The sequence below is a fragment of the Rhinolophus sinicus genome, chromosome 14, assembly GCF_057876585.1.
Source record: "Rhinolophus sinicus isolate RSI-liver-muscle chromosome 14, RSI-T2T, whole genome shotgun sequence".
Classification (NCBI taxonomy): domain Eukaryota; kingdom Metazoa; phylum Chordata; class Mammalia; order Chiroptera; family Rhinolophidae; genus Rhinolophus; species Rhinolophus sinicus.
This window is the reverse complement of record NC_142514.1, coordinates 179,746,445-180,025,335: the sequence shown is the minus strand read 5'-3', so window position 1 is coordinate 180,025,335 and position 278,891 is coordinate 179,746,445. Positions and strand designations below refer to the sequence as shown.

At 53.3% G+C, this 278,891-nt stretch overlaps 9 protein-coding genes and 2 long non-coding RNA genes across 29 annotated transcripts in view; 4 read left to right on the top strand and 7 right to left on the bottom strand.

Annotated features, from left to right (window-relative positions):
* RAB3IL1 (RAB3A interacting protein like 1) overlaps positions 1-10,715 on the top strand; it is a 19,938-nt gene extending 9,223 nt beyond the window's left edge. For 2 of the 6 annotated variants that reach the window (XM_019719051.3, XM_074336486.2), the window contains exons 2-11: positions 1,933-2,164; positions 2,577-2,672; positions 2,768-2,845; positions 3,503-3,721; positions 4,607-4,753; positions 5,228-5,356; positions 5,451-5,563; positions 7,217-7,316; positions 8,714-8,780; positions 9,663-10,715. In XM_019719051.3, the coding sequence (XP_019574610.2) occupies positions 1,933-2,164; positions 2,577-2,672; positions 2,768-2,845; positions 3,503-3,721; positions 4,607-4,753; positions 5,228-5,356; positions 5,451-5,563; positions 7,217-7,316; positions 8,714-8,780; positions 9,663-9,745 (1,264 nt within the window). In that variant the 3' untranslated portion in view covers positions 9,746-10,715. The remainder of the gene's footprint in view (positions 1-1,932; positions 2,165-2,576; positions 2,673-2,767; positions 2,846-3,502; positions 3,722-4,606; positions 4,754-5,227; positions 5,357-5,450; positions 5,564-7,216; positions 7,317-8,713; positions 8,781-9,662) is intronic. The other 4 variants (XM_019719053.3, XM_074336487.2, XM_019719052.3 and 1 more) reach the window with 3 other exon arrangements.
* Positions 10,716-17,862: 7,147 nt separating this feature from the next.
* Positions 17,863-32,873, top strand: FADS3 (fatty acid desaturase 3). Its single transcript, XM_019719049.3, has 12 exons — positions 17,863-18,281; positions 26,986-27,096; positions 27,594-27,791; positions 28,263-28,364; positions 28,476-28,598; positions 28,907-28,967; positions 29,609-29,685; positions 30,097-30,194; positions 30,576-30,672; positions 30,811-30,890; positions 31,077-31,202; positions 32,535-32,873. The coding sequence occupies exons 1-12, from the start codon at positions 18,057-18,059 to the stop codon at positions 32,584-32,586; spliced, it is 1,350 nt and encodes a 449-aa protein (XP_019574608.1). The 5' UTR covers positions 17,863-18,056; the 3' UTR covers positions 32,587-32,873.
* A 4,978-nt stretch (positions 32,874-37,851) lies between these two features.
* FADS2 (fatty acid desaturase 2) lies at positions 37,852-69,970 on the bottom strand. Its single transcript, XM_019719044.3, has 12 exons — positions 69,548-69,970; positions 61,368-61,478; positions 59,553-59,750; positions 59,335-59,436; positions 53,934-54,059; positions 47,225-47,285; positions 46,732-46,808; positions 41,550-41,647; positions 41,195-41,291; positions 40,785-40,864; positions 39,918-40,043; positions 37,852-39,543 (listed from the first exon to the last, which is right to left on the bottom strand). Exons 1-12 carry the CDS (start codon positions 69,752-69,754, stop codon positions 39,492-39,494), a joined length of 1,335 nt encoding a protein of 444 aa, XP_019574603.2. The 5' UTR covers positions 69,755-69,970; the 3' UTR covers positions 37,852-39,491.
* Positions 69,971-79,106: 9,136 nt separating this feature from the next.
* LOC109459519 (mammaglobin-A-like) lies at positions 79,107-132,380 on the bottom strand. Of its 3 annotated transcripts, none has more exons than XM_088789634.1 (6): positions 132,147-132,380; positions 131,308-131,500; positions 117,473-117,660; positions 109,811-109,955; positions 81,084-81,214; positions 79,107-79,402 (listed from the first exon to the last, which is right to left on the bottom strand). In XM_088789634.1, exons 2-4 carry the CDS (start codon positions 131,426-131,428, stop codon positions 109,914-109,916), a joined length of 351 nt encoding a protein of 116 aa, XP_088645760.1. In that variant the 5' UTR covers positions 131,429-131,500; positions 132,147-132,380; the 3' UTR covers positions 79,107-79,402; positions 81,084-81,214; positions 109,811-109,913. The 3 variants fall into 3 exon arrangements, with proteins under 3 accessions (XP_088645760.1, XP_088645759.1, XP_088645761.1); XM_088789633.1 differs by having other exon boundaries at positions 132,205-132,380; XM_088789635.1 differs by lacking the exons at positions 79,107-79,402; positions 131,308-131,500; positions 132,147-132,380 and adding an exon at positions 118,027-119,014 and having other exon boundaries at positions 80,131-81,214.
* On the bottom strand, positions 125,624-130,683 carry LOC148755972 (uncharacterized). Its single transcript, XR_012497603.2, has 3 exons — positions 130,543-130,683; positions 129,964-130,048; positions 125,624-125,762 (listed from the first exon to the last, which is right to left on the bottom strand). It is a non-coding gene; the product is annotated as an uncharacterized LOC148755972 (long non-coding RNA).
* Positions 130,544-144,946, top strand: FADS1 (fatty acid desaturase 1). Of its 2 annotated transcripts, XM_074336485.2 has the most exons (13): positions 130,544-130,674; positions 130,963-131,160; positions 133,171-133,281; positions 133,858-134,055; positions 134,784-134,885; positions 134,987-135,115; positions 138,429-138,489; positions 140,413-140,489; positions 141,411-141,508; positions 141,711-141,807; positions 142,050-142,129; positions 142,214-142,339; positions 142,663-144,946. In XM_074336485.2, the coding sequence occupies exons 2-13, from the start codon at positions 130,969-130,971 to the stop codon at positions 142,712-142,714; spliced, it is 1,323 nt and encodes a 440-aa protein (XP_074192586.2). In that variant the 5' UTR covers positions 130,544-130,674; positions 130,963-130,968; the 3' UTR covers positions 142,715-144,946. The 2 variants fall into 2 exon arrangements, with proteins under 2 accessions (XP_074192586.2, XP_074192585.2); XM_074336484.2 differs by lacking the exon at positions 130,544-130,674 and having other exon boundaries at positions 130,756-131,160.
* A 1,591-nt stretch (positions 144,947-146,537) lies between these two features.
* Positions 146,538-151,393, bottom strand: FEN1 (flap structure-specific endonuclease 1). The gene is made up of 2 exons (XM_019754023.3): positions 151,068-151,393; positions 146,538-148,396 (listed from the first exon to the last, which is right to left on the bottom strand). The coding sequence occupies exon 2, from the start codon at positions 148,382-148,384 to the stop codon at positions 147,245-147,247; it is 1,140 nt and encodes a 379-aa protein (XP_019609582.2). The 5' UTR covers positions 148,385-148,396; positions 151,068-151,393; the 3' UTR covers positions 146,538-147,244.
* Positions 151,394-151,404: 11 nt separating this feature from the next.
* TMEM258 (transmembrane protein 258) lies at positions 151,405-154,484 on the top strand. Its single transcript, XM_019754025.3, has 4 exons — positions 151,405-151,527; positions 153,009-153,118; positions 153,673-153,809; positions 154,376-154,484. The coding sequence occupies exons 1-3, from the start codon at positions 151,525-151,527 to the stop codon at positions 153,797-153,799; spliced, it is 240 nt and encodes a 79-aa protein (XP_019609584.1). The 5' UTR covers positions 151,405-151,524; the 3' UTR covers positions 153,800-153,809; positions 154,376-154,484.
* A 578-nt stretch (positions 154,485-155,062) lies between these two features.
* MYRF (myelin regulatory factor) lies at positions 155,063-188,751 on the bottom strand. 6 transcript variants are annotated; one of them, XM_074336477.2, is made up of 27 exons: positions 188,573-188,751; positions 175,935-176,022; positions 175,462-175,725; positions 173,032-173,093; positions 171,797-172,067; positions 170,564-170,814; positions 170,348-170,471; positions 168,425-168,620; positions 166,990-167,066; positions 166,695-166,805; positions 166,195-166,285; positions 165,642-165,842; positions 165,244-165,355; positions 164,552-164,661; positions 163,677-163,837; positions 163,533-163,605; positions 163,169-163,257; positions 162,842-162,910; positions 162,331-162,411; positions 162,067-162,155; positions 161,771-161,956; positions 161,237-161,488; positions 159,524-159,611; positions 159,216-159,290; positions 158,759-158,864; positions 157,826-157,900; positions 155,063-157,636 (listed from the first exon to the last, which is right to left on the bottom strand). In XM_074336477.2, exons 1-27 carry the CDS (start codon positions 188,616-188,618, stop codon positions 157,556-157,558), a joined length of 3,429 nt encoding a protein of 1,142 aa, XP_074192578.2. In that variant the 5' UTR covers positions 188,619-188,751; the 3' UTR covers positions 155,063-157,555. The 6 variants fall into 6 exon arrangements, with proteins under 6 accessions (XP_074192578.2, XP_074192579.2, XP_074192580.2 ...); XM_074336478.2 differs by having other exon boundaries at positions 162,067-162,152; XM_074336479.2 differs by lacking the exon at positions 162,331-162,411.
* A 4,701-nt stretch (positions 188,752-193,452) lies between these two features.
* DAGLA (diacylglycerol lipase alpha) lies at positions 193,453-254,957 on the bottom strand. 6 transcript variants are annotated; one of them, XM_019754065.3, is made up of 22 exons: positions 254,800-254,947; positions 243,948-244,166; positions 243,220-243,291; positions 218,949-219,087; positions 218,356-218,567; positions 216,901-217,002; positions 216,343-216,481; positions 212,927-213,014; positions 210,743-210,877; positions 210,029-210,106; positions 208,184-208,308; positions 204,465-204,618; positions 203,862-203,945; positions 203,667-203,744; positions 203,122-203,202; positions 202,145-202,287; positions 201,737-201,805; positions 201,311-201,383; positions 199,929-200,125; positions 198,937-199,066; positions 198,209-198,396; positions 193,453-196,845 (listed from the first exon to the last, which is right to left on the bottom strand). In XM_019754065.3, exons 4-22 carry the CDS (start codon positions 219,041-219,043, stop codon positions 195,894-195,896), a joined length of 3,123 nt encoding a protein of 1,040 aa, XP_019609624.3. In that variant the 5' UTR covers positions 219,044-219,087; positions 243,220-243,291; positions 243,948-244,166; positions 254,800-254,947; the 3' UTR covers positions 193,453-195,893. The 6 variants fall into 6 exon arrangements, with proteins under 6 accessions (XP_019609624.3, XP_074192576.2, XP_019609621.3 ...); XM_074336475.2 differs by having other exon boundaries at positions 243,220-243,288; XM_019754062.3 differs by lacking the exons at positions 243,220-243,291; positions 243,948-244,166 and having other exon boundaries at positions 254,800-254,957.
* Positions 254,958-268,979: 14,022 nt separating this feature from the next.
* LOC141572468 (uncharacterized) lies at positions 268,980-270,141 on the bottom strand. Its single transcript, XR_012497816.2, has 2 exons — positions 269,894-270,141; positions 268,980-269,262 (listed from the first exon to the last, which is right to left on the bottom strand). It is a non-coding gene; the product is annotated as an uncharacterized LOC141572468 (long non-coding RNA).
* Between the last annotated feature and the right edge of the window lie 8,750 nt (positions 270,142-278,891).

Genomic DNA, 278,891 nt, shown 5'->3' with positions numbered 1-278,891 from the left:
AGATTTCAGTAGCATTCCCAGGGGCTGGCATGTACCCCAGGTCAGAACCTGGCATGGCCCTGGGCTTGCCTGACTCTGGCCTCTGCTCTCAGCCACACCGCCTCTGGCCCTGGCCGTCCCTCCGGGGAGGTGGTTTCTGGGCCCGAGCAGAGGCTGAGAAGCCAGTTCGGGCAAGGATTGAGTCAGATTTCCCTGATACAGCCAAGGAAGAGACTCCTGAGTCCCCGTGGGCCCATCAGGCCTGGATCCTGAGACAGAAGCCCCGATTCCGCCACTCACTGCCCCTCCCACTGGGAGCTTTGGGCCTGGGCTGAAGACCTGGCCACCTGTCCCAGCACTGCCACCAACCACCTCTCTGAGACTCTATCCCTCATCAGCAGAATGGGGACAATACCACGGCTGCTGTTGAGAGTGTGAAATGAGATAACATAGGAAAAGCACCCTGTGTAGTGTCCAGCATAGTGTCAGTCCCCTGAACGTAGACGCCAGCCCAGGGCCACCATAGCACTGCCATAGCCCCTCAAGCCTCAGGACTCCCTTCCAACAACACCCTTCCTAAACAAGAGTATTAGGAAAGACCCCTGCCTGGCATACACACTGTTGATGGAGGGATAGATGTGTGTGCCGTGTGTCCCTGCCAGGCATGACCCAGCCCAAGAAACCTCTAGGCTGCACTCTGGGCCAGTTCTAAAGCAGAGGGCAGCTGGACAGGGCTGTGTGAAGGAGGTTGGGAATGGGCTCAGTGCTTGGGTCCCTGGGTGCGCAGTCCCTCTGTGTTACCCTACGGGGAAACTGAGGCTCAGGGTCTGCTTGGTGACTATCCCAGGATCCAGAGGACAAGGAGGAAGGATAGTCTCCAGCCTTGCCTTTCACACATTCCTCTCAGCAATCCTGAATCCCATGACCCCTTGGCCTTGTCTCTCCTCCCTCCTGTGTGGGCCCGTCTGAGCCCTGTCCCCTCCACTTCCCCACTGTTATCAGCGGCCTGGCCCAGCCCCCTACCCTCAGCCCAGCCACTGGGCTCAGAAGCTGCTGGCTCAGGAGCCGCCAGCTTTTGCTGAGTGAGCAAGTCCAGAGGTGCTGTCTTGGCACAAACCACTGCTGCTGGGGCCCCTCCTCCCTCCCCCACTTCTTCCTTCCCTCTCTCCTTCTCTCCCTCCCCAGGGTCTGTTGTGAAGGGGGGATGGTGGGGTGAAGGCAGAGGCTGGTGGCCCCCACCCTACAGTGCCTCCAGCGTCTTCAACTTAGGGAAAACAGGGTCCTGAGACCCAGAGGGGGAGGTGTTTTCCTGAGGTCACAAGACAGACCAGCAGAGAGCTGGGACTGCTCCCCACACAGTCCAGGGGGCAGGAAGTGAGTCTGCCTTGCTGGGCTGTTTGCAGAATTTTCCTGCCTCAGCCCTGCCTGCCCTGGCTGGCTAGGTCCTTCCTCTCAGATTCACCCTAAATTTGCATAAAGTTTGCATTAACATTAACGACAAAGGCAGTTCTCACTTCAGTGCCTCCTGTGTGCCAAGGTTTTATGCACATCTCTATGACCCTTGAGGTAGGGCCATTGGGATTGTCACTACTTTATGGAAGTGGAAACTCAGATTCTCAACACGGATGTATTGACAGTAACCTGTTGGACAAATACAACTGAGCACCTGCTGTGTGCTGACCACCTACTGTGTGCCATACACACAGCCCTAGGTCCTGGGCTGGAGGGAGTGGTGGACAAAGATGAATGAATCCTGTCCTTGCCCCCAAGAGACCTCATGTTTGATCATTCTGCCCTTGTGACAACCCTAGTGATGGCCTCACTGGTAACATCCCTATTTTACAGGTGGGGAGACTGAGGCCCAGAGTGGCAGGTGCCTTGCCCAGGGTTGGTCCCTAGGCTCAGCTCTCCAGGTCTCAGGACCCCACCCTGAGTCTGCTGTTTGCCTCACAGCCAGCCCCATCCTGACGAGGGCCACCCACCACCCCTTGAGGCTGTCCCGGTCCCCTGGAAGAGCACGGTCTCCTGCAAAAACCACAGGGAATCCTCTGTAGGGGAGGAGGCCCAAGGTGCGGAGGGCCCTGCAGCCACCCAGCTGGATGTGTCACGCTTGCGCAGCTCGTCCATGGAGATCCGCGAGAAGGGCTCTGAGTTCCTGAAGGAGGAGCTGCACAAAGCCCAGAAGGTGAGGGCCTGAGGGGTGCGGGGGCCCACCTGGGAGAGCTGTGGGCTCTTACCGAATACCCAGAGATCTCATGCACCCATCAAGGCCAACTGTGTGACGCCTGTGCTAGGGATGAGGGAAGTCCAAACAAAGGACAGACCAGTTCTTCTGGGGACTTTTAAATGACTTTTAGAAGTCTTGACTTCTCTGAAAACCTGTTCCAGGCTAATGGACTGACTGTTGGGTTTCAACCTCATGCCAGGAGCTAAATGGAAAACGCATCATAAACTAGGGGAACAGAGGAGGCAAGATAGAGCCCAGAGGCCCCCGTAGGATGACCTGGGGCATGGAGCCACAGGGGGTGTTCCCCCAGTATCAGGTGTAGGGGCCCCTGAGGGGCTGACAGCCACCCGCCTCGCCTCGTGCCCCTCAGGAGCTAAAGCTGAAGGATGAAGAATGTGAGCGACTATCCAAAGTTCGGGAACAGCTGGAACGGGAGCTGGAGGAGCTGACAGCCAGCCTATTCGAGGTACGGGTGGCTGGCCAGCTGGGGGTGCAAGGGACTGGGTCTGCTCGGCATCCATTGGCTCCTCACCACTCACACAGAGCCTTCCTTCTTCCCAGGAAGCCCACAAGATGGTTCGAGAAGCCAATATGAAGCAGGCGGCATCAGAAAAGCAGCTAAAGGAGGCAAGGGGCAAGGTGAGGCCCCCACCTGCCGAGGCCTGCCCAGAGCCCCTGCCCTTCTCCTAGCCCTGCGAGTCCTGGCCTTCCTACCCAATCAGACCCTTGTGTGGCCTGTTGGGGCCACCAGGGATGGGCAAACGGAGGCCCAGAAGATGGGGCAGAGGTGACGCTGCCTGCCTCTGCAATTCTACTGCACCACCGAAATCTTTCTGGGGCCTTCCAGGGGCTAGGAGGATCCTGTGGTCATTTTCATTTCGTTTCCCTCCTCCCGCACCCCCTTTACAAAGCAGAAACCTCAGGCTGGCTGTGAACCTGGGCAAGTACCTTCCTCTCTTGGAGCCCGTTTGCCCATCTATAAAAATGATGGCTGGGCTTTTCCTGGCTCCCGGGGACCCCTCAGTGGGAGGCCCAACTAGCTCCCAGACGCGGGCCTCTAATGGAGTCCTGGCTTACAGTGTGACCTCAGGCAGGCCATGTCGCCGCTCTGAGCTTCAGTTTCCCTACCTGTAAGATGGATGTCTTAGTCCCCACCTTGAAGGCTGTTCCAAGGGTAACTGGTGTTAGGTGCTAGTTGCTGCTGGAGCAGACTGTCCTGAGATGGGGTGGCAGACAGTGGCAGCCAGGGTGGCATCAACCCTGGGCTAAGGTTGGCAGCCATCTCATTTTGGCCAGATTGACATGCTGCAGGCAGAAGTGACAGCCTTGAAGACCCTGGTCATCACGTCCACACCAGCCTCTCCCAACCGTGAGCTCCACCCGCAGCTTCTGAGCCCCGCCAAGGCTGGGCTCCGCAAGGGCCACGTGCGTCATAAGAGCACCAGCAGCTCCCTCTGCCCTGCCGTGTGCCCTGCTGCAGGCCACATTCTTGCCCAGGACAAGGAGGGAAAAGAGGTGAGGGGCTATGGGTGGGCAGTGGACACAGGAAAGGGAGACAAGACCAGGCCTGACCCCCTCGCTGTGACCTGGAGCCTGTCCTGTCCTTTCTGGGCTTGTGTGTCCTCTAGCCTTGAGGGCTGGGCAGGCTCCTCGTGATAGAAAGCATCTAACCCTCAGCCTCCAGGTGTACAATCTGGGGAGCGTAGTAACGTCCTCTCACCCCTCCAAGCAGTAGGTGATGTTTTCTGCACCTGAGGCTGGCCTTGGGCCTGAGGGTGTGCCCTCAGGGGTCCACGGAAAGACACACTCCCTCGGCCTGAAGAGGCCGCTACTGGGCCTCTGTGGAGAGGCTGCCTGGGCTCTGTGTGGCCACAGCCCTGAGGCCCAGGACTACCTTGTGACACCCCTGGGACTTGAGGGTCCTTAGCGCCCTCTGGCTGTGGTGCTGAGACAAGCCTGGCCTTTGGCGGGGCTGTCTCCCCGTCCTCGGCTGGGTACATGGGGTACCTGATCCAGGCTGGACAATGGGCTATGATGTTGGTGATGGGTCCTTGAGCAAGTAAGGTCACCTGTCAGTGCCTCAGTTTCCTCACATAGTAAATAGGGACTCCTGGGACCCTAGAGGAATTGACAAGACGTGACTGTTAGGATCTCAGCTCAGGGCTGCACCCAGCGAGCATTCACAGGGTCTCTAGTGGGATTCAGCTTCCTGGGGGTCTCTAACACCAAGGTGGCCCCCAGCTCCATCCTGTCCTGTGTCTCTAGAGCTTCCAGAGAGGCCGCTTGTCCCCCTTCTGAGTTCTGAGCTTCCAACTGGACACTAACATCTGCTTCCTCCTATCTGTCTCTGTCTACCTGTCTGTCTGTCTGTCTGCCCCACCACCGACCCCACCTGCCCAGCCCGGGCTGCCCCCCCTCCTCTCCCTGCTCCTCTGCGTGGTCCCCAGCAAGGCGGTTCACCTCACCTACGAGCCAGCCTGGCAGCTCCCACCTGGGGAGCCGCCCACAGCCCCCACCTTCTCTACCTCTCTCTCCTTTTCCCGACAGGTAATGGCTCCAGAGAGGGGCCGCCCCTCTGCCCCCTCCCAGCCTCAGTCACTCTGCATGCTCCCCAGAGCGGCTAGAGAGTCGCCTCTCACAGCCTGTGTGTCTTCCCTCCTGTGTGCATGTGCCTATGGGTGCCTGGGGTTACCAGTGTGTACCTGCGGGGTCACTCTTCAATTTTCCCTGCTCAAGGAGGCAGTGAGGGTCTTCAGGACGAGGTCCTGGAGCCAAGTCTGTAACCCTATAGTGCCAGGAAACAGAAAACAAACCGGAAGTGAAACTTTGAGTTCTTGAGCCTTTGATGCAAAGGGAAGAAGGGAGTTCTTCTCAGGACTTTGTTCTCTGCCTTGCCACTGGGGACAGGCATGCTGGCATGCTGTGGCCTGCCCTGCATCCTGCCTGGCCCTCACCTGCCCGTCTCTGCTGTGCTGGCCCCCAACGCCCTGACTACCCCACCCCACTCGCCATCCCCCACAGGTGGACACAACCCTGTTTGCAGAGTTCCAGGCCTGGAGAGAATCGCCCACCCTGGACAAGACCAGCCCCTTCCTGGAAAGGGTGTACCGGGAGGACGTGGGCCCCTGCCTGGACTTCACCATGCAGGAGGTGAGGGGGGGCAGAAGGTGGCTAGCCGGAGGGCCAGCCCCTCAGCCAGAGGCCTGCCCCTCACCACCCTACCTGCCGCCCTGGTCTGCCACAGCTCTCGGCACTGGTACGGGCTGCCGTGGAGGACAACACACTCACCATCGAGCCTGTGGCTTCACAAACACTGCCCACAGTGAAGGTGGCTGCAGTCGAGTATGGCAGCACCAAGTAAGCTTAGCCCCCTTCACCCCTTCCTGCCTACTTGGGAAAGCTCCACCTACCTTGACTCTACTGCGGGGGTGGCCAGGGAGGACTGAGCTTCAGGTCTGCCTGTGGGGTCCAGGCATGGCACCTGGGGGTGGGCAGGAGCAGTGGCATACGGGCCAGGCCGGGGAGGACTACAGGGGCACCTGATAGGAGAGGGACAGTGGCTTCCCCCATGGAGGGCAAGGAGGCATCTTTGGCTGTGCCCATTGACCCATCCTGCCCCTAGTCATGGACCCCCAGGCTCTCCAGGGAGTCCGGGAGCTGGGGTTTCCCTCTTCCTGGATGACCTGATACACATCCCTCTCCCACTCGTCCTCTCTCCCACAGTGGGTTCCCGGCCCCAATTGACACGTAAGGGATGTCAGTTGCCAGCTCTGCCTTCTGCTAGTAAATAACAAACGACCCTAGCATCTTGTCCTTCCTGCTACTCAACCGACATTGAGCAGGGCTAGAGCACAACAAAATAGCCAGGGTGGAGCAGGGGGCAGAGATCGGGGAGCACTTCCCGTCAGCAGCCCAGGGTCGGGCCCGCAAGGGAGGGAGCTTCATCATGCATGGGGACATTTGAGCCAGCTTTGGAGGATGAATAGCAGTTTTCCCAGTAGGGAAGGGCCGTTCAGGCAGAGGGAACACAATGAGAGCAGGTATGAGGAGCTGGGGTGTTAAGAGAAACACCACTGAGTTGGCTGGTGGAGCAGTGGGGTGGGCAGGGAGATGGGGCTGAGGCTGTAGGGGGTGTTTGGGACCAGAGTATAAAAGTCCTCAGATGAGGTTTGGGCTTTAACCCGCTAGGCCAGCATTTCACAGATCACCAAAGACGTCCCTGAAAAGAGTGTTCCCTGATCCAATCAGAGAGTCACAGGGAAGCTGGAAGCAACAAAGGCTCTAATAAGTTCCGCAGCTAAGGTGCCTACTTAACCTTCCTTTACTCAGGATTCTCCATAACTATTTCTGGGCAGTAAGAAAGCGGCAGGGAAAGATAGGATAGATGTGGATTTCTGGAAGAGCTCTGGCTATAACATGGAGAAGAAGGAGAGAGATGAGGTACAGACCTGGTTGGAAGGAGCTGAGGGGAGCTGGGCAAAAGGCCCTGCTGGCATGACCTAGCCTGGGGACTTGGTAACCAAGTGCAGGGGAGGCTTTGGAAAGGGTCCTAAGACATGTCTGTCACACAAGCCTGACAGTCAGCCGTGGGTGCCGAGGGGTCTCCAGGACTCCTAGCTTCTTCCCTCTGATTAGTTGGGAGGAGAGGTGACTGGGTCTGAGGGCTACAGTAGGAGATGCGTTTTTAGTGGTTACAGGGGTTAGGGCTTTGGTACACCTGACATGAGGTTGACCAAGCTCTCCTGCCCAACGGGTGAAGAGAAGGGTTCTGGGGTGGGGTCCAGCTTGGTTTAAAGGTCCATCCCAGGGACTTCTGGGGCTGCCGCCCCCACCCCTTGGCCTGGCCCTGGGCTGGTGGGAAACTGGGCTGGGGAGAGGATGCCAGGTCCCACTCCCACGTCTGTTTGCTGCCCCTCCCTCTGTGCCTCCTCCTGGCTGCTGCATCCGCCTTGCATGAGCTGGCTGGGCGAGCCCCAGCTGGCCTCCATGGCCTCCTCTGCTTTCCCCCAGCACATGTGCCCTGAGCGGCCTTTCCCGCACCTGTCGCCACCGAATCCGGCTCGGGGACTCTGAGAGTCACTACTACATCTCGCCATCCTCCCGGGCCAGGGTGAGTCATCATCATTTGGAATGTCACTTGACTCCTTAGAGCCCCCCCTGGGCTGTAACTCTGAGCCCCAGGCTTGGGAGCACAACCTTGATCTACAGATCAGGCTCAGAACTGTGCAAAGACTGACTCAGGCGCCACATAGCCAAGCCAGATGTATTAGCTGGCTATTGCTGTGTAACAAATTTCCATAAACTGAGTGGCTTAAGACAACACCCATTTAGTTTCCTCTCCTTGCGTCAGGAGTCTGGACACAGCGTAGTTGGGGTCTCCTGGGCTGCAGTAAACATGTCAGCCAGCTGCATCCTTTCCAGATATCAGTGTCCTCTTCCAAGCTCACGTGGCTGTTGGCAGAATTCAGTTCCTTTGTGGCTAAAGGACTGAGGTATCCATTTTCTTGCTTTGAGAAATCATAGGAGTGACATCCATCACCTCTGTTGTTTAATGTACCCTAATCAAGGGAGTGACACTAGAATTGAGGTTATAGCCCCAGGCTCCTGACCCCAGCTTGGGCTCCAGCCACAGGCTTTGGAAAGAATCCTGACAGTCAGCCGTGGGTGCCGAGGGGTCTCCAGGACTCCTAGCTTCTCCCCTCTTGGGTTGTGTGACCCAGGCTGGATCAGGGGAACTCAACAAGCTGCAGGGTAAGGGTGGGGTGGTCTCCATTCTTTTGTCCCCTCATAGACTGTAGAGAATTGTAAGGAACTAAACAGAACATGTTAGGAAACTCCAAAGCTTGGTGAGCTCCTCATGGGGATGAAAGTGGACAGATGTCCCCAGTGTCAGGTATCAGATTAGACAGTGAGGGCAGTTTGTGTGTTCCTGACTGCTGCTTTCACAGCGCATCTAAGCGTGTTGTCCTGGAGAATGCCCCCAGCAGTGAATTGGGCTCCCATTTACCTAAAGGGAGTCTGAGCCTTAGGAAGGAAAGGGGTGTGCCTCGGGTCTCCCCATTATGAATCCAGTCTCTTTTTACTGCAGCCCCACCCCATGTATCTGTGCGCAGAGCCTTGTTTGGTGGTCACCGGTCCCCTTTGCCTTTTCCAATCCCAACTAGGGTTCAAGAGAAGGATCCATGCTAGACATTCCCGTAGCAAAATTACATCTAGAACTTTGTTTCTTACAGGCCTGCATGTCCACTGTGCTGTACAGACCTGTATGGGAGATGAAAAGGGTGTGAAGTTTTAGGATGTGGTCCCCTAGGATGTGTCTCCCACCTTGAAGAGACAGTGGAGAGTACAGTCCATAGGGAGAAGAGCTCTGTCCCGAAAGCACAGTCCTAGGGGGAGAAGCCCACTCACTGTTCCCTGCCACTTCCTGCTGATGAGGCTCCCATGACGGCCCATTGGCCACTGGGCAACACCACAGCCTGGTCACACCCTTCCCCTATCTGCCCACAGATCACAGCCGTGTGTAACTTCTTTACCTACATCCGCTACATCCAGCAAGGCCTGGTGCGGCAGGACGGTGAGCGCCCCCTGGTGGCCAGAGGCGGGATGGCGCCCGGGAGGGGAGGGGGGACTCAGCAAGCGGGGAGGTTTGGGGTTAGTAAAGAGCTGAGATGAGCGGCGGAAGGAGCCTCCCGGGCTCCGCCGTACCAGGAAAGCTAGCTTGATGCCACCCCTGTACTCCCTGTCCCTGGGGCCTGAAGGGACAGCTCCCTGTTACTGGCGTGGCACTGGAGGCGGTGCATGATGGGGCCTCCCCTGTGAATCCTCTCCCCTCCAGGTGTGACCCCCTCATGGTCTGCTGAACACGGCCTCCCACTGCGCCCTTGCCCAGCAGGTCCTCCACCCACCCACTGTCCCCCTCCTCCCATTAACAAAGCCCAGCTTCCTGCTCCTTCAGACTGTGTTCCTGATGAGTTCTCCCAAACCAGTTTGGAGTCTGAGCCTCTCCTCCCCGGCTCGAGGGTCAAGTCCCCCCGGGAAGGCCAAAGCCAGACCGGGGTGAGCCCTGAGGGGCCACCTCCGCCCAGCTCATGAACTGGCACTGCCGCCCCGCTCACTGCCCTGCGGCCAGCGAGCTGGGGTTCGGGAACATTTGTAGCCTGTCGAGTGTGTGGCACTGCGCACATGCAGATCTGTGTCTGACTGTGGGCGTGACTGTCACCTCTTCCACCAGTGCAGTACAGATCCTTCAAGTGTGTTCAGCACTCAACAGTTTGCAAGGCCTCAGAGTGGAGCCTCACAGAGGTCCCACCACTGACTGAGGACATTTTCTTGGGGAACTGGGGAGCCCTAGAGTGCCTGCCAGCTGCCCTGCCCAAAGCCAGGGTCAGGGGCCGGGCCATCTGCCCGAGGTGACCCTGAGCTGTCACCGACCTGTCCACCCTCTCTCTGCCTGCAGCAGAGCCGATGTTCTGGGAGATCACGAGGCTGCGGAAGGAGATGTCACTGGCCAAGCTGGGCTTCTTCCCCCAGGAGGCCTAGCGCCTGGCCCAGGCTTGGAGGGGGGCTCAGAGCTGGAACCAACAGCTGCCCCAGGACGGACAGACAGACAGGAAGACAGGATCCTGGAGCCACCCCTGAACCGGAAGTGGAACAGACAGACAAATGGCCAGGCCATGAAGACAGCATTGAGCTGGTACCAAATGTCCATCCCAGGAGAGACTGGACATCATGAGGTGACTCTTCTCTCTTTCCCAGTGGTACTATAGCCACCAGGAGACTCTCCAGAAAGTACCAAAGACCAACGAGCCTGGACCCATACTCAGGGGCTCAGCCCTTGTGAGGGGACACCTGGGCAGCCAGCACCCCCCACCCCCAGTCCTGGGAGCTGCTGCTTACAGGGACCTTGTTGCTGCCATGTCCTCAGAAAGGGACCATGCTGTGTGACCTGATCGCCAGGGTATCCCCCCACCCCAGTTCCCAAGCCCTGGGCCACCAGCATCCCCTGTGGCCATCCCTCACCCCATTCTCAGGTGGCCATCCTGTTGGACTGCCCCACTGGGCATGCCATGGAGGGGCTGGCAGGGACTTCCATGCCAACTGGTATCTGCTTGGGAACTGCCCCCCAGGGGTTCTTAAGATGGATCAAGTCTCCTCCTCCTACCCTCTCATTTGACCTTCCCCATCCCCTCCTGTGCTTCAGGAGGCCCTGCCCCCACCACCACTCGAAGGACCAGGGAGGGCACTTTTCTCCCAAAGTAAAACACAGACAGGGCCTCAGGACATCACGCCTGTTCTCAGCTGTGGGTGGCCATTCAGACAATGAGGGCTGAGGTGGCCAAGACCTGCATGCAGGACTGGGGTGAGGTGGCAGGACCTCGGCCCCTCCTCACCCCTCACAGCCCACTCGGTACCGGAGTACAACCTGGACACATCCCTCACCACATCCGATTTCCTCCTCTGAAAGGAATGTAACGCGATCTCTATTTAATAAAGGAAGCCTTTGTTGGTAGATGCCCGGCAGCCACGCGCGTTCACTCCTGTGCCCCAGGGCTCGGGCCAAGGCTTGGGCATCTAAAGGAATGAAACCAAATCCGTTCCTTGCCCACCCACCCTCGTGCTTGGGATTAAACCCAAATCCTAAAGGGACTGCTGCAGGGAGTACTACTCGAGTCTTCCCCAGTGTTCTGTTGGGGGATGAAGCCTGCTTCCTGTCCCCTGTGGAGTGGCTGCTGTCAGGGGGACCGGTGCTGAGGCTGGCTCTGCCTCTGTCTCGCTGTGGGGCTTGGGCAGATCCCCCTCCAGTCTCCCTGCCTCCATCTAAGGGAAGCCTGCCTGGAGCTGAGGGTCAAAGCTTTGGGGCTACCTGGCATGTACGGGACAGTGGCAGGATTGATTGGTGATGTCTGCCAGCAACATAGGCAGAGGCTGTGGTAGCAAAGCGGGGGACCAAGGAGGATGAAGTTCAGGGTCCTGGAATTGCCCCTTCCTGCCCACAGCTCCCAGGTGTCTGGCCCAACCACACCCAGGGCCAAAGAGATACCAGGCAACATTTCAGAGGCCTGGCAGACAGTCCCACACCCCAGATCTGCTCTACCTGCCCCTGTGATAGATGGCACTTCTGTTGTAAGGCCCAGGTGGGGCTATCATGAGCAAACAACAACTGAGATACCCGGGGTTCTGGGTGAGGGACCAGAGGGATACACACACTCTGGCCCCAGTATCTCCTGACGGTAGCTAATACCGTGTTTCCCCCAAAATAAGAGCTAGCTGGATAATCAGCTCTAATGCATCTTTTGTAGCAAAAATTAATATAAGATCTGGTCTTATTTCACTATAATATAAGACTGGGTCTTATTTTACAAGACCAGGTATAATATAATATAATATAATGTAATGTAATATAATATAATACCAGGTCTTATTTTACTATAATATAAGACCGGGTCTTTATAATAATAATATAATGTAATGTAGTATAATATAACATAATATAATGTAATATAATACCAGGTGTTATATTAACTTTTGCTCCAAAAGACGCATTAGAGCTGATTGTCCGGCTAGGTCTTATTTTCGGGGAAACACGGTGTATCCTGGGCCTGGTTCCAAAACGAATTTATTTAATCTGCACAGCAACCCAATGTGGTTCTGTTTCCCCCATTTTACAGATGAATAGACTGAGGCACGGAAGGACATGAATGAATGAGCCCAGCTCCAGAGCCCACAGTATTAACCAGCATCCTAGACTCCTTTTACTAACCACCTGCCATGTGCCTGGTAATGAATTAGGCCGTTCCGTTTTTCAGAGATGGAGAAACTGAGGCTCAGGCAGATTTGAATCTAGGTTTATTCCCCACACTTTTACCCCCTTACAGCTGCCCCCACCCCAGCTCTGCTGGCTTGGGGTGGGGATGGGAACTCTCTGGAGGAGCTCAGGGCTTTGGGTCTTGGAGTTGGGAGGGGAAAGCTGGCTGACATCAGCCACACAGGCGTTGTTCCTCTGAAGTGAATTTTCTAGATAATTCACTTGGGCTTCTCTAAGTGCCCCTGGCACACATAGCCACTTCTTGAAAGCTAGCGTGGACTGTGGCCATTGAGCCTGAGCTGTGCCCTGCCATGACCTTATGCATTATTCTGCAGTCACATTTCACAATCTGCCACACCTGTCCTGATTTGATTCTGCCAGGGCTGTGCAACTGGGCAAGTTGCTCCTCTCTGGGCCTCAGTTTTCTCACCTGTGAGTTGGGAAGCTTGGACTAAATGACCTTTATAGCCCCCCCCCCTCTTTTTTTTCATTTATTTTACTATGGTTAAAAACACATGAAGTTTACCATCATAACCGTTTTTAAGTGTACAATTCAGTAGTGTTAAGTACATTCACATTGTCGTGAAACAGATGCCCGAACTTTTTTCATCTGGCAAATCTGGAACGCTATACCCATTAAATAACTCCCCTCTTCGCACTGCTGGCAACCACCATTGTACTTTTTGTTTCTGTGAAGTTGACTACTTCAGATGTTTTATATAAGTGGAATCAGGCAGTATTTGTCTTTTTGTGACCGGCTTGTTTTACTTCACATAATGTCTTCAAGGGTCATCTATGTTGTAACATGGGACAGGATTTCCTTTTTAAGGCTGCATGACACATTCCGTTGTATGCATATGCCACGTTTCATCTGTCCATCCATCGATGGATATTTAGGTGTCTTCCACCTCTTGGCTATTGTGAATAATGCTGCAATGAACATGGGAGTGCAGATAGCTATTTGAGACCCTGCTTTCAATTCCATTGGATATTTACCCAGAGGTGGGATTACTGGATGATATGGTCATTCCATTTTTAATGTTTTTGAGGAGCCTCCATACTGTCTTCCATAGCCTTTGGACCTTTTACAATCCCACCAGCAGAGTGTGAGGGTTCCAGTTTCTCCACATCCTTGTCAATGCTTGTTAACGTTGGTACTTTTTGATAATGGCCTTCCTATTGGCTGTGAGGTGATAGTTCACTGTGGTTTTGATTTGTATTAATGATGCTGAGAATCCGTGTGCTGGTTGGCCATCTGCTTGACATCTTTTTACTAAGGGGCATTCATTCAAAGGAGCTCTACTATATCATCATAGTGTCTTCAGGGAGAGTCTTGTGTGGGTGCGTGGTAGGGCCACAGCTCTTGAGTAATTCTGTGGCCCTTGCCTCCCCAGACCTCAGCCTTCACAGAAGAGCAGTGTCCAGGGCCTACTAACTAAGTTCCCAGGGTGGTGAGCTTTAACTCAAGGCCAAGTCCTAAGGCTCTGACTTGAGTCCGCTTTGTGTGTCTGCTGCACAGCCACTGCCCGGCTCTGTGACTGCTCTTTCTGGGAGGCCCAGGGCTTTTTCCTAAATTTGCATGATTAGGCCCTGCCATGCCTATGCCTCTTGCCCAAGCCCCGCTGGCCTGTACAAGCATCATTTGGCTTCAGGACAGTGACTGGTAGCTCCATAGAGGTGGAGACTTCAGTATGTCCAACAAGAGGCTTGTGTGGCAGCTCATGGCAGGGAGAAGCCCAGCAGGAGCAGGGACAAGGGCTGTATTTGAGTGGTTTGAGGGACTCCCTTCAAACCTCAAGTTCCCCCCACCCAAAAAAAAAAAATGCTTCAGCTGGCCAGACCCTCCCTTTTGGCTAGTTCCCCTTCCTCCTCCCTACACGCAACACTCTGGCAGTGGCCCAGTGGCAGCTCAGGAATGTCAAGTGGTACCTCTCCCTTTCCAAGTGGTCAGAGAGGACTCTGTTGCCCTGACAGGGGTTTGGGGACAATGAAGTCCCAAGTTCCCCCGATTCTAGGAGAGTTGCAAGATCCACAGGGTTGAAGCCCAGAGAGGTAAAGTGACTTATTGAAGGCCCCAAGGCCTGCAGAGAAGTCGTGTGGGACGCTTTTGGTTTGGCTGTGGGGAGGAGATAATTCAGATTTTATGGGAACACAACTCCGGGGGTCAGGACAGCCCAACCACCTCTCTCTTCTTGCTGGGACGAAGTGGCTGGAGAGGTGGCATGGCCCCAAGCCCCGTCCTTGCTTTACTTCCTGGGGAACGCTGTGCAGGCTGTTATCTTTCTCATCTCTCCAGGGGCAGGTGGGGTCAGTGGAGGATCTAACTCACCCCAACCCCCCAGGTGTTGCACACATGAGCTGAGAGCAGGCCAGCGCCCAGGAAAGGCATCGGGTCAGCATCTAGCCACTGAGCGCTGCTGAAGATGGAGTGAGGGCTGTGTCCCCCTGTGGAGGGGTTGGATTTTTTTTTTTTTTAATGACAACATTTAAGATTTACTCTCTTAGCAGCTTTCAAGTATGTAATATAGTATTATCAATAATCACCATGCTGTGAATTAGATCCCTAGAACTTACTCGCCTTATAACTGAAAAGTTTTTACCCTTTGACCAACATCTCTGCATTTCCCACACCCATCAGCCCCTGGCAAACACCGTTCTACTGTTTCTATGAATCCAGTATTTGTCTTTCCCTGACTTATTTCGCTTAGCATAATGCCCCCTCCAGGTTCACCCATGTTGTCACAAATGACAGGATATCCTTCTTTTTTCATGGCCAAATAATATTATATATGCATATATATTATAATATTATATATGTATATATGATATAGATTATATAAGTGTATATGTATATATTATATATGTATACATTATATTATATATGTATATATTATAATATTATATATATATTATGTATATATATATTTGGCCATGAAAATATTTTATATATATATATATATATATATATATATCTCACATCTTTATGCATTCTTCTGTTGACCGACACTCAGGTTGTTTTCCTGTCTTGCCTATTATAAATATTGCTGCAATGAACATAGGCATACAGATATCTCTTCAAGGTAGTGATTTCATTTCCTTTGACTATATACACAGAAGTGGGATTGCTGGGTCATAAGCTAGTTCTATTCTTAATTTTTGAGGAACCTCCACACTATTTTCTATAGTGGCTGTACTAATTTACATTCCCACCAACAGTGTAGCTAGGTTTCCCTTTTCTCCACATCCTTGCCAGCACTTATCTTGCCTTTTTGATAATAGACATTCCAAGAGGTATGAGGTGGTATCTCATTGTGGTTTTGATTTACATTTCCCTGATAATTGCTGATGTTGAGCACCTTTTCAAGTACCTGTTGGCCATTTGTATGTCTTCTTTGGGAAAATGTCTATTCAGTTCCTTTGCCCATTTTAAAATCAGATTTTCCTTTTTTTCTATTGAGTTGTATGGGTTCTTTAGATATATTTGGAAATTACCTCTTATCAGATATATTACTTGCAAATATTTTCTCCCATTCCATAGGTTAACTTTTCATTCTGTACATTGTTTCTTTTGCTGTGCAGAAGCCTTTTAGTTTGATGTAGTCCCACTCATTAATTTTTGCTTTCGTTGCTTGTGCTTTCGGTGTAGTAGCCAAAACATTGTTGCCAAGACCAATGTCAAGGAGCTTTTCCCCCATGTTTTCTTTAAGGAGTTTTATGGTTTCAGGTCTTATGTTTAGGACTTTAATCCATTTTTTTTTTTATTTTTTTTTTGGCATAAGTGTATATATTTTGCCAGGGCAAAGTTATACTTGTGGATGAACTCATGCAACAAACACTATGCAGTTGCATCATTTAGAGGCATTTGCAGTGGACAGGGGTGTGCCCAACTCCTCCTGTTGCTTGCTGACCCACATCCACCGGAAGGAGAGGGCAGCCAGCATGGACTCCACCACCCTGGAGTTTTAGGTTTTGTTTATTTTTTTAATTGTTTTTTCACCCATCTCCCACTCCTCCCCCTACAGCAACTTTCAGCAACCATTGGCCTGTAGCGCTATATTTTGGTGCAGGAGGTTTATTTCCTCCAAAAGGCTACCTCCTCCATCCTCGTGCCCAGGTGTGAACATGGTGGGGACAGGGGGTCTGCAGTGGCCTCCAGCCTCAAATGCCAGCCACACTCCTCTAACCACCCCCCCCAAAACACACACACACACACACACCCTGGGGAGCGGGTATGAGGATGCCTCAGTGGAGAGGACTCAGGCAGCCCCACTTGTGGTGACCTCACAGCCTATCCGGTTGTCCTGGCAACCAAAGCAGGTGCTCCTGGTACCAAGGAGAAACCAGAGGCCACCTCAGCCCTTCTTCTGCACCCAGGTCTGCCTACCCCACAAATATTAGCTACAGTGATTTCCTACAAATTGTTAGACCAAGATAAAAATGTGAACATATCAGAGAAATATGCCGTTGACTCTTAAACCACACTGGGATTAGGAGCGGGGATGCCCTCGCTGTTGAAAATCCACATAGGACTTTTGACTAACCCAAAACTTTGGTTGTCCCCTGGTATCCTCAGGGGATTGGTTCCAGGGCCCATGTAGATACCACAATCCTTGGAATCTGGAGTCCCTTATATGAAATGGTATAGAACAAAGCATACGGTCAACCTCTGCACCCTGGATTCCCAAGCTGAGATGGAAAATACTGTCTTCCATCTGCAGTCCAGTGAATCCACAGATAGGAAACCCAGAAATACCGAGGACCTACTATGTATTTATCGAGGAAAAAAAATCCACATACAAGTGGACCCATGCAGTTCAAACCCGTGTTGTTCAAAGATCAACAGTACTTAGAGTTCTCAAAAGGTATTCCTGAGTCAGAACGCCAGCATCAGCTGGGAACTTTTTAGACATGCAATTCTCTGCCCTCAAACCGACCTGCTGGGTGGGCCCAGCAGTCCCTATCTTAAGTCCTGGGGTTTAAGATTTTCACTCCATTTTCACATAGGGCCCTGAAGCATATAACTTTAGCCTGATTTCATCCGTGTTGGATGTGAACTCTTAACTTTTAGGAACAGAGCTCTTTAGCTCAAAGAAATACAAAGTAATTTAGGAAGCAACCTACACTCAAAAGAATTTGAGATTAAGTAAAAATTGGGGTGGGGGGGACCGTAAGAAGCAAGTCACCTAGCTCAGTCCCCTTCCCCCCCCCCCCCCGTGAATGGCAGCACCCCACTACAGACTCCGGTGCCCCTACATCCCTTTCGCCCCAGTGGCCACCCTTCGATAGATATCCCCAGCCTTACAAGCGACAGCGGAAGGACCACCAGCCCTCACAGACGCCCGGCTTGGACGGGGTACTGGACCAGTCTCTTAGCCATGACGGCGGCCTGGCTACGCAGACGTTGGGGGCCCATTGTTTGAAAGCTGTTTACGGTCACCCGGAGGTAGCCTCCCCAGCTCTGTGTGCTCAGGATTTAACGTCCCAGGACGCGTGGCAGGAAGCTTATTCGCAAATGGTTATTCCAGGCCCGCCGGGAGCAGACATGGGCCCACAGAGGGCGCAGCGGACACCGGCCGGGGGTGTTTGTCCCCGTCCCGCCCCCGCCCCCGCCCCCGCCCCCACCGCCGCCCCGCAGAGCCGGTAGATCGCTAGCGGACAGAGCCCTGGGCACGGCCGGGCGTGGTGGCCGCGGACCTCGGGGGCGGGGCGGGCCCGTCTCGACACAGCCCTCCCCCGCGGCCGTAGCGCCGCGCAGCCAATGGGAGTCGGGGCGCTGCACAGGGATTGGAGCGCGGGGCGGGTGGCCGGGCCCGGGACGGGGGCGGGTAGCGGGCGAGCTGCCGGCGCGGTTATAAGGGAGGAAAGTTCTGCGCCGAGAGTAGAGCCTGGCGGCGCAAGCTCGTACGGCGGCCGCAGCGGTGGGGCTGAGCAGCAGAGGAGCGGGTGGCAGCGGAGGGAGCCCCCGAGAAGGCCACCTCGTTCCCTTCGGTGTCTCGCGGGGACCTCAGAGAGGTCTCGGGTGCCCGAGGACTTTTGCACGCAGCCATGGGCGGTGTCGGGGAGCTCGGCGGGGGACCGGGGCCGCGCGAGGGGCCCGCGCAGCTTGGGGCGCCGCTGCCCACTTTCTGCTGGGAGCAGATCCGCCCGCACAACCTGCCGGGCGACAAGTGGCTGGTCATCGAGCGCCGCGTCTACGACATCAGCCGCTGGGCACAGCGGCACCCGGGGGGCAGCCGCCTCATCGGCCACCACGGCGCTGAGGACGCCACGGTAAGGAAGCCCACCGCCGGCGGGTGGAGCCTGGCGTTCGCTGGGGCCTAATCGTGATCAGTGCCTAGCTTCGCCTGCGGAACCTTAGCATCCTTCCTACTCTCGCTGACCTTTGACCTCCCGGCCTGGGCTCCTGAGTTGGGATGGACTAGCCAGGGCCTGATGTGGGGTAAGGAGGCCACGGCCCTGCATGGAGGACTGCACATTGGGCAGTGGACCAGGGCTGGGCTGGAGTGGTTCTGTGCTGGACGAAGGGGCTCTCAGAGGTGGGTGTGTCATGGCAGAAAGAGCCAGCCCTAGAAGAGGGCTCTCCTTGTTGTTCTGAGGTTCCTCCTCTTAGTTCTGGGTCCCCCAGACTAGGTCCCTCATGCTGGGTGCTTGCTGCCAGGGGTAGGGCGGGGTCCCCAGGGACTAGGTAAGGATGTGCCATCAGAGGCTGGGGCCTGGGCACAAAGGTTGGGCAGGGCGCAGAGGTATGTGGCTTGCCTAAGAGCTGCTGTATAGAGCAATGAGGGTCAGTGACTCACCTCTCCTGGGCTGGCAGCTGCATATGGGCGAACTTTGCCAGCCAGGCTGGGTGGGCCCCTTTGGGAAGCACAGTCACCCCAGGAACAGGCTGGCCCTTGGGGACCCAATTTCCCCTTCCCAGCCCATGTCTAGACGTGTCTTGGCCTAGGAGGGATGGATGTGGCCTGGTCCAGTGGGACAGTCTGGCTGGAGCCCAGTGGAGCAGACTATTGGGAGTCCAGCCCCTTTCCCGCAGTCCCCATTGGGAAGATATGAGTTGGGGCCACAATGCCCTGTCCTTGACCATCCAAAATTCTAGTTTGGCTGCACTGGTTACTGGGAGGTCTTAAAGATTTCAGGGGATGAATCCCTAACTAGCAGAACTTTAGGCAGCAAAAGAGATGTGTCCGGTCCCAGGAGGGTCAGTGTCCTTGTTGCCAGGCCACGTGCTCTGTGCCTTCTCCCATGGATTGGGCAATCTTTGCAAGACTCTTTTAGAGGAAAAAGGTCTTTCTTCCCTATTTCCACCCCAGGAAGCTGAGGGGTTAGGGTTAGAAGCCTCCTACAACTCTAGAAACTGATAGAAAGCCTTGTCCATTAGGTGCTGAGGGGCTGGGCGGTGGCCATGGAGTTGAAGCTGACCGTGGGCCAATGAGTGTGTAAACATGTACAGGCCTATATGTGTGTGAACGCTGCACACATCTGTGTGTGTGGTTGTATGTGTATGCACTTCTGCCAGGGTATGGGGAGTATGAGGTGCCACAGCCCCTCCCCCCTTGGCCTGGCTAAGCCCTGGCCACCCCTGGAGAATCCTATGGGTGTCTCCTCTGGCCTTTTCCAACCTCTGACCTGTAGGACAGGGTGGAGGCAGGCTTGAGGAAGACAAAGGAGAGCATTCATTAACTGCTTTTTCCTCCTTGGTGCCCAGACCTGTGTTGGGGACCCTTCCATGTGGGAACACCATCATAAAACTAGCTCTCATCCCGGAGACCTCCAGCTGATGGTTTTCTCATTGATACATCACCAGTAAGCTCTGGTTCTTATTTGCAAAAGGCAGTCTGTTTGATCTCTAGGGCTAGGTCATGGCTTGGCCCTTGGCGGCTCTGAGTGACTTTGAATCAGGCATGTCATTCCTCTGAGCCTCAGTTTCTTTATCTGTAAGGTAGGGATTGCTGGGCCAGACAGTGAGCCAGCTGAGAGCGGGACTGGGCCTTCTCAACTCTGTGGCCTCAAGGCTGCCATGTCATCATTTCTGGTCAGTATATGTTGCTCGTGATAAGTGTGGTTGTGCCCTGCAACCTGTAAAATGTGTTGGGACAGCCATGGCATAGCCACCCCTTTGCTGAGTGACCTTCTCTGGTTCTACCTTTGTCTGTAATAGGAAGGAATTGCATTAGGCCATCTCAGCTTCCTCAAGGCCCCAAACACTGAACTGGAGTTGCCAGAAATACCTGGTCTGTTCAGGCCAAAGGGATTATGAGATGGCTGGGGGTGGGGGGCCCCAGTCTGTCCGTGATGGGCCCATAGCGCAGACCAGGGATTGGACCATCCCAGTGCCCTGTGTGGTCGAGCCCAGATCCCAGGCATCCCATCCTAGGCCCCAGAGCACAGGTTGGGGTGGGGCATCCATCTTGCCAGGGCTATGTTCCTGCAGCCACCTCCACCAGCCCTGGCTGCCCATCAGCTGTTCTCATGTCCAGGCAACAGAAGCCTTCCTGCCAGGAAATTCCCAGAGTTCCTGTGCCATTAAGTCAGCCTGTGGCCATCCTGGGATACAAAGCCGGTACCCTGGGGAGAATGCTCTGGGCCCTGGGCCAGGTTTGTCTAAGAGTCATAGGCGGCCTGAGGCGAGTGGAGCCACCCAGGGAGGGGCGAGGCCCGGCCACTGCTGGTCAGAAGTATATCAGGGCCAGGCGCTGAGCACCCACTATGTGCCAGGCTCTGAAGTCAGATTTACAAATACTTTTAATCCTCAAGATGCCCCTATGAGGCAGGTACTAATGTTATTATTCCTATTTTGCAGGTGAGAAAACAGGCTCAGAGAGGCAAAGTGACTTTAAATTAAAAGATAGGTCTGGGATTTGAACCCACAGCCCATGCTCTGGACCACATGCTGTACTGCAACTTAACTGTTTATTCCACCCATTCATTCTTTTATTATTGAATCATTAAACCCATCAGCAGATATTCAGTGGCAGAGGGACCAGCTAGAGCAAAGGCTCGGAGGTAGGACCCTGCTCTGTGCATTCAAGGAACAGCAAGGCTGGCTGCGTGGCTGGAGTAGAGCAATGGAGAGAAGGGCAGGTAGTGAGATCCAGAGGGAGCAGGGGCTGTTCCTGCTGGGCTTCTGTGTCCTTGGAAACAGGACTTTGGTTTTATTCCAAGCGGGGCTGGCAGGGCAGAGCAGAGAGACCAGGGGGATCTGATACAGATTTAAAAGGATCCCTAAGGGGAAGGGGGAAGGTAGAGCCTCCCAGGAGAAGGGCAGGGGGCTAAGGGAAAAGATGATGGGGACCTGGCCTCCCCCAGGGAAGGCCACTCAAAAGAGGTGGCATTCACCTGGGCCCTGAAGGGCAGGTGTGGCCAGGGCAGAGGGCAAGAGATGCTGTGGTCACAGGTGCAACAGTGGGAGCCATTGGGATTTAGCTCAGTGTGGCCTTTAGGCAACAACCTATGAGCCAGGTACTAGTGTGAGCCCATTTTGCAGATAAACAGACTGAGGCTGAATATGGATGATATAAAGGGACCTTCTTGGGGCCCTTGAATGGCAGGGCCTTAGGCTTGGAGGGTGGAGTTTGTGTCTGGGTGGGAATTGGGGAGGCTCTGGAGTGAGGGCGGGGCTGCAGAGAGGGCTGGCTATGAATGCAGAGACTGTCTCCAGAACCCACACTCTGTTTCCAACCACCACGCTGGCCTCTGGTGCCCTTAAAGCCCTGTTGCCTAATGTCCACTCTGCGTGATGTGTGACCTCTCTGGTCTCTGTAGGCATTTTCTGCAATGTTCCCTGAGTCCTTTCCAGGGGAGCTGCAGTGGCCTGCTCCCTCCCTGGAGGAGGATTGTCTGTCACTGGGCAGGAACACAGTGTGCAGAGGTAGCGGTGCTCGTGGCCTAAGCACTCTGGCAGCCCTCCCTTTTCTTCCCAAGGGTCCCAAGCTGCCATGGGTTCCTCATGAAACAGCTGGGAAGAGTCAGAGCCTAGTGGTGGAGAGAAGAGTACCAGAGGCCCTGGCCTCTTCGGGGCCACTGCGGGATCCCTGACACTTGTGAGGCCAAAGGTGTTGGGTGGAGGAGGCCCTGACATGTGTGCCGGCCTGTTACCAGGGACACCAGCGATGCTGGGCGGCCAGAGGCGGCCGGCTTCCTGGGGGCATCTGTCCTTGAGTTGGGCTCTGCTGCATGGGCAAGAGTTGCATGTACCATGTTTAGAGCTGTGTGCCCTTTGGCTTCTTTGTGCCTCAGTTTCCCCATCTGTAAAATGGGGATAGTGCTAGTGCTTCCATGTTGGCCTCCTGTGAGGAGTGCCAGGGAGAGGAGAAGAAGGGCACCTGAGTTCTGGACATGTCTTGCCACCTGGGAGAGAGAGGGATGGAGGGAGGAATTCCTGGGGTGTCCTTGGAGGCATACCCCCCTCACTCCTCATCTCCACAACTCACTGTCACCTCCTCAGCAAAGGCTTAAGGAGCAAACCTAGACCACCCTAGCAACCCTGCTCTGCCCCCTTTCTGATCTGGAACATTCCCTATTCTTTGGAGAGTGGCCAGAAATGCTCCCCTGCCCCCACTGTGTCTCTGGGGGTGGAAGGAGGCCATCAGCCGTCCTCCAGGACTTGACCCGCACTCCCCTCTCCACAGCATGTCACTGCATGTCACACCTGCATGTCCCACCTTTCACAGGCACTAAATCTGAGTGGACTCAGGAGGAGGCATGTCAGGCCAGGGGGCTGAGATCAGAGTTCGGCTGTGGCGGACTGGCGGGACGCCAGGCCCCTGCTAAGTGTTCCACCTGCACTGAGTAGGTATTCCCCCACAGGCCCACAATCTGGACATTGGTGGTTCCTGATTTACTGCTGAAAAAAATACAGAATGGAGAGGGAGTGTGATCTTTGTGGCTTCATGGCCCAGCTCCTAAGTGGTGGCTCAGATTCCATCCCCGGCAGGCTGGCTCCAGTGCACCCCCACTCCTGCCCCTTAACCAGCGGCTGCACCGAGCTCAGGCCTGGAGGGACAGGGCAGAAGCCACTCCAAGGTTTCCACGACGAGGCAGGACTGGATGGTAGCTGTATCCTGGGAGGGCCTGGACATCACAGAAGATGGACCTGGGTTCCAGTCCCAGCTCTGCCCCTGTGTCCTGGGCAGGTGTCCCCACTACTCTGAGCCCCTGTCCCCTTACCAGTAAAATGGTTCACACCCCTGCCTCATGGGCTGTGGAGGGTTGGTTCTTGTCCACTTACACCTACTCCCCAGTCCCTGCTCTGAGGATACTGCTGTGAACAGAGCCTGTCGCTGCCACCAGCAGCTTACGTTTCAGGGCACACTTTTTATTCCAGCACTTTCACCCAACTCTGTTCCAAGACCCAATGGGACACCTTGAATACCACTTTTGACTTATTAGGAGGGGGAGGGTCACGGGGTTTGCACACACGCCCGGAGGGTGCTTCCAAGTGCACCAGGGTGGGTGAAGGTGAGTGAGCCCCAAAAAACACCAGCTGTTCCCCACAGCCCAGTCTCCCAGCAGCTTGGTCCTTGGCTGCTTGGGATAGTGACCAGCCTCATGGTGAGGACCACCCCTCAGACCCCTAGGAGGTCACTGCCTCCCCTCTGGCCCAGGAGTGGCCACCCCGGGGCTACTGCCAAGTGGCCACAAGCACAGTTGTACAGTCAGACCAGGTTCTGATCCAACCTCCATCAAATGGAGCTATAAGTGGCTTAACCTCTCTGATCCTTCTGCCCAACCCCTGGGTCCTTAAGCAGCGGTCACATGGCCCCAGCCAGTGTTCCAGAAAAGGCTATCTGCGGGTACATCAGGGTTTGGTCTGAGGCCACGAACCCACCTTGCTGATGCTGAGAATACAGGAAGCACAGGCTCAGTGGTGCCCGCCCAGCCCCAGGAGACCCACTGCTCTCCCAGGACCTGCCACAGCCCTGCCTGGCCCCTCCCACCAGCTGCAGCCCTGGCCAGGGGCCCTGAGAGAGTGACACCTCCCCTTGTCACTCCAAGGGATAGACCTGGTTGGAGGTCCCCCAGTGGGCCTGGCTTTGTCCTCTCCCTCAGTGCATCCCCAGGCCTGGCCAAATTAGGACCAAGGGAAAGGAGTCTTGGAGGCCGACCTGCTCCCGCAGCTCCTTAGCTCAAGAGCATGGCCCTTGAGCACCTGGGGGACAGCTGGGCACTGTGGTGGCCCAGAACAGACAGAGGATGGGAGAGAGGAAAGGGTGGGAAGCAGGAAATCTTGGGGTCGTAGACACAGCACGTGCGTTCTGCTCTGTGAATTTATGTACGGGCCATGCACGCGAGGCTGCGTCTGCCTGAATGTTCACGTAGGCTCTATGTTTGTTTCTGAGAGTGGGTGCTGAGGTAGGTGGTGGGTGTGTCTGCATGCGTGGAGGCACCCACATCAGACATTGACTGCATTTCTGTGACATATGTGCACCTCTGGGCATGTCCTTGTGAGTGTGCACCTGTGCTTCTGTGCATGTGTGGGCTCCGTGTGCTGTCAAGGGAGTTTCAGAAGAAACGAATGGGAATCAGAGTCAGTGCTCATTTGGCCTGAAAAATGAAGGAAATTCTGACACAGGCTACAACATAGATGAACCTTGAGTACCTCATGCTAAGTGACCAGTCAAAAAAGGACAAATATTGTGTGATTCCTCTTCTATGAGGTCCCTAGAGTAGTCACATTTATAGAAACAGAAAGCAGATCTGTGGGTGTCAGGAGCTTGGGGAAGGGGATGAGGAGTTAGTGTTTAATAGGGACAGAGTTTAGTTGGGAAGATGAAAAAGCCTGGAGATGGATGGTGCTGATGGTTGCCCAACAATGAGAATACAGGGCCAGCCCGGTGGCTCAGGTGGTCAGTGCGTTGTGCTCCTAACACTGAAGTCGCCGGTTTGATTCCCACATGGGACAGTGAGCTGCGCCCTCTACAGTTAAGATTGTGAACAACAGCTCTCCCTGGAGCTGTGCTGCTGTGGGCTAACGTGCGACGCCGTGAGTGGCCGGCAGCTGGCAAGAGTTGCCGTGAGTGGCCAAGCAATGACTCGCAACCGACTGCCTCAGCCGGGGGGAGCACAAGGCTCATAACACCAGCAGGGGCCAGGGAGCTGCGTCCTACACAACTAGACTGAGAAACAACGGCTTGAATGAGGGGGAGGGGAGGCGGAAGCAGGGAGGGGAAACAAAACAAAACAATGTGAATACACTTAATGCCACTGAACTGTACACTTAACAAATTGTTAAAACGGTAAATTTTATGTCAGTTTTACTACAAATAAGAGACTAAGGAAAAAACAAGTTAGAAGCCCAGAGTCAAAATGGCCCTAGAACCTCGCCCCCTAGATTTGCCTCCCGGGTTTGCCGAGTTCAGGCAGGAGAACAGACTCATTCGAAGTCACAGTGGATGGGGTCAGCTGAGCCCCAAGAGCAGTCTTCTCCCCTAGCTCCCAACCCTCTCCCCAGCAGGGCAGAAGGCTAGGGCCCCAGCAGCTTCTGTAGGACCAGCATCCCTTCCAGCCCTTTCCCTCCCAGGTGTGTGGCCCCTCAGTCACGCTTCTTCCAGGAGAGGAGATCTGCACTTACACAGCTCTCTTCTCTGTTAGGAATTCCAGGGAGGGGTCCCAAGTCAGCCTTCCCAAGGGCCTAGTTTATTCCAGAATCCTCACCCTCCCAGCCTCACTGGTCGGTCCCCAGGCTGCCCTGGGCCAGTAAGAGAGCAGGTGACAGGAAAGGAAGGAGACTCCTAGGGTAGATCCTGCAGGTGTGGCCTCTAGGTGGAGGCTGGGGGCTGCCTAAGCTGCCTCCTTCCCCAGGACTGTGTGGGATGTCTGGCAGTAAGTCCAGGAGCCTAGCTATGGCTTCTGTTTTAACAACACTCACCAGAAGCTGGTAGGCTCATTACTGAGAGGACAATAGGAGGCCCCTGTTCGCAGTAAGCCTTCTTCAAAGGTGTTTCCTTTAGCAGCCGATAGTCACCGTCCCCTGGCCCACAGGGACACCACCATTCTAGTCACTGCTCCTTCCGTGCAGGCTGCTGGGTGTCTGGCTAGCTCCTTCAGATAGAGCCTCCGAAAGCCCAAGGATAAAAATCAGTTTGAGCCAGTAATGAACAGTAATGAGCCACTTACACCAAGACTAGACTGAGAAGACTAAGAGAGCCCAGGTGTGAAGTTCACGTTTAGTAACTAACACTTCAGCGCTGCCCCAGCCCCTTCCTGACTGGTGTCTTTCCCCAGCCCTCCATCTTTCTTCCTCTAACCCCCTCTCCTGTATTGCACACCACCCCTACCCCAGCTATTACAGAGAATGGTAGATTATTTCATTTACTTTAAAAAAAAAAAAACGTACATTTTCCACTCCTGCTTTTAAAACCAGGTGAGTTTAACTATTAGAGTATCTTCCTCGCAACCCCCTAAGAACTCAGTATGGTCCTCGACTGATTTTTTTTCTCCCGGTGGCCCCGTGGTCTCCAATTACAAGTTTTCCCACCCACACTTTACCTATTGCTTGTATTTGTAAAAGCCGGTAAATGGGACATTTGTGACCCAAATCTCACTTTATATGCAGTAGAAAAGCATACGATTTCAAGAAAGCTTTCCAGAGATTTCTTTTTTTTTGGAAACGTTGAACCCTGTCATGGAAGACATCAGAGCCTTCCAGGGAGGCCTTTTTGCAAATCCAGATGTTTATATACCCAGCCAGGTTTGGAGAAGGGCCCCCTATACTGGGTGAAACAGCTGGGGGCTGGCTGGCAAAGGGTGCCTGGCAGGGCACTCAGAGCCTGGGGAGGACCAGGGCAGGCTCCTGGGCAAGGCTGGCCCACATGGTCCTATTTCTATGATTGAACAACCAACTGACCCTGCGTCCATCTGTCTATCTGCTCTGCCTTTCCATCAGCAGTCCTTCCACCTTGTCTCTACCTGCTGACCCTGGGTGCTGCTCCAGCTGTTTGTCTGTCTGCCCCCCTGACTGTCTGCTCTCCCTCAGGATGCCTTCCACGCCTTCCACCAGGACCTCAATTTTGTACGCAAGTTCCTGCAGCCACTGCTGATTGGAGAACTGGCCCCGGAGGAGCCCAGCCAGGATGGACTCCAGAATGTGAGCAGGGCCCTGGTGGAGGCTGAGCCATCCCTGAAGGGGACGGAGGGCATTGCCAGTAGCAGCTCCATCTGTACTACCCCAAGGGGCCCCAGGGCCAAGGCTCGTTTGCCATCCCTTCCTGAGCAGGCAGTTGTAGACAGAGCTATAGGGATGCCTGCGAGGATCCCAGGCCCCAGTTCTGGCTGGGCCAGCCCTTGTCCCCAGTGAGCCCTTCCCTGCTCTGGGCCCAGCATCCCCATCTACGATGAGCACTTTGATGAGCTGAGCTCTAAGGGTTTTGCCCGCTCCAGCTTTCTCTGCTTCTCACGTACCCCCCACCTTTTGCGGGAGAGCCTTCGCCACCAGGCAGCAAACTAGTTCCCACCCCAAGCCAGGTGTTCTTGTCCCTCTGTCCCCTTTGGCCACAGCCCTTGGGCCTGTCATGGGCTGTGGGGGGGCTTCTGTGGACAACTGGAGCCTTGTTTCCTTGGCTGACTGGCCACACACCATGGCAGGCCCAGCTGGTCGAGGACTTCCGAGCCCTGCGCCAGGCAGCTGAGGACATGAAGCTGTTCGAGGCCAAGCCCACCTTCTTCGCTCTTCTGCTGGGGCACATCCTAGCCATGGAGGTGCTCGCCTGGCTCATCATCTACCTCTTCGGCCCCGGCTGGGTGCCCAGCGCCCTCGCTGCCCTCATCCTGGCCATCTCCCAGGTGACCCTAGCCCTGCCTTGCAGCCCCCTAAACTGTCCAACAGACTCAGGGCCTGGCACATGCAGTCAGTCACTCTGCACATATAGTTGCTGAATGAATGAACAAACAAATGAACGAATGAACGACCCGCCAGAGGGCCCATCAAGCGCGTGTCTGGGGGCCATGCTGCATTTTAAGTGAGCTGACAAGTTCCTTACTTAACCCTGAGTGAGCACAGGGCGGCGAGCCAGAGCGCTGCTGCCCCACAGTTCCGTGCAGCATGCTGGCCCCTAAACCTGAAACTCAAGTGTTCTGTCAAAAGAGGAAGCTTGAGCACAGGGTCTTAAAATGGAGCAGTAGCTGTGGTTGTGCCCTGTGAGCTGGGAGGGCTCACTGGGCCTCCAGGGCTGGGCCCCCAGGAAGCAGCACCCTCCCCCAGGGCCATGGCCAGAGTCCAGATGCCAGGGCTCCTGAGCCTGCCTTTCTCTCCAGGCTCAGAGCTGGTGTCTGCAGCATGACCTGGGCCACACCTCTGTCTTCAGGAAGTCCTGGTGGAACCACATGGCCCAGCAGTTTGTGATGGGACAGCTAAAGGTGAGGGTGGGGTGGGCGGCGGGCAGCCAGGGGCTAACGTGCTGGGTCTGCCAGCACAGAGCGGTGGACACAGCCTGGCCCCACCCCTGAGAGCCTCCTCCTCCCGCACAGGGCTTCTCCGCCCACTGGTGGAACTTCCGCCATTTCCAGCACCATGCCAAGCCCAACATTTTCCACAAAGACCCAGATGTGACTCTGGCGCCCATCTTCCTCCTGGGGGAGTCATCCATTGAGGTACATGGAGAGAATGTGGGCACACTCAGGCTGGGCTTGCAGCTGAGGGGGGCCTGGTAGCTACTGAAGACCCCCAATAGGGCCCAGCCCCAGCCCCTAACCAAGCCCTCCACTCTAGTTCCAGGCTGAGCTCCTGCCCCAGAGGAGCCCCCTCCCCTCTTCCCAGCCTGCTGGTGACAATGGACCCAGTTGCTAGAATCTAGAGTTGCCTTGGTCCTTTGGCTCCAGCCAGTCCCCTGTCCCTGCCTGGGAGGAGGGGGGCCTGGAGAGCTACCCCGGCCCCCTCCAGCCTCCACCTGTCTCCACAGTATGGCAGGAAGAAACGCAGATACCTACCCTACAATCACCAGCATCTGTACTTCTTCTTGAGTGAGTGGCCCTTTGCCCCCCGCCCCCACTGGTAGGGACATGGCTGGGGTGGGGACCACACCTGAGCCTGCACCATCTGCCCCCATGCATGCTGACACTGGGCAGCTTCCATCACCTTCCGGGGAAGGGGCACTTGTTAACCATCCCTCAGCATGGCACCTTCAAGCCTCTCCCAGCCCCTGCTCTGCCACCCCAGCCTGCAGCCTGCGCTGTGCCCCATTGCCAGCCTTTGCCCCAGCCGGTCCCTCTGCCTAGTGTGCCTTTCGGCCAAAGGTAGTCACAGCCTTGCCTGGAGCTTTCAGGATTCCTTCCTGCCCTCACAGCAGGGCAATCCAGAGCCCCAGAGCTTTTGAGCAATTGTTGGGGTGGACAGGATTCAAGGGTGGGGATATGTAAGGCTGGCCCCACGCTGCAGAACACATGCAGGAGGCAGTGAAGTGAGGGCCAGCCTGGAGAGGCTTGGATGCTGAGGGAAGAATGTGGACCAGGCCTTGTGGGTGATGAGGTGTCATCCCAGCTGGCTGGGCCCCGCGCCAAGGCCCACTGGTATTCCCAGAATAACAGCCCCACTATCCAACTCCATCTGCCCAGCCTGCTCAGCGTCCCTCCCCTGTGCTGAGCCTCTCATGCCCTCCTTGCAGTCGGCCCACCGCTGCTCACCCTGGTGAACTTTGAGGTGGAAAATCTGGCGTACATGCTGGTGTGCATGCAGTGGATGGTGAGTGGATCCTGCTCAGGTCCCCTGGGCATGCAGCTGTGGTGGCAGTGGGGGTGTCGGGGCAGCCCCTGTCCACGAATACAAACGGGTACATGCATGCATGCAGCAGTGGTACATGCGTGCAGGGAGGGAGCGAGTGTGCTCCCTGGGGGTGGGGATCCCCTGGGCCTACTCTGCCAGGCATTTGTCTCCCAGGCAGGGCTTCCCTCATCTCAGCCCCTCCATTGTACCTTCACCTCTGCTCAGCTGGCAGGGCAAGGACCATGTCCCTTTCCCTAGCTGAGAAAACCGAGGCCTAGAGAGGGGCAGTGACCTGTCCAGGGCTCCAAGGCACATCAAGCAGAGGGGTGAATGACCTCGGCTCCCCTTCCTGGCCCCTTTGAGACCTCTGTTCTCCTCCACCCTCTGCAGGACTTGCTGTGGGCTGCCAGCTTCTACTCCCGCTTCTTCTTGTCCTATATCCCTTTCTATGGCCTTACTGGGGCACTGCTCCTCTTTGTGGCTGTCAGGTATGGCCAGGTTTGGAATGGCAGGGAGTGGGGAGGTCACACATGAGCAGCAGGGGACCCTGACCAAAGCCCTCCACCTTCAGAGCCTCTGTTTCCCCTCCTGCAGAATGGGGATAGCAGGACTGCCTCTCTGGGTTGTGGAAGAATCACATGACGCCAGAGTGGCAGGCTCCCGGGGGTGGCGGGTCTGGGGACATCGGCCCTGTGGACGTCTGCCCTCATGAGCAGGGCTGCTCTGGGCTCAGCCTGCTCCACTCAGTTGCTTTAAACACCAGTGGGGGAGGGGTCACCACAATCCCATGGTACACTGAGGAAGCTGAGGCCCAGGTCTGGTCTAAGTGGTGAGCTGGACATGGGGCAGTGTCTGAGCCTCCCCCACAGGGTCCTAGAGAGCCACTGGTTCGTGTGGATCACACAGATGAACCATATCCCCAAGGAGATCGGCCATGAGAAGCACCGGGATTGGGCCAGCTCTCAGGTGAGCAGCAAGGGGTGGGTCAGTCGGGGTATCTCTTGGGGGGGTGGGGGGTCCCAGCTAAGAGGGGCCCTGATGGGGCTGCCAGGTTCAGGGGTCTGTGCCATTCTCCCTCACCTGTGCCCTGCCCACTCCTGGCAGCTGGCAGCCACCTGCAATGTGGAGACTTCACTCTTCATCGATTGGTTCAGCGGGCACCTCAACTTCCAGATTGAGCACCAGTGAGTGCAAGCCCTGGAGCTCCCAGTGGGTGGCAGTGGGTCTTTCCCTGGGGAGATTAAGACGTGAGCCCTGAACTCCCTGGGGGCCTGGGAGAGGTGGTAAGCGGGGCCTGGGTGGTGATGGGTGGTGCTCCCTCCGTCACCTCCCCACCTCAGGTGCCATCACATGCTCTCCCCTCCCCCCAGCCTCTTCCCCACCATGCCCAGGCACAGCTACCATCGGGTGGCACCGCTGGTCAAGGCACTGTGTGCCAAGCACGGCCTCAGCTATGAGGTGAAGCCCTTCCTCACTGCCCTCGTGGACATCATTGGGTAAGGGCCCTCTGCTCATGGTGGCTCCCCTGGCTCCCCTGCCCACCCTCGCCCCCGACAGTCCCTTGTCTCAGCCCACATGGATCCCTGTTTAACATATGGCTTTCGAGGCCTTTCCCATCAGCCTTTCTGTCCTCAGCCCTCCCTCCCTTCCGTTCGCTCACACACCACCTGCCATGGGCCCAGGCCCTGTCCTGGGTGTGAACACAGCAGTGAGGAAAACAGGCCAAAAGCCATGTCTTCCTGGCACTGATCTCTTAGCAGAGGAAACAGAAAATAAACAGTTAAAATAACAAAATTATAAAAAATGTGAGAAAGGGAGAAGTGCTTTGGCGAAAAACAAAACAAAGCCACAAAACCTAAGGGTTGGGGCAAGAGAGGGGCTGGGGAGTGCCAGGCAGGGGTTGCAGTTTTTAATAGGGTGGCAGGGTGGGTGGTACTGAGGAGGTGACAAGTGAGCAGAGACAAGGAGGAGAGGAGAGGTCTGGCCATGGAAACGTCTGGGGAGAAGAATATTCTGGGCAAGGGAACAGCAGTGCAAAGGCCCTGAGGCAGGTGCTGGTGGCAGGAGAGCTGCTGAGCAGAGGAGGCAGACACAGAACTTAGATTCTGGAAAGATGCTCTGACAGTGGGAATGTGTTAACGGGGTGAGAGTCAAAGCAGAAGGAGCAGAGCAGAGGTTCCTGCGGCTGTTCTGGCGAAGGGTGATGGGCTCAGCCCAGTGGTAGCCTTGGCAGTGGGGGCAGAGGTCAGACGCCCCAGCCAGAGCTTGTCCACCTCTGTGCCTTGGGACTCACTGTTCCCTTGACTCGGATGCCCTTCTTTCTTCTATACCGGTGTTTGGACGCCTGCGTCTCCTTCATGACCCTTCCCAGCCCGACCCTCTGAGCCCTGCTACTCGGCCTGGCCCCGTTAGAACACCTGGCACAAGGTTTCCTAGCAAGTTGTTGATATTTCTGGCTCTTTTGCATGACATTGGGCTCCTGGTGGACAGGTGCCAGGTCTTACAAATCTCTGGGTCACAAGGCCCAGCAGGAGGAGGCAACAGACAGAGCTGGAGGAAAGCAAGACAGGCCTACTCTGGCTCGTGCCTGCCCTTGGCCTTGGCTCTGCCCCTCCCCTTTCCCCCACCCCAGGTGTAGAGTCCACACTAGTTCATGCGAGGGTAGCCTCGTCTCCCACTCCACCCCTCCAGCCCCGCTCAGCTGCCTGCCCCAGCGGAAGAGAACTCAAGGCAATGGGGATGCCTCCACTCACATTCATCCTTTTAGGGGGAGGGGGTTGGTATCTTGCAAGTGAGTCCCAACACCCACCCCCATCCCTGCCTCCTAGGTCCCTGAAGAAGTCTGGCGACGTCTGGCTGGACGCCTACCTCCACCAGTAAAGGCAGCACCCAGGGCCCCAGCAGCCACCAAGCTGGCCCAGGCAGGCTCAACAAGCCCTCACGCCGACCCGGGCCTGGGGGCCCTGCCTGCCCTTCTGGTCCTGCCCTCTTCCCCTCAGCCCCCTTGCCTGTACTCAGCAGCCCTACGACTGCAGCTTTTAGCCCAACATGACAAGGGCTAGGAGGATGGTACATAAAGCAACATAGTGATCATGGCATGTTTTCCTGGGGCAAAAATTTAGGGAAAACTGTTATTTTTATATAAAAATAAACCTAGAGATATTATAGAGGATTGAATTTTCATGAATTTTGGGGCTGGAATCCGCTAAGATCCCCAAAAGGAGTTCAGGCCCTTGGGCCGTCAGGATGTGAGAGGCGGGGGTGGATGGTGGTTGTCAGAGTTCCCCACCACGCTGGGTCGGGGAGCTGGCAGCTGCCTTGGGTTTTGCCTGAGGGCCTGGTCCCTTCCTATTCTTCATGCACTCACCAGCGACTTTGGGCACACCATGCTGGGCTCACCTCATTACTCCTGCACACAGTGGGACAGGGGCTGGTCCAGCAGACGGGTCCCAGGGCTGAGGGCCATGTCTGCAGGTGCCCCTGGAACACAGGACAGGGAAGCCATATGTCCTGGACCTGCACTGGCCTCCTCCTGCCGCCTCTGTGATGACGAAGCTCCGAGGACCATGGTCAATGGACCCCCTGCCAACCTCAGGACCACACTTGACATCACACGGCTCGGGGTGCAGCATGACTGTGCCCAGTGGCCCACAGGAAGTGACACCGATCTCCCCCGTGGCTGCCTGGGGCCAGGTGCTTGCCTGAAGTTGCTATAGTGACTAAGCTAGACCCCTGAGAAGTGGCCATTTCCATCCCTGGAGTCTGAGAGCGGCATCCAGCTCGCCCTGGCTTGGCTGGTGTCTTTGGGCAGGCGCTGTCCTTCCCTAAGCCTCAGTCTCCTCATCTGGAAAATGGTTGGCCTGGGCCTGTGGTTTTCCTCAGTTCTGGGGAGGGCTTTGAGTTGCCCCTTGGGGCTTCCTAACTGTGGAAGAAGGGACAGCTGGACTGCTGGTCCCCTTTGATCCCAGTATCCACACACTTCAGCTGCTCCAAGCCGAGCTGCAGGTTTCATTTGAAGAAGTGTCAGCAGTTTAAAGAAAATATTGAAATGCTGAGCTAGGATTTCCCTGCGAGCCTTTCTGGAGTAGGAGCTGGCGTCTCCCCACCTGCTGCAGGATTGGCCCCTGCCCTTCGTCAGGGTTCCCATTGCCCTGGACTGGGTCCCCGTCAGGAGGTGGAAGGGTCACAAATACTGCAATGCTTGTTCAGTCCTTCCCAGGAGCACCCAGCCCCACCCTGACCCACTCCACATGACTTCCCTTCTTTGGAATCAAGCAGATGGGAGGCAAGTCCTGTCTCTGCCAGAACTCAAGGCTGGCAGAGATGTTGGGGATGTTATTAAACTTCTCTGAGTGGTCCGATGACCTCCTCGGGTGATGGAAGACAAAAGGGATGCTCTGTGAAGACTCTGCATAGGGCCCAGCACAGAGCTCAGAAAGTTATTAAAACATTTTATACACACAGTCCAATGCCCTGGGGCCACCACCTGCTCTGAATTGGGACAAGCCCTTGGTTGTTTCTGAGCCTGTTTCCTCCCTGAAAGGTACTTCCTGCCTTGAAAGCAAACTCCTATGTCCAGAGCTGTCCTGCATTCAGGATCCCTGGCAGGCTGTTCCCTCTGCCAGGAGTCCCCTTCCTGTGGTCACCTATGGAAGCCCTGCAGACTCCTGGTGCCCTGTGGGCCCTGGGATGACATTCCCTTTATCCCCTACCTGGGCAGACAATGCATTTCCTGAGTGGCTCTGCTGCATTTATCAGGGAGGTATTAACACCCTGGACTCCAGCGCAAACGCTGAGCCAGCAGTGTCACCCAGGGGCGTCTAGAACCATCGTGGGGCATGCCACGCTGTGCTGCCCCTGCTGGTAGCTGTGGGGAGTGCCTGCTCCTGTCTAAAAGTGGGTAGTTGCCTAGGAACTTGCTTACAGGACCGTTGGGGAGGCCTCCTGGCCTCAAGTAGCCCCCGCCCCCAGATCTTTCCTTACTGCTTGGAATCCTCCCCTGGCAGGTCATCTTGGCACTTGTCCCACTCTGTCCCCCATGCTAGAGTGCCTGGGGACAGGTCACCACCCTCTTGCTGAGCTGAGCGCTCTTCTCTAGCTGTAGCTTTCCTAGGCAGTCATCAAGCAAGAACTTAGGGAGCAGGGGCCAGGTTTGTAAAAGGAATGAAGGGCCTACCTAGGTGGAACATCTAAGAAACCCCCTGTTCCTGCTTTATGGTTTGCACAGCGTCTTGGGCCCTGAGGAAACGCAAAACCACTGAGGGAAGCCATGACTTGTTCATTTGCTTCTTTAGTCAACCAGCATTTACATAACTAAGACTCTCCATGGGTTGGCCCGGACAGGTGATGGGAAAGGAGATTCACAAGAACCAGCCCTGGCCTGTGATGTTGGGAGGGACTGTAGGAGTGACGAACAAATTCCTTTGTGACAGGGCAGGTCGTGGCTCTTTCCCTGGTCTTTCCCACACACACACCCCTCCCCCACAGGTCCTGGAGCACCTGGCTGCCTGGGTCTCCTTGGCCCTTCCCAAGCTCCCGGTACCTGTCACTAATTCTCCAGATACTTGCTCCTGAACAAGATGATTTGGAAGGAAGACCTAAGTGCCTTCCAAATTGAAAGAAACATGTTCATAATGGTGAGGGACAGTAGAGACATGATCTTTAAATCCTCAAATGCTAGGTAGGCAATTGTTCTGCTTCTGAACGAGCCATCTGGTTAGAAACAAAGTCCAGCCAAACGAGCACCGGAGTTCTGACCTGGGGGCCCACCTTCCTCCAACAGGCCTTAGTTTCTTCATAGTTGGTTGTAGGACCCCCACCCCTGGGGTCCACACCTTATCATTTTCATCTCAGGCATCAGGCCAGGGGCTCTTTGAGAAGCTGCATCCTGTCCAGAGGGGCAGACCTGTCTGGGGAAGACACAGCTGGAAACAGCTGAGGGTCCTGATTGGCCCAAGGTATTGTGTCAAGAGAACAGCGGCTGGTCATTCCAAGGGCAGTCCAAGGCCAGCCAAGGTGGCTACCACCTCTTCCCTGCCCCTTCTCACCAAAGGCCTCCTCTGTACTCCCAATGGGCCACGTTTTCTGAGTATCCAGGTGACACCTGAGGAATTTGCCAGGTCTCTGGCCGCCTCTGGGGCTCCAGGTCCACATACAATCCAGGCTGCACTGCCAGCTCCTTTTCTGGGCCTGGCACCCTGCATGTGACATGCCACAATGCTGATACCCTTTTATCAGGGTAACCACCTCAGTATGGGTGAACCTGTCTCCTCCACAGGAACTGACTCCCTCTACTGTCTCCACCTCTTTGACCAGCCGCTGGGCCTCAGGGAACAGTCTGACATTTGACAAGATGGGGCGGGGGGAAATCTTGGTCTGGGAAACACCCTTCCCTTGCAGGGGAAGGATGCCGGGAGTGCTGGCTGAGGAACCAGGACCCCGCATGCTTGCCCTGATCCATCTGCTGTCACCAAGTGGTTTCAGACCAGTCCTTTCCTCTCTGGTCTCAGCCTCCTCACCTGTGAATGGAAGCTTCAGGTCTTGTGGCCTTGCTTGTTAGGATGTCACACCTTTGGCAGGGGGTGGGGACCAGAAATCCACCATTGTGTTGGGCAAGAGCCTCAGCTAAGTATGGGAACAGAAGAGCGGGTACAGGTATCCCCAGCTTCTTGCCCCAAGGGCAATACTTCAGGGCGAGGTGGGGTGTGGGGAGGAAAAAGTCACAGAGAGGATCCAAGTGCCCAGTGACCTAAACCAAGACTTACCTGGTGCCCTCATAGCCGCAGCGTCCACCCAGCCACTGTCCCCGGGACCCTGGGTGTCACTAGTGATAGACCCTGGACCTATTTGGTGACAGGGGTGGGGAGCTTGGACCATATCATCCTGGAAGCCAGGTTGCCAGGCCCAGTCCAGGTAGGAGGCAGAACACAGGCACAGGTAAGAGGAATGTTCCCCAAGCTCTTCCAGCCTTGAAGTCCTGTAATGGGTTCACAGAAGGGCGAGGCCAAGGGCTCACAGGTGTTGAGATGACATTCTTGGTGTCCTTAGCTCAGTCCCTTCACCATAGAAATGGGGAGACTGCTGGGGGAGGGCTAAGGACTCACCCAAGGCCACCCCGTGTGCCAGGGTGGCTCTCTGCCTCCTGGCTCAGGGCTGCTTCTGCTCCTCGGTCCTAGAGTCCTTGCACATAATGGGGAACCACGCACACCCTACAGGGGTCAGCTGGCTGTCCCTGCTGACTACACGGAGGCCACAGGCCAAGCAAGAGGGGGGTGAGGGTATACTTTGGAGCCGGGGAAGATACAAGGCTAGGTAGGGAGCCCCTGAGGTGTGGGCTACCCTGACCCTTTTGGCCCTACCCTGGCACACCTGGCTTGACCTGCCCACTGAGGCAGCCCAGAGATAGGTTATCAGGGAGCAGCATGGGGCAAACTGTACAAGTACCCCTGGAATATTCCTTTGGACTCTTCCCAGGCTTGGGGGTCGGATAGACCTAGGACCCAGTTTCTGTGATATTACCTATGAACTGGTCAGTGATGCTGGGCTGGGATGAAAACAGGCCTCCCCCCAGGGTGTGGGGACCAAATGAGCCACTGCACGGGCAGAGGCCATAGATGGAAGCGTCCGTCTCAGGGCTTTCCTCAGAGCTTGAGATTCTCTTTGCCCCCAGCACCAGTGTACTGACCAGGAAGCAGGCAGAGCAGAGGCCGGCAGAAGCCAATTCACCTGAGGCTGTGGGCACATAACTGGTTCCAGGATGAAGACGGGAAGACGGGAATGAAGGTGACAGGGAAGTGGCCTGTGTCAGCCCCTTCTTCCCACCCTCCAAAAAGCTTCTGGGAGGCCTCATGTGACTCCAGTGATGATCTGGAGTTGAGTTGGTATGAGCTCCTGAGTCCCAGGAAGAAAAAGATGGGCCAATTTATTTGGGTCATTTGTCCAAAGTTCCTGGCCTGGAGCACACTTCAGGGAAGGGGAGAGGAAGTTCATGAGCAGCGACAGCAGGGCGATGGGGTAGAGTGACCTCAGGGCAGAGCGGGGTCATAGGAAAAGGGCTGCCTTCTGTGCCCAGGCCCCAGTTCCTGCTGCTGCCCTTCCTCCAGCCCACACCCCCAAGCAGAAGCAGGAGCACAAGGCAGTCGCTGATCAAGGAAGTGAGAATAAAATTACGTCTTTTATTTCCAAAAAATGTAGGGCTGGGGAAGCAACATGATAAAAATTAAGATCAGTTCCCTATGGATCCATCTGCCTCGGGAGGGACAGCAGCTCCATCGGCCTGTGTTCTCAGCAGCAGGGCCTCAAAGGTGCGTCACACTAGATGCTGGTCCCTCCTGGCTGCCAGAGCTGGGGCACTGGAAGCCTTCTCCCAAAGGCCCCCACTCTGAGCTTGTTCCTGCCCCAACCTCCCTGGAAGCTAAATATTGGTTAGTGGGTTAGGCTTCCAAACGCAGTGGCTCTAAATCCCTCCCAGGGAAGCAGACTCCCCTCCCGCCCTTCTCACTTTTCTGTCCCCTCAGCTCCTGGCTTCCAGCCCCAATTCCTCGTCACACTTCCCACTTGGACCTCCTCAGGTCCCACCCATCCCCCAGCTCCTCGGGGTCACTGCCTTTGGGGTTCCCGCCCTCTCTGTCCCCACTGCCCTCCTGACAGCAGTGGCCCTGACAGTGACCATCAGGGCCACACTGGCCTAGTGAGTGAGACTGGCTCAGCCCGCCATGGGGCCTGGGGGAGTCCAGGAAGGGCAGGCGGTCAAAGACAGATTGTCACAAGGCCCAGCCCCACCGTCAGAATGTATCCTGTAGCAAAAGTTTAAAAAACCAGTGAAAGACACAAGAGTGGAAAACAGTGAGAGGAGAGCGCCTGTGCACATGGCAGCCCCAATATGGCTGCCTGGCAGGTAACAGCATTTTGGAGACGGGTCCAATTGCTGTAGAATCTCAGGCTTCCCAACTAGGACAACATCTAAATGAGGGTGGGGAGTGGGGCTGAACCTACAGGTCAGCTGGCCCCCCAACCTGGCCCTTCCCTCTGCGGCACCCACCTGCGGGACTGTCCCCTTGGACCCAAGGTCACAGGCTCTGAAGGTGGGAATAGGGTGGAAGGTGATGGGATGGAACTGCACAAGCCCTGGGTCATAGGCCTCCAGTGGGGCAAGGAGGACATTTCCCTGGGCCCCAAGTTCTGAGCCGGATGCACTACAGGCCAAGAGAGCCTGGAATCAGGGCCGGGGCTTGGGCAGTTTTAGAAAAAGTGGCACCTGCAGGGAGGCCCCAGGTACCAATCCCAGCAGTGGGAAGGGGACCTGGTGCACAAAGCACCTCCCTACAAGAGGGCAGACCATGGGCGCCATCAGAGGGCGGAGCCAGGCCTGCAGGGCCAGGAAGCCATTTGCCCAGCTGGGACCCAGTCCCATGGACCCCAAGAGTGTCTGAGGGAGAAACAGGGAGGTGTGAGGCCTGGAGGATGGAGGCCAGGCTGCAAGGGAGGTCTAGGTACGTCTGTGGACGGCTGGTCTAGCAGATGTTTAGGGGTGGAGGGCGGAGGCAGATACGGAGCCCTCTCTGTGCTCCTGGAGGAAGGGACTGACAGAGGGCCCATGAGGGACAGTATTGGAGGGCAACGTGAAGGGAAAATGGGAGAAAAACGGGAGAAAAATCAAAGATGGGGCCTGTGAGCCGGCACGTACCCCAGCCTCATGGACACCTCAGAACAAAAACCAATCCCTCCCTTCGGCCATGAACCCCACCGGCTCCCCCTCCCCCATGGGTGGCCCGAGGGCTGCAGCTTCATTTGTGGAGGTAGGCGTCCAGCCACAGATCCCCAGACCTCTTCAAGGACCTGGGAAGAACAAGGGATGGGAATAGTCAGGACCAGGAGGGCCAGGGAGTCCTGGCAAGTGGACGGGCTGGGAAGGCCCTGCTGGGGGTATAGGTGCTTCCTCTCAGCCCTCGCCCAGAGGCTGCCAGCACGGGGCTCCCCAGGACACCCCCTGGAGAAGGACAAAGGGAGGGACCTCATCCAGCCCAGAGCGAGAAGCCGGGCCATCCTAATAATGGAGGTGGCCTGGTGGGGGCACCTGTGCCAGCAGGGCTCGGCTTTTCTTGTCATTGCCACTATTTCCACCATGGATAGTCCCGGCTTTGTGCCTCTGTGTCCCCTTCCTGTGCCCCAGGACCTCAAGGGGCCCCAGCAGCTGTGGGCTCGCCCCTTACCCGACGATGTCTTGCAAGGCCCTCAGCAACGGCTTCTCCTGGTACTGGATGCCATGCTTGGCGCACAGAGACTTCACCAGTGGGGCGATCTTGTGGAAGTTGTGCCGGGGCATGGTGGGGAAAAGGCTGGGGAGAGCGTGGGGGCGATGTGAGTATGCCCCTGCCTCCTCTCAAAGCCCACACAGAGGCTGCCAGGGCCCAGGGAGACCCCGTCCACAGCTCTCTGTGTGCCCACTGGGGCGGCTGGCATGTGGGGTAGGGGCAAGTCGTGGTGGGGGGGTTGTTCGTAGATGGGTGTGCTTGTGCTCTGGGGACTGGACAGGAATTGGATGGCTAGAGACAGAATGCCTTGTTTTTATAAAAAAAAAGGAAAGAGCGGGGTGAGGAGATAGATGGCGGTGAGAGAAAAAGGAACAGTAACCAGGGGTGAGGTGAAGATGAAGGGCAGCAGGGGCAGTGGAGGTCTGGGGGGCAGCCCCTCAGCTATGTCAGTTCCAGGCAAGCTATCTAGCTTAGCTTGGTCTCCGTTTCCATGTCAATAAAATGGGATCAATCACCCTGCCCTGCCAGGCTCACAGGATCAAAGGAGATGCTGGTGCAAGCTCTCTGTAACTGCAATGCTCCGGCCACACACGATGGGATGATTGTCACTATGAGTGTGTGACATAGGGAACCCCACCCTGGCCTCAGTGCGGCTGGTTGCGGAGCATGCTCTAGGGCTAAGGGGTGGGTGGGGGAGTGGGGGACTCTCACCAGGGGGAAGAGGTGGCCCCCAAATGCTGCCCCCTGCTCAGATGGGACTGGTGGCCACTCCCTCCCACTGTATGTGACACGCCTGCCCCCAACACCGCCTGTACCCGCACTCACTGGTGCTCAATCTGGAAGTTGAGGTGCCCGCTGAACCAGTCGTTAAAGAAGGATTGTTCCACGTTGCAGGTGGCTGCCAGCTGTGCAGGGGAAGAGGGATGAGTGGCCAGAAGTAAACAAACGAAGGGCCTCGTCTCCTTCCCATAAGGCCCAGCCTTACCCAAAGCTCAGGGCCACCCCTCCCCTCCACGTCACCCTGTTCTGCCCGGAGTCCTCAGCCCACCCAGATACCCCCTAGGTCCCTACCAAAGAGCCCTGCTACCCCTTCTTGCTTAGCCCTGTGCCTACCAGCAGAAAGACACAGGCAGCCCCAGGGAAGCCCAGCAGTGCTGGGTCCACTGGGCAGCCAAGTTTCTGGGGGCCGAGGACGTGGACACAGGGCCCTGGTGACCAGCTCTGGTTGCCCTCACCTGGCTGCTGAACCAGTCGCGGTAGGGCTCTCGGTCAATCTCCATGACGATGTGATTCATCTGTGTGACCCACACAAACCAGTGGCTCTCCAGGAACCTGGGAGAGAGAGCAGCTCAGCGCTGGAGCGCCAGCCAGCTTGCTCTCCACAGGGCCCGGCCAGGGTGGGAACAGCTCCTTCCTCCCAACTCCATGCGGCCCAGGGCAGGTGCAGGGGGTACACTGAGGTGCTAGGACGTGAGGCTCAGGAGAGGAAGTGGGGGACCTCTGGGCCTTTCCTCATGGCACCCTTGCCTCCAAGCCCCCATCAACACCAGTGCTCGGGGGCCCAGGGATTAACCAGCAAAGCTCAGGCACCTGATAACGTTGAGGAAAAGGACGGCTCCGAAGACACCATAGAAAGGGATGTAGGTGATGAAGAAACGAGCGTAGTAGCTGACGGCCCAGGCCAAGTCCTGCCAAGAGAAACAATTAGAGGTGGGACAGCCCCGCCCTCCCTGGCACCGTGTCCTGACCACAGGTGTGCACGCAGCACCTCACATGCCCCGCTAGGCAAAGGTGTCCCCAGCTGGCCTCGCAGAAGTTGGGCACCAGGCCCACGGAGCAGCAGATGCCTGCTTACACAGGGTTTGTGTGACGGTCTGTTTCTAGGAAAATGCTGAGGGGTTGGCAGCAGGAAGAGAGCTGTGTGCTCTGCTCTGAGGGAAAGAAACAGGGGTGGGGATCAAGGGACATCAGCGGAGGGGCAGCCATGGGGAGGGGCCAGAGGTCAGCAGCCATTTCTTGGTCCCGGGGATTCTGACGATGCAGCCCCTACCTGACACCCTGCAGGCTCACAGACAGCCCTGTCTGTACTCATCTGCACCTGGGAACTTCCTCCTCGACGCTCACTCTAGCATGACAGTAAGGGACAACCAAGGCCAGGGACACTGTGCATCCCTACCTCAGGGCCCTCCCAGTGACCTCTGACACTGCTGGGCCTCTTCCCCCACCCGATTCTCCTCCTGCCCCCTCTTTGCTCCACTCTCCCTTCCTGCCCCTCACGATAACACGGTCCTGAGTTAGTGCGTCTTCTCTCACTTCTCTCACTTCCAGGGGCGATAACAGGGTCCTGAGCGCATCTTCTCTCACTTCTTTGGCAAGTGGCTCATCACGCTGCCCCTGCTGTTCCACCCTCCATGGCAGCCTCACCGGCAGGCCCTCCAGCTCTTCTCTGCCACCCAAGTCCAATGCCTCAGGTGGACCACAACAGGAGCCTCTCATTGGTCGCCTGCTGTCCCTCACGCACACAGGGCAACAAGAGGGACCTTCTTAACACCAAGCAGACCGCATCTCTCTCCTGCTAAGCCTCCCACCCTACCCAGAGTAGCCCACAGAGCTATGAGGGATTGAGAACACCTCTCCCCAGCCACCTCAGGGCCTTTGCACTGACTCTTTCCTCTGCCAGGAAATCTCGTGCAGTAGCTCGAGCCCCGCCCCCTTCCCCCTCCAGGTCAGGCTGCCTCACGAATTCCAGCCCCACCAGTGGCTCTGTGCAGCTGCAGGAGATTTACTTAGCTGTGCCTCAGTTACCCCATCTGCAGGACAGGGAAGAGAACCTCGCCCCGAGGTTCCACATGGCTTGGAAGTGTATTGCAACAATAAGAGAGCCCATGGTACCAGCTCTAAAGACTCCAGTCAGGCCCCTGTACCACTTTGCCACCAGAGATCTTCCTAACATGCAAACTGGACCACGCCACCACCATCTTCAATGCCATCACTGACCTCCTCCGCCGCCAGGGGACAAAGGATAAAAGCCAGTCCCTGGGCAGGACACACGAGCCCTTCACATGCTTGCCCACTGACCTGCCCTCATCTGCAGCCAGTCTCCCGACCTCCGTGCGCCCGGCCAGGTTGTGCTGATTTGTTGCAGTCTGTGTCCGGGCTGCATCTGCCTGCAGGCTCCTTCTCCCCTTATCTGCTCAGCAAACTCATCCTTCAACCCAGCTCTGTGCAGTTAAGCTCCACAAACATTCAGTGAATGCCTTCTCTGTGTTAGGGGCCGAGTCAGGTGATGGGAGCAAAAGGAGGCCGTTCAGAAGCCTGTGTCTGGAAAGCCAGACTCATGAGGAGGTTCCTTCAATATCACACGGAACAGGACAGTTACGGGAACGATGGGAACGTGGGGTCCCGAGTCCAAGGGCCTCAGCTGGACCACAGCAGGAGCCTCGTATTGGTCTCCTGCTCTCCCTCGTGTACCCATCGTCACCCTGGGATTTCGGGAAGGCCTCCATTAGGGCGTGGTGCCTGAGCTGGGCTGGCATACACAAGTCAGCCAAGCAAAGAACAGAAGGAAGGACATTCACGAAGAGGCAAGGATACAAAGAAAGCCCAGACAGGTGAGACTGCCGAGGGTGTGTGCTGCGCTATTGTTTACATACAGATTATGTCTCATCTTCTCCAGTACAAGTGCTCGAGGTGGAAGGGGGAGACCACAGCCAGGTCACGTCTGCCTGGGGAGACGGACCTCTCTCCACCTCACGGGCCGTGGAGAACCACTGAGTTTGAAACGACAGAACACGGTCATATCTAGATTTCTGCCAACTGGAGATGCAGAGATTGGGTTATTTTCAGTAACTTGGGCCTGAAATGATGGAGGCCCCAACCAGGACCCACAGCACTCATGAGCAGGTGACAGATTCCGGAACTATCTGGGAGGCAGAGGCAGTTGCATTTGGGGACTACTTGGTCATGAGGAATCTAGGCTGTTCCCTAGCGTCGGTGCCATCAGGTGAACAGAAAAAAGGGACAGGAGCAGCTGGGAAGGGGCTGGAGAAGAAAGAGTCTGAAGGGCCAGCTGTGGGCTCAGGGCAAGACCTCGGGACCAATATGCTCTTCAAGGGGGTGAGGGAGCAGATGTCGTGAGTTCTGCTCCTACTTTTCATCACGTTCATTTTCACTTCTTTTTCGAGTGCATGTAGTACAGTGGTGAGTACATGCATATTAATGAGGATGTATGCGTACAGATTTATTTTTGTGCAGAGTCATCTGTGACCAAGGGCCCACTGGTTTTGGGGGGCGTGATGGAGATGTAGGGAAACAGAGAGGGAGAGGAGAACCAGCAGAGGGGACTTGGAGGCCGACAGGGAGAATTGCAGGAGGGAGCAGGTAGTGGTGTCAGATACAGCGGACTCCCTGCAAGGTGAGGCCTGAGGGGCGTCTCCCGGATGTGCCGCTGGCAGCGCTGGCAGAGCTGTAAAAGCCTCCCTCCTCGACGCTCTCAGAGTGCATCCACCCCTCTTCTGCAGTCCAGGGTTTCTTAAGCTCCACACGGGTGGTATTTGGGGCTAGATAATTCTTAGTTGTGGGGGGCTGTCCTGTGCATGGTAGGATGTTTAGCTGTGTCCCTGGCTAGATGCCCACTAGATGCCAGTAGCACTCTGTCCCTTCTCCCAGAGTTGTGACAATCAAAAATGTCTCCAGATATTGTTAAAAGGCCCACAACAATTGTGCCTGTTGAGGACCACTGCCCCAGGTCACACCTCAGCTTGCTGTCAATCAGAAGATCACTGCACAGGGCATGTCTCTACCCACGTGGTCATGGGCCCCTGAGGGGGGTGCCAAGTCTAGGAGCAGTCAGGAGGCCCGGCCTTCCCACCCAGCCTGAACTCTGGGCTCCCCACGCTGCCAGGAGGCTCCTAAAAGGCCTGAGTGGCCCTATCAAATTTCCCTGGCTCTGCCATCTGTTCCCGTTCAGGTACTAGTCTGGTTTCCTTTCCCACTGTCCCTGTTTAATTGCTTTGTTCCTTCGGGAACAAACACAGGAGAAAAAGATTAAATATTCATGTCAAGAGTCATCTGCCAGAAAAGCAGATCAAAATACTCCCGGCAGCAACCTGACCCAGCACAGAGGGCTCACATTCCTTTTCAGCCACGACTCCCTGCAGGGCCCAGGTGAGCCCCATGCAAAAGTTCAAACAGCAGTCACCGTAGGAGCAGACGTGAGTTCAAATTCCTACCACTCAACTGATTCAAAAACTCCGTCCCTCAGCCCGTTCCTGCCTTGTTGGTGAACCAGGGTTAAATGACCTAACGTAGGTGGCAGCGCTTGACTGTTCCTGGAATACAGTCGAAGTACTGACGAAATGCTCACTTTGGGGAAAAAGCATGTCCTAGAAGTGAGTCATACAGGTTGTACCAGCTCAGGGCTGGCAAAGACTGCGAGAGTCACACCTCCTCCCCAACCACCTGGCCTCTCAGCCCCTGGCACAATGGCCCCTTTACCAGTACTTTCAAAGACAGGACGTAAGATAAGTGCTTCAAGGCCCTTAAAATGCTATACAAATACAAGGTATTGTTCTCTGAGAGGGACTGGTGGCTGAAGTATGGCGGAGAAGGTCCAGGGTGTGGCATGAGGAGGCCTGGGTTCCAGAACCTGACCCACTCCTTGGGCAAGTCCCAAACTCTCAGAGTCTCAATATCTTCATTTATGAAACTGGGTTAAACACAAACGACCAGCAATAACTACCAAGTTCACTGTCCCAGAGCAGGCTCTGCCTACGGTGGCTGCTCCATCCAGGTCATTCCCTCGTGGCAACATTATCCTCTTAGGCAGAATCATCCCTACACATCTACAGAAAGCCAAGGATGGCCTCGCACCAGTCATACGATCAGCCCCTCTCCGGGGTCCCTTTCTGTCTTTGGGGGGAAGTATCTGGAGATTCCTCCCAGCCTGGTGTTATACGCTGGGCTGTGTCCCCTAAAATGCATGTTGCAGTCCTAACCCCCAGGTCCTCACAATGTGACCTTATTTGGAGACAGGGTCGCAGCAGATGTAATTCGTTAAGATGAGGTCATTAGGGTGGGCCCTAATCCACTATGACCAGCATCCGTATAAAAAGTGGAAATTGGGACACAGACACACACTCAGGGAAGACGATGTGAAGCGACACGCGGAAAAGGTGGCGGCCGTCCACAAGACAAGGAGAGAGGCCCAGACCAGACGCTGCCTCACAGCCTCAGGAGGACCAACCCCAGCCACACCTCCACTTGGACTTCTAGTCCCTAGACTGTGAGACAAGACAATTCTGTTGTTCACAGAACTGACACTCAGTCTATGGTACTTTATTATGCAGCCGTAGCAAACTAACACACCTGTCATCTCAGCCACCACCAGGCTGCTCTCCATTTACCAAGCATTAAGTGCTGTGTGACCTAGTTCACGAGTCTTAGGGGCCACAATGTCTAGAACAGAGTCACGGCTGAGTGGGCCAACTTTGGCTCATATCATGTTGCCTTCGGGAACTTTCTGAGTGGGTTCTGCGATGGCAGGTGCAGTCTCACAAGTGGACTCCCTGTATGTGCGTTCTTCAGGGATCTTTAGGAGTGGGGTGCAATGAGCTCCCGGGTCCTGGCAGCCTCAGAGCACGTCCCTACCTGAGAGTGACAAGGCACCCCCAGAGGAGATGCCTGGGGTCCCATAGAGACACGTGGGGACACGGTGCAGGCCCCCCAGGTCCTCTTTCCCACACCCCTGGGCCAGGGGCGCCCCTTGACTCACCACCCAGTCTTTGCGAACGATCATGGTCATGATGATCTGGTACTGGAAGTACATGGGGATAAGCAGCGGCGGCCCGACTGCAGGGGAGAGAGCAGAGGTGCTTAGCAGGCGCCCTCTCCCCCCGCCCCATCCAGGCTGGAAGGGGGGGAGGAGCCACAGTCAGGACACTGAGCGGGGTGCCCAGCTCTGTGGCTCACAGGCAGAGGCGGCAGGGGCCCTGGTGCCCCCCGAGGGGGCTGAGAGCAGGCAGCATCCCCAGTCCAGCCCCCACCCAAGGATCACAGCGCATGTGTTTGAGTCTCTGCGCCTCTGTACCCCGTCACTATGATGAGCCAGGAGGGGTCTGGACAGGGCGGCTGCTTTGGCCGCTCCTTTTCTAATAGGTTTAGTGTCCCTTTCTGAGTCTGAAAAGGGTGTCAGCTGGGAGGAGGATAAATGGCTGCTCTGGTGTGCGGGGGTCTGGGGTGAGGTTGTGGGGCACCTTAGCACTCACTCAGGAAGAAGTACTCGTGCTGGTGGTTGTAGGGCAGGTATTTCAGCTTCTTCTTGCCGTACTGAGGAGAGAACAGAGACTGTGAGCACCCGGCACCTTTTGGGGCCCAGCCTCCCACACACTCCCCCCCACCCACTCCACAGCCACCATCCCTCCCTCGTGCTCAGGGGGCCTCTGTCCCTCTCCTGTCAATCTGCACCCTGGGCCTCCTGAGACTGGGTCCTTCTGAGCCTCTGGGCTCCCGGCTGCTCCAGCTAACAGTGGCCAACCTTTCCTCAGCTCTGGCTGAGCGTGGCAGCCCCGTGCTGCGTGCAGGCCTCAACTCCTGCCCTCCTCCTCGAGCCCAGGAGCCGGCATTTGTGAAGCTGAGGCTCAGGTCAAGTCACTGCCCAAGACCACGTGGAAGTAGGCCCAGCTGGGGTCTGGACCTAAGAAAGGTGACTCAGAGCCCATGTGACAGGCACTAAATAAATGTTTGTTATGCGAATGCACAACTAACCAACTCACAAGGGGGCACAGGCACCCAGAGGGAGCAGCTAAGCCCGTCTCCACCCCTTTGGGAGCAAGAAAGCTGTTGGGTCACCCTGGGGAGCTCCCCGGAGCCTGCAGTGACCAAAATAATCCAGATAAAGGCCTGGGGATTTGTTAAAAGTCCACCAGGCGGGGAGCGTCTATCTCCTTGGAGCCCCCTGCACTTTCCAAAAGCTAATCACTCCTCGCAGGCACCGGTTCCCTCCTCATGGGAGCCTGCACCCCCTGGGCAGCCTGATGCCCTGATACTCTGAGAGGGGCCAGTTCTGGGGCCCGGGCATCCTCAGTGTACAAAGCTGCTCAGGCAACACTGAGCGTGAGCCAGTGTGGGAACCACAGCTCCATAGGGGGCCCCTGAAGCCCTTTAATTCTAAAGCCCAGCTCCCTGAGGACCACCAGCCCACCCTGCTCCTTGAAGACTGAGACCAAAAGATGCTGCTTGCACAGTGGCCATGCTGGGGGCTGTGCGGGGAGCCCTGGTGAGGGCCAAGACCCTGCACAGGTCACTCTGCCCGTCTGAACCCCATCTGGAATCCCCATCACTGGTTGTTAAGAAGAATCAATGAAAAAGAACATGGGCATAAATACCAGGTGCCGACCCCTGAACACTGCCCCTCAGCCGTTCCCTGTGCCCCCCAGCCCAGGGGCCAGAACCACCCTCCTCCAACCGTGTTCATTCCCACTTATTGCTAGGAAGTCAAAGCGAGGTCCAGGGAGAGAGCCTAGATGCTGTCCAGGCCAATGTCCCGTTCTCCAGGTGAGAACACAGAGGGAAGTGATCGTCAAACTCACAGGGAGGGTCCGCAGTCTCCTGAAAGGAGGGGACCTGGGGGGGAACAAAGCCCAGCCTGTCCTTGTGCCAGCAGCCATGGTCACTACACACCGGCTGAAGCACCACCAGAATCAATCAATCCCTTAGTTCCATGTGGCCTCCTGCGCCTTGGCAGGGGTCTCACTCGTCCCCAGAAAGTCTGTCCATTTGCTTGAAGACTGTTATTAAGGCCAGGACTGAAGGCGGCCTCGGAGAGGTCCCAGCCAGGGAGGCCTCAGAGGCAGCCTGGGATGATTTCTCAGCAGAGGTTGGGGGGGTGGGGGGGTGGAGGTAGCACTGGGGGTGTGCTCCCTGAGTGGCCAGTCTGGGGGAGAATGAAGCTGCCCGGGGTTCTGGGGAGCATGTGGCCCACAGAACAGGCCCATGGTTCCTGTTCTTATCTCCTACAGAAGCCAGGAAACAGGCGCCCAGGCCTGGCCTTTGTGTGCAGGCTTCTGCAGGCCTGGACAGGAGCCCTGCCCACCATGTCTCTGCCCCACAGGTCACCCCAGGGGACGGCCCCAGGCTCAAAGGTCCCTCTCCGGGTTAGTCAGGCTCTATACACTAAGGTTGCATGAGCCCAGGCAGGTTGGCAGAGACCAGAGGGCCCCTACAGCAGTACTTAGGTGACCAAACTGCTGGCAGGGGGGCACTGGGGAATTGTTTTGAAGCTGCATTTGCACAGAAGCACATTGTTTTCATTGATTTGTGGTGACCTTTAGGGGGCGGGGGGGTAATAGAGATTACAGGAGCTGACACTCCCCCAGCTGCCCCAGGCCTGTGACCACTGCTGGCTCCCATGTAGGTCCCTTCAATGCTCCAGACTGACCTGTGGGGGGGCTGATGGGTCTCTGCCCTGGGCAGGGGCAGGCCTCTCCATTAGCCCCTGAGTTTCCTAGGCTTCGGAGGCCCAGGGTGGAGATTTGGAAAGAATCTGTTATTTGAGCAAATTGTTTCACCCCCATGCCCACCCCCGCCCCAGCCAGGAGCTTTGGGTTCCTTACTTGTCAAGTGGAGGCATGATGGATACTTCACAGGGTTGCTGAGGGACCAGAGGATGAAGTGGATATCAAGTACTTAGGGAGTGTGAAGGGAAGGTTAGTCACGGTTACATGTGCGCCTGTGTGTGGCAACACACCTAAATGACACTGTACATCTGTCCCCATCTTGAGTTAGGGCAAATGCAAGGCCATCTGTCAGGGGATGGCCGACCCACAGCACTAGTTTTCCTCTGAAAACCAGAAAGGGGCTGCCTTTTTGGCTCTCAGCTGCACATGCTCAGTTCTTTGCTAACACCCAGCCTGTCAGTCAAGGGCGCAGGGCAGGGATAGGAGAGGTAGTTTAGAATGTTTCCAAGCTGAGGGGAGGACTTCTGGCTTCTTACTTCACCAGAAATCTGGAGAGATCCAACAAACACATTTCCCTAGTGTCCACCAGGTGGTGGCCGTGGGCAGGGTCCCAAAGGATCCGTGAACACTGCCTCAGAGCCAGACAGCCTGAGTTTGGATGGTGGCGCTGCCTTTTCTTGCTATAACCTTGAGCAAGTTATTTCATCTCTCTCAGCCTTAGTTGTTCCATGTATAAAATGGGTTTGTAGATGGCTCTTGCCTCACAGTTAAGCAAGGACTACATGCAGCCCTCAGCACTGCCAGGCCCATGGATTCACTAAGCACGAGTCTGCCCTGCTCCCCACTGGGACCCCCAACCTCATCTCTTCTCCTCCAGGAGAGTCCTCACCACACACACAGGGAGAAGGCTTGGGTGGGGGGTGCTGTGAGAGGGGAGGTGCGGGGAGGACAGAGGGTGCTTTCACTCAGGCGAGCTACGGATGGCTGGTTGTACCCAGATCCCAAGGAGGCGATGGTGGCACACAGGGCTTGCTTTCACAAGTTCTCAAGTTGAGGCTAACAGGAGATGCAGGCCAGGGGCAGAGGGAGGGGGGGCACCGCAAGCACGGGTAGCCCGGCTTCCCGGAGGCCCACAACCTTTCGCCCCGGCCGGGCTGGCCCTCCTATGCTCAGCCTCTCCATGGACACAAGGCCAGGCTTGGATTATGGGCTTGGATACCAGGGGCATGTGCAGGGGACTTTTCAGCTTTGGAACAAAATGTCTGAGGAAGGACAAGGGCCTCCCTTGTCTGTTCAGAGTGGGGGAGGGGAGCTGTCGCAAAGCCCAGCCACAGCCTCTGGGAACCTACAAACTCACTCACAGAATGAGCAACGCGGCCACATCAGGCATGCGCAGACTAGCAAGACCTCAGACCCCAGTCCATGGGTCCTGAGAGGAGGGCTATGGTCCTTCCAAGGGAGGACTTGTCGCTGTGGCCTGTTCACGAAGGAGGAAGCAAGAAGGCTGGAGGGTCAGTGGTAGACAGGTGAAGGGGTGGAGAGGGCATCCCTAATGGGTGGAAAAGCAGCATCTTAGGCAGGGAGGCAGAAACACTTACAGCTCTGAGAGCCCACTTACAGTGCTACAGGGATAATGGCCTCACCGTTTACCCTCTAAGATGTGGCCAGAGAAAAAGAACTACCAGACTGCTGATAGCACTGCTATTTAATACTGTTCTGGAAGCTCCCGTAAGGCCATAAAAACCAAACCAGAACTAAGTGTGGAGCTATTAGAAAGAGACTACATTTTCATTATTTTCAAGGATATGATTGTCTACCCAGGAAACTTAAGCGAATCAACTGAAAAGAAACTAGAACCACAGAGACGCATAAGAGGACATCAGATAACAAGCCAACTATCAAGAGCTTTCCTGACCACCAGAGAAAGCACCATCACAGTGACAAAAATAGAAAATATCTAGGATTAAATTGAAAAAGAAATATCCAGGAGACATAAAGAAAAGTCCAAGAAATATAAAAGGAGACATCAGTACATGAAGAAAGACACCTTATTCCTGGATGGAAAGGCTGAATATAAAGATGTGACTTCTCTCTAGAAGAGGAAAGTCAGTCCACTACAAGCTTATAGTGAGTTATTAAGTGCCAAGGATGAATTGGTGTGACGTCCCAGTCACCCCGACAGTGTCCCAGACCGGGCACTGGGACACACAGCCCAGACGGGGCGCTGGGCTTCAGAAGCAGGTATGTGAAGGTAGAACACTGTCTCAGCCAAATCCCATTCGGCAAAAGTTAAACATTCAAAAGTGAAACTATAAAACACTGAAGATAAAGATGAATACATCCTGTACATAAAACAAATAAAAAAACGCTTCTGGAAGCCAGGAAACTAACTAGGAGAGGGGGGCTTTACTGCTGAGACCCCTGCTTTATCTCTGCGTGCTGAGCAGTCCTTTGGAGCCGCCTGGCTGGGCTGGTTTGTTTATCTGTGCTCAGAGACACAGGCACTGGCCTCCTTGTTCGGAGGCTGGAGTCCGGCTCAAGACCTGAAGCCTGGTTGGCCAGGGCCAGGTGGGTGGCCCTGGTGTCGTCTGTGGGCCTGGCATGGGACAAGTGCCATCAGACCCACTGTCACCAGAGTCCCTTCCAGGGCAGAATAGTTCTGTGGACACTGGGGCACAGCTCAACCAGGAACCCGGTAACAGCTGGCCTTTCCCCCATGAATGTGACAGAGGATTTCACAGAGCACAGTGGCCCTGGCCGTGGTTTTTCAAATGCTATTGGCAACTGGATTACCACATCCCCCAAACCTTCTACTCATCTTATGCCCCAAAGCCAGCATTCGAGAAGTGTCTAGAGAGAGGAGCTGTTGGAAGAGGTTTCACTGGCCAGCACTCAGAAAGCAGAGACGCCTTCTTGCCAGCATTACTGGTGAGACTAGATCTTGTTGTTAGGGACACAGAGACTAATTGTCAGGACAGCCAACAGCTCTACAACATGAAGCCTCACCCAGAAAGGGAAGCCTTTGTCTTCACTTATCAGAAGGCCCCAAGTTAATCAGGTCCACTATCGAGAACCTCCAGTCAAAACTAGCAAACTTTCCTAGAAGAACAACACAAGCGAGAAAAAAATGCCAGCCTGGCCAAAGACGCCATGCTTCTAAGTTTTGGCTAATTTCCTCTGAATTGACAATGTCACAGAAAACCCATGTTTCTGCTCACATACTCTCTTGGGTGGACATAAAACGGGAGAGAGGGGGTACAAAGCAGAACTGGGGGAGCAGACAGACTCTCTCCTCTCCTTGTTCCAAGCCTTGGATGCCAACACTGCTGGGAACACGACAAAATTCATGACACTGCTCCTTACTGAGGTGCATGTGCCTTGCTTGGTGAAGGCTCACTGAACCCCTGTTCTGTGCCCCACTCTGTGATGCTAAGGTCTGCATGAAAGCAACAGGGACCTTCTCAACTTTGGTTTACATCATCAGAGGATTTCCAGAAAGCAAAGCACATGTAGATTTTTTTTTGTTTTTGGAAAATGGTTGTCACAAAGAGGCTCCACTTTAAATGAAGACATTCTTCATATGCATCGGGGGTGTTTTTACTAAAAGGAAATTAAGAATTAGCAACACCAAGTTTCCGGTCTTATAAAATAGCGTGGGTTACATTACGGTATGAAAATCCAGCAGAGCCCTGGACAGCCCCAGGCAGAGGCCGATGGATTTGGACTCAACTTGGAAGGAGGTCCCTGTTTGGTGAGGCGGCAAGTTGCATACCTGCGTTTTAATTTTTGCATTTGCATAACAGATCTATGCATGTTTATACACACAGAAAATATACAGCACGTTGTCAACAGTGGTCACCCTCAGTTGCAAGACAGTTGGGCCAAAGGGGGGATGGTGGAGATAACAAGAGACTCTTTTAAATTTTGTATATTTCTGTGCCATTTAAATGCTTATAACAGGTATGTTCTATATTTATGATAAAAATGTACTAATATGAAAATAAGGCCGTGTGGCTAGCTGTCAGATCTGGGCCCTTCATCCTAGACTGACCACTAGCTATGACCCTGAACACATCCCCTCCTGCTGCTAAGCCTCACTTTGTCATCTATTAGTGAAGCAGGTTGGACCAGACCATGACGAGTGTCGAGGACTGTGAATTTCCAAATAACCTTTCCTTGAGCTGGCCTTTGGGGACCAAGCTTGAGTCCTGGAATTGTGCCTTCCCGCCAGCTGGAACCAGATTTCTTTCTCCTCTGGGAAGAAACAAGCCAGGAAATGCTCTTTCCCGGCCAGTGGGAGGGAGGAGGGCATCTAACACTCTGATAAAGAGCTGCGCCCAGTACTGACATGGGAGGCCATTCCATAGAAATTTCAGCTTCAATAATTGAGGGCGTCAGGGGAGGTTCCCATGTAAACACCAGACACAGACGTGTCTGGCTGAATAGTCCCCCTATAGGATTCCTTCCCTGCGCCCCACTCAAGCCAAGCACTTCCCCTGTCAACACGGTCCCCTCGTACCTCGATGGGCTGCCATTCGCCCAGGACAAACACGTGCAGCATGTTCACGTCAGGATCCTTCTGGAAGATGTTGGGCTTGGCGTGATGCTGGAAGTGCCGGTGGTTCCACCAGTTGGCGGAGGCTCCCTGTGGGGGAAGAAGTGGGGGTGAGCAGTGCAGTCCGCTGGGGGAACCTGAGCTCACCTGTGACTGGTCCTGCTCAGGACCAGTTCTTAGCACCTCCAACACTCAGGGCTGACTTCTCCGTTACACACAAGGTCTCAGCCCATGAAAAAATGTGGCCCTGCCAGTACTGAGTCCAGAACGCTGCTCAGCGTCTGTGGCCAGGACTTCTGAGTGGAGCCAAATCACTCCATCCCTTTGGGTCTGTGTCCCCAATCGTAAGATGGTGACAGTGGGTGAAGAGTGCTGGCAACGCACCGCATGGGGTGGTCTCTGCACTCCACCAACACCAGGTCTGGGCCTCCACGCGTGTGTGGGTCTCTGCACAGCTCCTATGTGCCCATGTTGTATAAGAAGAGCCTTCAGGGACAGTAAGAAGTGGTCTTGGTGTATACCCAAGAGGAATGAACACGTGGCCACACAAAACCTTGTACATGAATGTTCCCAGCAGCATTATTCAAAAGAACTAAAACGTGGAAACATTCAAAATATCCATCAGCTGATAAATGGATAAGTAAACTGTGATAGGTCCATTCAATGGAAGGCTGTCTGGTCATGCCTTAAAAGGAATGAAGTACTGACACGTGTCACAACATGGATGGACCTTGAAAACTTCATGTTAAGGGAAAGAAGCCAGTCTCAAAGGACCACATGTCACATGATTCTACTCATATGAAATGTTTAGAATAGGGAAGTCTAGAGACAGAAAGAGCAGTGGCTGCCTAAGGATAGGGGCAGGGGTGGTGGTGGGAAGGATAAGGGTGTCGAGAGGTGATGGCTAAGAGGTGTGGGGCTTCTTTTGGGGTGATGAAGATGTCCCCAAATTAATTGTGATGATGGTTTCATAAATCTGAATATATTCATAAGTCATCGGCTTACACACTTTAAATGGGAGAACTGTATAGTATGTGAATTATAGCTCAATAAATCTCTTTTAAACAAACAAGGGCTCATGGAGTCGTTTGCAAGAGACAGCCCAACAGGCAGACACGCTATGTACTAAGGGATAAGAACAGTGACATCACAGGGCCGGCCCAATGACTCAGGTGGTTGGAGCGCGGTGCTCCTAACGCCGAGGTCATCAGTTCAATTCCCACATGGGCCAGTGAGCTGCGCCCTTTACAGCGAAGATTGTGAACAACGGCTCTCCCTGGTGCTGGGCAGCCCGTGAGCAGCCGGAGGTCTGCATGGGCTGCCGTGAGCCACCGTGCGTGGCCGACCAACTGCCTCAGCCGGGGGAGCGCAAGGCTCATAACACCAGCATGGGCCAGGGAGCTGTGTCCTACACAACTAGACTGAGAAACAAGGGCTTGAACCGGAGTGGCAGGGGGAGGCTGAAGAAGGGAGTAAATAAATAAATTAAAAAACAAACAAACAAACAAAAAACAGTTACATCACGCTGAGAAGGCTATAGGGAAGACTGAATAAACAATCGCTAAGCATAGGTAAGCGCTTCCTAGTTCTAACATGTAAGTGTTATGATGCTAGGCGACAAGAAGCATTACGTGAGTTATTTATTTCCAGGCCACTAATTTCTGTCTCCCCAGAAATTACATTTTGAGGACACATCCCTCCACAAAGTTGCCCCATAATGCACAGAAAGAAATAAGAGTCTCCTGGCTCTTCAGAATCAAGACTTTACTGGTGAACTGTTGTTGGATCAATCAATGCTTTGGCCACGGGTCTGGCCACCTACAAAAAGGCTTAACTGCTAAAATAAATATTTGACTTGGAACATGCTTTTGGCACTAACATGTTCTCTGGACACTACGAGCCATGGGCGGAATAGCTGTGAGCAGCTGTGGCCTTTGTGCTGACTTTAGGCCCAATGAGCAGGCAGGCCTGAAAACCATCAGAGCAAAACCAAGTGTCAAGAGTGAGTTTAGAGGATTAAGGCATCGGATGACGCATAAGCCTTTCTAGCCAAAAGAAACCAAATTCCTGGGAAGAATGAAATTGAAGTGTCTCTGACACAAAGAAATGCAAGGGCGAGGCACGTTATGAGTAAGCGTGATGTTTTGAATACACCAATCAAGAGCTGTCTGTTGAAGGAATAACTGGAGAAAACAAAGATGGGCTGTAAACATGACGGGGATGAGAGTCCATGAGGGGGGCAGTCCCTGCACTTGGATGGGATGGAAGGACAAAACATTTTTTGATCATGCCATTCCTTAGCTGTGATTCTCTTCCATTCTTCTTTGCCAGGCAAAGCCCTTCTCACCCTTCACGAACACTCCTTCCTGGGTACTGTGAAGCTCTTCGGGCCCTAGAACAATGACCCAGCCCCTGTGTTCTCAGAATGTGGTGCCAATGCTGCCTTCCCTGGAGATGAAGTGGGGAAGGAGAGGCGACTCTAGTGAGGGAGTCGGGCCCCACACCACACTGAGATGGGGCCAGCGAGCCTGGAGAAGTTTCGGAGACCGCTCAGAAGGATTGCACCTGGTCTGTAGGCTGGGCAGGAGGGGGCCAGGCCAAGTGAGGGTTGCTTTTCTAACAGAGGGAAAGAGCCTAGGTGATGGCCTTGGGGTTGGAGGGAAGGGGAGAGTATATTGTTCCAGAAGCCAGAGGAAGGCCTCTCAGCCAGACACCCAGGACTGTGGCCAGCAGAGCTGGGCTGAATAATATCAGAGTCTGAGGGAAAAGAAAAAATGTGCAACCTGGTTTGAATGGATGCAAACTCATCAACAATATTTTCAAAATCTACTTTTTGGTTCATCTCATTGTCAGTTGAGAGAACTGCTAAGTGTGACGGTTTCTCTCAACCAAGTGACAATCTTAAATTATTTTCAATTAAACTGAAGCAAAATAATAAATTCTACTTTGGTATGAATAATATATTTAAACTTAACGTTGGGATTTTTAATATACCGACTTTCCAGTTTTTTAGTACTTTTCTACTACTTTAATTATCTGGGGGCAAAAAATCAACCGTTAAGAAAAGAGCACACAAACATGTATATAGGGCGCACATTTTTCCTTTTGCTTCGGGTTCCAGCATGGCTCAGCACAGTCCTGATCTTTATTTAAAATGTTGATATTTTGTTCGTTGTGGATTTTTTTTACCATTAATTTTGATTTTTCAAAAAATATTGCATTAAAATGTTGTTTATCTCAGTTAACTGAGTCTTTTTGGTTAAATTTTGCGCCCTAGGTGAGTGTCTCCCTTGCCTTACCCTCGTCCTGGCCCTGGTGGCCCGAGATGAGGTTGTAAAAAGGGTGGTGGGTTTCCACGTTTCCATCTCCACATGCAGAGCCTAGATGGCGTCAGGCCTTACAGTTTGCATTTTTTCCTCAGTGCAGTGCTGAACGATTAAAAGGGTTTTAAGCAGAGGAGCGACTGCTCAGAACTGTCTTTGTACAAGATCACCCTCTGGAAGAAATGTCCATCGGAAGTGACATGGGCTGAAGGAAAAGGGGAAGTTCACACCTGGGATCCTACAGCAGCGTAGGCTGACGGTAAGAAGTGGGTCCCATCCCCTCACGGCTCCCTGTACCCTGTTCGCTGTCCTCACCAGCTTGTGCTAGAACATCCAAGTTGACATGGAACTTGAGGACCTCCCGGCAGCCAGCCTTTTTGTCCCAGCAAAGGGACCAGAGGAACAGATGGACCTACTTGTCTATAGCTGCCACCAAGTGCCAGGCGATTTCAGGCAAGCTGTGATCACCCTCATGCTGAGGCACCCCTGGGTGAGCCGTGGGGCCATGCCACTGGCCTAGACACCGCATGAAGGACACAGCTGGCAGCCCTGAGTGGAAGCCATGTCCCTGACCTCCTGCAGTGTCCAAGCCCAAGGACTGACTTCCCGTCATTCCAGAATTCCGACTTCATAAGCCAGAGTTGTACATGGAGGCCAGTCCTCTGCCTGGCCTTGGCTTCCATGTGACACAGGAGACATACTCCAGGGCCCTTCAAGGACGTGGGGACACCAGGCAAGGAAGGCCCTCCTGGCTCCTGCCCAGAATCTGGAAACAAGACACAGCCCACCTTTGTTAAGTGAGTGGGGATAACATGAGTTGGGAATAAAATGTTACTTTCCAATACTGAGGAGGGTTTTATCCAACAGAAAAAGCACATAAAATGAAACAAAGCACTCTACTATATGCACCCTTTCAACCCTGAAATTCTGGAAAGAAACCAGATTTTCAGACCACTTCAGGCTCAACGCCAGGCCAACCGCTTGCTGTGGAACTGGTGACTAGTTCAATGGTAGTTCACTTCCAACCAGATCTGGAACTTGCAAGCCCAGGGCTCGGTGCATCTGGGTCACAGGGAGATAAGTTATCCCAGACACAAAGCTCTTCCCAGGCCAGGGTGGGAAGGGTGGAGTCTTCAGGATGCAGCTTTTCTTAGGAAGCCGCTGGGGCTATTGGGAAAGGGCTGTGCCAGAGGACGATCTGTTTCAGAGACAGAGAGGGCAAGGACTTATTTTCAGGACCAAGGAGATAACACCTATCAGATCACACAAGGTCCGTGGCAAGTCCAGCTTGTTTCACAAACTTGCTGAGTTGTAGGAAACATGGGACGCTCCTCTGGGTTGGCCTCTTCATGTGTAGGACGGTGAGTAGAAGTGCCTTCCCTTCTGATTTGTAAACAACTCTTATGCTTGGGCTCAGCTGATCATTACATTGTGTGATGTCCCTTATCTAAAGATTTCCCTGATGACGGTCTCTCCTTTTCATAACCGAACGCATATCTGAGATGGCTTATGATAAAGGACTCATATAACAGAATGGTTAAAATAAAGCTAAAAGTGTAAATGACACGTGATGGGAGGGGAGGATACATATAACCACGAGAAGACGTAGACTAAGGCTAGTTACTTCAGATCTTGCTTTGTGCTTCTTGGCACCCCAGGAAAAACAAGAGCAACACGATGTATTAAACAGCTCACATTACCCAGCAAGAGAAGCATTCATCAAGATAAACTGCTTCTGTACTAGCCATAAAACTAAAAGGAAATTTATTAGATAAGCTTTTAGATAAGGAGCAAACAATGCAATCAATTGAGTCAATAGACAAAGGAGACGGGTGCCTGTTTTCATAACTAGCACACTGGTTTTGTGTGTCTAATGAGACGTGGAGAGAGGGTTCAGAAGGTCAGAGAAGTGGAGCACTTGAAAGGCTCGCAGCTCAGCCCAGACACTGACCTGAGAGAAGACCTAGTCTTAGGGTAAAGTGAGATGGCACTGCACCATGCCCTAACTGATAGGACGGATGCCCAGGGCTGCTGACGCTTACCTTTAAGTGGCCAATGACGAACTTGTGGACGAGGTGGTTCCACGTGGACTTCTTGTAGACAGACAGGTGGCCATAATCATGTTGCAACCATCCAGCTTGGGCCTGGGGAGAGAGGGCCACAGACGCTTTTATAGCATCAGCACACACGCACCATGCAGGCTTCTGCCAGCTGGGGGAGTTGGGGGCTTCAAGTGACAGGTGAGGGTGTCACGCCTCACCTGAGAAGTAGCAAGAACAAAGGCCGTGATGATGGTCGGAATCCAGCCATTGCCAAAGTAAAACATGGTGAACCATGCGATGCTCTCCATGACGATGATATGGGCCAGGTGAAGGAGGAAGAACAGGTGGTTACTCTTGAACAGGTTCATGTCCTCAGCGGTCTTCCTGAGGGCCCGGAAGTCCTCGATGATCTGGGACTGTGGAGCAAGCCACCAGGGAAGGCGTCAGCCACCCAGCCACCGTGCACCATGACCGCTGTCATTACCACATGCCTGCCTGGGCCTGGCACAGCCCTGGGGACTGTGTGTTTGTCCACAGCCAGGTAAGTGGCAGAGAAAGCATTCAACTCAAAAGCTTGCCTTTTACACACCCGTGTCCATAGCAGCACTATTCACTATAGGAAAAAGGTGGAAACAACCCAAACGTCTATCGATGGACGAATGTCTAAATAAAATGTGGTGTAGCCAGACAATGGAATGTTATTCAGCCTTAAAAAAGGACATTTTGACACGTGCTACAACATGGATGAACCTTGAAGACACACAGTATGCTCAGTGCAATTAAGCCCGACATAAACGGACTAATACTCTACAATTCCACTCATCTGAGGTACATACAAATAGGCAAATTCACAGACAGAAAGTAGAATAGTGTTTACCGTGGGCTGAGGGGAGAGAAGATGGCGAGTTGTGTTTAATGGGGCTCGTTATGTTTAATGGGGCGAGTAATGTTTGGGGTGATGAAAAAGTTCTGGCAGTGGGCGGTGGTGGTGGGTGCACAACATCGTGAATGTCCTTAGTGCTACTGAACCACACACCTAATAGTGGTTAAAATTGTACACATTATATTATGTCTATTTTACCACACACACAGAGAAGCTTGCATTTTTCTACCACCTAACACGGTAGCACTTGTTCTTGGCAGCCTATTGGGCCTTGAGGGGGTTGAGGTGGGGGAGACACAAAATGGTGCCAGACGGAGTTCCTGCATCTGAGAGCTCAGGGAAGGAGACAGGAGGACTGGGGGGGCAGGGGAGATGGAGGCAGAGTCAAGGATGACTGTGGGGAAACGAGGGCACTGCTGGGAAAAAGAAGGAAGCTGGGAGGCAGGAGCAGGGCAGGAGGGGGCAGGACGTGGCGAGCAGGGGCTGAAGGTATCTACTGGGACACAGGGACTTTGAAAGGCGGGCAGGGTGGCGTGTGGGTGGAGGAAGCCAGATCTGGGAGCGTGGGTGATCAGTAAAGAATCTGAAGAGTTCCTATCAACCACTTAAGTAGCAGTGAAAAGGGGGAATGGGTGGGAGCTGGAGAAGCAGGGTCAGGAAGGGGAAACCTGAAGGACGGCGCGGGGTGTGGTGTGGTGGGGAGAGAAAAGCTGCCTGCCTGGAAGAGGGTGGAAGATGGATCCCCAGGTGAAGGAGGAATAAAGGCAATCTCCTCATCAGCCTTGGAGAGAACAGCAAGAGGAGGGGCAGATGTGGAGATCCAGTGGGAGGGGAGGTTGACCTCTGGAGGAAACAAGAAATGGCCTTGATCTCCCTAGGAAGGAGACATAACAGTGGGGGAACTGGACAAGAGGGGATGACCCTTGCCCGGCCTGACTCTGGCAAGGCCTCAGAGGTGGACAGGCTGGGAATGAATTACTCCAAGTGGGAGGCCAGCCCAAGTTGGCAGCAAGGGGTGAGGCTGGCTGTAAAGGTTGAGTCCTCCCTGACCCCAGGTGATAGTTCCCCCTGCACGCTCTGCCTCGGAGAGGTGAACCCTCTTCCCGGAAACCCTTCCCTCATTTCTCGGTGGGGTCTGTGTCTGACTCACGTTCTTGCCTCGGTCCTGGCTGGGCTCCTCTGGGGCCAGTTCGCCGACCAGCAGGGGCTTCAGGAACTTGCGCACGAAATCCTGGTCGCGGTGGAAGGCGCGGAAGGCATCCTGGGAAGCAGACGGGGAGGTGGAGACTTGGTGACCTCGACCTCAGCCTGCGCCTTGGCCCACGGAGGGCAGGGCTCATCAGCAGAAACTCTGTGTGCCTCCCACTTGGGCACCATCAGGGCCTGCCACGAGCGGCCCAAATGCTCTCTCAGCCCTCATCTCCGGGCAGATCCCTCAGTGCATGGCTCCCACAGTGGTGCCACCTGCGTCTTTGCCTGACAAGGAACCGCTGAGCTCGCCAAAGGTGTGTGCGTGGATGTTCCAGCTGCCTCTGGGCAAATCAGAAAAATGCACCCTTCCAGGGAGATGCACCGCGCGGTTGCAGCCTGGGCAGCGGACTGGGCAGGGCCCGGAAAGGACTTGCGCCTTTGTGGGCTCCTCTGCTGGGTCCCTGGGACCTGGCAAAGTGTACCACCCACCACACTGGCACTTGGCAATCAACGAAAGGAACAAGGCTGGAGACTACCAGGGCATGGAAACTGTGCTTAGGAGATCATGTTCAACCAAAAACAAATGCAGAATTAGGTAAAAAGCATTTCTGAAAAAAGTTTTTTCATAATTTGAAAAAATATGAAAGTAATTACGAAAATTATGAAAAAAATCTTATGAATGGTTCTAGACTATTAATAGTAAGGTGGTGGCATTATGGCTTGCGTTATTTTCATTACTTTACAAACTTTCTCTAACATTTCCATATTGCTTTTAAAAAATTTAAAAAGTAATTTGTTTTGATCTTTTTTTGATTTTAAAGTTAAGTGTATAGTTTCGGCAAATTTAGAAAATATACGGAAGAACAAAGAGGAAAATAAATACCCAGAGAGTGACCACCATTGCTAATAGTTTAGCGTATTACCTTCCAGTTTCTTTCTACATGTATTATGTGTATTACATAAATTATTTCATAATAAATACAGCATCTCTGCTGGAGATGAGCTGGCACCAGGTCCCGATGGGCTACAGTATGATGTCCCAGTGGTAAACAATGTTTAGCCTGTATCAAACCAACTTTGAGACATTGTTAGGACAGAGGAAAAGGCAAATTGATACGACAGAGCCCCCTCACAATAAAAACTTTAAGTCTCTTTTTCCCTAGCGTCTTAGCTCCCTAGCCCCAGATTGTAATCATTTTTCAAATCAGTTTCTTAATCATAAATAATAGATTGTTTTTAACCTGAGTCATAGACGTCTCCGACCCCCTGCTTTGGATAATTACCCTAAAGCTTGTGATTTATGCTTGTTGATTATAGTCATTGTAGCACAGCTTTCTTTCTAAGCCTTGCTCCAGGGTGAATAATAATTTAATGACCAGTTAAAGAAGAAGAAAGACCACAGGCTCCGTGAAGTTAAACAAATTTTTCATCATGCAGTCACCCTGTGTCAACAACTTTGAGTACTGCTTCTTGGGCCAACACTTTTTATTAACTAAAATCTACCTCTTCTCATCTAGGGCCCGTTAGGATACAAGTAATGCCCCACCAAGACTTCCAGTACATCCCGACCACAGAGGTCAACATGGTCCTCCAGGAGGGTCTTGAGACCTCTTCCCCGCATCTAAGATCAAATAGGGCGCGGGTCCCTTGAATCCCCAATAGGTAGGGACAACGGCCACATTCAGCAGGAAGCAGATACAGAAGAGGAGATGTCCTGTCCCTCAACCTCCCAAAGAGATTTATGGGGATCACGTCCCTCAAGGAGGGCATAAGGCAGGCAGTTAGAGACAGGAATTGGGTCTCTGAGATGCCTGGATACATCAGGTAATGTTCTTGCATGTCCAACCTGGCCTGTGGAAAATAACCGCCCAAAAGCCCTCTCCTCTCAGCCCAAACTTTCCTTTGTTTACCATAACCATTAGCCATTGTCAATCACAAGTATCAACCAAGCAGCCCCACAATTCGAGAGGAGTGGCCCACTCTAGAGGAGAGGGAAACCAAACCTACAAGTCCTCTGGGCACCCTGCACCTTTTGAGTCACTCCTTTGTGCTCGGGCCCGCTCCTATCTCTTTGGAGTGTACTTTCACTTCTAATAAACTGCTCTCTCATCACTGTATTTCTGTGTCTCGTTCAATTCTTTGCTCGAGACGCCAAGAACTTGGACACCACACCAAGAAGGGTCTTCTCCGGTCACAAAATGACACCATGAGAAACAATCAGGAAAAACAGTGAGGGCGTGTGCCTGTGCGTGTTTAATGTCTAGATTAAAAGAGACTGAAACAGAGATTTTAAAAAAGGTATAAAAACTGCAATGTTCAAGTTGAAAGGCTCCCTTTTGGAGAGGGAAAACCTCAGCAGTTATACAAGACATTTTTATTTTTTTTTATTTTTATTTTTGGCTTGAATAAGAAAATTTGAATGTGGACTGGATCATATTAAAGAATTACTATGAATTTTCTTAAATGTGACTAAGGTAGTGTGATTATATTAGAGAATGTCCCACTTCTTAGAAGATGGTGAAGAATTGAGGGAAGAAGTGGTATAATGATACAACTTATTTTCATATGATTTGGCGAAAGAAAAATGCATACGTGTAAAGAGGGAGAGTGCAAATGTGACAAAATGTTAAGAGTAGTGAATTTGGTTGAGGATATACTGGTGTTCATTTATTCTTTCAACATTTCTGTATGTTTGCAAATTTTCAAAATTAAGAAAATGCGGGAGGGAAGGGGGAAATGCTGACAGCGAATAAAAATGTTTTCATTCGCCCCCCCACACCCCACCGAAGTATCTCAACATGGTAATTGCCAGTCTTCTCCCGTTTCCTGACTGGCACCAAGTCCTTCTGCCTGGTCTTTGTTCTATTTGTGTCTAGAATAGACTTACAAAGCAACACTTTGTGCAGAGGAAAACTGGGCCTAGAGTTTTTTTTTAAAAAAGGTCTGTGCACCCCTAGCTGAACAGAAAAGGGATGGTAGCAGAGAATTAGATGGAGTCTGTTTTCAGAGAAGAGACGTGCGGCTATCCCAGGGGCCCTGGGCAGGCTGTAAGGAGGCCCTGGGGGAGGCTCAGCAGAGGCTTCCAAAGTCAGAGCCTAAAAGAGCCCTTTCCTCGGTCCTCCTCACATCAGACCATGGCTTTTGAGAAATGAACAGGAAATCCTTGATAAGACAGCTTCCTGAGGACAACTGTTGTGTCTGACAATCAAACGATTACTCTCCACTTTTCATAGAGAGGTAGAATTCAACACAGTAGTCTGCAAGTGCCTCGCCCCACTTCCAGCTCCCACCGCCCCCCACCAGTCCAGGTCATGTCTCCGGAGCTGGGAACCTAGTGGAGCGCTCAGGCGGCCTCACCTCCCTGAGGCCAGGGGAAGCGGACCCGAGCGTCGTGTTACCTCCCTGATGCCTCTAGCCCTGCTTAGCAGATGAAGACATCGGAGCTCAGGAAGATGACGTCCTGTGTTCCAAGTGGCACAGCCAGTATCAAATAGGTTCACCCGACTCAGGAACTGCTCCCCCACATGCCCCACGCCTCCTGCAAGTTTAGAACGCCAAGCGCTGTTGGATTGTCTAGTGTCCCTGCTAGATCCAGCAGCTTTCTGAGCAGGCCTGCTGGGAACTGCCATTAGGTCCACTAAGCTTGCTCCCACACCAGGGCCTCTGCACGTCTCTTCCCTCTGCCTGGAGGCCTGCTCCCATAGCGGCCCGGGCCAGCTCCATTTGGGACACACCTCAAAAAGCCTTTTCCCAACCACCCCATAGCCATGCTCCAGCCCCACTTTTTCTGGGACACTGTCCTGTTTTATCTTCAGAGCAGTTATCAACATCACAAGCTATATCATGTACAGATGCTCCTTGACTTATGAGGGAGTTACGTCCCAATAAACCCTATCATAGGTTGAAAATATCAGAAGTCGAAAATGCATTTAATACACCTAATCTACCAAACATCTTTGCTTAGCCTAGCCTACCTTAAACGTGCTCAGAACACACATTAGCCTACAGTTGGGCAAATCATCTAACACCTTTCACATTAATCGTCAAGTTGAATACTTATAAGTCAAATCATTGTAAGTCGGGAACAGTCTCTACTCACTTCTCCATTATCTGTATCCATGAGAATATAAGCTCCGAAAGGCCACGCCTGTCTCGTTTGCTGCAATAACCCCAGGGCCTACAGCAGTGCCTAACAGGAGGGCTCACAAGTGCATGTGGGAACTCAGGACCCCACGGCTGCGTAACCCCTGCCCCCAAGAGACTTCCACTCTGCAACCATGTCCTGACTCTTCTTCCACCATTCTGCACAACTTGGGTTACGCTTCTGGAACACCCGAACCCCTCACCTTCTCCAACACCTACACATTATTGGTCGGTAGGGGGACCGCACGCTGAGATTGTGTGGGACAGCCACTGAGCCATGGGCGTTATGTACAGAAGCCACTAATCTTTACCAACTCTGAGGCAGGTCCTGTTTTACAGATGAGGAGACAGAGAGACAAAGCTCCTTTCCCTTCGTCACACTCCAGGTGTTCCTAACTCTAGTTTTCCACTGTTAATACACGGTCCTCAATCAAAATGAGCTTCTTGCTCCCTGTGATTTGATCACGGTGTCTCTCCCTTCAAAGTGTCACAGATGTGCTGCACACACTTGCAGAAGGTTCCCAATAGCTGTTCCATTACAGAAGTACCTGCTGGTACAAGACATTCTGCCGGGTTACGTAAGACAGGGCCAACCCAAACATTGATTTTGGAACAAAACTTGGAAGCAGGCTCTGTTCTCATCTGGCAGGGAAAGAAGCCAGACTCCTCAGGAAGCAGGCCCAGGACACAGGTGAAGAGAAAGGAGTAGCAAACCTATTGAGAGAATGGAGAGGAACCTGCCCCCAGTAAGGTAGGTGTGTGTGTTGGGGGTGGGGTAGGGCAGGGAGGTCATGCTGCCAGAACGTCCATATTCCACAATGGAAGACATGTGTATGTCACACTTCCTGGACTTCACAGTTCCTGCTTCTGCCATTGCCCAGCTCCAACACCTGCCGACTTCTGCAAGACATCTTACCTGCCCCCGCCCTGCTCCAGGTACAGCTCACAGCTCCTCCCACTGCACTGAGGATCAGGTGCCGTGATTTGTTCCTGGCTCTGTCCACCTTCTCTGCAGAGCAAGGCTGGTCTCTAATCCAGCTTCACACTTAGCCCAGGACCCGAAAAGTGCGGGAGGAGCCAACTCTGGGCATACAATGTTGCAGGCAGCAGCCCTGGGAACCGGGACTCTGTGGAACAGGTGGTTAGGGAGGGAGAAGCCGAGGAGGGACCCGGGCTTCTCAGCTGGAGACAGGGTATCTGACTTCCTTTCTGCTGCACAGAGATGCAGACAGGACAGGAAGCCCCTGTGCCATGTTCCCTCCAAGGGAAAGAAGGAACAGAGGACTGTGAAGCAGTGCTCTATGCCCAAAGAGTCCTTGGTAAGTGTCCCTGCTGATGCCAGGCACATGCAACCTGGGCGTGATGGGATTACAGTGGGAAACAGGACTCTGCCTCTCTGGCATCTCAATAAGATACCCGGGGACTCTGGGGGTGGGTATGGATCTCCCCGGTGACTGCTCCTACCCAGATCTACCTGACCGGGTGGAGCTGCCCTCCAGGCACAACCAGAGGAGGAAATTTCATGTGCAGTAAATGCCTTTTCCTTTGGCAAAAATGGGGTCAGTTAGGTTCCCCTTCTACATACTCCTTTTCCTATTTACTGAACTCCCTACTATGTGTGCTGGGAACATGCACACGAGGCTAAGGGACAAACAGTAATAACCCGTGAAGAGGGCATTCTGAAGTTTAAACAATGACCTCACACACAGCCCATTTGAGCATGATGATAACCTTCCCATTTCACAGGCCTGGAAAGGGAAGTCAGGGTAAGTGCCCGGCCTAGGAATTCATAAGGCTGGGTCTCAAAACCAGGTCTTCTGCCTCTGAACACCGTGACCCCTTCTGCCCTGTCTAAAGGAGGACAGAGATCCATTCCACTTCCAATCTATTGCCTTTTCACGCGAATAGTGTAGGAGCAGGTTAAAAGATGGAATGAATCCTGACCTCTTCTTTGTGTTCTAAGAGGCCACTGATGAAGACGGGACAGGAAAGTGACAAGACAAGGTGGGAATGGGGGCAGGGGTGTGGGGGAGCTGGTGTCTCGAGGCAAAAGTTCCGGATTCAAGTCAAAGTTTGAGAGGAACGAGGGAAGCAAACCCAGCAGATGTGATCACTGTGGGTTATTCCTCTTTGTGCCTGGGCCCAGCTCAGAGCCATGGAGAGGTTGAATAAATGTGTGATGAAATAGTAGTTAAAGATTAAAAGTCCTCAGTGGGGAAAGTTCTGCAGTGGTCAGATTCTGCTGTGAAAAGAGCAGATACACTCTTGGGACATGGGTGAGGATTCATTTTGCCCACAGCAAGGCAAGGAGAAGTTCCAGAAGACCAGAGGGAAAATAATCAGAGGTGGAATAGGAGGGGAGGGAGGGAGGGATAAATGAGGGAAGGTGGGCTGGGAGGACTGTGATGACAATCTGAGTTTAGGCCCAAGGGCTACTGCTTGAGCAAGTTTGTAAACCTAAGAGCAATGAGAGATCCTACAGGGCTGATCCGAGGCTCTGATAAATGAGGTTAACAGGTATTAATGTGCTTAGTGAGATGTAAAAATTAAACAACTTTTATTCTGACGGGCAAGGCCAAATTTTAACTTCTGCAGAAGGCTCAAATGGCAATTACACTTGCCCTTCAATAGGTCATCCTTCTGGGGAAGAGGCAGTCCAGACTGATGAGTCTTCTCTTTTTCAGAAACAGGAAAATTCCCTGCTGGGGCTCTGAATTGTCCCAAGGTCTTCCTAGACTTCTGGCCTCCAGTGAGGTGACTGCATGCTGATTGGCTCCTAACAGTGCATTAAAGTGCTGCAGGGGATGTGACCTCTCTGCGGATCAGTCCCTCCTCAAACTTGCAAGGCCCATAAATACTGTCACTTCCCAAACTCGGACTAAGAAGTCCATGCCCCTAACCCCCCAAGAAGTCCATACCCCAAGGGGCAAAGCCACTTGCTCAACAGCTTTAAAAAATCCTCTCTTGATTCCTAGCCTGTTCCTGCATCTCTTCTCAAGTCCCCTTCCCATACACCCAGTACTTCCCATGGCCTTTGTCCAATCTGGTCCCAGTGTGTGGCGGGGGATCCAGTGGCTCACTCGACCATTATTCAACTATATTCCCAGTTAGTACATTTCATTCCCTAAAAGTCTGATCTTAGGAGGCAGTAAGCTTCTAGGATAGGAGCTGAGCAAGATGAAGGAAGGGCATTCCTGCCGGATTTAAAACAGAGGACCATTGAGCAGAACGTCCCAGAGTAACCTCGGCTACAGCTGGACCTGTTGCCAAGCCAGCCTAGTGTTGCTAAATCCACGCGGCTCACCGCGCCTCTCGACCTGGGCTTTGCAAACTCCAGCCCTTTCGCCTTCCACCAGTTCCCCACCCGGGTCCCCCAAGAAGACTGACCCTTGGGGGTGGGTCCTGGGAGTCTTTGAGGGCGTGGGAACAGGAGGTGCAAGGCGGTCTCTCCTCAGCAGCCATTGCGGACCTCCTTAGACCACACTCCAGGTAGGAGCTAGCCAGGGCCGAGGACGAGCTTTCTTCCCCCGCCCCCTAGTCTGGCTGGAGAGTGAGGGACGCGCTCCGAGTCCCACACCTGGTTCCTCTCCTGCTCCTTTCCTCAGTGCCCAGGAGACGCCATCTTCCACGCTAGAGGCGCCAAAGCCCTAGGGCCCGAGCGCCCCCTTTGGGCGTCCTTGGCATCGGGTGAACCCGGCGGAAGAAGCGAACGCGTGAGTCCCTGTGCGCGCGGTAGATCCTGTACGGTTCTCCACCGCTCGGATCTCCACCGCAGCGCTGCTTCCCTGGGTCCAAAATCCGACACCCATGACAGGTTGGCCCAGCTGTCCCATGGGACGAGGATTCGGGGCAGGGGATGAGCGCTGTAGACACTTTCCTTCTCTCCTGGGCGCCCCAAGCTCCATTCATCGCTGGAGGTTTGGCGCCCTGGGACCCATGGCTCCTGACTCACGCCCGCAGCAGAGAAAGGTGGTGGGAGAACCCTCAGACCCTTACCGTAGCATCTTCCCCTGCGTAGTGCCCGATGACCCGGTGGCCCCCCGGGTGCCGACTGGACCATTTGGTGATGTTGTAGACCTTGCGATCGATGACGAGCCACTGGTCGGTGCGCAGGTTGTGCTTCTGAATCTCCTCCCAGCTGAAGGTGGGCATCGGCGCCTCGTGCTCGGTAGCCCCCTCGCCCTGGTTACCCCCCTTCCCCATGCTGCCTGCTGACCGGGATCCCGGTGTGCTGCGGCCTCCCGGCGCCCGCTGCCCGAGTGTGAGGCCGGGCCCTCCACGCCTTCGGCTTTTGTCTTCTCCTACTCCTCCTCCCACCGCGCCTCCTCCCCCCAGCCGCCTCGCCTTTGCTCAGGAGTATCCCAGCCAAATAGCCCTAGGAATATCCCTGGCTTCCCAGTGTCCCCAAGCAGTCCCCTTCTTCCGCCCCGCCCTCCGCCCGCCAGCCTGCGATGGACTTTTGCCACCAGTAAAAACTCTCGGGTGCTCAGAGCCCAGACACCTCCTCCGCCCTCCCCTCGGACTCCCCCCGCCCCCAGCTCCGCATCCTCCCGCGTTCCCCGCCGCCCGGGTTTCCACAGTGATCAGCAGAGCGCCTGCACCAATCCGGGCACGTCGCCCCGCCTGCCATTGGCCCAGGAGGATCTTTCGAAGGCCAGCGGGCAGGAGCGGCGATCCCCGGCTCCCCCGCCCGCCTGGCGGCGCGGATTCTAGCCCTGCCATAAGGCCCGCTACGTGTCGGACCTCCTCCCTCTTCCCGCCCCCGCCTGGGGCGCGGGAGATCCCTGAGGAGCCAGGCGGCGAGCGGGGGCGGCTGCCAGGCTCCGCGCGCTCGGCGGCGCGCCCCCGGCTTTTGCACCTGATGCCCGCACAAAGAGAGCTCCGCCGCGCGGCGCGCCGCGGTGGGGGCCCGCAGGCTGGTGGGCGGTGCAGAGCCTCCAGGCTGGCCAGCTGCACTCCGGTACTGGCTTGGCTAGGTGCCGCCCTTCCCCAGCACGCCGGAATCGGGACTCCAATACCTCCACATTGTGCGCGCTCTCCACATTGGCGCCTTCCTGCAGCCTCCCTGGAGGAACGAGCTGGCCTCGGGCACATTTAGGGCTCTGAACCCTGTAATCAGACGATCTTAGAAAAGAACCTCTGCTCTGCTTCCTTGTGCTAAGAAAAGAGCCTTGGGGCGGGGGGAGGGGGGCAGCAGCGATGAACAAGACACGGTCATTGCCCTGGACTCAGCAAGCTCATAGCCTAGTTGGGAGACGTAACATGGAAGCATTACAGGACTACACACGGTTAATTGAGCAGTGGTGGTGTACAGACTCCAGGAAATAAAGATGGGGGTATCAGAAGGCTAGGTGGAGCGGCAGGCCCCCAGACCAGCTAGATGGGGCTACTTAGAATCAGAGCCCAGAGGAAAAGGCTGCCCAAGACACCTGTCCGGAAGGCTGACCGAGGACAAGTAGGAAGTAAGGATGAACAGAGGGAGGTGGGGAGGGGGGAGAAAAACCTTGAGAATCAGGAGTTAATAAGGGGCCTTCAGATTTCCATGGGATGATTTCCAGGTCCCTGAATGACACACTCTCCTCATCAGCTTCTTACCAAACCCTGTAAGGTAAACGATCCATATTGTTATATGTGAACATGGAGAGACAGGTTTAAGAAAGGTGAAATTACCAGAAGCACAAGGTTAGCAGCAAGTGGCACAGCTGGGCCCTGTCCAGACACCACACTACCTCTCTCCTAATGAGGTCAGTGGAAAGGAACCATGGTAGAAACTTTGCTGGGGATGCAGGGGGTGGGGGGTAGGAAGCTCACCCTGGCCAACTGGTGGGGAAGGGGACAGTGGGGGGGGGGGGCACCCGGGATCCCTTTCATGCCATTCCCACAGTGGTTGGCCTCCTCTATAGCACTGTCATCGTGGCGCTGTCAGTCCGTCCTTCATTCCTGCCGCACACTCCAGGCAGGAGGAGAACAAGGCCTCTGGCTTTGAAGAGTGGGAACAGACATCCAAACCAAAAGCCTTGCTCACACGATAAGAGGATGAAGCAAGCACTAGGGAGAGCACACTGACTCTTATGCCTGTTCAACGTTTACTGAAACAGGAACCGAGATTGTGATTTTTTTTTCCAAAAGGGTTTAACACAATACATCGATAACCTTAATGAGGGTTTAACACAATACATCGATAACCTTAATGAAAAAATTCCAAAGGTCCTGGAGCTGGGAGAAAGAAGTGCTATCTTAAAGAGAGACCCCGGGGAATCTCATGGAGGGGCCTCACAGGCTGAGAAATGGGCACGTGAGAAGGCCCTAAAAGGCAGCAAGCATGTTGGTGGTGGGTAAGAAGTGTGGACCGGCCAGGGTGTGGGGTTCCCAGCAGATTTCAACATAGCACTACCCAGAGTGTGACCTGAAAAAATTTGATGAAGACACAAATGAATGAATGAATAAAGAAAAACATCAAGGAATGGCTCCAGGGAGGGTTCTGGTGAAACCTGCTGTGGGCACGGTTCCAACTGGGAAAAGCCTCATATGCTTTGGGTAAGGATGGAGGACTTTATCCTGGTGGAGAGGGCAGAATTCATAAAGCTGGAATGTGCTATGACGAGATCTGTGGTGTGGAAAGAGAACTGGAGGCATACTGAAGCTGGAATGGGATACAAGGAGACACCGTGGAAGCAGCAAGATCAGACCAGTGACCACTGCAGTACTCAAGGAGAGAGAACAGGAGGGGGCCTGAACTAAGAGAGAACTTTCGAAGGCTAGAGCCCACAGTAGACACTGCCTTGCCCCCATCTGCCCTATTCCTACCCTCTTATTTATTGCTCTCACTACCAGGATGGACTGATGAGACTGTTCCCTTAGAGAAAACCCCATGGTATCCAGCTGACCCCAGAGTCACTTAGGAAAAGGGTGATCTCAGAGAGGGACGAGGTTCCCACGGCCTCCTCCTGCCCCACAGAATCCCTCCCCACGATCTACAGCAGTACCAAGGACTGCGGCTTCCTGGGGATCTTACCAGGAGCTAGTTGCCATCATTGCACTTTATCAGAGACAAAAGAGACCAGCGGGGTGGCTTAGAGCCCACATCTCAGCTAGCCAAGTGGGTGAAAGGTTGGGCAGAGTGGAAAGACAGCCTGGAGGGTGGAGTCTGTGCCACCAGTCCCCACAGAACAGCTGAAGGGGCTTTCCTTCTTATCTAACAAGAAGTCTCTGATGTCTGCTGGTAGACTGGCAGGGTCACGGAAGCAGAGACTGGTTCATCAGAAGGAGAGGGAAAGTGAAAGACACCCAAAAAGGGAATAGAGTTATGACAATTAAGTTCGTGAACTTGTGCAATGACGTTGTTAATCTTTTTTTTATATCAAAGGGATTATTCATTATGAATTTGTACCAACTGGACAAACGGTTAACCAAGTTTACTATTTGTAAGTGCTGTAAAGGCTGCATGAAAAAGTTAGACTATCTGAGCTTTTCGCCAGCAATTCATGGCTCTTGCATCACGACAATGCACCAGCTTACACGGCACTGTCTGTGAGGGAGTTTTTAGCCAGTAAACAAATAACTGTATCGGAACACCCTCCCTATTCACCTGACCTGGCCCCTAAAGACTTCTTTCTTTACCTGAAGATAAAGGAAATATTGAAAGGAAGACATGTTGATGACATTCAGGACATCAAGGGTAATACGAGGACAGCTCTGATGACCATTCCAGAAAAAGTTCCAAAATTGCTTTGAAGGGTTGACTAGGCGCTGGCATTGGTGCATAGCTTCCCAAGGGGAGTACTTGGAAGGTGACCGTAGTGATATTCAGCAATGAGGTCTGTAGCACTTTTTCTAGGATGAGTTCAGGAACTTTATTGTCCAATCTTGTATGATTCTGACAAAGCACCTCACAGTCAGAGGCCTAGCTGGCCAAAGCAGACCACTCTTCCTGGCTCCTTCTGTCTCTTTCATTCCTTGGTTGATAAATATGGCCAAGTCACTCCTAATCTTTAAAAAACGCTTCAAAGTTGACTTTTTCTCAAGTCATGTTCCCTATTTTTCATAGTCTATTTATTGCCAAGTTCTGTGAATGAGTAGTCAGTCCTCTCTGGGTCTACTTTCTGTTTCCCATTCATTTCTCTGACCATTACAGTCTTCTCCAATTCTCATAGGTTAGGGTGTGCAAAGGACTCTCAAATAGTGGACAATGCCTACAGAGGAAGGATTCAGTACATGGTGGTTCTTATCCTTCCCCCTCCTGACCTCACCCCTCACATCATAGCCAAAGGTAGGTAGTGTTACTTCATTTTTGCAGGTGAGGAAACAGATGGTCAGGGAGATAACAGGTCCAGCCCTCAACCAGCAGAAATACCGAGTTCTAGAATGCAAAGTAGACTGACTTCCAGATCCTGCTCTTATTAAGCCTTCTAGAACCCTCTCTGAAATAGCAATATCAAATCCAGTTGCACGTTCTTGGACTTCTTAGAGGCATCTGGCAAGCCAACGTCTCTTCCTCTTAGAATGCCATGCTCCCTTGGTCCTTTGATGGTACCCAATGCGATTCTACTGTTGGGCCACCCCTCTTGTGTCTCCATTTCTTTCTCCTCCTCCCCCTGAATGTTCTTGGCCCTTGGCTCACTCAATATTTTCTCCTGTAGGGACCGCATTTGGGATGACTCTGTATCTCGAATCTACATCTACTCACCTCCTAGTCGTGCAAAGCTGAATGTCCCACTAGCACCTCAAACTCAATGTCACCTCCTCGAGTCAAGGGTCAGGTCCCGGCACGTGTTCTATGCGTCTGTTCTTCACTGCTTTTGGTGTAAAACCAAATTTGTCATCTTCCCTTCCTGTGAAAAAGAAATCAGCTCTTCCTGTGAACGTCTTCATTTCTATTAATGGCATCACTCTTCTTGTCACTCGGTGTCAGAATTTCAGAACGTCTTTTACTTCTCTTGTCTCCCACCCTTGCAAAAAGAGTTGTTGTGCCCAACAAATTCTATCTCCGACAGTGTTTTCCATCTGATCCTTTTATCCCGTTGCTGCTGCTACTGCCCTGGTTGAGCGTTGAGCATTCTAACATTCAGCCATTGCAGACACTGTTGTGATGTCATTTGGCTGAGCCCAGTTCTTACTGGGACTTCTGCCCATGGCTTCTCGTAGCCTAGTGAATTAAGCAGGGATGGGGTGAAGAAGGAAAGCATGGCATGTAAATATTAATAATGTTCCCTGAAGACATTGGCCTGCCCTCAGCTCCAAACCAAATGGCTGAAAACATATGGGATGTCATCAGAGAGGATACTGGGGAGAGGGGAATTATTTTTGTACAAAATCCTGGTAGGAAAGTCCGTGTAGTTCTGATGGAGTTAATACTAAGGAGACGGATGTCTTAATGCAGAGGGATGCTTCTATGAGTGACGACTGAAAGAAGGACAAGAAATAATGAAGGATGAGCTGAGGGGAAATCAGACTTGCTCCGTAAATCCCAGAATACCACAAGAGGAGCCTCCTGGAGCCCTGAAGAAGAGGAGAACTAAACACAACAATTCATATAAGACAGAAGGCAGGCTATCCAGTGTGAAACCAGGGTAAGAAAGAACAACGGATGCCCGCTCTGGAATACTGAGGGAACCCAGGTTGGGGGAATGTGTCTGATTTTTGAATCTCGTATCAGATAAGATCATTGTGCACTTTTACAATGTGTCCCTCTGTGTCCCTCTCAGGGAGGGACAATGGCATGATGGACCACGAGCCAGACCCCTGAGAATATGGGAATTAGCCTGGATTCTAGTCCAAGCTCTTGCCCCTATGGGTTGTGTGACCTTTGACCAGGTCATTTTATTTCTCTGAACCTCAGGCTCCTCATCTGTAAAATGGAGGTAATACCTACCTTACAGTATTATAAAGATAAAATCAGATAAATACAATAAAAAGTAAAAACTCCTGAAAACTAAAACCTAATAAACCCCTATAAGGGATTTATTGTTATTGCCACTGTTACTGTATCAGTAGTGCCAGGTCTTTGGTGCCACAGCCAATGTTTATTTTTCTGGCGATCAGTACTGACGATTCCCATTTCCTGAGTATTTACCGTTCACTAAGCACGGTGTTACGTCTTTTAAGTCTATTATTTGTTTTAACCCTCATCACAATCCTGCAAAGACCAGTAAGGACGCTGAGGCTCAGAGAGGTTAAATAGCTTGCCCGAGGTCCCCCAGTTTATAAGCAGAGATAGAATTTGTCTTGACTCTGTAGCCCATGCCCTTTCCATCAAATTGCACTACCTTAATGAGTGTCTGAATGATAAATGGGAAAAACCTAAGACCGTTCATTCATTCATGCAACAGTTCTTGATTGAGTGCCCACCCATGCAGGCAATGTCAGTGGAGCGAGGCGTCCTTCACTGGGAGAAGGAGCTGCACTGGAGACCTTCGGTTCTGCTTTCAAGTTTACTAAGTTCAAGCGCATATGCTTATTTCCTAATATCATTATCTTTAGACCTGGTACGGCCTCATTATACCAACATAATGGCCGAGGCCCAGCAAGGGCAAAGACCTTGACCAAGGCCACGTAGCAAATTAGTGGCAGAAAAAGACTAGAAATTCATGTTTTCTGACTCAAAGGTCAGTGCTCTTTCATCTATGATCTAGTTATTGGCAATGACCAAGACAAATACAGATGGCAGAACCTGACCCAACACCACTAAACATGCACATGGTCTTATGTGTGATGCTTATGGCCTCTAAATGCTCCAAAACATCTCCCAACCTGGACTGCCCTCACCCTTTGCTGTACGTGGGTCTTCTCCCCTCTCCTTGGAAAGATCCAAGGTTCGGAGGCTCCAATACACTTAGAGTAGTGACTTGTGGGGGGCCTTCACAGGCAAGTCTCCAGCCCCTCCACGCCTCCAGAGGGCTTTGGTTCACCATGCAGCTGACTCACTGCTAGTGCTTAAATATAGGGTAACCTAAAGGAGGGAACACACTGAGAAGTGGACGTGACCTTACTGTCCTGTGGCACAGCTCACAAAAACTAAGTGAAGTTAGGTAATTGGCATAACTGCAATGTGACTTTCAGGTCTAATTCCAAAGTGCAAGCTCTTTCCAAACTAGCATCACTTCAGGCAACTCACTTAACCCTTCTGATGCTCATTTTTCCCATTTGTAAAAAAGAGAAACACACATCCTGCTTACCTCAAAGGGCTGTTGTGACAATCACTTGATATAATGGGTGGAAAAGCATTTTCAAATTGTTATAGATGCAGGTTAAATAAGGTAGATGCCATTACGGTGGCTGAGCCAGGACTAGAGTTGATGTCTTTTGTTTTCTATTCCAGGGCTGTGTTCCTGGGGGGCCTTTGGGAGTCAGCAGAGCTGGGCAGCAATGTGGCTGCTGTGCTTCAGTGGCTCCCCTCCCACGTTCACTGTTAGTTTGTGCACAACCAACGTTGACAGGATCAAGAGGAAGCACTGTGGGTTGGCCTTAGGAGTGCAGCCATGGGCTCTCAGGCAGGAGCCCCATTGGGGCCCACAGCCCAAGGTGTAGCTCAGATGGGACAGGGCACAGCAGTGCTATAACTAGGAGTGGAGGAGAGCCTGCTAACTACCTGGCCTTACCTTTAGGACAGGGTAACAAGTCCAGAGATTGGCTTGTCCAAAAGCCACCCAGTAGTTAGGAACCTGAGAGGTTCCTGTTTTTAATAGGGTGGACTAGGCACTTAGATCTATCCTCTCACTGAAACTAACTAAAACTCCCAGATAAAATATATAATGTACCACTAAAATGCAGCAGTCACCAATCATCTCTGCTGGTGAAAGCTGCTTGGACCTCGGATGACCTGCCCTGCGCCAGCGAAACAGCATTCCTCACCTCTGGGTCCCACCCCTCAGGGGTTACGATACCCTGCCCTGACACTGCCATTTAATGTCTTCAGCCGCCTCTAGCTGGAGGCCAAGCCAATCAGGGGACAACCAGATGACTGGTGTGCTGTAGCAAGAAGAACACCACAAAGGCTCAAATAGGCTCAAGTTCGTTGTCCTCACTTTGCAGCTCTTGGCTCTCTCCTTTCTTATGAAGAAATGGTTCTGAGTAGGTAATCTCCAAATTCCCTTCTAACCTGTGATACTGCTTTCGCCAAGAGCAGCTTGCTTCAACTTAAAGGTATCATCTCCCCTGTTTCAAGGTGGTCTAGCTAAGCGGGCAGTCGGGCAGCACGAGTAGCGGCAAGCCCATCCCTGGTCCTGGCTACTGGGAGGAATCGCCTGCCAGGTTTTGGAGTCATCTGGGAGTCCTGTCTGGACTGGTGTCGGCAGACGGGCAAACACAAAGGACCTACATGCCCATAGGAGAGGTCTGCTCTGAACAAAAAGAGGCTGCCAATCCGGTCTTACCTCTCCTCATCTCCTGCCCTTGACTCCAATACCTAGTGTCAGTAAGAGGCATTCTCATCCTTGTCTGCCATTGCTATGAGCCCCCAAATTCAAACCTACACCCCCTCACGCCCTCAAAGAGATCCCATGGGTCTTCCAGCTCAACTCCACCCCTACTTATCTCTGAAGTGTATTTCCTGCCCCCTCCCCAAGGCACTGCTCAGTCCAGCCAGCTTCATCATTCTGCCAGGATTCTAGCAGGTAAGACCTTGTGTGATCTGGTGCCTGCCTCATGTTGCTGGCTCGTTTCTCCCTGCAGCTGTCCAAACCACAGCCATGTGGAAGTGCTCAGTGTTCCCCCAGCATGGCCATGACATTTCAATCCTCCTGACTTTTGATCCATGCATATCTCCTGGTCAGAGTGCCCTTCCCACTTTATCTGCCTGCAACTTCTACTTGACCTTAAGATTCAGTTTTCGAGTCGCTTCCACTGTGGCAAAGTCAGAAGTTCCCTGCTCTGTGCTCCCAAAGTACTTCATATATATGATATATGATTGGAAAAAAAAAAATTATATATATATATATATATAATTATATGTATATATAATTATATGTATATATGTAATTATGTATATAATTATTTATACATCTACCCCCATCACCAGACCTGTAGGCTCCTATGGGAAGAGCTTGACTCAAAGTTGAGTCCTTGGTGTGGGGCTCATTAAACATTTGTGAAAACTCCAGGGAGAGCTTTGAGGAGAAGATTAGTCTGAGCAGAGCAGTGGGGTGTCCTGCTTTGTGGCCCCATTGCTGGGCTGAGCAGCCAGGTACTCTCCAGAAGTAAGTGTGGGGCAGCAGGAAGCCACGCCTTGGGGCTGGACGACCTCCCTAAAGCCAGGCTTTGATGACCTTGAGTCTGCGTCTTCCCCTGGCTAGAAGAGAGACCTTTGAGCTCTGTCTACCTGTTAGTTCAGCCAAACAACCACAAGCTATTTTTCCGTTTTTAACCCTGAGGTCAAAGACCTTCCATGTTGTATACATTATTTAATGCAGCCTCCACACCATGCTTCTCACTCTATCAATGGTGAAGGACTAGCTTTAAAAAAAAAAAAAGTTCCAACCCATCACAGATCAACGCTTTCATAAAATACAATAAAAATGAATCATTGGAAAACTGAAAGCGAAAAATAATAACAAACCAGTATCCACGGCTGGAAGTTTTTATTGTTAGAATTAGTAGGCATAAAATTTCTCCATCAAATAGCTATAAACACTTCGAATGCTTACTCTCAATTCCCATACTTACCTCGGCGTGTATAGGTGCTGATGTGAGGACCACCCTTTGCGTGGGCCTGTGCTACACCGGAGAGAATGGACATGGTCCCAGCTCTCCAGGATGTAGGCACTGCTGGGGAGGCTCTGAAGAAAATAGGCCTTGGAACCACTCACTCTGTGGCCTTGCTTCAGTTCCGAACCGGCCGGCTCTCAGGGCTCTCATCTGGGAAATGGACTGCAGTCAGAACAATAAGGTGACTTACACAAATAAGGACGTACTGTAAACTTTCCACTATGTGGTGAAGAGCAGCTGAGCCTGAGCTGGGATTCATCTGTGACTGCTGATCTATAGCTGACAAAAAGGCTCTTCAAGAAGCACATTTCGGGAGTCCTGGGGTCAGACATGCAGCTGGAGAGACAGCAGTGTCTTGCTCAGTGTCGAGGCCAGCCTCAGGTGAAGGGTCATTTCCAGGAGATCTCTGAGACAAGGGCGTGAGTGCTGCCTTCAGCCCGGAGACACATAGGATACAGAGGGGATATGGGCACGGACCTCCTTTCTGTGGGACATCAGCAGGATTTTAGGGTGGGGAGGTCTGCAGGGAACATGGCGCGGTTAGCTCCTCAAGGCTTTAGCTACTTTGGGAATGTGGGAAGGTGACCTTGGGAGCACAGGGCCCTCTGCAGTATATGCAAAGCAGGGAGAGCCAGACAAGTTCTCTTAGGACGCAAAAGTGGCCATGTTGGTGAGAAGTATGAGAAAATCTCTGTGGGCCCCATAACAACTAGGGGAGACTTTGATCTCCAGCTTGCATTCCCAGTGGGGCAGGATCACCCCCAGAGAAGCAAAAATTGCAAAAAATGAATCTTGCTCTTTTTATATATAAACACATATTAAAATTTTAAGAAGGGTTACGATTGGGGGGAAATGTCTAAATGGCTTTTTAGGGGTGTGGCAATGAACAAGAAGTTTGTATACAGTAACCTAGAAGGTCTAAAGTCCTATCATTATTTAGATACATGCAATAAGCCAGTGAAATTCGCTCATAGTCCCCCATACCCACGTGGCATCATTAGTAACGACAAACCCCGAACTCCTGAGCACCCTGCAAACAGGCATCACACAAGCCTTCAGCCCTTCCCATGCCTGCCGTTCTTCAGGTTGGTCTCTTTCAAAGCCCTGATCTGTCCATATGTCACGCTACTTGGTTCACTGTGATCTCTGTACCATCTGAAAAAGCTGCCAGCTCACCCCCACCCCCCAAGTCATTTCAAGAGAGAATTTATGGGGTCTGGTGCAGACAGTGGTTGGCTCTAATGAGCTAAGTCCTTGCTCTTCTGTCAGCTTCTAGAATGGTGTCAGAAGCCTTCAGCTGCTTTGGACAGTTAGCTGAATGGGAAACGCATTCTTCTTCACCCCAGTATCCAGTCCCACAGTGAGCATGTTTGTGCCCTCCCAATATTCTTTCTTTCATGCTATTCAGATTCCTCTGATTCCCATCCATCCTCGGCACCCACATCCTGCTTCAGATTACAGGTGTTCTCCAACTGGTCTCTCCCTCAGTCTCAGATTGTTCTGGCCCAGCTGGGGATGCTACCAGGCTGATCTTATGAAGGGGCCATGAAACTGGTCTCTGCTGTAAACCATTCAGTGACTCCCCCAAAGCCACAGCCCTGCCCTCCAACCCCGCCAAGGGCTGGTTGGTTCCAACCCAGCCTCTTTGCCTCTTAACTAATCCCGCATACACATAATTTCCTGTGGCCTCTTTCCTCATCTAGAAAATACAAAGAGTGAATAAGGTCCCACGCAAATTCTTTTTCAGATGGGAAATGCCCTCATTCTGTGACAATCAGACTGATTTGTTTGCTGCTTCTGGTGTTTTCCAGCCTCCAGGCTGTCTACTCACTATTCTGTGCCGACACCTCAGGAGCCACTGAAGGTCTGGCTGGTGGAGAGAGTGGGAGGGTCTGGGGCCATGATCTGAACCAGCTCTGTGACACTGGGGATGGTATTTCTCTCCCTCAACCTGTCCGTCATCTGCAAAAAGAGGCAAAGTCATTTTTTTCCTGCTTCCCTTATAGTTTTGTTGAAAAGATCAAATGAAGGAATCACTTTGAAAGCAACTGTTCCTCCCGCTTTCCTTCCCTCCCTCCCTTCCTAAAATAGCAATCCTATGTGAAAGGCGCTTTCCTAGGTATTGGGTGCATTGCGATAAACCAGACAAATTTGGTCCCTGCCCTCAGGGAGGATCTGACAGTGTAGGCCAGCACTGTCCAGTAGCACTTTCTGGGATGATGGAAATTCAGTAGCCACCAATCACATGAGCACTTGAATTGTCACTAATGTGACTGAGGATTTGAATCTTTAATTTGATTAAGTTTTAACTAATTTGAATTTAAATAACCACATGGGGCTGGCGACTACTGTATTGGATGGTACAGGTCTAGACATCCAGAGGTTAGGAAGACATCAAGAATAAATTAATGATTCCTCAAAAAGTTAAATATAGAATTACCATATGACCCAGCAATTCACTCTAGGAATATGCCCCCAAAGAATTGAAAATAGGTATTCAAACTAATACCTGGACGTGAATGTTTATAGCAGTAAAAGGTGGAAACAACCCAAATGTCCAAAATGGATAACAGGATGCAGTGTGTCCGTACAATGGGATGTTATTCAGCCATAAAATGGAATGAAGTGCGAATGGATAAACGCGCCTACGTGGATGAACCTTGAAAGCGTGCTGAGTGACCGAAGCCAGCCACAAAAAGGCCCATATGCATGGTTCTGTTTCTATGAAATGGTCAGAAAGGAAAATTCGTAGAGACAGAAAGCAAACTAGTAGTTGCTGGGGGCTGAGGGGAAGGGGGGATGGGGGTGACTGCTTAATGGGTGTGTGGTTTCCTTTTGGGGTGCTGAAGACATTTTGGAACTAAACAGAGGTGGCTGTCGCACAACATTGTAAATGTACTAAAAGACACTAAACTGTACACTTTAAAATGGTAAATTGATGTGAATTTCACCTCAATATAAATAAAAAACATAAATGAGCACATAGTGGGGTCCGCATTATCAAAGGGAGCAGGGAGGGGACCTGGTTTTCCAGGTTCATTAGGAAGGATGTTCACGTGAGAACGGGTGGTGAGGAAGGGCCTCTGTGGGAGGAGTGGAGGGCAGAATGTTCTAGAGAAAGGTGGCTAGGGGCCTGATGGGAAGAGAGCTTGGCAGTCAGGAGTTGGAAGGAAGCCAGGCCTGGAGGACCACAGTCCACTCTGACTGCGGCTGGTGAAGTAGGCGGAGGCCATGCCAAGGCGTGTCCTATGGGGATATGCAATCCACAGGCACGCAGTGCTGGCGCCATGGGTGGCCAGTGCACCTGGGAAGGGTATGCTGGCCACTTGTCTACCAGTTCCAGGTATTGGTCCCTCGCCCTCCCCAAACAAAGCCCTGAAGATTCAAGTGGTTCTTTTCTGTCGCATTGGGGGGGCAGGCTGTCCCTCCCATCTGCTCTCCTTGTTCCTTATTCCTTATTCCCTAGACCTCAGAGTGTGTCCACCGTAACTCTACCTCTTCTTCACCCAAACAAGCCTCTGCCCCACCCCGAGATCCTCCCCATCGAGTGCCCTGCCACCTTCTTCTCCAAATGCCTCCTTCGCTAAAGAGCAATGAAGCCCCCTCACCCCTATTCCTTTCCCCCAGTTTCTGGGGTTTCTTCCCCTGCAAACTCTTCAGCCTAGGGGGCCTCCGAAAATCAGTGACCCTGCTCAGCTCACTTCCTGCTGGCCCCTGTGGAAGAAAACGTAAACCTCAAGAATCTCCTTGAGTGGATATCCAGATGGCTGGTTCCTGTGGCTACCTCGATGGAGGAGCCGTTCCTCGGGCAGAGAAGACGCGCGTAGCAGTGCAGTTGGGAAGAGAACATGAGCTCTCTTGACATAGTAGCTTTGAGCGTCCTATGTGCCTTCCTTACGTTTGCAGTGTTGCCCAGTGCCCCATTCGGATGGTCAGCAGGAGCCCAGAAGGACTGGCACAAGTGTCAGGCAGGGATGCCTGGCAGCAAGCCAGAGGTGGGGGCAGTGGGGTCCTTGCCACTTGGATAGTATATCACACTTTGTAACACACTTCCACTGACTTCCCATTTGATTTACACAACTACCTGTGCAAATCAAGGGTCAGCCAGGCCCGTTGGCTTCCTCCTCATTTTATAAGATGAGCCCTAGGGATCGATTTACTTCAACGTCACCCCTGAGGGTTAGGACCCAGGTTCCTGGACCACCTGGCTCCAAAATCTTTCTCTTGTGGCCTACTCTCAGATGCCTCCTGTGGACCCGCCAAAGGGAAAAGACCTTCTCTGTCAAAGAGCATTTTCCTCTCATGCAAGAGTGGTGGTGGAGGGGCAGGAAGAAAGACCATCTTCAGGCTGGGAGTCTCCTTGATGAATACGGCAACGCTTGGCCCTGGAAAGACAAGACGGCAAAGTGATCTGGGCACAGATGCTTCCTGGACTGTCCTTTCCGAGCCAACAACCAGGGTGTGGCCAGGCCTGCCTCTGGCCCCCACCCAGCTGACATGTTTCACCACCAAGGTGCCCACCTAGGTTCTCCACAACTCCAGGGGCACTTGATTCTACCAAGAGGCCCCAGGGCTGCTGCAGAGATCTGGACCATTTCCTGCGACTCCTGCTGCAAAGCTGCGGACAGAAAGAGCAAATGGGTCACCCAAGGTTGCTGGGGTCCAGGAGGGCAATGCAGAGGGCAGCAAAATGACGCCAGTGAAACACACACACAATCTTTGACATGATATTTTCCGGGCTTAGCTTGAGTCTTTCAAAGTGGACCCAACAGCCAGAACTTTGTCCTTACCTGGCACCAAAAGTGCCAACCCAGAAAGAGCATTGCCAACCCTACCCCGCCACCCCACTCCCACTCTTTGCTTATCTGAAGGTTCCCTAAATTGACTTTGTGCTAAAGGAATCAGAGATGAGAGGTCATGTGCTTATTTGGCAAGAGCCTACAGATCCCCAGATTCGGGCCCAAGTCTCCCCTGTTATGGGGCATGTAGCCTCCAGGAAAGAATGTTCATCCTCTCCCCAACCCTAACTTGTGATGACCTTCAGCCAGACTTGAGCTCAGTAAGGGGGAGGTTTCCTGCAACCACGGGCTCTGACACTAACTTGCCTCTGTGAATCGCCAGGTCCTCACCAGAGCAATGAGGTCCCTAAGACCCTCTTTGCCTCTGGAACCCTCCGGCTGGGCTCCGTGTTTCAGGGCAGTCAGTATTGGGCCACCCACCAGGCCGGGAAGCATGCGGACGTCCTGCACCCTGCAGGAATGTTGTGCCTGTGCCCGGGCCTGCACACCTCTGCCTTTTTCTGGGCAGAACTGCCAAGGTATGGGAGCAGACATATTACCGGTGGCTTGGGGGAACCCAAACCAGGTGGCTGGCCTTTGTCAGTGTCATCTGAGAGGGTGCGGGCATCTGAGCTCAAGGCCTAGGCCACCACCCTACTCCCACCTCACCTGCCCCTACAAATCACAAAGCACACAGACCTCCTCCTGAGGCTTAATAATTAGCACAGGCAGGGGGATGATAGGCCCTGGGTCCACATGCCAGGGGCAGTGAGCCAACAAACACCTCCACCTCCATTATCTCCTCTAATCCTTCCAACAAAGCTCCATGGGAGGTGTCATTATTTCTATTTTGATCATATGAAGAAAGAGAGACGAAGAGAGATATGAACTAGGCAGCCGACGATCACCCAGCTAATACTTGGTAGACCTGGGGCAACAGCTCGGCTCTTTAGTCCCTGTCAGTGTCCCTATCTAGCCCCGAGGCTGACGGCAGCTGTCCCTGGACCCGTGCATGCTGGCTACACTGGAAATCAAGGGCCTTGCTTCCAGGGGTCCCGATTCCAGAGCACAAGAGTCTATGGTTTAAATAGACAGACAGAAGGCGTCTCTCCGCCCCTCCTGTATAATGCCTTGGAACCAGGCTTCTGACGTTCACCTCAGCCCCACCTGTGACTATTATCGGTGAGACTTCGTGTCTCCTTGAGATCCATCCTACATGGCAGTGTCTGACATTTTTCACTGCCGCCCCCGTGGACCTCACAGTCCTGGTCTCTTAAATTGCCCAAGTTGGGGTCCTCCTCACTGAGCACACTGTCAATCACCGCTCCTGGCCTGTGCCTGTAAGGCCCACACTCAGCTCACCTGGCCCTCAGGTGGATTGATAAACCCTATCAATCAGATCAGGTGTCTTTTAGATAGCTTCATCTATTTTTATTTCATTTATAGCTGTAGAGAAAGAAAATACACCATATGCTAAGAAAATAACCCAAAGGAAAATCCACCAAGCAATTCTGATACCGAGGCAGCTTTGGGAAACTGTTCCAGTCTGTCATTCTCCCCAGCCTCCCACTCACGGCACCCCAATTTCCACTTACCCACTTCCTCCTTCACTGCCCCAGCCCTCTCTGCTTCCCCCATTCCTGAAGCTTGGGACCCTTTGGGGGCAGGCAGCATCCTTTGCTCTGTTTTGCCATGTGTCTGGTTACACAGCATGGTCATTCAGGCTGAAGGAGGAAGCTGTGCTGGGTCATTAGGGCCCTTGAGTGAGGGCATTGATCCCCGTGTTAGCTCAGGCTCACTCCGCGAAACTCCAGTGGCAAGCCAGCCTCCCCTCAGCTCCCAGATCTGCTTAGCTGCCCCTGCCAAGGGGCAAGTGCCAGCAGGAGCAGCTGGATGTAGCAACTACACTTGTGGGATGTCACTAAGAAGGGGCTGCTGGAGGTCGATGGCCTCACCCAGCAGAACAAGGAGAGGGGACGTGGGGAGTTAATGTCACCCACTGCTACAGACACGGGGCCTGGGCTCCATGAGGCTACCTCCTGAGACCCTGCACAGCCAGAATGAAGCAGGATGTCTGAACACTCCATGCCCTCGCTGCTACCTTAGGCTCAGGTCCACCGACTCCACCTCCTGTCTGCAAACAGTTGGCAAGGGCACTGGAGTGTCAGCAACGACGACAGGAAGAGTTGACTGTGACCCTCAGTCTAACAGAGAAGATAACGGGCTGTTGATTCTGATACAACGGGAGCTGTGGGAGCTCAGGGGAGGCGAGAGGCCTCAGAGGAGATGACTTTTGAGTTGGCTCTTTGGGGATGAGGAGGAGTTTGTCAGCTAGAAATGTGAGAGGAAGAGGGCATTCTAGACAAACGGTGTGTCGTGAGCAAGGCGCAGAAAACATGGTGGGGCCCCACAGCTCCCCATCCAAGAAACATTTCCTGAGCTCTCACTACACAGAAGGCGTTACAGTGGGTGCTGGGGGTGGCGATCAAACAATAAATTTCAGTAGCCCCCTGCCTCCTTCCTTATCCGCGGTTACACTTTTGAGGTTTCAGGGACCAGTGGTTGGCCGTGTCTGAGAATATTACATGGAAAATTCCAGAAATAAACAATTCATAAGTTTTAAATTGCCTGCCATTCTGGTTAGCGTGACAAAATCTTGTGCCGTGCCTGTCTGCCCAAGACGTGTCCCTGAGCGCCACACCACCCGCCTGCCCGTTAGTCACTTAGTAGCCGTCTCAGTTATCAGCTCAACTGTCACGGTGTCACAGAGCTTGTGTCAGGTAACCCTTACTTTACTTAATAATGGCCCCCAAACCATTCCCATAACTTTTATGACAGTATATTGTTATAATTATTCTATGTTATTATTAGTTGTTGTTAATCTCTTACTGTACCTAATTTATGAATTAAACTTTATCATAGGTATGTATGTATAGAAAGAACATAGTATGTATAAGGTTTGGTACTTTCTGTGGTTTCAAGCATCCACTGGGGGGTCTCAGAACATAGCCCCCACTGACATCCAGTCTGACAGGGAAATAAGGGGAATACAAATAATTGAAGAAGCTCGAGCTTTATCTATAGATGGAAACCTCCCGATGACCTGGCCCAATTCCCTTTTTCTAAACATAGAGAAACAAGAGTGGAGTGACTCATGCCAGACAAAGAGCCAGCTAGTGAGAGAGGCTGGATCAGACTCAGATCTTCAGATTTCTATCCAGGTTCTTTCTCCTACACCAAAAATGACACACGCCACAGCAGAAAATTGAACAGGGCGTGGAGGAGAGTGTGAAGCCTTTTGGCTGAGGGAAGGGGATGTGGGTGAGGCATTGGAACTGGGCCTTGAAAGCCAAGAAGGGCACAGTAGACACATGCTCAGGAAATGGGGGTGTCCAGCGTCCCTGAGACAGGGGACAGAAGGGAGTCGCTGGAGCCGTGGCTGGGATGATAGGGCCTACCAGTCCTTGCACTGACCTTCAAAAAAACTATACTTTATATTTGAGAAATGAGGAAATGAAGAGGCATCAAACGGCGTGTGGTATCACAGGTGTGTCTTAGAGCGAACTCTGTGGCCTACGGTGTGCAGGACGATGGAGAGGGCAGAGACCAGAGGGAGGGAGCCTGCTGGAGCCATTCCTTGCTAGTGGCCCTCAGGTACTCCCAGCCATGACCAGCCTGGTGCTCTTCCCTTGCTCGTTTGGGCATACGCAGAGTAGATGTTTTTACTTCCCCCTGCAGAGTGTAGGCTCCTAGAAATCAGGGACCATTCATGATGACAAATATGCTGGTCACTGACGAGGATACAGCAATGACTCTCTATGCCCACAGGATCTGACCATCTTGTTGGCCTGAGGACACAAGTGACTTGAGGCAGAGTGTTGGGGGTAGGTGGGGCAGGTAGAAAATACAAAAACCTAGGAAATTAGTATTACTACTATAAAAAAATAAAACAAAACCAGAAACAGAAAATAATGTGTTGAAACCCTTGCGGTTGGAATATAAACTGATGTCATTGCTGCAGAAAATGGCAGTTTCTCAAAAAATTGAAAATAGAATTACCATATGACCCAGAAATTCCATGTCTGGGTTTATAGTCAAAAGAATTGAAAGTTGGGTCTTGAAGATGTATTTGACACCCATGTTCATAGCAGTATTATCCATAATTGCTAAAACAGGAAAGCAACCCAAGGGTTCATTAATGGATGAATGAATCAGCAAAATGTGGTATATTCATACAATGGAATATTAGTCAGCCTTAGCAGGGGAGGAAATCCTAACATATGCTATATCAGGGATGAATCTTGAGGAAATTATGCTAAGTGAAATAAGCCAGTCACAAAAGACAAGTATTATATGATTCTACTTATGTGAGGTCACTAGAGTAGTCAAACGCATAGAGACAGAAAGTAGAACAGTGGTTGCCAGGGGCTGGGGAAGAGGAGAGTGGGGGAGTTATTGTTTAACAGATACAGAGCTTTAGTTTGAGAAGATTAAAAAGTTCTGGAGATGGATGGTGGTGATGGTTGCACAATAATACGAAGGTATCCAATATTACTTAACTGTACAATTAAAAATGGTTGGGATGGTAAATTTTATGTTATGTGTATTTTGCCACAAGAAAAAAATTTTGAGAAAGAAAGCTTCTGTAAAGAGGCAGATGGTAAATATTTTCAGCTTTGCAGGCCATACGGTCTCTGGTCACACCTACACAACTAGTACTCAACTCTGCCAATGCAGCACAAAAACGACTGTAGACGGTAAATACCCAAATGAGCATGGCTGGGTTCCAATAAAACTTTATTTACAAAAACAAGTGGAGGGTCCAATTTGACCCCAGAGCTATAGTTTGCTGACTTGTGATCTAGAGATCTGAACCTGTATTTGATTTTCTGTTGGGTACTGATTGAGGCTCTGAGTCTGTGAAGTTCCATGTTAACTTACAGAGTTTTGTCAGGCAGAGTGCAGACGATTTCTCTCAAGTAGAAGAGATAATTCCAAAGGTTAAGGTTTTTGCCCCAGAGGACAACACCAATTTTGTTTCTGACCTACCAACCTTATTCTAAGCATTCCTATAGATACTCTGTTCTTCAAATTTTACTGTCCTGCTAGGTAGTTCCCACATAAATGAGTTAAGTAAACTCCCAACAATATTCTTTCTTTAAGAACTAAACAGAAACGATGAGAGGTCAAAAAAAGGGAGTGATTCAAATTGTTGGGAAGACCACGAAAGACTTCTTGGAGGTGGCAGAATTTGAGAAGGTCCTGGAAGTTGAGAAGATTGGCTGGCATAGAATATGGGACAGATCAGGTCAGGGGAAGGCTGGAGAAGTGGCTTGTGGCTGCAGCAGGGAGCCAGTAGGTCTGGCTGAGAACCATCTCCCGTGGACAATGTCTCAGGGATTGCCAATCCCATTCCCAAGGCCCCGCATGGTCTCCCACCCAGTCAGCCTCAATCAGGGGCCATGCGGCTAAGGAAAGGCGGTAGGAAGAGGTGGACTTCAGAGGACAAAGAAAAGGAGTGGGGTCCTGCGTGATCCTCAGGACAATTCTTGACCTCTGAAAGTCTGTTTTCTCATCTACAAATGAATGTAAGAGTAACTGTGGAATTGGTGACCCACTGACCCATAGGCCCTGAAGGGGACATGCTTTCCTGTGCCGATCCCTCAATTCTGATCACACCTATGTTTGGGGTCGCTCCTCAGGCCTCATGGGCTCAGGCTGTGCCTCAGCCATCTGCTTTCTGCCTGAGGAGGGGGTGTGGGGACAGAATCCCAGAGAGCAGTTTCCAGGTTCTCAGCCCCACGTGGAAAGGTGCTGGCTTGGGTAGTAGATGGCCGTCAGCTGTGAGTGGTTGGCCATCAGCTGTAACCAGTTAGCCAATTGACCACTGATATAACTGCTATGGCTGAGTTGGTTGGTTGTCAGGCAGAGAAGTGGACAGCAGATTGCGGATTGTGTGGCTCCTGCTTCCTGTGTCTTCGACCCAGCCGCCAGCTAGAATATAGTGGTATGACTCCCCTACCTATGGCTCTGTGGGTGTTCCTTTTGGCCTCACCATATCCTGCGTTCTTATGTGGGGAGCGGGACCAGAGGCCCCGCATGACACCCCACATGACAGGGGGTGACAATGAGGCCTGAGAGAGGGACTTGTCCTGGCTGGGCAGCCCTGGCCCAATGCCACTTCACTGATCATTGCCTCAGTCCAACCATAAACAATTGTTGAGGCCTAATACAATATTTTCTGTTTACAGAGCCCTACTTATTCCTTCTGGTGAGCCATTATGAGGTGATTCTCAGAATAACTCGGCGGCAATAGGGGCAGATACTGTTAGCGCCTTGTACCCACGAGCAAACTGTGGTCGCAGATGTAAAGTGATTTGCACAGTCACCAAGAAGTCGCTGGTAGGGCTGGGCTAGGGCTCCGTGGCCTGGCTGGCGTGATTGCTGCTTTCTACGTCCTTGTACTGCTTCTGTGTGAGTCCAAGGGGCTGTGCTAGAGGCCCGGAGGCTGCTGGGTGCCAGCAGACTGAGGACTGGAAGTAAAAAGTTCTCTTAAACGGTTGTCAGTTGATTCCGGTGATGCTATGGTGTGTCTCGTTGCAAAAAGTGCTCACCGGTGTTCCGGTTTTGTGTCGAGGCACCCAGCATCCCAGACTGAGCCCAGATGCTGTGGGCTTTCTGGAGATTCCTGTCCTCGACTTTCGGACTCTGATTTGCTGACCGTGGTGGAGCCACAGGGACAGTGCCTCAGGAGCTCTGGTCCTGCTGTGACTGGGCTGCTCATTTGTCCCTTGTCTCCCTGCTCATCAGGGCTAATTCCTCAAAACTCAAAGTCCTCCTCTAGGTAGGCACGGACCCTGGCCTGAGCTGAGCAAGCCTGTCTGCAGCTCTGAGGACGTGAACTTATTCCCCAGGTCACTCATTGATCTGCGGGGCCAAGCCACCAAGCTCAAATAAACAGCCAGGGAGGTCACTGAAATGTAGACCTTGGAATCAGCTGCTCAGCCTTGCTCCAGGTGGTGGGGATTGGGCAGGGTCACCTTCCTGCAGTCTTGGGCTCTTTAAGTCGGCCTCTGACGGCTGCCCCTTCCAGAGAGGGATGACCTGGTCAAGCACATGTGCTTCTCACCACTATACAAATATCCTTACCGCTCCTCATGTGGCCGCAGCATTCATGGCCAGGGCAAATCCCTGCCAATCCTTCTGGATGTTTCCTTCAGAAACAAATCGTGAGCCAGTAATTCTGCTCCTCGGTATATCCACAAGAGAAATGGACCCACATGACTATCAGAAACCACGTACAAGAAGGATTAGGGCAGCTCTATTCATAATAGCCCCAAACCGGAAGCACGCCCAATGTCCAGCGACAGTGGAAAGGATGACCAAACCGTGATACAGTGCTACAACAGAACAGCACTCAGCAATAAGGAAGGTGAGCTACTGCTCTATGCGGCAACTTGGAGAATCTCACAGACGTGGTAATGATGAGCAAAAGACGGCAGACGTGAAGTACTACATGTGTGATTCCATTTAGATGAAGGTCAAGAACAGGCAAAACTAATAGATGGTGATACACGTCAGAAGAGTGGTTATCTTGGGGTGGGGGGCTGCTTGGAAAGGGGCCTAGGAAAATTCCGGGGTGTTGGTAAAGCTCCTAGTCTGGGTGGTTGTTGCATAGGTGTGTGTGTGTGTGTGTGTAAAAATTCTTCAAGTTGTGCACTTCAGATTTGCACACTTTACTATAGGTATGTTATGCCTCGATTTAAAAAAATTAAATGACCAGATACCTTCAAAATGCAACTCTTCTCTCCCACCAAATGAGAGCCTGCCAGCCATCCTTGCTCTTTGTCAGCAGGGTGCTGGGTTGGATGGTTCCACACATGGCTCCTCAGGGGTTTCCTGCTCTGACGTGGGTGATGCTCTACCTGCTGCCTCCATGACCTGCCCACAGAAGAGCTCCCTGTCTTTGCCTTCAGCTCTCTTAGCTGCTGGCTTCCCATATAAAGTGCCGTGCTGGATCCTTTATGCTAGGTAACGGAGGAGGGAAAATGGCTGACTTGGTTCACATATAGGTCAATTTGATACGTGGGTGCAAAATGAAAATGGGCTTCTGATGTACCACTGCTCCAGACAGTAGTGAGTGGAGAGTGGTGATATTCTCCCAATGGGCATAACTTCATGTTGTGTGGAAAGAGAAGCGACCTTGGATAGGAATATATATAAACTCATGGATAATGGTAAATGGCTTGGCTAGTTGGTCATGGGGTCTGGGGGGTTGGCAGTATTGGAAGATCAAGAACAAAGAGGTGAGGGGAAGAGCCATGTGGGAAAGCCTGAGGCATGTTATCCCCACCAGAGAGCATCCACCATACTTGAGGCACCAAGCACGCAAGTGGTCAGAGCGTCTCAGTCAGTTCATGGCAGCCAGCCTCCGTCATCAGCCATTCCAGGGTTGACACAGTTGTACATGAACAGAGTAGCCAAGGTGGCCAAGATGGAGGTTACACACAAGTTCAACAGTGTGGGCTCTCCTCTCACCCTCTAGTGCCACTGCTAAATATCCAACCTGCCAGCGGAGAGAGCAGAATGCTGGACCCAACCTGTACTTGCTTGGGAGAGTCAACCGCTCACTTTTCAGGGATTTTGTGTCTGTTGACACCATGTTGGTAACTTGAAATTGGCCATGGTTGGAGTATTTTCAGCACAGAGACCAGCAGGTGCTACAAATCAGTTCCCACACCTTCCTCCCCCTGCTCAGAGCAGGTTATTAAACATTTACCAGCATACGACTAAACAGAGACTATAGCTGAGCCCCCAATATGGGCACTATCTCTTGAAGACACCAACCAGCCCCTTGGTGGCAAGGTGATTACATTGGACTTCTTCTACCTTGAAAGGGTCAGCAATTTATTGTGACTGTAATTGGCACACATATCAGGGCCTTTCCTGCCTGCAGAGCCTCACCCAGCAACATTATCTGAGGAGTTACAGGTTTCAATCCACTGCCACAAGACCCCACGTTATCTAGTGGGGGACAAAGACATATGTTAGAGCAAAGGAGGTGGCACTGGACACATGACCATGGAATCCACTGGCCCTAGCACAGGACACCACCTAGAAGCTAGTAGGCTGACAGAGTGTACAGCTGAATCACTAGCTTGAGGGCAATACCCTCCAAGGATGGGGCGCTATCCTCCAGGATGTAGTATTCACCCTAAATCAATGGCCTTTATAAGGAGCTGTGTTCCCAATAGGTACAATACATGAGCCCAAGAATCAAGGGGTAGACATATGACAGGCCCGCTTACCCAGTGACCCAGCTTGGGGAATTTGCATCCGAACTCTAAATAACGTGAGTTCAAAGGTCCTGGTTACCAGAGGCAAAACACTGCCAACAAAGACTCAGCAGAAGTCCCACTAAGCCGGAAGCTATGGTTTGTTCCATAGCTCTGGTCACTCTGGGATCCTTGTGCCAACAGATAAGCAAAAAAGTAAGTTGTCTTCCTGGCAGGGGTAACTGTCCCCATTCATCACAAAGTGGTAGGACTTCCGTTACACACTAAGGACGGAGAAGACAGTTTGACACCTAGGTGATCCACAAAGGGCATCTTTGGATAACCCCTTGCTTAATTTTCTGTGTCAGTTTTATTGAGGTACAATTGATATACACTGAAATTCACTATTTTTAAGTGAACAATTTTATGTTTTGACAAATATATATAGTAATGTAACCACCAGGGCAATCATATTACAGAACTTTCCACATCTTCCCCAAAAGGTTCCCTGTGCCCCCTTGCAATCAAATCTCCCCTCCTACCCCCTGGCCTCTGGCAACTACTATGTGCTTTCTATTACTATTGTTTTGCTTTTCCTAAAATTTCATGGAAATGGAATCATATAGTACGTAGGTTTTGGTGTCTGACTTCTTTCATTTAGCATAATGCTTTTGAGATGCATCCATGTTGTTGCCTGTAGCAGTAGTTTGTCCCTTTTCACTGCTAAGTAATATTCCATTGTCTGGATATATCACAATTAGCTTCTCCGGTCACCAGTGGCTGGACCTCTGGATTATTTCCAGTTTGGGGCTGTGATGAATAACGCTGTTATAAACATTATGTATAAGTCTTTATATGGACAAATACTTCCTTCTCTCTTGAGCAAATGTGCCTAGGAGTGAAATTACTGGGTCATATAGTAAATCTATGCTTAACTTTCTAAGACCCTCCAAACTGTTTTCTCAGGTGGCTGCACCATCTTGCGTTCCCACCAGCGGTGGATAATGGTTCCAGTTGTGCCACATCCCTGACAATATTTGGTCTTTTCAGTCATTCTAATGGGTGCAGTATCATTTCATTGTGGTTTTAATTTGCATTTCCCCAACCATTATTTATTTTGTTACTTTATTTTGTTATTTGCCACATATATTAAAATTGGTAAAGTGTCTTCTTTGCCATCTATATATATATTCTTTGGTGAAATGTCTATTGGAATATTTTGCTGACTTTTTATTGGGTTTTTGTCTTTCTATGAGTGAGTTATAAGAGTTCTTTACACATTATGTGTGTAAGTCCTTTGATGGATATGTTTTACAAATATTGTCTCTCAATCTGTGGCTTCATATTTCATTTTGTTATCAGTGTCATTTGAAAAGGAAATGTTTAAAATTTTAACTTAATTTATTTTTTCTTTTAGAGTTTATGCCATTTTGTGTAGTCAAGAGATCTTTTCCTAACTCAAAGTCACTAAGATTTTCTCCTATGTTTTGTTTTAGGTTTTTATAGTTTTAGCTCTTACATTTAAGTTTATGAATCTTTTACAGTTATTATTTTTTAATATGGGAAGCATTTCCTCAGCTTCTGTAAGATTTTGTATACAATTGACCTTATTTTTTTTCCTTACATGCTAGATAGAATTTACTAGTGAAGCCATTTGGGCCTAGAGTTTTTTGGTGGGAAAGCTTTCCCCCCAACAATGAGGGGGCCACTTTTTTGACAACATCTAAGCTCAGTCTGTAATCCAAGCACTGAGGTCGTCAAAGGACTAGGGGAAGGATGGTGAGAAAGGGAAGCAGTTGACAATTGCAAAGTGGCAACAAGGGCACCTGACAGGTGACACCCATCACCTCTTGAGTCCTCAGAGAATGAAAATCATGGGTACATAAGGGCTCTTATTCTTTTTCTCTAGGCAGCATAGAAGGCAGGGTCCAGGATGGCTGGACCTTCCCCAGGGGTGCTTCAGCATAGATTGAGGCTTAATCTGTGCAGTGGAAACTTTTCTGCAGGGATTAGAAACTGTTCACTCCTGGGACCTCATTCCGATGACTAGACAGCATGAGTTTTTGGCAGTCTACCATGTAGAAGTTGTCCAGCCAGAGTCTAAGGAAAACGTCTGCCTGCTCACCCCAGGAAAATTTCTAAGACCCCAAAGGAAACAGGATGAAAGACGCACTGGCTTTCTTTCCATCTGCAAAAACTGTGGATCCCTATGAGGCGTAGAAAAGAAGTGTAAGTCAAGAGAAGAGTAGAAAATAAAATGAAATATGGTGAAACCCCTGCCAGTCAGAAGGTGAGGTTGTCAAAATGCTGCCAGAACTGAGCAAAAGCACCAGGTTCTAAATCAAGAGGAAAAGGATGATGGAGCTGGCTGCAGGATGATTTTCAAGTTCAGTATGGAGAAATATCATAAGTAAAGTTAAACGGCAAATGACACAGTCATAAGTAGAAATATGTTACAATTACCATCCTCGGTAGAGAGCTCTTCCAAATAAATGAAAAAGACTATCATCCCAACAGAAAAATGTACAATGGATATGAACAGGTACGTCAAGAAATAAAAGTAGTCAGTGACATAGGAAAAGACGCCCACCCTCGTTAGTGACGAAAGAAATGCAGTATAAAATAGCAATGAGAAATATTTTTGGTTAATCATACTGACAAAGATCTTGAAAGTAGACGGTATTCAAAGTTTGTGAGGATGTTATTACCAATAAATAGTTGCCTAAACTGGTTCAAAGTGTGTGCTCCTAGATACAGACAACAGAAGGGTGGTTACCAGAGGGGAAGGGGGTGAGAGAAGGGCAAAGTGGGTAAAGGGGTCAAATACATGGTAACACAAGGAAACTAGACTTTGGGTGGTGAGCATGCAATAGAGCGCACAGATATTGAATTATCATCTTGTACACCTGAAAATTATGTAATGTTATTAACCAATGTAACCCCAATAAATTTAATTTTTTAAAAAGCTTGTGGTGGGGCGGGTGGCTGGATGGCTCCATTGGTTGGAGTGCAGTGCTCTTAACCACAAGGTTGCCGGTTCGATCCCCACATGCGCCATTGTGGGCTGCGCCCTCCACAACTAGATTGAAACAACTACTTGAGTTGGAGCTGATGGGTCCTGGAAAAACACACTTAATTAAATAAAAGTTAAAAAAAGAAAAGAAAAGCTGTGGAGGGCAATTTGATAATATATATATCTAAATTTAAAATGTATATAGCTTTTGACCCAGTAGTTCGCCTTCTAGGAATTTGTTCCAAGGAAACGACTGGACAAGTGTATCAGAATGTGCATACAAGGCTGTGCTATTACTGGGACGCAGCTGGGAACACTCATATGTCCTCAGTGAGGACTGGTCAATCTCCTGCTCGCTATCTGGTCCTTTCCATAAACATAAAAACATGCCAAAGTTTCTTGTGTCTGTAACGAGCCCCCCACCCCAACTCCATTCCCCCAAGTGAAGCCCTGTTGCTTTTACCACACAGCCAAACTTCCCGAAGTGTCCTCTGTGTTTTTCTCTACTTCTTTACCTGCCAGTTCACTACATCTGCGCCCACATCTATCCACCACTGCTCTAAGATCCTCACCGATGGCCCCATGTTGCAAAACCCAGTGGACTCCACACATGGCCGCTTGGAAGCTTTTAACACTGCTGTCCACTTTCTCCTTTTGGAAACACACTCTCGCCCTGGCTGCCATGACCCTGCACTTTTCTAGTTTTCCTCCCTCCATCCCAGTTGCCTCTTCTCAGTCTCCTTTGCTGGTGCCCCTTCATCAGCCCAGCACCTCACTATGGACCTGCACTTTCCTCAGGGCTTTGTCCCAGGATCTCCTTCTCACTCCCACAGTCTCCCCGAGGCAGCCCAGCTGCTCCACAGCTTCATTCACCACCGATGGACCTAGGTCTCTAACTAGAGCTTCCTCTTGTCAGTCTTGCTTGGGTGTCACATGTGTCTCAGACTCATAATAACCCAACCTAAATTCATCATACCCCCTCAGCTTACTCCTGCACCCCCGTCTTCCTTCTCTCGGCCAATGGCACCACGGTCTGGCCAAGACAAAAAGTCACTATTGGTTTCTCTCTGCCTTGTTGGGTTCAGTCCACATCAAGGCCTGTCCATCCATTTCATTTTATTTCACCACCAGTATTCCTATCCAGACCACCAGCCATTCCCACACTGCAGCCTTCATGGGGTCCTTCATGGCAAGTCCAATCATGCCCCTTTGCTACTTAAAACTGTGCCAAATTTCTCATGTCCATTAGAAAAAAGTCCAAATCTCTGGCCATGGTTTACTGACCAGGGCTGATCTTATGACTGTTTCTTTATCATTCCCCATCTCACCTCCAGGCCTCTCCATTGACTGTCCAATCTCAGAGTGGGCAGCTTTCCCTTCTAAGCTCTAAGGCATCCTTCCCTTCTCCCACCCACATGGTACTGTATACCATCCTTCACTGCCTCCCTGCTTTCCAGAAGATGGTTCTCATTACACAAACCTGCAGGAGAAATGACCAGAACAAATGCTGAAATATTTGACCTACCCCTGGATGAAGAAAAAAGCCCCTTGTTTTTCCAGAAGTCCGTTGAGAAAGAGAGAGAGAGAGAGAGAGAGAGAGAGGGAGAGAGAGAGAGAGAGAGAGGAGAAAGAGAAAGTCCTCCTCACTGCAAAAGGTTTAGGGCCATTTTTTCACACAGGTGGGCAAACTGAGGCCTATTGGTCATCGGGGTCCTGGCCCCCTTTCCTTCTGGAGATGATCTCCAGAATCATCCCAGGGCTTGGGAAAGGGTTCCTCGGTTGCTGATGACCTCACCCTCTGTACTCATTTTCTAATGCCAAGAGCCACTCTCTTTCAGGAAGACAAATGAGACATCCATGGGCCATGGCTTATTTGCCAGAAAATAGTGAGAGGGCTGTTATTGAATTTTGACAAGATTTGAGGGAACTCTAATAAAAGGACAATTCCAAAACTCACACTGGAACTCCCTGACTCAAGCCTGCCACACCCCTTCCTTCCTCACCCCTAAGAAACCCATCCTGTTCTCCCTGAACCTCCTAAGTCCAGCAAACCACGTCTTCTGAATCGGTCACAGCTTTGCTTACCCTCGAGGCTTCCCCTGCCCCCAGAACTACATTCTTGGGACGTCACCAACGTTACAGAAACAGATTCCAGCTCATACCAACTCCTCGAACCTCTGCTCTTGTTAGGACTTGCTCAAGCAGGTTGGGTTATGCCTGACCATTGAGACTGGAAACAATTATCTTGACTGGTTGCGGGAGGCCAGATCCAATTACTCCCAAGAATTCAAGAGTCCCACAGACCTTGAAGAAAGGCCAGTTCTTCATTCACCCCAGGACTCTGCAGCTTGCAAGACTGAGTTACTAGGCCTTCTCCAAAGTCGCTTACTTGCCAAGGACCCAAAAACCTCTGTCAGTTTGTTCCTCAGCCATGGACCCAGACCAGATTGTCCCCAACATTCCGAATCCACTTATGGGGAGCCCAGTGACTGTCCCACAGCTGTGTCTCTTAGGCCAGGGGGTCAGTACCTCTGAGGGCACACCAGGTCACAGGATAAATTTGGCCCCCTCCCAGGGTTCCCACTCTCTCTCCTGTGTCCTCATGATACTCTAATGGAAGCGTGAAAGAGACAGAACTCCAACGGGGTGATATCGCTTGCTACCCCGAAAAAGCTATTCCCATTTGCGCTTTTAGGGGCCAATAAATCACACAGAACTACAGTTATGACCCCTAAGTAATACCCAGACTCAACTCCCAACATGTCTCCAGAATAGCCTGGGTGGGTAATGACTGCCTCATGTGTACTCATTCATTCCTGAATATCTATGTCAAGCGCAGTATTAAGTATTAGAAGTAGAAGATGATGTCCTGAAATATGCTTGAATATAAGTCCCCAAGGCTTCCCTGTTGCTGAAGGCAGGGAAGGACCAAACTTAGGCTTCCCAGAGCCCTCCTGCCCTTTGAGATTTATCCAAGGACGAGCAGCCACGATACCTCACAATTATGATGAAACATCTCCATTCAGGTATTTCAACACTGGATGTGACGGAGATGTTATGTCCAGTTGGAGGCTTAGAGAGATTATGCAACTAGCGTATGGTCAAACAGGTAAGTGACAAAACTGGTTTAGAACCTGGCCCTGCCTGACCCTAAAACCCACGCGTGCTCTTTCCTCCACGCATCAGAGCCCTTGAGAAAAAACAAAAATTCTTAGTGCCAACTCCAGCACTCAGAAATCTTATGCAAAAAAGAGCTTCTCTCAGGGACTTGGGGTGGGGGTAGCAAGTGACTGTTTACTGGGTACAGGGTTTCCTTTGGGGCTGATAAAAACATTTTGGAGCTAGATAGAGGTGATGGTTGAACAACATTGTGAATGTACTAAATGCCACATTTAAAGTGGTTAATTTTATGTTATGTGAATCTTATCTCAATTAAAAAATGAAACATGAGGTGGCCGATTAGTTCAGTTGGTTAGAGTGTCTTAACAACAAGGCTGCCGATTCGATCCCTACATGGGCCACTGTGAGTTGCTCCCTCCACAACTAGATTGAAACAACTACTTGACTTGGAGCTGATGGGTCCTGGAAAAACACACTTACAATAAATAGAAAAGCTTTAAAAAAAAAAAAAAAAAAAAAGAGAGAGAGAGAGACAATGAAATAAAGAAGATAAAAGGGCTTCTCTTTTAACAGGCTGGGCATTGTGGCCCCCTGCCTCTCTGTCACGTCACAGACGCCCTTGCTGAAACAGCAAGGAATTTAACTTTCTAGTACAGATAAACCTCCTGCTCATTTTCCTTAATTATGTGGCTCTAGAAGTTTCTAACACATCAACCTTAATCCTCGGCACTTTCATGCTCCAGCGTATCTGATGTGACCTAGTCTTACTAGTATATCACTGGCCCTACCATTGCTATTCAAAAGAAAAAAAAAGAAAGAAAGAAAACAAGGGAAAAGAAAACATATGACTTCTCTGGAAAGGCCTGTTTTAAAATATGATGTTCATATGCGCTTGCATGACTGGATTCCATGGGTTTTAGTCAGGGCAAGACAGAAAATCTGATGCTCTTGTGTTATGACAGAGGCAAAGGGTCACGCATCAAAAATCAGCTTATGGATTTCGGTTCAGGGAATAATTCCAGAACAGAATTCAGACAGGAATTACTTAAAATACCATTTTCTGTTTCAGAAAAAGCAATGTCATTCTAGTTTAAAAAAAAAAAAAAAACACACAACACTTTCATAAGCCACAGTATCTCATTCCTGAAAAACCACAACCTCTTGCTGAAATGAGAAAATGAGCGGAACCACACACAGCAGAAGCCGTGTACCAGGGGCCAGGCCATGGCCTCTGAGCAGGAAAGGGAACCAGCACATCTGTTTCCGTCCTGAACGTGTCTTGACCAAGTCAGGGAAGCCCCATATCAATCAGCAAGCGCTGCAAAGAAAATTTCAGGAGAATCTCCTCCAGCCTCTGGCTCAGAACACACGGGAGAAGAAACCTCTTGAGTCCAGGGAAAGAATCATCAGAAAGCTATAAGCCAAACAATTCCTGGAGTATACCCAAGGCCGGGAATGATTCTAGCAGCCAGAGTGGAAGACCTTACAATATACCTGAGCTGTGGGAATGAATTAGCCTGAACTTAAAGGCTGCTATGGACCCATCCCAACAAAGCTTAAAAGAAAGTCTCAAAAGAATTAAACTGATTCCAAGTAACTAACTGCATGCCAGAACAAAGGCCGACACTGCTTAAATGAAGACAACACCATCCATCAGTGTAAACTTGACAATGTCTGGCAGCCAATCAGATATTATCATGCACGCAAAGAAGCAGCAAATACGGCCCTGGAAGAAAACTGATGAATAGAAAGAGACCCAGTATTGACAGAGATAATGGAATTACCAGACAAAGATATAAACGAACTATCATAAATAGCCTCCATGTGTTCAAGAAGCCAGAGGAAAAAAGAAACAAGATGAGAAGTAAAAGTTATAACAAAAAGACCCAAATGGAATTTCTAGAGATGAAAACTACACTGGGTGGGATAAGCAGCTGATGAGACACTGCAGAAGAAAAGATCAGTGAATTTGAAGACATAGCAACAGAAACTGGTCCAAACTGAAGGATGGAGAGAAAAAATGACAATAAATGAGCAGAGCATCAGTGGCCGATGGAAACATTGAGCACTCACGTATATGTCGCTGGAGGTGCAGAAGTGGAGGACAAAAAAAGAAGGGGAGACAAAATAGTGTCCACACTCCTTATGTTGACCTACAAGATTTCACCCGCCTCACCTGCTTACCTCTCCAATTTCAGCTCCCCCACTCTTTCCTTCACCCACTTCAGCCATGCAGGACTTCTCAGCTCTGCGTATCCTGGGCTTTCCCACACGCCGTCCCCTCCACCTGGAAGGCTGTCCCCACTACCAGCTGACTCTTACCCCTCCTTTGGATCTTAGCTAAATATCACTTCTTCAGAGAAACCCTCCCTGACCTCCCCACCAGGCTTGGTCCTCTCAACATTCTTGCCACCTGCACCTCTTCTTGGCAGCATTTGGAACATTTGAGAGCAATCAGTTTTGGCTTTACTGTCTTCTTCCTTAAAGTCTGGCTCATCACCACTTTCCCAAGTCCCCCAGCTGGAAAGTGGCAGCAATGAGACCAGTGCTTGCACTCATCTTGCTCTCAAACCATCTCTGTTGTGACAAGCAATTCCCTGGCTTGATTTCTGCCTCCTCAGCATAGAATGACTCTCTCAACTTAGCCCATGGTTGCCTGTCTAACACCTACTGGCAAACACCCTTCTTTTCCATGAATGCCCTTGGAGAGGGCCAGAGATACCCGCCTGTATTAGTCAGGGCTTTCCAGAGAAGCAGAACAGGAAGTGTGTGTGTGTGTGTGGTGGCGGGGGGAGAGACAAAGAGAGAGAGGAGGGAGATTATTTTAAGGCATTGTCTCACATGATAATGAAGGCTAGTAACTCCAAAATCTGCAGGGTGGGCAGGCTGGAGACCCACAGATGAGCCAATGTTGCAGTTCAAGTCTGAAGACCACCTGCTGGAGAATTCCGTCTTCCTTGGGGGAGGTCGGTCTTTGTTCTGATAAGGCCTTCAACTGAATGGAAGAGGCCTACTCATGGTATGGGGGGCAATCTCCATAATTTACTCAAATTAGAGTCCACTAATTTAAATGTTGATCTCACCCAAAAAAACACACTCACAGAAACAGCCAGAATACTGCTTGACCAAATATCTGGGCACTATGGCACAGCCAAGTTGACACACAAAATTAACCATCATGCCATCTAAGAAGCCCTCAGACAGACCTTTTCTGGCTGTCCTCCCCCATCCCTAAGAGTATGAATGAGGGGTTGATCTTACTCATTTCTGTGCCCCCCGTGGGCAGATGGACATGCTTAATCAATGTTTCCTCTTTCCTTTCCTTCCCCTTTCCCTGTTGTCTGTCTCCCCCTCTAAGAAGTCTGGCCCAGGCCTGAGTGAATGACTGACTTTGGCTCTCTGTGCAAGAATAGTTTGTCTTTCTCTTCCACGCTGCTAGTCTTTATCCTTGGTTGGTGTTTGACATTTATTAATGAAGGCAAGGTTAATTATTCTAGTGGCCAGTGGGCATTTCCTCTTTCCCCACAAAGCCTCAGCCATCTGTGTACCTGGGTAGGTAGGGCTTATTGATTTGCATGTGTTGCTCTAGGACAGGGGTGTCAAAACTGCGACCCGCGGGCCAACTGCAGCCCGCAATCCATTGTTAATTGGCCCATAGCAAATTCCAAAAATATATTTAGTTTACTTAAATAAACCAGGTGAGGCAATACATACTTCACCTCGAGTGAGTGGCCCTGCTGTTTGTGTATTTTACCGCGTATGGCCCTTGGTAAAAAACGTTGAAAAAAGTTTGGACACCCCTGCTCTAGGATGAATGGGCAAGGAGCTAGCTAGCATTTGGGTTGTGGGAAATCTTAACTGGCAGAATGGAGTGTGTCTCCTCTAGGGCGTCAACACATACTTTAGCTGCTGTTCATTCGGTTTGCAGAATATTCCTCTTGGGTTTTTGACTAGGACTACAGGGCTGGCTCTCTATAGGCACAGGAGTAGGGGTGAAGGAGGAGGGTATGGGAATGTAAGCAGCTGATGAATACAGTTGTTCAACAGATGGGCTTTCTTAATCCCTGATGTGGCCTTCCCATCTCACCCCACCCTCTGTCCAGAGGTACCCTACTCTCCTGGATTTTGCTCAGCAGCTTGACGATATCCTCTAGAGCGTATTCTTGGTTGTGGCTTCCTTCATTCCATTTCGTCTATCAAGACATTTTTATCTACCTTCTATCTTCCAGAAAAGCACTGAAATCCCCTGTCTACTGATGGCCTATCCTGTTGTCCTCAATATTGAATTTACCTTTCTGTTTCTGTTTCTAATTTTAATGGAATATCAGGAGGCAGGGAAGACAAACACATGTGTTCCATTTGTTATACTGCAAGGGAACTCCAGAGTCACCTTATAAGAAGCTAATTTCTTTCTTTTTACAAAGTTTTGATCCACACCAAAGTTCAAATGTCCCAAGAGAGGAGCTACTTATGAACATTTATGCCCTTACGTAAGTGAAAGGCTGTGAACACATCTGTTTGACAAAGCAAAGGAAGTCTGTCTGTCTAGATGTATTACATTATATGAGGTGCACTTACATAACTTGCTTACTCCACATGGAAATCTAATGAAGGAGGTAGTGAAAACCTCTGTCGCCAGAGGCTCACGGAATAAATAAGGAATAAGAAGTAGGAAATAAGGGGAGGTCCAAGAGAGTGGACCAGGGTCATGTCTCCGAGCAGCAGTGACCAGGTTCTTGTCTCTGTGCAAGAAAGAATTCAAGAGAGAGACAGATGCAGAGAGACTTGGCCATCTGCTTTGATTTAATTTGCTTTCGTCAAAGGTTCTTTAGCAAATGTGATGAAGGTAGAGGCTTAAAAAGTGCTTGTGCTTTGGAGCATACCTTCTTTTACTTCTGGAAAGTCTTGTGTCATCACATGAGTGAGCCTGGGCTAGCTAGCCTGCTGCGCAGTGGGAGGTGTGTGGCTGGCTGTCACGCAGCGGACATGGAGCCAACTTCCAGTCATGTGAAGACTCCTGAGACCAAAAAGCCTGTCAACTGCCAGACTTTTCACTGAGGCCATTCTAGACCATCCACCCTGCTGAGCAAGCCCAGGCAAGAACTGCTTAGCTGGCCTCCAAAATTTTAGGCAAGTACAAATTCTTGTAGTCTTAAGCCACTAAGTTTTGGAGTGACTTGTCATGCAGCAAAAGCCAACATAAACATGCAGAGAGTCTCTCTGGATAGGCTTCTTTTCTGGTTACACTGGTTGCTTGGGGTGTGGGGAGTGCTGGGTCAGTAGCAGAGATGAGAGGGAGAATTTGTACTGTATTGCTTTTTGGACCTTTTCAATTTTCAAACATGAGTGTCCATAATATGTTCTAAAAGAATAAATACAATTGTAACATTTTAAAATTTGAAAGCATGACTGGTGGAGAAGAGTGTTTTAGTTCATAAACTGTACTTCTCATTATTACTTCAAAAGTGACTGAACTGAAAATGAACATACAGGGTTTGTTATTTGTTTTCCTTTCTCAAATAGATCTAAGATCTTTGTCCTCCAGCACAATAATAGCCTAAATGTACTGTTTGGTGTTTGAGACAACAGCCCAGTCTCTCATCCCGTCTGCAGTAGCTTATTACAAGGGCTTCTGAGAGTTTCTAAAGCTGACACCATGAAGCATTGTTCTCTCCACATCTGGTCATGGATCTTACTCCCAAGATCACATTCTCTGCCCGAGAATACAGTGCTGCCTCCTTCCTGGGAAAAAAGAACGAGAGTTCTAAGCTATCCTGGTTGAATGTGATAAAAGTTGCATTGGCCCAGGAAAAAGAAGGGACTCGTTGCACTAAATTCCAGGAGAAGTGCAACAATCTAACCATGGGGAAGTTGGTGCCTCAGGGGCCTCGGAGACAAGTGGATCTAGGGACCTGAAGACTGCCAGGTTTCTTCCTCCTTTGCTTCTCTTTGGTTTCCGCTCATTGTCTCCTGGGAGACCAATTTCAGCAGATAGCTTGCTGAAAATGACTGAGTCTTAGATCTTATGGCTTGCTGTATTGGAATATAACGTTTTCTAATCTCTCAATGTGGAAACTCAAACACATGAGAAAGAACTCTGACAGGCAATCCCCTCCTTGGGTCAACTTCCCTAGGTTGGATGAGTCAGCCACCACCTGGAGATGGCTCTCAAGCTGTCCACAGTGGGGGAAGGAGCCGTTTTTAGAAGAGGAGAGTGTTGCTTCCAGAAGACGAGTCCTGGACAAAAAAGCAGAATCTGAAGGCAGAAACATGGGCTTTGGAGTCAAGACAGGCCTGGGTCTGTGTGCTGCTGTTTCCTATGTGCCTACTACATACAGCATGACGCCAGGCGGGTTACTTACTCGTTCCAGGCCTTCTGTCACCTATAATACCTACCCCATAGTGTTGTTTTTAAGTATTAGTAATAAAATGCCTAGCATATATGGCAGAGGCTTCAGTGCTGACATTTATTCTTCACTGTTTTGCTTAGAACCAGCACTGAAGATACCTACTCTGGACCTTTCTGCAACACAAAAACTACTTGTGCATAGTCTCAGAATATTAAGGTCGGAAGATATTATTTATTAGCCCAAGTGCTGGTCCACAAACTGGTACCAGATATGACAGAGTTTTCAGAAGTTAATGTGAAAATTAGAGGGGCAGCCAGATGGCTCAGTTAGTTAGAGCGTGAGCTCTCAACAACAAGGTTGCGGGTTCCATTCCCGCATGGGATGGTGGGCTGCAACCCCTGCAACTAAGATGGAAAACGGCGACTGGACTTGGAGCTGAGCTGCACCCTCCACAACTAGACTGAAGGACAACGACTTGGAGCTGATGGGCCCTGGAGAAACACACTGTTCCCCAATAAAAAAAATTTTAAAAAAGTTAGATAAAATAAATGAAAATTAGTTTTCCATAAAACTAAGGGTATTTATTCAATTGAAATAGTTGCCTTTTCGTTAAAAATTAAGTCTCTTTTTCGTGCTACAGTGTTTTGCTGTTGTTGTTGTTGTCAATAATGAAATGGTTACAGCAGATGGTGGAGTTTTAAAAACATGTTTATTTAACAAACTGACAAGTTGACAACCCTACACTGATTTTCATTTTTAATTTACTTCTCCCTGTAAAACTCAAAAGCACAAGAATCACTGATCTAGACCAACTGCTCATTTTCAAGTAGAAAATAAATCAAGCCCTAGAGTGTTCTTATGACTTCACCAAGTCCTAGAGTTGGAAAGTGGGTATTACAGAGATCATCTAGCATTTTAACTCCAGGTGGGATTACATCTGATGGAACAGATGGTTTTCGGTTTTTAAGGTCTCTCTCATTTTAAAAACTACTTTATTCTTTAGAGTAGTTTTAGATCCACAGCAAAACCGAGCAGAAAGTACAGAGTCCCCATGTCGCCCGTCTCCATGCTCACGCAGCCTCCCCCACCAGCGGTGTATTTGCTATAACTGATGAACCTACATTGACACATCAATACCACCCAAAGTCTATTGTTAGCATTACGGGACACTGTTGGTGCTGTACATTCTATGGGCTTTGACAAATGTATAATAACATGTATCTACCATCACAGCATCATCCAGAATAGTTTCACAGTCCTGAAAATCCCCTGTGTTCCACCTAGTCATCCCTCCCTCCCTGTTAAGCTCTGGTAACCACTGATCTTTCCACTGTCTCTGCAATTCTGCCTTATCCGGAATGTCATATAATGGAGCCATGCAGTATGCTATGTACTGAATATTTGTGTCTCCCCCAAAATTCATGTTGAGACCTAATCCCCAGTGTGATGGTGTTTGGAGATGGGCCTTGGGTTGGTGATTAGGTCACATGGGTGAAGCCCTCATGAATGGGAGGAGTGTCCTTATAAAGGAAGCCCCGCAGAGATCTCTCAACCCTTCTCACCTGTGAGGCTAAAGCAAAAAGACAGTTGTCTAGGAAGTGGACCTTCTCATCAGACACCCAATCTGCCAGCGCCTTGACCTTTGACTGCCCAGCCTCCAGAACTATGAGAAATGAATTTCTGTTGTTTATAAGCTACCAGTCGTTGGTATCTCTGTTACAGCAGCCCAAATGGACTAAGACAGTGCTTTTCACACCGGCTTCTTTCACTTAGCAATATGCATTTAACGTTCCTCCTTGTGTTTTTTTGTGGCTTGATAGCTCATTTCTTTTCAGCGCTGAAAAATTGTCCTTTATCTGGATGCATCAGTTTGTTTGTCCATTCACCTATGAAGAATATCTTTGTTGCTTCAAGCTTTTGGTGTTCATGAATGAAGCCAAACATTGGTTTTAACACTGTAAACACTAATTGCAGATTTTTGTGGAGACATAAGCTTTTATTCAATTGGGTAAATATCTAGGAGCACAACTGCTGGATCATATGGTAACTTTGTAAGAAACTGCCAAAATGTCTTGTAAAGTGGCAGTATCATTTTGCATTTCCTCCAGCTATGAATAAGAATTCCTGTTGCTCCGCATCCGTGCCAGCATTTGATATAATCTGTGTTTTGGATTTTTGCCATTCGAATGGCAAAATAATACTACAGCTAACATTTAAAGAGCATGTTCCACATGCCTGACATTGGCCTCAGGATTTTGCTTATTTAACTCACTTAATCCTCGTGCACAACACTAGGAGGTGGGCAGAGAATATGCCCATTTTACAGAGCGAGAAAGTGAGCAACGGAGAAGCAAAAGGCTGTCTTCTCAAAGCCTCCAGTGCTGTTTAAAATCCATCAGTTGGTAGAATAAACCAGTGAAGACTCTGGGCTTCGACTTTTGTGGAAAGATTGTGAATTTGATTTCTTTAATAGATACAGAGATATTTAGATGTTTTATTTCTTCTTATGTCCATGTTATGAAGTTGTGTTTTTGAAGGAATTTGTCCATTTCCTCCAAGTTGTTGAATTTGCTGATAAAGTCTTTAATAATATTCTCTTATTTGTTAACTCTTTAAGAACTACAGTGATGTTTTCTTTTTCATTTCTAATTTTGGTAATTTCAATTTTTTTTGATAATTTGGTTTTCTTCATCATTCTTGCTAGAGATTACTCAATTTTGTTTCATTTTTTTTCAAAGAACTAATTTTTTAAATTGATTTTCTCTACTTGTATTTTATATTTCATTAATTTCATACTTTTCTAAAATAAGCATTTAAAGCTATAAATCTCCCTTTAAGCACTGCATTTCATTTTATCTCACAAATTTTGATGTGCTGTGCTTTCATCATCATTCGGTTCAAAATATTTTCTACTCCCTTGTGATTTCTTTCACCTCCAGGTTATCTAGTAATATATTAATTTACAAATATTTAGGGATATTTTTGACATTTAATTGTAATTGACTCCTGATTTAACACTATCGTGGTCGGAGAATATACTGTGTGATTTCAATCCTTTTATATTTTTATGGCCGGGCATATAGTCTATCTGGAAGAATGTTCCATGTACTCTTGAAAAGAACGTATATTCAGTAATTGATGGACACAGGTGTGATAAATGTTAACAGGTTAAGCTTGTTGGTGTTGTTCAAATATTTTATATCTTTACTGATTTTTGTTTTGTTTTGGTCTGCTCTATAAATTACTATAAGGAGGTTTTAAAAACCTCCAACTATGGGTTTGTCTGTTTCTCCTTTTAGTTCTGTCAATTTTTGCTTCATGTATTTTAAAGCTCTGTTATTAAGAGCATACAAATTTTGGATTTTTTGTCTTCTTGATGAATTAATTGTTTCCTCGTTATGAAAATTCCTCTGATAATATTTTATTGTGAGGTCTGTTTTATCTGATAGTAATATAGCCACTTCAGCTTTCTTATGATTCAAATTTGTGTTGTGTATCTTTTCCATTCTTTTACTTACCTGTGTCAGCATAAGTAAAGTGCCACTCTTGTATATAACGGTCTTGCTGTTTGACAATCTGGAATATACGGTCCATTTACATTTAGTGTAATTATTGATATGGTTGATTGCAGTCTATCATTCTGCTATTTGTATTCTTTGTTTCCTCTATATTTTGTTCCTTTAGCCCTCCTTGTTTTTTGTGTTTTTTTGAGCTTTTAAAAAAAATTTATTTTCTCCACCAGCTTTTTAGATATACCTCTTTGTTTTAATAGTTGCTCTAGGGAATACAGCATGCATCTATAACTCATTGCAGTCTAACATGAGTTAATATTATACCACTTCACATATAACCTAAGAACCTTACATTGTGTTATAAACTTCACAATATAGTATTGTTATTTCTTTTTTAAACAGTTAATAAGCTTTTGAAGAAATTTAATAAATCAGATACTACACTACGCTTGATCTTAGCCAAAAGGCCCAGAAGCGATAAATTAGAAAACAAAATTTTTATTTACTCACATATGCTCCACGTCTGGTGCTTTTCATTACTTTGTATCAATTGCAGTTTCCATCTTACATCATTCTCCTTTGACCTGAAGAACTTGTTTTCACATTTCATTTCTTATAGTGCAGGTCTACTGGTGAATTCTCTCAACCTTCTTGTCTAAAAATATTTAAATTTTTGAGTTCATTTTAAAAAATAGAATATTTTTTAGAGCAGTTATAGGTTCACAGCAAAATTGTACAAAGTACAAAGAGTTCCCATATACCCCTTGAATCCTCCCTCCCCTGCCCACAGACATTCATTTATCAAGAATATTTTCACTGGATATAGATTCCTAGGTTGGCAGTATTTCTTTTCCATTGGCTTCTACATAGTAACACTTATGGTGAAAAATCAGTGATAGTTCTTATTGTTGTTCTCCTTTCTGTAATGTGTCTTTTCTTCTCCAGGTACTCTTAAGATTTTCTCTTTATGTTTTATTTTCAGCAATTTGACTACAATGTACCTAAGTGTGATTTTCTTTGTATTTTTCGTGCTTGGGGTTCATTGAGCTTCTCGGGTCTATTAATTGATATTTTTCTTCAAATTTAGAAACATTTTGACCGTAATTTCTTAAAAGTTATTTTGTACCTCAACCTTTCTCTCTTCTTACTCTAGGGCTGCAATTATACATATATTAGACCATTTGAAATTGCCCATTGCTCATTGTTTTTTTTCTTTTTTTCCAGCCTTTTTCCCCCCTCTGTGAGCATCACTATGGCTAATTCCTATGTTCCTATCTTCAATGTCACTGATCTTTCCTTCTGTAGTTTCCAATCTGCTATCAATTCTACCAGCAAATATATATTTTAGATGCTATATTTTACAGTTCTAGAATTTCCAGTTTTTTTATTGTTTCTACTCCTTTAGTGAGCTTTTCCATCTGTTTACCAGTATGTTAATCTTTTCCTTTAAATCCTTTAGTATATTTATAATAGTTGTTTAAAAGTTCTTTTCTGCTCTTTCAAACATCTCTATTATCTATGGGCCAGTTTCTATTGTCTTTTTTTTTTCTTTTTAATGTGGTTATGGGTCACATTTTCCTAATTTTTTCATGTCTAGCAACTTTACATTTTATGCAAGACACTGTGGATGCTAAATTTTTTTCACTTGCAGGATTTTGTTGTCTTCCTTTGAAGGAGGTTTTGTCTTATTCTGGCAAACAGTTAATTTACTGGCAGGTAAGTTTTCTTCTGAGGTTTTTTATTTTTAATTGGGGAAGGGGAACAGGACTTTATTGGGGAACAGTGTGTACTTCCAGGACTTTTCCAAGTCAAGTTGCTGTCCTTTCGATCTTAGTTGTGGAGGGCGCAGCTCAGCTCCAGATCCAGTTGCTGTTGTTAGTTGCAAGGGGCTCAGCCCACCATCCCTTGCAGGAGTTGAACCAGCAACCTTGTGGTCGAGAGCCTATGCTCCAACCAACTGAGCCATCTGACTATCTGGAGCTGAGCGGCAGCTCATTGACTTCATTCTAGTTGCCGAGAGCACAGCTCGCTGGCCCATGTGGGAATCGAACCAGCAGCCCCATTGCCCAGAGCTCCCATTCTAACCAACTGAGCCAACTGTCCATCCAAGGCTTGTTTTTAAGCTTTACTGGAAAAGTCTAGAGTGGCACATAGTCTAGGGTTAGACTGTACATGGCCTTACTGGGGTCTCAACTGAACGCTCATAGTATTTAGTGAGGTCTTTTGATTCTGCCTAATAGGAACTCTTATGTGGCCCAGTGCTGTGAGACACAGTAGTTGTTCTCTGCTGTTCTCTGCTTGGATTCCACCTCACTACAACATCAGAAAGTGCCACCAGGCAGAAAGCCAGGGAGACAGTGGGGTTCACTTGCCTTCTTTTACTTGAGGAACAAAATATTGCACTGCCTGTTGCACAACGTCCCAACACAGTACCTTCATATAGTTTGTTCAGTTTTATAGTTGGTTGTGGTAGGAGGGCCATATCATGTAGAAATTAAAATACCATTGTGGGGACAGAACCAAGGGTGAAGTTTCCAGGCTCTCGGCCTACGTGGAAAGGTGCTGGCTCAGGTAGTAAATGGCCATCAACTGTGATTGGATGGCCATCAGCTGTGGCTAGTTGGCCATCAGCTGTAACCAGTGAGGCATTGGCCACTAATATAACTGCTGTGGCTACGCTAGCAGAAAATAGGGGCTAGCAAGAAGATGGTGGCTGATCTAGCAAGAGCAGACTGCAGTTAGCAAGTGAGGTTGGTTGGCAGAGAGCAGTGGATGGCAGGTTGTGGATAGTGTGGCTCCTGCACCCTGTGTCTCCAAACCAGTCGCCAGAGAGACTATAGTGGTGTGACACCCCTATTTATGGCTCTGTGGGTGTTCCTTTTTGGCGTCACCATGTCCTGCGTTCCTATGTGGGGAGCGGGACCAGAGACCCCGCCTGACATCCTGCCTGACAACCATATTTATGTAACTCATTCCCAACTTCAATAGATATTTAGGTTGTCCTACGTGATAGTATAGTATGATTAAATGAGCAGCTCTGGGTTAAATTCCAGGCTGTTCCACTTATTGGCTGTGGGTCTTTGGGGAAGCTACCACCTAATCCCGCCACTTATAAATTGGGGTACAATGATAAAAACCACTTCATAGGGTTGCTTTGTGAGGTACATGAGATATTGTCTCAAATGCTTGAGCAGTCCCTGGAACACAGTGAGTACTCAAAAAAGTGTTAGCTATTATTATTCCATATTCTTACTATTACAAATAATGCCACAACGAACATTCTGGAACATATTTATTTGCATTCTTGTGCAAGTCTATCTCTGGAATCCCTGGGTCAATGGATACATGGCTTTTTTTTTTTTTTTTAACTTTTTTTTTAAGTTGTTTCGGGGAATATTAGGGAACAGTGTGTTTCTTCCAGGACCCAGCAGCTCCAAATTGTTGTCCTTCGATGTAGTGGTGGAGGGTGCAGCTCAGCTCCAAGTCCAGTTGCCATTTTCAATCTTAGTTGCAAGGGGCACAGCCCACTATCCCATGTGGGAATTGAACCAGCAACCCTGTTGTTCAGAGTTCACGCTCTAACCAACTGAGCCATCCAGCCTCCCCAAGACACGTCTTTTATAATTTGCTAGATATTGCCAAATGCTGTCTAAAAACACTGCACTAATTCACCATCTCACAACCTGTTTTTCCAAACGCTAGCCAAGTCTAAGAGATATGGCCAAACCTCTAAATTTTGCCAATCTGATATATGAAAAGTATAATTTCCCCACCCTTTTAAATTATGGGACAGAGTTTGAGCATCCGTTCATGTTTATTGGCTCTCTATACATTTTTTATGACCTCCTGTTGCTATCACTCATTTTGGTTTATTTTTTTTCTTGTTGATTTTATTCATTCATCCACCTAGTTGTATTGAGTACATATGACTCGTATTAGAGCTACGACAGTGAACAAGACAAAGCCTCTCCCTCATGAAGCTTATAATCCAGTCAGGGAGACATAAAATTAGCAAAGAAAGAATAAAATAATCACAAATCTTGGGAGTAGAAAACAAAGATGTTAAAATCATGAGTAAGAGAATCAGGGCTGTGAGTGGGGGGGGTGTATCTTCCTTAGAAAGAGTTGTAGGCATGGAAGGAGCATTTGAAGAAATGAAATTTCAGTTGGGAACAGATGGTTGAGAAGGAGAGAATCCTGTGAGGAGCAGGGGATTCTGTTTCAGGCAGAAGGAAGCCGTGTGCAAAAGCTCTAATTCAGGGAGGAGCTTAACATATTTCAGGAACAGAAAGGCCATGTGGCTGTAGTGCACCTGGTCAAGGGACTCGGGTGTGGGCTACGTTTCAGGACCACCACCTTTTAGCATCTCGCATAGGTTGGCCAACAGAACCTTAATTTGTTGTTTCCTGGAATATCGGTCCTTAGAATAATTTATGCTGACACCTATTTATGTAAAAACGAAAGAGGGATCTATGACCAGACCCTGGAGTGTCCTTCCCCCTGGAATACTCATCTCGCAGACGCCTCGCACTCTCTCCCTCACGTCCTTCAGATCTGGGCTGAAACAACACGACTTTAGTGAGCCCTTCCCTGTCCGTCCTAATTAACACCGCACCCCCACCCTTCCTCCTGTTCTTATTTTCCTCTGTGGTCTTTATCACCTCCTAATATACTTTTTAATTTACCTCTTTGTTTGGTTCATCATTTCTCTCCCCTGATCAAATAAATATAAGCATCCTGAGGGAAGGGATTTTTGTCTGTTTTCCTCACTGATGTATCCTGATGCCAAGAGCAGTGCCTGATATAAAATGTGTGTCCAACAAGAAGTTCATGAGTGAATGACCATGATTGTAAGAACTGGTCACAAGAAGACACACTCAAAGGATCGTCAATGAGGGAAACAGGTTCCTGGGAAGTCGGGGTTGGAGATGGTGGCAATGGAATTGAAGAGAAGATGGATTCCAGAGTCCAGATTCTACAAAAGAACCATCAAGCAAGAAATGGATGCTCCCGCGTGATCTGACTTATATTGTGTCATATATTTATTCTCTGGGTACAGAGATGACTGTGAAATGTGGGGGAGGGAGATGGACCCGAAGCTCTGGGGGCGGGAAGCATGTGAATGATTCCCTTCAATTGGGGAGCAAAGCCTTGTCTATGAGGGGACCCTACAATCCCAGTGACCCTGAGCTCAACGCAATAGGGCTCCCAGAAGGACTTGTGTGCTGCTAAGGGTCAAGATTGTATGAGGATTATGATCAGGAAGGAAACCATAATCATGGAATCTTACCTAACAGCGCACGAGGGATAGAGAAGTGATAGATCTGAGGGTGTGAAAGGGATGAAGCAGGTGTGTATGAGTCCTATTCATTGATTAGCACAAAATGACCACACTCATGGGAACACAGACAAATTAGCGTTTTTCCTGAGGTTTGGGGTTATGGGCACAGAGGGGTATAGTAAATAACTTTGAAACGAAAGATCTTAACAATCCAGTTGAGGATATAGATCCAATCTAAGGATGCAGACAGGATTCATCCCTGCCCTGCCTGAGCCCCCTTTCTCGCTGGCTGTTCCCCTCCCGGCACACTCGGGCCAGGGACACAGACAGCCCGGCCATGGTGAGCAGGGCTCAGCACAGACACAGGGACTGAAGGACATGTGGGAACTTGAGCTTGTCGCAGCCACCAGGACCTTGGGCCTGAGCAAGGCAGAGATCGTCCCGGAAGATGGGGTGAGAGGGGAGGAAAATCAGTTTCCAGAGAAGGGTCGATGTTGGGCTACAGGTGGTGAGGAGCAGCGTGCTGCTCAGAGTCTGCAGTCCTGCACCCGTGAGCTCTTCATGAATAATGAGTGTGAGTGTGTGTGCGTGTGTGCGAACACATGTGTGTGTGGTGTGCGTCTTTCTAAGGTCTCTCTCTCATTCTCTATAGTCATCTCAGCCAAAGGTCTTGTGGAAAGTTAATACGTAGGACACCAGACACTGTTACATATTGTTTGCTGGAAAACAAAAACAGACATCACCTACATTCCAATTCCTCATAAGAGGAAAATCTGGAAAACCAAACATTTCTTCTCATTGTTTTCCTGGATTTGTCTACACACATCTGACATTCAAGAAAGATAGTGCTCGGGGTGGCAGGTTTGCTCAATGGTTAGAACGCGGTGCTCATTACACCAAGGTCGCCGGTTCATTTCCCACATGAGCCAGTGAGCTGCGCCCTCCACAACTAGATTGAAAAAACAATGACTTGACTTGGAGCTGATGGGTCCTGGAAAAACGCACTGTTCCCCAATATTCCCCAATAAAATTTATTTTAAAAAAAAAAGAAAGAAAGATAGTGCTGGAAATAAAATCAGAATTATCTCCTCATTTATTCTCTTGTTTAGAAGACATTAATGGATGCCTAAGAGGTGCCGGTATTCCCAGGTCTCCCCCAACCCCATTCCCGGGGTCCCTTTAATAATTTTATCTGAATGTTTCCTGTTCTCTGAAATAACATATGCAACGAAATTTGCTGTGTTACCAGTTTTCAATATCTCGGCTCAAATACAAGGACATGTGAAGTTTTGAGTTCCTGTATGGTCTTAAATGTTAGAAATATAGAAAACGGTCTGATGCCTCCACCATATCCTTTGTGGGCCACAAAATATCGGAGACGTGTACACTGGCTGATTTGTCTAATCTAGGTGGTTTTTGTTTGTTTGTTTTATTGGAGAACAGTGTGTTTTCCCTGGATATCAAGTCATTGTTTGCTTTTTTTTTTTCAATCTAGTTGTGGGGGAGCGTAGCTCAGCTCCAAGCTCAAGCCATTGTTTTCAATTTAGTTGTGGAGGGCACAGCTCACTGGCCCATGTGGGAATCGAACCAGCAACCTTGTCATCAAGAGTTCGCGCTCCTATCAACTGAGCCATCTGGCTGCCCTAATCTAGGTTTTTGAAGAAAAAATTCCTACTATCTTTAATCGCAGGGGTTGTTCACTTTTTAAAAAATGTAACTATGGGGGTGGCTGGATGGCTCAGTTGGTTAGAGCACAAGCTCCCTGGCCCATGCTGGTGTTATGAGCCTTGTGCTCCCCTCAGCTGAGGCAATTGGTCGCCGGTCATTGGCCATCCGCTCACAGCAGCTCACAGCAGCTCACCGCAGCTCTCACCAGCTGCCACCCACTCACGATGGCTGCCGGCCACTCAGGTTGGCCACCAGCCACTCATGGAGGCACATGTTAGCCCATGGCAGCCCAGGTGTAGGGAGAGCCGTTGTTCACAATCTTAGCTGTAGAGGGTGAAGCTCACTGGCCCATGTGGGAATTGAACCGATGACCTCAGCGTTAGGAGCCTGGCGTTCCAACCACCTGAGCCACCGGGCTGACCCTATATTTGTCTTTCTGTGACTGGCTTTTTCTTTTTTTAATCATGTTTTCAAGGGTCTTCCATGTTGCACCCTGTTTCCGAATCTTCTTAGTGACGCACACTTATATGATTGTGCTTTGGCAATGCTTCTAAATTGTCTACCCTGGAATGTCTTAAATGTTGCATTAGGATACGGAATACATGCGAGGTAAAAATTAAACAAACCTGTCATAATTAGAAAGATTATCTCATTGTTAAACTACTGACTTTTGTTTTAAACAATTTCCTCTCCCGTGACAGGTTCATACCCATGATGTGCACGTGTCATTCAGGGATTCAGTCTTTTATACTAACAGATGTCGATTGCTTGAAAGTGCACTTTAGATTGTGTGGATAAGATGTGTGGAATAATCCTTAAAACGAATTTTCTGGACTCTATTAAAAAAGTCTTTAAAATGTTTTACTATTTGACCTATGAACAAGAGGAATTTATTTTTCTGATCACTCTTACAAGTGAAGGACGGTCTTAATAATCAGATATTTTCTAAGCTAAGGGTTAGGGGAGCCTTTGCCCAAGCATTTTCCCCCTCTAGGTCTTTTTCATTTATCACTCACTAAAGATTCCAGAAAGTGAAGAGACAGAGCAGCACTGAACCTTGGATGGCTTTCTTGGTGTCACAGTATCGTTCACACTCACCAACAATGAAAGTCAGGGAAATAAAACATGGTCGACACTTGCTCTGGCATAATTAGTGACAAACTTAGAGGCTGCTTGTCTCTGTCCAGTGGATTCAAAACACTTAAAGAAGAAATCGAACTTACCAGCATCAGTTGGACGTTGTCTGGAGTTTCATCATCCTGGTCAAGAAAACATTGCTTCATTTCCATTAGGGAGTTTGCGGTGGGTTCACCATCTATGAATTCTTGAAAATCCTCGAGGTATTGATCAATGTCCACTTCAGGAGAGATTGTATCATCTATCAGTTCCTCAAGGAGCGGGCAGCCAGAACCTGGGATGAAAGCATGCAAAAGTGGGCTCACTTACAGAGGTATGAATTCCTTTATGGGCACAGCTAGGGTGTTTGTCATCTTACATCCCAGGAGAGACGTACATTCAGAAAGATTATGGTCAACGGTCTTGAGTTCTCACATCTAGGAGAGTAAACTCAGGATCTGGGATTTCCTTCAAACCCTGAAACATTGCCTCCTTGCACCCCCTTCCTGGCTTCCACAGCCCAGAGAAGCCAAACACATGAAAAATGAGGACCCTGGAGAAATGAGAGGCGCTGTGCTGGGCTGTGGGAAACAGGAGGCCGTCCACAGGGGCCCTGACAACACCCTGCAAAGCGAAGCCCGCCCTCCGAGTCAGTGCTCACCTGCAAAGCAGGTGATGGGGAGGGCGATCAGCATGAGGACGGTCAGCAGCTTCATGGTGCAGCAGCGGCTGTGGGCTGGTGCCTGCGGTGTGGCCACCTTGTTGGTTTATTATTAGCGTGGGCTTCATTATCTCCCCGTCCTCGTCCTCCTGTTGTTTTTCTTTTCCTTCCTCATCTTAAAGGTACAAAAAGGTTCCTATCCTGTGTCTGTTTTCCTGCTTCCTGAACACCTGGGCTGGGAGCAATACCGCATCTGCCTCTGGGAGACAGTTTCCTAGTCCACAGACACTTTTTCAGTCCAAGGCTGGAGTTGGAAAAATACTGTCTTTCCCCAAAAATAAGACCTAGCCAGACAATCAGCTCTAATGCCTCTTTTGGAGCAAAAATTAATCTAAGACCCGGTATTATATTATTATATCATATCATATCATACCCGGTCTTATATTATAGTAAAATAAGACTGGGTCTTATATTAATTTTTGCTTCAAAAGATGCATTAGAGTTGATTGTCCGGCTAGGTCTTATTTTAGGGGAAACACGATATTAATGTCTCTCCTGCTTTGAAGGTTGTTTTTACAAAGAATATCTCACTTAGTTAAGTCAATTTCATCAATTTAATTATAAATGTAAAATTAAATTTTGTCCAGTTTTTCTTAGCTTACTGATTTTCTTCCACTGATTCAAAGGACGATGTGAGAAGTAGAAAAACTGACGCTTAGGGGACGCAGTGCCTAATGGCGGGCTCCTGCAGATGTGGATTTGAATCTTGGAAGCAACATCTAATCACGCGGTGCCCCCGGTGAGTTACAGGGTTGGTCATGTCGAGCTCCTTTTGCCCAATTTCTAAATGGACATAAGTGATACCATGCTGTTTTTGTGGGGATGGCAGACACTCCATGTAAAGAGCCTATCAGAACTTAAAACAGGGTCATCGGGACTGTGGAAGATTCCATCCATCCATCCACCCACCCTCCCATCCTTCCTTCTAGCCTTCCTTCCATTGTTCACGCCCACCATGATTCTCCTATGACTGGGCCCGGTGCTACATGTCACAGGTTCAGTTTAGAACAAGTTAGAGCAGGGCCTGGCCCTTGTGCAGCTTACCTCTCACCGGGGAGGCAACGAACACACCTACAGTTGACGGAGAAATCTAGGGAAACTGATGGTGTAAAGAACAACAAACAACCTGTAGGGCAGCTGTCCTGTGAAGTGGCCCAGGCAAGCATCGGAGCAGGGATGTCATGCGGGAGACCCTGCTTGCTGCGCCATTTGTAATGCAGGGCGGCCTGCGGGGTCTCAGCTCCCGCTCCCCACACAAGAACGCAGGATACAGTGAGGCCAAACAGGAACACCCACGGAGCCATAAGTAGGGGAGTCATACCACTATATTCTCTCTGGCGGCACTATACTCTCACTGGAGGCTGGATCCACACTGTCCGCAACCAGCCATCCTAACTGCAATCCGCGCTTGCCAGCCCAGCCACCATCTTCTTGCTAGACCCCATTTTTCTCTTTCTGCTAGCGTACCCACAGCAGTTATATTAGTGGCTAATGGCTCACTGGTTACAGCTGACGGCCAACTAGCCACAGCTGATGGCCATGCAATCACAGTTGATGGCCATTTACTACCTGAGCCAGCAGCTTTCTATGTGAGGCCGAGAGCCTGGAAACTACTTTCTGGGGCTCTGCTCCCACAAGGGACTTTTAAGCTTGGATGTGAAATCCCAGGGAACATCTGGGGAAGAGTGTTCTAGGTCAAGGGAACAGCAAGTACAGAGGCCCGGAGAGCACATGGCACTTGGCAAGGGAAGGGAAGTGTGCAAAGTGTGCCTCTTGGTGTCAAGAGAGGGACAGGACATCCTCACAGGATAGAAAAGCCATATGGGTTTGAGCAGGGACAACATGAAGGTAACAGGAACAAGAGAAACAAAGTTGGCATAGGTTGAAGAAAAAAGAAATGGGTGAGACAGCCTGAGAGATGAGTTAATAGTTAATTCTCTGTCTGGATTATTTGGGACTCCCTTTTTTCTGTATTCAGCTGGAGCTTAAGTTGCCAAGGACACTAATTAATTAGGAAGAAGCTAGAAATAGAGAAGAAGGTCATGTTCTTACGGGTGTCCTTTCACCCAGCTGACCATTGCTGGCCACTGCATTCCAAAGGAAAGTGAAGGACATTAGTAATGAGACGGGCGACTGTCTCCGTGAACGGGATTTCATGGGGACTCTCCCTGGTGCCTCAGTCATTACAGACCAGCCCTGTCACCTGCTGACACACTGGGCCCTTCACAGCTTCTTACTCAGGAAACAAAATCCCACCTCATGTCCATGAGCCCACAGTAAAGTGTGTGTCTCTTTACCTCCATGTTTTCTGCAAAGCACTTGAGGACCATTCTCAGGTGAATCAAATACAATAAACTGCTCACAAAGGCTCCTGTAAAAGCATCGTTTACAAAAGCAAATGGAAGAAACCAAAAGGTGAGAATGCCTGTATTGCTGGGCTGATTTTTTCCTCCTCCCAGAAGGCACTTTGACTCAGGTCCCCAAATTCAGTTCAGAAACCAGAGCAGTGAAGTAGCTTTCGGTGTCAGTGTGTGTGACATTTATTGATCACCCTCTGTGACAAACCAGACACAGTAGATTTGGGGTGGAGGTGAATTATTCACAGATTTTACCATGAACACCCTTGTCTCAGGTAGAGATAAATGTCAGGTAGAAGAATTACATTTGGCTTCTTAAGGCTCATACTAAACCTGAGGTGAACTCACACTAACATTTGCTCATTTGAGGCCTTGCCTTCCTTAATAAAAGTGGTAACGCTCAGTGAGACCCATTTTTTCTCAGCGTTTCATGCATTGACACAAAGCCTATAAAAGAGTTCTGCAAATTAGACGATCCTTGAGTTTCTATTAATTGTAAGTGAGTCGTATACATCAGCCCTACAGTATTTGTGGACAAGATACCCTACATTTCTTCTTTTTCACTCATTCTGTAAAACTAGTTCTGCCCTGCGCTCCTGGGTGTTGGCACATTAACCTCAAGCATGTGCTTTGGACGTGAACCTCTTCTTCCTTAAGATCAGGCCAAAGCCTACAAATTGGGCGGAGAGGTGCTTTCCCCGGCCACAGACTTCAGGAAAGGCTGAGGTCTTGGGGACATCTTGATGTCCGTAGTTCACGGTATCCAGGCCATTCCAAGCACAGGCGTCTCCCATGCCTGGGGCCACACTGGTGTGGAGATTTCACAGCTGTGTCCCATGTACAATAGCAATCGTCCTATGGATGTCGTGAGGCCTGAATGAGTTACAGTGAGGAATCCTCAGAACAGGGCTGGGCACAGAGTAGGTGCTCCGAACATGTCAGCTCCAGCCAGTCATTTATAACCTGAGAAAGGTGTTCTGATAAACCTTGAAGGCCTTCTGGGACCATATAGACCACTGAAAACTCTGCTTCTACTTCACGTTCTCTAAGGCCTGGAGATACCATGTTCAGACGTGAAGCAGAAGGGCTAAGTTAGGAAATAAAGCACTTTTTTGATTCATGCTTCCTGGATTCTTTTTCTGACTACTTATTTATTTATTTTTATTATTTATGTATTTATGTATTTATTTATTATTTAAGCGTGCTTTTCCAGGACCCATCAACTCCAAGTCACGTAGTTGTTTCAATCTAGTTGTGGAGGGAGCAGCTCACAGTGACCCATGAGGAGATCGAACTGGCAACCCTGTTGTTAAGAGCACCGCGCTCTAACAAACAGAACTAACCAGCCACCCAAGTGACCCACTTGAAAGAGTTTAATTGAGATAATTTACACACAACTTGTCTCTCAGACATATTCTATATACTGTTGGCCTATTAATATTCTCAACACCAGCCACCAACCTGTGTTACTTGTTTGCTACATCCAGTAAAACATGAATAGCCAACTATTGTAGAGCATTTACTCATGACGGGCACTGGTACCTGCTCTTTTAATCTTCTCAGCAACCCAATGAGTAAGGTGATGATGACATTTATTCACCAAACACAGCACTTTGGAAGGTGAAAGAGGTCACTACCTGGACGGAATGCCAGGACAGCAGCATGAACCGGGTTTCTCCTGAGCAAACTGAGATGTGTGGTCACCCTTCCCATGAGGTGGGCATCTCATTTCTCCCCAACTGCGGACAATGGGACAAGAGGTCACGTAACTTGACCAAGGGCACACAGCTCGGGGGTGGCAGAGCCAGTAAGGGGCCAGGCTTTCTGGCTCGAGAGGCCCTCTCAACACTATCGGCCTCCTCAGCCTGACCCTTGTGGACCTTCACTGTATGGTTCACATGGATCCTATGACCTTGACCTGCACAACTGCCCTGTGTGAACTCCAGGTTGATTTCTGTGCAGGCCGCACAGTTTTCAGCTCAAGGCATTTGCTTCCTGTGAAGCCCCTGCTCCACTGTCCTTGCCTCAGTCCCCCTGGGTTGACCTCCTTATGCATTGCTGACACCACATCAAAGACAGCCCGCTTCTTATGTCCTTTCTTGTCCCTGAATCTCTGGGGATCTCCTTCCCAAGACCCCATGGCTCTCCGTGTGCACGTCTCTCCTGGCAACCAGGCCCAGGCCCCTGGCTCTTTCCCCGTCTTGTGGTCCTGGAGGGCGTGACCTGTGCCCTCTGGTCTTTGTGTGACAACAGTGATAGAAGGTGCTTAACTAATGATCATGTAACTGCTTATCAGGACGGATTGTGAGTTATTACATGTTTTATTCTTGGGTCTATTCTGACAGAGAATGTCACTTGAAATTCAATGTCTAATGAAGGCAAGGCTCAAACACAACACGAAGCCTAAATCCAGGCCTCAGCGTGACATCCTGGTGGTAACACCATGTTCTTTATGTTCCTGGAGAGGACTTCGGAGTCACCACAGGGAGGGCGCAAGTGACGACAGGAGGAAGTTGGAACCCTGTCACCTGGGGCCTGGGCCACCTCAGTCTGTCTGTTCCTGAGAAGTAAACATTAGCTAAATCCAGTCTAACCCAGGTCCATCTAATGACTTGGACAGGGAGCCGGATTTGGAAGCCGAGCCTGGGTCAGGAGTCACTTCCAGCTAATTCTCCATGGTTTCTTCACCAAAACCCTGAACTTTACATGTCTTACATTTTTACAAAACGTGGTTAAATATTTGATCCCTACACACATGTGACACCTCACATGGTTTATTATTTATCTACTCAGTTACTAAGTTCCCCTCCACTTCCTGCCCACATTTTCTAGCTAACCGTTGCCTTCAGTATATGAAAGTCTGGCCACTAGGACCATTACAGTTGACAATATGGAGAAACTGATATAAATGATTTCACTGCTAGAACCATGATTCTCGTATGCAGCTCCTTCCTGCAGGTTCTTTCTGAAAGGAAAACCTTTTTTTTTTTAGGCTAATGACCAAAAAGTCACAAAAAAGTGTTTTGATGTAGGAATGAGTGGGTTATTCAATTTCCTGTTCTTCACTTCGGGGAAATGTTCTAGTTGTTTTTCTTTGGTGACTTTCTTCCCACCACAGTGTGTCTCAGTCTAGAAGCCAGTTAGACGGACGTCCTACATGGAAGCTTTGCGGACTTTTCTTTTCTTTCATATTGGTGTTCTTTACCCTTTCCACTGCGCATAAATCATTTTGTTACATGTATTATTTGTCTTCCAACTCCTTTATTATTTTTCCAGTTGTCATAATTTTAATTTTTCTAGAGCTGCTTGTACTTTGAATCTTTATTAACCATGAGGAGAGTAACAGGTCTTAGTAACCTGAGCTTTCTGCAGACCCATGAAAAGTCCCACAAGAGAACGAGCCTGGCCTCAGAGAACCTAGACCAGCCCCAAAAGAGTATGAGTCCATTTAGAACTTTCTTGTCTCTTCATTTCTCCCCATTTTTAAGCCCTAAATCTGTCAGAAAATATGATTATGAGGTGGGATAGAAAAAGGGAAATAAGGAGAGCGGAGAAGCAGTAGTCTTAATTGTCAACCATTGGGAGTTGGAGACACCGATAATAGTAGGTAACTGTTATCTTCTATTTGCTCAATCACAGTTTGAATAAATATCCCTATTATAATTGGAGAATGGGCTTCGGACTCAGAATAAGTCCTCGTGCTTGACACATTCAGAAACACATGACGTGTAGTATTTCCGGGTCACAGGCGTAAGATCGGACTCACATTTGTTTTAGGAGGGTCACCGTGATGTCCATGAGTAGGGGGTGCTGCGGGAAGGGTATCAAGACCCCAGGAGACCACTTGGGAGACTTTAGCACCCGCCAGGCAGGACTAGGAATGGGCCGTGATGATGGCTGTGTGGGGGGAAAGGACAGGAGCTGAGTGTGGCTCTGGAAGTGGACGGGGCAGCACTTAGCCGACTCTTAGATGTCAGGAAGGAGATGAGCTGCAATAGGGTCATAATAGTCCCCAAAAGATATCCACATCTGAAACCTGGAACTTGTCATTTATCTTTCAGGGCAGAGAAAGACTTTGCAAAGGTGATAAAGTTACAGATTTTGAGTCAGGACAATATTCCTGAATGTTCTGGTGTCCTCCAAATGCCATCTCATATATTTTACACGAAGGAGGCATGGGGAGACTTGCACACACAGAAAGAGGAACGCAAGGTCACATGGGGCACTGATTATAGTGATGTGGGCACAACACAAGGCATGTCAGCAGCCTTCCAAGCTGGAAGCACCATGAACAGATTTTCATCCTGAGTCTCCAGAGCCAGCGCTGCCCTCCTGACACTGTGTGTTTGGCAGACTCTGACTGATTTTAGCCTTTTGTCCTCCCCACTTTGAGAAAATAAGGTTAGTCACCTAGTGTGTGACGGTGTGTTACAGCCGACCCTGGAAATCAGTCCGGGGGCCTAAGATGTATCCAAGTTTTCTGAGTCGCCTCCATTAGCCTGAATGGGGGCCGTGGTGGAGGCATCAGGAGGGGGTAGACACTGTGTGGATTTCACAGTTCCCTCGGAAATAAGTGCGGATTGCTTGAGTGGCGTTGTCCAGACGGCAGCTGGAAGCTTGTTTGTGCATCTTTAGGGACATGAGGGGTGAAGCAGTGGCCGCGCAGTGCAGGCCGTGAAGAGCAATGTGAGTGTGCAGAGCGACATGAGCTCGCTGGAGGCTGAACCCTGAATTCACTACAAACTGAGAAAGGACAGAAAACAAGTGATACGGGACCATACTAGGACTGAAGCACAGTGAAGGGGTGAGGACCAGGCAGGTTGTTTGTGGTTATGATGAGGATGGAATAGCAGTGACGCTGCTGGCTGGGAACCATGTGACCGGCCAGACAGTGAGGCTGCGGGTATCCCTCAGGTCAGGCCCAGGAGCAGGAACCTTGTGGTTGCTTTCTACCCCTAACAGTCCTTTTCACTCATGGCCCTGCGACTGGGAACTCTGTAAAGTAATGCAGGATGGTCCTGAGCCAATATTGCCTCTTGTGGTCCCTGCACCTCAGGCCTCCATGGGAACCCGGACGCTGGGTCCTGAAATGTACTAGTGACAGCACCCAACGGCCACTTCATGGTGAACCCACCCCATCCACCAGAGACTATTGGATGATAAAAAGACACGCAGAGAAGTGCAGGGCGAGTGATTTATTGAAGCAAGATGTTGAAACCTTTACATTTTCTGGGAAGATCAGGTCACCATGGAACGTCAGAGGTCCTTGTGTGTGAGATTCTTTTCAATCTAGGAGTCACATGTGGATGCTACATTTTTCTGAAATACAAGAAGATAGTACAGGGATGTCAGTCATGCTGCTCCCGGACATGATACATTTGCACAGGCTGTTGCTCAAAACCAGGATGTGGAAGATATATTTCAACCAGCAAAGGCATTGGAGGGCCCCAGGCAGGACAGCAGTGCGAGCGGTGAACTAGACGAACTGGTCCAGTTATAACAAACCATGCGGGTCAGGAAAGAGCCATGTCCACAGCCCGGCAAAGGGACCCCGAGGGACCCAAGACTGGGACCCAGGATTCTAATGGACGGAGGAGCAGGGTGAAGAGCAGCTCAGGATTTGCTTTCTCTGAGCCTGAGGTCCCAGGACTGTACTTTTTCACTCCGAGGTGGACATGGGGTTGAGAGACCCGGACAAGGGCGGGAGGGGCCTGGGAAGTTCTGCTTTCAGCTTTCCAGCCTGGAGGTGTGGAAATTCACCCTGAGGGCACATGCACCTCTCTGCTCTGAGCACCCAGCTATCAGGGAAATTTGCACAAACCTGACTGAATTCCAGCAACTGTTGGGCTGAGAGACACCTTTAAATATGTGATTTCTTCATAAAGACATGATTTAAGTATTTCAGCTTCACATGAGGCTGCAGGAGACATTAACAGGGAGTGGCTCTACCCACTGGCCATGAGAGGTCCTCACATATAAACCAATATCTATGGGTTTTTTTAAGAACTCATCACTGCACTATTCTACAAGCATAAACTTCTAAACAAATGTCCACCAATAGGGAAAAGGGTAGATATACTAGGGCACATGTATATGATGACTTGTTACAGTGAAGTCAACAATCTTCTCAGTTGTATGTATTCTAAGCTGAGCCGTTTTGTTTTGTTTAAATAAAGATCCTTTTAACTGTAAAGTTTCATTAAAAGACAGGCAAAAAGCTGACATCGGTGCCTGGGGCACTGCCAACCAATTCCGGAGGAATCTGAAGGTCTGGGGCCCATTGGCTCAGGCCTGCCTCCTCCTCCCATTTTATAGAGGCAGCTCTAAGGACCTGGGAGGAAGAAGGTGCCCCAGAAAAGCTAGAACTGAAAACTGACCCTGCCAACTTCTCTTTGAGCCAGGGTGGCCTTGAATCAAACACATTCATGGAACCCAGTGTTTCAGAACTCCTGCAGAGAGGAAGTAAAAGGTTTAAATGAGTCCTGGGGTGAATTCCAGCCTAGACCCCCAGCTCTTTCAATCTCAGTCACCTTGTTTATGAAACGGGGTTTAACATACCCGTCTGCAAGGTGTCTAATAGTCTACACAACGACCAGACTGCATTAAGGAAATCCCATGAGTCCATCTTCCATGAGCGCCTCACCCCCACATCCTGTGTCATTAGAAAGTGGTAAAGTGAAAAAATTCTGTTTCCAGTTCTCCCTTTGCCTCTAATACATGTGGGATCTTAGGGTCCTTTCTCTCTAGTTTAAGCACTGTATGTCATAAATTATTTTATAATATGTTACTTGACATTAACCTGGAGAGCTGTTATAGATGATTTTTCTTAAAACAAAGACTGACTCAGTAAACTCTATTTGAGCGGCTATGTGTCAAACATTGTGTCCGCTGGGTCCGGATAAATTACCTAATTTCACAGAAGGCCAGATACTACAAAAATGGCTTTGATCTTTAATGGCTGAGGGAAGGCTGCACAGGGGCTGAGCACAACCAATATTGTTTCTTACACTTGCTGACTAAAAGAGCCAGTCCTTTGTCTGACTATTATGTCCCTTTGTCTAAGCAGATCAGAATCTGAACTCACATCTCAGGTTATTCCAATGGTTATTAGCAGTTATGTCACGTGTAAATATGGTCTGATTGAAATTGGCATTAGGGTCTCAAGCTGATTTCTCTTTGTTCCCTTCGTAAATCTAGTCACAACAATTCAGCGTATTCACAAGTCTCAACCTGGAATTAAGCATGTGATTCATTTCCTGGATAAGGCAAGTTAGGATCAACGGAGGCCAGAGGCAAAGGGTTTGTCCAATTGCCCCTCCACCCCCACCCCCTAAGCACAGAAATGATTTGTTTACAATCTGCTTCACCATTTTCGTAGGACAGGGACATGAGAGGGCAACGGGACATTTGTCTACTGGCCTATATGCTTGTGAACCTGTATTTTTTCAGGTTGAAACCATCAGTTAGTTCAACAAATTTATTGATTCCACACAGAACCCCAAGCTAGAGTACGCTAGCTGTGTATCACGTAGAACTAAACAGAATCTAAACAAGTTAGGGAGGTCATCAAAACACATGACACTGGCATAAGAACACTTGCAAAGCAAAGAAACGTCACACAAACTGCTTAAATGTTGCGTATCAGAAAGCGGAGAAATTTGCCACTGTCCTACTGACCTATAATCCGTTTTGTTCGTCTTCCTTAGTGAACTTAAGCTAAGCATGATCCATATGGTATTAGATTCCGTATTTGTAGTGCTTGTAGAAATAACTGACAGAGCAGACACTCCACAAATGTTGAATGAAACACTTAGGGTTTTAGGTAGTGGGGGGGGGGGTTAATCAAAGAATCATCCTGCCAGTGGCATGTTTTTAAAAAATAAACTTTTTTTTATCATTGTAAAAGTAATACTGTACGTGTTCATTATATACAGTTCAGAAAGTATTAGAGTATAAATTATCTTGCTCCACTCATCCAGAAATAATCACTATTATCATTTCCTTCCAGTTTTTTCCTACAGTGTGATGATCTCGGCTATTAAAATTTCATCACATTATTTTTAATGTCTGCATAATATTCCACTGATGCGCCGATTGTTGCTTTTTTTGCTATCATCAATATTGCTTCAATGAATATTTTGTTTCTAAATATTTTTCCAAAAGGATTTCCTTAGACTATCTCCCAAAACATGGAATTATTGGGGACATTTTAAGTTTCTAAATAAAGTTGCCAAACTATTTTTCCAGAAAAGTTGATCAATTTGCATTCTCATTAGAAGTATAAGTGAGCTTCTATCCCACAGCATCTTCACTATAGGAATAATGGTTTAAGCAAGGTCTTTTTTTCCTTTAATGAGATTAAGCAACTTTACAGAAAAGTAAATTTAAGAATGTTAAACCATGAAATGTTCTCATCATGGCAGACTTTCTTCTGTTATTTAATACCCATGGGTTTCTTACATAATTATAATCACCAAGTCCGTACTACTTTGGGGTTCTACTTTTTTTTCACTGCAAAGTATTTCCTATCTATCAATGTAATTCAATTCACATCCTGGTCACTTTTAATCACTCTGTAATTCCTTACTGTTCTAATATAGCCCAGTGAGCCTGACAATTTTCTTATTGTCATTTCCAGTATTTGCTATTAAATTTGCTATAAACATCTTTGCACAGTCTACCATCCCCCACTTTCCCAAGAATGAAATTACTTGATTGAAGAATACAGATCATTTTATAACTCTTGTTACACACTGTCGAGTTGCTAGGCAAGGTTTTTTTTAATGGAAAATTGGCTGTACAGAGGGATAGCTGCACGGACCATCCTTCCTGAGCAAGGTGCAGCAGCCTGCCATCTTAACTGGAAGCCAGGTCACCTGAGCTTCCCCACGTGGACTTGCAAAGTCTTTTCCCCATTCTGAACCTCAACCTTCTTATCTATAAAATGAGGGGTTTGAATTGAGTGGATTAAGGTCTTTGTCTACCAGAAATCTAGCCATATTTCTCCCAATCCATTCTGTATCATCCTCACTCAGACTATATACAGCTCAGTGCATATATAGTCTGTTAAGCTCTGCTTCCTTTCCCTTGTCTGTAGAGTCCCATCAAAGTGCCCAAATACTAGTATAATCAGAGGGGACACAGTAGAGCCAAGGAGTTCAGAGCACCGGCCAGTTCCAATCAGCCCCGCCACTTACTAGCTGTGTGACAAAATATGTAACCTCTCAGTGGCTGTTTCTCCATCTGTAAGTGAGGTTAACACTAGTTTCTACCTCATAGGGTTGCTATGAGAATTAAATGAGTTAATGTTTGCACAACACTACGAACAATTGCCTAGCACGCAGTAAGTGCTTTATAAAGTGTTGAAAAAATAAAATTTAGCACGTAAACTCTGGGTCTCTTCATACTGCAACAGCACCTTTACTCGGGCCTCAGCCTCTGGGCGCTTTCTCACTCCTTCCTGAAGCCTAGAAGTCAGAATCCCAAATCTCTCTATTTAAAGGCTTTTTACAGCTCCTACCTAGGTGCCTCCAGAGTGGAGTAGATCCCTCAGCTTGAAGACCCAGGCTCTTCACACAGGAGCGCCTACAAGTCTGCGCCGCTTCCTTTTATTTAAGGATCCCAGTTAATTTGGAAACAGAACAAAAATAAAACCAACAAAAAAAGGCAAACAGGGTTAGAAAAATTGAGGGGCATGTTTAACGTTTTACTGAGCAAAGTAGAGCATTAACACCCCCGCGCACACACACACACACACCCGGTAAACCACAATCATGCAGTTCACAAGGTAATTGCCAAGAATTCTCGGTGTTAACTTGAGGCCACACAACAGGTGGAGCAGCGTGCCGAGGAGGTTTCTCAGCTGCATCCCTGGAGGGTCAGCGTCCGGACACTGGCGAGGGTTTTCACAGCCTAAAGCTGAGGCCCCTGGGACCGCCTCACCCACTGGGTCAGCCTCAACCCAGGGACAACCTCGGCCGCAGGAACAGCCCTCCCCACCCCCCTTGCCTCCACTGGCAATCCCGCCAGCCGGCCCGCCTCCCTCGCCGCCCCGCCCCCGCCTGAGCCAACTCCTCCCCCAGAGCCCGGGGCCGCTCACGCATTCGGGGCCGCAGCCCGCCGCGAGCCCGGCCCTGCACCCAGGAACCTCCACGGGAACCGTTATCCCACGCGCGGTGCCCGCTGGGAGCGAAAGCCGCGACTAGGGCAGTGGGATCCAGCAGCGACACTGGTAAGGAGTCCGACGGGGCGCGCGTCCGCGGCAGCCCCAGGCCTGCTACAACCGGCTCGCACCAGTAGGCGGGGGCTCGTTCCGCGCCACGCGATTCGACCAATGCGAGCGCGCGCGGCGGGGCGGGGCGGTCGGGCCGCGGGTGCTGAAAATCCGGCGCGTGGTGCCGGGTTCCCGGCGCGCGCCAGCGGACCCTCTCCGGGAGCACGCGAGGCCCGCGCGCGCTATCCGCAGGCCCCGAGCGCGCGCCTGACAGCCCTTTCCCCTGCGGGCGCGCGGCGTCGCCAGGTCTCAATGGCCCCCGAGACCCCGGCCCACGGTCCGACCCCGCGCTACTTCACCTGGGATGAGGTGGCGCAACGCTCCGGGCGCGACAAAGAGCGGTGGCTGGTGATCGAGCGGAAGGTGTACAACATCAGCGAGTTCAGCCGCCGGCATCCCGGGGGCTCCCGGGTCATCAGCCACTACGCGGGACAGGATGCCACGGTGAGCACTGCCTGACCGGGGCACGGGAGGAGGCGGGGCCGGGCGGCGGGGGTCGGAGGCTTAGTGAGCGAGACAGGAAGTTGGGCTCCCACAGCCGAACACCAACTGTAATAATTCAGGAGAAAGCCGAGAGGCGCCCGAGCATACCTGTTGACCAGTGACTGGGTGTGCTGTGGACACGGGGTGCAAGGGCAGGAGAGGCTGTGAAAACTAGAGTCGGGGCAGTGGAGATGGAGGCCAGCAACGTGCACACCAAACAAAGAGCCATACGGTCCGTGGGTGCGTTCCTTCTGTGGCCGCGAGTTTGCGGTCTCCAGGCGTGGGCAGGCCCAGAGCAGAGCTGGAGGGAGGAGCGCGAGGATGCAGGCCACCAGGACGGCAGGTGCTGCCGCGGCCGAGGAAGGAGGGGTCGGTGGCTGGGAGGGGAGCGCAGCCGCGTCTGGACAGAGCATGCTGGCTACCCTCGTGAGCGTGGGAGTGAATCACTGTCTGGCAAAGGGCTGAGGCGGGAAGCCACCTGGTTCCCGCTGCCTTGGGAACCCCTGCACAGAGTGCAGGCGGGAGGGGACCGCTCGGGCCAGAGAGGGCCAGCGGCTGCTGGTGCATAGGCATTCATGAGAGTGACGTGCTGAAGCTGGGTGGCCTGCATCAACATACACTTGGCGAGGACCCCGAATGACCCACGAATCCTGTGGGGAGATCACTCAGCCGCAGGCCAGCGGGGTGTCCAGCTGTTGGCCGCAGCAGACATCTAGCTGTTTGCATTCCCGGTTGTAGGACCGGTGCTGGGTCGCAAGCCTACTTCCTCGGGCCTCACTGCTGGGTCAGGGCGTGCCCGAGCCCGGGTCCTACTGCTCCCCTTTCTAAACCACCGGTTCTCGGAGATAAGGCACCTGGCGCCTCCCTGCTGGGTTGGAGGGCTGGGGGTGGGGTGGTCACCGTTTGGGACCCAAAGGTTGGAGCGTTCTCTTCGCCACGCCCCCTACCTCAACATCCTTTCCCCAACCTGCGCCCTGCGATGTGACCCCCTTAAGCTGTCCCCACCCTCCATCCTTGCCATCCCGGAGCGAGGGTGAGGGTTCCCGTTATGTCGCAGCGGAGCACAGGCGCTTCAGGGTGAGGGCTCGCCCTTCCCTCTGACGCGGCCAGCCTGGAGGACGAGGCCAGAACCTGCGCTTGTCACCCGAGTGACCGCTGGGGAGGCCAGACGGCGGCCAAAGGCCTAGGCGGGGACTGGCGCATGCGTAGACGGAGCAGGCAGTAACACCAAGGTTTCTTGCAGTGTGATTTGGGGCCGGGGCCTGCAGCGGCGGGGACAGCGATTGGTCCGGCTGTGTGGTGCCACCGGCCGCCGGCTCCGCCCCGGCTCCCGCCTCGCCTGCAGCTTCTCCGTAGGGCCTGGGGCCTCCTGACCCACAGACGTGAATCTCATCACCAACGACCCCACCTCTCATAACCAAAATTAGGGGCGCCAGGGAAAGGGATGGTCAAAGTGCTAGGCGAAATATGGAAGCCTACCAAGAACAGGGGCTGAGGGAAGGGGGAGAAATGGAAAAGTTCTCCAGTTCGGATATGGGGAATCTCCCTCATCACATTTTTATGGAGAACGCTGGCTCAAAGAGAGGCTTGTTAAAAGTCCCACAGAAGAAAAGTTTCATAGCTCTACCCATCCGTTTGGTTCTCACCAATACACTTAAATTCATGTGTAAAAGCTGTTCCTAGAACCTACAGAGGAAAGGCCAGCCCAGCGAGGTCTTTTTGTGGTTCCCCCCACCCTATTTGTCCGTGTGGTGCCATTCTTACTGGACCACAGATGCTGTGTGATCCTGAGCTGTGGACACCCAGAAAAGGTCTGAGCACCCTCAAAAGACAGCTGGCTGGATGAAGGTAGTCTCTGAACTTGGGTACAAACCTTGCTGGGTCAGGAGGATGGCCTTTGCTGGGAACCCGCTAGGAGTCCAGGGGCTGGGCTGGATTCCTCACTGTTCTGCCTTCTCCCCATCCTTGCAGGATCCCTTTGTGGCATTCCACATCAACAAGGGCCTTGTGAAGAAGTACATGAACTCTCTCCTGATTGGAGAACTGTCTCCGGAGCAGCCCAGCTTTGAGCCCACTAAGAATGTGAGACTGTTTGCTGTTTGGAGATCCTGTGGTTGTTGAGGGGCAGGGGGTAGAAGGAAGTCCTACACAGGATCACAGGTGACCACAGTCAGTATTCTTGGAAATCTTGAGTCCCTGCTTCTTCTGCATAGTCATTGGGTCACAGGCCCAAGGGAGTGGAGCTTTGGGCCCCATGGTTCTCACAAGGCCACCACCACGACCATCGTCATCATCAAAATGAGACCCATCTTGAGCACTTGCTCTGTGCCTGCCAAGCATAACCTCATAAATTCACATTTGCAGACGAGAATACTGAGGCTCAGAGAGGTTACGCAATGCGGCCCCGGATCATACTGTTGGTAAATGGCAAAGCAGGGACTTGAATCAAGTCTAGCTTCCAAAGGCCGTGTGCTCTTAGGCATGATCCACAGCACCTCCTCCTGTCATCCTTCCTCGTATTGTGGTGTTTTTCCCTAGGACTGTGGGCTTCCCGCAGCTACCTCAGTGGGAGTCCTTAAGCCTAAAAGGACCCTTGTCACCAGCAGTGTGGGGTTGCATCTGGGAAGAATAACAGTTGCTCCCTCTCCACTTTCTCAGAAAGAGCTGACCGATGATTTCCGAGAGCTGCGGGCCACAGTGGAATGGATGGGGCTCATGAAGGCCAACCATGGCTTCTTCCTGCTGTGCCTGCTGCACATCCTGCTGCTGGATGTCGCTGCCTGGCTCACGCTTTGGGTCTTTGGGACATCCTTCGTGCCCTTCGTCATTTGTGCAGTGCTGCTCAGCACAGTTCAGGTGAGAGCCTCTGGCTTGTCAAGAGCACAGCCATGCTCAGCGTCCCTAGAGAAAGATCTTTGTACCCACAGGAGGCTGAGGCGCTCTGCCCTCTGAGCAGCAGAGCTGAGGACGTGGGGGAGAGTCAGTGCGGAAGGAGAACACATTGCATTGTCTGGTTTTCATCTGCTCAGTAGCCACTTGTGCACCTTCATTTCTCTCACTGCCTTTCCAGCTGCTTCTTCCAGGGTTCCCTTCTTCCTGTGGAGTTTCTCCTCTGAATCTTCACAGTTAGGTTCTGCCACAGCCCAAGTGTGCCAAGAACCAAGGTTCCTCAGGTTGCTCAGTAAAGCTTGGCTTCTTCCTCATCACAGAACTGCCGACCATTCTGAAATGCGTGGGCCCTAATGCTTGGCTGTCCACACCCATTTGCCGAGCCTTCTGCTTGCCCCTGAGTTTGTCATTCTCTGTAGGGCGGATATTCAGTCCATCATAAGTCTCGTATCTCCAGAGCTGGGGAAACCGAAGAAGAGGGAAGGGACAGTGATTTGCCCCAACTGTCATGTGAGTTAGTGGGACAGCCAGAGTTAGGACCCAGACTTTCTGACGCCTTTCCTGATGTGCTCAGTTAGGACACTGCAGCCATCACAGGCCTAGGTGGGTGACAGAGAAGCTGAACAAGTGGCTGGGGTCAGTGAGAGGGACACTGGGCTGGTGAGCTGCGCTCAGCGTTAACGTTTCTTGCCCAGGCCCAGGCCGGCTGGCTGCAGCATGACTTTGGGCACCTGTCTGTCTTCAGCACCTCTTCATGGAACCACCTGCTACATCATTTCGTGATTGGCCACCTGAAGGTCAGTGGGATAGGGAAGGGTTCTTGGAAACTCGAGTCGATAAAGGACTGCCTGGGGGGAAGGGGGACACAGCTTTCATACTCATGTCCTGCTTTCTGTAGGGGGCCCCTGCCAGTTGGTGGAACCACATGCACTTCCAGCACCACGCCAAGCCCAACTGCTTCCGCAAAGACCCAGACCTCAATATGCACCCCTTCTTCTTTGCTTTGGGGAAGATCCTTTCTGTGGAGGTGAGCAGGTCTTGGAGAACCGTAACCCGCCAGCACAGAGCACTTTGGGGGAAATGCTCACAATGCTGTCATTGTGGGGAAGACACTAGGGGCTGACTGCCCGGCTCTTTGGAAGTTGTGGCAGTAAATGGGGGGCCCAGGACAGAACCAGCTGTCCTCCCTAGTGAGTCCAAGGCAGCAAAATAGTGATTGTGTAAAGGCCCTACGTGCTGCTGAGGATCCGAGGAGGACCAGGAGATTACTGTGCAAAGCCCTGCTCATCCTTGGAGGTGATGGATGGCCCTCCTTGGGTACTTTGTTGCCACTCCTACCCCAGGCAGGTGTCCCCCTGCCCATTTTGTATTCCTCTCTCTTACACTTTGATGTCCTACTGTGTCACAGTCTTCCCCACCAAGGGCTGGACTGTCTTACTCTTCTTTGATGCCCAGTGCTGGAACATTCATTCACCAAGTAATTCTTCCCACCCACCTGATCCGTCTCACTTCCAGGGTGGTCAGTGTTGGGTTTGAGTTGTCATCTGAGGTTGTGAGCAAAAATCGTAATGCAGCTAGCTGCTAAAGGAAGGATGCCTGAGGGAGACTAGTGAGCTTTTAGTGAGCATAATGCAATAAAAGGCTTTGAATGGCTAGCAGAGTTCTTTGAAAAGTTAATGTAAAACCCTTTGTCCCAAGGCTCTAGGCTGCAATCAGAGTTCTGCCAGGTTCCCCTCCACCATTTTATGACATTTCAGCCTGCCAAGAAGTAAACTGTCATTGAACACAGTTCAGTTCCAGGCAGGAGTTCAAGGTGGCCTAGCCCTCCCCTCCCCTCCCCTCCGGCCATGAGAAGAACTCTGTGGAAAGGCTTTGGCAGCACTGGCTCTCCTGGCACCAGGAGCCCCCTAGCTTGAAGCTTGTGTCTCACCTGTCTATAATGTCCTAATTTTCCCACCTCCTAAACGGGCTCATTGGGTTTCCCACATGGCCAGCATTGCGATGGTCAACAGTATGGATGAGGGACCAGCCCTGGCTTCCTGGCTCTGGTGGCTGCTTTGCGGGGAGTGGGGGTTATTTATCAGGCGGAACGTGGGGCTCTTGGTAGCACTTTTGTTGTCACTGTAGAAGGTTAAAAAAAAGGTAGGACTCTATAAGTGGAAGAGAACCTTCTCACACTACTGCCTTTATTGCTTCTTGGCACTGGGGTTTTCAGAAATTCCTATCTGTAGATACTGAAAATAGAGAATGATCTGGAACCAAAATAGCCTTTTTTTTTTTTTTGGCCTTGTTATGAGGTTGAAGGTAGGCTGCCTGTTAGTATGTTTGTAAATGCCTAGGCTACCGGCTGCTTGGTGCTTGGTTCACTCTATGCGGACCGTTTAGCTGGCCATTGGTCCCTGGGCTGATCCAGTGGCATCCACCTTGGTGCCTCTGGAGGACAAGAGGTGCAGGGGACACTTGACCCTAAATATAACCCCCTGGCTTCCGACAGTCAAATAACAGTGGGGCGGTTATTAGGATTGTGATGGCATGTGATTGCCATTCAAGGAGGCAGGAGTGGACAGGGCTCCCTTCCAAACAGTTCCAAAGTAGGAGGCCCGTATCTGCCCACCCAGCCAGCAAATACGACAGATGCTCCTCTTCTGGTTTCTCCCTCTGTTACTGTAGCTTGGGGTGAGATGAAGTTTCCCACGTCAGCAAGCCTTGTTCACACTGCCTCTGGAAATACCCCAAATTCACTGACTTCTCCAGCTCCACTGCTTCCCCTTCCCGGGTCTGGGCCATCTGGGGTCTAGTTTATTGCTCCAGCCTCCTCATTGGTCTGCCTGCCTGCGACTGTACCTTCCCCTTATAGTTCATTCTTCCCACTGCCAGCCAGAGTCTTTTAAAGCACAAAGCAGATCTTGCCACACCCATTGAAAGCCCTCTAATGGCTTCCCATCACCACTGGGATAAAATCCAAACTCTTTACCATGGCCTTAATTACAGGGACGCTCGAAGGTCTGACATGATTTGGCCATCCCTAGTTTTCTGGTCTTCTCAACTATTCTCCCGTTGCTCACTGTTCCCCAATCACACTGACCTCATGTCTGTGCCTTGAATATCCCAAGCTTTTGTACTGGCTGTTCCCTCTGCTTTAAATGCTCTTCCCCTGAATCTTTACGTTGCTAGTCCCTTCTCATCATTCAGTCTTCACGTTAGATGTCAGCACCTCAGGGAAGCCATTTCTGACCACCCTCGCCAAAACGCTGCCTCCCTCACGTTGTCATATTTTCCTGGTTTTAATCTGTAACTACCTTGAGCCCTGTTGACAGATTTATCACCAGCTTCCTCTCCTCAGATTATAAATTCCATCAGGGTAAGAATTTCTTATTGTTCACCTCTGTATCCTCAGCACCTAGGACAGTGCCAGGCACATGTAGGTGCTCAGTAAATACCTGTTGAAAGAAACAGTTAATACAGAAAGAATGCTTCGTTTAGCAGAATTATCTTGCAAGGAATGACCTTTCAATAAATGACCTGTCAAAACAGTGGGTAGATGCATGAAAGAATGAGCAGGCTTTTTGCTCTAGGTAGGTTTCCTTCTGTGCCCTGTGCTTCTCTGGTTACCAGAACTAATTTGGGCAAGAGGAGCAGAAAGAGCCATCAGGTGAGACGGCAGAGCTTTGCTGTGGTTTCTGTGTGCTCACACTAGGCTGACTGGTCGACCTGGTGGCCCCAGCTTGTCTCTTCAGCAGCGAGGCTTACAAAATAACCAGCACCTACTAGGAAAAGCCAGAATCTTCAGATTGCCAAGTTGTTCTTAGTATCCTGTTTAAAATATTTGCCAAACTTTGCTTAGCTTTCAAGGAGTTTTATAAAGCTCATGTTGAAGTTAAGAGACCAAAAGATTTTAATGGGGAAGATCGGGGGCTAGATATACAGGGAATACTGACGTGTGTTGGGGTAAAAATGGATGTCCATGTAGACTGGTGTCAAAAAAGTATCAGATGGGAAAAAGGAGGGGGAGAAGGTGGAGGGGCCCGGACAAGTTATGACAAAGGATTTTGGATAAACGTGAGGCATCTGAGGACTTGAAGACATCACTGTGTCCGTGCCTCATGTGGGCATGGGCCATTGAGCTGCATGCCGTGGTGTGGCACGCTTAGCAGATCGAAGCCCGGGCTTCATGTGCCAGGTGCTGGAGTTAAGGCTGGGCCTGTTGGCACCTTCCAATAACAAGCTGATGGTCCCTAGGATAGGCCGGAACTCCTGAGCAGGGAACAGCCAAGGGCAGAGGAGGAGGGGAATGGGTGCCCGGTCTGTGGGTGCTGATTTTTGTTTGCTTTTCTTCACAGCTTGGGAAACAGAAGAAAAAGTACATGCCATACAACCACCAGCACAAATACTTCTTCTTGAGTGAGTGTCCCATCCAACACAGGGGGACTCCCTTGGGATTGGGGCTGAAGGGAATGAGGAGGAAATGACTCTAAGGGATTATGGCATTTTATGTAAAGGCGGGAAGAAGTACTCCACTCCCAACAGGTTACTCCCTGCATGGGAGCAGTCTACCATTTCAACTAAGCAAAGTCAACAGGTTAATGTTTGGTCAAAGGTCATTTGTATTGGAAACAAACTAGTTCCTCCAGTCCCACCCTGGCTTCCAGAAGAGAGCTGAGTGGTAGTGTGGGGCCATCCCAGTGAAGACTTAAACCTCACCTTAAAACTCACCGTCAAACAGAGACCTGGGTCAAGGTGACCCAGTGGGGTGCAGTCCCTCCCCCAGAGAGACAGAGGTAGATATATAGCTATGGGAGGATTGGACCCAGACGGATTGTAGGAGCTGTTGGAAAAAGGAGAAAACATTTCTGAAGTTGTCTTAAGCTCTTTCTGAAGACTGCTGTATGTTCCCTGCTTTAAAAATCTGTTCCATAATGCTTAAAATTGAAGTTTTAAAACTCCTTTAAAAATTCACAGGCCGGCCAGGTGGCTCAGGCTGTTAGAGCTCCGTGCTCCTAACTCCAAAGGCTGCCGGTTCGATTCCCACATGGGCCAGTGAGCTCTCAACCACAAGGTTGCCAGTTCAATTCCTCGAGTCCCGCAAGGGATGGTGGGCAGCGCCCCCTGCAACTAAGATTGAACACGGCACCTTGAGTTGAGCTGCCGCTGAGCTCCCGGATGGCTCAGTTGGTTGGAGCGCGTCCTCTCAACCACAAGGTTGCCGGTTCGACCCCCGCAAGGGATGGTGGGCTGCGCCCCCTGCAACTAGCAAGGGCAACTGGACATGGAGCAGAGCTTCGCCCTCCACAACTAAGATTGAAAGGGCAACAACTTGACTTGGAAAAAAGTCCTGGAAGTACACACTGTTCCCCAAAAAGTCCTGTTCCCCTTCCTCAATAAAACCTTAAAAAAAAAAAAAAAACTTTAAAAATTCAAACTTTTAAAGGAAAGGAGGGGATGATTCCATTGATCCCATTTTAGTTCAAAGGAATTTATCCTAACTGCCTTTTACCAACCATCCCTGCAGTAGAAAGGGTGATGGGGTAGAAGCTGGAACAGAAACGTCCAGAAGAATGTTAGAGTGCATGTCATCTCAGGCTAGAAGAGCCATGGGTCAGCATTAAAATGTGGGGGTTATAGGTAGCATCAGGGCCATGCAGGGAAGGGGTACAGAAAAGGAAACGGAATAGCACATAGGACGGGATCCACTTCCTCAATTCCCAGTGTTGAGAGACGCCACTCAGCCCCTTCCTAGAGGTGAGCTCTGGGGCTTTGGGTTGGATGGCACAAGCTCATTTTCCTAGTCCAAGGAAGTAAGCTTTCAGCCCATGAAGGAGCAGCAGGGTCCCCGCGCCCCCCCCCCCCCCAACTCTCTCTCTCTCTCCGCTGCTCCTGTCCTTTTACGTGGGTGGTGGAGCAGCCAGGATCACAGGACAGATGCTGCAAGGACAGGTGTAAGATTCAGTAGGAAGGCCCCGGGCAGGGGCAGGGCTGTTGCCAGGGCAACTCGAGGAGTATTAGCAGTGCCCTTTTAAAGGCATGGGAGCAGAGCAAGTTTCAGTCGTGGAACTTGAATTTCCCCAGCTGCCCTCTTCCACTGGAAAAGAATGCCACTCCCACCCCTCCCCCTCCTGCCATCCTCTTGGGATTTTGCCTTCTTCAGACTTGCATTCATGCCAACCTTTAGTGCCTGCCAGTTGCAATGGATTAAGGAGTGCCAAGGCAGCTGGAGGGGCAGGAGGAGATGGCAGAGATGCCGGAGGCCATCCCTCCAGCACTAACCAACCCTTTAGTAACCATCATGCTACTCTCACCTCCTCCCTGTCTCCGTTTCCTCCCCAGTTGGGCCCCCAGCCTTGCTGCCTCTCTACTTCCAGTGGTATATTTTCTACTTTGTTATCCGGCGAAAGAAGTGGGTGGTGAGTATCCATGGCCCAAGAGGCCCACATCCTTTGTCTCCATTACCCTGAGGGAGGGGAAAGGGGTTCGCCAGGGGAAACCCCACTGATTTACTCCAGGCCTAATTTAGAGCAGAGTAGTAGAACCAGGTAGAGACCTGCCTTATCTCCAGGTGGGGTGATTTGAGCTCAGCAGCAACCTGACGGCCCATGCCCTGTTTCATTCGGCAGTGTCTCCTGAGGTTCTTGCGCTGGGCATAAAGCCAGGGCCAGGTTGGGGAGTGTGGCAGAGGAAGGGACGGCACCTGCTCTCAGGACACTTGTGATGAAGCAGGGTGTAGCTGACACCAGAGAAGAGTTACAGGCCAAAGGTTCTGGATTCCAAAAGGGGCCACTACACCCAGCTGATGAGAGACGTCAGAAAAGCCTTTGTGAAGTCACTTTTCTAGCTGGTCTGGGAGGCCAGGCAGAGGTGGGGTGGAGGGAGGATGGACTCTGAGCAGAGAAGCTGGGAAGTGGGGGGTTTGTCCACTGGACATTTTGTGGGCGACTCAAGTGTCAGGAGAGGAGTGTGATGCAGAAGCGACTGGCAGTTTGGTCAGGGTACTCACTGCATGCACTGCGCCATGGTGCTGGGAGCTTCATCTGGCAGCAGGAGGGAGGGATGAAGGATTTGTATGGGTTGGGAGGGGCTGCAGGCAGGGAGAGCCTGTGAAGGAAACGGGCACGGAGGGCTGGTGGTCCCACTAGGAACTGAAGGACGGAGCAGTGGCACTAGGTATTTGAGGACTGGGCCACTGAGAGGAGACGCTGCCAGGAGGAGAGGTGACGTGTTCCAGTCTGGGTGTGAGAATAGCCACACCGTACAAAGAAATAGTGACGTGAGAGGAAGAGGACGAGGCAGGTGCCTTGTGTGTCAGTGTCCTCTGCCGCTCACTGCAGGACCTGGCCTGGATGATCTCCTTCTACGTCCGCGTCTTCCTCACGTACGTGCCGCTGCTGGGAATGAAGGGCTTCCTGGGCCTTCTCTTCGTGGTCAGGTACTTGATGGGGGAGCAGGGATTGGCAAAGAAAAGGAGGTGTTTGGGAGTAAGCAGTCTGGCCTGGGGGCTGTGCTGGGGTTCAGGTAGCAGAGGGCGTTTCAGCTGTTGGCTTGGGGCGGTGGCCAGGCTGCAGCAGTTATGTGAGGGCGACAGAACTCCAGACTCTGCTTGTACTCTCTCTGTCTGCCATTCCCCCCAGGTTCTTGGAAAGCAACTGGTTTGTGTGGGTGACACAGATGAACCACATCCCCATGCACATAGACTACGATCAGAACGTGGACTGGGTCTCCACTCAGGTAAGGGATCGTCACCTGACACAGCTACGAGCGGGGTGGGTAGGCAGAGACGCAGGGCAGGGACAACTGAAGCCCCCAGCAGCGTGGCCTCATAGCTTGAAGTTTCCTGCCACCATGTGAAGGGAGTGACCAGGGACAGTCCCACAGCCCTTCCTCTCTAACAGCGTTACCTGGAGAGGGCTGGGCTGCCTTTCCACCTCGTTCCCAGAGCCACGCTCTCTCTCCCTGACCTTTTCCTCCAGCTCCAGGCAACGTGCAACGTCCACAAGTCCGCCTTTAATGACTGGTTCAGTGGACACCTCAACTTCCAGATTGAGCACCAGTGAGTGGGGAGACCTGGGAAGCAGGGTCTGGGGGAGGTGGTGGGCGCAGAGGAGCCACTGACTTTCCCCTGTTCTCCCTAAAGTCTCTTCCCCACAATGCCGCGACACAATTACCACAAAGTGGCTCCCTTGGTGCAGTCCCTGTGTGCCAAACACGGCATCAAGTACCAGTCCAAGCCCCTGCTCTCAGCCTTCGCCGACATTGTTCAGTGAGTATCTGAGCCTGGGAAGATGGTTGGCAGGGCAGAGCACTGGGGCTGGTGGTGAAGTGTGGGGTTGGAGCAACAGGAAGGTTTCCCCAATCTGGAATGGCGGTCACCAAGGCAAAAGCAGGGCACTCTTGGTGTCGTGGCCTGGTCAGTCCTTTGCTCAGTGCCATGGCCCAAGCTCTTTCTCAGGCAAAGGGGAGGGGAAGCATTCCCGTGAGGGGACTCAGGCCTGGAGCTGGGCCTCCACACCTCTGTGAGCTGCTGGGTGGTGGGGCTGTGGGCTCGGTTCCGCCCCGTCTCACTGTCCCATCTTGTCCCCGCAGCTCACTGAAGGAGTCCGGGCAACTCTGGCTAGATGCCTATCTTCACCAGTAACAGCCCCCATCTGGAAGAGGAGCCTCTGGAGCCAAAGCAAAGGGGCGCTTGAGGGCAATGCCACTACAGTTCTACAATTGAGGGAGAGTGGGTCTGACGAGATAAAAACTTGGCTTAAACCCCCCTTTATCTTCTAGGCAGCTCTGACTCAAAGAGGTTGGGGGAACATGCAGGCCCCCTAGAAAAGATGGAGCTATTGAGGCAGGGATGTGTTTTGTTATTTCCTTTTTCTAGTCAGTCAGATACAGATGGTTGAGGAGCAAAGAGGGAGTCAGGAGGGTGTTAGAATAGCGAGGACCTACTAAGCCCAGAAATCAGGAAGAGATTTCGCACTAAAATTCCACCCAGGAAAGGGGTGAGCTCATCTTACCGGTCCACTTCTCAGTGCCTTTCCACCCTCACCTACAAACCTGAGGTTCACAGGCTAGAGGGAGCTAGAGCAGCTTGTCCTTGTGAGCAAGATTTAGACAGGAAGCATTAGTGTATAGAATTCTGAGGCCTGGAGCTCAGCTCACTCTAGGGCTGGGTGACATGTCTGCCTCAGGCTCCTGGAGAAGCCATTTCTCCTTTGCAAAGCACACGGGGCAGAGGTATTGGAGACACCTGGTCCTAAAGGATCCTGCCTCTACTGATTTTGGTCTCGTGTTCCATCCAAGGTACCAAGAGAGCATTAGGTCCTAGGTCTTGCTAAAAATGGCTAACGGAGAGTTATTGGCCATTAAAAATCAGTTCAGCTTTTGATGCACCTCTTCTAACCAGCACCCAAGGAACAAAACACCCTTTGGACAGGGAGCCCACTTGCTCCATAAGCAAGTGAGCAGATGGGGCAACTTAATCTTCTCCCTAGAAACAAATGGGGGCTCCTCCTGGTTTCTCTTTGCTTCCCTACCTATAATTCCAAGTTTAATACAATATCGTCAAGGAGCACAAGTGACCAAGCTGGGAGACACTGAATTAGTCATGAGGAAAACACAAGTTTCAGTCGTAAAGAATATAAGGGCGGTAAGAAATTTTCTACAACCTAGGTTATGTTATAGCATTACTTTTGAGCAGGAGCAGTGGGGTTAAATGTAATCATTTTAGTTCAAAACCAGAAAATGGGAAGATAAAAAACAGAAGTTTGTGATCATGGTTGCTGTCATTGGGCTTCTTAGACTGTCAGCTCTGTTCAAGTGTCTTTCTCTGCTGGAGACCAGGTAGAAATTTAGGATCTCTTGAGCATAGCAGTCTAATATTGAAATGTCATTTTTTAATTTCCTGGTTTTTCAGATAAAAAGTTTAACCCATCTCTAGAGAGCAAACATAGGAATGTACCCCAGGAGTCTCACCTTAACTCCAGGGCTTGTCATCAGCGTCCACCCCTCTTCCCTCCCCACACCCACGGCCTTTCAGTCGGTGAGGGGATTACTCGCCTGTTCAGCATCATCTACTGTAAGCATATTGAGCTTTGGGACACTGGGAGGACAAAGCACAGTCCTGGGAGAGTTTGCATTTAGTTCTGGGAGAACGGCAATCAGGGAGATGAGGGTCCTAGAGGCAGCACCGATGGAAAGGCTGTTTTGATTTCTTAGGAGTTTGTCAAAACAAAACGATTTAAACAGATGGGGGAGAACAGGTTGCAGAAGAGTTGAGATCGTTTCCATTTGAGAAGAACCTGGTTTAAAACAGTCGGGGTAGAAAAATGAGAAGCAGAATTGGAGAGCTCTATTTTCATTGGGTTCCTCACTCCAGAACAGATGCCCATCCTTCCCCGTCCCTCTGTCCCCTGCTACCTAAGGTTTAGGTATGGTGTCACCAGCCTGTCAGGCCTGGCTTTGGGCCAGGATGCCCGATCTGAGCAAACCAAGCGAAGCTTTATTGAGCCAAGTCCAGATCCTCAGAGCAACTCAACCACTGTGGCCTTCTCTCCTTAGCCTGGACCAGTGTGGTCTCACATGGCCAAAAACGGACATACCAGTGACAGAAGGTTCAGAGTGTTAACGTGGTAACGTGAGTGATCTCAAGTCCAATGACAGATGAGAAAACAGGCTTAGACAGGACAACTCAGATTGTGGCAGAACTAACATTTGAATTCACTGTCTAAAAACTCCAGCTTTTGTTACTTTCCTCTTCCTACCACTTACCTGGAGGCATTTTCTTTAATTAGGCCCAATATTAGTATCCTTTGTGTGCCAATTTTGTTACCACATTCCAGTGAAATAAAGTTGAAAAATAAAGTGAATTTTGACCAAATGAAGGTGATTCACTTGTAATCCAGTGCCCTGCTGCATAGTCAGCAGGACTCACTGTGTGTCTGTAAGTTACCATCCACCTCTGTGGCTCTAACTTCTGACTGAGTCCCTGCACAGCGTCCCCTTTGTGTAAGCAAGCCCCTCGGGCAGAGAAAGGAGCATCAGGACCTCTGGAAGATGACAACGTACGGGTGGATTATGGCAAGAAAAGTCAACCTCTTTCCATGACACCTGCATGTTCCAGTGCTAAACTGCCTACATATGCTAGCCAGGTTTTATGTGCATTGCTTCCTCCTAGCATGAGGCAATGTGCTTGCCCCTTTAAACTCATTTCTAGTCTCAGTATGGGTAGTTCCCATAAGTCTTTACCAAAATCTCTCTATAGGCACAATGCCAGAGCTGAACTACACAAAGCCATGCCTTTTTAACTTCCATCCTATTCAAATAGCAATCTTTGAGCAAGATTAGAACATGCTAAATAAAAATCTGCAAAACTGATTGTTCCTGCAGTGTGCAGTGGTTAAGCATCTAGACAAGACTAGACAACTCAACTTCAAAAAGCAAGAGGAAAACAAACCACTCCATGGATGTCTACCTCAGGGTACAAGCCCTGAACGAGAGCTACTGCACTGAGGTTATAACTCCAAAGTCTCACCATTTCTGGGACCCATCACCATTACTGCAGCCTTAGGATCAAATTGCTTGAATCAGAAAATGGAGCTCCAAGTGTGTGGCCTGGCTCAATCTGAGAAAAACTGGTTTTATTCATTAATTGCTTGAGGCAGCAATGAACAAAACTAAGATCCCTGACCTCAACATAGAACTTTCTATCTATACCAGTGGTTTCCAGAGTCTCCTAGTTATGAGGGTGATGCTGGGGAGACTTACCCATTCGTACTTCAACCAGAGGAGCTTTATATCCTGAGATTCCACATAATATTTCATTGGAAAAACAGGTTGCTTCATTGAAAATTTTGAAAACCACTGGTCTTTAGTTTTCTACTTGCTTAATCTGTCAAAACATCAAGTTAAATTGCAGACCACTTGCTTAAATGTCCTTGTTAACGTCAAATGGCAGTGATAGGAATGCTAAAAAAATTAGAAACTCAAAACAGGACAGCTCCCCACCAAGTTTTATCAGGATCATAAAACATTCAAAGTACAAAAACATACCATTTCTATGAGAAACAGCAACCTAAATTTAGTCACAAAAGGAACAAGGAAATGATTTTTGAATGGCAGCTTTCACAATTTGCAAACTGGTAAATGCGTGGATGCTATGTAGTACTTGATCTAAATTGTGAGCCTTTCTCGAAGGAGTTCCTTTCTCACACAGCAGGTGGAAAATTGGAAACACTCGATTTATTAAAACGCCTTTTCTAGCAAGATGAAGGAGGCATTTTCCTGCAAATGGCTGCAGTACCACCCAAGCTGCTTTGGCCATTCTATGGGGCATGGCGCCACCTTGTGGCCACTCTCAAACCACATTAAGAGTGTCCAATTCCAGCATGTTATCTTGGAGTTAAGAGAACATTACATTCTGCCTGAAGCCTGAGGTCCCCAAGATGTTTTCAAAGAACATGCCATTCTAGTTACTTTTATAACTTTATTGACTCTCATACCTTTCAAACAAAAACAGCACATGACAACAGCTTCTTATCCCCGTCTCAACTCAGTTGATTGCGTCAGAGGGGCCATAAGAACTTCGCCACCTTATGGCTCTGAATAACCACCGTAAAGACTCAAGTTACACAGTGAGCTCAAGTTCCTGCCACCCCAGGACACACAGCCAGGTAATCGGACCCCTGCTGCCGACTCCAGCTCTCCACCAGGTATTTCTCAGTAGCTCTTCCTATCTGTTAAGACTGGGTCTTCCTGCTGGCTGTCCCTCAGAGTAGGTCAAGGCTAAACCAGAGAAGTGCAGTCTGGTTCACCATCACCAACCATCAGATGGCCAGCCAAGAAATCGTTTCCGTATAGTCTTTGGTCTCCACCATGTATCTCCTCCCTTCTTCAAAACGTGTTGCTATCACTTTTATGTAACAATGGATTCAGTGTCCATTAAATGGAAAGGCGGTTTAAGCCTGACATGCTTTCCTGAGCTGAAAAAGAAACAACGTACCTCTGTGGCCTTCCTGCCATAAGATCAAGTAAAAAAGGGACAAGCATTACTGAGAAGGGTAGTGCTACAGAAGCAATGCGATCTCTTCCCCGCCCCCATGGAGGTTTCCCCAGCACTAGCTCTTGAGGGTACAAGGCAGAAACGGGGGTCACGGAGGCATAATGACGGGAAACTCGTTTATTTTCTTCTTTTAAACTTCCCTGCTGCCCCAGTCTTTGCCTTCTTAGCAGATCTCTTGGGTTCTGGCTCCTTGCGCTTGGCTGAAGAGAGAGAGCCAGTCACCTTGAAGAAATCATCCAGGCGGCCCTGGGTGCTGCCCTGGCGGCTCTTGCTCAGCCGCTTGACCCCACTGCGGATTCGCTCCTCAGAGAACTGCTTTTCACCACACATGAACTTGACGAGCTCTTCTTCATTTGGCTCACTCCACTTCAGCTCCACAGACTCCGGGTCCAGCACCTCAGGCTCCAGGAAGAGCTGCTGGGCCTCTTTGTGGAGCCAATTTTCTGGCACGGGGTACTTGTTGGGGTCAAGTCGACGCACAATCTCCTCGATGCTCTTGTGCTTCTGGATGAGGTCCACAGCCCGCTTGGGCCCAATGCCCCGAATACTCTCACAGTAGTCGCTGCCCAGTAGGATGCACAGGTCTACAAACTGCTCCTGGTTCAGGCCCAGCTCCTGCAGAATCCGGCTCAGGTGGAATTCCTGGATGGGCAGCTTCTTGGCCTCACTGGCAGTCAGGTGCCGCATGAGCACAGGGCTGCCAAAGGTCAGACAATCCATGTCCTCCGTGGCTGCAGCGTAGACCTTGCCAGCCTTCACCAGGGCTGCACAGCTGGCCTCCGCCTCACTGGGTGCATTGAGGTACGGGATGCCCATGAGGCTCAGTAGATGCTTGCACTCATCGTTGTGTTGCTTGGTGACCTTCACCAGCCGCTTCGTAAACTTCTCCACGTCCTCCTCGGTCCCAACAGCCTGAGCCTGCTGCAGCTGCTTCTCCGCTTCAGCCCGTCGCTCACTGCGTTTGGCCAGCTCACCTGACTTGAGCTGTGGCGGCTTGCCATCAAAGACATACACGGGCTTGATGCCATTCTCCATCATGCGGATGGTGCGGTAGAACATGCCCATCAGGTGGCTGGTGGTCTCCCCCTCCTCATTCTGCAGCACGTCCCCGCCCTGGCGAACAGCAATCAGGAACTGATAAATGCTCATGGAGGCATCAATGGCCACCTTGCGGCCAAAGTAGCTCTTGATGTCATTCTCCCGGATGGCACTGGGGGCCACATCAGCGATCAGTTTGGCCAGGCCTTGAATACCCATAGCAATACAGAGCTAAAAAAGAAAGGCAAGTAAGATGAGGAGGAACTTAAGGCTGCAGAAAGAGCAAGGGTTATCACTGGTGCTATCTCACCAACTTCATGTCTTCAGATAAACAAATTTAGCACAATAAAAAGGTTACCAAGTCAGCATGCAGAAGATGAAAAGATGGACAAAGTTTCCACTGTCAAGAAACTTAGTCTGGCAAGGAAGCCCACTCAATTAATACGAAGGCTTCCTGAGTATCAGGAGCTAAACTGGATGCTAAGAGGAGTAAGACACTATTGATGTCCTGAGGGACTCAAAATTTTGTGGATAAGGCAGCAGGAGGGCTAGCATGCAATAAAGGCTACAGAAGATGTCCGCCTCAAAGACCACACAAATCCAGAGTGCCTGGTCCACCTCGAGGAGTCCAGGGACCATAAAGGCAGAAGTCCTGAAGGTCAGGCAAATACGGATTAGACAATGAAGGTGAGATGAGACAGTTACAAACACCATCATAATACATGGCTGAATGTGTAAAGTAAAATAAACAAGAGTATCCATCTTCTTGCCAATTTGTGAACAACACGTTCATTCCTCCTTTGTGCCAGGTTTTGCTGTGACAGTATTTTGTAGATGTGGCTAACTATAATCAGTTGACTTTAAGTAAAGAAGATTGCTCTCCATAACGGGGGTGGGCTTCATCCAAACCATCTGAATGACCTTAAGAGCAAAACTGAAGTTTCATGAAAAACTTCTGCCTCAAGACTACAGCATCACCTCCTGCCTGAGCTTCCAGCCTGCTGACCTAGCCTACAAGTTTCAAACATGCCGACCCCTACAATCACCTGAGCCAATTCCTTAAAATAAACCTCTTTATATATACAGGTAACCTCTGCATAAGTAAGAGAAATATCATTATTAAAGCAATTTTCACCAACAGTATAACATACTGATATGTATTAATGTTTTCTTTGTCATCACTACTAAGCTTTTATTATGGTCTGTGTTGTTCGGGGATTTCCCTAATTTCGAATGAGATTATCTTTTGCTCTTAAAAGCTCTTAGTACGCGCCGTGTAGTTCAGGGATTTCTCTAATTCTCAAACTGTGTTAGAGTGAAACTGTTCTAGGATGCCATATTGTACGAGGGTTTCCCCCAATTCTTGAACCATGTTAAAGCGAAACCGTGTTATAGAAGTGCCATGTTATACGGGGGTTGCCTGTATATCCATATCCTACATCCCATTTGTTCTGTTTCTCTGCAGAACCCTGACTGATTATAGCAGCCTTGAGGGACTGGCAAAAATAGCATCTGAATGGGAGTAATGTGGCTTTCTCACACACTGCACTAATCTCCCTCCAGAATCCCCCTGCACTTAAGAGTTTATACTTCTACCATGATATTGCTAGTATTTTAAATCTTTCCCTTTGTATTTTCTCCCCACCGCTAAGTCTGAAATGTGAATTCCATGGCTCCCACCCACCCCAAGTCCTGATCTAGACACTCAGCCCCGTATTGCATTGCTGTGGCTCAGGCCCCTTAACAAGTATTTCCTAGGGTCGTGTTCCCCAAACTCCACTCAGGCTCAAGCCACCCTCATACTTTTTTGCCACTTCCAACTAAAACCTGTACTTTCATTCATTTAATATTTTCTTTAAATGGATACCATTTAAACAAAGAGCTAGGTTGAAAAAGATTACTCATCTCAAGCAGTATGTTATATCAGCTATATTTTAATGTGTTAAATGTATAACTATTAAAAAGGATTTTTTGGGGCGCCAGTTAAAGTCATCATGCACCCACTGGTGGTATGTGTCCAACACTCTAAGAAATACTATACTAGACCTTCTAATTGTTCCTACGCTTTCTTCACAGGGTTCTTTATAAATAAAGCATCAATGACCCTGCTACATTCCTTCCCCGAATTAAGTCCCACATCTCTGCATGGTGTCAAGTTCTTCTATGCTCTGGTTCTCAATCTACTTTTACAGTCTGGGACCCAATGGAAAGGGTGGGATAAGGCCTGCCTTTCCTCGCTTTTGCTCTGCTGTGCCCTCCACCCGCCACCCTCTGGCCCCTTCTCCAAGGTCCAGATCATTTCAGTTCCCCTGTGAATGTCTGTGGCCTTGAATCTAGGGACCAGCATTTACCATCCGTGCAGCATCATTAAGTCACTTGGTGTGTGATACCACTACGTCACTGAAGTTTGGTTTTTTCATCTACAAGACTGATCCCATGCCTATCCTGCAGAATTACTGTCAGGGTTCACTGAGCTAACATGAAAAACTCCCGACAGGCACTAGGTGCTCTGTAAACGTTCCCCCCACCCCAGAACCCACAAAGTGCTTTGGTTTATGCTTCAAGTTAGCTGCTTTGCCAGCACAGGTACTGAGAAGACAATGCGCTGTTAGTCCGTTATCCTGCCACAGCATCTGACACAGGGGTCTAAACAAGTGTAAAACTTTTCTCATCCAGGATCTTGGTCAAAATACACAACGACCCCATGAGGTGGAAGTCATTATCCTTTTTCTACAAATAAATAAAGAGGCTCGGAGACTACGACGAGACTGGCCCAATTCCCACAGCGGCAAAGTGGCAGGACCGCACTCGCGCCTCCGCCCCGCGCGGCCGCCGGTGCCCCGCGGCACCCAGCGCAAAGCGCACCCCGCCGCTCTCGGAGACACTTCCCATGGGGTCTCACCTGGCCTTACACGCGCGAGGCCTCGGCAGCTACCGCTTGGTCCGGTGTTGCGCAGGACAGTCCTCAGCCCTACTCCCGCCTCAGCTCTACCACCAGTAGGTCACAGCTCGCTCCGCGCCTTCCAAAGCCCGCGCTCCCGTCACGTGACCCGCCGCCGCGCACAGCCTCCTGGGAAGTGTAGTACAGGCCCCGGCCCCCTCGGCCAGCTTCTCTCACGACAAACAGGCCAGAGTGAACGGACTGTCTCAGCGACCCAACACTTCCCTTCTTCACCGCTTCCCCTACTCCACCCAGGTCCTCGCAGGTCCCAGCTCCCGCTACACACCAAACCACAGGACTACAAGATCCACAATGCCACTTGCGTGGGTACACTTCCTCTTCCGTCTGAACAGCGCTCCGGCTCCTGCCGACGTGTTCTTCCGGTGGCGGAGCTGCGGAATATCTAGCGCCCGGCAAAATGGTGAGAGGGTGGAGGGGAGTTCCGAACAAGGCTATGAGGACCCCTCAGAGCCCATCCCACTCCCCGTTTCTCTCGTGGAGGCCTCGGACGCCAGAGATCCAGGGAGCGGGATGCTCCTGTATCCTCCGGCTTGGGCTGAGGGGCGGGGAAGGGAAGCCCTTTGCCATGGACTCCTTAGGCTGAGGTTTTCATCTCGCGAGCTTTAAGGGTGAGGGGCGTGAGGTGCATTTTTAATAGCTTGGAATTTTTTATCTCTGTTACCCGTGATCAAGAGGTTCTTTCTGGAAAGTTCTTCCCCCTGCCGAACTCGTACTTCTCCTGCAAGGCCCTGGGCAAAAGTTACCTTCCTGCTGAAGCATTTCCCACTGTTTTCAGACACTTAGCCGCTCTCTCCCGGGGGCTCCCACAACCTCTGTGCAGACCTCTTGCCACGTGTCCTGCACTTCTTTGTTATCTGTCACGCCTCCCGGTGACCACCGTCTGACGTGCCTCTAGCCTTGGGATGATGTTTATTCATCTTTGTATTCCCAGTGCCAAACAACAGGGCCTGCAATTGGAGGCTCAATAAATGGCAGCGATTGTCTTTGTCATTTTTAGGGGGGAATGGATGTTTGTTGAATTGAATTCCTGTGTCTCTTAGAACAATGGGGTCAGTTTACTTCTCTAGAGTTGTTATGTTCTGGATTTTAGAAGCGTTGGCTGGCGGGTGACAATGGAAGTTAACATTTGTACAGAACTGTATGTTTACAGCCCTCTTTCACAGGCATTATCTCATAATCTTTCCTAAACCTTGGAGAGGAAACAAACACCTATTGAGCAACTACTCTATGCCAGGCAGTAGCCAGATGTTTTGACGTTGGTCATCGTTCTTAAATCATAAATCAAGTCCTGTGAGATAGGTACTATAACTATATACTTGACTGAGACTCGTGTTATTCAGTAGAACCAGAATTTTAATTGAGGTCTTTTCCCTGTATCTCCTGAGATTCCATGATAGTGTAGTGAGAAGAATACAGAATTAGAATTTGAGATCTGGGTACCACCAGACCAGTGTCCACAGACATGGGTCCATAAAGCTCCTAAAATTATAGGCAGACTTTTTCTCACATGTGGTTTTTCCCAGGCAGAGTCCATACCTTTCATCACAGTTTTTTCATAGTGGTCAGTGGCCTCGAACAATGTTAAGGACTATTGATTTATAGCTAATCGGTCATCTTCTATGTCTCAGCCTCTGACTCAGCTGCCCTCTTGTCTCATATTGAAAAGACAAAAGTGCCACCTTCGTTTAAGATGTAGTTGTTGTCATTCCCAAACTGAATCACTTGATGTTGGTTCTGAAGGATTTCCATATTTCCCAGGCTGCAACAGGCCTTTAGCAGTCACAGCAGCACGAGGCTCCTCGATAACCCCATAGTCCCCCCCCACCCCCAGGTTGAAGCTGTGGGATTCTTTGATGGCTCTGATCTCATGCCCTCCCCTAGGAGCTTGAGGCCATGAGCAGATACACCAGCCCCGTGAACCCTGCTGTCTTCCCCCATCTGACCGTGGTGCTGTTGGCTATCGGCATGTTCTTCACCGCCTGGTTCTTCGTGTATCCTTTCACTAAGCAGTCAGTGGGCCAGGATTCATGATGTGGGAAACTGAAGCAGAAACCATGCTGGGTACATGCACCCTGCCAGTTTTGTTCTGGTTTGGGGATGGAAGAAGGTAAGGAGGTCGAGGGAAGGCTATTGAAATCCAAGATCAGGTTATGGCCTTATTTTCCAAGTTCAGGTGAACTCAGTTTGCTCTTCAGATTTCAGATAGTAAGCAGAGGGCCTGGCTAGACTGGAGGCTTGGGATAGGAGATCTGAAGTTGGAAAAGTGGTGTAAGGAGAGGTGCCCTCAGGTGTCAGGAGATCTGAGGACAGTCCAGATCCACCATTCATTGGCTGTGTTACCTGGGGCAAGTGACCTAACCTCTCTGGGCCTCATTTTCTTCCTGGGTGGTATGGAGTACCAGAGTCCCAGTCATCTCTTGGGCCCCTTTGCTTGGCTGCACCAAGCCAGACAAGCTTCCCAGAAAGCCTGTAGCCCAGCCTTTCTCCCAGAGCTGCACTGGCCTGTGCAGAGCCTCCCTTTGCTTCTCCTTAACCGCCCTGCCAGTTACGAGGTCACCTCCACCAAGTACACTCGCGACATCTACAAAGAGCTCCTCATCTCCTTGGTGGCCTCACTTTTCATGGGCTTTGGGGTCCTCTTCTTGCTGCTCTGGGTTGGCATCTACGTATGAGCGCCCAAGGGTAAGAGCTGTGACAGGGTGGGGCACAACCGCTTGGTTAATGGAGACAGACTCAGCAGAACGGATAGGGACACCAGACACATGTGCCTCTTTCCCTGTTCCTAATGGGGCTTTGAGCCAATTGTGACCTACTTTGTCAGTTCTCTGCCTGCCTTTGGGATGTACTACATAGGGCTGTGAGCGCAGGTCTCCTGTGGTTGTGCATTTGCCTCCTTAACGGGCCACACACCACTGATGTGGAGAGGCTGCTGGGGACTAGGCCAGAAGGGGCTCGGGGCCTGGGACTTACAACTTGCTACAAGGAGTTTTGGTTAGTCCGAATGTTTTCAGGCATTGAAATAAATCTTGACTTAAGTGATTAAAAAAACCAACCAACCCCCCCTTAAAAAAAACAACAACCCACCTTGTTGCAGATAACTCACCAAGCAGGTCATAGAATTGGCTCTGGTGGCTTAGCTTCAAAGGAGTGTGCCCGTCAGCCCTTGCCCCAGGAGCACAGGGGTTCCGGGAGGAAGGTTGGTGAAAAGAAGGATCATTGGTTTTCATTTTGATTCCCTTCTCTTTCAGGTTCCAACCAGGCAGCTTCACCGAATCCCTGCTTTTGTAAATTAATTTTTTTTAACTATTCCTGGAAGTGTCCTACTTGTAGCTCACAATAAAGGCAGATGTGTGACCATCCTGTGTTGGTGCCCATTCTGTGGGGTGGGGGTGGCGCTGGTGCTGGGACCTACCTGACTTCCTCAGTCCCAGCCCTTCCCATTTCTCTTTTGCCTTTCAGATGGTTCCTGCTGCTGGGATGCCCTGCTCTCTACCCAGGAGGGGCAAGGGGGTGTAGGAGGGGTGTCTTGTCCTTGGAATTGAAGGCTTACCTGTGGATAGGAAGGGGCAGGCCCACCCTCCTCTGTTGTTTCCAGAGCAGACTTCTCTAGGAACCCACACCCATCATGACTGCCCTGGGTCAGTCCCCTGCTGTAAAGGTAGCCACCCTTTGCTGGGCTGGTTGACCCTCGCAAGGCTCAGTTTGTCCCCTGAGAAGGCTTTTCCTTAGGATGACTACTTTTAATCCAGGTAGGGCAGCAGTGGGTCCGTGGAGCATGTCTCGGGAAGGGGCTGCGGAGTCCTGTTCCTAAGCCTAGCGTGAAGCTAAGCAGGACGTCTGTCTGGCTTGGACCCCAGAGATTCCAGTTGGTCCTAACCCCACAAATGATTCCATCTCCCACCAGAACAATCTCAAGAAGAGACAGGGAGGCAAGCTCAGATACAAAGCCGTATTTATACATTTATTTATATACGTATATTTACCTTGGAGGAAAAGAACAGTTCAGGGGGCAGGAAGCAAGCAAGCCCAGGGCTGCTTCCCTTTGCCTACTCCAGTCAGAGTTGGTACACGATAAATACGAGTCAGAGCTCAGGGATGGGAACTGGGAGTTAACTGGAAGGGGCGCTCTATGCACACGCAGGCTTTTGCAGGAGATACACTAGGAGCAGGGCTCTTGTGCATTGAGAGGCTCTATGTACAGCTTGAAGCTTGGGGGAGATTAGCCCAGTGGCTACAGGAACAAATGCCAAAGGGGACAAAGGGACGGATGGCTGCTGGATCCTGGGTAGGGCATGGAGCCAAAACACCCACTTATCAGCCCCAGCCTGCAGCTGTCAGCCTCCAGCAGGTGGCCCATTCGCTTTCCCTGCCACCCTTTCACCTTACTGGGCTTAAAACAACTTTGGTCCAAGGTTGACCCCCACCCCCTTTGAGCAGCTTGGAGCCCCCACTTGGTCCCAACCCCTGCACTGAGGACCCCTCCCCAGGCATGGAAACAGCCAGCTGCTAACCAGACTGGGGCTATGCTGTGTCCAGATGGGCTCCAGGGGGCAGTAGAGGGTCATTTTCCAGTTAAGGACTAAGGGGTGGCAGTCTAAGAACTTGCAGCCCCCTGTGGAAGCCCCAGAATCCTATTATAATGGGCGGGGCTTGGCAGTTTTAAGGCATTTAGGGAGGTTCCCCCAGTGGGAGGAGGGAGAACAGACTAGTCCTAAGGCTGCATGGTGTAGGGAGCCATGTAATTCCTATGTCAGAATGAGGGAGTGGAGCCACCTTGGGGAGGGGTCTGGGAGGCCAGATATCCCCGCTAGTCACCCAGCCCCCCAGTGCCTCCCCATCCTGAGGATAAGTGCTTTGAGATCCATGGCAGAAAGGAGGCTGCAGTGCCCAGGCTTCAAGATTTAGCCCTCCCCACCCCCACCACCCCCTAAGAGTCCTCCTGTTCAAAGCTGGAAATGAGGATGGAGAGGGGCAAGGCCTGGTTCCCAAAGAAGTGGCCAACTATCACAGGGCAAAGACAGATGGCAAGTCCCGCCCCCATGTCTGAACCCACAGCAGACATGGCGAAATGATTTCCACACTCCTTCCATGAGCCGGGATGTGGCCTCAGAACGCCGCAGGCACCCACTAAGAAAGACTAACGTTGGCACTTGACATAAGTCTTCTGCCCTAACCCAAGCCCACTGCTCTGCTCCTGGGAGAAGTGGGCAGAGATGGGGCCTACTGCCAGACACGGGCCCCCGCCGCTTGGCTGTCCAAACCCAGCACGGGAGCCCTTGATTTGGGGAGGCAAGGCCACCAGCAGACAAGGAGTGGAGAGAGAGGCCAGAGTCTTGGCAGTTGGGAGTGGAACAGATGTCTCAAGGCTCTCGGGGACACATCAGAGCCAGAGTCCTGTCTGCAAGTGTCCCCCCAGGGCTCTGACCCACTCTGGGCTTTCCATCTCCACCCTTCCACTCCTGTCCCAGTTTAAGTGCATTTTAGTAGTTACTTCATTAATAACAGCAAAAAGCTATTTGCATCCACCCACCAGCCAAGTAGGCCTGCTGCCTTGCAGGGATTCCTGCTCCTCTGCTCAGAGAGAATGATGGGTCACCGACACCGAGAGCTCTGGCAGCTCCCAGGAGCTCAGGCCGTGGGGCTGCACCACATCCTGGAGCCTCACAGGGAACTTCCTTTCCAGGAAACTCCAGGTTCAAGGGGCCAAGGCTTACCTGGCCCACGGGCCCCACTGGTTCCGCCAAGCACTCAGTGTACGTAAGGCACTCGGTGAGTCTCTAACCCATGCACGGCTGGCTTCAGTTGCCCCGGGAGCTCTTGGAGCCAAGCTCTCCCAGGGAGAAGAAACCTCCTGGGCCACACTTAAAACTTTGAAGTCCAAGTCCAGCGTAACAGTCAGACCCCCAAAAGTCCACCATCTAGCCACCTCCCAGGGAGCAGCTTTGCGGGTGAGGGCTGTCAGCCCTCCACTGATGCATGGGTCCAGCCAAGTCTCAGGGCTCGATCCAAACCCCCACTGATCTCAAAGGCGGGAGGTCCTTTCTGAGGGTTACAAGGGTTGGCTCCCAGTCTCAAAAATGGAAGCAGGGAGGGTGGGCTCTGGACAGTCCCAGGCTTCCCTTTGCCTCCAGGGCACCTGAAGCCAGCCCTCCAACCACCATATCTGGGCAGATGTGAACTGGTCCTATCTTGGTCCCAGGAGGTCTCTCTTCCGCTCCCTCTGGGGTGTGAGGGGCAACCAGCAGGAACAGCAGCTCCAGTGTGAGGACTTCCAGTTTCACCAGTCGAGGGGAGGGCCAAGCCCAGCTCAGTCTCTCCGCGGGAGAGCCGGCGGGCGGCGGGCTCCAGTGTAACACCACTGCATCCAGTGTGGAAGGGGCGCCAGGGGACCCCAGGGCCTGGTGTGGTGCTGCTTTGGGGAGGGCAGCTCAGTCACACAGGCGGTAGAAGCGGAAGTAGTAGTCCGTGGCCGGCCGGACCAAGGCCTCCGAGCTGCAGTTGGCCTGACCCTAGGTGGAAGGGCAGGAGGAATGGGCATGGTGGCTCGGGGTGCAAGGCAGGAGGCACTCCCCCCGCTGACATCGCCTGACACTGTGCCCCAAGTTCTGCCATGTGCTCTGCAATCCCCCATGCGCCCCCAAGCCCCACACAGGTACAGGTGCCTGGACCTCGGGGGCAGATGGAGTACCCATGCTCACCAGCAGTGCCACCCGGAAGTGGTAGGTAAATTCGCGGAAGGACAGGATGGTTACTGGCCACTGGTGGGAAGTGCCCTGGAGAGAGGAGAGAGGGTCAGGACAGCCCCCCACCCCTATCCCAACTAGCATCCCTCTCACATGGCCATCACAGCTCCAGGCTGTGTGGCCAGTTTTATGAACCGGAAAAGCAGAGCGCTCTGAAGAGAGAGAGGTCAGAGGGAGAGCGGTCTTTGGGAGCAATGGCAGCCGCCCTCAAGGCAGACTTTGCCAGGTACCCACAAGTCAACAGCTGCCCTCACCTGGCCCCAGCCTCTGCCCTCTCTTCTCTACCGTCCCTCTCACCCACTATGCTCCAGGCACATCAACGTATTTCATTAACCCCATCCTCACTACAGCCCAATGAGGCGATGCTGCTTATAGATGAGGAAACTGAGTTACTTGCCTACAACCACACGGTGACATGGCAGAGCCGGACTTCAAATCCATGTGTGTCATGCTCTCTGGCAGGGCAGCGTGAGGCCCAGCTACTGGCAGCTTGCCCATCTCCCACCTGAGGCTTTGGCTTCGCCTCCATATTACGTAAGCTCCACGTCTAATAAGTGCCTTGCCAGGCTCTCCCTCTGCTTTCGGGTAGTCTCCCCTCTCTTCAGGGCTACAGGGCATGGGCCCTGTGGGGGCTCTCACCCACTCTATCCTTTATTTTCTGCATGTCTTTTTTCCCTGGCTACTGCGCTGTTGGAAGGCAAGACCTGTGTGTACCCCCACCTCTGTCCCCCCACAGCTGGGTCCAGCACAGGGCCTGCGACAGAGGAGGCCCCAGTGAGTATTTGTCGACTAAACACAGGAAGGGGGAGCAGATATTCCCTTAACTTGTGCTGTGAGTCAAAACTTTGGGTCACCTGGCTGGCCCACAGCTTCCCAACTGCCGCCTACCTGGGTGGCCTGGTGGGTGTGGAGGCTCTGTGGAAAGCCCCCCTCCTCACACGGCTCCTCCTTGGACATCAGGCTGCACAGCACCACAGACACTGGGGACGAGGAGCTGGGAAAGGCCCAGTTAGCAGGGAAGTGGGGTTCCAAGTTCCTTCACCCAGCCATCCCTCCACCCCAGTTCCCCTGCCCTGCTGACAAGCCACTGAACCTTCATTCAGCCTGAAAAAGATGCCTAATAGTCAAGGTCCTAGAGGCTACAAACCCGTTCCCATCCACCATCCCCCGCGATCCTCACAGCCGCTGTGAGGCAGCAGCCCATTTTACAGATGAGGAACTGAAGGCCAGAGACTGCCAGAGTCACACAGGCAGGGAAGCATGGAGCAGTCCGCATCCCTCCTGAGTCCCCTTCCCCAAGTTGCCTGGGGTCACCGCATCTCTCCACTCCCCAGGCCACACTCACTTCATCTGCAGGGTCAGGATGAGGTGCAGTGGGGTGCCGCTGCTCACGGGGATGTGGTAGGTGAAGTTCCCAGGCCTGAAAGGGCAGAGCGGGCTCCTCAACCCAAGGCCACCCCCACAGGCCCCACCCCAATTGACTCCTGAGCACCCCCGTCTATACTAGAGCCTGTCAGGGGCCTATAAAGGAACTGCCCCACCTTGTGGGATTAGTTCCTGCATGATGGGGGCAAGATCTGGACATATGTACTGCTGGGCTCATGTCACCTGAGGGAACCTGTCCTTGGGGTGAAGGGAGGGAGCCAAGCCCACCTGCAGGCATGCCCTGGAGCGCAGTACTGGGAGGTGATGGGCATAGAATTCTCCAGCACCTGGATGGAGGTCAGGGAGGGCGCCAGGTCTGCAAGGAGAGAGGCTGTTGGGGCAGGAAGGAAGATGACGAGGACACAGGAGAAGCCAAGCCTTTCATCGCCAGACTTGGATCAGTTACTCACACCCTAGTGAGTAAGCTTCAGGTGATTCTTTCTAGACCCTACAATGGCCAGGGGCACAGCACCCTCTTCCCCAGCAGCCCTACGACTAGCCAGTTCCCATGAGCCTGAGGTCTGTCTCCTTAACACAACCAGAACACCCAGGAGCAGAGACGGGCTTCCATGTCCCTTGCCAGGGGTGTACAGAAGCCCGTTCTTCAGGCCTCTGTTCCTGATGGCACACCTTTTCCCCACTCTGGGTCCGGGGAAGTCAAGCTGGTAGCTAGAAATCGGTGGGAGTGCTCACAGATGCAAATCTGGCTCGTCCTGCACACGCCCCACCCGCACCTCACAGAGAGCCAATTGTTAAACATCTACCAGCACACTTCTGCTTGTGGCCCTCTCTGAGGGTGGGGATGGGGCTGAAGTGTGACATGGGGGTGGGGAGACAAGGCTTTCTTATCCATCTCAGTTCACCTGCAGGCTTGCTGCTGCCTGACCATCCACCAGGGAGGAGAAGCCAGGGCCATTAGCCACGGAACATTTGCTGGACCTGGTATATTTTCACCCAAGGACCCCAACAGGACCCAGAATGCCCCCATGGGGCCATGGACAGGTATCAGATACAGACATTACGGAGCGCGCCCTTGCACTTCTCTTCTGGGCACACTCCCACTGTCCTACAGAGACACTCAGCTCCAACATCACCTTCCTGACCCTTCCGATAGCCTCCCCACGTCAGCCTGGGCTGACTACCCTCCTCAGTCGCCAGGCCACCTGTGCAGCCCCTTAGAGCCTCGTCACACTGCTGTGTTTTGGTGACTGTGAGCTCTTTGGGAGCAGGGCATGTATGTGTTCATCGCCTCCAGTGCCCTGTACTGAGCCAGCCACACGGCAGGGCCCAGGAAATGGCTGCCTCGTGAGCATCTAGCCCGTGGGGGTTTCCCCATCACTTTGAACTTCAATCTCTGCGAGCCACAGTTTCTAAGCTTTTGTTTCTTTAAGCCACAAAACCCATCAAATGACAGCTGAAGAGGACGTCCAATCCCCAGAGCAGAGCTGTCTGGCTGAAACCAATAAGGCTCTGGCCTCCCTTTCACACCCTGGGGCACCTCGAGGAACCCAGTTTGAAAACTTCTGCAATAAAGAGTTCCCTAGCTTCGTTAAACCAAGGGTCTGAGGTTTGCAAAAATTGAGGGGACTGACCCTATATAGAACCCTCCTCACTCTGGCATGGTGACACAGACGGAGCCAGGCAGATTTGGGATCAAATTCCAGCTCTGCTGCTGATGGGTTGTATGACCTTGGGAAAGCCACTTCACTTGTCTACAGTCTGCACAATGGGGGAAATTCCTTTCATGCAGGAGTGCTGTGAGAATTGCACTAGGTGATCTGTGTAAGGCTCCTGGCCTGATTCCTGGTACTTACGAACGCTCAGCTAGTGTCACTGATTGACAGTTGTGCACCCAAGCACTCCGGTGCCTGGGCTGAAATGGGCCCTGGCCAGTGAGCTGAGCCTGGCTGGGCTGAGAGGTGTAGGGGGTAGGACAAGTACCTGGCTGGTCCTGGGCCTCAGTGGGCTGGGCAGGGCCCAGGCCAGGGTGGGGGGCCCCTCGGCGGGCTCGGCTATGGAGACCAAGGCTGGGGCTGTTCTTGGTTTTGCCCTGTCCCCCAGGGAAGGGGACGACAGGGCTAGCCACAGGCTCCAAGCTCTTTGGATGCTTGAAGTGGCCAATGCCATTGGCTGACAGGCCCCAGGACTTGGCTCTGATGTTGGTGACTGGCAGTAGGGCCATCTGGCTGGGGCCTGTGGATAGAACCAGGGACAGGTGAGAAGAGGAAACTGGCTGCCTCCTGCCCAGCTATCTCTAGGGCCCCACTGGACTCTGGGTGACCCCCCTCTGTCTCTTGTTCCTCTTAGGGGGACTCCCCCCCAATCTTTTCCAGAGCCTAATTCTAGGTTCCAGGAGACCCTACCCCCTGCCCTCCTCCCCCCACCCCACACCCCGGCCAACGAGTCTTTGGAACCTTTCTCTGGACTCAGGTAAAACCCCCCTCAACCCAAACCCTGGCTCCAAAATAGCCATACCTGAGCGGTTGGTGGAGGGACTGGGGCTGAGACCCTGACTGGGGTTAAAACTGGGGCCAAGACTAGGGTCAGTGGCAGGGCTTGGAGTGGGTGAGGAGCAGCAGACGACCGGGCAGGGGTGGCTGGAACAGAGGTCTAAGGCACGGATGGCTGGGCCTGGGGCCAAGCTGATGAGGCCAGTGGTAACTGAAGAAGCCAGAGGCTGTATGAGCCAGAGGCAGGCAGCAGAGTCCCCATCCCAGAACACAGCCACCTCGCCCCCATCCCATCCCTCCAGACACACCCCAGGCACGCACCCAGCAGCAAAGAGGGCTGTGTGCCTGGCAGCCCAGTAGTCACAGGGGACTGTCGGAGCTGAGTGGTCCCAAAGCTCTGGCTGGACCTGCTGGGGAATGGTGGGCTGAGCTCAGAGGAGCTGGGAGAGTCTGAGGAGGGAGGCCTGGGAGTCCCAGAGAAGCAAGAGGGGCAGGAGGAGGTGGACAGGGAACGTGGAAAGGAGGCAGGAAGAAGGGTGGCAGGAGCCAGAGGTAGGAGGGATGGGGCTTGGTATAGACACGTACCATGGGCACATGGCCTCACTCCCCCCAGGGGTCTGGGGCCGGAGCAGGGCCAGAAGACAGGAAGTGGACACGGCAAAAGAGCTAAGGAGCAGCAGAGAGGTAAAGGGGCGAAAGAGGTGCAGGGAAGGAGAGAGAAGACACAGTCAGACATGGCCCCAGATGCTGAGGCTGACAGTGGGCAGACAGAGCCCAAGGTCCCATCCTAGCCCTTCTTTGCCCCAACCCCCAGCCCAGCTTGGACCCCTCATATGCCCCTGACTCTCAGAGGCCCACTACCTGGAGACACTGAATAGGTCAGAGAGAAACATCGGCTTCTGCAGGGACTGGAAAGCAGTTGCCCCCTTCCAGGGAGACTCTCCCACCCACCCCCACAAATCCCCAGCAGGCTGACATCCTGAGGTGGAATCCCCTTTAGAGGGACAGCCTCTGTGGCTCCTCTGACCCTGGGCTGCCCATCAAAGCCCCACCTGGCCTGGCGGCTCAGCCGGGGGCCAGGCCTCCAGAGACGTACCCATCTGTTTCTACCAGGTCTTCCTCAGTGCGCAGGCTCAGCACGTACAGTGTGGACATGGACACCACGCTGGGAACCGCAGAAAACGGCCACAGTTAGAGCTGGTGCCACTGTCCAGCACCCTCTCTCTAGGGCAGGGCCTGGGCTCCCAGGTGAAGCCTGGAAAGGGTCTCTCAGCCCCAGTGGGATGAGACATAATGAGGCAGCCCACCTTCCCCAAGACCTCAGGGGCTCTCCCATGCCACGTCTTCCTCTTCCCCCAGGCCTGGGTCTGTGGGCAGCTCGACTCCCCCAGCCAGCCACCCCAGAGCCTGCGGGGCAATTCACCTGAAGGCCATGACCACCACCAGGGCAATGATGGTTCCCTGCAGGAAACGCTGGCTGATGCAGGCCTGGTCTGGGACCACAGACGATGGCTGAGGACCACGAGATAAAAGGGGGAGAAGCAGAAAAGGACCAGACTTAGGGAGCCCATGGTCTCACCCACTGTGGGCTCTGATGGAGGCGGGGGTGTCAAGGACTGCTCATTCCCGTGAGGGCAGGGGGAGAAGAAGGAGAAACGAGGCAGGGAGGGCTAGAGAGTCTGGACTGGAAGGGAAGAGCTTGAAGTGAGCCTGGAGAGAGGCAAGCTGTAAAGGGAGGGGATATGGAGGCCCCAGTCAACCTGCCTCCCACCCCTGCCCACCCTCACCTTGCTGGCCACCTTGGGGGGCCTTTTCTTGTGGGGAACACTGCCTGACCGGCTGAACTGGCTCCCTGCGTGGCTACAGCAAGAAGAACAGGGTGAGAGATGCCTCTGGGAAGGGTCTTGCCCTCCCCTACCCCGCGCCCCCACCTGAAGGCGCCTGAGCTGCCAGTGGACTTGAGGCTGTCCAGTCGCCGCAGTTTGGCCAGTTTGTGGCTCCAGCGCTCCAGCTCATCAATGCGTGTCTCCAGGTTGTCGGTCAGCTTGCATAGCTCCTTTACAGCACCCACATTCTCCATGAAGATGCGCTCCTGCCATGGGCAATGGGCAATGTGGAGGGCATGGCCCGCCCCTGGGAGCCCCAGGCTACAGGCCCGGCGGGGAGCCTCTGAGCCTCCACACCCAGGCTAGCCTCTCCTCCAGCCCAGCCTCAGCGCTCATGGCTCCCTATGCCTGCCTCCAAACAGCATCCCCACCCCTGCACCTTGGCTCAGGCCATCCTGCCTGCCTGGACAGCCCTTCCCAGCCCGTCAGCATGCCTTGTCTCCCAGGGGCTCCCACCGTCCAATCGTCCCCCTCTCGTGCACATGGTGTCTCAGACTTCAGCACTGCACTATTCATCTGAGGCCAAAACATACTACATGCTTCTTGGAGCCCAGCCTCACCGCCAGGTACATTACAAACACCATCCTTACAATAAACCACGTGTTTGAGCTTTGCATTTGCCACATGAGCATGTCTCAGCAGTTACTACTGTTACTCGCCTTCTGCAGGGGAGAAAAATGACCTTCGGAGATGTTCCTCTTGCCCTTGATCACACAACCATAGAGTGGCCAAGTCCCCACCTTCCCCTTGAAGGCTCACCCCCTTCCCTGTAGGGTGGGAGGGGGCCCTGGAGGCAGCCTGAGAGAAGATTGGGCTGCCCCTTCCCTTTGCACTTCAGGGTCCCCAGTCTCTAAGGAGGGGTGAGTGCCCTCCAGCTAGCCTGCCCCTTCAGCTCCCTCTGGTTCTCCCTCAGCACAGACCTTGTTCACCACCAGGAAGTTTTCTATGGTTTTCCCATTCGCAAAGACCACATCTCCAGTGTCCTTTACGGCTTCAGGCAGGATCTCCTTCACCTCCTGGGCGATGACACCTGGGGAGGGACAAGCCAAGTGTGTATGTGGGGGGAATGACTACCCACAGTATCTAATTTAAGGAGGGGACAGGGGCTAAAGGGCGGAGTTCTGAGGGCTAGAGATCTGAGTTCCACGGAGCCTTGAAGCATGAAGCAGGGGGCTCCCGCGGACAGTGGACAAGTGTTCACGGGTTGTATTTCCAGGAGTCAAGGTGAGGGCTTCCTTAAGCTGCGAGGAGGGGCAGATTTCTGGAAGTAAGGATCCCAGGGAAAGGGGGCAGTGATCCAGGAGGATTAAGGCAGGATTCGTCCAAGGGGAAGAGGGGCAAGGATTCCTGGCCACGAGTCCCGGACTTGCAGTGTTAAGGGGCGAGGTACCGGGACCTCGGGAGGAGCCATTTCCCAGGGTCTGAGAGACAGGACCTCTCCTGCGCAGGGATCCAGAGGATGGAGGTACAGGAGTCAAGGGGAGGGGTTCCTGGGAGGAGGGGCTCCAGAGGACAGGGGACCAGGGGACCAGGGGACGGGGGCGGAGTTCCTGAAGGCCGAGGTTACTGGCTTCCCGAACTCCAGCCCAAGTCCGTGCAGGCCGGTCCCTACCCGTCTCTGGCGCCGCGGCCTCGATGCCGGCTGTGGCGGCAAACTCCGGCTTGTATCTGTAGTGCACCAGCCGCATGCGCGAGATCCTCTTCAGCTGCTCCGTGGTGTCCACCTGCGCAGAAGTCACCACCGAGACTGAACCCCTCCTCTCCTGGCCCGTCTGGAGCGGGCCCCAGGGCCCAGGACGGCGACAGCCCGGAGGTTGCAGTGTGGCGGGGAGACCCTGCTACCGAGATTCCTTGATCCAGACCTTCCAGGGCCAGCCTCCCCCTCCGCCTTCCCCTTAAGCACCCCACTTCCTTCGGGGCCGGCCCATACAAACCCCGCCCCGGGCCCACCCCTAGCACGAGCCCCTCCCATTCGTAGCTCAGTTGTCCCCGCCCACAGCCCCAACCCACCTCCTGCACGTGCTCCTTGGCCCGCAGGTCCGAGGGGTGCATGAGCGAGCCCATGACCTTGACGTTGCCGTGCACGACCAGCGCCTCATCGGGCCTGTCGGTGTTGATGCCCACACGGCCATGGTGGAAGACAGTGTCGGGCACCTGCGCCCGCTGCCACAGCACGTCGCTGTCGCTCTCAAACTGACCTGGGTTGGAGGCCTAGCGCGAATTGAGGTTGGATAGATCAGTCCTGGGGGATGGGAAACCTGCAGCCACCCCTTCAGCTCCAGCCAGGGCTCCTCACCCCACCATGCCCAATTTTAACTGTCCCTCCCATCGTGGCAACTTTCAGTCACTTGTGAGATCTCAAGGCTCTGTCCACCTCCACACTTTACTGTGGAGACACTGAGGCCCAGAGAGGGTGGGAGACTTGCCCAACGCCACACAGCCAGTGCCCAGCAGACTCAGCACTCCCGCCCCTGACTCCCCAGTACCCGCACATTTCTCCCGGGTGCTGTTTCTCCCAGCTCTGGGGAGGGTTCTCAAGCCCTTGGGGGGAGATGGCCCTCACCCGCACGATGATGCGCTCCGAGATCTGGGCAGCCAGCGTGTAGTTCTGGTTCTGTGCATGGGCTTGGAGGGCCACCACCAGCATGAAGTACCTGGGGCACAGGAGGTGTTAGAGGCACCCACGGTCCTGCCCCACCTGCTTCTGCCCACCCGTCCACCCCGTCACCCTTCCCAGGTCAGAGGCACACTGAACAAAACTGCCCACCGGGTCATCTCCCCCAGGCTTCCAGAACATCCCATCCTACAGAGGAGGAACCAGAGTCTCCACTAGGGGGCAGAAGTTCCCCAGTGCGCACAGTTAGGCAGCCACAGAGCTGTTCCTTAATCCAGAAGCGGAGCTGCTCTCATCCTTAAATTAGTTAAGGGCTCTGAGTTTTGGGTTCCTCATCATAGAATGGGTCACTATGTAGGACTCTGCCTGGTGTGCTACACCGGATGGCATCTTCCTGCCCCTCCTCCTCATAAATGGAGGGACCCAGGTCAGGGATCTACTCTGCTCACCTCTGGTCAGGGTTGGGTTTGCCCTTCTTACGCATGTTGTTGGCGGTGGTCTCGCTGAAGTGCAAGCGCCCCACAGTCACCTTTGTGACCTGCTCAGGGGGCAGACTGACCCTGCAGAGGAGGGGCAAGGTGCTCAGGGGCGGGGACGAGGGTGGTGGAGAACCAGGCCAAAGTGGGGCACCCAGGTGTGGGCGGTGGACATTGTGGGTGGCTGCCTGGCCCCCTCAGCTCCCAAACCAGCTCCAGGGTCAGGCCTCCTCCCAAGTACCACCCACCCAAGGGGTCAGACACTCACGTGACAGGGTTGAAGGGCCGCTTGCTTCGGTCTGACTGAGACTGCTCGATGTTGATGGACTGGTTCAGGGCCTCCAGCTAGAGGAAGAGCAGAGCCCAGGGGTACCTCAGGGTTTGGCTCCCCACCTGGTCCTGTCCCCCTTCAGCCTCTCAGCCCAGGCCTGGCCCAGCTGGAGCTTATGAGGAAACGGGGGACACTGCCCTCCCCTCAGCCTCACTTCCCCGTAAACACAGGTACCTTCTCCTAAAAGCCACATGCCCCACAGACCCACACCCATACATCTGCGTGCATGCATGAGCACACACGCTCCAGTCACCCTCACAGCCCCCAGTCCATACCCACATTCCCCCGACTCTGGGCACCTCCCCCCAAACTGGGCTCTACAAACACTCACTCACACCCAAATGCACTCACTCCCAGCCCGCTTCCTGTACCCATGTGCCCTCAACCCCTCCAAGGGCACTGGCTGAGCCATGCCAACAATCGGGGCCCAGCTCAAGACACTGAAAGAGACACACCCAGCCATGCCCTCAGGGAGCTCATGGGCTCAAAATCAACATCCACTAAGGTTGTGTGGGGAAGGGGGTTATAGGGGAGGGGCCTCTAAGTCAAGATGGGCTTCAGAGCAGGTGTCCGAGAGGACCGCAGCAGAGTGGACAGTGAAAGTCAAGGAGCTGTCAGCCAGGAGAGGAGGAATGGAATGGGTGGTCAGAGGGCATCCCAGAGAAAAGAAGCCACAAGGAAGACAGAACTATGAATGGGCACAAGCAGTCCTGGGCACAGCAAATGGCAGGGCTGGAGAGAAAGGCTGGGCCCCAAAGGCCTTTGTGGGCTAATCTGAGAAGTCAGGGCTTTGCCAGGAGGGCACTGGGGGCTTTGGGAGAATGGGGAGTGTCGTGCCCACGCGTGTCTCATATGGAACTCGAGTCAGAAGTCAGAGTGGAAGCTGCTGTGGACATTGAGATGAGGAGAGGACGATGACCTCGTCAGGTGAGAGGCAGAGGGGAGGAGAGGAGGGGAAACAGGGCCTGGTGCATGATGGTGCAAGTGGGGGGGGGGCCTGGTGCAAGTGGGCCCCTGGTTTATGGCTTGGGTGACCAGGGCCCTGTAGCCCTATTCCTGAGAGGGGAGCCCAAGTTTGCAGGGAGTTCATTTGGGGATGTGGAGCTGAGGTGGCTGACAGAGCTGTCAGGAGAGGGGTCTTAGCTGGGGTCACAGGGTGGAGACAGGAAGAAGGAGCATGAGCGAGAAGAATGCTGAGGAGCAGGATGGTTAAGGGGCAGCACGGGGAGAGAAGGCAGGAATAGTGGGGCAGGGGTGGACTTGGCCACGAGGAGTTTCCTCAAGATACACTCACTTCGTTTGGGGGTCTTTTAATGCCCCTAAGCCTTCCTGGCCCTCCTGCCGCCCCTCCTTGCCAAGTCCCCAAACCTGCCTTCACTCCATGCAGCTTCAGGTAGAAGCAGTCAAGGGGCTTGAGGCCTTCGGGAGTCTTGACGTACTTGGGCTCGCCCAGCATGCCAATGTACACAGTCACCTGGAAGTGGTTCTTCTTCTGGCACACGAAGGCATCGTCACCCACCGAAAAGTTGAAACCCTTGTCGGCGTCCACACGGTAGGTGAGCATGGGCCTGGGGGCAGGGGAGGGCACTCACCGGAGTCCTCAAAGCCAAGCCTGGAACGTCAGTCCCCACCACATCTGTGTGCCAATTTCCTACCCTGAACCCCCCTATCACAGGGTTGCCCCCACTTCTCAGAAATGGAAACTGAGTCCCCGGAGGATTTGGGCTCAGGTCCGCCATCTCAGCCACTATTCTTTCCTCTACATGCCTGGGACCATCCTGCCCTGGAGAAGCGGAGGTAGAGCAAGACACTTGAAGCCCAGCAGATGGGAGGGAATCGCTGAGGAGGGGGCTTGACAGCCCCTCAGCACTCTTGGCTCCTTCCCAGAATGCTGCCTGAAGCCCCCTCCCTCATGGGAGATGGGGTTAGAGGGGATGGTCTGTGGAGCCTCACTGTGCTTGACAGCTGGTTGCCATGGATACGGTGGAACCAGGCGCCAGCTCTGAGCTGGCCCAGCCCCTGCCCACCGGCTCACTCAAGCCCCCAAACATTCTCATTCTGACTCCTCCATATGCCCAGGGGGGCGGGGGGGACAGGGGCACTCTGGGAAGCTAAACTCAGCCTCAGTTTGCTCATCTGTTGCTGGGAAAGTGTTCCAAGTCTGGACCCTTTGAGGGATCTCCAGGTGTCAGAAAAGGGAGCAATTACTGGCCCGCTCTCACCCAGGTCCCCAGGCACAAGCAGTGCCCCTGATGCCTGGTGCCTGCCTGGAGGAAGCTGGGCAGAGAGAATGTTTCCAAACTGAGGGAAGAGGACTTTGGGCCTGGCTAACATTTACAGGAAAGCCTGGGACTAACCGCGTCTCTCTGCCGAGGCTCCACCCACATGCCTGCCCTAGAGGAACACCCAGGAAGTGCCTGGGCCACACTGGGGGCCTCAGCTGGCAGCTTCCTGGCCTCGGGACCTGGAGTGGCAAGGCTGGCCAAATAAGTGTAGGAGTAAGACTGGGAGTCCTTGCCAGTCCATAGCGGCTGGACCCTCCCAAGGCCTCCCCTGACCCTTGCTGGGCCTCAAGGGACCCTTCAGCCCCCACAGTAGCTGAAGCCCCCAGCTCTGAGGGCTTTGGGCTAAGAATCCCATAGAATCTCAGGTGTCCAGCTCCAGGAGGCTGGTCTCAGCTGTGAGAGCGTCCAAGGCTAGCCTCGCAGCCCAGGCCTGGTGTGTGTCCGGGTGAGTTGAAGGAAGCCATGCCCTTACCCCTCACTGGCTTTCTGCAGGAGTGAGGGGAGTGGTCCCATAGTGCACCTGGCCAGGCCAGGAAGCTGAATCCAGGTGGGTGTTGAGGAAGGGCTAGGAATGCCAGGCAGCCTCTGACCCAGTCCTCCCCCCACTTGGCCTCCCTTCCAGGGAGCGGGCTGCTGGAAGGGCCCTGCTGACTCTCAGCTTCCTGCTACCTTCCTGGAATGCAGAGGAGGTGGAGGGGAAGGAGGAGCCAGAAAACACCCATCCACACACTTCTCCCTGACTTGGCCCCCACCAGCCCCTCCCTCCCTGGCAGATACCCCCTTCTGGAAGGAGGCCTTGGGCTGGTCCAGGAGTCAGGAACCCTGAGCAGGGCAGAGCGAGGACTGGCGCTCAGGGTTCCTGACTCCTGGGCCAGCCGGCCTGTCTGCTTCTATGTACAAGGGCCACCTTGTGCCCAGTGTGCTCCCAGGCTCTCCCAGGACCATGATGCCAGGGCTGGGGGGCCCTGGCTGGCTGAGCAGGAGAGGGGGGAGCAGCAGAGATCACTTACAGCTCCTTGTAATTTGCATCGTACAGAGTCGCCCACTTGCTCTGCTGGTGTGGTTGCCACTTGATGGACTGGTAGTTGGGGTCCAGGTAGGAGCCACTGAGGCTGTCACTATCCTGCAGGAGACCTGGAGGGAGGGAACGCCTGTGAGAGCCCTGGGCCCCACGCCCCAACTTGAAGGGCTAATCCCATGTGGGGTAAAGCAGGCCAGCCACGTACCTGGTGAGGGTGCACCTGCTGGGTGCCAAGGTGGCGTCTGGACCCGGGCAATGCTGAGGGGCAAGGAGCCGGGGCCCGGTGAGAGTGGGCCCTGGGGAGGCCAGGATGGGGATGGAGCCCTAGTGGGGTGCGGAGGCAGGGCTGTCACAGTCCCAGGCTCTTGTTTGATCATTCCATTCAGCATCTGGGCATTGAGGGTGTTGGGGGGCGATTCAGAATGCTTCCTCTTCTTGGAGGGATGTGTGGGAAGCCTGGGAGGACAGAGGTGTGGGCCATGGGGGGCTGGCTCTCCCTGAGCCTGCTCCCCTTGGGCAGTGCCACCGCTCCCCTCTCTACCCTGTTTCTACAGGATGTACCCAGCCCGGCGGACACCACCTGCAGGAAGCCCACAGGCTTCACCTCCTAATGCTCCCGCATCCCTCTGTGTTGTCATTCTGTTTCTGTCACTCCTCCCTACCCCTCAAACTGTAAGATCCAGGAAGGCAGGAGCCACACCTGACTTGTTTGTCTGTGTTTCCCCGTCACACCCAAGGGTCCTGGCACACACAGTCCTCAGAATCATGCGTGGAATGAATGAGTTGGTCCCTTCCCTGGGATGGCATTCTCAGTGTCACCCAGTAGAGTGACAGCTCTCTGAACAGCAGCCTCCATGGTTAGAAACAGGCCACAGAGGGCCTGGGCCACAAAGGCAGGAAGGAGAGTTTCTTGGAAGGGGATGAAGATCTGGGGGCGCTGCACAGCACCCCTTGTCCTTCTGGTTGACAGAAAGTTTTGGCAGGGGACTCTTTCCTTAAACTAAATCTTTCACGAAATCTCAATGTGTAAAACACAAAAAGACAATTCTGTGGTTGGAGTCAGAGCAGCGAGCTTGGGTCTGCACCTGGAACCTCCTCAGAAACCTGAGGACTCCACGACACAGCTGGAAACTCACTGGTGTCGGGCTTAGAGCACAGCCTGGGTTCAAATCTTAACTCTGCCCTTCCTAGGTCCATGACCTGGGCAAGCATTTCCCCTTTGTGTGGACAATGGAGATGTGCACTTGGCCATGGCTAGAAATCCCCACCATCTAGCTGGGCACATGCAGACACATATGCTGACCCCATCCCCTGGAGTCAGAGCCTTCTGCCATTCCTGGGTTCAACCCTGTCCTCACCTCTACCTCTGTCTTGTCTGCTGTGGCCCTGATCCCCCCACCCCGTCTTCCCACACTGGGGGCATCTGCCCACGTCTTACTCGGCTCCATGTTGCTGCAACAGCTGGTGCAACATCTGGGACTGCTGGGTGTGGTGGAGATCGGGGGGCACCAGACCCTGCCCCATGGCAGCATAGGGGGGCATTGGGGGCTCAGCCTTCATGTACAGGTCCCGCTGCAGGACGGGGTAGTGAGGTGGGGGTGGCGGGGGGCCTGGCAGGTGGGCTGGAGGTGGGGGTGGGTGCTCCAGGCGGGAGGGCACTCCCACGTGGCACAGGGTTTCAGGGGTTATGGTACGCAGGAGGTGGGTGTCTGCAGGAGAAAAGGGGAGCGGGTGTTAGAGCCCTACCTCACTCGGGGCCCTGGGCATGAGCTCTCCCCTGGCCTACTTCTGCAGGGTCTCCTAATTCCCACCCCTTCCTGGGCCAGGCCTGGGGGCTGCCCGCCCACCAACCACACGTGGGAGCAAGGCTAGGCAGCCTAGAGGCTGGCTACCAGAGGACTGGGCAGGAGGCAAGCCCCAGTCCAGGGGGTGGGTAGCTTTTCACCCCATCCCAGCCAGCTCCTTCCCCTGGGCCAGGCCTGGCCCTGCTCCCTACGGGAGGCCCATCATCCACAGTTTCTCCCAAAGCTCCTCTCAGGACTGATTCTTCCTGAGCCTCAAGAAGGAGTCTTCTGAGACCCCCAGTGCCGTCCTGTGGCAGCCTCCTCCCTCTGGCAGCCCCTCTACCAGGCTCTCAGGGGCCAGCCCCCCAGCCTGAGGGGGGAGGCCCCAGCTCTCTTTGTTCCCCAGGAGGCATTCCAGAGATGTTTTTGGTAAGATAAACAGAACTCTTGACCCCTCTCTGGGCTGTGGGGAGAGGGCTGCCTGCCCAAGATCCTTCTGCTCTTGGCCACCTGGGGGCCAGAGCACCCCCGAACACCCTCCAAGGTGAGGTGGGCCTGGCAGCTGGTAAGCTGGTGAGGCCTGTGCTCAGGCTGCAGACACAGCTTTCCCCAGCCGTCCACTTACCGCCAAAGGGAGCGTCCATGATGGCGCAGGCGGGCAGGCGGGTGGCATCGCAGGCAGGGACACTTGCTCAGAGGCAGGGCCAGGCTCCCCTCCCGCCCCGTGGGGAAACAATAGCCAGCGCCAGGGAGTATTTGACCAGCGATAATCAGGGCCTGTTGGGCGGCCACGGGCCCCCTCCCTCTCTTGCTCCCTCCCTCCCCGATAAGGCCGCCCCAACCACTTGCCCAAACCCCAGAGGGGGAGGGCGGTGCCCGCTGGACTCACCATTCACCTGCTGGGGGGAGTAGGCTTCGGAGCCCGAGTCTGGGGGAGAGTCCGGCAGTGTGCTGCAGGAGAGGAGGAAGGGGGTGTTGGGAGGGCAGCTGAGCCCCTGCCTTCAAGCCACGCAGCTCCTCTGTGGGGCAGTGTCCCAGAGACCCCAAAGGCTGAGTCATCGAGGTCTCCTCACACCCACCCTGAGGAGCATTTCTCTGTACCAGCCACTTCAGGGTGCCTTCAGGGCCTGGGGCTGGGTTTTAGGTCGGGGGCCTTGGTCTCCTGCTCAGCATCCTCTCAGACCTCCTGGGAACTTGGGAGCCAGTAACCAGTGCCCCTGATGATGGCATAGGCATTAAAGGGCTCTCTCCCCAGTCTGAGGGGCCAAGTCTGCTCCTCCCTTCCTGTACCCACTGAAGCCTCCACTTCCTGGAAATGTCGGGTCCTGGTGGGCTGGGCCTGGGGAGTTTCAGCAGGTCACTGAGGGGCTGCCCCACCAGGGGCAGGTGTGGGCTAGGCAGGGAGCCAGCTCCACTGAGCCTGGGTTTATTTTTTTCTTGCAGGTTTTATCAGTGGCTTGAGCGAAAGAACAAACTCAACCCTGAGAGGTCAACACGTCCTGCGTGAACCCTGCACTCGTCCATTGAGGGGTAGGCTGTGGCCACACAGGGATCCAGCTCTCTGACCATCCCTGGTCCCCACATCTGGAGAGACTGCCCACCGCTATGCCCAGGCAGCTGCCTGAGGCAGCCAAGCCATCGTGGACACAGCCAAGGGCTGATCCTAGAGCCCTGTGCTCCGCTGGATAAGCCGCCCACCCAATCCCACAGGCTATGTGAGGATGACAGAGAAAGTGATGCGAGACTGGACTGAACTCTCACTGCAGCCCTTTGAGGGCCGGGCAGACCCGGCCTCTCCAGCTCCACACCCGTCTCCCACCTGCTCCCTGCACTTCCCTGACAGTGGCCTTGGGTTTGTCTATTGTGTCAAGGTCTTTCACACCCTCCAGTCCCTGCAATCAAACGCCCCAATCCATAGGCCCTCGTGTTCTTTCCTCATACTCTTCACAGTCCTTGATGTGGTGATTTATTGACTAATAACTTCCTCCCCAACTAGACAGCAGGAGGCACATGTCTGTCTTGTTTACCACCTAGACAGGGCCTGGCAGGGGTGGGGCAGGGAAAGGCCCAGGCCACACAGGCTCCGCGTGGCTCTGGACCAGCCCTTTCCCTAAGAAATGACCTCCGTGTGCCACTAGAATCCTGCTACAAGGAGCAGCAGAGCTTTCCTGGAAAGCCAGTTTCAGGGTTTCCCAGGAGCAGGTTAGTGGGGATGGTGGATGAACTCACACAAAGAGGTATGGGGTACAGTAGCGAGCCCCCAGTAGGTGCTCATTACATGTTAGTTCCTTTCCCTCGAACCTTCCCTTAGGGGTCTGTGGCTTAGGGATGACCTCTCAGCCTCAAGCCCTCTGTAGCTCATTCCTGGCACCCCAGCTCACCTCTACTGCCCAACCCCTATAAGTTAGGAAACAGCTACCATGCCCCCAGCACTTCCTCTGTGCTTCCTCCCTTTATTTCCACCATCACCTGAAGGGGTTCACTTTACAGAGAAGACACTGAGGCCGACCGAGGTGGTGGTTACCAAGCCAGAAGCCTGGCAATGAAGGACCCAGGGGTAGAGCCAGGCTGTCTGGGTGGTGTCTTGTTCCCAGCACTCAATTATTCTTCCCCCAGAGACAGGATCTCTACCCGTAGCTGGGGAACCCAGAATTTTCTTGAGCCCCTCTTCCCTGGAGCCTGGGCAGGGCTGGTGGCCACCTGCAACCTTTGGTTACAGCCAGGCCCAAGCTGAGCCCTTGAGTCAGGACACTGGTGTGGATTCCTCTGATGTGGGGGGAAGTGCCTGGGAGACTGGCTTGGGTTGGGGGGAACTTCAGGTACCACACCTGGACCATCAGCAATTCCCTGTGGCCACAATAAATAAAGGCTACATGCATGAGTGATGGATGGGGCTGGCACAATGCGTGGAGTTTGTGTGCACGCATGTGCGCACACGTGTATAGGCATGTACATATGTATAGGTGTGCACACATGTACAGGTGTTGCCATGAACATAAACAATCTCGGCCTCTAGTCTCAACCCCTCCTGTCCACTCTCTACACGGATCTAAGAGATTTTTCTAGCACTTACGTCAGTGCTCACCACTCTGCTGCTCAGAACCCCCCATGCTGCCCACTACCTCAGAACAAAGCCATGTGTCCCTCCTCAGCAGGCCCTAGTCCGACCCCCTTACCTGCCCACAGGGCAGCCCAATCACCACTGCCAGGCCCTGGCCAGCTCCTCCCAGGCCCTTGGTCACTGGCCCCACACCCTTCCTGCCCCCTGTGCCCCTGCATCTAACCCCCCTCCCCCACCACGCTCCCTGCCCTCACTCACCCTGGGGCATAGGGAGCCTTGGGCTCAGCCTTGATGGGGGGCCCAGAGCCCCCCAGGAAGGGTTTGGGAGCGGTGCCCATGCCATTGTTGTTGTTGCAGTTGAGCGGGGTGCTGTAGCTCGGGGGTGGGAGGGGGCCATGGCGCCCTGGGGAGGGTCCACCCCCAGGGGGGCTCAGGTGGTGGACCCCGCTGGAGCCGGGCATCACTGGCTGCCCGTGGGGGTAGGAGGCCGCACTGGCTGGAGCGGAGATGTCAGGGAAGCAGCTGTGGAGAAGGGAGGAAGCTCAGCGCCAGCCAGGACCCAGCCCCTCCCCAGACCCCCACTGGCAGGCAGGGTGCAGACTGCAGAGGGCTCAGCCACTGGCCAAGGAGGAGAAGCTGCTTTCAGAGGCGGGGCCCTGTCACACCTCCCTGTGAAAGGTGGATGCCAGAGGGGTTGCGGGTGGGGCCGAGGCTGTCCTGGGGCCACTCACAGGTCGGTGGCATCCTCCTTGCTGATGTACTCCTCCAGGATACTGGTGTCTATGTTGGAGGGCTCCAGGGCTCCATTGATGTCGTGGCCTGCAGGGGAGGGGCAGATGTCAGCTGGGGAGGGGTGCAGCTCCTAGGCCTCTGGGCCCAGCCCTCCAACTCTCCCCAGGCTGGACCTTCCAAAATATACACCCCGGCCCCTCCCCATCTGTGTATCCATCCCTGTGGTCGCGGGGGGGGGGGGGGGGGGGGACACTCCTTCATCTTCCACCACCTGACACCCCTCCAGGAGGCACTGACCTCCCCCAGCTCACAAGACCACCTGGAGTCTCCAAGGAGGGGAGGGGCCCAGAGTGCAGAGCTGGGACAGACAAGCCACTTCCTGCCCTCCGGACATGAGCAAGTCCCTTCCTCTCTTCTGTAAAATGGGGGTAACTGTCCCCCTGACTTATGGGGTACCGTGAGGCGCAAACAAGGTGCCTCATTGTCAAGTGCCCACTCCTCCAGTAGTCAGTTCCAGATAGCCCAGCTGGTGGGTACCCAGAAGCCATGTGGCCTGGCTAGGGTGGACCATACATCCTGGGGGAGCCTCCTGCACCCCAGGCCCAGCTGCAGATGGAGAGGGACTGGGGATCAGAATCAGGAATGCCCAGCGCAGACTACCCTGATTGCATATGCCCATCACCCCATAATGGGGTTGGGGAGCTTAGCCCTGGTTTTGCAGCAGCGAGAGGCCCAGAGAGGTAAGGGCTTGCCCTAGCTTTACTAAGGGGAAATAATGGCGGCCTGGGCTCTGCTCCTCCACCCGCCCTCTCCTGGGCTGTCCTCACTGGCCCCAGCCCCACGGAGGGGAGGTGCTCACAGAAAAGGCGGCCCAGTGATCCTGGGCATCAGTGGGGAGGACAGGGGGAGGTGTTGGCCCTTCCCCTCCCAGGGTCACCTTGCAGGGGGAGCGGGAGGGCGGGGTGATAAGGGGGCTGACGTGGGAGATGCGTCAACCCCGATAATGAAGGACGGCCCCACCCACTGTTGACCTGGGCTGGCCAGTCCACTGAGGCAGAAGACACCCTCCCGCAGGCCCCTGGAGCCTGAGTCTGGAGTCTTCACTTCATGCCCCCTCCCTCCCCTGGCGAGCCCTGAGAACAAAGCTCAGACAGGACCAGGAACAAGTCCTGGCTCACCGACTCCCTGCTGTGTGACACTGGGCAGGTCATATACCTCTCTGAACCTCAGTCTCCTCGTTACTAAAATGGGGACATGAATAGGTAACGCTTTACAGGGTCATTTTGAGCATGAAACAAGTTAAGGTATGTAAGGTGCTGGGCACAGAGTGGATGCTCAGCAAACAGAGTGGCTGTCCTCACCTCCCAGTCCCCAGAGCCCTGGGGTCCCCAGGAGCCCCCCGCCCAGGCCCCTTCCTGGCCCGTGGCCAGAATTTCAAGAATGCTGAGCCCTGCTTAGGTGATTAATGAGTGGCTAAGCTCTCCTAGGAGTCACGCGATGCCCGGGACAGGCCCTCCTGCTGTCCCCACCCCTGGCTCACCCAGACGGGAACAAGGGACACCCACCAAGCACCGCCAATGGCCATTTAGGGTCCCATATAGTCAGGGCAAGAAGAGCTTCTCAAGCCAGGAATGACCAGTCTGCATGCGGAGGTTCTAGAACTCCCGTCTATGCTCTGGCCCCCGCCCCATCCTTCCCTGTTAACCAAAGGCCCCATTTATTGAGCGCCTACTGTGTGTTTGGCACTTTTGGAGCCAAGTACATGAATAATCATGGGAGTTTATTATATGCAAGGCATCCTGCAGCTCTTCATGTGCAGTGTGACGCTTACTCCTCCCAACCTGTAAGGGTGAGATGGTGAGATGGTGAGATGGTGAGATGGTGAGATGGTGAGATGGTGAGATGGTGAGATGACAGTGACAGGCTCATGCTGATTGAATGCCTGCCAGGCCCTCCTTATTCTAAGTGCTTTGCAGGTTTACCTCCCAATCACCCCTGCAGACGTGGTCTCATTAGCATCATTCCCTTTGTTGAGACAGGTCAAGTCTCTTGCCCAAGGAAACATAGCAAGGAGAAGTCAAACCCATGTGCAGGGGCCTGACAACAACAGGAAAGGTGTGGTTGGTGGTCACTGAGACTTCCCCGCCATCCTGGGCTGCCCTACCCATTGGGCCGAGAGGTTCCTGAGGGAGGATCAAACACAAGAGATGGGGAGGGAAGGGGTACTGGAGCGTCACCCCCACCCTGGCCGCTGATGCTGCAGGTTTTCCAGACTGAACTTGGAATCTACAATGAATGATGGGGTGATGGAGTCATGGTGTTGCTATTTATAACAGGCTAGGCCCCCCCCTCCCTCCCCCTCCTCCCCTGGCCAGGAGTGTTCCTAATCACCCCTAATCCTCCTGCCCACCTCCCCTGGGATGGGGGGGCCTCAGGCAGAGGCATCCTGGGAGACCCTAACGAGAACCAGATGTGGTTGGGGGAGGAGAGACCCTCCCGTGCCAGGGGCCGGGTGGACGGGAGGATGAAGGAGGGAGGAGGGAGCCACTGGGGCAGGGTGGGGGTGGGCCATTGGGTGGGAGAGAACTTTAAGGTTTGGGGGTTGGTGGGCCTCCTGAGGAACACTGACCCCACATCTTCTCCTCTGGGAGCCCTCGAGGCCTGTCTGATTTTCTCCCCACACAGCCTGGCCTATAGGGTCCAGCTACCAGGCAGATGCCCCCAGCCTGCCCCATGAACCACACTGGAGATTTCCCAAACATTCCAAGGGATAGGGTGGGGGTGGGGGCTTGTGGGAGCCCAGGGATTCCTGAGGCTGGGGCAGAGCCCCCAAGAACCCAGGAGGAAGGCAGTGCCTCTGGGCACATTCTTGGGGGTAACTCCTGCCCCACTGCTCCCCAAAGAGCCCTGCAACATCACTGAGCCAAAGACAGATACCTGCCTGCAGGAAAGTGAGTGTGTCTCCCGCTGATCCTCAAGACCTCCCGGGGAAATGGAGAAGCTGCCCAAGACCCCCACCCCCACACCAGAATGTGGCACCACCAGGTCACAAACCAGATCCCTGCCCTCCCCTGCCTTAAACTCAGCAACAACTTCCCAGCCAGGGGTGACCAGAGCCCCCCTGAGTCCAAGGCCTGGCACGGTCCGCCCCCCGCTTGCCCCCACAGCCTCCTCTCCTGCCCCAGTTCTCCCATCTGCAACTCTCCAGGCCCAGCCCTGCCTCATTACATCCCCCTCCCCCCTCTCCCCCCACACCTACATCAGGCCCTTTGCACATGCTCCTCCCTCTGCCGGAGAAAGCCCATTCCTACTTGCTCTTTAGGTTTCGGCTTAAACGTAAATTTCTGCAAGAGGCCATCTCTGACTCTCCCATCCTCCTGAGTGGCGGCCTCCTTTCCACTTTCTCATCAGGCTCTTTGTTCTCCTGCCTGGCACAGTCCTCATAGGTGGGTGGAGAGTCTGTCCACTGCCTGCCCACTGCCCACAGCAAACACTCACCAAATGGTCACTCTGTGCCCAGCCCCACGCTACATACTTGGTATGGCTCATATTTAATTTTTGTAACAACCCTATGGCGTAGGTGGTTTTCTTGTTCTCCATTTTACAGATGAGGAAACTGAGGCTCCGAAAGGCTAAATGCCTTGCCATCGCTTACAGATGTGGGAGCTGGGCTGTGAGCCCCGCCCTGTCTGGGGTGAGCTCTGTCTCTCTGGGATATAAGCATCTAAGCCGATAGTAGGCATGCAATAAATGTTCATGGAATGAATGAGCAAAGTGGCAAGCGGGACACTGGAACCAGGCCTGCCTGGGTCTGGAGACCTCCGCCAGGCCGTGCAGTGGTCGGGGGGCCAGGGCTAGACACAGCCCCGCCAGGTACCATCCCTGCCCTGCTGAGCTATGCGTCCCAGCTGCTCCTCATTAATTAAGTCCTTTATTACCTGCTCTTAACAGGAGCCAGACACTGCCCCTTCCCAGGCAGGTTGGGATGGGGCTTCAGGAAGGATGCCCCCTCCTCCCCTCCTCCCCTCCGCTCCTCTCTCCTCCTCCCCTTCTGTACAGCCACCAGCTGGGCAGCCGGGGAATCGAGGAGACACGAGCCAGGTGTGGGATGAGGGTCCTCCACCCGGGACCCTCCCTTCCCCTCCTCCTGGTGCTAATGCCCACCACCACTCCCACCAGCTGTGGCCACTGGCTGAGTCTCGGCCATTGTCCTGGGGGACGGGGGAGGGTGGGGACCCGGCACAGTGGGTGGCTTGTGCCCTGCCCACACCCTCCCCCCTGCCCGTCAATGGGGCACTTGTCAATTCATACCCCAAACATGGCGGAAATCCCGTCAGCCACGTGGCTGTGGGCAGGGCAGGCCAGGGCCTAAGGATGCTGGCCAGGCCTAGCTGCTCTGAACCTGGGGCCAACAGGGCACGGGGCCCATCCTGCCCGCCCAGTGCCCTGAGTGTCCACCCTACGTGTTAGTATCTGAGGGGCACCCTGGCTCTAAGCAATGGCAGGGGATCAGTGTGGTAGTGGTCAGGGGACTGCCCACCTGGCACCCCCATGATGCTCTAAGGCACCCCCTTCATTGCTGTGTGACCCTCGGCAAGTGACCTGCCCTCCCTGGGCCTGGCTTCCTTCTGTAACAGTGGAGCAGGAATTGTAGCATGTTCAGTGAGATGGAGAGAGAGCTCCTCACCCCTGGGAGGCCATTCCTCAATCAACATTAATTGCTCTGTTTTCATATCTCCTTTCCTGCCCAGTTCTCCCACTGTCCCCCATGCTTCTCCATCTTCCTGCATATCAGCTCCAGGGAGCCTAGAGGGGGGCTCACCTCTTCTTCTGAGCCCCTCTGGGGCATGACCAGTACACCATGCTGTTATTCTGGCACATGCATGGCACAGTCTGGCCTCCAGGCCTTGGTTCTATCCATCACCCACTGCCTGTGGATAAGCCTCCTGTGACTGCCTGCCTGCCCCTGCAGCCCCTCCTCAATCACCCCAGCCACAGAGGGCCCCCAGTGCTGTGACTTGTCTCCCAATATTGACTGAGCTCATCAACATGCTCCAAACTAGTTTATACCGGGACAGGGCACAGTGAGCTATCACCTCCTTTGGTTTAAACTTTCTGTCTTTATTAATATGATCTCTGATTAACGTAACTGCTGGCTGTCCCTGCTTCAGGCTTCAACTTGTGACCAGAGCCTTCTCACTCAAAATGCCTTCAAGGTCAGATGCTTGATTTTGTAAACTATCCTTTGCATCTCTGCATCAAATCCCCAGTTAGCTTAGGGATGAATGACAAGGATGTGGCTCTTGAGTCATTGCCATCAGGCCTTAAATCTGAGCCACAGTCGTCTTTGTTCCCTCTCAACTTCTTGCTTAAAAAATGCAGACGATTCCCACATCCTGCCCACAGAGACCCATCTCCTCCAGAGGACCTGGGATCTTTAGCTACCCCTGGGCTATAGCTATGTCCTCCTCTAGTCCCCACATGGCTGCCACACGGTCCTCAGGTTGACACAAGGCTGACCTCAGCCCCAAGATGCTCCCAAGCCAGTCCAACAGAACTGAGCCCAGTAGCTGCAGCCTGGTCTCCGGGAACCCACATTAGTCCCCAAGGACCTCTGCTTTGCTCTGGGGATCCCCAGCCCCGACTCCACAGGGCTGAATTGCTCCTGGTGCCCCTAGGCCTCTCCCACAGGGACCAGGGCAGGCCAACTGGGAAAAGGCACCTCTTCACAAAGGTGGAGTAGAGACCCTAAAGCTTGTGGTGAGGGCAGGTAACCTCTAGGGTTACCCTTGCCCAGCTGTGTTCACACACCAGCATGTCACACACGTTTGTACACAAGGGCACACTCCCAGGCATGTGCCCACTGACATGCACATGACTGTGTACATACAAATACACATATGTACACAGTGGCACATGCCTCCCACACTGACACACACATGGGCTCATCTGTTTAAACAATTATTTCCTGAGCATGGACTGTGTCACCGATAATACCAGGCTCCGGCGGATACAGTAGTAAACAAAATAGACAAAACCTCCTGCCCACATGGAGCTAACATTCTGGAGGCAGAGTCAGGTGACAAGACAGATCGCTAAAATGCATAGCCTTTTGGAAGGTGACAAATACTATGGAAAAAATAAAGCCAAGAGAGGGGGTTGGGGTGCCAGGAGAGCAGTGAGGAACTGCAATTCTCAGTAGGATGGTCAGGGTGTGCCTCAATGAGCAAAGACGTGAAGGAGGTGAGCCACACGGGTATCTGGTAAGAGCATTCCAGATGGTGGGCAGCCGGTGCAAAGGCCCTGCGGCACGAGCACGCTTGTGCGTGTTCACCTCTCAGTCCCTCACACAGACTTGTGCACGCATGCACACAAATGCTCACTGACCCAAAGGCAGGCCCAGGCCAACTCACCTCCCCATCAGCTCTAGCTGGAGCCAGATCTAACTGAGCAAACTCGGTGTCGAGACCCCAAGGCCCCTGTCAAAGGCAGCCTCCCCTCCACGCTAGTGGGGCAGAGGATGGAGATGCCTGTCCCCTGACCCCAGGCCACAGCCCCAGGAGGGAGAACCACAGAGGGACAGGAGAGCACAGGGGACTGAGAGATGAAGAGTGGAATAAGGGAAGGCCCCGAGGGACGGAGGGTCCCCAAACTCCACAGAGAGACTGAGGCTATGGGTGCGCCTTATGGGGGCTGGAGAGGTCTAAGTAGGATAAAGGGAGAACTTTCCAACCGACGCAGCCTGGAGGCAGAACAGGATGCCCCGGAGCCGCCGTCCATGGTCCACTCCAGCAGGGGCCCTGGATCCAACTGCCCCCCAACCCTGGGTTTTGCCCTTTCTTCCCCTCCCACTCCAGGCCTTGGCACTCTTGGGGTCTCCCTGCTTCTGTCACACAACCTTGACCATCTGAGTAAGGGCTCTGAGGTCCAGAGGTCAAGGGGCTGGACAGAAGTCATGTAGCACAGCCATTAGTGATGAATCAGGACCCTCAGCACCCAAGGATGAGAGGCACCTTCCCTGTCCCATTCCAGGCTGCCACCCACCTATGGCTGACTGCAGGTCAGGACGCCCAGGGTCCTGTCCCAGCTCTGCTGTGATCTCCCTGAGAAGGCTGACACATCACTTTCCTCTCCTGCCTCAGCGCCCCCTCTCAGACAGGAGGGGAGGCCACAATGCACCTCCACTGAGCTCCAGGACTCCTGGAGACAACATATGCAAAACCGCTGGGCTGGGTGCGGCAGGTATAGACAAAGGACAGCCAAGCCCCTTCCCTCTTGCCCGCCTGCCCCACCCTAAGTTCCAAATCTCTGAGGTGGTAGGCAGGGCAGGCCCAGCTGGAAGCATCAGGAACCAGGAGCAGGCCTCAGGACCAAGCAAAGCCAGACCAATCATGGAGCGGGGTCCCCTACAGAGAGCGTGCTCAACAAAGCTAATGGTTTCCTCTCATCCTCATCGCTAGCAGTGGCCCAGAAAGTGTGAGGGGCTTTCTCAAAGCACATAGCACCAGCCACAGGCCCCAGCCCAAGCTTGGGGGCACCGACCTACCCTGTGGACCAATAAATCCTCGGTGAGGACTTAATATCTGCTGTGAGGCTGCTGAACTGGGCTGTGCCTGCCCCGTGTGAGCCTAATCACAACCCAGGTTGACATTTGCCACAGCACCAGGCATTGTACTAGGCCCCTCACAGGCCTCAGTTTACCTAATCCCCCAGAAACCCTGAGAGGTCGGCACTGTGACCACAGTTGTACTCCCATTTTACAGAGGAGAAAATGGAGGTACAGAGGTGCGGTGATAGGCCCAGAGAAGGACCGTGGGTGAGCAGCAGAGCTGGGGACAGACCCCGGCAGCAGACCCAGTGAGTGCATCAGACCATTACAGCATCCAACCCCTGCCCCCAACTGAGGGGCTATCCACACCCAGTGACAGCAGGGGCTAGAGACTCTGAGGTGGGGGAGGAGGCTCCCCCATACACACACCCAGTCTGGGAGGGAAACTGAGGTCCAGAGGAGGGAGCCTTGAGGAGGAAGAAGGTGGAACGGAAGGGCAGGCAGGCTGGGTGGGGCGGGGCCACCACGTTAATGATTCAGTTAATGATTTCTGCTCCCAGTCCTTATCAGGAGTGCAAAGTCCAAGGGCAGCAGCCAATCAGTGGCCCCGTTGGGCTGTTACCCAGCAGCCTCTGATGCCAGACCCCCCTCCCAATCTTGTAAGCCCTTGGGAGTCAGGGAATGGGGGCCAGGTCCCCAGGAGGAGGCCATTCTGCTTGGAGCGGCCTGTCTTCTCCACCTCTCCCCCAAACATCCTGCTTGGCTTTGCTTGAGACCCCTAGGCACCCTCTGCCAAGACCCCCAGAATAAGGAGCGGCCCTGCTCGTCTCCCCTGAAATGATCCCAGGCCCTCCCAGAGAGCTGGCTTCCTGGAGGGCCTCCCCTCTCCCTGTGCCTCTGTTCACATAACCATTGTTGCCTCCATATTCCCTGAGAACATTTCCTGCCCTCCTTTCCCCCAGCCCCGTGTGGCCCTGCGCTGAGTCTTGGGGACAAGGGGATGAGTCAGATCGCCCACTACTACTTCCCCTGCAGCTGGACTCAGGACCTGGGGAGGTGGGGCTAGGGCAGGAGTCCTCCCAGGGGCTCCTGGGAGACACCCCATCTCATTTCCTTGAGAGTCAGGGTTCTGGCTGTCTCCCCCATCCACCTGCTCCTTGAGTCAGATAGACAGGCTGACACGGGACACAGTGCCACCCATCACACACCCCAGCTCAGCCCCAGCCTCCCATCCAGGGTGGGCGTCCTCTGCTACAGTCATCAGGCAGTCTCCTCCTGGGGCGTCCTCCTGCCCTCAGGAGGCAGAGATGCTGGTCCCCACAGGAAGGCCACCCTCCCTGCTCTAAGTCCTGGTGGCAGGGGAGAGAGCAGGGGGGCTGGGTGTCAGCTCTAGAAAATACTGGCTAACCCCCTTCTCTCAGAGCATGGGTCTTGGTCCCCGGGAAAGAAGGGTCAATACTATGCCCCTCCCCCATCCCAGAGCTGGGGGAAAGGTGGCTTTCCAACCAGCATCTTGCTACTCTAGGGGGTTGTGGGGGTCCAGCCCCCTGTGTCCAGTGTACATATTCCATATCACATAGGAGGCCATGAGTTTGTCTTTGTTTGGTGGCTTAAAAAAAAAAAAAAATCACACGGGAAGCCCCATCTCTGGTCCAGTCGACCTGCCCACCCAGGAGGGGACACGACGCCAGAGAAGGGAGGTTACCAGCCCAAGCCACCCATCGAGTCTGGAAGGAGTGAAAACCCAGCCTCTAGATGCTGCGTGGAGGTCCCCCAACCTCTCCACAGCCTTTCTAGTACCTGCTGGAAGCCCAGCTCCCCTCAGTCTCTACGGTTTCCTCCACACTTGCCTGCTTTCTGGGGGTACTGGCTGCTCATTCAAGCCCCATGTGTCTGTGCCCCTGGGGCCAGGGGTCGGCACCCTCCCCCTTCTATTTCATGCTCCTTCCCAAGGCTGAGATGAGGCCCATCAGCGCTGAAGACATCAAGACCTTCTCTGCCACCCGTTCCTGTTTTGCAGGTGAGGAAAAGGGGCCCAGAGAAGGCGAGAGCTCTGCACGGGGTCACACAGCTCTCGGTGGCCCAGCCTTCACTGGAACCTCTAAGGTCCTACTGGGATCCTCTGAAGCAGCCTTGCCTCTGTCCCTGAATGGGCTCTAGCTTGTCAAGGTGATGTGACCCTGTTACCTGCTGGGAGCCAGTGCATCCCTCCTAGAGGGTCCCCTCTCTGTAGGCCCTATGCTCACCCAGCTGGACGGCTATAGCCTCCCCTCCAGGGGATTAGCAGGGCGGTCACGGGGGCCCGGCTGTACCAGCCTCGAGGGGGCCGCCCTGTCCCAGCCTCTCACCCAAGGCCTAAAGTGCCTTAGCCACCGGCCCACCACCCTAGGGTGGGCACAGCCTGGCCCACCACATTGGGTAGTAGCAGGGCATGTGCCTGGTGTGCCTAGAAAGTGTGCCATGTCAGACAAGGGGCCACAATGCATCCCAGAGCGGAAAGCATAGACCCTGCCTCCTATACCCACTGTCCAGAGGGAGTGACCAAGGCCGAGTGGGAAGCGGATGAGAACTCAGGCGTCCCCAGTCCTGAGTGCGAGAGCACACGTTGCTCCTACACTCCCAGGAACAACACATCCACGCGCAGATAAGCAGCTTCTGGCCCCCCGGCACTTCACATGTACACTCATGCACACACGCTGGGCCCACTGCTCCCAGGCTCTCCCTAACACCCACGCGTAGTCGCACACACCACTGCCCACCTGATTCCCTGCCAGGCTGCCCCGCCCACGTGGCCCCCAAGACCCCAGCCCTCAGCACCCACCCCACCTTCCTCCCTTCTCAGGCTCTGGGAACACTTCTCCAGTCCCTGGCTCCCTCCGGGCCCTCCTCAGCCAGCAGCTCCACACCCCCCTGCTCCCCACAGACATTCTTGAGTCTCCTCTTATCTCTCTGGAGGGAGCAGCACAGCCTCCTAGCCAGGCCCGCCAGGCCAGCCGCATGGCTGAGCTGTGGCGTCAGCCCCCACCCCCCACCCATGGGCAGGAGGGAAAGTTTGGCTCAGGAGACAGGGAGCCAGGGCCAGCCAGGCCCACCCCTCTGCCAGGGCCCAGATTCTGGGGGAGGAGGTGTGGGGATATCTTCGAGAAGCAAGGGGGCCTGGCCCACAAGTCATCCCAGGTACTAGGAGGCTCAGGGCACCCCCAAAAGAGTATCCCCCAAGCCAGGACTAGTGTGCCCTTCCTGCCTCCCCAGGGGCCTCAGCTCCCATAAGGGCCCTCAAGGGGTCCTAAAGGATGAACAGTGTCTGGGAAGAATGAGAGCCCTTAGGACCCTCAAATGGCCCAACGACCTCAGGTTAAACAATTTAATCTAGTTCAAACCTGATTTCTTGGGGTCTAGGTCAGCTGGGGTGTCCTGAATCCTGGCATGGGGAGGCCTGAGGCTTGGGGATATCCTGACCTTGGCTGCTCAGCAAGCAGGAGTGGACAGAAGCTCCCACCCGCAAGCCACAGAGAGGGAAAAACAGGCAAAGAAGGATCTTCAGCTCTCCCGCATGGGACTCCAAAGGAATCTGGGCACTGGGCTTGGAACCGGAACCCTGATTCCAGACCCTGTGGCCCCAAAGCCCCAGCACAGTGCCCCGTGGGGCAGGTTCATACTAATGGAAGGCTCTGAATCACTGAGTTCTGGGTTCTGAATGCACTGAGGAGCAGGATGTGGGCTTAGAGACTCGGAGAGGGCAGGGCAGAGGCTGGGCTCCCCAAGTTGGTGGAAAGGGGCACAAAAGGGGACAGAAGGTCTGGCTAGATGCTCCAGTGAGGGTCTAAGCAGCGCATGGGCGAGGGAGACATCAGCCTGCACCTCTGCCTCCCCCTTCCACACTCTGTCCCCTCCCTCCTGAATCCAGCACGGGTGGGGGGGGGGACACACAGCCCTGAAAGAGGGGCAGAGATTACTCCAGAAACGGGGAGGGATGTTGGTCAGATGTGAGAGAAGACCTCCAAAACCACTGTGTGGGGGGGGCCGGGGTGGGGGGGGTGGAGGGGGCAAGTATAGAAGAAAGTATTGTAGGGTGTGTGTCGATTCCAGCCCTGACAGGGTCTTATCAGGGTCAAGGTGAGGGGGTGAGGTCACTCCGGGGCTAGGGAGCGCAGCCAGAGGAGGCAAAGCTCCAGGGACAGGTGTGGACAACAGAGCCCTTAGGAGTGTCAGAGGGCTGGAGGGATGCAGGTCATAGCTTTGGGAGGGTCCGAGAGTGGATAAGGTGGTGGCTGGCAGCACAGTCACCAACTTCAAGGAGGTTCCAGCCCAAGGAGAGCATTCAGAGGGTATGGGGTGGGGGTGGGAGGACCCAGCCCACAGAGGAATGCTGGGGAGGGGTTCCCAGCCCCAAGTAGGAGAGGGGTAGCTGCTTCAAGGGGAATTTCAGCCTTAGGGGAGGGAGCATCCTTGCAGAAAGTGGGTGACAGTCCTGAAGGGGGTCCCAGTTTCAAGGAAGAACAGTGGCGAGGTCCCAGCTCCTAGGTGTCAGGCTGGGAGGAAGGTGGCAACCAGAAAGGCACCCAGGAGGATTGGGTCTCTAGGCAGGGGTCCCAGTCTCTAGGAGGCACTCTGGGGGCTGGGGTGCCAGCTTAAGAAGCATGGAAGATCCTAGAAAGTGTGCTGGGGGGTCTGGGCCCGGAAGGGGGTCTGGACCTGGATGAGGTTCCAGAGAAGCACAGTAGAGGGTCCCCAGACTCAGGAAGTGGGAACTGCGCTGGGGATGGGAGGTGTCAGAATTTAGGTGGAGGGGGAGGGCTGCAGGTCCTGGAAGGCAAGAAGGAGGATGGAGCATGGAAGGGGACACAGCTCCGAAAGATTTGTGTGTTGGGGGACAGGGAGCCCAACTTTCGTGGCGGTGGGTAGTGACCTCCGGGAGACTCCCAGCCCGGGGAGCCAGCACTAGCAGCCTAGTGCCAGCCTAGAGGAGACGTCCCGGGGTGGAGGGGAGATGGTCCCAACGTGGTAAAATCAGTCTTGGGTCCCAGTCCTCGGGGGTTATTCCCAGCGCGAGAGGTTAGCCGCCCCCGCCGGCCCGCGGTCCCTCACCTTCGAAGAAGCGCTGCAGCGCCTCCGTCTCGTCCACCACCTCCATGTCCGGCCTGCCCGGCGTGCACTCCGCCCCGGCCCCACTACAGCCCGGCCCGGGGGCGCGGCATCGCCGGCGCGGCCCGCGCGACAGTCCCGGCTCGGCTCCCGCTGCAGTCCCGCGGGTCCGCAGCCGCGCCCGCCCAGCGCGCGGCCCTGGCCCGGCCCCCACCCGCCCCCCGCGCCCCGCCCGCCGCGCTCAGCGCCCCCTGCCGGCCGACCCGCGCCACAGCCCCGTGGCGGGCAGCGCGGCTCCGCAGGCGGCGGTGCAGCGGGATACTTCCCGGGGCGGGGGGTCCGGGAGGCTTGGCCTCGTGCGTACAGGCTGGGCAAGGGTCCCCGTGGCTGGGGCTGGGGTCAGCTGCCACTCCCTGGCCTGCAGTCCTCGCCCTCCCCTTGGACAGGGGAAGGCAGCAGGATTCTGAATCTTAGATTTTCAGAACCAAACCTCAGAGACATCCTCTATTTCCTCTCCCCCATCTCAGCAATTATAGCAATAACTGCATTTAATGAACATTTGCTATGCGCCGGCCTGCACTGAGCACTTTACAGGAGTTATCTCGTTTAGTCCTCACAGATACCCTGCCAAGGAGACACTATCATGCACATTTTGGAGAGGAGGAAACTGAGGCTGAGTGACAGTGTATGTGCTGTGTGAGGAAGTGCTGTCCCATATAACTTCTTGTAATGATGGAAATGTCTCCTGTGTTGTCCAATATGATAGCCACTAGCGATATGTGGCTACTGAGCACTTGAAACGTGGCTCTTGAATGACCGAGGAACTGAATTTTCTATTTTATTTCATTGGAATTGGTTCAGATTTAAATAGCCATGTGTGGCTACAGTATCGGACAGCACAGGTCTGAGGGTTTCGAGGTCATTAGCGCCAAAGCCAGCATTCAGAGCCAGCTCCTGGCAGACCTGGGAAAGCGCCCTCTTGGTCCCCGCTTCCCTGTGTGGTCGTGTGAGACCTGAAGATTCTACCTCCAGGCGTGTCCTGGGTAAACCCACCACCTACGCCCCTCTGCCCCACCGGTGAATGCCTCCTCATCTCTTTCCTGCCCAAGTGCACAGCCTCTCTCCTCTGCTCCTTGTACTCCCCCCAAATCACTTTGTAAAAAACAAATCAGAGCATCTCATTTCTTCGCTAAAACCTGTCGTTTCCCTTTGCACTCAGAACAGTACCTAAACCTGTTGCCGTGGTTCCTGAGGCCTTGTATGACCTGCCCGGACCACTCCTTACCTCTCCTCTGACTTTTCTCTCCATCGCTCGCTAAGTCACAGCCACCAAGGCCTCCTGACCACCTGCCGCAGGGGCTGCGCACATGCTGTTCCATCTGTCTACAATGCTTGTCCCAGCGTGGCTAGTTCCCTCCCAGCAGTCCGGTGTCGGCTCACACCTCACCTCTCTGACACCCTACCTAAACAGTTGCCCCTACTGAGGCCTTTTTTTTCTCACCATAAAAGAGTTTTATTTAGTTTTTGTTACTATCCTTCTCCTCACTCTGTGAGGGTAAGAAGCCCCATGAGGATAAGAGATTTTTCTGCCTTGGTCATTGCTGCAGTTTCCACACTAAGAACATTACCTGGCACATAGTAGGTGTCAATAAATTATGTATTGAATGAATGGCTGACGGCATCTTCAAACTGCACATTCTTACGCCTCTGAAACCTTGGAAGCAGGGAATCCTGAAATCCCAGACCCAGCAAATCATCTCACTACAGAATGGCTCAACTCGCCGCCTCTCCAGATCCTCAGACACAGCAAGTCGGAGCTGGAAAAGCCTATCCAACTTCACCAGTGTTTGACAGGTGATGAAACTGAAACTGAGGGCCAGAGGAGAGGAAGCACTTGCAGGCCAATTAAGTCGCCAGCCTGGCCTCCTAGAGCTCTCAGCTCTGCCTTCAAGGGGCACCCCAGAGGAGAGTGGGGACGTGAGCTAGCCTGCTGGGTAGGGATGGGGTGAGAGCCGGGGAAGCTGCTCCCACCCAGGCCATCCACCCCCTCCGCAGTAGCCAGCCATGGGGGAGGGGTAGCCGCTGCCTGAGCCCCAGATGTGGCCCAGTCAGCAGGCCTGTGGTGGCCCACAGAGGAGGGTCAATGCCACGATAGTTCTCGAGCTAGGGGAGGGGGTGCCCAGGCCGGCGTGTGCCTTACAATGAAGTTTTGTCCCCCAGGGGCCTCAAGCTGTTGCTCTTACATATATAGAACGGGATTTTGCTGGAGGGCCCAGCTGTGTGTGCTCCCCCCGAAAGGGGCCGAGCTGAAAGGGGGGAGAGGGCCACACTGAGGCGTCTATTCTTTTCCAGCTGATACACCCCAGAGGTTTTTCTCCCTCTGCAGCCTCCCTTAAGACAATTGTTATTCTTTGCTCTGCCTCTCCCCCACCCGGGTCAGGCCTGCCTGTGGACAAAGTAGACACCCGCCTACACCGTGTGATTTTTAAAAATGAATTTAAGAGTTGCCTGGGACCAGCTAGAAAACCGGCTTCTATATAAGCCTCCGCCACCCATAGTTCTTTCCATCATATTCCACGTGGTGCCAAAATGTCCACCATTTAAGGGCCATCTTGATGAGCTAAGCCTTGCCCTTGTGTTGGTCATCAAAGAGTGGGGGTGGGAGGGGGGGATGCATATATTTTATCCTCAACACTCCAACTCCTCAGGCTGAATTATTAACTCTCCGGTTAGCCTTGAAGTTGGATGGGGTGGGATGGCGTCTCCTGATAATCCTGTGGGAGCTGGTCTGGTTAGGGGGTTCAGGCCCTGCCATCTCCCCTGACTCCGTGAGGCCGCTGAGCAAAGGAGCCCTGTCCCCAGGGATTTTCATCTCTGGGCTGGGAGAAAGGGGCGACTGAAATATTCCAGACTCGAGGGCTCAGCCAGGAGTCAAGGCTGCCACCCCCAACTCATCTGGCTGGGGCAGAGGCTGGGGCAGGTCAGTGGCTGGGGTTGGTGGGGGAGCCCCAGAGAGCCTTGCATCACCAGGACCTTGAGGGGCTCATCCCCTCAAGAGATCCCCATGCAGAGAGGAGACCCCATCTGCACCCCCTCCCCACCAAGCCATAATGAGTGAGGGGCCGAGATTTCAGCCCGGGACCCAACAGATGTGGCCGTCCCCCGTGGCTGGCTCAGCCGTTCTCCAAGGCCTGCCCTCTCCAAGGTCTTCGGAGGCCTCATTTGCAAATCAGCCCATTAGTCCCTCCTCACAGTGTAGGTTAAGTGCCAGGGAAGTGATCGATACATGGTGTTTTCTACGATTCCAGGTTAATTCCCAGTATCTAGCACTGGCCCTTGAGTGGCAGGAGGGCCAGGAGGAGGCGTCAGGACAGAAGGCAACCCTGGGGAAAGGGAGGCAGGGTCTTAAGGGTTAATGAGTAACCAGCTGGAGCCCAGCCCAGGAGAGGGTGGGGCTCAATCCACTGGCCAGGCCTCCCTACTACAGGCCTCCAGGCCTCCCATGGGCCCCCACAACCCTGGCATCCACCCATTTTACAGAGGAAGCCCAAAGGGTTGTAAGTGGGAACTCAGACAGTCCGTGAGGCCAGACGCACAGCTTCTGTTGACTAGGGTGAGAGGGCACACCTGGGTCTGGAGACCCTGCAGGGTAACCTCTTTCTGTCTCCCTCGCAGCTGAGACCTCGCAGGAGGGACCTCCAAGGGTCCTGAGTGGGCACTGGGAACCAGAGCGCCAATCCAGCCCCTCGCAGAATTGCCCCTCATAAGAGCCCCTCCCCATTCCACACTCCGGCTGTGTGATCTTGGGCAAGTTACAGAACTTCTCTGGCCCTCAGTTGCTTCTGTTTCTGCTCCTCTAATTGGATAGGATAATTTGCAAATCGTCTGAGACTATAGGGTGAGAAGAAACTCTGTAAACCATTAGGTGAAGGTAGAGGCGAGTCCTAGCCTGGGAGGCCTGGATTCTGGTCCTAGATCTGTCCCCACCACCGGAGTGACCTTGAGCAGGTCTTTGCCCTTATCTAGCCTATTTCCTCTTCTGTTCAGAGAGGACTTGGGTGAAGACAGTCGCTGTTCTATCACCCTCCCCAACCCCTCACCAAGTAGGGTCACTCTGGACTCAGGGGTGTGATGGTGGACAGTGCAGGGAAAGGAAAGGTCAAGGTCAAGTCAAACCTTGGCTGAGTCAGTGCCTAGGCCAGACTGCAGGTCATGGTGGGACTGGCTGGACGAATAGCACCACCTGGTGTGTGGAGAGGGCAGGCCTGGGCATGCGGCTGGCAGGGAGCCCAGCTGCCTGCCCGCCCTGGTTCTGCAGCTGCTCCCCAGTCCTCACTGTCCTGGAGCCAGGCTGGGCTGGGGTCGCTGGGGTGCCCTGGGCCTGGCCAGGTGTTTCGCGTTGCTCCTAGGGAAGCCCTCAGCAACGACTTCCAGTGGCCCCTGCAGTTCTGTGTGACGCGGCTGAGGGGTGTAATGGAGTGCTCCTCCCCTGCCCTAGCTGTCAACATTGGGCAGAGGAGATGCACAATGTCAGACCAGCCTGGTACCCCACATGCTGGCTCTGTGGTCTTGGGCAGTTTGCTTATCCTCTCTGAGCCCCAGACCCCTCAGGGAGGAGAAAGGGGCTAACAAGCCCCATCTTCCAAGGCCCCAATGAGGTCAGATAGATCCCCTAGTACGTAGCTCACACAGGCAGGGCTCCCATTCAAAGGGGGTTTCAAGAATCTTCTGGTCTCTGTGACTCCAAGTGTGGTCTTGGATCAGGGCTTTGACAGCAGCGAGAACCAGTCTCAGAGGTCCCCTCCCGCCACTCTGCCACTGACGTCTTCAGTAACCCCCTGTCCTCACCTGCTGGAAAGAGAAGTCACTCAAGGCAGCCAGCGTGCTTCTACATCCAGTTTATACACAGCTCTATACAATATACAGAAACCTTTATATACAGATATATTTATAGAATAAGCTATATTAATTTGTCTCTCCTTTGTACAGCAATATTAGTTTGGATCTTTCATACATTAAGTACAAAAAACATTAGGGGAGAATGGCACGTAGAGTGCATGGGTGTGTGTGGGGCCTGGCTGCTCACTACCAATTGCATATGGAGGTTACCTAGGCCCCTGGGGGGACAGGCCAGCGCCTGGCTGGGAGAGCTTGTGCTGCACGTCTGGGGGACACAGTAGGGGGAGGGCTGAGCCGAGCTGGGCTGAGGGGGGTGGCTCAGACCCCCCAAGTGTGGCGCAGGAGGAGAGGGCAGGTCAGGGGTGGGCTGACCCTGGGGCATCCAGGGCTGAGTCCGAGCCTGCCCCAGCCCCAAACCTGTAACCTTGTGTGGCTGCAGCCTTGGGGTGGGGAGTCTGTCCCTGATGGCTCAGTCCTGGACATGGGTGGGGGCCACTCCCCCTTAGAGGTCCCGGGCCCATCTTGGCAGCAGAGGAATTAAAAAGCCAGACCCTAAGTCTCCCTACTATTGGTTGGGGTGCTCATTTGGAACATTACTCTGATTTACAATTTGTCTCTCTTTTTTTTTAAGCTCCAAGAGCCACTGATTTGTCTTGCTCTGTGCTGGGCCCAGGCTATGCCAGCAGCAGGGCCCTCAGCAGGCAGGGTCCTGGAGCCTGGTGAGGCATGGGAGTTGCAGAGTGAGGGAGACCCAGCTCCCAGGTCTCTGTGTCCATCTGTCAGGGTAGGCGGGGTCCCAGGCAGGGTCCGGGCCAGTTCCAGCTGTGTCAGCGGTTGGGGTCAGGGCACAGGCACCAGATACCAGTGGTCATGAAATGGGAGGTCTTGGTCAGGGTTGCCTAGACGACCCAGAGAGGCCGTGGACAGCCCCAGAGTGGGGGGAACATGCCTCCGAGGAGAAGAAGGCACAAGCGATGGTCAACGTCTCGACACAAGTTTTCCAAACCAGGGGTCAGAGCAGCAGGTGAGACAAAGGGAACGGGTGATGTCCAAAACAGCTCGTCCTGCAGCCCCCAGCCACGTCATGTTCACTGGCTGTTTTCTTGGCATACCAGGGAGGGGGCAGCAGGCAGGCAGGTCGGGTAGAGTGGGCACCCCAACACCCCCTTCCTCAGGAACGGTACACATTCATGCACATGCACACACACGCCCCACGCGAGCATGCACAACCTCCCCCACTCGGCCTCTGGGGAAAGGCCTGGCCTCTACCTCCCCAATCCAACATGGAAGGAACCCCTCAAGTGGGGGATGTGGAGACCTCTAGCTAAGCCAGGAGAGCCCCAGAGCCCAACCCTCCTGTACTCCCCCAGCAGCAAGCAGGGGATCTCTAGTCAGGTCCCACAATGCCCTACTCTTGGCCCTACTTCCTGTCAACAGAACATTAGGGTGGTAGGAAAGAAAGCCTGGCGAGAGCCCAGGCCCGCGGGGAGGGGAGTGGAGGTGTGTTTGGTTTCAGATCCCAGGGCCTGGGGCTGCCTAGGCATGGGGGGAGGTGATATGAAGGGGTTACATGGGGCCCTCAAAGGAAGAGGGTTTTGGGTGCCCTTCCTCCTAGGGCACTGACTCTGCAGCAAGGGGTGGTCACACCTGTGCCATCCACCTTTGGAATGGCCAGGATACCCGGGAGGAGAAGGCGAGCCAGGAAATAAAGGGCAGGTGGGGCAGACCTAGGTGCCCAGAACCCACTGACAGAGGGGTCAGCATGAGGGACACCAAGCAGAGAAGGGGCAGTCCTGACTCCACCCTCCTCCAGGACCCTCTAGGCCCCTGCCCTGCTCTGAGGGGGGCTACTGAACACATGATTGGGGTGAGGGGCTTGCGAGCCCAGGACACATCCTGAGCCCAGCCCAGCAGCTTCTGTAAACATACACAGCACTGTGGGCCACCTTGGTGGGGGGTCACCCCAGGGGCTGGCCAGCAGGCACCAGATCTGGGGAGTGGCCAGGGCAGATGCCAGCCTGGACCGCAGATGAGAGTATGTGGGGAGAAAGCTGCTCTCCATCTCGGTCCTGGGAGAGCAGCCACAGGGCAGTGATAGGGAGTCAGTATGCCCACTGCCTGTCCTGAAACAGGGGGTACCAGGATGCCCCAGGGTCAGGTGGGCAGGCTGCCCCATGTCCTCCCTGCTTCTGCCCCTCCCCATTCTGGAGGGCCCAGATCCCAGCTGCCTTGGCTCTGGGGGGGGAGGGTGTCTTAAGCTGAGGTAGGGATGCGGACCCCCAGCTCAGCAGCAGTGCCCCATGCCTGAGGCTAAAGTGGTCTCTGGGAGCCTCTCCTCAAAGCTGCCCGGCTCTGGGGGCAGCCACCTGGAGCCCAAGAGGCCACGTTCTCTGGCCCAGGCCTCAGCTGGCAGCCACTCAGGGTGCTAGCGTGCCGAGATGACCAGGTCATCCTGCTTGGCGGGGCTGGCCCCGCGGCTGGTGGGGGTAGAAGTCCGGATCTTGTCCACTGCCAGGCACTCCTGGCTGCTGAGCCCCGTGGGAGTCAGGTCCATGAGCTCACCTGAGGAGCTGAGCGGGAAGGAGGGCGACAGCGAGATGCCAGAGGAGGGGTCGGCAGAGCCCGCAAAGCGCCTCGGGGGCTTGGGCACTAGGTTGGGCTCGAATTGGGCTCGGAGCAGGATCTCTTGCTGGCTGGGGGACTTGGGGCCCTCTGCGTAGTCGCTGGTGGGGCTCTCAGGTACCACCATGCAGTAGAGGTCCTGGAAGGAGCTGCTTTTGCTGTCCAGGTTGAAGAGGCTGTCAATGAACTCGGCAAACTCCAGCACCTGAGGGCTGGGCGAATCCCCCAGGCGTCCGTTGTGCAGTGCCAGCTCTCCACGGGAGGCCAGCCTGCCACCCCCCTCTTCCTCCTGGTCATTGGCCACCGCACTGGGGGGTCTCTCCGGGGTGGCACCCCCGCTGCCCAGGGGTGCCTCGAGGGGCTGGGTGTCCTGTGAGTGCTTGGACAGGCTGTCGGCCGCCAGCAGCTCAGTGCGAGAGCTCAGGGACGGGTTTTCCTCAGGGATGGCCGGGTCTATGTAGAACAGGTGGCCCTCATCACGCTCCAGCACGGCATGGAGGCTGGGCGAGCCGCGGACGCTGCGGAAGCCGGAGGATCGGCGGGAGTCAAAGCTGTACAGCGACTCCGTGTCCGAGAGGCTCTCCATGGTGGCCAGTGGCGCCCGCCGTGCCTGCAGCTCTGCCGCCAGCCGCTCCTGGGTGGACAGCAGCAGCAGCTCCACAGGGTCCTGGCGGGCCGCTGCGGCCGCAGCCACTGGGGACAGCAGCTGCCCCTCCGAGAAGCCCTCCAGGCTCATCTCAGACTGAGATTTGCTCCTGCAGAGGGCAGGGCAGGGAGGGGGTGAGACTCAGGAGGGGCAGAGACCAACCCCCAGCTCCCTGGCTGGAGGGAACTTGAGGGCCGGGGGAAAGTCCATTTAGCGGTTGTTGAACTGCTTGGGGCAGGGACCCTTATTTAAAACAAAAACAAAAACAAAAACAAAACTCACAAGAAAACCAAGACAGAACAGAACTGATGCTGGGTTAGCCAAGGTGGGGGCCCTGAGGGCCTGAGGCCCTGCTGGGAACACGAGGGCTCCAGGAACACTGCTGGGGCCCCTGTACCCACGCCCTGTCACGGCAGCGGTGGGAGACCGGGGCCCAGAGAGACTGGCTGCCCCAGTTCACTCATGAGGCGACACGAAGGGCACTGCCCAGGGCTGCCCCATCTGGTTCTCTCCCCACTCACGGCCAGCACCCCTCCCAGAGCTCTAGCCCTCCCTTCCTCACACTGGGGCCCCTCCTGCCTCCCCCATGGAGTGTAGCCCTCTGCTGGACGGGAACCCTGGCGCAGAGTGGGGGTGCTGCAGTTACTGTGCAGAGAATGGACACTGGCTCCCTCAGCTGGTAATGCAGTTGCCATAGGAAATGCACAAAAGGTGGGGAGAGATGTCCAGGGGCCCCACCGAGGGCAGAGAAACAGTGGATCACCCTTCTCAGCAGCCTCTTGGACAGATCTGTGCCCTCCCTGGGCTCAGGGCACAGGCAGGAAGGCCCGAGAGGCAGGAGGATCCCTACATAAGAACCCGACCCCCCCAAACGGTGCTGTGAATGTGGGATGTGTGTCTGGGCGCATGTGTGTTATGTAAGACAGTGCATGTGCCAGCTGTCTGCATCTCAGCGGACCCACCTGTGTGTGGCTGGGTTAGGCATTCACTCATTGACATGCAGGGCTGCCTGTCCAAGTGTGTCCTTGTGTGTGTGTCTCGGCCTTTGTTTCGGTGTGTGTCTGTATGGGGTTGTCTGCACTGAGAACTACTTGTGAGGCAAGTCTGCATGTGTAAGCCTCCATACAAATGCATAAACACACACGTGTGCATGTATGTAAGTGCATGGGTGTCCTTATGTTTGGGTCTAAGGGGGTATGAGTGAACCTATGTGTTTGTGACCAGGAGGCCGTGTGTCCCTACATGCCCACTGGCCTACACGGGCTTCACTGATGGCAGGCCAAGGGGGAGCAGGGTGGAGAGAGCCCCAGCAGAGGGGACAAGTTCACCCCTTTCTGCACGTGTGTGCAGAGCTACGTGAACATATGGGCTCAGTCTGCGGGATGCACATTGCACAAGCATACGTGCTCTGAAACCACACTCATGACCACTGCACGCCCCCTTTGGGCTGGGGCTGGGTGGGCAGGGCTCACCTGACGCTGCTGTTCCGGTGGTCTGTGGTGGGCAGCTCCAGGGTGAGGCCGCTGGGCACAGGCGGCCCTATGGGCAGGGGCTGCTGCTGGAAGATGAGCTCGGGAGTCAGGTCCACCTCGGTAGGGCTCACCATGACCTTAGCCGCAGACAGCAAAGCTGTCTTCCCCTTGTTGTAGTTCTCCAGCACCTGGGGACAGGATGGGGAAGCTGGTGCTGCTGGAGGGGCGACAACCATGTGTGGGGCGGGGCGGCAAGCCAGGCCTCTCAGGCCACAGACCTGCGTGCGTCAGCCGGGCCCCACTCTCCTCTCCTCAGTTCCCTTCCCCTCGGCCCTGCAGCCGCGCCTCTCCCCACAGAGGCGCCAGGTTGCTGTTTTCCTTCCCTGTGGTCAGCCTCCATGGCCAGATGAATGGCCAAGGCTGTCCCCACTTGGCTGTGTCAAGTGCCAGGTGGCCTTCAGGACCTTTGAGCTCAGCCTGCCTCAGGGACAGGTCCCTGGGAGTCTCCTAAACTCCTCCCGAGCACGGGGCCCTGTGGCAATGTGGACAGAGCAGGGGCGCAGAGGCCAGGACATGAGTGGGCTCCCTGGCCCCACCGCAGCCCAGCTGGGGCCTCTGGCTAACGTCTCTGAGAGTCCACACCCTTGCCTGTAACGTGGGGACGGATACGGTTCACCACGCACCACGGGGCTCTGACACGGCGCTGGCACCTGGCCGCCCGGGCTCACCTTGTGGAGCCCCTCCATGACCACGTAGGGCAGGTGCTCGTGCAGCATGGCGGGCGAGATGATCACCTCGTTGAAGGCCTTGTTGTCGCCCCAAATGGCGAAGTACGTGGGCTCCTCCTGCTCGCAGCAGCTGCAGGGCACGGGGGCCAGAGGGCAGCCGAGGGTGGGTGGCAACCCGGCCTTGGCCCCCAGGCCCCGGCTCTGCTTTGCCCCGACTCAACAGGGATGGGGTGAACGTGGAGGACCCCTGCCCAGCCTGGCGAGCAGGACTGCGTCCCTGGGCTCCTGGCTCTTGCCTCACCCTCAGCCTCCAACCCCACTTCTAGCTCAGCCAGGAACAGAGGCTGGGAAAAGCTGACCTTGAGCCTCAGCCATGGTCCCCACACAGCCATCTACAAGCTTGAGGCCTGGGCCAGGCTTGTTCCGCCCTGGGGAGGGCCCAGCTCGCAATCCTTTTGTCAGGGGAGGCAGCCCTCACTGGAGGGGCGGCCCAGGCCTCTGAATAAGCATGACAGGGACGAAGTCAAGCATTTGCCCATCCTGTTCTCTTTCCTGGACCCCCGCCCCCCGCCCTTGCTCATAGCTATCTGCCACCTGTCCCAGAGGTGACGCCAAGTGACAGCTGAGGCATGAGTTGGCCAGGGCTTTGGGGCGACCCCTCCAAGGTATCCACATTTAAGTGGACCAGGAGTGGGTAGGATTGCCCTAGGGAATACCAGGAAAGGGCTGACACTGGGGACAAAGGCTAGGACCATTAAGAGGGGAGCCTGGAGTCCTGCTCCAGACTACACGTTATTCCCACTCCCAGGGCCCAAGGCTGGGACAACTTACCCCCACCCCCACCCCAGCTAGTGCCCTGGGCCATTGTCTCCCAGCCTGCGCCCCAGCCCTGAGGGATGACTAAGCAAAGGCTGGCTCGCCCCTGGATGGTGCAACCCCTGCCCTGGTTCCTGCCGCCCCCCCAGCTGACCAGGGTCGCAGGAGGCATGTACCAGCACTGCTCCGCAGGGTGGTTGTGGACCACGTGGATGATGCGGCCGGGTGGGTAAAGGGGGGTGCTGGCTGACAGGGCGATGGTCAGGTCGCTGGGATGGGTCCAGAGCCGTGTGCTGGCCAGGGTGGTCACCTCCACCTCCTCGGGCAGCTCCGACTTGGGGATGCATTTGGTGGCTCCCACGATGATTCGCCACTGTGCAGGCAGTGGGGAGATGGGGACAGCTGAGCGGCACTGGCTAGGTGGGCGGGGGCACAGGTGCTCAGAGGGCGACTTCACAGGCAACAGGTGGGAGCTGGGTGGCGATGGGGCAAACGGAAGGGCAGTGCCCACTTAAAGGGGCACTAGCTGAGATGGATGGCAGCCATGAGGGCCAAAAGGACGCCAGGGATAGATGGCATGGAATTGTTGAATTTCAGGGCCGGAAAGGGGCTGGAGGACCAGTCAACCCCTCATATACTGGATGGGGAAACCGGCCAAGCGAGGGGAGGGGAAGGGACTTGCTCCAAGTCATTCCACATAACAGAGGCAGGACAGACCCCCAAGTTCAGTCCAGCTGCACATGCCAGGCCTGGCCACCTCTGGGTTGGTTCCCAGCCACCTGCTTCCTGGGCCTGTCAAGTGCCCAGGACTGGGTCTCACAGAAATCAGGCTCCTCTAGGCAGACATGGTCCCTTAAGACTTCACTGCCCTGCCCTGGCACTTGGCACCTGGCCCAGGGCCCTGCCTACCAGAGTCAGGGGCACCAAGGCTGGGAAGAGTCCACATTGGGCTGAGGCAGCCCATGGGGTGAGGGCTGGTCCAGGTGGGCCCCCTGCTGCCTGCCTCCGGGTGCCTGCCACAGCACCTCCCCCCATATGTCCCCTGGCCTGGCCTGGCCTGGCCTGCTAGAGACCAGCTTGCCACAGAAAGAGCCCCTCAGTGTCCTCCAAAGACCTGATGAGGGATTAAGAAGGGCTGATCCTCTCCTCTCGGCAGCAATGGAAAATCAGGACAAGCAGAGGCCTTCCTGTCACACACTTAAAGCCCGGAGCCTTGGCGATGGCTTTCTCCTGACTTTAGGCAGCTCTGTGAGATGGGAGCCAGACTCAGGAGCCCTCAGCTGGAAACTGACTCACAACTTGCGCGAGCAAAAGCAAGTTCCTTGCCCACTCTGGGCCTCAGTTTCCCCATCTGTACAAGGACAAGCAGGGGGTCGATGGGATAAGCTCAGAGACGGTGAGGTTCTGGCAGCCTGAGGTTCCCAGGACACCAACCACACACCAGCCTGGCCTTACATGGCTGGGGCCACTGTGCTTTGTGCCGAGGGATAGGCAGGGCCCAAGACGGACATGGTGCCCAGAGCCAGGTACCCGGCAGGAGGGAGGGTAGGGAGCTCACTTTGGGCTTGGTGCTTCGTTGCAGGACATCCAGGAGCTGTCTGCGGAAGCCTTCCAGCTGGGAGAGGCCGATCCTGGCGGAGGGAGCAAGATGGGAGTCAGCCTGGCCTAGCCAGGGACAGGGCGGGTGCAGGGCGACGGGCAGGAGGGGCAGGCACACGCCCGGCCCCCAGGAATGGGAAGGCCAGGCAGCCAGGGTCACAGAGTGGGTGGAGGGGAGTCTGTAGCTCAGCAGGACCAAGCCAGGGCAGGGGTGCCAGGCAGGGAGGGTCCACCTTGTCCTCTCAGCTTGAGTACCTGAGGGCAGGAGAGGGACCTGGGCTGTTCGGGGAGATGGGAATCTGAATGACAGAGACATGAAGCCCGGGTGAGGCCCTGAGGACGGAGGAACCCCAGGCTGGGACGTGGAGAGGGAGCAGTGACTTGCCTGGGGACGAGGTCTTTGCCCAGAACCACAGCTGTTACAAATTCTTTGGAGTATTCCATGGCGTCCTCACTGCAAGGGGAGCAGAGGAGGCGCTCAGGTGGGGGAGGGCGTGTTCTAACACTCCTGGGGTTAGTTTCTAGACTCAAGGCCCCCTGGGGAGCTCACAGGTGCCAGGCTGGGCTACCTGCTCCTGTCCCACCCTTCCTGTCAGTAGGGCGTTGCCAGAGGGAGATCCGGGGTCCTCCTGGCATTTGACAGAGCTTGCCTCCATTTACCAGGCCATTCCCAGGCCCCCACTGACCAGAAGCCAGACCGCCAGGTGCAGCCCCCAGCCCCAGCCAGCCCCAGCCCTGTCCAACCCTGAGCCCCAGCCAGCCCCAGCCAACTCCAGAGACCCTAGCAGCTCACCTCAGCAGGCCCCCTGGTGGGGAGTAGGCAAAGCACTTGAGGGTCGGGTACTGGGGGCGCAGGAGGAAGGAGAGGATGGCGGCGGTGCCTGCACCCAGGGAGTGGCCCACCACAATCAGGCCATAGTGTTTGGTTCCACGGCCCTGGGGACCAAGAGAAGCCTGAGAGTCCTGCCCCACTGCCTGCCAAACTAACATCTTAGCTGATACCAGGGAGGCAGAGGGGTCTTCCCAGAGACCTGGGATCATGTCTGTGTTGAATGGATGTTGGGGCAAAGGAAGACCTGAGCTAGGCCCCCACAGAGAAATGTCTCAGGGGAGACTATTTTAACAAACTCCTATTCATCCTTCAAAACCCTGCTGAGAAGTTATCTACTGGGAAAAGCCCTTCCTGATTTTCCAGGAAAGGCTCACTCCCCTCTAGAGGTGGCATCTGTACCTGGAATGACCTTTATATATGGTGATTACGCTCTATTATAATAACTTGGTCACCTGCCCCAATACCTGGGCCGCAACAACTAGACTGGGGTTTCCTGAGGCCAGGCACTGCTTGGTTTTGGGAAGGGCAGTTGGCGGCACCTCAGGAGCTGCCTGCACAGGGTGTGGGCAGTGGGCAGGGCCCAGATCACCCGCAACCTGCTCTGCAATTATTTTCTTTGTCGTTCTGCTCTATTTTGCAAATCTCCAGTTGGAAGCACCTTTGTGCCTCAGTGCCTAGCACAGAGCAAGTGCTCATAACTGGGGGCGGGGGCTAAGCAGGGGAGCCCAAGAGGAGCTGGTGCAAAAGAGGAATGGCTCAGAGGGGCAGGTGGGACTGAACAGGTGAGAAGGAGGCTGGGAGCCATGGGTCACAGGAAAGTGTGGGAGCCTGGTCTTCAGGGGTGGCTCCATCATTCAGCCATCCTGTCCCCAATCCGTTGCCTCAGGGGAGGGAGAGCCACACATGGCCAAGGCTTGGTGGCATGGAAAGGTTCTCACCAGGTCTCTCCCGAAGGCCTGTGATAGGACCATCTCCTGCTCCAACTTCTTCTTGATGTACTCAGCTGAAAGCACCATTCCCTGGGTGAGGAGGAACAGAGGGGTCGCTCAGAGAGGGTCCCAGGAAAGGGGGAGGCCTCGTAGGCACCAGCAAAACTACACTGACCCACAGCTCACTACCCTGTCCTGCCTACTTCCCCCTTTGGTCCTCATCACAACGTGGCTAGGGGGTCTGGTGGACACCTTATCACATTGTTTCCATTTCACAGGTGAGAAAACTGAGGCTTAGAGGGGTTGTGTTAATAGAAACCAGTGTGATCTCTTCCCAGCTCTGCCTCCTCCATCTATTCTGGGTCAGGATCTGGGCCAGGCAGGGCTCGGGGGTTCCGGTAGGTGGGCTGCAGTAAACCTTCCCAATGAATCCACACCTCTGACCAATCTTTCCCAGTAAGCCCAGTGAGCAGGGAGGACCCTCACGCTACCAACAGAACAGGTCTGTTTGCTGGCAGGGGAGGAGAGAAGTCCAGTGCCCCTCAGGTGGGTACCTTGTGTCCCAGCCAGGTGCCGTGGTGTCCCTCCACAGGGAGGCGCTCGGCGTCACCAGTCAGGTCAGTCAGGGCGTCCTTGTGGGGATACAGAATAGGTGAAGGGCGGTGCTGAGGACAGGCAGAGGGAAGCGGTACCCCATGAGGGCTGTGAGGAGGTCCCCAAGGGTGGGCGGGGAGCCTCAGGCAGCATACCTTGGGGGACAGGGTTCCCCGAATACTGATCACCACCTTCTTCTTGTCATGGTCCACAGCCACATAGAAGGGGGTCTCATATACCTAGGAGGAGGGTGGCTCATGAGCCAGAGCCCCGTGGGATGGGGCCAGACTCAGGCAAGCGACCTAAGCAGGCCTCCTTCCCAGCCAGGGGATCTGCAAAGCTGCCGCCCCTCCCGCCGCCATCATGGTAGACCCCTCCTGGCCCCGCTCACAGCGCGCCCACCCTGTCCTCCCAGCTCCTCCGTCCTGCTCAGGCCCGAGTGCTGCTGTCCCACTTGCTGTGTCCAGAGCACCGCTTCCCAGGGCCTCACTGCTTTTGCCCTCGATTCCTTCCCCCAAAGACGGGCCAGGGAGCCCCACTACAGAGTGTGGATTTGGGGTCTACTTCCTAGCACCAGAGTGGGTGTGGGGAGAAGGGCCCACCCTGGTCTGCCCAGGTTGCTGTCGGCAGTGCCAGCAAAGCCAAAGGCTTCTGCTGCCGGGGCGGACCGTGAGGGCACCCACCAGGCCGCAGCCTGCAGAGGACAACGGCTGGGGGCTGCTGCACAGCAGCCGGGCCCGCCCGCCCCAGCCGCTCACCGCGTCATGGCAGGATGTGTAGACAATGTCCACGGCAGTCATGTTCTCATCTAGGAAGTGGCGGCGGATGGCAATGGCATTGCAGCCGCAGCAGTTGTCTTCCTCGATGGTAACTCCAGGGGCAAACCGGGGCCGCGTGGGGCACAGGCAGCATCTGGGGTGGGGGCGCAGGGGCTCAGAGCCAGGGACCCCCAGACAGCAAGCTCCCCTCATCTGTCTGGAACACACTCATGCAGCCCCACGCCCTCCCAAACCTCCCTGCAAAGTTCTCTGGGCCACTTCCCAGCCCTTGTCTCACGTGGCCTCTTGACAGCACGTGACGCAGTGGGAGCTCTCAGGCTCAGCCACAGGCAACCTTTCCCCGGGATTGTGTCTCCTTCACTGGCAGCGTCTTCGGCCCATCCTCTCACTGAGGCCCCGAGGTCAGCCCTGGGCTCCTGTCCCCTCTGGTTACACGCACTCCTGCAGGGCCTCATCCAGTAGCAGACTTTAATGCCACCCACGTGCAGTGGAACCGCCCAGACCTGCCCCTGGCCTCCAGACGCTCCCATCCAACCGCCCACGTGACATCACCTCTCAGGCGCCCCACAGGATGGCAACCTCTCCAGGCGCCAGGCCGATGGCCCACTCTGCGTGCTCCCCGCTGTCCTCCACAGCCCACCTGCTCCTCGCTCAGCCCTGTGCTCACGTCCCTCATCCAGTTGGTCAGTATGTCCGCTTGCTCGCCTTCAAATTCACAACCAGACTCTGACTGCTTTCCTTCACCTCCAGCCTCTCCACCCTGCTCCATGCCATTATCTCTGCCTTGGAGTGTCACCGTGGCCTCCTGACTGGCCTCCCTCATCTACGTAGACCTCCTGTCATCTCAACTCAGCAGCCAGAGTGACCCTTTGAGACGTAAGTCATGTCACTTCACTCAAAACCCTACAACACTGCCCTTCTTGCCCAGTGTGAAAGCTGGATCCTTTCAGGGGCTGAGGGCCCTGCCCCATCTGGCCCTGATTCTCTGGCCTGCTGCCTTCGACTCCCCTCTGGCCACAGGGGCCATCTTGCCGTCCCTCAGACATGTTGGCCGTATTCCTGCCTCAGTGTCTTTGCACCTAGTATGGTTCACTCTGCCTGAAACACTCTTCTGGCTATTGCGTGAATGGACTCCTCATTCCTTCAGGCCTCTGCTGAAATGTTATGCTACGGTGTGGGGGGTACCCTGGCCACCTCGTGTACCACAGCCCAGCCTCTGGCCGGTGTTCCCCAGCTCCATGACACACGCCCTCATTTTTCTCCAAAGCACCCATCTGCTCCAACGGGCTACATTTCCAGGTCTGTGCTTCTCTGTGCCTCCTCACCAGGCGACAGGCTCCACAGGGTAGGCTTTGTCCCCAGCACCGAAAACAGCACCAGGCACTGAGTGGGCTCCCCACAAATGAATGAATGGGTGCATCAGAGCTGGGCACCCAGCAAGGAGCGCAGCTGCTCCTCAGGCCACCAGAGGGAGCCAGCATCCAACAGATCACGCCAGGAGCCAGAGAGCATGTGACCCACCCCTGCCTGCGGTCTTGAGATGACAGCTGAGATTTTAAGAATCCTGAATTTTGGTGACACTGAGGCTTGTCTTCACTCGAGTAGCACCTGAGGCATTGCTACGCGCTTCACAATGGGGCAAGGCCTTGCTGAGAAATCCCACAGTAGAGTCAAATCTTGGAAGCCACTGGGCAACCTCCTCAATGCATGCTGGGAGAGCCCCCCCACCCCATGCCAGACCAAGTGAGGATGGGCCTAGGTCTCGGGCCCCGGCTCCTGTTCCCAGGCAGCAGCTGTCTGCTCATTCCAACCTCAGCCCCCTCCTTTACCACTGAGCACGTGGCCACCACAGTGTGGCCTTCAGAAATAGACCCAGGCTTGAGTCCATGCTCTGGTGTGTCCCTTCCTGACTGCAAGGGCCTGGGGGCACCTGGACGCCTGAAGCCTCAGTTTCCTCCTCTGTAAGAGTGGGTGCACTTCACAAGGCTAGTGTGAGCTCAAAGGCCCATGATGCAGAAAGGACCCGGCATACAACAGGCACACAGTAAACGGCGGCTCTCCCTGTCCCGTGACAGGGCTGCCGCTGAGGCCATGCGCTAGGGGCCAGAAGGACTGTCGAGAGCAGCAGGGCCAGCAGCCTGGGCGGCAGGGGCCCGCTGCATTTTCAAGGCCAGCACTCCTGCCGAGAGGAGACTGAGTGGCAGGGCCACAGGTAGGCCTGGCTTGCCATGCTCTGTGTGGGATGGGAGAACTGCTGCCAGGTGAAAGGCCTGGGCCCGTGGCAGGTGGGCAGCCCTCCTTCCCACGGCTGGTGCTGGGACCCTGGGTTGCCATGGACAGGCAGGGCCTCGAAGAAGGCGGCCCGGCCCTTTGGCTTCCATCCCAACACCCTTGGCTACGGGCCTGGCCTTCAGGCCCGCCTCTGCTCCACCCCCCAGACACCTGCTTCTTCCAGGCGGGAGCCCAGCTGGTTGCTCGCAGGGTCTGAGGACCGTCTGCTCTCTCTCCCTGTAGCACTGAGAAGCTGACACAAATGCCAACATCCCTCCTGTCTGCAGAGTGCCGAGTGCCTGGCTTGCCAGTGACGCCCTGGCTTCTGAGATAGCCTATAGGCAGGCAGGACAGATTCTGCCATACAAATGATGTCCCTCCCCGCGCCCACCAGTGAGTAAGGGCCTGTCAGAGCCCTGGTCATGGGCTCCTGGGCCAGTGCTCATTTGAAGAAGCTCTCAGCCGTAGCAGGAGCTTCCAAGGATGCTGGAAGGAATGCCAGCTGTGTGCAGAATGTCAAAGGTGGGGAGGAGGCATGGGATGCCCCGGTCCACTCTGTCACTCAGTGGAGGGATGGTGAGAACAAGGTCCTGAGAGCCACCCAGCTTTCTGCGGAAAGGAAGGCACTACAGGAGGGGTGTGGCTGCTGTGGGCCTCGAGGGCAGGCGTGTCGCAGACAGAAGCTGCCCGCCCAGCATGCCAGCCTTTCTGGAACAGGGAGCCAGGGAGCTGTCCTCCTTCTGCCTGGCCTGGGTTGACGGTGGAGACACCAAGGCGGGGGGGCCCTGCTGGAGCCGTGCCCGCCTCTGGCCCACTGGGGAAAACAGAGTCCATCCTGGTCCCTGGGCGTGGGCTGAGGGCGGCGCCCGGCTACAAGCAGGTCTCGGGCTGAGGCCTTGCCAGCTCCCTGAGAACAGCCTGTCACTGAACGGCCTTCTCGGTGTCTTTCCAGAGGCCTCAATGGATTGGGCCTTTCTACCAGGAAATTCCTTTATTTCCAAAAGGAAGAGTGCAGAAGGGGAGCAGGAGAAGGGAAGATGTGGGCAGAAGGGAGCGGGTGAGAGGGCCAGGAAGAGGGACGGGAGGGGATGGTGACCAGCAGGGCCAGATGACAGGCAACCTGTCACTTAATCCTCTCAAAACCATTCCAGGAGGTGTGTATCACTGTCCGCATTTTACAGAAAAAGAAACTGAGGCGGGCAGAGGGAGACCAACTTGCCCAAGGCTGCAAGTGACAAAGTCTACATTCAAACTCAGAACTATGTGACCCCAAAGCCCATGCTCTTCCCCACCCAGGGCTAATGCAGGAACCAGGAGGTTGAGGCCCAGAGACAGTGCAGAAGAGAAGCCTTTCCAGGCAGGCCTGGCATCACAGCCTCAGCCCCTCCCCATATGCTGGCCAGCGGAGAGGATGGGGCAGTACTCACGAGCAGGACCGCGCCAGCTGACAGAGGCCACAGGCAGGCTTCCGCATCAGGTACATGGGCCACCCGTAGGCAGCCAGCGCGAACAGCATGTAGTAACAGACCTCTTTGTAGCGGAGCATCTCTTGCTGGAAGAGAGGGGTCAGAGGGCAGTCACCTCCTGCCCTTCCTGCCACAGCCTCAGGGCCCATGGGTTCCCCAAGGGCTGCAGAGGCCCCTCCCTGCCCCATAGGAGGGGCCGCTCCTCCAGATAACTGCATTTCCCTAATTATCTCCATGCAACCAGGGCAGTATCCTCCTGAGACCTGTCCTGTTGCTCCAATCTCAGAATTAACGAGTTGAGGACAGAAAAACATTCAGAGCACTGGGTCGATTTCCTTGCCCAGTTTCCCAAGAAGGGAGGAGAGGGGGAGGCATAAGTGGTCATCACCCTGCCTCAGCAATTAGGCCCTGGAAAGGGAAATTTAACCCTGAGAGGCCCGGGGGCCCTCCAGCTGGGGTATCCAGGCCTTGAGCAGCCGGGCCAGCCCTGGAGACACTGACAAGCTTGGTGACCAGACCAGACCAGTCACTGACTCTGGGCCCTCAGGTTCTTTGTCTGCAAATATAGGGAGATTCCAGCTTGCCGCACTGAGTCACTGGCTCCAAGGGGCGTCTGGGCAGATTGGGATATCTCCGGGAAAGACGCCAGTTGGAAACCTAGTGTCTGTGGCCAAGGGCTGTTGTTCCAGCCGCAGGGCTGGAGGGAGGCGGGAGGAATAGGTGTCCCAGCAAAGCGGATTTGTGTTCTGGTACCCCAGGCACTAGAGGACTCCTGCACTTAGAGGGACTTAGTCACCTTGTAACGGTTGAAGAGAGTGATTAGTCATGATGTGAATTGAAAAAGGTGGTGCCTTTATCAGGGTCCAGAGGGGTGGAACCCTCCCTGGGCCGCTGTTTACTCTTCAGGAATGAGCTGGAAAAGGTAATTATCCTCTCTGTACTTGAGCTTGAGGCTGCAGGGCAGGGATGCTGGCAGCCTCTGCAGGCAGGGGACCCCAATACCTCGAGGCTCGGCTGCCTGTCCCGCAGGCCCCTCCGTAGTGAGAGCCCCTGGCATGGAGGGGCTATTTTCAGAGGGGATACAAAAGCCTCCTTTGGGGAATGGGGGCAGATGGAAACCCGAGGCTTTTCCAGGAGACTGACATATGAGGATGAATCCTTTCTAGAAGCGTCTGGACTGACACCATTGTTTTCTGGTGCCATGCTGGGAACTGGACTCAGGATGGCTCATTTCCTCCCCACCAGAGCTGTGTGTGGAAGGTGTGCCCAGCGCCCTATATGCACGTGGGAACAGGCTGGGGGAGCGGTGGGGGAGATGGTCAGGGACTTGCTCAGGGTCACAGTGACCGGTGGGGGGGTGAGGGGGTGGGGGGGGGCTGATGCAATGCACACCCAAATCGGTTTGTTCCCAAGGCAGGGCTGGCTGCAGTTCCAGCCTGGGCGGCACGGGGCCGGCCCCAGCTTTCCCTGTGACACACACACCTGGATTTCTACTAAAGGTGCAGGAGAAGAGGTTGTGCTATTCCAAGCGGCTTGAAAACCGAAGAGTTCTGTCGCGCTGCCTTTTGTAACAAAGCAATGGCAGCAGTAACAATAGCAGCTCACCCTAGTAAGGCACTTTATAACCTCAGGGGGCCAGGACCAAACGTCCTGAGCATGGTCCAGCATGCCCTGAGCATGACCTGAGAAGAGGGGCTGTCTGGAGAGCTGAGGGGGTACTCATGGTGGAACAGGTGGTTTGCTCAGGTCATTCCGGCAGAGGGGGGAGGGACCCCGACAGGGTGGGTAGGGGTGGTTCTGACTCACCGAGTTCTTGAGGTCCAAGTACTTGGTGTTTCTCGTCACTGGCATGCCCGACAGGAACGCCAAGATGTCATTGTTGGCCTATAAAACAGGCGTGTTAAGGTCAGCTGCATGGCTGAGACAGGGGGTCTGAGCCCCCAGCTCTGTACTCTGCCTGTTTCTCAAAGGTCTGACAGCCCAAAGGAGTGCGTGGTTTCTAGCTCTTCTGTGACCCAGCCAGTTTTCTACAAGCTGAGGTCTCCTCATATTGCCAGGTGCTCCCTTCCCACTCAAAGCATCACCCCTCACCCCACTCCCCGGGACGTTCCTAGCCCAGGGCAGGGGGAAATGCACTTTGCAGAAGATGCTAGGAGACGCCAGCTGGGCTACGGGGTGAGGGTGGGAAGGGATGGAGAGGCAAGGACACAGGCTGAGGCCTGAGCTGCGTCAGTCCTTAGCCCCTGTGGTTAGCAGTCTCTCGTAGTAGCCGGGGAAGCAGCCACACATGGCCCAGGACATGGGCGTCACTCAAGTGAGGGCCATGAGTGGTGGCTGCAGGGATGAGATGGAGAAGGGACAGGAGTGAGCATCAAAGGGTGACCCCCAGGGCCCACGGGGGCATGTGGAACGTGGGAGGGAAGCTGAGAGCAGCGGAGTGGGGGCTCCCCACTGGGGGCAGCGGAGAGGCTCGGGCAGGGGCGGTGCTGGAGGCTGCCTGGAGAAGGGCCGGGTCCTCACCTCGTCCAGCACGGCATTGCGCTTGGCCCGCTGTCGCTGCCGGAGCAGCACCAGGCCAGCGATGATGTCAGACGGCACAATGTCCAGGTCCCGAAAAAACTCCGCAAAGAGGTAGGCGATTTCCGAGTAGGCGTCCTATGAGGTCCAGGGAGGCAGGAGGCAGTGGCGGGGGAGCAGGAGAGAGGACGAGACCAGGCGTGAATCCCCCGGGCAGGGTGTCTGCTCTGGGCCCCTGGCCAGGCTCACCCTGGCCCGGCCCCAGGAAGCGCTGTGCAGCGTGAGCCTCAGGGCCCTGTCTGGCCCTGCAGACCTGGCAGTAGTTGTCACCGCCACTGCCCCTTCTCCATGTCCACCTCCCGACCCTCCTCAGTCCTCGGAGCTCTAGGGCACTCACCGTCCAGCACGCACAGATGCCAACGGGAGCCATTTCCTGCTCTTTCCCCCGACACTAGGAATCAAGGCCTACACAGCCCCCTGGTTTCTCTTCCAGCCTTTCTCTCCAGCAGAGAAGCCAAAACTAAGGTCCTAGCTGCTTCCTCCCCACTCTGCCCACAGCTGCAGGCTCGGGGACCCCCACATGTGCCTGGAGAAGGGTGTGATGCGGGGCCGGGACCCCTCTGCTTCCCTGCACACCTGGCTTCAGGACATGGTGGCCTGTGTGGTCTGAGGCCTCCCTGCCTCGTGTCAAGCTGGAGTCTGGAATCTTGTCCCTAACACGTTAGGAGAGGCTGTGGTGGGAACAAGCTCATGGCAACTGGTTCACTGTCACTGGGTTTCACCCTTGAGGGTCTGGCACTTGTAAGGAAAGAAAAATCAAGGGTTTCAAACTCAAGTGCCTAATAGAGCCAAACAGAGCCAGCTACTGCTCAGCTCCAGCTGACCAGCCTTGCGAGGGGCCGAAGTTCCCAGATCCAGAAATACAGAAGTTTACATAAATGCCCCTGATTTTTAAATGTTGGCATCCAATTCAAGGTTGTTTTTCTAAAAAAAAAAAACTTTTATTTATTTTAAGTGTGTTTTCCCAGGACCCATCAGCTCCAAGTCAAGTAGTTGTCTCAATCTAGTTGTGGAGGGCACAGCTCACAGCAGCCCATGTGGGGAATCGAACTGGCAACCTTGTTGTTGAGGGCACCGCCCTCTAACCAACTGAGCTAACCGGCCACCCCCAATTCAAGTTCTAAGCAATGTAGCAAAGGCTGAACTGAACCAGACCTGATCCCTGGACCCCCGTGATGTTCTTTCTGCCTTTTCACCCGGTTCCAGCAGGAGCCCCAACTCTGCCAAGTGCCCGGGACAGCTGGGTATGCTCCCCATGGACCCTGAGCCGTGACCCCTCAGACTTCCTAGTCCTGTGGGGGTGCTCCCCACTCACCAGGGAACCCTGAGGGGGGGCTTTCTTACACTCGATTACTCACTCCACAGATCACCAGGGTCTGCTGGTGAGGAGGAGCCACTCAAGGCTTCCGGTGACTTCCATGGAGGGCACTTGCTATCTGGGTCGGGGAGGAGTAGTCTGCTGACCTCACTGGCTCTGCCACTAATTAGCTGTGCGACATTAGGCAAGTCACTCCACCTCTCTGCGCCTCAGCTACCTGGTCTGCAAAACGAGGGCTGGGACCAGACAATCTCTAAGGGCCCTGCCAGTGCTGGGAGCTCCGCCTCAAGGACCCTGAGGCCCCACCCCACCAAAGGGTCACTCACAGCTGACCCATCTTTCCTTCTGCAGCTCCCTGGCACTGACGAATTCGGTCCTCTGGTTACTCCTCAGAGCGCTCAGTGCAGAAGGCTGACTATGCATATCTAGGACCACACTAAGAACTTTATAGCTCTGTTGGAGCTTCCAGAATAATTTGCAGCTGGTTATACACTGCTTTGCTTTGTTTTCAGGTTGCCCCGGTTTTTGAGTATCCCTTCTCCTAAACTAGACTCCAAGTTCCAAGGGGGTCAGTGAAAGGTCTTCAAATCTTTCTGTTTCCTTGACAAAGCAAGGGGTCAGCTGTTTCATATGCAGGAGGGAGCTGGTCAGTGACTAACAGGTACTCGTACCAGTAGGCTGTCACCTGGCTCCTGCCGGACACCCAGCCCCCTTCTACCAGCCCCCACCCAGCTCTGCCAAGGAGTGAAGGCTCCTGAGTCGCTGACAGCAGGAAGTGAGCCCGCAGGACGCGACCCCCCAGTACTTACTGACTGTGAGTCTTTCGTCCGGGTGCAGCAGAGGAACACTTTGAGCCGGCGCGACCAGCTGGTGGCCTGACCCTCCTCCAAGCGGTGCCTGCAAAGGGGGGAGAGTTGGGATGTGTGAGGTCACATGGCTGGACCAGAAGAGCCGGGACCCAGATGTTATGGAAACAGGGTGGCTTGTTCCCAGAATCCCACCAATGGGTTCCCTGACAGGGCACCTAGGGGAGAACAGGCCCAGGCCCAGCAGAAGCTGGGTGGCCAGCGACCTGGCTGTCAGCCAGCTGGGCACTTCCTGGAGGGACTCCTGCTGGCCTAAGGTGGTGCACCGATGGCCAAGGTCAGCACCCAGGGGCCCAGATTTTGCAGACTGACACCAGTATGCCTTGGGGGCTTCGGGGCTGGGAGCCCAAACTGGGGGCTGCTCTGTGGCCCAGGTGTCCAAAGGCTCAAACCAAGAGCCCTGGTAGATGGCAGCAGGGCCCCGGGCCTCTCTACCAACTCATTCCAAGGCCTAGAGCAAACCTGTCACACACAGCTGCTTCCCCTCAAAAGGAGTTCAGATACAGTCTCTGTACTTGGGGAAACTTTAAGGGCTGAGTTACATTAGTGGGGAGAGGGCCCTTAGCCTTCATCTGCATGGCTGGCCCTTGGCCATCCTAGCCCCACCCCCAGCCCCTGATGGGGAGTCAGGTATCCAGGAATCTGCACCCAGAGGCAGAGAGATTGGCCGGTTAGCCACGGAGGCCCTTCCAGTGCTGGGTGCCCAGAATTCGGTGTGTTCTGAACATAAAGATAACAGATCCAATATTTAAAATGTACATTTCCAGACTGAGCAAGAAGGGCTTGGCTTGCTTTTGTGACATGTGCCCTCCTGCTGGCCCCGTCAGAGCCTGATGCCGAGTGGTCAGGAGGGGAAGGCCTGGGTGGCCCTGAATATGTGCAAGGCACTTAGCGTCCATCAGGAGTGACAGGCCGGCCCTCCTTCCTGAGCTTCTTGGCTCTTCTCTTCAGGAAAGGCCACTTCCTGCTCCCAACCCTGGTTCCACAAGGCCAGGGAAAGCCACAGGGCCTTCCAGGGCTACAGGAGGGGGTTAGGAAAGGGTGCAAGAGAACTGCCATTGCTGGGACTTGCCAGTGCTAAGGGACTTGGGCAGGCGTACATTCTAAACCAATGTCCCACCTGTCAGGGGCTTAATGAAGGGACAGCATGCTGGCCAAACTGGGCTCCCAGAGCATCATGGTTTTTTCAACCTCTTTCTAACCTAATGGGGTTTTCAAACATTCAAAGAGAATTTCCTTCTGGGCCTCTGGCCTGATGAAGTGCTGACTGTACACTGTACTCCAGTACCCTTTACGACCACCAGGGGGCAGATGGAGATGGTCACAGGTTTGGCCCAATGCATAGGTTAGGCTAGAGAGACGTACTAAATCTGGACAGAAAAAGACCCAGCACCCCTTTGCCCTGGGACTCACTAAAGTGAGGGGAGGGCAGATTCTCCTGCAAAGATCCAAGGTCAAGGTTCTCAGAGAGTAGTACTGGGAATAACCCATCTCCCAACCTCCAGCAGGTGTCACTGGAAGGACAAAAAGGCCAAGGACTTAAACAGCTTCCTGACTTCCAGAAACTAAATTAAGACTGTCAGTGAGACACAGCAGGACTTGTGTGCATCCCTAAACGTGGACGAAGGGTCAGTGGGCTTGAAAACGACCTTGTTAGAAAAACTGTGTTGGTTTCAAGCAGAGGGAGGGTGAGTGGAGAACAGCCCGAGAGGTGGTCACACTAAGAGGAGGCTCGGGGCCACCCTTCCAAGCCCCGCCTAGAGCTGCAGAAACTGCAACAGGTCAGGACCTATAAGCTCTGAGGCCTCTTACTCGCATGGGGCCCAGGAATGGCAGGAAGACTTTCTAATTAAAATCATAGCCACTGCCAACCCCCAACTGCAAAGGCGTTGGCTGCTCTGGGCCCCAAAGGCAATTACCCAGAGTCAGGGAGGGGAGATTTTTTTTCCGGGGCCCCAGGAGCCCAGAAACCAGGTCAGGTCAGGGTGTGTGCTTGGAGTGTGCAAAATGGGACGGGTGGTGATGGCCAGCTGAACTGGGAGAGAAAACGGGCTCCCGGGCTTTGGCTTTAAGAGCTGGCATTTTGGGCTGGGATGTGGCCAGCACAGGGCGGGTGTGGCTCTAGCTGCAGTGCTGACGTGGAGGGTGTGTGTGTGTGGGGGGGGGGTGCAGAGAGGAGCAGAAGGTGGAGGCTCAGGAGGCTGGGATGGGGAGACTCCTGCTGAGCGCTGGGGCCTGGGCTACCCGCTCCCCTGGCTGAGAGCCCCTGACCTCGTTTGCCCTCGGCTGGAGACGGAGCGCCAGTCCCACACCCCACCAACTTGACCTGGGGCAAGTGACCTGCCTCTTGTGGATTTGGACTCCTATCTGCAGAATGGGTCTCATGGCCACACCAGCATTGTTGGAAGGATTAAACGGATTGATGGTAAAAGGCTCAGCACAGGGCCTACATCTCAGCAGCTCAATGAACAGAAGTTACTGTGATGCAACCTGGACACCCCCCTCTCTTTTTCTTTCAATAAACAGGAATTACTGGGGTGGCAGGATGGCTCAGTTGGTTAGAGCGCGGTGCTCTTAACCACAAGGTTGCCGGTTCGATCCCCACATGGGCCACTGTGAGCTGCGCCCTCCACAACTAGATTGAAACAACTACTTGACTTGGAGCTGACGGGTCCTGGAAAAACACACTTAAAATAAATAAAAGTTTAAAAAAACAACAACAACAGGAATTACTGTGACCCTGGGTGCCCTCCCTCATTTTCTCTGCGATGGCACAGCCTTCCTCCTTCTTGAAAACACCCTACCCAGGAAGCCTTCCTTCATTACCCTCCTCAAGCCCCCTTAGTCCCAGAGGCCGCCCAGCCTAGCAATTAAGAGCAAGGGCTCTGATGCCACACTGCCTGTGCTTGATTCCAGCCCCATCACGTACCAGCTGTGTCACCTCAGGCAAGTCACATAACATCTCTGTGCCCCTTTTACAGAGATGCTGGTAACAGCTACCGCATGGAACTACCATTCCTTACTATAGACAATGATCTTCTCCTGCTCTTACTGTCACGTTTTTGGCACTGGCATTGAAGTGAGGACAATCATAACAATGGCTGCCATTTACAACACACGAGCCAAACGTGAGCCTTGTGTTAACCACTTCGCACACATTATCTCATTTAAATCTCCTAACAGCAGCATGAAGCAGGAACTGTCTCTCCCACTTTATAGTGCAGGAAACTGAGGCAGGAAGCCTTGGACAAATGCCCCGGGCTCACACAGGTTGGGATGCAGTTTGGAGGCATGGGGCCACCCTTGCCTGCCTGCCAGCAAATCCCACGAGGGGGCTGCCCACCACCCGGACGACTGACCGCAGGTTGTAGGTCCGCAGGTTGCGCTGCCTTCTCTTGGTGGCTCTCAGCTTGACGAAGGTGCGGCCCGTGGGGTCAAAGACGCAGAGGACGGTGATGCAGACGCTGAGGATGACGACCCAGTTGCAGACAACCATCCCTGCCGGGGCAGTAACGGGAAGCAAGAGGTGGAGGGGCTGGGGATACCTCCCTGGCTCAACAGCTCTGAAGGAAGGGGCGCTGGAGCCCCCCTGTCCAACAGCAAGGCTCCGAAGCCTCTGACCCCAGGCTCTGGCCATATGGCTGTCCCTTTGCTGAGCGATGACCCTGAGGCCCACCCTCGGCACAGAGCAGGCAGCTCTGGGTTTCTAGAGAGATGCTGAGGGCCCCTCAATTGTTGCCCTGGGCAGCTCTGTGCCTGCTACTGCCCACCCTCCAGACCAGGGTCCCCTGAAGGTGGGTGGCAGACAACAAGGATGAAGGCCACAGCCCCGGCCAGCCGAGCTGCTGGGCGCCCTCACAGAAACCGTTTCCCTCCGGTGATGCCCGAGCTTCTATCCCTGGGGCTGGCGGACATACCGAGGGTGACGTTCTTGGCAGTGAGGTCGTTGCAGGAGGTGTAGTACTGAGTGAGCCAGACAATACCCACGATGGCATAGATGAACTCGATCACCAGGATGGCTGTAAGGAGAGCAGAGCCCTGGCTAAGGGACGGCCACCGTCTGCCCACCGGGAAGGGCCCTGGAACCTTGGCCTGACCCCTCCTGCCACAGGGCCTATAGCCAGCTCAGCAGTAGGGGCATCAGGCCCCCACTGCCCCCTGCCCACAGGGCTCGTGGGGGAGAGGGCCCAGGGAGCGAGGCTGTCCCCCTAACTCCATCCTGTCATCATGTGCCCTCAGGCTCCCGACACCTCCCTGAGAAGGTGACTTGAAAGGCTGCAGATGAATCCTGTTCTTCCAGCATTTTAGAATTATACCCAAGAATTCGAATCACATGTATCTTAGGCAAGTTACCTAGTCTCTCTGAGCCTCTGTTTCCTTGTCTGTAAAATGGGGTGACAACATCTACATTACATTACTGTGCAAGAATTCTATGACACAGTGTTCATTGCAAGGAAACTGCTATTTCCCAGGAAGAGGCTTCTGGCACTTGAGGCAGGAGGAGGAGGAGCCTGCTGCTCAAGGCACCCTGCTCGTGCGAGAGCACTGAGCCCAGGGCTGAGCTGGGGTTGGGGGGCATTCAGTGGCCCCCCAGGGGGCAGCATGGGAAACCCCAGCTCCACAGGCAGCCTGGTACGGCAACTAAGAGCCAGGCAGCCTGGGTTCAAATCTCAGCTCTGACACTGGAACACTAGCTGCGTGACCTTGAGAGAGCGTATTACCCTCCCTGGATGCCAGTCCCCTCATCTGTAAAAAGACCGATAATAGCTCCTGTCAGAGTTAACACAGGGAAAGGGCTTAGCACAGGTCATAGAAGCACAGAGGTGCTCACTAGGGACATCAGAAGCAGCCCCAGAGGCTAACTCAGGCTGGCCCTCCCAGGAGTTGGCCCAGGCCCCTGAGGGCTACCCAGGAGGGGGGCTGCTCGCAAAGGCTCACAAAGCAGCTGAAGAGATGCATGTGGCCAAGAACAGGGGTCTGCGAACTTTATCTGTAAAGGCCAGAGAGTAAATAGCTCAGACTTTGCAGGTCACATTCTCTGCGGCAGCTACTCAGCTCTGCTGTTGTCACACTGAAGAAACCAGAGACAGGAAGTACATAAATGAATGAGTGTGGCTGGGCTCCAATCAAACTTTATTTACAAAAACAGACATCTGGCCAGATCTGGCCCCCAGGCCGAGGTGTGCCCGCCCCTGGTCTAGAACATCAGACCAGTAAGTCTGCTGGCTCGTTGCTGGACCCTGGCGTGGGCACAGCGCCTGGCCCATAGCGTGTGCCCAACAAATGTTGGCTGAATGAGTGATGGGACACAGGAGAAGGGTGGAGGTAGGGGTGGTCCAGAGCAGCCCCCACCCAAGGCGGGTGGCCCTTACCCAGGCGCACGTAGAGCACGTACTGCATGGACTCGCGGGGCTCCGTGTAGAGGATGCCCCCACGCATGCTCAGCCAGATGATGGCCATCTCGGCGATCATGCAGCTCAGCAGAATGCCCAGGTAGCCGCGGCCGTGGTCCACCAGGTTCAAGGAGCAGGCCTCGTGCGGGTTGTAGACCAGGCCGAACAGCACCACGGACAGGATCACAAACCTGGGGGGACGCACACGTGAGGGGCCGGCAGCCTGCACACCTCCCACGGCCCTGCCCAGGCTGGATGCAGTGGGTACAGGACCACTGTCTACCTAGCATCCTTTGAGGACACGGGCTGTCAGGGACAGGGAAGCAAGGGTGGGGAGCCCGGCTGCCAGCTGTGGAGAGACAGCAGCGGCAGCTCTACCCAGCGCTGGGTCCGGTGTGGTGGTGGTGAAGTGGGGTCCCTGGGCTCCATCGGGTATCACCTAAGGGACTGTATGTTTCAGGCACCTCCTGCTGGAAGCTGGGAGCATGACCGGGTCAGAAGAGCTGGCTGGAAAGCCTCCTTCTAGTCCTTTCTCCTCATACCCAGGCTGGCGGCGTGGCCCCAAGACTCACCAGGTGGTGTGCAGGAGGAAGAGGAAGATGGCTGGCAGGACGAGGTCATCGCTGCCCACAGACCAGCGCCGCCGGAATACCACGATCCCGGGCATGGCTGGTGGCTCTGCGGAGGCTCAGCGGGCCTGGTGCTCACCTCCTGAAAGAGAGCAGAGGGCCCTGTGGCTGCCTGGGCTACCATTGCACTCTGACCAGGTGTGCCCAGCAGCACAGGCATCTCTGCAGCCTTCACAGCCCAAAAGCTTCCAGGCTCCTGGAGATGCTGACCCATCCCTGGGCAGGACACACGTCTGTCCTATCCATCCCCAGAGCTAACATAAAGGACCTCAGCAGCTAGACCCTAACTTCAGCCTTACCCCTGAAGTCTCTCCAGCCCCTAAGACTGGCACTGGCCCTTTGGGATTGACTCTGCCTGGGGTTACCCCAACAGTGGTTTGTCAACTCCATTAAAGGCCTGGGCTCACCCCCTGCCTCCCCCAGCCTTCCTGCTGCCTTTCCACAAGGAGACCTGGCCCAGGGCACACAGTCCTTGGGGGTAGGGTGGGGGCTTCCAAGACCAAGCATGAGCCTACCCCCTGCACAAGCTGGGCAGGGCAGGTGGAAGGCTGAAGGCCTTGGGGGAGCTGGGGGTAAGGGCACGGCAAGCATACAGGTGGGAGTGCCCAGCACATAGTACGTGCTCAGTAAATATTTGTTGAATTAGGTCTTCATTTTCTCGCTTTGTTAGAACCCTGGGAGCATGCTCTAGGACTTGTTTTTGCACCCACCAGACAGAACTCCCAACCAAAGCTACGCCTCTTGGTAGGGAAGGGCATGGTTGAGACCAGGGTCAAGAGCATGACTGGGGAACCCAGCCCCCCTTCTGGAGGGGCAGTGGGCGAGCCCTGAAGAGTAATCCACCCTCCCGGCAACCATACCTTCCATGCCCACCCTGAGCCAAGCAGCCTTACTGCCCAGTTCCCAACTCTCTGAAGTCAGAGTTCAAACTAGCCCCAGGCAAGCTAAGAAGTGCCCAGGAACTGGGGCCCCACTCCCCAGAGCCTGGGGAACAAGGGTAATGGAGCAGACCAGGCGACCCCAATGAGGGGCTCCAGGGTACCCCTGCACTGAACTATGCAGAGGAACCCCTGCTGCAGAGGGCTGGGTGCCCCACTGGTGGGCAGCTGCCCCCAGGCCGACAGAGGCTTACATGGCACCCGGTCCAGGGGCAGGTGGCAAGTCCTCCTCTCCCTGAGATGGCTCCAGGGAAAACGAGTATCTGCAGGAACCGGCATCACTCGGAAAAGAAGCTGGCAACTCCCCCAGCTGGTGGGCACGGCCGTCAGGGTGGGCCAGGAGATGTGGGGCCGCCGGCATGCCCAGTCTGGCCCGTCTTCGTCTCCCTCTCCCTGGTGCAGCCACTGCATCCAGCCACCGCCGAGCTGCTCCAGCAGAGCTGGTGGCCTGGCAGGCGGGCTGGCGGGCTAGCCTGCCGGGGTCGTGCCTACTCCCCCCCACCCTCAGGAAGTGACATCATCCCACTCTCTCCAAGGAGGAGTCGGAGCACGGATTCTGGGAAGCAAGACGGATGGAGAGCACAGGAGCCGCGTCGTGGGGTGGCCAGGAACGGGGTCTGGGACTGCCGGGGGCTGGGGCTCCAGTGTTGTGTCTGTGACAAGTGACTGACAGCACCAGCTTCAGTGAGAAAGAACGGGACAGGAGGGGCCAGGACACCGTGGGTGGCAGCAGGGCTGGGGCAGGACAGAGCTGCCAACAACTGGGGTTTTGCCACAGTTCGCTACAGCCCCTCCCTGTCTCCAGGGGGCTCTCAGAGAGTAAGGTGGAGCATGGGGTCGGCTCCGGGGACCCCCACACATGAAAGGAATGACAGAGGTGCGGGGCCAGCCTGGTCCCAGCAGGTGTTGTAGCTCCACCTCAGAGGAAAGGGAGCAGCAGCCCCTCAGCAGGGAAGGACCCTGCCCCCGCCAACAGCCCAGAATATCTGATTCTCAGGTATGCGTGGGGCGGGGGGGCTCCCAATCGCCTCTCACCCCCTCTCTTAACCTCTTGTTCAACTCACATGTACCATTCACGCACCACCCTCAGCCTCACACGCAGCCCCATGCGTGCACGTGGCCCTGCCCTCCCTGCTCTCAGGCAGAACTGGGGCCACAGGTGCAGAGGCGGCTGAAGATCTGTCGAGACACTGGAATGACATGGTCAGGGTCAGCCTCTGCCCGTAGCCTGCGGCCAGCAGCCGTGGTCAGTGCCGGTGCCCATCTCGACCACGACGGCCATAGTGGGTGCCCTGTGACAGGCCTGGGGACCACCACCCAATGTGTGACTTACTAGCTGTGCCTCAGTTTCCTCATTTGTAAAATGTTGATTATCCCCACCTGCTAAAGTTCTGGCGAGGACCCTACCCGAGCTGGAAAACGCCGGTCTTAGGGTCTTAGCAGGGTGTGTGAACCCCTGCTGGCCCAGCTGCTCCTCCCCCGACTGGGCCAGTGGGTTCTCCAGCTGCTCACCAACAGGTCACTGTCTAGGGTGGGGGTGACAGGGCCTGTGCTGCTGCTGGGGAGGAGGATGGGACAACTCCAGTCCATGCGGATTCATAAATCTCAGGGCTGCTATTTTTAAGGGCCTGAAAGACGCCCTTTCTCTCGAGACCCCAGCCCTTCACAATGGGGGCCTGTTCCCCTGCTGGAGATGTGATTTCATCTGGAGGAAATGTCTCAGGAGTGGGGAGGACAGAGGCCACTTCCTGGTCTGGGGCTGCCACAAAGCACCTCCTCTGGCTCCCCTCCCCAGGGCACAAGGTCAGTACCATCCAACAAGCACAGTGGGTGGACACACAGCCTCCCCCTCCTCACCCCAGACCAGTGGCCCTTCCAGGGCAGGGGTGGTGCCCCCTCCAGCAGGGGGTAACAGGGGCACTGCTGGGGGCTCCCCATGCCTCTGAACAGGCCCCCCCCCGCCCAGGCAGATGTGAATGAGATGTCAGGACCCCCCTCACATGGACGGGATGACTTAAGCGGTCCTAGGGGGCCCCTTACTTCCCCCACGCACAAAACCCAATTTCCCTGCTGATGATTCAGGCCCCTGGGTTAAGTATTAACCATTCTGGGAGTTCCTCTTTCTAAAAATGCAAAACTCTTCTTAAAAATACACAAGCTGTCCCCTACTTTAAAAACCTTCCTGGCTCCCTGTGGACTGTAGGATAAAGTCCAAGCCCCTCAGACAATGGCTAAGGGCCTTTCAGTCCTCAGCAGGCAGGCTGTGCAATCTTGGGCAGGTGCCTTACCCTCTCTGAGTCTTGGAGCAGAAGATACTCCCTAACCCCTGGAGACAGATTCCAGCATCTCACCCTCAGCCAGGGAGTTCCTTCTGGCTGGGGAGGTGCTCCAGCTTCTTTTCACACTGCCCCACCCTCCTTTTCTGATCCCTCCCAAACTTGCTGCTCTCCAAAATCAGCTCACTGTAAGGTTCCAGTCTTTGTTTACCCCAGATCCTCCGCCAGGCAAAACCTACTCATCTTTCTAGGCCCCCAAATCACCTCCTCTTTGAAACCCTCCCTGACAGCCCCCTGCCACTTCGCCCTTCTCAGGCAGTACTTGCCGCCCCTCAGGGGATTCCGGGACCCTCACTCCAGTGCAGCCCTAGGAAGGAACACTGTCTTACAGTAACCTTGCTGATTCCTTGCTGCCTATCCCAGCCCCAGCTCAACCCCAGAGCCTTACAGTGTCTTTCATCGTCACACCCCACCTCAAGACCCTGGTTTCAGCGTGAGTACATCCAACTTCAAACCCAGCCCCTCTCCTCACAAGCAGCCTTGGCTGCCCCAAACCACCACTCCATCCCCCTGAAGCAGGCCCAAGCTCCCCCTGGGGAAGCTCCCTCCCGTTATAAAAAAGGGTTTTCTTAGCTCACACACTTGGCTTTTTGGGAAATGCCCCACCCCAGCGCCTCTCCTGCCCATTCAGGGAAACCACGACCCCTCCTCTGACTATCTTAACTATCACAGGGCGTCAGTGTCTTCATCTGCAGAACACGGACACCACCCCTCAGGAGGCTGTGGGGAGAACTGAATGGGATGACGTCACTAGGAGGTTTGCACAGGCCCTGGCAGACCCAAGCTGCTACTCGTGGCGGCCATCATGTTAATGGAGCTCCTGAGGGGCTTTCTGGAAACTTCTTGGCAGGGGGTCTGCGATGGGGTGCTGGGACTGTGATGCCGCTCATGAGTGGCTCCCACTGAGGGGTAGGGCTGGACTGAGCAGACACAAGCCCTGACCAGGCAACATGCACCCGCCGTGGGCCTCGGGGGCGGCTGGCTAACACGCCCCGAGCTGGGCCTCATCCCCTGATCCCAAGGTCCCCTTGCGCAAGGCCCTGGGAGTTTTCAGGGAGAAGAGCCCCTCGGTAGTAGGTTGTAGCTGATGGGGTGCCAATAGCTCCCAGGAGAGGGAGGAGGGTGTGGGCTGCTGCGTCCGCCCTCCAGATGGCCCAGCAGGGACTTCCGGCCATGTGGGAGATGGGAGGTCACGCTGCTTGCCTGCACTGGGGCCAGGGCAGTGGAGTCAGGCGGAACCTGGTACCCACAGGGGACAGGATGATGTGCTGTGGGAGATCCCAACAGTGCCACCTCCAGCTTCTAGGTCAGGTGCTGCAGGCACCTGAGCCCAGGGATGGACTAGAGATGGCGCCTGAAGGGATGACAGCCAGGTCCGGGCCACAGGGAGGTGTGTGACATCACTGCCACCTCCTGTGCCGCGAGTCCTGGAGTAATCACCTTCTGTCCTCACAGCAGTGATGTGGGCGACGGCGTCCCTCTCGCTCCTCCTGTTCTAAAACAACTGTGTCTGAGTCCTGACGGTGACCTTGGTCAAGCTACTTCAGCTCGCTGTGCCTCGGGTCCTCATTTCTAAAACGGGGCTAAGAACCGTACCTGCTTCAGAACTGCCACGAGGGTTAAATGAGTCGTATACTTAAGACAGCACCTATCACATAGTAAGTGCTCAGCAAATGCTGGCTCTTCCATTACTGTCACTATTGAAGAACGAGGAGATTGAGGCTCAGAGACTCAGCCCCAATACCTCCCAAGGAGCAGGAGGCGGATCAGGCAGGAGGCACAGGCCCTCCTGCTGCCATCCAAAGCCCAGCTAATGCAGGAATTGCAATTAAAAGGGGCCTCAGAAACAGTCCCGCCACCCCCTTTTATGGGTGAGGAAACTGAGGTTGAGAAAAGCCCCAGAGGCTCCCGAATTTCCCTGCTGACAGTCCCAGAGTCCCTGAGCTGGCCACTCCCTTCTTCCTCATGGCACCCACTCGCACTCCCCAAGAGACACTTCCATTAACAGAGTGTCATCCCAGGGAGCCTGGGCTGATATCTTCTTTTTTGTGCTCTTGAAGATGCATAACCTTCTGGGAAGCCGACAAAATCCACATGAGCTCCCTGGCTAGAGACCAATCTGCAGGAAGGCAGCAACCACTTGCACGGTTTCAGCGTCATCTATGGCTGGCTCTTCACTTCCCGGAGGCAGGGTCCCCATTGCTCTGCAGCTCGGCTGCTGAAGGAGACAAGCCTCTCAGACCCAAGCCCACCTTCCCTGGGTCTCCTGGACCTCTGCCTGCTGAGGCCGGTGACTTGCCCCAGGTCACACAGCCCAGTTCCAGAGCCCGAGTCTTAATCGCTACACGTTGCTTGTGAGGAGCAGGATTTGGCTAAATGCCCCTTTCTAAACCCAAGAGCTGGCTTCAAACATCCCCTTGCACCGTGAGGAGGCAGGGCCTCAGGGCCCATGAAGAGCTCTCTGGTCCTCGTCACACCAAGTGGGAGTGTGGGTATCGCCCCATTTTGCAGATGAGGAAAACTGAGCCCAGGGTTGTTCCACCATCTGTCTTGAGGTGAGTGGGCTGTGGAGCCCGGAGAGAGCACAGAGCTGAAACTCTATGTGTCACCTCATTCTAGCTTCACCAGCCTGTAGGGGTATTACCTCACAGCTTTTCAGCTGAGGAAACTGAGGCTCAGAGAGGCGCCATGTTTACCCAAGGATCATGCAACAAGGACGAGGCAGGGCTGAGATTTCACGCAGCCTCTGTGAGTTACTTGAAAGGAAACAGTCTCTGCCATCAGTCCGACTCCTTATTCCCACGCACACAGACACAAGATCCAGGCGTCCCTTCCTCTCTGAATGCTTTTCCTTCCCAGGTCTGTGGCCCCACATTGAGGCTGGGCTCTGGAAAGCATCGGAAGAGGGAAGGCAGCAAGAGAGATGACAGAGAGAGCGCACGCGTGGGCCGGGGGCCGAGTGTGCCACCAGCCTGTGCCCGGGTGTACTCCACCCAAGTTAGGGGCTGAAAGCTGTTGCTTTTCTCACGTCAGCTGTGCTGGAGCAGAAGGCAGGGCCGGGGCCGGATTTCAGCTCAAGATGGGTCCTCATACGCCCAGGCCCCAGCACTGCAACACTGTGCCTGGTGCAGCTGGGCACAGAGGGGGACACCTCTGCCACTTGCTCCCCTCCGCCCCCAGGGCCTTAGACTCACAAGAAACTTCCCCACCATCCCACCAGGGAAGCACTTCCTACGCCCTTCACTCCAACCCTGTGGGGGGTATGGCTGTGCCCATGTTACAGATGGGGAAACTGAGGCTCCGAGAGGTTAGAGGTTATTTAACCTAGTGAGTGAGGGCCAAGTCAGACTCTGAAGCCAGGTCGTCTCCTGTGTTCTCTCCACATCAATGTGCTTGCTGGCCAGAGCCCCTCCCCATAAAAGAGCAACCTGGGGACAGGGCGTAAAGTTCAGGAAAGATGCTGAAAAGAAGCAACCCCAAGTACTGGGGGCCATGCCTACAGCCATCCTGGGCTAAACCCAGAAATAGCTCCAACAATTATTCTATCACATGTTTGTGTGTGTGTGTGTGTGTGTGTGTGTGTGTGTGTGTGTGTGTGTGTGTTTTAATCCTTCTATGTACTGCAGCAAGTAGTTCATGAATATTACCTCCTTTAATCCTTCTAACAACCCTATGAGGTAAGTGCTATTCTTATCCCCATTTTACTGATGAGGAAACTGAGGCCCAGAGAAGTTAAGCAGGCTGCCAGCACCTCCCAAGGAGCCCTCATCAGGGCTCCATTTATCACAGAGTCTCCAGCTTCTTTTCTCACGCTAATTATTTTCCACTCCTCTACCACGGGCAGAATTTGCCATCTGCCACCGGCCCTGTCACTGACACCAGCCAACTCTCTGGGAATCAATTGGGCCCTTTCGTTTCCTGCTAGTTGTTCCAGGAGGGTGGCTGGCTGCTGGGAATGAGGAGGGAGGGCCAGGAGGGCGGCAGACCTTCCCTGATCCTGGGGGGTGGGGGTGGGGGCAGTTTACAGCAGGGCTCACTTAGCAGGGCTAGAATGGACCTGTTTCCAATAGCGGAAGGGATTCCCCAGGTTCTGGCCAGGCCAGGTTTTGTTTCTGAATTATTCCTTGGAGATTGTTTATTTTCCTGAAACTAAGAATGGGCCCTTGTCCCACACTCATTCTGGTGCCCTGGGGCAGAGGTACCCTGGAGCAGCCCGGAGGGGCAGGCTTGGCTGGCCTCCTGATGAGTGATGCCCCACCGCCTGGGTGTCCAAGCTCCGGGTGATTTCGTCCTGCCTGTCTGTGGAGAGGACATAGGCAGGCAGGCACCCATTCCGGCTTTGTTTCTATCTGTTTCTATTCTTCCTTTCTATGCTGCTCCTGTGATCTTCTCACGTCCCCTCATGCTCTAGCACATCCTTACCCGCTCTCCGCAGGAACCCTCCCTCTCTGGAATGTGCAGACCTGAAGGCGGAGGCCTCCTGCGAGCCCACTGCTGCCTTTCCTGGGCCCTGGAGTGGGGCAGCTTTGGGTTTGAATCTTGGTTCCATCACTTCTAGTGGTCTGTGACCTTCGCTTCTCTGAGCCTCAGTTTCCTCATCTGCAAAATGGGATAATGAAGGTACCTGCTTCATAGGGAGTCATGAGAAGTAAATGAAATAAAGCACATTATACACTCGCCTCCTAGGAAGTATCAGTTGCCATCATTATTATTTATTAATCATCTCTCCTGAGATGCTCAGATCTTTTCCTCACTGCCCCCCAGGAGTGGCGGGGTGATAATCTCTCTGCGATCTGAGTCAACCTTCCCAAACAGAAAGGCGCTTCTCTGTATCTGTGGTGACCAGGCTGACCCACTCCTGGCCAACCTGCTCAGGCAGGGATGACCTGATCTATCTTCTCAGACAGGGACGGCGTCATCTCCTAGGAGCCCATCTGCCCAGGCTGGGGCTTTGCTGGCCCTGCCTCCCTATTCCACAACGAGCCAGTGAGGTGGGAATCACCTTCCCACAGGTCAGCTTGGACTACGGAGTTCAGCCCAAGGCCACACCTGTGCCCTGCTGGAATGCCCCACGTCGCTCTGTGTCTGAGATTCAGGGTGTCTATCGCAGGCCCCATCCCAGCTCAAACGCCGGACGCCCGAGGAGCAGTGGCTCACTGCTCATGCCCATCTTCCCATTCCAGCATCCTAAACCCCACCCCACCCCACTGCCCACCCCCAGCCTACCCCAGGGCCTCTTCTCTTCTGTGACCCACTTGCTGGGAGCCCCTACCAGGTGGTAAATCATCAGTGCTCTGGCTGCTTCTCAGAGCTTCCCCAGAAGAGACTCCCAGGCCCAAGTGCTGGCAACACCTCCTGGAGGAATTAGCACCTTCCACTTCATTAGGGGCCCCCCAATGCGGCCGTTAATGAGGACACTAAGCGGCAAACCTAGCCTGACACCTCCCCTCTGGAAGCCCCACCCACACGCCCAGCGTACCCTGTGCCACCAAGATCCTGTCGCGCCTCTTCACGATATGGGCCGGGCCTCAGGGTCTGACCTGCACTGGGGGAAATGCCTCCCAGGCTCCGGGAGGCTGCATGGCCCCCAGATCCACAGAGGGGCCACCTCCCTGGGCAGCGTGGCCATCTAGGGCACAGGCCTGCATCTTGAGCTATTGGGTTTCACTTCGACCATTCCCTGGGCATCGCAGAAGCAGGCAGGGATCGAGTGACTGCGTAACAGGAGCTCTTTCCCAGGGGAGGCGGTTCACAGAGTTCCCGTATGTGGCAGAAAGGGCCAACGTCCCCTGCCCCAACAGAGCACAGGTGGAGGTGGGCATGTAAGCCCAGGCCCCACTCTCGGTGGCCCTCCTCTCCTGCGCCCAATGAAGGGATGTCAGTGCTCCTCAAAGGGGGTTTCTGGGAACCCTCAGGCACCCCCAGATGAGGAGAGGTGGTCATAGCAGGCTGGGGTCATAACAGCAGGTGGTCAGTCGGAGAAGCTTTTAGCATTTACACATTGGGGTTGCTTATAACACTGTGTTCGAACTAAACAGTTTCAGTGCTTAAAAACGTTTGCAAGGCTCTGGCAGGACGACCTCTCGGGTCCATCTGGCCTTGACTTTTAGAGTTCCACTTGCTGTTTCAGTTCAAGTTGACTGAGGACAGGACCTTGGGGCTCTGGGCAACAGCCCAAGCTAGATTGACCATCACTCATATCTCCTGCCCTGGCCTGAGCCATGAGGACAAAAAACCCTAAGCCAGGAGCTCAGAGACCGGGGCCCATGGCTGACTGTCCCTCACACACCCCACTCCAACCCATCTCCCCGGGCGTGACAAAGCTGGACCGAAGCACAAGTGAACATAGGCCTCCAAGAAGGGGAAGCTCAGAGGCCCTCTGCCGCTGGGTGGACAGTGCAGACCCAGCTTCTGTCCTAGTGCCTCTCTGTTCAGATATCCACTGAGCCACACGACGTTCAAAGTACAATGCAGAGGCTACTCCCCAGGACGAATCAACTACTGCATCCTCGTCTGTAAAACAGGATGGTGGTGACAGCACTTCCCTCATGGGGCTGCTATGAGGACAAAGTGAGTTCCAAGTTGTAAAGTGCTGAGAGCAGAGTCTGGCACAGAGCGGGTGCTCAGAAGCATCAGCTACACACACACACAGTTTACACTTTTAATTAAGTAAATCCCCTCCTCAAAAGCAAAGTATGGCTCCTGAACGCCCTTTACATAAGACTAAAACACCCAGCCATGACCTAGAAGCTCTCCACCAACCATTGCCCTCCCATCTGTCATAGGCAAGCCCACTTCCTGCTCCCAGCTACGTCTCCCACCTGTGGGGGCTTCCTCCTCTCCAGACACCCCGCTCACTTCAGGGGGTGCTCCCTGGGGAAGCTCGGCCTGCCCCCAGTTGGCCGGAAGCCCCAGCCCTGGTCTATGAGCCCAGTCTCCTGCAGACTCCTGGAGCACCTGCCTCACCTTCTCCGTCACACGGAGACTCCCCAGGAGAAAGCCTCAGCCTCCCCGCCGCCCCCCACTGCTTCTTCTCCAGCCGGGGAGGGGGGTGGACCCAGGGGCTCTGGGAGCAGAGACAGGGAATGGGGGAAACCCAGGAGGGGAGCCCGGGCCTCCACGATGAGGTCAACCCCGTCAGGCCCCTGATAAATGCCAGCTCTCTGCCTATTCATGCCTGGGCAGGACCCAGCGACCTGCTTTGCATCTGGGTAGGTAAAGGCTTGACCTGGGACTCAAGTTTGGTATCATTTTCCTTCCCAGAGGACTCATCCTCATGGCTTGGGGCCCCAGCCTTGTCACATTGTCACTTCTGTGGCCTCTGATTCCTGGCCAGCTCCCTGGGTATGGCAGGAGGTAGGGCTGAGGCCACATGTCCAGCACAGCCCTGGTGACAACGGGCTGGGACTGCTGTCCTCCAGCCCCGAGTGGCACTCCATTACCACCTAACCAGGACACAGCAGGGAGGTAACGGGCATTTGGGGGGCCTCCTCCCAGTCAACCTGGGATAGGTACCTGTGGCCCCATTAAGTGTCTGCTAGTAGCAGGCATGAGGCAGACCTTTCATGACCCCTGCTGGCCCCAGGGAGGTCGGCAAAGCTGCTGGCGACTCCAGGGAATGAACCTTTCCACCAGATCTGACAGGGCCACTGAGAGAGACCAGCAGGGCCAGGCACCGAGTGCTAATAGGATGCCCACCTGGGGCCGAGGGGACAGACAAGGTCCCGGCCAGACTGGCTGAGGCAGAGGCTCCTGCCAGGCAGAAAGTGGCACCTGGTGTCCTCCGAGGCTTGGAGAGGCAGCGTGACAGCACCTGCTCTCTCTGCAGGCCCAGCTCTTCACTGCTGGTCCCAGGCAGACTCTGGAGTGGGGGTGGCGGTGAGGGAGAGAGCGAGGGCTAGGGGACCTGAGGGGGACGGCCTGCGCCATAGCTCCGCTGACTTCTCCATCCTCGGTGGCCGCTGGCTGCTATAAATACCACTCCTGCCTCCTGATGTTGCAGGAGGCGTCCTAGAACTGTGGGTTCTGGGGCCTCCTGGGTGCTCTCCCCCTGCCACTGTTAGGCAGAGCCTGCCTGACCAGAAGATCCTTGCAGCGTGTAAGCCCAACTGACCCAGCTGGGCCTTCGCCAGGAAAACCGCAGCACAGAGGGAGAGCTGCGGCTTCCAAACCCTGAGTCTCCTACGACTGGCATTTCTACCAGCTTCAAGGCAAGTGCTGAGCACGCCGGAGCCCTGAAGAGCAAAGGCCTGGCCAACCTGCAGAGGAGACACGGCCCAAGGCCACTGGCTTGGCCCAGACCACCCACCTCAAGCTCAGGGGCGCATGCTGCAAAGCCACTTGATGCCCCTCCCCTCCCCCACCTTCTCAGCCCCACGATCCGACATTCAACCTGGTTTCCAAACATGTCGTCACCCTGGAAGCTTCCCTGGGACACACTCTACTTTGACAGGGGCCCAGTTAGAATGTTTGGCAGCTGTTCATTCTTCCAGTTAGTAGCACACTTCTGAGGGAGCCCTTCCCTCCTTGAGAGACCCAGGTAGGCCCAAGCTCCAAGGCCCAGGCTGGTCTGACCTGGGAGCACAGGACAGGAAGTGGCCATGGGCCTGGCAGTGTGAGGACACCAACCCTCACACATGGCCAGGGCTTGGTTGCGGCTCCCCAGCTTAGGGGAGGGCCAGGATCTGAGAGGGAAAAAGACTAGAAACAGCTCCCGGGGTGGGCACGAGGCGGTATGAACACAGGTGACGTCTAGTTAAAATGAATTGCACGCATGCAGCCATTCTCCATCCATCCAACAAATAATCAGAGAGCCAACTACGGCCAGGGCCGCAGCAACACATTAAGACATGGGGCAGCCCTCACAGAGCCTACAGACGGGAAGGAAAGCGAGGCTTCAAGCTAATCCTCAGACCACAATGAAAAGTTCTGTGACATGTGCTCGGAAGGCGGGGGTCCCATCAGAGCCTGAGCAGGGAGGTGAGGGGCGGCTGCCTGAAGAACAGGGAGCCGGGGCTCAGGCCTGACGGATAAGCAGGAGGAAAGAGGCCACAAGGAGAGGGCAGTAAAGGAACCGTGTGGAGGACACCACTCAGCGTGAGGGCCCAAGAGTGAGGACCACGGAGGGTGGAGCAAAGACCAGACCAGCCGGCAGGCGCAGGAGGAGGGCAGAGGTGGAAAGGCTGGTGGGGCCCCGGAGTCGGAGCTTTATCTTGAGAGCAGTGGGAAACTACAGGCCAAGGCCGGCACTAGGGGGGAGAGCAGTGGCGGCCCAGACTGAGATTCAGCAGACAATGGTGACAGATGGGATGACGAAGTAAGGGACAGCGTGCTGTCAATGACGTTCAGGCTTGTGGCCCATGCAACTGGACCAGCAGAGGCCAGCACTGGCGTCTGCCCTGGTGCCCTGAGACGTCAGGGGCCATTACGCCCCTGGAGCACTTCCTGCTCTGGCTCTTTCTGCAGGCAGGACAGGGTGGACAGCGCGCTGGGTGCCCATCCTGGGGGAACGCTATGAGAGCAGAGGAGCAGGGCAGCCTGCCCACCCTCAGCGAAGTGCCTCCCGAGTTTGAGTTCAGCCCAGTCCTGCCCTCGGGTACGCAGCTCGCCAGGGCGCCAGTGCCATATACACTTGTTCAGGCTCTGCTCCCACAGCTGAGGGGTCCCCCTCACAAGCTTGAGGCTGGAGGCATTTCCCCTGAACACCCCACTCCTTACGCTTCCTGCCACCTGGCTCTGACTATGAATATGACCACACAGAGGGAACCTTAACCCGGGCGGACAAGATCTGAGAGCTGATGCAAAGCCACACGGGAAGGGATGGCGCTCAGGCAGAGGAGGTCTCTGCCTGCTGGTCACCCCCGCCCCCTTCCTGATTTCTAGTCATTCCACAGAGCTCATCACACTTAGAACACGCTCCCTTCTGCCGGCCGGCCTGCCTCATCTCCCGTGCTGCCCTGGCTTATCACCCTCCGCACTTTCTCCCTCAACAGCCCAGCGTGTCCTGTCTCAGCACCCACACCCTCAGGCCTCCCCTTGCTTGGGCATGGCCCCCAACCCCGATCTCTGCGTGGCTGGCTCTCTCCTGTCTGGTTCCTGCCTCAAACGTGGCTCCTCTGACCTGCCTGCTGGATCTCAGGTCCCCCAGCCCCTCTCCATCACATTTTTCTGCTGTGTTTTCCTCTTCACACTTTCTAGAATCTAACCCTTTGTCAGCGTGTTTACTATCCCTGCCAGGGTGTGGTTCCCAGGGTCCGTCTACTTCCCTGCTGTGTCCCCAGCACCCAGCAAAGGGCCTGTAGGCGGCAGGAGCCCACCAAGTCCCTGCTGCCTGAGGAGGAGCCAGGTCTGAGCACAGCCTGTGCTCCTGACTCCTGGCCTGGCTCTTCCCACAATCCACGGGCCGCGTGCCCGACCCAAGCTCGAGCCAGCACTGCTCTCCTGCAGCAACCAGCACATACCGGCCTTTACTGGCGCCTGACCACCATGCTGTGGGTGAGGCAGGGAAGAAGTGGGGCTTCTTCACTTCACTGAGGCAGAAACTATGGCGGGAAGGGGGAGCTGGGTGATTTGCCTGAGGGGGCATATCAGGTAGCAGAGCCAGAACCGTGACCACTTATCCAGGGAGGCCCTGCTGCCTCCGGAGCTCCCCAGCACCCACAAGCCTGCTCCTCTCACCTCCCAGCCCCACGCACCAGCTGCCCTGTGCGTCTGTGCGTGGGTGACTTATGTCCACCTCTGCAGAGTGCACTGCTGGAGGGAGGGAGCCCCTTCAAGGGGAGAGCACATAGGGCTATGCTCTCGGGGTGCAGCTAGGCACTCGCCGCTCTTCCCGGGCCAGAGCTCCCTGTGGGACCCACAGTCTGCAGCCTGGGCTGCGAGGGCGGCTCAGCCAGGTCCACAGCCCAGCTGTCAGCGAGAAGAAAAGGCAGGACGTGGGGACATGACTTCCCATCAGAGCTTCAGTATCTTCATCTGAAAACGAAGGGCTTGGCCATCCAGCCCCTTAGGATTCACAGTTTTATTGCCCTGAATGTATACTTTCCAAAGGGCTTCAATCTCTGCCTCAGGAAGGAACATAACACTATGAAGACTCAGAAATACTGACACCACCACCTCACAGCCACCCTGGGAGGTTGATGGGCAGGGTTGTAAGGACACCAACTTGTGAAGCCAGTCAGAAACAAGTTCAAAACCTAACCTCCCACTGACTTGCCCGTGACCGCGGGGTCTCTCTAAGCCTCGGCTCTTCTCCAGACAATGGAGGCAGGAACAGTCACTGCTTCCTGGGCTGCTGGGGCAGGGGTGCGGGGCTTGGGAAAGGGCCTGTCCTCCAGGTCCTCTCTCCCAGGGACCCTGATGTGCTCTCTGCCAGCTTCCTAGGAACGTGAGAACAAACACGATACCACGCAGGCTTCTTAGCGGAAGGGAAGCACTACGAACAGCCTCGGCAATAGCATGACTTCCCCTAAAGACAGAGCATCGCCGCCCCACGTGGCCTCCTCCAGATCCTCCCAGCTTCCCTCCTCCCCCCGGCTCCCACCTGCACAATCAGGGATCAGAGGAGAGCAGGCGGCACCGAGAGGCGTGCCCCCGCCCCGGTATCTCCCCGACCAGGGCAGAGGGCCAAGGCAGGGCCAGATGGTGAGGGGCTGGTTTCTAGACCTGTGGCCCACTCCCTACCTGCCCTTCTGCCCCCCTCTGCCTGGGGCCTCCTCTCAGCTCCTCTGGGCCTCGGGAGGACGCATGAGAGCACGTCTGGGAAGTGCTCAGAGCTCCTCAGAGAAAAAAGTCCCGAGGGACCCAAGGTGGGAACAATTATGAATAAACATGCTCACTTATTAGCACCTCAGTTTATTGTGGGGCAGGGCGGCAATGCATGGGGCTTGGCACTGGGCTTAGCCACTAATAGGGTAGATAAGTCGCAACCTCTTGGAGCCCCAACTCCTGTGAAGGGGATAAATGACACCTGAGGACGCTGGTTAAAGCACGACACAAATCAGAGTTTCCTTACCTGTACATGGGGACTGCGAGGGCACCAGCCTCACTGCGTCATTGTGAGGAATGACAGCTGAGAGCTTAGCAGGGGCTCATCACTGCTGCTGGGGAGGAGAGCTGTGGGGCCACAGGCCTGAGGACGGGGCTGGTTGCAACACTGCGCAGGCTTGCAGACTCCCTGTCTGTCCCCAGGCCGGAACCCGCCCCTGAGCAGCAGGAGACAGCGCTGTGGGGACTGGTGGCCACAGTGACTCGAACAAGTTCCAGCCCTCAGGAGACCAGCCGGCTCCTTCTTCCCGTCTGTCCTGCTCCCGGCTCAGGTGGTGGCGGGACCTGGGCTCCCCACCGCCAGGAGCCAGAGGCCACCTCACCGGTCCAGGTTGCTTCCCCAGCACATGGCCAGCTCCCCAAGGGCCAGCATGGGAGTGACCAGGCAAGCCCTGCAGCCGCACACACTGGGAAGGCTGCTCCAAGCCTGAACGACAACGCCCTCCAGGCTGCCCTCTGTTTACAGGGCTCTTTGCCCATGGAGGGCATAGCACCACCACTTGGTGACATTCCGCTCATCCTTGCAGCTTGTTTGACAGGTACCAAGTGGTGGAGAGACCATGAAACAGAGCAGTGGGTTTGCTAAAGAACACACAGTGCAAAACAGGGTGGCCCCCTTGAAGGAGATTCTTCACCCTGACAGGACCAGAGCTACTCGGAGAGACTGGCCACAGGGGGGCTGCAGGGAGGGAGGCGCCGGCTTCTCCTTGAGGTTCCAGCTGTGGGGGAGAAAGGGCTCCCTCTTCCCTGAGACTCCAGGCTGACCTGTGTACCTAACCAGTTCCCATCGGCCCTGAGGACCAGGGCCGTGGCCTCAAGGAGCCACCAGCACATTCCCTGGTCAGTGACTGCCCACGCAGCAGAGAGCTATCAGACCAGGGAGAGGACGCTGGAAGGCCATTCTCAGGAGGGCAGGTAGAGGGGCCAGAGAAGAAATGGTCAAGTTCCTCGGGCTGATTCTTCTGAAAACGGGGGCAGGGCAGGGCAGGACTGGTTGACAGGCAAGGTCTCCTTGCTGGGAGGGAGGGTCGGGGCCATGGGCAGGTCCAGGAAAGGAACGGGCAGAAGTGCCTGTGCAGGACGCTCCTGGCTTGGGCCATGTGCTCCCCATTCCCTGGCCACACAGAAGGCCCATCGATGCTGCCCCTCGCCCCCACTCCCCAGGGTCAGTGCCCAATACCAGGGCTCTGGGGACTCTCCTGCTCCTTGCCAACCATCCAACTGCTGCTGCCACTGCTGCCCTGGCACGCCAGGCATGCCAGGCCCAGCACTGCAAAGTCACATGCTCTGCGCGGGCGAGGCTGGGCACTGCTGGGGCAGCACTGGGGACCGCAGGGTGTGGCACTGATGGGCAGTGCAGCCCTCCTCAGCTATGCGGAAAAGCTGGAAGCCCAGAAGCAGCAGACCATCTGCCCACCCCCCTCGCCCAGAAGCAGCGGACCACCTGCCCACCCCCCTCGCCCAGCCCCACCCCCCTTCCTGAAGGGCAGGTCCTTGGGCAAACAGTGAGCCAGGTGCAAGCAGAACAGCAAACTGGGAAAAGCAAACACTGTGGGCCACCACTCTGCCGGGCCACTGCCCTACAGGACGGCACTCAACTACTCAGGGTAGCGCTGGCTGCAGCTGCCGCTGGGACCCCCAGGGTGAATGACTTGGGCTTCCTCCCATCCCAGAGGAGCCGGACTGCGAGAAGGGAGAGGCAGCAACAGGGGAGAATGGGCAGGGACAAGTCCTCAGGGAGCTGGGCTTCGGAGGCTTGGGGGCCACCCCGCCACCCTGAAATGAGCTGTTCTAGGGGACAGGGGACATAACCCAGCAGGAGGCATGCTGGCTGCAGAGGTCAGGCCAACCTGGGCCTGAAGCCTCTGCTTGGGCCACGTCCTGGCTGGGTGACTGAACAAGTCTCGGGACCTTGGGGCCAGGGCTGCCCAGGTGCACAGCCCTGTGAGCGTTAGACGGGACGAGGCCTTTGTGGGAACACTCAGCGCAGGTTGCCACAGACGACGGTCTCAACACATGGATGCTCTGCCCAGTGCCGCACGGATGTGGCTGGAGCCAGGGCAGGTCACGGAAGAGGGGCAGCACAGTGGCAATCCGGACACCACACCCTCCGAGGGCACGCCCACTCAGCTGCTCTGTGGTCTCTGGCCTCGGCCCTGGGGGACACTTCAGACCTGTGGCTGCACCAGCAGGGGCTGCTTGGGCCCCAAACTCAAGGCAGCCATGAGCAGGGCCCCAGAATGCCCCCAGCTGCGAAAGGCCTGTGCCACCACGGGCCCCCAGCCAGAGCTTCTGCTTGAGGCTGACCCTTCTCTACAAGCCGCCAGGGGGGCGCTGCCTCCTCCTCGCAGACCCACCCTGGGGTTGAACAGCACAGGCTGATGAAGCAGCTCGGCCTTTATCTGCTCCACTGCTCACCACAGTCGAGTGCTCTGCAGGCTCAGAGCTCCACATGCCTCAGTGCCTTTGCACAGGCTGTTCTCTTTGCACAGAAAGCCTTTCCAACCTTTCTCTCCTGGGAACTCCTCAGCCTTCCAGGGCTCAGCCTAAACACCACCTCCTCTGTGAAGCCTCCAGAAGCCTGTCAACCCCGAGGCAGACCAGATCAGTGTCCCTTCATTCCTGCCCAGGGTATCCTGGTTCCCCACTAGGCTGGGAGCTCCTGGTGGGCAGGGCTGCACCCTCTGCCCGTGTCCTTGGCAGCCAGTACAGCGTCTGGTGCCCAGCAGCTGCTCAAGAAAAGTCAAACCAGGCTCTGGGACCAGCTCCCTTGCTCCTCTGAGATCAGGCTGCTGCCGGCGCATTTGGCCAAAGAGACTCAGACGTGCGGGAACCGGGCAGGACTGAGCTTCCCGGACCAGGCAGGTGGGGATCGAGGTCTCCTCTCCTTCACAAACTGTTCACAACCTGAGCACCAGGCTCCACCATTCATAGGCAGCTTTGGGGGCTTGCCGCTGCCTCCCCATCTCCCAAAGCAGAAACCAAAGTTAACAGGAGGGGTGAGCAAAGGGAAGGGAAGTGCAACCGGAACTGCAGGGAGAACGGGAGTTGTGGCTGCCATCTGCTGTGAACAAGATGTTAGAGAACACGTACTCCTCAGCGCTGAGGTCTCCCAGCCAACTCATGCAGGGTGGGCCGCCCCTCTGCAGATGGGAGCCGGCGGCTCAGCCAAACCTCAGAGGTGTCAGAGCCCCTCCTGCCCACCCAGACTCTCCGTGCCCCGCTCTGACCTCCCGCCTCTCAGGCAGGCCTAGCATCAGGAGGCCAACTTAGGAGCTACAGGGCCTCTTCCAGGGAGCCCCCTGCAGGCTCTGGGAAGCCAGCTCCACAATATTGATGACAGTATCTCAAACACAATGATAATAACGGTAACCAAATACCTGCCAGAGGCCCTGTATTGGGAACTCCTGGCCGTTGTCTCCCTCTACCCCATCAGCCCGGGGAGGAGGGTGGGGAAAATGGAGAGTCTAAGAGGGGACCCCTGCTTTGCCTCTCACTGCAGAGGCAGCTGGCCACCCCTCGGCCCATCAGGCGAAGGTCCTGGGGCCTTCCTTTGTTCTCTAAAGCTGGGGGCTTAATAAACAAGAGGATAACATCCAGGTGGGAAGGAACCTTCTGGGCCCCGAGTCACACATGCTCATTTTAGGGTAGAAGGTAAAAGCCAAGAACGCAGAGACCTGCCCCCGGCCACACGGAGGTAGCAGCAGGCTGGGAGCAGAACCCGGAACCCTGGCCCCAAGCCTGGCTCCCGGGACCTCCAAGGCTCCTATGCAGGGCTGTCCTCTGTCCTTTAAACACAGCTGCCCCTGGAGGGCTGGGTGTGCTGGCCCTGCCGTGAGGGCCACTCCCTCCCCCCACTCCATGCCAGTTCATGCTGCCAGCTCAGGCTGCTGCCAGTTAGCCTCAGGGCTCCCGATCGCAGCAGTGGGCCAAGCTGAGAGCCTGGTAGGGAGATCCCTGCCCTCTTGGCTGTGCCCCCAACCCTGTCACTTAGAAGGCTGGGCCCATGGGTCACATTCCTTCCCCAGCTGCCCTGCCCTGCTCATAGTGGGACCAGTGTGGCCAACGGACCAGACGTGCACTCATCAGAGACACTGGATGCCCCACGGCACCCGGCCAACAGAAACTGCTGCACGTCTTACCAGGCCAGGAGGGTCGGCAGGGGGCTAAGGAGTTTGCCCGCCAAGATCAAGCTGTGCCAGGGTCCTAAATGTCACCCCTGAACTTCAGCCCTGGCAGTCTGGACGCCAGGGGCTGCCAGTCCCTGCTATTCCAGCCTGGAGAAGTCGGGGGACAACTCGTCCTCCCATTGGCAGCAGGAAGGCAGGGGCTCTGGGGCAATCACCCAGAGCTGTACCACCAGCCCCCACCCCAGCTCACCCCACGCGCCTCTGCTGTTGCCGCCTCCACAGGCCTGCTCAAGAGCACACTCCACATTTCTGTCTGCTGATCCGCCCCCAGCACCCCCATACACCATAACTGGGACACCTCTGCCCTGCTGCCTGCTCAGCTGAGGGCAGCATGAGTGCTGGGGCCTGGAGGGCCCAAGACATGCTCCAGGCCCCCACACTGCACACAGACGTATATGCATTCTTCAGGGGGAGAGCCTACAGGCCTCCCTTTCTCCAGGGGTCCTTGGCCCCTGGCTGGGTCACTGTGTTGGCCCCACTTCCTGCCTCTCAGTCCCCCACTGGGTCGCCCTGTCTGTGGATCAGGGAATCAATGGCTTCTCTGTTCTCTAGAGGGAAGGCATTTCGCCTTGGGTGGGGGAGGGGACCTTTCAGGGAGGCAGGGTGCAGCCCTGCTGTGCTCAGGACCCTTTGGGAAGTGGATGTGCTGTGCTGGACGGCGAGCTGGGGTCAAGGCGGGGGAGAGATGAGAGCTCCGCGGGGACCTGTCCACAGCCGGCCTGGATCCCCTCAGCTCCTTTCCGTGTTCCTGTGACTCTCTCCATGTGAGCTGCTATTGCCACCCAGACACCTTCACAGACAACTCCTGCCTCGGCTGAGCCACAGCCAGGCCGGGGTGAGTCAGCCAGGGGAATCCCTGCACCGGCACCCACCACTGGGTGACAGTTCCGCTGACACCTACGGGAGTGGGGCGCCCAGCCCCTCCCAGCACAGGGTGAGAGGAACACCCAGGCTCCCCGACACCCATTTCCTGCTCTCGAGAGGGAAGCCTGGTGAGGGTGTGGGAGGAGCCCCTAGGAGAACCTGCGGGCTGGGCCTGAGCCCTGCTTCGTGGCCTCTTTGGGCCTCTGGTCCCTTATCCTTGTCAGTGGGGGAGGAGCTGGGAGAATGTTGCAAGGGCCCTGCCAGCTCCTGCCTGGTGCCTGTCACCCCAGCCATTGGGTGTCCTGCTTCCCAAGGCCTCAGTACCCCTAGGGCCTCATGGGGGGGCTGTGGGACCCCTGACCTCTGTCTCTGCCCAGGAACCTCCACTATATGCTGCTCTGGACCCCAGGAAGGGCTGGGTCAAGGTCCTCCCAGGGAGGAGAGAAGGGGGGTAAAGAGGAAAGCTAGGAGAGGATAGGCCTGAAAGCTAGAAAGGGGGACAGAAAGGACAGGCACAAAGGCTGCTCCCAGCAGGACATCCTGTCCCTCGAGAAACCCAGCCAGGTCCCCACAAACCCGCCAGACCGGTTAGCGGCCACTTCATTGCTGCTGGCTGGCTGAGGGTGCAGGGGAGGGGGCTTGCGAGAACCTGCCTGTGGCAGCTGCCAGCTGGTCCATCTCATGGGACATTCCAGCCAGTGCCACTGTTGAATGCCACCCACCCCATTACTCCATTCCCTTGCAGCCTGACTCCTGCCCAGGTAGGGCAACCTTCTCAGTGTGGGTGAGGAGAGTGAGGGAAGGGTGATGTTGTGAGCACGCCCCACCCACCGCCTCAGGCGAGCTCCAAGATGGGGGTGGGGGAAGAGCAGACCCGGGTTTGGAAGTTCCAGCTGAGGCTTCAGACGTGCCCAACGGGGCCTCAAGGAGGTCTTAGGCCCTTATAAACTTGACGGTGCAGAATAGCGATGAAACCCACGCTCGGGCCAGCGAGTACAGAGCTACGATGCTGGGGACCCATAGCAGTGACAGCTGCTCAGCCGGAGGAGACAGAGAAGGCTTTCTGGAGGGTACGGACAGCTGAGCAGGAGTTCACCACCAGCAGAAAGCGGGGAAAGCAAGGCTCACTCACTTGCTCTTTTTCTTTCTTTTTTTTTCTTTCCCCTGTCTTCCACCTCCCTCCCCCACGCCCACTCCAGTTCAAGGCATTGTTTCTCAGTCTAGTTGTGTAGAACACAGCTCCCTGGCCCATGCTGGTGTTATGAGCCTTGCGCTCCCCACGGCTGAGGCAGTCACTCGTCAGTCGTCAGTCGGTCGCTCACAGCAGCTCACGCCTGCTGCCGGTCACTCACGCTGGCTGCCGGCCACTCACGGTGGCACACAGCAGCCTGCGTCAGCACACAGTAGCCCATCACAGCACACAGCTCATCCCAACCTCCGGCTGCTCACAGCAGCCCAGCTCCAGGGAGAGCCATTGTTCACAATCTTAGCTGTAGAGGGTGCAGCGCACGGGCCCATGTGGGAATCGAACCGGTGACCTCGGCATTAGGAGCACGGTGCTCCAACAGCCTGAGCCACTGCACCGGCCCTCACTCGCTCTTTTCCTCTCTCTCCTCTCACTCCTACACAAAAGCCTCTCAGAACCCTGGGTGCAAACGCACCTTGCACAGGGGCCTGCCCCCCTCACCTCTGCTGTCACGGAGGTCTGTGCTAAGCACCATCACTACCTCCCAGCTCCTGTCTCTAGGTTGCTCGCAAAGCTGGTTTCTGTGGACTCCGTGGGCCAGGGAAAACACACTCGTGAGTGGACAGAGGGCTGTCAGGCTGCTTTTCTGGCATCACAAGCAGACACATGTGTGGTGTTACCTGGGCAGGTCTCCAGAGCCCCTCCATAGGCAAGGGAGACGGAAGCTCAAGTTCAGGTTGCCTCAGCCCCCAGCTTTGATCTCCCCCTCTCCATGGTTCAGGCAGGAAAGTTGGTGCTGGGAGAGATCCAGAAACCCATCTATTTCTTTGAAAGAAGACTGAAAAGACGTGACCACACAAATCCCATGGGCTTACGGAAATGGCTCTAAAACAAATGGCTGCAATGGATTTCTCCCAGCCTACTTCCGCAATGAGCCACTCATCGGAAAAACGCAGCTCCGAGGGCTGGAGACTCAGGATGGCTGGGGCCTGATGCACACGGGGTCTCGGCCACACAGCCGGGCACGGAGCACGGGGATAAGGCAGCTCCAGGCAGAAGAGGAAAAGACCGGGGACCACAGGCAGGCAGAGCTCACAGGAGGCCAGTATCAGACCAAGCAGCCTCTGCTATTGGTGGCCTACTCTCCTCTCCCTGCACCGGGGTCTCCCTTCCTCCTGCTCCTCCTTCGCCCTGGCCTGGAGGGCCTTGCCCCGGCAGCTGCTTCTGTACACACTCTCCTTGGGCAGCTGGAACAGACAGGTGGGGTCTTCTTGGACAGCACATACAGCTGAGAAAACCAGGCAAAGGGACAAAACGGGAAGGTATGTGACTCCCCAGCGACTAGAGGTGGAAGGGTCCAGGGGAATCAGAGTTCAAGCCTCCCTGACTCCCTGAATCTAAGAGATGAAGAGCCTAAGCCCAGAGAGGTACACTGATATGCCAAGGTCACACAGCTATGGGCCCCTGCTCTGTCCTTGGCCGTATCCAAGCCTCCTTCATTCAGCCATGACTTCCTGAGCACCTCTTACATGCCTAGACTCTGGAACTTAGGTTTAGGCGCCTCGGTGACACCCTGATGACAACTGGAGTCTGCCCCAGAGCCTTGCAAGCTGGGCGGGGGGCTTCGCATGCCTCTGCTCTCTCCTGCCTACTCTTTCCTCTTGTGCAAAGTGGAGGAGGTTGGTACCCTCGCCATCGCCAGGGAAGACTCAAAGCAGAGAGGAAGTGGGGGAACCAGTGTGGAACTCTCTCCCACTTCCCCTGGGGGGCTGGGGAACAACAGGCAGAGCCCGGAGGTGAGGGGGAGGGTGGTGAAGGTCACCCCAGCACGCAGGTCGAGTGAGAGGATCCTGGGAGTCAGGGCCTGCCCTGCACCTGTGACCTGAGAACCCTGGCCCAGACATGTTCACCTGTGCCTACTTCTTTCTTCTTATTACAAAATGCATGTTCTCTATAGAAAATAGAAACCAAAAAAAAACACACAAACAAACAAACAAAAAAAAAAAACAAGAGAAAAGGAAAGAAAACGGAAAACGCCTGTGATCCATCTAGGAAAATTATTAACTATCAACATCTGTCTAGTCTTTTCCTTCTGTCCAAATATGGGAGTGTTCTTCACCTACCGCTCTATTTCACGGAGCTCGAGAAAGTAAACATTTCTCTTCATTAAACATTTTTTCCAGCCCAATCTTCCCTCATTATTGGAGAGAATAGCCCACGTGCGTGGTGTACGTGAGTTTATTCGAATGGTTCCCCACTGGTGGCCATTAGGCTATTTCCCTCTTCTCACCGAGAAAATCCCGGCAACTGGGGGGTCCCCAGATAGACCTTGAAGGAGCTCGGAGCTCCGGATGCCCATCGAGCACTGGCTTTCCCCCATAGAGGCAAAGCTTTATGCACGGGGGGGTGGGGAGGGCGCTCAGCTCTCAGGCAGTGATGACTCCCAGTGGCTTACACTTAAATAGGCAGTTAGGAGACGGAAAATGCAGATTCCTAGGCACCACCCACAAATTCTGGATGCGTTGGACTGAGAGGGCCCAGGACCCGACATTCTGAGCGAGCCCCACCCGGGCCAACCCCAGGAAATCCTGACGCTGGGGATACACTCAGAAAAGCCTTGCCCCAGAGGTCAACCCCCAGCAGGCCTTCTCCTACCTGAGTGAGCAGAAGCAGGGCCTCAGAGCTGGTTCTGCTGCAGATTCCTGGGTTCCACTCCCAGAGACTCTGCTTTGGAGTGGGAAGGAGGAGACACTGAGATTCTACGTATCTAACCCGTTCTCAGGTGACACTGCTGGTTCATGGGGCATACTCTGGAGTGCTACACTAAAGCCATGTGGACACCGTGGGCAGGTGTGGGCAGGTGCAGCTGATGGGCACGTTACCAGGACAGACAATCACAGCCAGCACTTAGTAAGTACTTCCTATGGCTCAGATGCTATGCCCTGGCCACCTGAGGGGTGGCCTGTGAGCCAGGTCACCAGGAGCTGATCTGGATTCCCCTGCAGCCCGCACGGGAACCTGTAAGGGCAAGTTCCCGGGTGCTCTGTCTCCCCGTTAAGGAAGCACGATGCTGAGCCCTCAATGCCCGTCCTCCCATGTCACGCTCCCAGCACGCCTCAGAGGCAGGTCAATGAGCCCTCTGATTACACAGGTGGAAAGTGCAGCTGAGAGGTTAAAGGACCTGGTTAAGGTCTCGCAAGTGCCAGCAGGAGCTGTCACAGGAAGCCAGCTGGACGGGCTCAGAGGCCCCCATCACAACACCTTCTGTGGTTTCCCAGTCACTCCCTGAAATCACTCCTCCAGGTGGGCTCTGAGATGCGACCTCAGAAACAGGGAGGCCAAGGCTCTGATGCTCTCCTGGGAAATGGGGGACCGGAACCTACCCTGCTTGCGGTGTCCACGCCTGTGCTCTTTCCCTCCTGGCCCTGTCGTCTGCTGCTCGGAGCCAGAGCACAGGGCCTGGGTGGGGATCCCGCCTCCAAAGCCTGCAGGCTCTGCAGACACAGTTGGGGGGCAGGAAGTGGGAACTGGAGCAGAGGAACCAGGAGCTCAGTTTGGTCTGAGGACATTCTTTTTTCGCAGCCAGACTCAGTTCTGTGTGCCTTTTGAAAGGAAGCAGAGAATAGCTGTGCTCAGCCCAACAAGGCCGGCCTCTTTCAACCTTCCAGTTGCTGCCATTTGCAATTACAACTTCAGAGGGCTCCTATAATTTATACATCCCAGGATGCACTGCTCCAGCTGCTTTATGATGGGAGTTCATTACTCCATTATGGTTAAACTTTTATAAAGTACTGAGCAGATGGTGGGCTGAGTGCCCGGCTTAGTTACCGCTGCCGGAAGCCTGCTGAATGGGGTTCACCTGGGGAAGGGAGGGGGTCAGGCTCTCTAAAGGGGCCAAGAAATGGAGAAGGCGGCTCCAGAGAACAGGCTCTCCATTAGCCGTCTATTAAACTACACTGTAGAGCAGGCTGCCAGCAAGCACTGCAATCTGCAAGAGCTCAACACTACTGGCGGGGGCCCGTGGGGTGAGAAGAACAATCCAGTGTGCGCTTGAAACCTGCCTGCGAGGTGCAGGGTCTGAGGAGGTGGCCATAAGCCACAGACGGACCTACACATAGGGAATGACAGATTTCCTAGGGGGCGTGGGGGGGCTGATCCTCTCAGCAACAGGTGGTCAAAGGGGGCCTTCCTTCTGTAGGAACCTCTTCTTCCGTGGCTTGCAGGGTCCCCAAGGTGGGAGAACAAGAAGGAATACCCCCAGAGCAGGGGCCAGACAGATGGGGTCCTGAGATCGGCCTGCCAGCTGCAAATATGTGACCTCTAGCAGGTTCCTTCAGATCTCCAATGAAGCTGAGGTCCTGACCTGTCCCTCTGCTGTAAAACACAAATGCGTCCTTCCTAGAGGCGGGTGGACATTGCCCTGAGCACAGCCTCGAGCCAGGTGAGTGGCCACTGAATGGCCACTGTCACTATCCTTCGCGTGAAATCAGTTACTACACATACAGCCCATAGAAGGTGCCTGCAGGGAGGACGCACTGGCAAGTATTCGCTATTGTCGCTGTTGTTACATTGTAAACTGTCTGTTGCATGTCAGTCACTAACCCGGAACTCCCTGAGGACCAGGTGGTAACTTCTCTCTTGTTATTCCTAGTTCCAGGCACTAAGTTTAGCACCCAGTCCATGCTGGATGCACTCCCCGAGAACAAGACAAGTGGACGGGAGACCACAAGCGGCAAGACAATTGTATTCTCTGCTGCTCAGTCTGGCCCCAGTCTGAGGGAAGGTGTCAGAGAAAGACCAAGTTCTTTTCAAAGGTATGAAACCAAAACAACCTCTTAAGAAAAATTCCTTGACATCCAAAGAGGAAAGAGACTCCACATGTGTCTGTTTTTTCTGGCTCTGGGACACTGGGGTTGACTCTGGCCTTCTCTTCTGCATGTCCCTGGAACCGAGCAGGACGTGCTGTGATTGGGACCTCAAGCCTCAGTTGGGGCTTTGTGGACTGCACAGGTTGGGTTCCCCAAGGCCTCCAGCCAGGCCCCCCTTGGAAGCGCTGGCTCGCCCAAGCGTTTCTATAGTCCCCGGAGACGCTGTCCTGACCAACAGCCTCCTAGGGTACAGAGGACACGACAGGAGTGTCTCTGGATTTGTCCAGGGTGCCAGTGTTCCTGGCGGTGACAAGTCCTGACCCCCCTCTGGTGATGCATAGTCTGACTCACGGTCAAGGGGAGCTGGAGGGGCCTGGAGGGGCCGAGGGGCTGCTGCCTGGCACGAGAGGGTCAGAGCAGCTCTGAGGAAAGACAGTGGCTTCCCCCAAAGGCCTCAGGGCAGGAAAAGGTAGACAAAGAAAAGGCAGCCGGATGGAAGAGGTGCCAAAGGGAAGGAAACCAAAGTAGGACAGGAACCGAAAGGAGCTGGGGGGCTGGGGGCCAGCCTCAGAGAGGTGGGGTGGGACAGGATAAGACGCCAGAGGGACAGTGCGACAGGAGTGAAGGAAGCCAGGGGTCAGCCTGCCCACAGCCTGGCTAGGAGGGGGCACAGCCTCAGGAAAGGGAGCGTCCTCTTAGTTTAGCACCTGCCTGGGGCTGAAAGAAAACTGTCCAGAGAAATAAGCCCGGTAATGAACAACAAAATAGCAGGTAACATTTACTGAGAACCTGTGTTGTTCTCGGCACGGAGCGGAACTTCCAAGGTGGTGTCTCACGTGCTCCCAACAGCAGCCTAGTGTGCCATATTCCACTAGATGCCCCATTTTAGAGATGAGGAAACTGAGGCTCCGAGAGGTTAAGTGACTTGCCCAAGTAGTAGTGGACGCCAAGGAAGCTCCGTCTTTACGTTCTACTCCATGTGTGCACGCCTGTGCTATGCGGAATTTAAAGAGAGAGAGAATGAATCAGGGATCGAGTGTGGCATGGTCTTGGAGACAGGCAGTCCTGAGTGGGCGATGTGGGCAGGTGCTGACTGCAGGTAGCGCACTGGGGATTGACACCGCAAAGGCCGGGACAGCCCCCACCCCACCAGCCACTGGGCCTAGGGCTGCCCAGAAACGGCAGCGGGACAGCTGTCCCAGGGCAGTGTAGGAGCTGGATGAAGTGGGAGTTGGCTAAAGGGCGAGCCGGGGGAGTCTGATGTAATCCCCGCCTGCAGGAGGCGGAAACTTGGGAAGTGAAACAAAACGTCCCAGCAGCCGGGCCACAGATTTCCAACAGCAATGCCACGCATACCTCACCCCAACCCACATTCTGAGGCCTCTGCCCTCTTCTTCAGGGCCCTGGGGGCACCCTGGCAGCACGTGTCATGCTCCCCGCGCCCAGCCCCGCGAGGAAACGTGCTCGGAGTAAAGCTAATGAGAAAGCAGAGAATTCCTAGCCAACGCCCTGGGAACCCTGCCATGGAGAGGCTGACAGTCTCCCCGCTTTCCGGAACAACAGACGCAGGGCTCACCTCTTCACCAGGCTTTCTATGTATTTTGAGGGATGAGGGGAGGTCCCAGCGGCTGCTTGGTGAACTATCTTTCCTCAGCTAACACAGCCTGAATTGACCCAGTTAGGCTGTCCAGGCTGTGGGAGGTGAGAGGGGTGGGGCCCAGAACCCCAGAAGCCCCTTGCCCGTCCACACACCCCAAGGCCCAGGGCAGCAGGGATAGCCTCCAAGGACCCAGACACGGATTCGCCAACCAGGACACCAGACTGGGGCCTGGCACCCACTCTAGGAATCTCTTGCCCAGCTCTTCGTCCAACAGGGTCTTCAAGCAAGTCCTCGCCAGCTGGCAAACCACGGAATTCACTAGGCCGTCGGGCAGTGCAGAGGGTGGGTACAGGTGCCCAGGCCTGGGTGTATGTGCCTGGCCTTAAGCATTCCTGGCCTTCATGCCAGCTCTTGAATCGCATACACAAGCAATTCTAACCCTCAATTAGCACACCTTTGAGTATGGGTATAGTCAGGGAAGAAGAGAAAAGAAATACCACTGTTGCTCTTATACAAACGGGGCAACTGAGGCTCAGAAAGGCCTAGTGACTCGTCTGAAGTTGCCCAGCAGAGCCAGGGGCAGCATCCAGGCCGGGCTCCCTCCTATGCCTGCTGTCTCCCTACAAGGTTCATCCTGTGTGAGTGCGCACTCCTGGTCCCCACAGCAAAGGAGGGGGCCCAACGCAGGCTGACAGTTCAGGCCGGACAGGTGAAAGGGGATGAGCCAGCGGATAAACACACAGATATCTGATGAAAACTCAGGCCAAAGCGATGGAGAAAGAAGGGAATCACCGAAGAATCAGATAAGCGCCCTCATTCTCAAGGCCGCTGGGCTCCAAATCCTGGCCCTGCCACCTACTAGCTGAGTGCCTAGAGCACAATCCTAAACCCAATCTATAAAAGGGGATAACAGCGCCTGCCACTGGGGGTGGCTGTGAGGGTTCGATGGGCTGACACATGAAAAGCCCTTGGCACGGCACCGGGCATCTGTGCTCAGTAAGTGCTATTTTGCCGTGATTGTTAGTCTTCAGTGATGGATCAGGGAGGGGAAGAGGCCACCAACATTTAACAACACACACACTCTCAGGGGGCACCGGTGCTATGCCCCCTGATAATGTTAGATAGGACAGTCCTGGGGTTCCACGCAGCATGAAGAAAGGCGTCACGGGAGAGGTGGGCTGTGTGGTGCTGGGTGAAGCAGAGGTGGGACTTGGGTTGCAAGCAAAGGCTCCTGGTTTAAACCCCAGCTCCCGCCTACTTGCGGTGTCCTTGGGCAGGTAATTCAACCTTTCTGAGCCTCCTGTAAGACAGGGGTTGGAGGGATGGGGGAGCAGAGGGAGCGCCTGTTGCAAGGAGTAAATGAGATCCTGTATACACTGTGCGGAGGGGTTTAGCTCCTCTGCATTCACAAAATGGAAACTCTTGTTATTATTACTGTTATTTTGTGGCTGAGCAAAGCCTCTAGAGATAGACACCCTGGGGCCTTCCCAGGCCCCCAAACCTGAAAGGGTTTGACACATGCCAAGTGCAGGGCTCTGTCCTGGGGGGTGGGGATGGGGAGGGCCAGAGGCGCAGCCCCACACAGCTGACCCCACCGCGTGGCGTGGCGTGGCCTGCCCAGCAGGAGGAGCCACGTGCTGGGAGGTGCAGGGTGGAGCATAGAACGAAGGGGCATCAATAATAAATTAACCTCAAGTAAGTCCAGGAACATCAATCATAAATTAATTAAATGGCTCCAGGAGAGGCAACAACAAGGGGCCTCTTTGGGATGAATGCCTCACCTTACCCGGCCATGTGCCACCTTCCCCCCCCCCCGCCCCCCCGCCCCCCCGCCCCCCCCCCAGGCTCTGTGGTTGGGATCATTTCCAGGTGCTCTAGGAATTGGTCCTCAGGAGCAGCTCCCAAAACACAGGTGGAGACAAGCCCTCTTCCCCTGCCAGCCACCCCCAGCTCAGAGAACTTTCAAATGCTGGAAGGGTTTTGATGAAACTTCCCAGAATAGTAACCTCCTGGGCTGAACTCAGGCAGGCGAAATTTCAAGGGGTAATTTGGTGAGGAAATGATCAAACGCCTGGAATAAGTGTTAGGAACACTGGACCCCCTCGGTGGGTCCTCGGGGATGAGAACAGCCTCGCAGGCAGCGTGAACAGCCTCACGGGGGATCCCTGAAAGCCTCCGCTCACATTCCTGGCCTGGAACCCAGAGTCAAAGCAGCTCAAAGTCAAGTGTGGGAAACGCATCCCAGGCTGGACTCCGAGGCCCTGCTCCAATTCCGGCCTCACCTCCAGGCCCTGTTGGTCTCTCCCTTTGCCTCCCCAGGGCAGCCACTTCAAGCCCTCCGCCCCTGGCACCTGCCCTAACCCCCAGATGGCCTCCCCACTGCTGTCCCCCTGTACCCTCTGGCACCTGCTGCCGGATGTCTCTCCCTGGGGGCGCCGGCCCCCACACTCTCACTCGGAACACTTCAGTGACTTGCCCATGTTCTCCACAGACCAAACCTTCAGCTCTGCAGCCGTGGCTCTCGGGAACCCAGCCCCAACTCCCTTTTTCAGCCTTAGCTTCCATTGCTTGCATTTTGTGCCCCTGTGCACCTGTGCGCCAGAGCACAAGCGGTCAGCGCCTCACCTCCCCAGACACATCCCCTGTGGCTGCCATTTCCTCTATAATCACCTGAATGGCCCAGGGCAAAGGCCAGCCCACCCAAGTCTCTCCTGACCTCCCTCATTCAAATCATTCAACCTCCTTTGACCTTTGGTGGCTCCACCTCTTGAAACGGCAGCACAGACCTTTATGTCCATCTTGCGTCTTCTCCATACATTTTGAACACCTTGATGGCAGAATCTACACCTTATCTGCTCTGGAGTGATCAACTCTTCATCACGTGCCTCACTGACACCAACCCTCTGTAGGTGCTCAAGAAATAACTATCCACTGAACCTGAGTGCAAACAGCTCCCAGGAGCCAAGATATTATTCTTGTGTATGATTCTGTTGACAGATATGCAAGATTCCGTCCATGCCAAGGGTAGGGTGGAGCTAACTTCTCCTTATCAAGAAAAAGGACACGACCTATTACATCTTCCCTGCGAATGTGCACAGATCATAATGTAACTGCCTTTCTATGGGAAAGATTTTGACTGCAAGAGCAACACTTGCTGAGTGTCTTGCTTTCACCACGATCTCTCCACTCACCAGGATTTATTAGCTCGTGGAATTCTTAAAACCACCTGGTGGGAGGTTTTACTGTCCCCATCTTACAGATGAGAAAACTGAGGTATCGAAAGGTACCAGGATTCAGATCTGGGTCTGACTCCAGAGTCCCAAATTGGAATGCCCATGGGCTATAATGCTATCTTCTGTCACCGGGGTGGGGGCGGGGGGGCCTGTCCCCAGCTGAATTCCAGGTGGGCTTGAGAAGGTGCGTGGAAGCAGGCATGTGTGAACACGCACGGGTGTTTTGAGAGCCACACCACCGGCCTGGGCTTCCTTCTAAGGAATACTGAGAAAGCAGAAAGGCTCCTCTTGTAAGAATCACAACAGGAGATGTTAAATCTGCCCTCCCACCCCTTCAGAGCTGGAAGGCGGCCTCCCCCTCTGCTCCCACTGTTCTCTCTGCTTCTCCGAGCCCAGGAACGCCCCGCTCCACACACCCACTGACACCAGGCCAGCCAGACACAGAAGCCCACAAGTTCCCACTCCACCAGGCACTCCACACCCCCTCAGCCCTCACTTCCCACAGAGACACTTATGGGCACACGCGGCTTCACACACGTGTACTCCCTGGGCAGCCCTGTGGCCGTGACAGCCCCAAACCCAGCTCATGTCAGCCATGATCTTGTGGAGGACTTGGGCATTCCTACCAAGTGGCCACATCGCTCCCCTCCACGTTGCCAGCTTCCTAGACCCCCTTCCTCAGCGGGCAAGAGGTCCCCCTGGGTCAGGTGGTTTCCTGGGTCTTCCTGGCCTACACACACACACTCCCCTGCCCTTTCCAGCCCAGCCAAAGTTGGTATCTCAAAGGAGAACAGAAAATCAAGATAAACAGTTTTGAGCCTTGCCCACTGGGGAAGTAACCACATCCTGCCATGTCCTGGGCTGGCGGTTCTAAAAGATTTATCTTCCTCTGACCACACGCTCATTGATATTTCCCCCAGCGCTACTTGCCTTGTCCACCAGAGTGTAATGTAAAGCTATTCCAGTAAGAAATTGAACTCAGGTGGAGCTCTGGGCCAAAAGGCGATTAAACCCTGAGGTGCCCGCTCTGGTCCCAGGAAGAAGGGCTGGGTGGAGGAGCGGCTTCTACCGACAGGCTGTGCCTTCAGCCGTGGCCGGCTCGTCTGGGGCTCTCAGCTCTGGTCCAGAAGCCTCTGTCCACAGATGCCCAATTCCCTGGCACCCCCGAAGCAGAGCAGTTGGGCACCGTGATTTATGAGTTGAGGAAGGAAAGGTTGCCAGGAGCTGAGTTAAGCAACTTTTGGAGAAACATGGACAAAGAAATAGGAATAGGATTGAGGACCAGGGTTGAAAAAAAAATCTCAGCTCAGAGCCACTTGCCCTTAACATCCACTCCTGTTAGGAGCCCCTGCGGCAGCTGAAATCTGCTCAAAATCAGCATCTGTGCACAACGACGGGCGGGAGTGCCCGGCTGGCCTCCCCACTGCCTCCAACCCCAAGGACTCGCGGACTCCGAAGAAAGCTCAGTTCTGCTTCTGGGTAACAGAGGCCAACGCCTCCTCTCTGATCTGCCCCAGCCGTCACCCAGCTCTGCTGTGCACAGTCCCAGCCTCCCCATCAGATGGCAAGGCGTGGCTGCAAAGGGCTCCTGGAGCCCAGCACTGTAAGGCTGAGCCACACATCAGAGCAAACAGGCGGAGGTGTGGAGGGTGACCCGAGGGGACACGAATGCTAAATATTCACAACAGGGAGGCCTGAAGCTTCCTCTTAAAGGGCTTGCACTTAGGAGGGCTTTCCAAGCCGGATTTGAAGTGCGGGCAACTCCTGGGGTGGCAGAAAAAGCACGGCAGGGAGTGTATGGGACAGGCCTCGGTTGCCCCTCCAATGGACCTGGAAAACAAACAGCCAAGGAAGCGCTTGCAATGCCAGGCAGTGTCCAGGTGGCAGCCACAGGGCAGGGCAAGTTCCATAGCATGGAAAGGTCAATTTACCAACCAGGGCCTGGCAGGGCCATGACCTCCTTCTACCCACGTGGTTTGACACTGCAGCCTGGACACAGGGCAAGAACTTTTTGCTTTGGGAGCAAGCTTTTAAAATGGGTCACTGGCTAAGGCAGACACTGACATGGAATGCTCGAGAATGGATTTGACAGAAACAGGCCTTCCAGGGCAAAGCCTCCTAGCTGTGCAGGTCTGTAATTTAGACTCTGCAGCCGGTTGTCAGGAGCTAGGCCCCCAGTGGCAGCAAGCACAGCAACTTGCAGTCACCCTCATGTTCCCCACCTGGAAGGTCCTGCAGATGGCAGTGGGCCCATGTTGGGAGAGATGCTCTGGGGAATTCATGCCACACCTGTCTGCACTCGAAGGGCCCCTTTGAGGGTGCCCACCACCCCTTCTCCTTGCCCACGTGTCTGAGGGCATCCCTTTGGTCGCCCAGTCCTCCTGCCATCCAGCCTCAGCCTCCCCTCACTGGACCACACGGCCTCAAGTCCACGCTGGTGGCTCTGACCCACTTTGCTTTCCTCAGGCCACAGCCTCAAAAACACCGATGTGACTGCTCCCCACCCCCATCCTCAGAACCCAGAGCCAAAGGAAATTCTCCAGAGAAAACACACACACTTCCAAGCCTCCCTCCCACACAGGTACTCCAGATGTGTCAGCCACAGACACCTTCCAGCCCCACGTGGACCTCAAGAGGCATGTCTGCAGCTGAGCAATGGGCCTCTTGCTCAGGCCACTCCTGCAGGACTCCATGGTCGCTGTGGCCACACTCGGGACCGTCCTCGGGAGACCTGGGACCTGGTTTCAGCTCAGCAGCTGACTCACACTGTCAACAGATCCCACTTTTCCCAACCAGGAGCCTTTACATTCAGGGCCTCTAATTCCCTATGACAGGCCCTCGACCTTCCGCTGTCTTCCTCCCTAATCACATTCCACGCCTCCATTTCCTCCCACCTCCCACCCTGGGCTCTTTACCTGATGAGAATCCCTGACCTTTGCACAGCCTTTCACTGTTTACAAAGGATTTCCATGTGCACCATCTCCTTTCACCCTCTCTGACCACCTTTTCACATGATTCTGAAAGGTAAAGTCACCTGCTCAAGGTTACACAGCCAAGATTAGAACTCAAGTTTTCTAGCTCCAAATGCACTGGACAACACTCCAGCTTTAAGGAACCTCAGCAGCGTCTCCAAGCACCCACCTTGGCATGAGCTGCCACCCGCCACCCTAGTGCCGCCACCCTCAACACTGTCTTTCTGAATTCCTAAAGGCCTCCCCCAGACCCAGCCCAAGCTCACCCCGTTGGTTCTTTCACCCCAATTCCACTTGCCCAAGAAATCCACAAAGATTTCCCGCACATCTTAAGATTTCTCTGGGGGTCTACAAATTGCCCCTTTACGAAGTACATGTGACTCTGAGTGAGACCCTCACCTAAAGCTTCCCAAAGGTCTGGTGGGAACAGATGCAGTCCTAGCACATTCCCGGTGGCTGCAGGCTCGTCTTTCAAGCATCGCCCAAGCGATCCTCTGGACCCAAAGGCTTCCGAGCATCAAAGAAGAGGGGCAACTCCCAGACACTCCGGGTGAACCATCAACCAAGGAGAAGGCTGGGCCAGTGACTACAGATAGATGGTGCACCATACCTATTCTCCCAGCCCGCGACCCCTCAGCCCTGCACATTTCTCATGACATGTTCAGAGATAGTGATCACCATTGAGAACCCCCCCTCCCTTCTTCCCTAAAGCTGGATTAATTCATGAGCCCAGGTCAATGCCGGTACCTGGACAGGTCTCTGCCTGAGCCACTCCCAGGGTCCTCATGGTGGGAGCATGTGCTGGTGTCTCTCGTTCATGTCCATTAGAAAGGACACCAACCTTCTCCCCATCTTCTGCCTTCCTCAGTCCAGTGCACCCAGCAGGCATAAAGGTGGGGCCGACAGAAGCAGTGCCCCTCAGCCTCACCAGAGCGGGAGGATGGTCAGACCTTCCCCATCCAGCAGGGTCTGAGGGCCATGGATTCTCCCCTCACAGGGCCAAGCAGCCCCCCCCGCACCGCGCTGCGCCAAGGCTGTTTCTTACAGCCAGGGCAGGAACTCCAGCCATGCTGAGGACACCAATTCTTCAAGCTCCGGGTGCCATCACTCCAGACCATGTCCAGGCCAGAACCATCCAACACCCTAGCAATGGCATCACTTCCTCACGCCCATGCCAGGGGCACCACCATGCGCCCATGAGCTGCTGGCACCGCCACCTCAGGACCAGTTCAAGTGCTGTGCCCACCACCTACCTGCACAGAGGGCTGCACCCGCCTCACACCTGGGCGGCCACCACCGCACCAAGGTGTCAGTGAGTCTTCTGACACCCGTGTCAGAAAAACCACGCTGCCTGAGCCAGACCCATGCTGCCCACGCCCGTGACATGGGTGTCACCATCACCACGCTGGTGCCAAGGGCTCCACGGAGCTCACACCTGCCACGGGCGCGCGTGGCAGCCGCACCTCCGCCCGCGGACCCGTCGGGCCGGCTACCGCGCGCACAGGACACTGCCCCGCGGGCCGCACCGCTCGCACAGCACCCGCGCCGGCGGCCCCCCTTACCTCCAGCCCGCCGCAAGGCTCGGCCCGCCGCCGCCGCCGCGGCCGCCACCTCCATCCTGGGCTCCCCAAGGCCCCAATTCACTAACGCCGCTTCCGCAGGGCGCCGGCGCCGGCGCGAAGGCCGCCTCCGCCCCCCGGGGGACGCTGCGTCCTTTACGTAAACCCCTCTCCGCCGCCAGCGGTGACCATGGCGACGATCGTGGGGTGGCAGCGCCCCCTAGTGCCAGGGAGGAGAGCGGCGCCGAGGCCGCAGCAAGCGGAGCCTTCCGCCCGCGCCGGCCCCGCGCGTGGGGGCGGTGGGCACTGGCTCCGGCAGCCGCCGGGGCTCGGTGGGAGGCCGAGAGAGGCAGGACGGGCCGCACTGCCTGCGGGGAAGGGAGGCTCCTCATTGCCCCTCCTTCAGGCCCCGTGTGACCAGGCTTAGCGTGGGAGAGGCAAAAAAGCAAGAAGAATCACCAGAGGACTGGTTCATTTGTGGGGAGGAAAGAGAGAGATGGGTTCCACCTTCCCGGGGTGACTGAGCGCTCCTTGAGGGATCTGAGCACCTGCGCTCCCCGCCCCATACCCCCACAGTGCCCAGCATCATGCCTGGCGTCCAAAGGAGCACTGGGTTAATTTTGGGTTCCTGGTAAGTGAAGAAAATCGCCCCTCCTATTCCGTTTTACACACGCTCATTCATTCAAGCTGTAGGTCACTGAACATACCTTTCCTGAGAGAGTACTGCTCCTGATCCGGGAGCCCTGCGGATTGTGCTTCCTGAGACAGTAGGTGGACGCGAAGACAAGCAGAACCCAGGCCCTGCCCTCATGGAGCTGTCTACGGGCACTAGACAATCACAGTACAGGGTGCTTGTGTGGGAGCTGAGCAGAGAGGGCTGTCAGAGCTCTCAGAATGGGGCACTTAATCATCTTAGCGATGACCCAGCTGGAGTAGAAATTCGTCAGAAGCGAAAAGGGGACAGCATGTTTCAGCTGGGAAAGTGCCTCTAAGATGTTCTTTGGGCCCTGTTGTCAACCCAGGAAAACAGTAGCGAGCAGCAGATCCCGGTGGCAAGTGAGAGCCGCAGTGGAGCACACGGAGCTGTAAGAGGCTGGGGTGGAGGCTCAGCCTGAGAGTTATCTGAACATTTGGGTTTAAAGTGAGACCCAGCCCAGGGTGCTCTTCCCCTCTGTGGAAGCAGGTAGGAGCTACTTCTGGAAGGAGTTCTGTATTACCTGTGGTTGTTTTGAACGGAAACTCCTGCTTAAGTTAAAAGAAAAGAAAGAAATTCGGGAGTGGGGATACAAATACTGGGTGGGATACCTCAGCGGATCCAAGGAAGCGTTGAACCCTCCCAGCCTCAGGGAGGGCAGGGATGGGGGGAGAGGTTTAAGGACTGACTGCAGCAAGACAGGTTAGGGACCTTCTTTTTAGATCATTGCACTTAATCAGAATCAAAAAGGCCAAACTTAACATTCCTTGGTTCAAAGTTCTAGATTCCCAGAAGAAAGAATCTCATTGGTCCAGCTTGGGCCATGGGCCATTACATGGAGGAGGTACCATGTAATACAAACATGTCAGCCCACTCCTCCATTACTGAGGAGGAAAAAACGACCTGAACAGGTACTCCAAAGATTGTCTACTACATTACACCTCTTAGCTGCTGCCTGCACACAAATTCACACATGTGTACACACATACACACACACACACACACACACACACACACACACACCCTTCTTTCCATTCATTCAAACAAGTTCCAATAGTCCATGTTCACCCACCTCCAGATTTGCTGTCATGATCAAGATCCAAGTCCGAGATCTTTCAGGTGATGTTTATTTCTCCTCAAGTACTACATTGACTCCATTCCGGAACTTCACAACTGAATTAAAGGGTACATTTAACTATCAACAACATATCCTTTGAACTCTTGCTACTCAAAGTGTGGCCTTGGCACCATTGGGGAGCTTGTTAGAAATGCATAATCTCAGGCCCAAGAATCTCAGCTGGTTAACAAGATGCCCAGGTGATTTGCATGCACATTGACTTTGAGAAGCACTGCTGTTATTGGGGGAGGGGAAAGGTATGAGAAATGTTTTTTTACTTGTGGTGATTCCTATTTAAGAGGAAAAGGGGGAAGGAATTCATTATTTCATCTTTAGCAACTCTAGTAACCCGCAAGGAAATCTGTGTGGAGGCTGCAGTCTTTATTTTTGCAGCTGGTCACAAACTCCTAAAAGGTGTTTATGACTTCCTTCCTCTAATTCCTTATTCCATGCTCCACTTGCCTCCTGCATCTCGCTTGGCCAGGATTCTTCACCTGGTGGACTGACCTGCATGTTCATCCTCCAGGGCCTGAGGCGGTGGGGATCCTGGCTGTACAACATCACAGCAGGTATCCATCTGTAGTGACCACTGGGCACGATGATGTGGGAGGTATTCCGGGGAGTCCCTGGGTTCCACCCATGCCGTGCGTGTGTGTGTGTGTGTGTGTGTGTGTGTGTGTGTGAGAGAGAGAGATGGACATTCCCAAATGGCCAGGTAACAGTCTATTTCCAATTCAGTGGAACCATTATTGTGCCTCCTGGTTGAAATGTCCCTCCCTTCAGTTCTAAAACTACCAGACAATCAAAACCCAGAGTTGCTTGAACAGGAAGCAGACAGCAGACACTTCAATGATGGTAAGAGTCACCATCTTCACCTCCACCCCTAGTTCTGAGACCCTTTGGAAGAAACATATCATCACAGGTTTTTGATTCAGAGCACATATTCCCTGGGGGCCTGACCTGGTCCAGCTGACAAGCTACACCTTCTCTACTCCAACGCCATGCTGCCCTACCCCCTGAGTGCCTTCAGGCCCAACTCTGAAGGGGTTCAGCCAGGTGTCTTTTGGAGACAGCCATCAGCATTGTGAGCGGACTGGAGCTGGGGAGAACAATAGTAAGAGCAGCAGAATGAGTGACAAGCATAGACTGGTCCGGGTCCAGCTGCCAGGCTGTGTTCCCTCAGTGCACTACCAAATTCCCACTCTGGCCTCAGTTTCCCTCTGGGTCCCAGTGGGGATAATAACATGGCTCCTCCTCCCAGAGGGGTTATTTGGATTAACTAATTAATGAGTGTGACATCGTCTGCTTCCACGAAGGGGCTGATTAAATGCTGAGTGTTGTTATTAGAGCGATGGAGGGTGTGTGACAGGCAGAGTTGACTGGAGACAGATCTGCTCCCCTCGCCTCCTCCCCACCCCCTTCCTCCGTCTGCCCCACGCTCTGCAAGCTGAACATCTTGCAAGACAAAACCGAGATGATTTTTGGCACCCCCAGAACAGCGTATAACTTTTGCGCATTTCCCCTGTAGTGGAATGTGAGTCACAGCATAGCGTAATCTGTCTCCGACAGCTGGCACAGCTGTGCCCTGCTCCAGACTCTGGGCTCCCAGCAGCTGCAGAATGGGCTGGCTTGGCCAGTGATTGCATCAGGGTGGAGCTGCCTGCAGAAAGACAAATGCAGAATTCCTGAGCTGGGCAGCAACCCCCTCACTGCATTGCCCCATGGTCCCAGGGATTGAGTGACCCACCTTTCCTCATAGCCAAAGGGAGAGAAAGCCAACATGGCACACTGGCTTAGGGCTGGGGGGAATTCAAAGCATGCAGGGTTTTAAAGTATAAAGTGTCTGCTCAGAGCCACGGGAGATCCAATGACTATGTTTTAGCTTGGATGCAGGGTATAGGATAACTGGATGAAATCACAACTCTGGGGCATGGAGGCTTTAGCCTCGCTGTAGTCCGGAGAGACCCCTGAGTGAAACAGTGAGTGTGACTTTCCCAGTAGCCAGTGACATCATTGCCCATACCCAGCTGCCGGGCCCCCCATCCCTGACTGTTGTAGGGTGCTGCTTCCCACCCTGAGTCTCATGTCTGGGATGGGGTGAGTGGGAAGGAATCACTCAGTCCGCCACCAGGTAAATACATCTGCATCTGACAACCGAGGGGAATGTTGTTTACCCAAAGAGCACAAACTCAGCCCACCTTTAGAGGTGAGAAAAAAGCTCTGGAGGCTGAGCTGTCAGACTCCCACCGGAACAGAAATTAGCCAGTTTCTGAGGTCTAGGAAATGCATGTGAGTTAGGGTTTGGGGCAGCTGGAGCTAGTTCTGGATAACCCAGGGCAACTCCTGGCAGGATTTCAGCCCTTCCCTCTGAAAACTGCTGCTCTCCCTGCCTTCTTGTTCCTCCCGCTGTGAGATACAGGAATGGGTCACAGGGACAAACAGCCTGGAATGGGGGGCCGGACCACATGGCTGTGTTGGCAGCCCAGGGCTTAAAAGATCAGCCAGCACTGGGACATGCTGAGGTCCTGTGCAAGAGGCAAGTAGTTCCCTCCCACAAGAGGGGACCCCACGAGTGCATACTTTTTACCTGAGTAAGCACAATTCTCAGTCTCAATAAATCTATATGGTGATGGGGTGACGCTGGTGGAGGTGCTGGAGGAGGTGATAGTAATTGTGGTTTGCGTGGGGGTGATGATAGGGAGGAGAAAGAGGGCTGATGGCTTCCAAGGAGGTTCTGGGAGGTTCTTTCATTCCTTTTTCTTCCTCCAACATGGATATTGCCAACATTTTCACTGTAAAGCCCAGAGGATTGGGGGAATTCTTGCATCTCACTAAACCAGCCTATATGGAAGTGTCTGCTCCCTGATGGTCTTTGTAGTAACTAGTTTTTCTCCTTGAGGCACTGGGGAGCTACAGAAGTGTAAACACAGATGTCTCAGGGGAAAGCTTGTGTGGTTACTGACTAGCGCGATTCATTTGTGCTTTCTGGACACCAGTAACAGGAGAGTCTGTCCTCTTGAGGGTGTTCCTCCATCCACCTATTCACCCACCCACTCATTCTCCCACCTGCCTCTTCACCCACCCACTTGTCCACCCACTTCTCCATCCACTCCCCCATCCATCCATCCATCCATCCATCCATCCATCCATCCATCCATCCATCCATCATGTGCTAAATCGTGTCCTCTTGATTCTTCCTCCTAAATATTTTTGAAACTACCCACTTCTGTCCATTTCCGTCAGTACCACCCAAGGCCAGGGCACCTTTGTCTCTCTTCAGGGCATCAGTGACAGGCTCCTAACTGCTCTCACTTCTCATCTATTTCCCACCCAGCAGGTAGAGTGACCTTTTATAAATGAACATTAGATTATGCCATGTCACTGCTTAAAACCTTGCTGTAGTTTCTTATCACTCTTAAAATACAGACACGGGTTGTTTTTTTTTTTTTAGACATACAGTGAAGTGTACAGCTTGATGAATTTCTACACATGTCTATACCTGTAACCACACCCAGATGAAGATACAGAACATTTCCAGTTCTTTGTACCCTTCACAGTCAATACCTACCCCCAGGAGTGATCACCACTTGTGCTTCTACGCCATTGATTCGTTTTGTCTATTCCTGAACTCCCCGCAAATGGAATCATATAGTATGTGCTTTTTTGTGTCTGGCTTCTTTTGCTCGGCATTCTGTCTGTATGATTCAGCCAGATTATTATGTGTGTCATTAATTCATCTTTTTTTTATTGCTATGTAGCATTTCATTAGAGGAATATACTATGATTTGTTTGTCCAGTCTGCTATTGATGGCTTTGTGGCTTTTTCCAGTTTGGGGCTTTAAAGAATAAGGTTGCTAGGAACATTCTTGTGCAAATCTTGGGTTGTGTGGTGAGCAGAATAATGGTCCCCCAGTATTCATGTCCTAATCCCCGGAAATGTGACGTGGCAAAGGGGAATGAAGGTTGCTGATGAAATTAAGGTTGCTAAGCAGCTGACCTTGAGATGCGGAGATGATTCTGGATCACCTAGGTGAGTGCGATGTAATCACAAGCGTCCTTATAAGTAGAAGAGAGAACCAGAGAGATGGCCACGTGAGAAAGACTCGGCCAGTGGTTGCTGGCTTTGAAGCTGAGCCGAGGAACGGGGCGGCATCTAGGAGCTGGAAAATACACGGAAACAGACCATGTCTTGGAGCCTCCAGAAGGAACACAGGCTCACCGACACCTTGATTTCAGCCCAAAGAGACCCATTTTGGACTTCTGACTTTCAGAACTGTAAGATAGATTGGTTTCGTTTTAAGCTACCAACTTTGTGGCAATTTGTTACAGCAGCAATAGAAAACTAATACAAGCAGATGATTAGGAGAGGAATTGCTGGGTCATACGATGGGCTGTAGACTCCAATTCTGCTCACGGTCTCTACCACCCAGCATGTCGGGTGGTGCCAATGTCTCCACCCTGCCTCGGGCCTCTCGGCTCTGCCATCCATCCTCCAGCCATGGTAGCCACACCAGTCACGCTATTCCTCAGAGGTGTCCTTTGCCTGGGCTGTTCCCTCCGCTGGGATGGCCCTCCCCCCCACCCCAACTCCTCTCTTTAGATATCGGTTCCCAGGATACTTCCTCAAGGAAGGTCAGTTTCCCTGTTACTGGTGTGCTCTCCAAGCACCATCCATGACACTTGTCAAAGTTTGCCATGATGTATTCATTTCAGTGGTTGGGTTTGCCCAACCCCCCCCCCCCATCCCCAGACTAGAAGCTCTGTGTGGGCAGGGACTGGGTCACCATTGTATCTTTAGTGCTTAGCCCCAGTGCCTGACACATAGTAGGCCCACAACAGCTACCTGCTCAAAGTTGAGCAAACTCTTTCTGCTTGGTAAGGAAGGGGAGTTGTCGTCTGGGTGCAGCGAGGATGTTAGAGAGGAGAGGAGGAGGGAGAAGGAAGGAAGAGGACACGAGGAGAGAGAGAAACACACCCTGTGAGCAGAACGCCGTGGCCCAAGTTCTGCTCTCAGCTTCAGTCTCATTTCACCAGCATCCCCAGGGCGAGAAGACTCATGAAAATCCTTCATTCGGATCAAACTACAGGAGGGAAAAGCTGATGTCTTAGAGAGAAAGGCCCTGCCTCTCTTCACAGACAGCTCAATGCCTTTCCAGGGACCTGTGAGTCACACTCACTGCCCTGGAAACAGTCAGCCTGGCCCCTGAGCCGGGAGGGATATTACATATAACTCTCAAGGAGACCAAGACTTGAGGGGGGGAGGGGCAGTGAGTTGCCCATGTTAGAATCTGAGCTGGGACCTGAAACTGGGGCTCTTGGCTCAGAGGTGGGGTGGGGTAGGGTTGCCAGATTTAGAAAGAAAAAAAAGAAAGAAAGAAAACAGAATGCCCAACTAAATTTAAATGTAATTAAATTTAAAATTTAAATTTAACTGAGCATCCTATATTTTACCTGGCAACCCTAGATGGGGGTAGGACTGCAGAGTTTGGGGGCGAGGGCGATTAATCCCTGTTGCACTACCCAGCAGGCCTTTCTGGGGACCCGAGGCCCCATGCTGTCTGGAACAGAGCCTGTTTGTCCCTTGGACGGGGTTGGCCACCCTCTGAACTATTTGGCCTTGTGAATCACCCTCCTTGGCCTCTGAGCAGACCCGGCCTTCTGCCAGGTCCCTGGTCCTCAACTTAGTACATAGAACTGTCTGCCCAGGCTGCGCCCCAGGCCAATTGCAGCTGGATCTAGGGGTTAGACTCAGGTATCCCGAGTTTTTCCAGTGTGCAGCTGAGGTTGAGACCCACGGTGCCAGCGGGACCCGCTTCTTCACTGCTCACATCCCGTTAGTTCTGCCTTCGCCTCCTGGAAGGGCCTCAGGAAGACACCTGCCTCAGGCCCTCTGCCCTACGCTCTTCTCAGCTCTTTCTGGTTGGTTCTAAGAAGTTTTGGATTCAGAAAATGACAATTGTTGTCTATCCCAGGCCCATGAGGGAAGCAGGGAGCCCCCATCTGGCATCCCTGTGCCCCTGATATACTGACCACAGGCGATGGCATCTGGAGCACTTGGGGGAGCCCCTTGGGGTTCCAAGGGCAAGGCCAGGCAGGAAACAGGTTGTTTTCTGAGCTGATTCTTTGTTCTTCGAGCCTGATCCTCGAGATGGGGTTGGATCTCTGTAGCCCCCCCCACCCCGAGTTTCTCCCGCACAGCACACAGTGTGTTTGTAGACTCAACTCCAGAAGGGCAAGAGACGGGTCTGTCTTCCATGTCCCCACAGCTTGGCTGGTGGCTGGAGCAGGGGCTCAGTTAATATTGGTGTAATCGGTGGATGAACCCTTGGCAGTCATGGACTCCAAACCCACCCTTGTACAGGTAAGGTGACAGAGGCACAGAGAGGGGAAGGGACCTACCCCGGGTTGCATGGTAGAGGCTGAATTCGGATTCAAACTCAAGAGGCTGATTCCCATTCCAGGGCTCTTTCCACTCATTATCACTCCCGCCCACCCCTCTCAGTCCTGTTCTGAGCCAGCTTCTCCTGCATTCCAGCTTGCCCACCCCCATCCCTGCATACACACAGACATGCACACTTGCTCTCTTTTCAAGACTTCACTTTCTAGGAAGGGTCAGGGTGACCCTGGCAGTAGATGGGGAGACAAGCAAAGGTGGGAGGAGAGCTATAGTCTGTGGGAGATACCAGGAGTCCCTCCAGCCAGAAACCTGCTCAACCAAACAGACTTCTGGGTGACCAACCCCTGCAGGGGATAGAGGGAGCTGGGACTTCTATTTTGATAGGCCTCGTACAGTGGACTTTGCCCTCTCTTCCAGCCTCCTCTTATCCCTGAGAAAGGACTGCACTGCCACCAAACTTCCAGGGCCTCTTTATCCCTAGGCCAGTCATGAAGCTGGAAGGTCCACAGCAGGATTTGGAGCCAAGTAGCGCTCTAACTTCTAACCCTCCCGCCCGCCCTTTTCTAGCTATGAGATCCTCTTTGAGCCTCCAGTTTACTGGTCAGGAAAATGGGTCCAATAATATTGCCCTGAGGGGCAGTGGTAAGGATTCCAGCCATGACACTTGGTACATAGTAGGTGCTCAGCCAAGGTGCTTTCCCTGAGCCTTTGTCCTGGGTTTTGGTGAAATCCTACGCTGAATGTGAGCAATAGTTAGCAGATGCTCAAGGCTGATCCCTGATAGGACAAACCAACATCATGCATCCCCTCCTGAGGTGTGAGTCAGAAAGTGGCCTTTTTTGGTAAATTCATGAATGATGATGGCTTCCTAATGAGCTCCAAAGGGACCTAGCACTTTTTACAGACTTCCAAGCCACTTTAAGTCATGTCAGGAAGGGTCAGCAAACACTGGCACCATGGTGCACTGGAGGCAGGTTTTAGATGGGTGCCCCCGGGAGAGCACATACCACTGGGGACAGAATCAGACAGGCTGCAGTGGGTGGGGCGAATCCAAGAAACTCAGGGCCAGTCTTGGCGCTCAGACACCCTCTTCTTAGAATTTTAAAAGAAAAAAACTTTTCTGTGGTAAAATATCCATAACGTAAAGTTAACCTTATTTAACCATTGTTTAAAGGACATTCACATTGTTGTGCAACCATTTCCAGAACTCTTTCATCATCCCGTCTTGAAACTCTATCCATTAAACAAGATTTCCCCATTCTCCCTTCCCCCAGCCCCTCATAACCACTGTTCGACTTTCTGTCTCTGAATTTGACTCTTCTACGTACCTCATGTAAGTGGGGAAGGGATTCAGAACAGGCCTCCCCAAGACGTGCTACTTTGGCACATGGATTATTTTAAACTGAAATTTTCACTTCTCCATTAAGGAATTTAAATTGGGGGCATTGCCCATAATAAGTTATTACCAGAAATAACTTTTTATGAGCTCTCTATAGGGCAGGGCAAACCTCTAATTACTGAACATCTGCTCTTTTTATCATCCTGCAATGACCTTCTCCCCCCTGAAGTCCCAAGGCGCCTTACCTCATCCTTAGCTCAGATGCCATGAATACCGCCTTTTCTCTTTCTGTCTAGGAACTTCCCGTGTATGTGGGGGGTCTCTGGTGGTGTTCCCATATATACATATGTAATTCAATTTGGTTATTTTCTCTTATTAGTCTGTCTCACGTGGATTTCATTATTAGACCAGCTGTAAGAACCTAGAAGGGTAGAGGAAATTTTCTACCTCCCCCACAGTGGAATAATACAATATTTGTCCTTTTGTGTCTGGCTTGTTTCACTTAGCATAATGTCTTCAAAGTTCATTCACATTTTTGCCTGTGTCAGAATTTCATTCCTTTTCAAGGCTGAATAATATTCCATTGTATGTAAAACCACATTTCATCCATCAGTGGGCATTTGGGTTGTTTCTACCTTTGGTGATAATGGTGGTGATGACGATGATGATGATGATGATGAGAAGAAGAAGAAGGAGAAGGAAGAGGAGGAAGAGGAGGAGGGGGAGGAGACCATGGTGCACAAATATCTACACAAGTCCCTGCTTTCAATTCTTTTGGGTATATACTCATGTTAAAAGATAAACTGAGGCATGCTAAAAAATTTAAGAGCTTATTTAACCAAAAATTGATTTGCGTCAGGCAGCATCCAGTCTAGCAGACAGAAAGGAGCTCTGAGGAGCTGTACAGAATGAAAGACTTTTATAGGCAAAAGGGCATGGGAATAAGGAAGTTATACTACGTAAGCAAAGAAGCGGGTTAGTTATTGCCAAGTTGCCTTCCTTTAGGGGATGGCAGGGGTCTATTAAGTAGATGACCTAACTAGTGCTGACCAGGCATTTCCTGAGTGACTGGTTTAAGATTCCATTTCTGGGACAGCAGAAATTGTAAGTTCAATCTTGGTTTGATGATGTGGGGCTCAGAATAAGCAACTCCATTTTGGGCCTGTTGTCTTGTTTTCAACACTCAGAGTGGAATTGCTGGAACATATAATAATTTTATGCTTAATTTTTTTGAGGAATCTCCATACTGTTTTCCAAAGCGGCTGCACATTTTACGTTCTCTCCAGAAATGCACAAGAGTTCCAATGTCACCGCATCCATGCCAACACTTGTTATTTGCTGTTTGTTTATTTTTTAAAATCATCATCTTAACGGGCATGAAGTGGTATCTCACCATGGTTGGTAGGTTTTGTTTGTTTCTTTGTTTGGTGCCTCCTCCTATGAGCGCTCCCTCAAGAAAACCACCATTCTGACTTGGACCACCATAGATAACGTTACCTGTTCTAGAACTTCACATAAACAGAATCACAGGTGTTTATTTTGTGCTTGGCTCCTTTCACTCATTGTTAGATCTGTAAGATTCATCCATATCATTGCATGGAGCAGTAGCTCATCCTTTTTCGTTGCCATGTAATATTCCATCGCGTGACTAGACCACAATCGATGAGGATCAATCAAATGAAATTGCTAATATTCAGCCTTTTTATCTACAAAACAAGCCATTTCACAAGGCTTGACCCAATATGTATCCACTCTATTGTTGACGGTATTTGCTGCTATGGTCATTTGCGTATGTATCTTAGTGACACATACGTGCATCCATTTCTGTTGAGCATCTTCCTAGGAATAACTGTGCTGTGTCATAGGGTACATGTCTGCTAGGTTTGATCACTTCTTCCAGTTTTACAAAGTGGTTTTATCGGTTTATACTCCCATCAACCATGCCTGAGGGTTCATACATGCACATCCTTGCCAACATTTGGTATGGTCACTCCTTTCAGTTTTAGACAGTTTTCCAACCACGTTTTGAGGAATATGTCCCTAACTTGTTCCCATCTCCATCCATGCGATGGCTCAATTGGTCATAGGCGGTTGCCCTGGGCTGGACCCTAGTCTGCAGGCACCTTTATAGGGGCTGGACAGGAGGTCAGTTAGCCACTTGCTGGGGGCTGATATAAACTTCACCCCATGGAGTCACGCCGTAATCAGTGTGTGCGAAGTTGTGGTTCATAAGAAGTATATATTTGGTCAGTCAGACGACCAAGATGTATTTCTCATGTAGTAGGCCTTCATCTACGGTTCCTGGCTTATAACTCCCAAAACCTTTGGAATTTCCTTTACAATTAATGGGAGCATCTTTCGTTATAATATTTGGTCTTTTGTCCTCAGTTCCTGAAATGGCTTCAGCTCCACAAAGGTGAAATACATGTCTTGTTATTTATAACGAGTCCCATTCCACCACAACGGGGTTTATGTTAATGAGATGATTTTGGAAAGCACCTAAGGATGGGGACTGGTTGCCAGGGGAACCAACTGTGCATAGAGGGTTGGAACTTTCAGTCTCACCCCCTGATTTCCAGGGAGCTGGACTGGAGGTTGACTCAGTCACCAATGGCCAACAATTTAATCCCTCATCCCTTCATCATGAAGCCTCCATAAAAATCCACAATGACAGGGTTCAGAGAGTTTCCATGTTGGGGAAGCAGAATGCTTCCAGTGTCACTGTGCCAGGTCCCAAGCAACCACAAGAACAGAAGCTCCTTTGTTTGGGCCCTCACTCTCTGTATCTCTTCATCTGGCTATTGATTCATTTCCTCTAATATCCTTTGTAATAAACTAGTAATCTAGTGAGTAAACTGGTTTCCTCAGTTCTGTGAGCCGCTCCACTAATTAAATTAACGCCAAAAGGGGTCATGGGAACCTCTGATTTATAGCCAGTCTGTCAGAAGCACAGGTGACAATCTGGACGTGCAATTGGCATCTGAAGTGGAGGGTAGTCTTGTGAGACGAATCCCTTAACCTGTGGGATCTGATTCTATCTCCAGGTAGATACTGCCAGAATTGAGTTGAATTCTCAGACACCCTGCTGATGTAGGAAAATTGCTTGTTGGCGTAGGGAAGCCCCCCCACCACACACACACACACACACACACACACACACACACACACACACACACACACACTTTAGAATTAGGTCCAGAAACCCAAAATAGTGTGGCATTAGGTCCAGCAAGTCAAGCCTTTCTTTAGAAGAAACACCAGCAGGATTGCTATGGTGACCCTCAGCTACCACAGGGGATGACGGGGGGCCAGGGGTGTGTGCCTGATACACCAGCTGCCCCTTTCGTGCTTTTTCTGAGCTCCCACCTGTGTCCTTAGCCCAGCGTCATCAGGATTCTCCCTAAGCATCATAGCATGTGGCGCCCACATACAGCATGTTATGTTGTTCACATGTATGTGGAAGCCATTGTGATTAATAACATTCAAATTCACTGAAAGCTTTTCTGAATTCAGAGCTGTCTTTTGTGTTTTATGTTCTCAGCCAATGAATAGATAAAAATCTAGCTATTAACAAACGGGGTGGGGATAGGTCAAACTGTTGAAATGTAAGAGTTCAGAAAACAAGAGTTCAGATGGGTCCTGGATGGAAGCCAATATGTCCATTTTGGGGTTTCCAAAATGGGGGTGGATAGAATTCTTCGTGTCTTCCACCTCCCTGGTGCCACCTTTCCCTGAAAGATCCAGTTGAAATACCTTGAGTCCCTCTTCTTTGTACTGGGGAAGCCTAGCTTTCTTTTCCATGTCTCTGAGACTCTCCTATGGATGCTTGGGATCTCCTGTAACCTCTCAGTTCAGTTCTCTGCCACCTCACCCAGTTCCCCACCTGCTGCCCTATTTCCCTCCGCAGTTCTTTACCCACACACAGGCCTGGCCTTACGGATGGGGTTATCAGGCGGAACGTCAAGAGCCAGAGTGCCAGGGTTCAAAGGCCCTTCTGCCATTGACAGACAAGCTGACTGATCTTGAGCAAAGTACTCTGTCTCTGGGCTTTGCTTTTCTGATAAGAAAATAGAAGCACGTGTGGCCTCTCCTCTTGGGGCTGGTTGAAGGTCCCATGTGTCGAGGTGGGTAAAGCACCCAGTGCTGGCAGTTAGGGGGCATCAGCCATCATCTTGATGCATCTCCTCCACGAAGCACCATTGTGTGTAACTGATTTTATGGAAGTTTTGGGGACAGAGGAAGAGATTATAGCCCAGCCTCAGAACAATTTACAACTGAACCTCACCATGTCTAGCATCTCTTGTCCATCCCCATCACAGCAAATGTTTCACCAGCCAGCTGTCTCCTCTGGCCCAGGCCTGATGTCATTTTGGGGAGCTTGGACCCTCCCCCCAGTTCCACAACCTCCCACCCGCCTCCCAGCCACCAGGAGAAGATGCAAAGTTGATTTTTCAGGGCACCTGCATTTTGGTCTCAACTGCTGTCATTATACAAGAGGCTCTGAGACAATGACGCTCAATAAGGTCCCTTAGGAGGAGTCTGGGAAATCAGCAAGGGCATTTTTCGTTGTCACAATGGTGTGTGTGTGTGTGTGTGTGTGTGTGTGTGTGTAATCTATTTATATGTAAACACAAAGTAATTTTTGCATGCTTTTAATACACACAGAATTTTCCAGGAATGCGACTATTATGTTCACAGAAAGAGAAGATTGTCCTTTATTTTGCTCGGAATTTTGCCAAGTCGTGTTGCCCATTTCACGTCACCAGCAACAACACCACTTGCGGTGTCTGAGTCACCATCAGGACCACCTGGGTCCATCTGCCTCCATGGCTGTTTCGTTCCTGGTGGTCCCACCTCTAGGAGCAAGTGTCAGGCCACGTCATCCCATCTCCTGCTGCAGTTGGCTTGACATTTTCATTCTGAAATTATTTTATTAAGAATTACTTTCCTTTTAGTGCTCCTTCATATTATGGTTAAAATATTACATTGATTTTTTAAAAAATCATGTGCGATTATTTTTAAATTTCGTTCCAGCTTGGAGAAGGAAGTGGGGTTTGGAACCACTGCTCAAGGGCCCACCTTTGCATAATTTAACAAACCCATTTCTGAGCCCTGGCCAACCAGGAGAGATTTGTTTCTGAAATGAAGTTCTCAGCTCGCTGGAACGTGGAGGCTGCCTCTGTCACTTATTCTATTAGGTTGCTCTTTTCCTCTTCCCAGTAAACACTCTGGGTCAACAACCCCACTGCTGGTCTCCCTGTTTCCAGGCCACTTCCTCCTAGATCTGTTCTCACAGAGTGGCCCCAAGAGATGTTTCCGATAGATGATAGCGACTGTGCCGCATCTCAATTTGAAACACTTCGTGGCCCCATATTCCCCATGGCTCAAGTCGGGGTCCCTCAGCCTGGCCTGCAGGCGCCCCTTGAGCCATGCACAGGACACAGCCTCATCTTGGCTCCCTCTTCCCCTCCCGTTTGGCCATCCGGCCTCTGAACCATTGCCCAGGATGCTTCCTCTTTCTGGATGACCAATCCCCACCACCACCCTCACCTCCACGTCCGGCTGGATGCAGGGACTGCCTGTTCTTCTCCTCTTCCGTAGAAACTCAGTCCTGAACTTTCGCCTCTAGAAGATGCCGCTAGAAGATTGGCTTCCACTGGGGCTGGACTTGAGCAGTAACCACTGGGGGAGAGAAAGCAAGATATTGACTTTTAGAGGATCCAGGAAAGAACACATCTCTTCCCCATCCGAGTTTGGAACCAATTGAGAGAGACACACAACAGCCAGCCAGACAGAGATCAAAATATTTCCCTACGGCTGTGATTTCAGAGCAGCAGCCAAGGGGATTTCCTACTATCCCGCCCTTGACCTTGACATTCCCCCGCTGAAATCACCCAGTCCCTGGTCCAAGTGGAAATTCGGGAGGCTCCTGACTGCTGGGCAGGAGCAGACCAGTAGGGACTTCCAAAAGAGAAGGGGGGCTGGGCCCTGCTTGCCCAAGAGCTCCCCACAACTAGGCCATCAGATAAGTCACTTCTCTGCAGAGGAAGAGGAGCGAGTGAGCACCAAGGGAGGCTGGAGTGTTCCTGTAATTCGGTGGACACTCCTCCACATAGAGGCAAGATGGGGGGAAGGGAGGGAAGAAGCTGTGGCCCAAGCCACCCCTGCCTCGGTCGTGTTGATGGCAGGTCCCAGGTGGGGCAGGAGCTGGGAGAGGAGACTGAGGCCAGAGGAGACTGTCAGAGCTAGGGACTGTGCAGGGAACTTCTGTAACTTAAAATAACCTTTGATTATCACCAAAGCTGTATATGCACATCATAGAAAGTTGGAGCAGACAGAGAAGCAAAAATAAGAAAATACAACCACTCTATTCCTACCATCTGGGGACTATTATTGAAAATACCGTATTGTCTGTCCTCCCAGGCCCCTTTTTATGCATATATTTCTTTTTTTATCGAAACAAGATCATAGTGTCCTTGTTGCATTGTAATTTGCTTTTTTCCCCTCAGTTAACAATCTTGACCTCTCCGTCGATACGTGTTTTTTTTTTTCAATCTAGTGTACAGCCTATATCCAAATTCTGTCATTGTCCTCCAAATGTCCTTTCTGCTGATTTGAGCAAACGAGAGTGCTGTCAGGACCCTCTGGTTAGATGCACTTAGGTTTCTTTTGGTCTGGCATGTCCCTTTTTTATTACAGTAGCTTGTGAAGGCTGAACAGGTTGTCTTGCAAAATGCTCCACCTTCGGGATCTGTCTCCTTGTTTCTCTCTTGTCTTGTTAGGTTCATTCCTTTGTCTTCTGTATTCCCAGTAAAATTGTTGGACTCAGGTTATTAGGCACTTTGGATAAGGACACATCGTGGGTGATGGTGATACTTCACGATGCGTCACAGAAGAAATCACGTGACATCTCGTGAGTGATGCTGAGTGAGGGTGATGATTTCTTCCAGGGCTGGGCCAAAGGGTCTTCCCAGCTAGAAGGATCCTTTGAGCTCCTTGCTCTCATTTCCAGACATGGAAACTGAGGTACAGAGAGTAGTCTCCTGGAGCTCAATCCCTTGTACTTGACAGAGGGTTCTCTCCCTCTGGGACCCCCCTTGGAGCTTCTGCATAGCCCCGAGATGCAGGAATTGATTCCTGTTTCAAGGAAACTGAGGCTTTGTGTGGCAAAATGACCAGAACTGGGACGTGACCCCTGGACTCTTTCCCCTACACTAGGCCCTGGGGATTTGCCTGCCCTTCTCTATCAGGAGAGGCCTGGGCACATCTGGACCTAGAGTGCTCTCGGCCCAGCCTGCAGGTCAAGCCCAGGGCATGCCTTCGCTCTGGGCTGGGGGACAGGAGGACGCAGACGTCTGGACCCCAGAATATGCCAGCTCAGCAGGGCTCAGGTTTCCCTCTGGGAAGGAGGGAGCCGTTTTGCAGGCAGCAGAGGACAGAGAGGAGGCTCTGGGGTTCCAAAAGTGGCCCTCGGTTTGGCTGCCCTGAGGCTCCCTGGCTCTCCCTCGGCAGGGACGTGCTTTGAGTTGGGAGTAAACCAAGTCTCAGAGAGTTTGGAAAGCAGCTAGCTGTGGGACACACAGCTGAATGTGGCAGAGCCAGGACTTGAATTCAGGACCCAGCCTCCCAACGCAGGGCAGCTCCCATTGCACCTCACCCCCCCAAACCATCCAGAGGGAGGTCCCCACTCACCCACCAGTCCCCAGCCCAGTTACAAGCCAGGTGAAATAAAGAGAGCATTGAATAAGGACTTGTAGTCACAGGCCAGCCTGCTCTCCAGGTCGCCGTGTCTGTTCATTCATTCATCAATATTCATTGTGCCTGATATGCACCAAGCCTGCTCTAATGTGGAGGAAACGAAGACAAAAAGTGGTTTGGAGTCAGTTGGAATTGTTTATCTTGGCTCAGTGACTTACGTGTTGTGTAACCTTGGACAAGTCATTTGACCTCTCAACCTCAGTTCCCGTATCCATAAAACAGTGATAAGGCTCTGTAGTTGCTTTGTGGAGAGAGAGAAAAGCATAGAGAGTACTTAATAACAGGAACCCACACTTATATGGTGATTGCTATATTTTACACAACCTAATTTATTTAATCTGCATGGCTGAGGTAGGTACTATTATTCTCATCCTCATTTTACAGATGAGCTACCTGAGGCCCAGAGAAGTTAAGGGACTGTTCGCAGTCACACAGCATGTAAGTACCAGTAGTAGAGCTGGATTTCAAACCCAGCAGGCAGTCTGATTCCAGAATAACCTATGCTTGTGATCACCAGGCTTACACTAAGGTCTGGCCATAACCCTCACACACACTAGATGCTCTCTGTACAGTCTCTCCTCACCACTGTGCTGGGCACCTAGTGTCCTCTGGGAGCAAAGAGCCCGGGGCTGGTATGTCTGTCCACAACCCAATCTGAGAAGGTGTGTTAGACAATGAATGCTACAGTAATGCTGTGTAACAAAACACCCCCAAACTCAGCAGCATAAAACAACAATTGTGGGCTTGCACGCTCATGGGTCTGCAGCTTGGTGGGGCTTGGCTCTGTGGCTCTGCTCCAGGCAGCAGGTCTGGCTCAGCTCAGATGTATGTGTCATCCCGGTGTCCCCAGGGAAGGGACAGCAGTCATCTGGGATGTGTTCTTCCAGCGGCTACAGCAGATGTGCAAGGGGGCCAGCTCAGTCACGGAAGCACATTTCAAGCCTCTGTATACCTCGTACCCACAGGTCAAAGCAAGTCACATGATCAAGCTCAAAGTCAAGAGCAGGGAGTGTACTCTACCCACCATAAGGCCACAGTGGAAGGTTAATGGCACTACAGGGCCTGAGGAATTGGGATCAAAACTTCCACCTTCCACAGAGGGGAAGTGTTCAGGGCTTGGGGACCCAGCCAGTGGCCAGAATTCAGGCTGGAATCTCTCAGGAGCGGGGAGTCCTGGGCCACTTCCAGTTTTGGAAGCTCCCAGCTTATTAACAAAACCAAGACGTGCTAACACGGCTTATGATAATTGTGGCACATTTCAGATGTTTACATTTAACAAATTAATGCTTTTAGCACACACAGAAATTGCTAAGCAATGTAATTATGGTATTCACAAGAAAATTATAGGATTTATTACAATTATTAATTGCTGGCTCGCTATGGGCCGTGGGGTCCAGCAATGAGCCACAGGTGTGAAATTTTCTGATAATGTCTTCATTCCGTCAGGCCGGGCTCTCTGTCACCGGGCAGACAACTTCCTTGGAAGCTAATGCCCAAAGCCTAACCCTGAGACTCTCACTGTGCATTAGAAACACCTGGGAAGTTTTGTAAAACACTGATGCCTAGGCCCCACCCAGAGTTTTTATTTACTAGGACTTGGGTAGTGCCTGAGCACCTGGTATTTTTTCAATAACTCCCTCTGGGATTCTGATGTGTAGTCCAAGGGTTGAGAACCGCTGGATTATGGGGTGAGCAGGTTTAAGCCAATTTGTGCTAATGAGATGTCAGGTAAGGCTTACGGGCAGCTTTTGGGAAGCTTCCTTATTCTTGAGAGTGTCCTGGAAAGCTGTTTCTCTTCTACTGGACACGAACAAGGAAACGCACTGCCTGGGCCACTACTGATGGCCATCTCATAGCCATAAGGGAAGGCAGCCTGGGGACAAAGGGGATACAGAGGAAGGCAGAAAAACAGCCAGAGCCTTGATCTCACCATACCTGAAGCCTATTCACCTTCCGTTGTGCAAGTCCATAAAGTCTCCTCTTGGTTAAGCGAGTCTGTGTGTTTTGTGTCACATGCACCTGCATGAAAGCACTTCCCATGCAGGGCTGTTGGAAGGACCACGAGAGCTGCTGCGTGTGGAGTGCTCGGAGCAGCTCCTATAGGAATGCCCCATAAACGTTAGCTCTGATGAGTCCCACCTGAGAGGAGACAGGGTACACAGAGAATGGGCTGCTCTAGGAGAGGAAGTCCAGGGACACGCTGCCCCGCAGACTCTAAGCCTGCGGCCCGTTCGTGGTAGATGCTTGACAAACGTCTGCCCAACGGGATCGATGTGTGATGCTTTCATTTCCCTCCGTTATGCCCTGGTCTCCACCAGATGCAAGGGAAAGGGTAATCTGATTATCTGATTAAAGCAATATGGCCCCCATCCCCGGGGCACAAGGATGGTTCAACATCCGCAAATCCATCAATGTGATACATCACATCAACAAAATAAAGGACAAAAATCATATGATTATATCAATTGATGCAGAAAAAGCATTTGACAAGATACAACATTCATTTATGATTAAAACACTTAATAAAATAGGTATAAAAGGAAAATACCTTAACATGATAAAGGCCATATATGACAAGCCCTCTGCTAATCTCATAATTAATGGTGAAAAACTGAAGCCCTTTGCTCTACGTTCAGGAACACGACAAGTCTGTCCCCTATCACCTCTGCTTTTCAACATAGTGTTGGAAGTCCTTGCCAGAGCAATCAGGCAAGAGAAAGAAATAAAAGGCATCCAAATTGGGAATGAAGAAGTTAAATTATCACTCTTTGCAGATGACATGATGCTATATATAGAAAACCCTAAAGACTCCACCAAAAAGCTATTAGAAACAATCAACGAATACAGTAAAGTTGCCGGCTACAAAATCAACGTACAAAAGTCCATTGCCTTCCTATATACTAACAATGAAATCTCAGAAAAAGAAATACAAAAACAATTCCTTTTGCAATTGCAGCAAAAAGAATAAAATACCTAGGAATAAACTTAACCATGGATGTGAAAGACCTATATGCTGAAAACTATAAGATATTTTTGAAAGAAATTGAAGAAGACATAAAGAAATGGAAAGACATTCCGTGCTCATGGATTGGAAGAATCAGCATAGTTAGAATGGCCATATTACCCAAAGCAATATACAGATTCAATGCAATCCCCATCAAAATCCCAATGGCATTTTTTAAAGAAATAGAACAAAAAATCATCAGATTTGTTTGGAACCACAAAAGACCCCGAATAGCCAAAGCAATCTTAAGAAAAAAGAACAATAATGGAGGTATCACACTTCCTGACTTTGGCTTGTACTACAGGGCTACAATAATCAAAACAGCATGGTATTGGCAGAAAAACAGACACATAGACCAGTGGAATAGAATTGAGAACCCAGAAATAAAACCACATAAATATGGACAGATAATTTTTGACAAAGAAGCTAAAAACATACAATGGAGGAAAGACAGCCTCTTCAATAAATGGTGCTGGGAGAATTGGATAACCACGTGCAAAAGAATGAAACTGGACTGCTATTTGTCACCATGTACCAAAATTAATTCAAAATAGATCAAAGACTTAAGCATAAGACCAGACACAATAAACTGCATAGAAGAAAACATAGGTACTAAACTTATGGACCTTGGGTTCAAAGAGCATTTTATGAATTTGACTCCAAAGGCAATGGAAGTAAAAGCTAAAATAAACGAATGGGACTATATGAAACTTAAAAGCTTCTGCACAGCAAAAGAAACCATCGACAAAATAAAGAGGCAACCAACTGAATGGGAGAAGATTTTTGCAAACAGTGCCTCCGATAAGGGGCTAATATCCAAAATATACAAGGAACTCATGCAACTCAACAACAAAAAAACAAACAACCCAATTGAAAAATGGGCAGAGAACCTGGAGAGACATTTCTCCAAAGAGGACATACAAATGGCAAATAGACATATGAAAAAATGCTCAACATCACTAATCATCAGAGAAATGCAAATCAAAACCACAATGAGATATCACCTCACCCCAGTTAGAATGGCTATCATCAACAAGACAAATAGTAACAAGTGTTGGAGAGGCTGTGGAGAAAAAGGAACCCTCATACACTGTTGGTGGGAATGCAGACTGGTGCAGCCGCTATGGAAGGCAGTGTGGAGGTTCCTCAAAAAATTACAAATAGAATTACCATATGACCCAGCAATCCCTCTCCTGGGTATCTACCCAAAAAATCTGAAAACATTTATACATAAAGACACATGTGCTCCAATGTTCATTGCAGCTTTGTTTACGGTGGCCAAGACATGGAAACAACCAAAACATCCTTCGATAGATGAATGGATAAAGAAGTTGTGGTATATATACACAATGGAATACTATTCGGCGGTAAGAAAAGATGATATAGGAACATTTGTTACAACATGGATGGATCTTGAGAGTGTAATGCTGAGCGAAATAAGTCAGACAGAAAAAGCAGAGAACCATGTGATTTCACTGATATGTGGCATATAAACCAAAAACAACAAAAGAATAAGACAAACAAATGAGAAACAGAAACTCATAGACACAGACAATAGTTTAGTGGTTACCAGAGGGTAAGGGGGGTGGGGGGTGGGAGATGAGGGTAAGGGGGATCAAATATATGGTGATGGAAGGAGAACTGACTCTGGGTGGTGAATACACAATAGGATTTATAGATGATGTAATACAGAATTGTACACCTGAAATCTATGTAATTTTACTAAAATTGTCACCCCAATAAATTAAAAAAAAAAAAGTAACATGGCCCCGCATACCAGCAGCTCCACGGCTTAAGCGACCAAGGCAGATCTGTGTGGGTAAGAGGCTTACCACCCCAAGGGTGAAATAATCAGGCTGGTGAGGGGTGGGGCAATTAATTAAACACACAAACACTTACTAAGAACCTACTATGTGCCAAGCCGAGGCAGCTGAGGAAGCCCCAGGATCTTTGTCCCAAACAGAAAACTCGAGGGGTCTTTGAGAAGGGGAGGAACACCCCTGCCCCTTACCTATGTCATCTTCTACATACCTGGGCCAGTATAATGGGGGTTGATGCCCCAGAGATGGTACAAGGCTTCACCCCTGAGCTGAAGCAACAGAGAGACTGCCAGGTGCAGCCCGAGGGTTGCCCCAACACTCAGAGCTCACTACAGTCCACCACGACTTCCGCTCTCCAAGCCATGCCCTCGCTGCAGGGTTAGGGCAAGGAGGGAAGCCACGATTTTGTGCGTGGTGTTTTGGACATTATTATTATTTTTTGACCAGGCAATACAGTCCCATGATTCAAAAATTACAATAGTATAAAAAGGCAGAGGCTGAGAAGTCAGTCTCGTTCCACCCCCAAGCCCGGTCCTGTTCACCCCATTTTCCCGTCTCTACAGGAAGCCACTTCTTAGTTTCTTGGCTATCCCTGTGCAGTGGTTACAGCAGCAGCTCATCTGCTCTGTACTGGCTGTTAAATATTTTATCACCCCGCCTTCCAGCACTATTGTGATCACGTACAAGCAGACATACAATATATTTTCTCCCTCCCTCTCTTTCTTACACAGAAGTAACTTTATAAATACACTGTTCTGAATCTTGGCCTTTTTCATTAAAAAAATATCCCAGTGTTTTTTCCCTAGCAATGTAGAATGCGTCCCTGTTGTTTTTACAGCTGCATAGTATTTCTCCCCTTTATAAAATGCATGTTTAAACTGTTCCCAACCTTTTGCTATACACAATAAGCAATACGGCAGCACGTAACCTCATACATCACCTGTGCACGGCTCCACCTATAGGACAAATGTAAACTCAAGGCTGCTGAGTCAAAGGGCAAATGCATTTGCAACTTTGATAAATATTGCAAAAGTGTCCTCCGTAGGGGATACACTGTGTTGAATTCCCTCCTGAAAACAAAAGCATGCTCCTTGCAGAAAATTGGGAAAACACAATCACAAAACAGACAGTAAACATTACTCTTAATCTGACTGTGCAGGTCTCCCCCATCCGCAGTCTAGCTTATCTCCTTCCAGTCTTGATTCATACTCTGAGTACTGTGCTATAACCTGATGTATTCACTGAACCTGTTTCTCATGCCAGTAAATATTAATAATTTTTTTCTACCGTCAGAGAGGTGGTAGAGGAGAGATATTAAGCAAGGGAACTCTGGTTCCAGTCGCAGCCCCACCGCTTTCTAGCTGCATAACACGAGGTAAGTGACTTAACTGCTTCCTGCTGTTGTCTCCTCATTTAAAACAGGGGTCATAAGAGCACCGACCCCATTGCATTGCTGTGAGTGTTGAGTGGGTCAGCACATATGATGCACAAACAGGGCTTGGCACTGTGAGCAGAATAAAAGTCAGCGGCCACTGCTTCCTTTTTAACTGCGTGGAGCTCCCATGGATGAATGTGACATAGCTTATTGAACAAATTCATTATCGTTGGACACTTAGGTTATTTTTGCTTTTCACCGTTCAGCGATGCCCTGATGATGCAGCTTTGTGGGTATAGCTATGGCCGGGTTATCTTCACTGAAGGAGGTGGGGGGACAGGTGTGGCCCATCTCTCACTCCTGCTGAGGGTCTATCCCACTCTGCCTCCTTGGAGCTCTTCAGAGCTGATTTGCACATTTCTTCTCTTCTGGGTTTTTCTATGAGCAGGCTCGAGAGGCAGCGTCCGGGCTCCCTGATGTCTCTCTTGTTCCTGCTGCCTGAATAAATCTAGTCACTTCTCTTGGCCAAGAGAATGTCAGAGTTTTAAAACCATCTGTCAACTGATTTTTTAAAATGTAGTACATTCATAC

Excerpts from the sequence above, each read along its gene's own strand:
- FADS3 (XM_019719049.3), top strand. The coding sequence starts at position 18,057 with ATGGGCGGTGTCGGGGAGCTCGGCGGGGGACCGGGGCCGCGCGAGGGG. Across the intron at positions 29,686-30,096 it reads TGGTGTGCATGCAGTGGATG|GACTTGCTGTGGGCTGCCAG; the intron begins GTGAGTGGATCC and ends CACCCTCTGCAG. Across the intron at positions 30,673-30,810 it reads GGGATTGGGCCAGCTCTCAG|CTGGCAGCCACCTGCAATGT; the intron begins GTGAGCAGCAAG and ends CACTCCTGGCAG.
- FADS2 (XM_019719044.3), bottom strand. The coding sequence starts at position 69,754 with ATGGGGAAGGGGGGTAACCAGGGCGAGGGGGCTACCGAGCACGAGGCG. Across the intron at positions 61,479-69,547 it reads ACGCAGGGGAAGATGCTACG|GATGCCTTCCGCGCCTTCCA; the intron begins GTAAGGGTCTGA and ends TCTGCTTCCCAG. Across the intron at positions 54,060-59,334 it reads TCGTCATTGGCCACTTAAAG|GGAGCCTCCGCCAACTGGTG; the intron begins GTAAGCGTCAGC and ends CTTCCCCCACAG.
- FADS1 (XM_074336484.2), top strand. The coding sequence starts at position 130,777 with ATGCGAGCGCGCGCGGCGGGGCGGGGCGGTCGGGCCGCGGGTGCTGAA. Across the intron at positions 134,886-134,986 it reads TCGTGATTGGCCACCTGAAG|GGGGCCCCTGCCAGTTGGTG; the intron begins GTCAGTGGGATA and ends TGCTTTCTGTAG. Across the intron at positions 135,116-138,428 it reads GGAAGATCCTTTCTGTGGAG|CTTGGGAAACAGAAGAAAAA; the intron begins GTGAGCAGGTCT and ends TTTTCTTCACAG.
- LOC109459519 (XM_088789634.1), bottom strand. The coding sequence starts at position 131,428 with ATGGCTCTTTGTTTGGTGTGCACGTTGCTGGCCTCCATCTCCACTGCC. Across the intron at positions 117,661-131,307 it reads ACCCAGTCACTGGTCAACAG|GTTCTGGCTGCCCGCTCCTT; the intron begins GTATGCTCGGGC and ends CTTTCATCCCAG. Across the intron at positions 109,956-117,472 it reads ACAACGTCCAACTGATGCTG|ACAAGAAGGTTGAGAGAATT; the intron begins GTAAGTTCGATT and ends AAATATTTTTAG.
- FEN1 (XM_019754023.3), bottom strand. The coding sequence starts at position 148,384 with ATGGGTATTCAAGGCCTGGCCAAACTGATCGCTGATGTGGCCCCCAGT.
- TMEM258 (XM_019754025.3), top strand. Across the intron at positions 153,119-153,672 it reads TTCACCGCCTGGTTCTTCGT|TTACGAGGTCACCTCCACCA; the intron begins GTATCCTTTCAC and ends CCGCCCTGCCAG.
- MYRF (XM_074336477.2), bottom strand. The coding sequence starts at position 188,618 with ATGGAGGTGGTGGACGAGACGGAGGCGCTGCAGCGCTTCTTCGAAG. Across the intron at positions 166,806-166,989 it reads CGGCCCTTCAACCCTGTCAC|GGTCAGTCTGCCCCCTGAGC; the intron begins GTGAGTGTCTGA and ends CCTCCTCTGCAG. Across the intron at positions 161,489-161,770 it reads TCCCTCCACCAACCGCTCAG|GCCCCAGCCAGATGGCCCTA; the intron begins GTATGGCTATTT and ends TTCTATCCACAG.
- DAGLA (XM_019754062.3), bottom strand. The coding sequence starts at position 219,043 with ATGCCCGGGATCGTGGTATTCCGGCGGCGCTGGTCTGTGGGCAGCGAT. Across the intron at positions 208,309-210,028 it reads ACTTGGACCTCAAGAACTCG|CAAGAGATGCTCCGCTACAA; the intron begins GTGAGTCAGAAC and ends CCTCTCTTCCAG. Across the intron at positions 204,619-208,183 it reads CAGCTGGCGCGGTCCTGCTC|ATGCTGCCTGTGCCCCACGC; the intron begins GTGAGTACTGCC and ends CCCCCACCCCAG.